Source organism: Rattus norvegicus, chromosome 3 (genome assembly GCF_036323735.1).
Source record: "Rattus norvegicus strain BN/NHsdMcwi chromosome 3, GRCr8, whole genome shotgun sequence".
NCBI classification, from domain to species: domain Eukaryota; kingdom Metazoa; phylum Chordata; class Mammalia; order Rodentia; family Muridae; genus Rattus; species Rattus norvegicus.
Genome location: NC_086021.1, coordinates 175,152,860 through 175,441,217, shown reverse-complemented (window position 1 = coordinate 175,441,217; position 288,358 = coordinate 175,152,860). Strand labels below are relative to the sequence as shown.

At 49.6% G+C, this 288,358-nt stretch overlaps 2 protein-coding genes and 6 long non-coding RNA genes across 18 annotated transcripts; 4 read left to right on the top strand and 4 right to left on the bottom strand.

Annotated features, from left to right (window-relative positions):
* Positions 1 to 21,294: 21,294 nt before the first annotated feature.
* Positions 21,295 to 31,989, bottom strand: LOC108350523 (uncharacterized). Of its 4 annotated transcripts, none has more exons than XR_010065460.1 (4): positions 31,872 to 31,989; positions 27,290 to 31,650; positions 25,695 to 26,030; positions 21,295 to 25,088 (listed from the first exon to the last, which is right to left on the bottom strand). It is a non-coding gene; the product is annotated as an uncharacterized LOC108350523 (long non-coding RNA). The 4 variants fall into 4 exon arrangements; XR_010065458.1 differs by having other exon boundaries at positions 21,295 to 26,030; positions 27,290 to 27,495; positions 30,776 to 31,650; XR_010065459.1 differs by having other exon boundaries at positions 21,295 to 26,030; positions 27,290 to 31,066; positions 31,512 to 31,650.
* LOC134486477 (uncharacterized) lies at positions 26,018 to 28,019 on the top strand. The gene is made up of 2 exons (XR_010065461.1): positions 26,018 to 26,274; positions 27,075 to 28,019. It is a non-coding gene; the product is annotated as an uncharacterized LOC134486477 (long non-coding RNA).
* A 34,766-nt stretch (positions 31,990 to 66,755) lies between the features above and the next one.
* Positions 66,756 to 72,223, top strand: LOC120101786 (uncharacterized). Its single transcript, XR_005502716.2, has 2 exons — positions 66,756 to 67,606; positions 69,206 to 72,223. It is a non-coding gene; the product is annotated as an uncharacterized LOC120101786 (long non-coding RNA).
* Positions 72,224 to 117,409: 45,186 nt separating this feature from the next.
* Sulf2 (sulfatase 2) lies at positions 117,410 to 199,896 on the top strand. Of its 5 annotated transcripts, none has more exons than XM_006235596.5 (21): positions 117,410 to 117,567; positions 140,053 to 140,319; positions 157,356 to 157,595; positions 179,831 to 179,982; positions 180,813 to 180,982; positions 185,251 to 185,401; positions 187,046 to 187,221; positions 188,379 to 188,507; positions 189,410 to 189,466; positions 189,867 to 189,996; positions 191,234 to 191,444; positions 192,247 to 192,475; positions 192,567 to 192,663; positions 193,050 to 193,144; positions 193,845 to 193,904; positions 194,303 to 194,472; positions 194,729 to 194,871; positions 195,988 to 196,111; positions 197,724 to 197,757; positions 198,004 to 198,057; positions 198,972 to 199,885. In XM_006235596.5, exons 2-21 carry the CDS (start codon positions 140,145 to 140,147, stop codon positions 199,000 to 199,002), a joined length of 2,628 nt encoding a protein of 875 aa, XP_006235658.1. In that variant the 5' UTR covers positions 117,410 to 117,567; positions 140,053 to 140,144; the 3' UTR covers positions 199,003 to 199,885. The 5 variants fall into 5 exon arrangements, with proteins under 5 accessions (XP_006235658.1, NP_001030099.1, XP_063139951.1 ...); NM_001034927.1 differs by having other exon boundaries at positions 117,567 to 118,124; positions 198,972 to 199,896; XM_063283881.1 differs by lacking the exon at positions 117,410 to 117,567 and adding an exon at positions 118,181 to 118,336.
* LOC134486206 (uncharacterized) lies at positions 121,225 to 128,387 on the bottom strand. Its single transcript, XR_010065048.1, has 2 exons — positions 128,035 to 128,387; positions 121,225 to 126,526 (listed from the first exon to the last, which is right to left on the bottom strand). It is a non-coding gene; the product is annotated as an uncharacterized LOC134486206 (long non-coding RNA).
* Positions 137,012 to 138,243, bottom strand: LOC120101930 (uncharacterized). The gene is made up of 3 exons (XR_005502984.2): positions 138,064 to 138,243; positions 137,510 to 137,590; positions 137,012 to 137,353 (listed from the first exon to the last, which is right to left on the bottom strand). It is a non-coding gene; the product is annotated as an uncharacterized LOC120101930 (long non-coding RNA).
* A 3,490-nt stretch (positions 199,897 to 203,386) lies between the features above and the next one.
* Ncoa3 (nuclear receptor coactivator 3) lies at positions 203,387 to 283,394 on the bottom strand. The gene is made up of 23 exons (NM_053454.1): positions 283,272 to 283,394; positions 241,121 to 241,200; positions 228,325 to 228,429; positions 227,971 to 228,143; positions 227,406 to 227,506; positions 225,623 to 225,797; positions 224,378 to 224,563; positions 224,166 to 224,264; positions 223,328 to 223,468; positions 222,936 to 223,083; positions 221,170 to 221,546; positions 220,182 to 221,050; positions 218,814 to 218,943; positions 216,980 to 217,174; positions 216,371 to 216,664; positions 216,028 to 216,154; positions 214,914 to 215,085; positions 207,961 to 208,254; positions 205,968 to 206,054; positions 205,278 to 205,497; positions 204,480 to 204,654; positions 203,880 to 204,021; positions 203,387 to 203,636 (listed from the first exon to the last, which is right to left on the bottom strand). Exons 3-23 carry the CDS (start codon positions 228,408 to 228,410, stop codon positions 203,625 to 203,627), a joined length of 4,203 nt encoding a protein of 1,400 aa, NP_445906.1. The 5' UTR covers positions 228,411 to 228,429; positions 241,121 to 241,200; positions 283,272 to 283,394; the 3' UTR covers positions 203,387 to 203,624.
* Positions 283,395 to 283,462: 68 nt separating this feature from the next.
* LOC100909912 (uncharacterized) lies at positions 283,463 to 287,403 on the top strand. Of its 4 annotated transcripts, none has more exons than XR_352829.5 (3): positions 283,463 to 283,690; positions 284,395 to 285,329; positions 286,910 to 287,403. It is a non-coding gene; the product is annotated as an uncharacterized LOC100909912 (long non-coding RNA). The 4 variants fall into 4 exon arrangements; XR_145907.6 differs by having other exon boundaries at positions 286,906 to 287,403; XR_591855.4 differs by having other exon boundaries at positions 283,464 to 283,690; positions 284,395 to 285,039.
* The last annotated feature ends 955 nt before the right edge of the window (positions 287,404 to 288,358 follow it).

The following is a 288,358-nucleotide window of genomic DNA, read 5'->3' as shown; positions in this document are numbered from 1 at the left end:
TGCTGGTCCAGACTGACCCAGCTGCCGGGACTTTTCTTTCCCTCTTGCCCCTGGCTTTGTGGGTCAGCTTTGGTCTCCCCCCAACTCCTGAGCCTAGCACACAGCTCTCAGCTGGCCGAGCAGCACTCGCGAGTTGCTCAGAATGATGGGGCCACCTCTGCTTGGTGCTTTTCCTCTGGGGCACAAACCGCAAACCCTGGCAGCCTGGGTTGCCTTTTGAGTGAGGCTTTTAAAAAATACCACCCCCCAACCCCTGTGTGAATTTGTCTGTATGTTTTTTTGCCTTTCTAACTCTCCCTGGCCATTCTTATTTGCCAGAAGCTACTCCATCAGATCACAATATACATGGGGCCCTGCTTAGGTTTCAATGAGGCAGTAACACTCGGAGATCTGGGGTTTGCAGATGGACCTCATCGCCAATATAGATGAGTGAAGAATTATTTCAGCTGTTGATTTCTCATGAGTCAAAAAAACAAAACAAAAACTACAAGACCAAGGTCTGGGGGTGTTGCTCAGTCAGGAGAGTGCCTGCCTAATACGGATAAGGTTCTGAGTTCAGTCCCCAGCATCACCTAGAACCTGGTCAGTTGGCACAGCACCAAGGAGGTGCATGCAGGAGGATCGGAAATCAAATCATCCTCTCCTACAAAGAAATGTTGAGGTAAGCCTGGGCTACATGAGAACTTGTCTCAAAAAAACGAATTACTTTTTTTTAATGCACAACTGTAGCCACGGACAGAGATTAGGAAAGCCTCTGTTTAGAGGGAAAGGGGGAAAGGAAAACTCTGGGGACTGAATAGAGCAGGAGGTTGACCCTGGTCTCCCCTGTGAGAAGGCTGGGCTGCTTGGGGCATGTGGGAAGTTGGGAGAGCATCAGCAAGGCAATTGCTTTGACAGCTTGTTTGATGTGAAAACACATATGGACAGATTCTTTTTAAATGCTGTGCCTTTAAGACGAGGTGGGTGCCAAGATTTACATCAGAGGCTCGGGAGTCCGGAGTCCAAATCCTGCCTTTATTCCCTTTTGGCAGGAGGCCATCTAGCACAACTCTGAGGTGGAAGTGATGGTGAACTCACCTGCCTACCTCACAGGAGATGTGGGAGACCTGACAGGTTTGTATATGTGAGACCCAGACTCTGCTGTCACCTGCCTAGAAAATCTGTTGTTAAAAGCAAACCAGCTCTCGAACCAGGGCCCTTCTTTAACCTGATTCAGCTCACAGCCACCATGTCTAAATGTCCATCTGGTCAACCTGCCTTATGCTACTTCACTCGAGGTGCAGAAGCAGGTAGGATCTGCTCAAACACACAGGCAGGCTGGTTGATGCAAAGTGGGTGGATCACTTGACTTCTCTTGTGTGCCCCATAGCCAGGCAGCTCCCCTCTGCTGCAGGCAGAAGACACAAGCTCCCTCCGACTACAGAGAACACTGTAGCTGGCTCCCGGCCCTGACTCCCTTGTGGTCATTAGCTGAACCCCTCGTGCTCTGACTGTGACAGGAGAGGGTGGCCCTGACACACCATCGATCATCCAAATGTTTAATAACTCCATCCTCCACTCGCCGGGTAACCAAATCCAAACCAGGGATCCTCAAAGCCACAGGCTAACGAGGCCATGAGAGGGAAGATGTTTCTGTAATGAAAATTTCATCAATGCAGATTTCACATTGAATATCAAGGTCTCAGCGTGAAGACAGCATCAGAGTGGACGCTGCTGTGACACTGCCCTTCATCCTCAGAGACAAGAGCAGACTTGGTAACTGCAGGAAGGAGGCTCTGGGGTGGGGGAGTCAGCAAGGCCCCACCCCATTCCTTCTGAGGGGGTCTCTGCTGGTTGGGTCTTGGCAGCTCTGCTTTCCTCAGTTGACCCTCGGTCCCATCCCTATCCAATCTCAGCCATCTCTGTCCCCTTATCCAGCTCTCTCCTTTTGCTGCTTAGCTGAGCACAGCCCGGCAGGCTACATTCTGAGTCTTCTTCTTTAAGCTACCTTCTCCAGAACCTGTGAGTCCCCAGATCTTGTGTCAATCCAGGACAAGGAGTACTATCCAAGAAGAGTCCCTGGGTGGTGATGTATTAAGAACAGCGGGTGCTGGCTCTACCTGTCCCAGTCCACCTGCATTTACCTACTCTCTCTCTCTCTCTCTCTCACACACACACACACACACACACACACACACACACACTCTCTCTCTCTCTCTCATACACACACACCACACCACACGCACACGCGCACACACACATGCACATGCACACACACAGATATACACACTCACACAGATACACATACTCACACATGCACACATACCACATATATACCACACATACAAATATACCACATATACCACACATACACTTATCACATACACACACCACACCGAACACACAGATATACACACAGACATACACACAGACACACACACAGACACACACACAGACACATACATACACTCACATACACACATGCACATGCACACACACACACCACACTACACATACACATGCACAGGTGTGCACACACACACTTACACTCATACCATACACATGCACACACATACCACATATACACAGCACACACACACACACAAATACCACACCACACACACAGATACACACATACACACACAGAGAGATACACAGAGACACACACACTCACACATACACCACACATACCACACCACACACACAGAGATACACATGTACAGACACACACCACACATATACACCACACTCATACCACACATACCACACCACACACACAGAGACACACACGTACAGATACACACCACACACTCTCACACATTCACCACACATACACCACATACTATACCACACACAGACACTCACATATACCACACCACACACCACACCACACACACAAACACACCACACATACACCACACATACAGAGACACACACATAATCACACACATATACCACACACACTACACACACAGAGATACACACATACTCACACTCTCACACACACACGCGCGCGCGCACGCACACACACACACACACACACACACACACACACACACGCACAGAGTTGGTGGGAGAATCACAGAGATGAATGTACACCATGCACTGAGACTAGCTTTTCCTACAGCATCTATATTATGCCTGTGAGAACTGTGGTTCCCCTGTAAGCCAAGTGTAGCCTTGGTGAATTTAGCATCTCATGTTAATAAAATGAGATCCTTTGATATGATTTAATCCTGCACCTGTGATTTAGGCTTCTAGAAAGCCTTGGTTGGAACCCAGGGCTTCCCTCCCCAACATTCTAACCCGTGGTGCCACAATGTGTTGGGATGTCTCTGGAGCAGAGGCTGTGCACACACCAAGGACAGATGCACCGGTAACTCCAGTTCACTTATTTACAGCCTGACAAGAAAGCGTATAGAAATTACTCTTCTCTTTCATACAGTGCCTTTGTGAGGCTTCCAACAGTGAAGGAAATAAAGACACAAGCAACTCTAGACTCTAAGTCACCTTTCCTTAAAGAACGCCAAGGGAATGCACAACGAGCCTTGCTTGCAGGTTCTGGATCTTTCCAAGGTCAAGACAGTTTTTAAAAAACTCTTCCAAGCATAGCTGTTGACCTTGACTGTATCAAGTGCTTACGGCTTTGTACTAGACAATGGGGGCCATGGGAATCAAAGCTAGTAGTTAAGAGGAAATTTAAAGGCTGGTTCAGGTAAAGCTTCTGAGTTTATGGTGAGAAAGAAAAGCTGTATGCAAGAAGAAAATCTACGGTGAACAGGGCTTCCCTGAGGTCTCCACAGCATGAAGTCAAGATGCTTTAAATTTTGATGCACCTTTTCCTATTGAATATGTGTTTGTACGTGTTTGCATGGTCATATGTGTTTGTACATATTTGTAGGTGCATACGTGTTTCTGTGCTTAAGAGCTCTAGAAAACAAATGTCTGTAACCTGTAAGTCCCACTTGCTCAGGGACAGGTAACTTCCTGGAATGCTGGGGGCTGTGGTTCACGCAAGAAAACAGGCCATGTGTTCTCAACAGGAGGTACGCAGACATCAGGCTGTACGCTTGCCTCTGATTGGACAGAGACAGGAAGTATGCAGCATTGTGAGTTTTGCCCTTATAAGCCCCTGACTAATGTAATCTGATGCCATATTCTGAGCACAGGTCCTGGGTATGATCCTGGACAGTCTCTAGTGAAGCTTGCATCAAATTTGGCTCAAAACTGGTGGTAGTGGTGTTTTCTCGCCCAGTGAGATTAACAATACCTGTTTGTGTTTGCGAATCTGGGCACATGCGTGTGGAGGCGAGAAGTTGGGTGTCTTCCTCTCTTCCTCTCTGCCTTGTTTGTTGAGACAGGGTCTCTCGTTGAATCTGAAACTTGCTTATTTGACTAAGCTGGCAGGCCAGCAAGACCCAGAGACCCGCTTGTGCCTGCCTTCCCAGTACTGAGGTTACAGGCAAACACCACCACACTTGGCTTTTTACATGGGCACCAGGGATCTGAACTCAGGTCCTCTAGCTCTTTGCTGAGTGAGGCATCTCCACAGACCCAGAGGCCTGTGAGGTTCAGCCCTGAGATGATGCAGTTTCCAAGTACCAGCCAGTGCACAGCACACAACAAGGGCAGCAGAAGGCAGGAAAGCAATATGATGAACAACCAGCCCAGCCTAGCCCAGGAGAATTGGACCTGGGTTTTTATCAGCGAGGGCGATCTCTGTGGGGTTTCATAGCCTCAAATATAGACTCTTTCAAATAGCCCAGGATGGCCTCTATCTCTCCAAGTATCTAACGATAGCTTCAGGTAGCCCAGGATGACCTTTATCTCAACATCTATTTAAGGATGGTTTCAGGTAGCCCAGGATAGCCACCCACGGTACCCATTCCTGCATGGAAATACTGTCTGTTCCAGCTCAAAATGTAATGGTATCAACCAAGAACCAGCTGGATCTGCTTCTTCTGACTAGGTCACAGATCAGACATGGCCACACAGCATCTACAGTTTCCACTAGGAAGACCCGAGAGCCCAGAAGTCAGGGCACCATAGGTTGGTTGGTTTACCTGGGAACTTTCTTCATGTGTATGAAGACTGCCTGAAAAGCTCAGAAGCCAACCCCTCTAAGACAGTGAGCAGAGATCTAAGAGACTCTTCCACCATTGTAGCTGGAGCTCCCGCCCAGCATGGCCACCTCAGGGTGGTCAGGCTCTTTCTGTAGCAGCTCAGGGTTCTAAGAACGAAAAGTCTAACAAGATGAAAACTGAAAGTCCTCTCCCGACTTGGTTTATGCTCTGGAAGCCCCAGAGTCATAACAGGGAGGGGACAGGGATTCCATCTCTAGGGTAGAGGCCTGTCGGATCTCAGTGACTCACACAGAGTCAGTGGCTCCAAGTGCATCCTGGGATTATCTCTGCTTCTTTGTTCTCCTAAGCCCAGTATAGCTCCCTCACCCATCTGACCACAGATCCTCAGTTCAGACTGTGCTTGGGGCAGACCCCAAGCCAAGACAACGCACAATTTCAACCTCCAGCACCCCAAGACTCACAAAGGAAACAGGTTCTACCCTGAGCCCACGTCAACCGAAACTCATGGTGGACTCTATAAGGGACAATCCCCCAGAGACATGTTCAGATGTCAGTACATGCTGCTCTCTTCCACAGAACTGCTGGGGTCTTCCAGGTCCCATTTATCTCCCCGGTCGCAGCTGCCTGCTTTTGCTTCTGCAGCACAGTCTTCCGAGAGCTTTGGAATGGGCTTTGCACTGCGGCTCGATGAAGGGAGAAGCAGGCGGTGGATACACAAGGGTTCACAGAGGTGGCAACCGCCCTCCTTTGACTGCGCTTCCCAGGCACCAAGACAACAGGCAGAATTTGGATGGATTCCCACTGCACCACTCCTAAGTGGCTCCATTTAAGTAAACACCCCCTGGGAGTTCATATCCGTGTTCTCTGCGGGTGATCCACTCTTCTCCTACCCACTTCGAACATATAAAATTGAGAATATGTCAGACCTCGAATGGTCTCTTTACAAAGTGTTCCCCATTAACCAGGGCCATTTCAGCCGTGTTCCTGCCCTCCTCTAAAGGCGGCCCGCGGCATTTCCATAATAAAGAGCCGTTTACAGGCTTGAAATCTTGACTGGTTGAAAAATGAATTCCAAAATCCCACTGGCTGATTTATTGCCCATATGCTTCTTTTGTTGCCGTGGTCGTCATCACTGGTTAAAGATAGAACATTAGCTGTCAGGGCTGGAGAGGTGGCTCAGCAGTTAAAAGGCTGCCTGCCCTTCCAGAGGACCCAGGTTCGATTCCCAGTACCCACAGGGCAACTCACCACCCTCTGTCATCCCATTTCCAGGGCATCTAATGCCCCCTCCAGCCACCAGACACCATGGGGCATGCGGACATACATGCAGGCAAACACTCACACACGTAATTGTTTTAAAAAGAGATAGTATTGTCCCATCAGGATTATACATACCGTGTGCATAATTATACTTAGTGCATAATACACTTAGTGTGCAGAATTATCATTTTAACCTTGCTGGTGGGTAATCTCTTAAAATCCTTGATTTGAGAATCCTAACTGGCCAAAATCGTGTGAACCCAGAGAGATGCTGCCAACCCAAGAGTGGAGGTCATATCATGGGTCAGGGTGTCTCTGAACGGTGAAGAAGTGGTTGCCATGGAGATCTCCATGGAAGTGCACTGTCTCAGCCTGGGGGGTTGAGGGGGGAATACATTGGGTGGGAAGGGGACCTGAGTCTGTTGACCCTTAAAGTTATCAAAGAAAGTACATGGTCCCCCTGCAGAGGACCTGAATTTGAATCCCGGTATCCACATTGATCAGTTCACAAACACCTTGTCACCCCCAGCTCCAGGGGTTCCGATACCCTCTTCTGGCCTCCACGGGCACCTGCCCATACCACCACGCAGACATAAGCATCATTTAAAACAATAAAAATAATTCGTTATTTAAACTGCAACCAGTGTCTGGAGGCTCAACCGTGAGCGGCTCTCCCCCTGTGGGAGTCAGAGCTTCAGGGCCGTCCTCACCTCCAGATACCTGCACAGATAACCTCCTCCCTCTGCTCTTCCCTGTGGGCTCAGTGGGTGACCAGCCTCATACCCACGAGGCGGACCGTGAGACCCCATATGGTCGTGCTTCTTTCCCGAGCAGACTAGCCAAGGTCACAGCCATCACAGGAGCCAGACCACTGTTCAGTGAGCAGCATCCAGGAGGGCAGAGAGGAGGCCGGCTCACGGGTTTGTCTCCATTTCCCTCCTTCTCCGAGAAGAACAAATAACTCCTTCGTCACTTCCATCCGTCATCTGAGGCAAAAAAAAGAAAAACCAGACGATAACGATGTGAATATATTAATCAGACTCTCCCTGCAGATGAGTCTGCTTTAGTTAGAGACGGTAATTTGGTGCTGTGATTTTCAAAGTCAGTGAAATGCTAAGTAGAAACATGTCAGCTGGTATCAGATAGAGCCCCGAAATAACATCCCTCAGAACAGATCCTTTGATAAAATATCCCCAAAGAATATCAAGATATACATAATGGATTTGGTTGGGCTTTTTTTTTTTTTTTATAACCGATTTGGCAGATTTCTCTCCCTTAGCTTCCAGCTCTCTAAGGATGATTTCCTTCCAAAACGCTCTGGAAGTTTGCAAAAATGCGCTTGCCACTCACCCCGCCCTCCCAGCCCCCACCATGCTGAATTGTCTTTTTTTTTTTTTTTTTTTTTTTGCATTTTGCCGTTCATTTTGAATGGAAAATTGATGGCTTCTTCAGTGCTGAGTCACTGGAACGGGAGTGGCCCGATTTCCAATTACACTTGAGTGAAGAGCAGTCTCCCGGAGGGTCTGCGAGCCATAACGAGGCTGAAAGAGGCCAAGTCCTTGGCCAGAGCTTGAGGACAGAGGCCAGCAGGGGGTTCGTCCCTTCGATGTTGGCTTTGGGTTGGTACCTCTCTTTGTTCCAGCTACTGTTCCTTGAGTCTGAGGACAAGACGGCCTAAGAAAACTTTTGCCTGGCAGCTCCATTGATGGCTCTAGGATTTGGAGGCCAGGAGGTGACAGATCTTGGTGTGAACTAAGATTTCGTCGAAAAAAGAGAAACATGCCAGGCATGGCAGCTCATGCGTGTGATCCCCGGCACAGCATGGGGAGAGCTGGGAGAAAGACCCTGTCTCCAAGAGCGCCTGATGGTCTTTCAGGGGACCCCGGCTCGGTTCCTAGAACCCGTGTCTGGGAGCTCACAACCACCCCTACCACTCTGTCTAACGGATGCAGCAGCCTCTCCTGGCCTTGGCAGGCCTCCTCGCGCACATGTACACACCCACACGCAACACACACAGATAATTAAAAGCAAAATAAATCTTTAAAAAAAAAAAACAACAGCAGCAGAAAGAAGGATGGAGATGTATCTTTATGGGGAGGGCGCTGGGCCACCATACACAAAGTCCCAGGCTTGGCTCCTCAGTACCGTGAAGAATGACCCTGTATGGACGAGTGCTGTAATCCCAGAGTACAGAGGGCGGATGCAGGAGGATCAGAAGTTCACGGTCATTCCCAGCTCCAGAGCAAATTCAAAGTAGTCTGGGATATGTGAGATTCTCCCAAAGAAAAAGAAAACCTTATTTTTAGTAATAAGATCGTGGTTTTAAGAAAACATTTATTTTTAATGAAAAGAAATAGATGTCATGGGAGAGGCTTCAGAACCCCGACTCTTGAGTACTCCTGACTGTGACTGTATTTGGACATAGAGTCACCTTAGTTATCAAAGTTCAGTACATTCTTAGAGCGGGCCCTGACCCTGTAAAGGCAGCATCTGTCTGAGAAAGTATTGGGGCACAGATGTAGACCAAGAAAGGCCATGTGAGGTGAAAGGGATGAGGGAACCCCACTCTCCCAAGGATTCTGGGGAATCCTTAGGACCTTTTAAATACAGGGTCAGACACAATTAATGTCACTAAGTGTTAGGGTTTAAATCTCGGACCGTGCCCGGACAGAACACACCAAGCCAGCATGTTTCCATGTGGAGAAGTTTATTGAGAGAAGAAGAGTAGAAGGGGGGAAAAGTAAAGGACACTGGACTGCTTCCTTCTCTGCTCTCACTCTCCAGGCTCGAGGGTTATGCTGAATTCCCCGTCTTCTGGGTCACCCACCACGTCATGGATAGAGTGGTCTCCCCAAGGAGCAGCCGTGTCACATCCTTCCCTTGCTTGCTGACACCTCAGTTTCTAAGAACATTTCCCGGGCCTTATAATCTGTGTTATCAACCACACACACACACACACACACATCACATACACACACATACCACACACACACACACACACACAACACACATACACACACACATACCACACACACACAACACACATACACACACACATACCACACACACACAACACACATACACACACATACATACACACACATACATACACACACACATACATACACACACACACCACAGACACATACACAAACATACACAGACACACACACATACACACACATACATACACACACACATACACACACACACCACAGACACATACACAAACATAGATAGGCACACACACACACATATACCACATACACAAACACAGATAGGCGCACACACACACATACACAAACATACACAGGCACACACACACACATTCACACACACACACACACACACATACACACTACCCCATGGCAAGACTCGGCAACTGTTAGAACTATTGGATCGTCGAATCTTCCCGGTGGGATCTGGAAACGCAGCGGCCCAGCTTCCTAGTCCCCCCACCCTAGCCCTTGATCAGGAATGCTTGACCAAGAGGCTGGCTCCGCCCAGCCTGTGTCCTCCTTTGCCTGCTTCCTTTGCACCAAACTGAAAGTAATTACCAAAGGCAACCGTAGAAAATGGCATAACGTGGTCGTGCCTGGGTGCCCAGCAAGCAGATTATAAGCAAAGCCCCGTGTCATCCCGACGCCTGTGAGGCTTGGAAGTGACTTAACCAGCCGAGGCCGTAGGGCCAGTGCTATGAGCTCAAGGCTTTCTCTCCTGGCAAGGCGCCAGCGGGGGCTGTGTTTTGCATCAGCCTGAGAAGACATGTCTCTCCCAGGTTGTCACTGGGCATTGGTGTATCTGGAAAGGATTGTTGCTCCTGAGAGGGAGAGGGAGTTGTCCTACCTTGGCAGATCTCCAAAGCTGCCCTGAATCCGTCCACTCAAAGCTGGCATGTGGGGCTTCTATCCCAGCTCTAGGGAGGGTAACGGGTCCCTTGAGGACCCCTGTGCCTGATAGGAGCTGACCTCCCTTCACAGCTGCTGAAAGCCAGGCCTGTAGGGGGTTTCTTCATACTCAGGGACAAGGGCTGGCCAGATGAGCACAAAGGCCACAGGTGTCACAGCTGTCCCGATGGGCATTATGTCCCCTGTGACTGGCCATCACCTGGGTCTCAGTGTACTGGGCTCGGGGCAGATCTTGAACCCTCTGACACTTACCTTGTACTCCTTCTGGGGTCATCTGGAGCCACTACCTTTTGCTGTCACTCACTGATGGGCCTCGGGGACCTGCAGTCAGGATGGTGAGGTCATGGAAGAGAATTATGACGGCCATGCCAAGCGTCAAACTCCCAGAGTCCAGTGTATATGAGGACTATGAGTGACATGGTGAGGGTGCTTTTGTCCCTCCTAAAAGTGTGGTTTTTGTCATCGAACAGTAGCACAGGAGCCGTTGCTCTTCTGCCCACTCTCCTTTAGGCCCTTATGTCTGTCTGTCTGTCTGTGTCATTCTAAGCAAGAGTCACCTAAAGGGAGGGAGACTATTAGGAAAATGGCTCCATAAGATCCGGTGTAGGGCATTTTCTTAGTGATTGCTAGGGCCTTCATTGCGGATAGTGCCACTCCTGGGTTGGTGGTTCTAGGCTCTTATTAGAAAGCAGGCTGAGAAAGCCACAAGGAGCAAACCAGTGAACAGCACCCCTCCGTGGCCTCGGCACCAGCTCCTGCCTCTAGGTTTGAGCCCTGCTTGAATTTCTGCCCTCATCCCTTTGATGATGGACTGAGGGTGAAACCAACCCTTTCCTCCGGAGGTTGCTGGGTCACGGTTCAGTCACAGCAATGGTAACCGGAGGGCACCTCTCTAGCTCCCACGTGCACAACAGCTTTCAGGGCCAGATCACCATTGCTAATGAGTGCCCTGGGGTGGAACAGGACCCTGCCTGGCTCAGGGACTTTCCTGCCTGGGAGCATTAGGGAAGAAGACCTGGGTTAGCCCAGCTACGTGCTGCTGGGTAACAGATCAAATGTGCTTCCCGCCAAGCACAGAACAAAGGGTTACAAAGTAAAAATGCTCAAAGGGGCTGGGAGCTCTGTGGTCAGGAAGTCAAATGGGCTGTAATGAGGTGGTTCATCAGCATGTCAATGGCTGGCACCTTTCAGACAGCATCTTTGTTCAATCTGCACAGGCAGGTAGCAGCCAGCTGAAACGTCAACTCGTGCTGTCACCTAGACTCCCATGTTCTTCCTATGGCCTAGGTGGGCTTCCTTACTCCATGAGGGCCTGGGGACTGGGGCCTCTGACATGCTAGCTCAGGCCCCCGGAGCCAGTCTCCAAGGATGATTCAATAACAACGCTGCCTTTTCTGATCTGGCCTCGGACAGCGCAGTGATGTCATTGTCACCTCTGTGAAGACAGACACTGACCTACTTTCCCAGCAGCGGGGGTGTTAAGGTCAGGAACCTGTGAGACAACTTGTTATTGGAGCCGTGGGCGATGGCTGTAACAGGGTGAAGAAATGACCTGGACTAGACCAGAGGTGAGTGCCACACACCTCTGTGTGTCTGCGAGAGAACTGTCGTGTGTGACGGTGACTAGGATAGTAAGAGCCACCCCGAGCACGGTGCAATGTCACCCAATGGTCTGGCAGCCCAGACAGAAGGAAGTTGGAAGAAGGTTGCACGTGTGTGCTCATACCCCCTTTTCTGCACACAGGTGTAGCTGCAGCCACTGTCTGCTGCTGTTGGGCTCTGGTTCTTTGGCCTCTGTGCTCGATTCACCAGCAAGTCTCCATGGGGCCTCCAGCCCTCACCACTGGCCTGCTACTATTACGGCATCCAGTGTTTCCAACTGAACTCTCCTAAAGGCTCACGGTCAGTTGTGGACTACCCTGCCCTGTTGTGTAAGCCAGTGCGATCAATTCTCCTTTATAATACATATTCAATTGATTCCGCTCCTCCAGAGGAGCCTAATACACCATCCTTGGGTGACAGACCGCTACAGCTGGTGCTTACAGAACAAGCCTCTCTCTTGATGAAGCCAGCTTAGGGGGGAAAGCAGAGGCTGAGGCGTGGAGAGACTTAACTACATCATGTGAATACCTAGACCCGCTCGTGCCTGAAGTCAGATACTTTGAGCTTTGTTCTTGCATGGGCCGATGACTTCCCTTTTAATCTCGAGAGCAGAACTTCCACTGTTTGCAATTCTGACTGGTAGAGAGGGGCAAAGAGGAAGCTCCTTGGAACAGGAAGGCTCAAGTGTGAATCTCCCCACCCCACCCCTTTTCAAGCTGGTTAGGCTTGGAAGTAAGTGTTCACTGACCTCTGCTGCTGGATTAGCAGAGGCTTCCAAACCGAACGCAGAGGGAGGCAGAGGCACCGTGCTTTTGGTGTGAGGAAAAGATGATGAAGAGTTTGAGCTCTGTTCATTCAAGGCACTATTACGAAAGTAGAAGAGATGGGAGCACAAGTCTCCAGTTGGGGGGAAGTCACTACTCAGCACAACCTGGGTGTTAGTTGCTTTCCTATCATGGTGATAAATCACATAACCAAGGCAACGTATAGAAGATTATTGTTGGGGCATACAATTCCTAGACAGAGAAAGTCTATGGTGGCGGCAAAGAAATGTTGGTAGGATCAGGAAGCTAGGAGCTCACATCCTGGACTATAAGCACAAATTATCAAGAACAAACTAGAAATGTCTCTAAGCCTACCTCAAGCGACACACTTCCGCCAAGAAGGCCATGCCACCTAAGCCTCCCCATACAGCAGCATCCGCTAAGGACCAAGCATTCAAACGCCTGAGACAGCAGGGGACAATTCATGCAAGTCTCGGTGGCCCTCTGCCAAATGTAGGACAAGTTTAGGTTGAAAGACCCCCAAAGCAGGGAGACCCTCACTCAAGTCTCGGGATGATGCGACCCCTTCAAGAACTCACGAGAGACCGTCCTTGCTGTAATCATACAAGGTTTATTGACAGGAACCAGCATGCAGGGGTAGAGGAGATCGACCTGGAGTAGCTGGGAGAAGGGGTATTTAAAGGAAGAAACCACAACCCAAGGAGGTAGGGAGGGCGTCATTGGAAAATGTCGAGAATACCAGTGAAAAATCACCAGGGGAAACTCCTTGTTTCTCAAGATTGTTCTCAAGATTTTAATCTAACTTTTATGGTCAGCCAGTTCCTGGAACAGAGTCACTGAACTGGCTAACCTACATTTTTGGCTCTTCTCTGATTGCTAGGGGGTCTGAATTTTTCCTGGTCTTTCAAGGTGAGGGCCCTGCCCTGGCATTCCTTGGAAGCCTTGGTTGGAACGCTTCCGAGTGATTCAGACTCACTCTGGGGTCTGGAGAGATGGCTCAGTGGTTAAGGGCACTCGTTGCTTCTGTAGAGGACTTAGATTTGGTTCCCAGCACCCACAGCAGGTGGCTTGCCACTGCTTATAGCTTCAGTTCCACGGGATCTAATGTCCTATTCTGGCTTCTACAGGAACCAACCTGCATGCACACTCAGGAATGCACATACACACAAAAATAAAAAATAAAGTAAGACCTGTTCTAGAGTCCAAAGAAAATATTCCCCTCTTTCCTTCCCTGCCACTCCATGGTGTGTATGTGGGGGGGCAGCTTTTAGGATAGAGAAAAAAAGATAGGGAACATTACATTTTACAGTGAGGTCCCTGGGTACCAATGGTCAGTTTGTCTCAAAAGTGTCCAGATCAACAAAAACCTACCAGAGCCTGTCCTCAAGGCATCGATCGTCCCCTGACATCTCCCTTTGAAGTTTCTTTGCTATTCAGAACCTGAGGGTAGTGTTCAGGAGTCGCTGTTACCCAAAACAGAACTTCCAAATGTGACCTTTGTCGTCGACATGAGCATGTCGTTCATGCGGTCCTGTTTTCAAGAGTTTCACTGTAAATCCACCGGTGAGGTGACTAGTGAGTGGTATTTTGCCAGTTCTCACACTCCTTGCCTGGAAAGGAGTCTGAGTGTATCCGTAGTCCAGCAGAAGAGGTGACCCCACTCACCCCACCCCTGCAAAATCTCCCATCTCGGTTCCAAACTTGGGTCTGTAAGTCCGAAAGGCTGAATCCTCCTTGGCACCCAGGGGACATCAGCAGTCACAGCTGCTGCTCTGGAAGCCCCTGAGAAGCAGGCGAGTGGGTCTACTTGCACTTAGAGGTCCTTACTTTGGACTCTTCCTTTGTCACTTCTTAACTGAGGACAGAACCCGTGTGCAAGCACAGCCAAGCTCTCCCACTTGGGTATGAACCATATACCCAAGCCCCTCTTAACTTTTCCTTTTGAGGCAGGGTCTAAGTTCCCCCAGGCTGACCTTGCACACACTCTGTGGTCCCGGCTGTCCTGGATTTGAATTCCACTGCCTCAGCCTCTGGGAAACATGGGGTTCAGGTCTATACCACCATGCACAGCTAACTTGGGGCTGCTTCCTAGAGTCCTGACCTTCTGGTCCCTCCTACTGTCTTTGCATCCTTAGGGACTTTCAAGGACATCTCAATACACCATGTCAGCCTGTGCTTCAGGAGGTCGCTTCAGATCCTCAGAGGATGTACTGGGGTGAAAGCTGAATGCTAACTTCCCTCCCCCATCCAGAGCTGTTTCCTGTCACAGTAGGTCACAGCCCTAGGGGACTACATTCGGAATGCCCAAGTGTCTTTCTCTGGTGTTCCTGAACTTTCCTTAGAGGCCGCTCTGTGTGAGAGCCAAAGGGGCCCTGTCAAATTCTCTGAGGGCTGTAGACAGTCTCCATCCTGTCCCCACAGGCTTGTAGTTAACAGATAGGACCATCAGTTGTGGGGAAACCTGCCATCCTTGCCAGACGTTGGCACCCGGCACTTTCCCCAGCGTGGCTCCATTTATCAGTGAGGCCTGTCTCTGGAGGGAGTCATATTCAAGTTGGCTCCTTGGCCCTGCCTCTTTGTTGTCTCTCCGAAGTTCATGCTGCCTCATCCAATCTCAGGGCCTCTGCCATGATCTGTAATGAACACACATTTCCATAGAGATTTTGTTAATTGGCCCCCACCTTCTGGGATTGCAGCGTCCACATTATACACACCCCAGGGTTCCAAACCGAGCCGGGAGTTTAAAAGCAGAGCTGAACCTCATTCTCTCTGATGCTTGAGAGAGACACTTCGCCCAGCCAGCAGCGCAGGGTACCAAGAAAGCTTTAATGTGCTTTCAGTGTGAGGAAAAGATGAGCAGTTCGAGGGTCAGGTTCTAGCCTCTCCTCCGTAAGGGCCGATAAAACATTAAGCCACTTGAAAAGTATTTATTTTTTTTTAACTTCTTTGTGTGAAGCCCTCTCAGATGTGATCAGCTGTGAGGAAGAGAGGGATTCAGTTCAAGCAAATGAAGCACCTCACCGTGAATCCCCACCCTTGCCAACCATTCTGCTGCAGTCTGAACGATGCCAGTGTGACACACGGCCCACCAACGCAGGTGTCAGTACGACATTTACGAACTCAGAACGCTAATAAGACTTCGGACTGAGGCTCCTAGGCAGACTACATGCCTAGGAGGCATGAAACGGCGGGTTCAACCCAAAGCACTCAGTAAACCAGACATGGCGGTCCATACCTGTAACCCCAGCACTCAGGAAGCAGGAGCAGCAGGAGCGGGAGTTCAAAGCCATCTTCAGTACACAGGAAGTCGAAGGCCTCAGTTTCCCACGCTGTGAGTATAACACTAATACCTGCTTCCTCACGTGTGTAAGGTGCAGCTGAGAGTGGTGCCCAGAGTAGGGGTGCCTGTTACTGCTGGGGATCCCATGAGAACCGCGTTGTGACCTACAGCTGTCAATCACATCTTGGTCTGTGAGGCCCTGCCGGCTCCAAGGGCCTAGCTTTACGTCCAGATATATGCAGAGGCTTCAAATGCGGGAGACGAACACAGTACAGAGCTGTCCCTACAGCGTGGGGGACACTCAGCAGAGAACAGGTTCACTGTGTCGTTGTCGACCTCCCCCTGGGTGGCTCCTATCAGTCCCGGGGAGGGGTGCATGCGTTGAGATGTCGCAATAGGTAGCCATAAAAAGCTAAATGTTAGAATGCAGGGAACTTACTATTGCAATGTCTTAGCGGCCGGGACTTGGCATAGTAGCCTTCAATGATGCACAATGGTTCTCTCCAGTTTGGGTTGTCACAGGGGATGGAATAGTCTTGGTACTTCCTGGATAGAGACGGGGGGAATGTAGGATCCTAGGATGGGCTAGACCATACAGGTGATACACATAGGTAGAGAGGGAACTGTTGGATCATCCAAAGCCAGATACAGAAGTCACGGGAGCTTGATGTATTGTGCTACTACTGATCGATGTCTTGCAGAGCCTTGTGGGAGTGGGGACCACAGTGTACAGGAAGATGGGGGGTAGAAGAGTGTCTGGCTTGGCTGGAGTGAGTGTGGTTACTCTTCCGACCCTTGTTTCTCTTCTGTAATAGAACTCAGGCTGTCACAGAGTGAGTCCTTCCAGTAAAACACTGAATCCCTCTCCTACAGCAGGTCTCTGATGGGTGGGTGTGTCTTGTCTCTGGTCTCTTGTTTCCCCCACACACACACACGCACAACCCTGCTATATGAGGTAAGCAGTTCACACCCCCCTCCTCTCCCTGTTCTGTTCCTGTTCCTCCCCCCCTAGGCAGGCACTGGACTGTACTCAGACCTGTGAGCCGCAATCAACCTTTCCTCCTTCAGCTTGTTCATGTCAGATGCTTGTCAACTGTGGTGGGGAGCTAACCCACATCCAATCAACATGACTGGTTACGGAGGAGGAGGAGGAGGAGGGGGAAGAGGAGGAGGAAGAGGAAGAGAAGGAGGAGGAGGAGGAGGGGGAGGAGGAGGAGGAGGTGTGAAGCCCAGTGCAGGGGTCGGGGTACACACCTTTAATCCCAGCACTCTGGAAGTGGAGGCAGCAAGTTGGAGGCCATCTTGGTCTACATAGCAAATTCCAGGCCAGACACAATGAAATAGCAAGATTCTGTCCATAAATGGCTCTCCCCTCTGCCTCTGAGCACTGTGACAACTGAAGCCTCAGCCCAGCTCTGCCTGTCCCCAAAACTCCACAGAGCATTGGGACCACCAGAGGAGGGCAGTTCCAACTGAGCCCCAAGGTTCCCATTCAGCAAGTCCACAGCCTAAGAATGACATTACCAATAGGCTAGGAGGAGCAGAGGAGGCTGGGCACTGAGAGGACAGGGACTCTCTACCATGTTCACCTGAAGATGACAATCACTTGACCTGGGTCTCCTAGTGGCTTACTCAGTGGTCTCGCTATGTGAGAGCCTGTGGCATGTGGCTTAGGGGTTCATTTTGTACACTCAACTCCCTTCCCCGTGCCTGGCTCACAGGTCTCCAGCCACACCTTCTTGCTGCTCCTCCTCCCCAAGGATTGCTGGGATCTCTCCTCTCCCAGGGCTTTTACACCAGGTTTGCCCTCTTCCCGCCCTGGTCTCTCTAGGGCTCTATAACCCTCTCAGACCGGCTACCCATGACCTTGACCTTGACCTCCATTATCCATTACATCACTCATCACATCCCAAAGACCCTGCAACTGTGTTTTTTGATGATAACAGCTTGCCCTTCAGTATAGAAAGTAACAGGCAGGGACATTATTTGGATCCCTCCTGTCTCAGCACCCAGAGCACAGCTTGGTGGGCCAGGGCTCCATGAACACCTGATGGTGATGTCACAGGAGCAGAGACTGTGACCCAGGCTCCAGATCTGCCTCCCCATGCACAGCGGGTGACATTTTGGTGCCTGCCTCTCCTGCTACTTCACTCTTGTCTGGGAGAGAGAGGGACTTTTGGGTCCTGGAGGGAGGGGGGCGGGGGAGGGACAGGGCCCAGCCTCCCGCGGCACCCTGCAGGGCTGCGCCTGTCTGCTCTTTTTCCTCCTCTCTGGCTCTCAGCAGGAGACAGTGCTCCGAAGCTTTCATTTCATCCATTATGACAGAAAAAAAAAATAAAAAGAAAAGAAATGCTCTCAGAACACCCGGAGGAGGTGGCGGCTGCCTGCAGTCAAGGGGGCTCCATTCAGGGTCTTCACGGTTATCAGTTATTGGCCGAGTCCTTATTGCACTCCTGGCGCCATCAAGGCAGAGAGGACACAGGGTCTGGGTCCTGGGCCCCCCCACAGAGGGCTCGGAATCCTCAGGGCTCAGCATGCCCTTGGGCCGACAGCTGCACCTCACCCTCAGACACCATGGCTTGCTCCTCTCTCTGGCCTTTCACTTTCAGTATTATTCCCTCTGGCTTCTGACTTGAAAAGCAATGGAGTTGAGAAAACATCTCTCGGAGATAAAGAAAAATAACCTCCGTCTCCAATATGTGTAATGCACGAATGAAAGTCTTCCCTGGTTATGAAAAGAAGTGGATGAGTGTTCTTCAGGGTGTGGGTCGACTTTTCCTCCACAGGGCATAGATGTATCCTTTATGGAGAAAGTAACCTTCAGAAAACAACCCCTGGCTCTAGAATTCTTTCTACCTCTGCTGCTGGATTCAGGGCCGTCTCCTTTCATTTTGCGTTCTTCTGTTGTTTTCTTTGCCTCCTTGGTTGTTATAAAGAGCCCTGTAGTGGGCATCCTCAGCCAGGAGTCTCCGCTGCCTCTGGCTGTCATCTTGACTCATGCTGGCTGGAGGATGGAGCTGACCTTACCTGTGAGGTCTGCAGGTTGGCAAGGTCTTATTGACCCCCACAAGCCACACTCAGATCCAAAACTGAGCCTGAGACTTCCCAGGATCATCACCTAACATTGCCTTTCTCAAGAGTGAACCAGGTACAGGGTCCAGCTGGATCTGACCGGTGCACACAGGAATTCCCTGAGCCACGTGGATGCTGAATAGTACAAACTGAGACTTAAGCAAGGTCCACCTCCTCCTCCTGTTCCTCCTGCTCCTCCTTCTCCTCCTCCTTTTCCTGCTCCTCCTCCTGCTCCTCCTCCTCTCCTTCTTCCTCCTCCTCTTCCTTTTCCTCCTCCTCTTCTTCTTCCTCCCCCTCCTTACCCTCCTCCCCCTCCTCCCCTTCCTCCTCCTTCTTCTCTTCCTCTTCCTCCTCCTCCTCCTCCTGCTCCTCTTCTCCCCATCCTCCTCCTGTGTTGTAGCTCAGTACAGGCAGTGTGTTCCGGGTCATGTCAGGAGCTCTACTTCTCTCTCACCCAAGAGGATGAGGGAACACAAGGCCTCTTCAGAGCCTCTAGGTGGAGAGTGTGTCCCAAGAGGGGACACTCCTGTCCCCTTCTCAAGCACCAGGCAGAAGTGATGATCACCAACACCTGCAGTTTTAGAGCTGAAGTGCCGTCCGTCTCTGTCCTAAAGAGTCATCCAGTAAATTCTTGGCTCATTTTTACAAGATCGCTTTGTGTGTGTGTGTGTGTGTGTGTGTGTGTGTGTGTGTGTGTGTGTGTGTGTGTGTGTGCCTGCATGAGTGTTTGTGCACCATGTATATGCAGACGCCTTCAGAGGCCAGAGTAGGTCAGATCCCTTGAATCTGGAGTTGCTGACAGTTGTGAGTTACCTGATGTGGATACTAGAACCAAACCTGGGTCCTCTACAAAGGCAGTCAGCGCTCTTAACTGCAGAGCCATTTCTCCAGCCTCTGGAGCTCAAACATGGTGACACTAAGTCGTCCCAATTCTCCACTCTTTCACAAGGATCGTTTTTAGTTGATTTTTTTGGTGGTGGTAGTGGGTTGTTTTGCTATTTTGTTTTTTGTTTGGTTTGTTGGTTGGTTGGTTGGTTTGTTGGTTTGGTTTTCTAAAGAAAAGATCTTACATAGCTCAGTCTAGCCTTGAACTTAGGATATAGCTAAGAAAGACTCCATCTCTTCATCCTCAGAAGTGAAACCTCCCAAGGGCTGGAATTATAGGCGTACAACATCACCACACCTCCCAACAAGAGTCTTTTTTATCTAATATATATCTATGTCTGTGTGTGTGTGTGTCTGTGTCTGTGTTTGTCTGTGTGTGTGTGTTTGTCTGTGTCTGCATCTGTGTCTGTGTCTATGTCTGTGTCTGCATCTGTCTGTGTCTATGTCTGTATCTCCATGTCCGAGTCCGCGTCCACGTGTGTGTGTGTGTGTGTGTGTGTGTGTGTGTGTGTGCCTCTGTCCATGTCCGTGTCCATGTGCATGTGTATGTGTGTGTGTCTGTCTGTCTGTGTCTATGTCTCTGTGTGTGTGTGTCTGTGTGTGTGTGTCTGCCTGTGTCCGTGTCCGTGTCCATATGCGTGTGTGTGTGTGTGTGTCTGTCTGTCTGTGCCTATGTCTCTGTGTGTCTGTGTGTCTGTGTGTGTGTCTGTCTGTGTCTGTGTGTGTGTCTGTGTCGATGTCTGTATTAGATCCTCTGTGGGAGACCCACAGAAGTGAGCAATTTCTATTCGCTCTGGTCTGTGCAAACCTATGTTAAAGGCTTGGTCTCCACCCATAGTGATGATGGGAGGCCAGGCCTTTAGTAGGGTGTAGCCCAGTTGGAAGCCCTCTGGTGATGGGGAGGCATGCTCTTGGGAAGGATACCTCCAGCCTCTTCCTTTTCTCTTTCATCCTGGACATCAGGAGGTAAACAGCTTCCTCCTCCTTGTGCTCCTACCATGACGGCTTCCTTGCCACAGGCCCCAAAGCAATAAGCCAGTTACCCACAGAAACCTCCAGAACTGAGAGCCAAACTAAGGTTTTCCTCTTTTGTAGTTGATTATCTTGAATGCATTACTGTATTCTGTCACCATGATGGATGCAAAGCTGACTGGGGCTCTCTCTTTTTGTTCCTGGTTCATGTACACCAAGCAAATCTTTGTCCGAATCCTTCCTATGCTAAAGAGGTACATGATGATGATGGTGGTGGTGGTGATGATGATAATGGTGATGATGGTGATGATGGTAATGATGGTGGTGATGGTTATGGTGTTTTCTAGTGACACAGCCCACAAATGGATGCCTTCCAGAGCAAATGCCAGAGCACATCATAAAAGCACCAGAGAATACTGAGTACACAGACCACCTATATGTTTTTATTCCCAGGAAAAGGCTGACTCTTGTTTGACAAACAGCTACTTCTTTATTAGGATGTAGGCTATATGAGCCAATGTGCTGATATCCTCGAGGGCTTTCTCCATAGCGGACAAAAATGGGCCTTGGTGGTCTGATGAGAGGAAGGCAAAGCAAACATACTTAGAAACACAGACCAGAGGAGCATGGACCGACCCCGTGGGAAGGCACACATGTGGAGCTATTGCCAAGACAAATGCATGAACTGCGGGGACAACATCTGGACACGCTCAGATGCAGCTCTCACAGGAGCGAGCTGGCAGATACTCCAGGGCCCTGGCTCACGGGCACAGGGGCCTTTGTATTTTGGCTGTATTTAGTCTGAAGTTGAAAGTCCTTCACTGCAGCCAAAGCTTTGGTCTCTCTGCCCATGTCCTCCAGGCAGACTCAGTAGGTCGGCTGAAGGTGGTGTCAATTGTGTCACGGACAAGGATAGGCCTAAGCCAGAGCCAAGGGCAGGTACAGCTGTGTAGGGAATAGCCACTTCCGTCCGCAGGACAAGGTCCTCATATGTTCTGGACTTTTGTTATGACCCAATCTCCATCAGTGGCCAGTCAGTTGTCCCTGGAGCATCTGCGTGCACTGTTTCCAGTTTCCAAAGCCACTGTGTCAGACATGGATGCTGAAGGAGGACTGGCAGCGTGCGCCCACGTGTCACAGACACCCATCACGATACCAACTCTGTGAGTCAAAGCTTATTTTTCCTTTGCTTTTCTGTGAGTCTATTAAGCGTGGGCAGGTGCAGTCCAGGACACCACGGGCTTTGCCATTCTCACCACCGGTGTGGAGCTGTGGAGGGGTGACCTAGAGGCCTGAGGCTGCTGCTGAATGAAGCTCTGGCTCTCACATGACCCAACCGTTGAGGGGCAGCTTCTAGGGAACAATTCCTGGACACTGAGATTGGTGGCTGAAGTTCTCTGTGTGACACAGAAGGGCACTGACATCGCGTGGTGCCACCTGCACAGGCCAGCCACCTTGACAGCAGTGGTCCCTACAGTGTCACTTTGGCATCCAGAGGACACTTGGCAATGCCTGGTTTTATTTTCATATTGGAGATGGGGTGCTCAGCTGGTGGGTAGAAGAGGTCACAGATTCATGCAGCCATGTTTCCTAAAGGGCACGTGATGGATCCCAAACAGGCTTGTCATTCCCTGAGAGGTCAGGAGAATTACATCAGTTGTTTTTGCATTGCTGACAGAGTCTGGCAGCATCATCTAAGGCAGGACAGATTTATACTGACTCAGTCTGAGAGAGCTGTTTGGCTCCGTGGGCTTGCGCTGAACCTTAGCAGGGGCGGCTGTGGCAGCCAGGCTGTGGAACAAGAAACTTCTTCACATTGTGGCGAACAGGAAGCAGGAAGCAGAGAACAAAAAGGTGGGGCCAAGAAAAAGATATATTCCATCAAAGTCAGGCTCCCAGACACCTACCCCCTCCCACTAGGCTCCGCCTCCTAAAACAGCGTCACCAGCGGGGGATCAAACATTCTGCACGAGAACCTACAAGGGATATTTCACATTTGAACCAAAACAGAAGCCAGAGAGAGACTCTGATTTTGAGCCTGGGTGCACATTCCCATCCATCACCAGGCCATCTCTGGGGTACACACAGTTACACACAGCTGGACATGACTACCCATCAGCCTCTGCTGGGTCCCTGTAGAACCAGGCCTGTGTGAAAATCCAAATAGCCCTCGCTCTCCCACTGCCTTCCTGCCTTTCTTCCTAACCATTTCTTCCCACTTTGATTTTTTTCTGTTACTGCAAAAATAGCGGAGGAATGCATGGTAGAGTTGTTTAAGATGTTCGTCCGTAAAACAGCAAATGGAAGTAATGGCGCGTGGTCCAAGACATGATCGGAATCAAAAAGCAGAGCGACAGAAACAAAGAGGAGTGCCCAGCTAGCTGGTGGCAAGACAGAGCAACGGAGACCAGGGAGCTGTGAGCCAACGCTGCAGTGAGGCAGGGCCAGCTTCCCAAGCTAAACTCAGTCGGTGCCCACAACCAGCATCTTATAAAATGAAGTACTAGGATTGGATGGAAAACATCTGTGGTGATTTGAATAGGAATGGCCGCCACAGATGCATGCGTTGGAATGCTTGGCCGTTAGGAGTGACACTAGTAGGAGGTGTGACCTTGTTGGAGGAAGTGTGTCACTGTGGAGGTGGGGCGGACTTTGATGTCTCCTATGCTCAAGCTACACCCAGCGTGGCACGCAGTCTCGGATAAGATGTGGAACTCTCAACTGCTCCTCTAGCACCTTGTCTGCCTGCATGCCGACGTGTTTGCCGCCATAACGGTAATGGACTAAATCTCTGTAACTGTAGTGGGCCCCAGTGAAAGGCTCTCTTTTGTAAGAGTCACTGTGGCCATGGTGTCTCTTCATAGTAACGGAAACCCTAAGACAATGTTCAAAGGCAGCATTCGAAGTGAAGGGGAGAGTTGTTTTATTACGTTTTATATCCGTGTGCATGGGGTGTGCTCGTGTTTGAATGCACATTTGCTGGGCTCCATTCTTGTAGACATATGTACATGCGTGTGCGCGTGTGTGTGCGTATGTGTATGTGTGTGCATGTGTATGTGTGTGTGTGCATGTCTGTGTATGTGTGTATGCGTGTGTGTGTGCACGTGTGTGTGTATGTGTGTATGCATGTGTGTGTGTTTTGTAGTGATTTGAATAAGAAATATCCCCACTGTCTTGGGCAGTTGAACCCTTGGTCCCCAAATGGTGGCATCGCTTGGGAGGTTCACATGGTACAAACAGCCTTGTATGTCTCTGGGTGCAGGCTTTGAGATTTAAATGCCTCCAGCATTTCCAGTTCGCCCTCTCTACTTCAGGTTCAAGATGTGAGTTCTTTGCTTCCTGTTCCTACTGCCTGGAGCTTGCTGCCATTACAAACCATTATGCACTCCACCATTATGAACTCCAACCCTCTGGAAATGTGAAATTCTTTACTCTATAAGTAGCTTAAGTCATGGTGTTTTATCACACTAAACATAAACGTGACGAAGACCAAATATCCCTTGGGGGTACCCAAGATGGGGAGCTAGGCTCTTTTGCCATGCAGCCCCCTCTAGAAAATGGATTTCTTCTACTGAGTCACAGTCAACACAGCTAGACAAGACGGCAGTTGACAAAACCATGAACGGGTTTGGGAAGAACTGTCAACAAGTTTGCGAGGGAACTATTACCTGGGATAGAGAAAAGCTACACGAGAAAAGTCTTAGCCCTAATGCTTGCCCAGCTCTGCAGAGAAAGACATGCTAGCTTGACGCATACACCATCCGGCTACCCGCGGGCAGGACTTCCTGTGTCAGAGAAGGTGACAGTGTCAGAGAGAAAGGGGTAGCCTCTGCCCTTCTGCACTGTTGGTATTGAGGCTCCCTGGGCAACATTATATATCAATGAATACAAGGGGCCTATTTTTTATTTTATTAGTAATTTAATAATATTTTAATAGTTACTTATGTAGTTTATGTAGGGAAAGAATCAAAGCTGTGATTTCAGCAAGGTAACACATAAGGTAGGGCCATCGTGAACAGAAGCTTTCGGTGACACAGGCTTGGGTTTAGCCGAGAACTCGTGAGAAAACGTCAGTGCAGGCTCCACCGGCCTCTGTATCTCTAGAGACGGTGCTTCAGGGCAAGAGCCAACAAGCCCTGTGTCCTTAGAGCTCCCCCAAGACCCCAGCTCCTTCCCTATCCACACCCATTACCTCGGGAACACCAGACCAGGTCTCAGGACAGCAAAGCTAACACAGCAGCAGGTAGGAGACACCAAACGTCTGTACAGAAAACACTCATGAATGACCAGCAGTGCAGAAATCATGGTGGTCTTCTCCTACAGAGTCCTCTTCCTAAAGTTCCCCTCCAGGCACAGGGAACCCAGCACAAGATGCTCACAGATGCCCTTGGCTGCCCAAGGAATGGGCTTTGCGCCCTCCATGGTTAATGTTCTTAGCATGTTGATACTTATTCCAAGGCCCTGTGCAAGGCTACAGTCTGACCTCCAAGGGTCAACCCCTGGATTTTCCTCACTGTTAACCCCTGACTTTTGCTTACTGTGACCTGTGTCACACAGAGACCCTGTAATTAAGCTCCCGAATCCCCACTTCTCCCCAGCTGCATTCACACACAACTTTTCATTGTTCCTCATAGGGGGGCAGGATTCTGACCTGCTCTGGCTTCTAGTTTCTGCCAAAGCCCACTGCCTTCCTGAGGTCAGGGGTCACTGTGAGCATCTATGACATCTGGAGTAGGTCATAGCTCGAAGCCCTGTGTATCCCTGGGATCCCAGCACATTCCCAAGAAGCCCAGTCTAGTGAACCAGGTGCAGGCCAGATGTTATCATCTTGACTCCAGCGTCCCCAACAATGGAAAAGGGAAATGACCTGTTTGTGACCCCTCTGCCGGATTGTAAGGAACTCAGTCTTCTCAGGCTGTCAGGCTTCCTGAGGATAGTCTGGAATGCATTGACTTGGAGCTTGGCTTGCCTGGCATCTGATGTTTTCACGTCAACCTAGAAATCTGTACAGGTCAGAGTCCGCCATCTCCTCCGTCACCCATGTGACCTCAGGCGTCTCCCAAGGTCATGCTTCTCGGCTGGAAAGCCAGAATGGTATCAACCTGGGTCTCATGTGCTCACCAGAGCCATAAGAGACACCCCGGGGAGGTTCAGCAAGGTCCTGGATGATGTCACTACAAGGAGATCACAGCTGCAGGGAGATCTGGGAAACATGAGGATGGAAAAAATGAACCAATGAGCAGACAGGCTCTCCAAAGCAAGAGTGGACGGTTATCACAACTCTGCAGAGACAGCCACCCATGCAGCCCCAGGCCCCACACTGCGCTCTCTCAGCCATTACAGATCACTCGGCTAGTGGCCAGGCGCTGAAGAGCTGAATCCCAGGATGGTAAGGCCACCTCAGGACACCAACATCACGATAGCCACCATACCATCTAGGACACCAAGTAAGTTTGCAAGAGCCTTGGGTCCGACTGGCTGCCAAAGCCAGCATGGAGCAAGCTTAAAGGAGACCCAGGCATGAGACCTGGAATGCAAGAGAGTGGCTGGGTTGGGCACAAGGCCAGAAAGCTGTCCAACCCATGGTTTCCCTCCTCCTCCTCTCTCCTCTGTTCTCCTCCTTCCTGGCTGTATCCCCAAGGCACTGCCCCTCCCAGTCTGTGTCCTGAGACACACACAGCGGGTGGAATATCAGAGCTCTTTGCCACAGCCACCACCCAGCTTCCTAGGTGTGAGCTCTGCCTCCAGGAAGAACCTCTCCCCCAAAGTCCACCTTGAAAAGTTGCAGGGGCTGTTTTTCCAAAAAGAAAAAAACGCCCTTCCCCCCAACTCCTCCACGGTAGGTCCCCAGGTACAAAGTGTTTTCTTTCTGTTGCAGAACCCTGAACACTTGTGAGGTTTTATTAAAAGATGAATTTCTGGGCCAGGCCAGATATCTCTGGGGGCAAAGGTGCTTCCTGATGGCCCTGCCAAACCTGCCAACCTGAGGTTGTATTCCTAGGACTCACATGGTGGAAGGAGAGAGCCAATACCTGCGAGCTGTCTTCTGACCTACATATGTGCATGTGAACAACACACACACACACACACACACACACACACACACACACACACACACCACCTTTTTTCCTTTTAAAACTGTGTCTTGCTTCCTGGGATTCTGGTTAATATCAATGGCAGGCCTCTAAACTGGTTTATAATGAAAGATCTAGAGGAGTTGGCCCTTCCAAATGCCTCTGTGTCTCAGAATCTAGGCACATAGCTGGACCCAGAAGCCTGGTGTCATCGTGTGGTGGCTCTGGTTCATGAGCTGGACAGAATCTCTCTGTGGGAGCCAGCTTTGCTGAGCCTCAGAGGACAAGAAGAAGAGCTGGTGCCAAGGAAAGAAAGCTAGGCTGGAGTCCTGGAACCGCACCCAGGCCTCTGTTTACTCCTTGAGTGACACCAGTCCTCAGGTGTTACCTGTGGGGCAGCAAGATGGCGTCCAGTCTGTGACCACTGGATGGAGTTCTAGAAGTCCATGCCTGGCTTCCAAAGCCAACCTCAGTGCTCAGCTTTCTCCATATCTGGGACTGGATTGGTTTCCATGGTTCCCTGGTGACAGTGGGGCCTCCAGGAAGCACAGAGCCCCAGAGTCACAGCATTCCTGTGATCCAGGGTCCAGAGACCTGCCCGTGACAGTGAAGCATTAAATCATCAGCCCTAGCAACATTAACAAGCTCCTGGCTGGACTGTGATGTTTGGTAAAGGGATCATTAGCTGCTGGCAAACACCATGTGCTAAGGAAGGGCCTCGGGCTCTGACAAATGATAAATGAGAAAATTAAAGGCTTGGAGAAAATGTAAATACCATCCTTTGTAAGTCTGAGAAGATGTTTCCTCAGAGCGCTGAGCCATTTCTTCTATTCTCTCCTCCAGCGGGAAGACACTGTGGCTGTCTTACATGTGTTTGAATATCTTGATTTGTCTCCTACCTCCCAGCAACGGTGGGATAACAGGCTTTCGTGTCTGTTCGTTTCTACTAATCCCTTGCTTCCCCGCCCTTGTTTCTGCATCACCCTGGAAGGAAGGCGTTCAGCATTTTCTTCTTCCTTGACCCTCGTGAAATTTTAAACTGCAGAGGTACTGTACAATCGTAGCACTCTGTAGTTATCCCTGCGTGTTTTCATAAAGCTAAATCTTGCTCTGCCGCATATCCCATCTCTACTCCTCCTGCCGAGAACACTTTGGCCTGTGATTTTCTCATTCATGCATACCACAGAACAGGGTCTGGGGACACGGCTGCATGAACAGCAGGACCTGAGTTTGGAATTCCAGCACCTCCATAAAAGTTGCATGTGCCATCAGGGAAGGCAGAGACAGGAGGGTCCCTGAGGCTCACTGGCAATCAGTCTAGCCAAATCAGGGTGCTCCAGTCCAGTGAGAGACCCTGTCTCAAAATCAAGCCATGGTGGGAGGCACTTGGTGTTGACCTCCAGCCTCCACATGCTGTGCCCGCACATGCATGTGCACATTCACACGTACAACACACAGAGAAGCAGCAATACTCATTTGGGACAAATTTCAGTCAATCATGTGAGGGGCACTGCTCGGGCATTCTGAGCCCTGTCGTTCTGGCACTGATGTAGGGTTTAAGGACAGTGACAGACCCACTCGTGGGTCCGTTGCAGATGAATGGATGCTGCTGTGGATGAAGATGCAGAACAGGAGGAGAGGAGCACTGGATGGATTCCCAAAGTAACCTTGCAGCCCAGATGGCTTTGCAGACAAAGTGGGAGAAGCTGGAAAGCAGTCTGGGTTGTGGGGTTGTGGGGGCAGAAGGTGGCAGGGCACCATTTTGAGAGGGATAGAGAGAGTTGAGCTTGAGACCTGCGTGGCTATGGTTCAGTGGTAGAGGATAGTGTGTGTGTGTGTGTGTGTGTGTGTGTGTGTGTGTGTGTTAGGGGGTGACCCCTGAGAGGTGACAGGTGATAGATCACAAGGATCAGACAACAAACACTCAGACCCAGGAGGACTTGGCTAATGGGAGCCTTGAGACTGTGAGCAGAGATAGAACATGGTCCGGTCACGTTAACGGGTCTAACTTTCTGAGAAGAGGTTGGGTATGCAGCGAAGGCTGGTGTGGAAGACCAGCAGTGAGACCGGAGGCCTGAGCTGGTGGTGGAAGAGAAGAGGGTCCTGGTGCTACCATCCCTGCAGGATTTGCTGAGCAGTAAAGGGAAGGGAGAAAGGCTTGGGGGACTGCCGCCTAGCTGCTGCCTGGATACAGTGGACCCGGGGGTGCACGGGCACAGGGAGATGGGCGGGATGGAACTAACAGTTCTGCCTCGCTGTGGAGGGGTGGACAGTGTGTTTGAGAGTTGACAGTTCCACGGGCCGCTGCAGCTGACTGGTTTTTGGATCTGTATAAATGAAAATGTGTGGGCCATATATCATAAAGCAGGACCAGAATGCCATCAAAGAGACTGTTCCGTCTGTCTTGACCTGGCATGCCTCTTGCTTGTCCTGGTCGGTGGGCGTGGCATTTGTTCACAGGCTATGCTCACACAACAGGACAGACCCTCACGGGCAGAGGACAGACCCTCACGGGCAGAAGAGCGAGTCTCCAAGCTTGAGCCTTCTTCTCAGCCATGGGTTCAAAGGCATGTGTTGGTGTGTTTGGTTAAAACCACAATGAAAGGTAGCCCGTTGGGTATAAGGGTGCTTGCTGCCTAGACTGAACTAAACTCAACCCGGGGACTCAGACGCTAGAAGGAGAAAATTGACTCCCACTAACTTCCTGTCACATCGTGCATGTGCACGTGTGTGTGTGCGCGCGTGTGTGTGTGCGCGTGTGTGAGTGCGCATGCACGGGTGCGATCACTAAGTTAATGAAAATACAGGTGAAAAGTATTCGGACTCTTTGTGGTGAAACTCTCACCTGCAACTGAGCTTCTGCAGACTCAGCATATGTCCTCATGACCCCTCCCCCTCCTCGAGCCTCGCTGCCCTGGGCCCCTACCCTGTCCTTCTTCCAGCTTGCCTTGCTTCTTCCTGCTTTTCTTCCTCTTCGAGCTGAGGGCGCCCAAATCAACCTGTCCCCTTCAGTCCCCAATGCCACTTCTACTGTACCCTCCAATGAAGTCTAGTCTCTGAAACAGAGCTTGTCCTCCTCATCCTGGCCTCACCCCTGCTCTGGCCACGCCCCCTCCCTCCCGGTGCTGTGTAAGGTAGAGAGGGGTCCGGTGGTTTTCCTGAGCAGATGCAGGCTCTGTGTAATATCGGTCTGTAGGTCCATCTGTAAGCCTGGTCTAAGGAGCTGTGAGGTGTGTTATCAGGCAATGTCCCTTCAATGGTTTGGGACCAGCACCTTCACTAACCCAGGTAAGGGAGGACAGACAAATCCTTTTTCCAGTCACAGTCACAGCCGCTCCTGACCCGCATCTGCTGTGGGTATTAAGTAAGGCACCTGACGCTTTATTTCGATCAAGGAGCGTAAAATCACAGTCCCTTTGCTGTGAAATCAATATTGTACAACCTGAACAGAGTCCACAGCCCTGCCTGTGGGAACTGCAAAGTCCGGAATGGGAGATCAATATGCACGCATGCGCGCCAGAGACCTGTGAGCGCAGAGCGAGGCCCCTGAGAGTCAGGCTGCCCGTGTGTGTGAGACACATTCAGATGCAATTTTAGACACATATAGGCTGTCCAAAAGCCTCTTGAGTCCAGCTACTGCTCTTGCCTGTGGGGTGTGCTCTGAACCCCAACACCTGTTGCTTCCCATATACACCCCCACACACACACTTCACACCATCCACAGCCATGTCTTGACCTGTTCTGGTTCAGACTTTGGCTCCCGCTGACCCTGCAGGAAACCAGTCCCACCCTGACGCCCTCCTCACACTATCTCTGCCGAAATCCCTGGTGGCCTCCCTGACTGGTCTCCTACCCCCAGATCCTCATCGCTTACCTTCCTTAGGGTCACCCCACAGATGCTCTGCTCCGGACACTGAGCCGGGAACCCAGTGGGAAGTTGTTGGACATTGGTTGAAGACATCAGTATTTACGTGTTTTGTCGGAGTGACTACTCAGATGGTGGAGAGCGCAGAAACAGCCTTGCGCAGGGCGCCCACCCAACCAGCAGAGACTTGACTCTGTGCTCCTGGTTCAAGTTTCATTACAGGGGGATATACACTTGTATAACAAAGACTAATTTCATGCAATAACTGTTTCACGATGAAGGGACAGCATTCTCCTTTCCCTTGATGGAAATAAAACAACTCTTAGTGAACTAAAATAGTCCCAGCAATAATCACACTGGCCCTCCACCCACCGTGCTCGGCTCCCAGATTGCTGAGCCTTCTGCCTCAGAACAACACAGCAAAACTGTGGGAAGAGTGTCACGATTCCTCCCATTTGGCAGAAGAGGACAGCTGTGTGACTTCCCTGCCTTGGGTACTAGTGGGAGGATGTTAGGCAACCTTTCACCTGGTCCTTCTCCGCCTCTCTACCCAGCAGCCCTTGGGGCTGACCCCGCCCCCAGCCCCAGGACTAGGCTGTGATTGGCCTGATCCAGTGAGACCACCCCATTTCCCACAGAGCGTGGTCCCCAGGGGTTCAAAAGTAAGGGGAAGGCGCTGCCTCTATGTGAGCCAGGTGGGCAGGCTGTAGCACTCAGTAGCTGTGGGAGTTAAATGAGGGCTGACCTGAAAGAGGAGGCAGAAAACGTGAGATCATCCTGCCTGATCCTGGAGGGCTGGAGCCTTTAAAAGGCTGTTTACAGAGTTCTCTGTCCTTGATGGCCATCAGCCACCTGCTTCTGGCTCGGGTATCACACAACGTGACCTGTAGATAACAGCCCAAGTCTCCCAGACTGTCTCTGGGGATCTGCACCTTCCCAAAGCCAACCTGGCCTTTATGTCTAAACACCACAATTAGACTAAAGACTTCCAAGGTCATTCTGAAGTCATGCTGTGTCCAGTCCCTAAGGTGACCCTTGGGACAGGGAGGCCCTAAAGAAATAAGAATCTCCATGGCAGGGAGGGGAGCAAGGCTGGGCATCCTACCACCAGCTGCCGATGTCCCGTGCTAATTAGAACACAGAAGATCTGCCGCGATGAGACATCCTGGGCTTCTCAGGGAAGAGCAGAGTTCAGTCCCTACCTGAAGTGAAGCCACCCCACAATGTTCCTACCCCACAATGTTCCCACCCCATAGTGACCCCACCCCATAGTGACCCCACCCCACAGTGACCCCCACCCCACAGTGCTCCCACCTCATAGTGCTCCCACCCTTCAATGTCCCCACCTCACAGTGAACTTCCACATGGGTAGATAAACCATCCTTTGAGAAACCCTCAGTTTTGGGTCACCTGGAGTTATAGCCTTTCTCTCCCAAAGTAGAGACTTTTTGGAAATTAATTCTATTTACTTGGCCCCACCCCTTCAAAGTGAGTTGTCACACACATGGATTGTGATAGGAGCAGGCAAGGAGCAGAGCTCACTAACATACCTCTGACCGCTGACCCTCCCTCTGGCTGTCCCATCCCCCAGAATCCTGTTCTCTCTCGTGGTTTCTCTCCCATCTCTAAGACAAGGAGATGCAGGCACTGACGTGCATCCTCCTGGCCCGGAAGACTGGCCATGTGAGGCGCATCCACGGTGGAATTTTGCAGTGCGTGAGTCTGTCCAAGGCTGAGCTGGCCTGGCTCAGGGTCCCCACACAGGGAACCAGCCCCGCTTCAGTGGCACTTGGTAGCCTCCCTTCCCAGGTAACAGCAAACACTGCGGGCCTGTGTTGCTCTCTGGCAAAGGTGATGCTGGAACCACGAAAATAGCTGCAGTCTGAGGCCGCTGTAAGTGCTTTCTGGTTTCTCCTGAGCTATTAGTGGTAAGAGCTCACGTGATGGATGCTTGGCATTGACCCTCCTTATAGAGCCAGGCATCAGTGACAGTATCTCACTTCAGCTCAATCGGGACAGGATAACACAAGGTCAGTGTTCATAGCTCAGGGTTCCTGAAGGGGAATAGATCTCATAATTAATTTTTCATGATTTTACAACCAAGATTAATTACTGAGACATGTTGAAATACACTTAAATTTTATTGGAAAAAATCATCCGGGCAGCTGAAGTCACCATGGTGTTAGGCTGGGGATTTTAGACATGAAGAGGTCTGTTAAAATCCTGGCTTCACCATGTGCCTGCCAGATGGCCCTGGAGTGGACTCTTACCCAAGGACATTTCATACCTGACAGTGTCAATTACTGAGGCGGTCACGGACTTGAGAGATCTCTCACCCAAGAGGCCATTTCCCTGGGGAAAATGTCACCCACCAGGGGCCACTTTCTCAGACTGCAGTGAGGATTTCAGGTGACCTCGTGAAGCCTCACCTCCAGCTAACTGCTCTCCCATCTCACTTGCTAAAAAGATGGTTTCAGGAACCGCTCAAGCCCTCCTGAGCAGAGTCTGGAATTTAGCACAGACCAGGAGGCACAGGAGGTGCCCTGGTGCGGAATCACCTCCATAAAGCACTAGGTACTGGCTCATGGTGCTTGGTGCTAGCAGGAGCTCTTGGAAGCTGCGGGGGTGGGGCACTACTCTCCCTCCCAGCAGCATTTGCTGCTGCTGTGAGGTTTCCCAGTGGTTCCTGCAGATTGCATGGGGTCATGTTGATGGGTTTGTAGTACTTCCTATTTGATGTGCCCTAGTGTTGTGCTATTGGGAAACAACACCTAGGGAGCTGCCTTCCACACAGACCTTTAGGAGAGGAGGAGGAAAAGAGAGAGAAAGAAGACAACAGAAAAGATGTACTTACCTGTTTGGAGGTACAGGATGTGTGTGCCTGCATTTATAGGAATGGGAATGCAGAGGCAGACATCCCAGAAACCAGAGTGATAGGGTGAGGTGTGAGCATAGCTCCGTGGCGCTCATCCCAGAAAGATTGTCACAAAAGGCTTCGCCTGCCGAGGACCCAAGAGCAGACAGACATAAGCTGAAATGGTTGAGCTCCTTGTGAGCAAAAGCAACCCAGCCCTCCCCAACTTCGTTAATGCCTGTCCTCTCCTGGCTCAGGCAGTGTCTTATACTGATAAATTAAGTGGAGGGTTTCATGAAGAGAGCTCTAGTAAGCTACACTCAGAGAAGACCTCCTCATCACAACAGCCTATCCAGAAAGCCAGAGTCAGTGCACCCAATTTTTGGGTCCCTCACCCTTCACTGCCGCTGGTCAGCCATGACAAGCCAACTCCTCCCCTAAATCTGGACGTGGAGCTAACCTCCACACAGGGAGGGCTGCTGCTGTGACCAAGTACTCAATAACAGAATCCCCCTGTCTGGGGCCACCGCCAGGATGGCCCAGAGAATGAAGCAAGTAACTGATTGGATGTGAGGGGCTCCTAGCCCTGCCTCTACCCCAGAGGTCACCATGAATTGGGTAGGGAGAGGCTAGTATGGAGCTAAAGGGAAGCCACTCTGTCCTTCCACCAGCATTTACTGACTGGCTGCTCCATGGGGTAGAACTCAGGAGGCTTTGTGTGGTAGAGGCAGGAGGGGAACTGTGTCTTTCTCTTAAGGGTCTACTTAAAGGTCCCGCCCTTGGTGAAAGGACCATGGACTGATCAGGCTGGAGGACTTCAACAGTCTGACTAGTCAGCTAGCACATATAATCATCCTTTCCCCTCTTGTCCACTGTTCATGGCTAGGACACTTCCTTCCCAGGTGCTTCCCACAAGGACCCCAAGGTGGCCTCCCTGGGTGAGTCAGGCTTCAGGGCAACATGCTAAGGCTTCTTTCTGTACCAATGAGGACCCCAGTCCAGATGTGGTTTTCTTCTATTAGAACTGTCTGAGAGTGAACATCCCACAATGCCAAGGCTCTTATTTCACCCAATAGCTAGTTCCCATCCTCTGGGGTCACTTGGAGCTCAGTGATATGCTTACATGGACCCATGAGACCAAGGGAAAGGTGGGAGTCAAGGAACCCCACTGCTTAAAAACTCTCCCTGAAGTCTATAAGACCTTACTTCTCTTTCTGTACATTGCACAGAGTAATGTAGCTGCACTGAGCTGCAAGGGAGGCTGTAGCTGCACTGAGCTGCAAGGGAAGCTGTAGCTACACTGAGCTGCAAGGGAGGCTGGGAAGAGCAGGATTTGCTCTGAATGTGGTGCTCTATGTGCATATAAAAACTTCAGGTCCTGGACTGGGGAGAGCTGAGCTGACAAAGTATTTGCCTCTCAAGCAGGAGGTCATGAATTCTGTCCCAGAATCCAGGGTGTCCTCTTGTGCTTGTGACCCTAGTCCTGAGAGGCAGAGACAGAATCCCCAAGGCCACTTTCACCTAATTGGTGAGCTTCAGACAAGCAAGAGAAAGGAGGGTGACTGGCTACATAGGTTGTCCTATGACCTCCACATATACACATCCACACATGCTTAAACAACCACAAAGAGACTCATACTCACACACAGCCAAATCTCAAGAAAAAAAGAGAAAGCCATACCCTGTCAGCTCAGAAAGGCAGGGAAGCAGTTGGAGATGAAGAAATGCAGTTGTTGACACTTTACAGCACTAGTTGGTTGAAGCGTTTGCTATTGAATGCCTGACTGCACCAGGGTCAAGGAGAAATTAAGCAAATACAGCCATGTAGAGGCAAATTTCCCCAGCACAAGCAGTCGAACCTCATTCCCACGAAGACTGTCCTAAAACAGGCTGTGCTGTGTTGCATACCCTCTGCTATTGCAAATCTGAAAGCCTTTCCTTCGAGAAGGAGTGGTTTGCAGAAAGTTAGCTTTGCTGCTGTGATAAAACACTGACTGAAAGTAACATGGGGAAAGAAAGGACTCACTGGGCTTACAGTCTGCCTTTGAGGAAATGCAGAGAGAGCTTAAATAGGACACTGAAACGGGAACTGAAACAGAGACCATGAGGTGATGCCGGGGTAGGTTACTGACTCACTCCCTGGCTCATGCTTACCTCGTTTTCTTATATAGACCAAAAGCACCTGCCTAGGGATGGAACCGCCTACAGTGGGCTGCATCCTTCTACATCAATTAGCAACCCAGAAATAATCCACAGGTGTGGCCAGGGGACAATCTGATGGAGACGATTTCTCAACCCGGGTTCCCTCTTACTGGGTGTGTCAGGTTGACACCCATGCTTAGACATCACAGTATCTTTACACAGATGTTCTGGTGTCTCACTGAGGTGGAGGTCTCCGGGATCAACTGTGGGAGGGGAACCCATGATCTCCTTGGGTAGAACCCAGGGCTGACTAAGCCAGGTCTCACACAAAGCAGGCTCCTTCCTCACCAGGCCTCCCATTCTTTGCTTACAGCATCCCAAAATAAGGCACAGGAAGTGTGGTGGCCATTGAGGATACTTGTGTAGGCAAGTGCCGGGGCCTCTTTCCCTGTGCAAGTGGAAAAACCAGTGACATTGAAGAGGCTGTCCTCCCTTTTGAGTCCTGCTGGCTCTGCCCACAGGAAGCTGGCAGTTTGCCTGAGCCTCTTGTTTTCCTCTATTTGATTTTTGTAGTTTCCAAATAAGATGTAAAGGCAAAAACATACACACAGTGCATAATTATAACACTTAGGGGTTTTTTTTGTTTGTTTTGTTTTGCTTTTTAACTACATCACTGAAGTTTCCAAAATGTTCTTGCAATTAAAGGGCACAAAGAACCTGCTCTCGGGAAAGGAGGCAATGAGTCCTTCCAGGATGGAGAAGGCATTTGTTGGTGTGTGTGCATGCATGTATGTGTGTGTGCCTGCATCTGTGTGTGCATGTGTGTGCATGTGTGTATACATGTGTGCATGCACATATGCATATGTGCATGCATGTATATGTGTGTGTTTTCTGTGTGTGTGTGTGTGCGTGTGTGTGTGTGTGTGTGTGTGTGTGTGTGTGTGTGTGTGCTGTCTGTGTGCATTTTAACCAGGTTTTTTAGGCTGTGTATTCCACTGTTTCAGCATGTGAGGTCCTTGCTGACAATCGAGACCTGCTTTTGCCAGGGTGGCCAACCTCCAGACTGCTTGCCTGCAGTGTCTCACTCACGACAAACCAGATCCAGCCCAGCACACATTCAGTACCTTCCTCGCTGGGCACTGGGTCACTGCACACCTGCCCTAAACGCCCCTGCAAAGGTCAGGTCCAGCTAGGGACAGCCCAGAGCTCTCTGAAACTTTCAATTAGCCAATCCTAAACTTGCTTGCCCTGCCTCACCCTGTCGTTCCTTCAAAGGCCACCCACCCTAAAGGCCTTTGTGCATACCTGTTCCCTGCACCTGCTCCAACCCTAGTACTTCTTGGTGGCCTTGTGCTGTGTACTGGTTCCTGCTCAAGGGACCGGCGAGCATAACTTTTCCCTTTTTGTGACAGTCTTTTATATATTATACCCTTTTATGTGTATCACACCCATGAAAAACAAGTCCCAGCACATGATGGAAACCATGTGCTTCCGCATCACATTCAACATGCCACACAGGACAACTGTGTGTCCCTTGGCCCCCAGTGTGTGTCTAGACAATATTTGACTTTGCATCACAAAGAGCGCCCTGTGATGTCAGAGGAGCCATGAATCACAGTGACAGCTCTCCCCGTATCCAAGAGACCTCCCCGGCTGCTAAGTCACCGTCCCCTGTCCCTCACGGCCCCCTGTGAGAACCAGTCATTGTATTGAGCATCAGCTGAAGCTCCCAGATTCCATGTGGAATGACCCACACTGTGTATGCTAAGGACCAGTCAGCCTCTGGCTAACTTCTTGCCTTTCTGTGTCCTGGGAACCAGTGCTGTTTACTCCTGTCTGGAGCCTCTGTGGCTGTGCTGAGCATAGGCTGCCCTGGACACTGTTTCTACTGCTGCCTCCAGGCTCCAGGCTCCAAGCTGCTGCAGACTATGAATGAGGCCATTCCTCTGCCCTCTGTGCTCCATGCCCTCTGCATGACTAAGCTTCCTGTCCTGCTCCTTCAGATGTGTTTGTTGATATTTATCTGTCTCTGATGGGTAGAGGGACACATGCTCACTGAGTACAAAGTGCCTGAGGCCCAGATCTGCTTCTCCTGCGCACTGCAGTAAAATGGCCCTATTCTCCTTGGAAGGGACAATTCCAGGAAAGTGCACAGGCTCAACCAGCCTATTTCTCAAAAAGGAGGGCAGGGTGGGAGCCAGGTGTGAGGGCACACATCTTTGATCCCGACAGGGTCATATAGATGGATCTCTCTAAGTTCCAGATCAGCCAGGACCACATAGTCAAATGTCTCAAAAACAAACAAACAAACAAGCAAAAACCAGCAGTGATAGAGGGGGGGGAATCCAAAAGCAGGAGTGCTTGCTTGATATGCTCCCACCCCCAACCCCCATCACACACATCATTTAAAGAAGTTGGCACAAATGAACAGTTCAAAGCTCTCAGCCCGTCAAAGCTGTTCACATGACCAGATCACTCTCTGGACACAGATATTGACACCCCCCTACCCAAAGCAACAACATAGGGTGCTGACATCTAAGACCCCTCATTAACGGACCTCTGGGGCAAACTCGGATTCTCCAGTCACCCCAGCAGGTTCTTCCATGAGGCTCCTGATCCTAAAGTCAAAGATTCCAGCTGTGTGTGTGTGTGTGTGTGTGTGTGTGTGTGTGTGTGTGTGTGTGTGTACAAGTGCACATGACTAATACAATCAGAGTCCCTGACCAGCCCAGAGATCCCAGAAGTGGGAGAGAAGCATAATTGGAGCCCGTGGTTAGGCGGCTGCTTCTAAGGTAAGGAGTTGGTGGGAGTTTCTATTGGGCTCAGAAGAACGATGGAAGCCAAGTGTGCTGGCACTTCCGGGAATCACGACTGAGGCCAGCGAAAACCACAGAGAGAGAGACTCCATCAGAGAGGAAAGCTTACAGGGAGGAGTTTACAGGAGCAAAGGAGAAGAGGAGGAGGAGCAGGGAAAAGAGGAAGAAGGGGAAGGAAGGAGATGAGGAAGAATAGAAAGAGGAAGAGGAAGATGAAAAGAAGGGTTCAGGAAGCAAGGAAGAGCAGAGGAGGAGGTGGAGGAACAGACAGAGGAGGAGGAGGGAGAAGAGGAGGGAAAGGAGGAGGGAGAGGAGGAGGAGGGAGAGGAGGAGGGAGAAGAGGAGGAGGGAGAGGAGGAGGAAGGAGAGGAGGAGGAGAAGGGAGAGGAGGAGGGAGAACGGAGGGGTGGGATATTCCCTAAGGTCATATGGCATGTGGCCACAGTTTAAGAGCTGGTTTCTGTCTAAACCACTGATTGTGCAACACCAGAAATGTGCAATATGTCCCTTAGTCATTTCTGTCCCTGGCAATGACAGACGGCACCATGCCAATAGCCACAAAGGCCTCCTCTTCAAGTCGTGAGGACATGGCTGGGTGCTGTGTCCCTCCTCCTTCTTGCTCATCACAATCGCCTTCATGATCAACATAGCTGTGTCCGAAAGAGTTTTTATGCTGTCAGAAGTTGACACAGTCTCTGCAGATGTGGAGTTCCCGTTCACGAAAGGGGATATAGGCGGACGCAGAACTGATCCCATGTCAGGACTAACCCTTCCCCCATCCCCTGTGTCTGTCACCAGTGTTCACAGAGCATCATCACCATACCTGGTTGCTATGGTCAGGGACACTTTCTTTGAGGTTGAGGTCAGAGAGGGGACATATTGGCTAAATAGTCACTCACACAAATGCAAAGAGGAAGTGAAGGCCAACAGGACCCTCTAAAGACAGCAAGACCACAATGGTTTCCCACTTCCAATCTGGCTCATTTTCTCTCCACACACAGTAAAATCCAGTGTCCCATAGACTTGGGGATGACTGACACTGGAGACCTCTCTGCTCTCCCAACATCACATCCTGACTCTAGCCCAGCCACGTACATCTTTCTTTTTATGGCATAGGCTGTTACCTGACACAATTCTTCATGACCTGACACTATTGTCCAACAGCTTGAGTCTCAAATGTCCCCACAGGCTCATGGGTTGAAAGACTGGTCCCCACTGGCGGTGCTGTTTTGGAAAGTTCCGGAAACTTTAGACAGTGAGACAAGCAGGACCCTATGCCTTTGAAGGTTATTCTCATATTCTTACCATCCCCCTCCCTCTCTCTGTGAGTGTGTGAGTGTGAGTGTGTGTGAGTTGTGAGTGTGAGTATATGTGAGTGTGAGTGTGTGTGAGTGCGAATGTGTGTGAGTGTGTGTATGAGTGTGTGAGTGTATGTATATGAGTGAGTGTGTGTGTGTTGTGAGTATGTGTGTGTATGAGTGTGTGTGTGTGTGTATGAGTGAGTGTGTGTGTGTGTATGTGTGTGTGTGTGTGTGTGTGTGTGCTCGAGTGCATGCACATCAGGCTTCTGTCTGCAATTCCGCCCCACCTCAGGAAGAGGCCCAGGATAAACAGAGTGAGGACTGTGTGTTGAAGCCTCTGACCCTGCCGAAGCTAGTCCTTCCTCTCTTGGGTTGTGTCTGTCAGGTGTTTGCTATGGCCGTGAAAATTCTAACTTGGAAGTAGCTATCTGTCTTGAGGGCAGCATTTAGCTACCAGGCTCCATGAATGAATTTGAAGTATGATATGGTCTGCCAACATCACCGATGCTAGTAGGGGACTGTCCACAGTGGGGGCACATAGAATGATGGCTATGGGAGTTTTGGGGGCGGTGTGGTGGAGACTGTATCCTCCCAAAGTGTGAAGGACTCCAGGCTTCCCTCCCCAGCACCCTTCAGACACTGAGGTTGCAAGAAGAGGGTCTGTGTAGCTAGTAGTTCTCAACCTGTGGAACTACAATAAATCCCTTGGGGGGTCAAATGACCCTTTCACAGAAGTCACCTGAGACCACTGAAAACACAGAGACTTACATTGCAATTCATAGCAGTAGCAAAATTACAAGTATGAATAGCAATGAAAATAATTTTATGGTTGGGGGTCACCACAACACGAGGAACTGCATTAGGAAGGTTGAAAACCACTGGGTTAGAGACTGAGGCTAGGGTTAAATGGGCCCCCAAATGTCCCCACATTGATAATCTGGGTTACACAGTCACCTTGCCAGACTCCAGCTTCTTCATCTTGGAAATAAAGCAATGGAACCCTGGAGCCCCTGGCTTACATGACCCCACCTAACCGCAGTTCTTAAAGACTTGCACGTTGGCCCCAGGCCAAACTGGGGGAGGAAGCAAACCTTGGACACAAACATCTCTGTGTCTGGAATTCTTGCTCAAGTTCATGGCTCCTTCAGCTACCCCAGGAAGGGAACCTCATCTTGTCAGAAATGAATAGGTGACAGGGACATGTCAACAACCAAGGTGCACTCTCCCACATTCCAAGTCCCTCAGTGCCCATCCCCTTTGCAGTCTGAAGGCCACAAATCTAGCAGGAGAACACACAGCTTGGGCTGGGGCTGGGGCTGGGGCTGGGGTTGGGGCTCAGTTGGCAGAGTGCTTGCCTGATATTTACATAGCCCTGGGTTCCATCCCCAGTGCCACAGAAACCAGGAGTGGTGGCACACACCTGTAATCCCATCAAGGAAGACAGGAAAATGAGACAGTCACCGGGTCTTCTTCAGCTACATGGCCAGCCTGGGCTACAAGATACTCTATCACAAAAGAGAAAAGAAAACGGACCAACACCTGAGAAAGAGACTTAGAAACTTGAAATTTGCTCCTGCCATGCGGGAGCAGCTGGGGCAGCCCTTGTGGCCTGGACAGTATGAGCATCTGGATGAGCATCTCACCATAACCCGAGCTCCTCCCACCTGAGGGTTTCCTTTGGCCTGGGTCAGCCTAGAAAACTGACATCCAAGACACAGCCCCCTGCCTGTGACAGTTGGGGACCACAGGACTGCAGACATCAAGTATTTGCCTCCTACCCAACAACTCTCGCAGAACATCCCAAAATCACCTCAGAGAACAGGCCCCTAACTCAGATCCTCTCTCTTGTGTATTTCTGGGGCCCCTCCCAGGCCTGTGACTGTCAAGTGTGATAGCAGAACAGAACAGGGGCCATGGAGGGGATGTTTTAGCATCTGATCAACATCCCAACCACTGCCTGAGTCCTTGAAGCAAGAAAGTAGTTAGACAGGACAAGAGAGCACACGGCAGCCATGTCTCGGTAAAGCTTTATTTATGAAACCAGGCGATGTAACCAATGGGACTGTGCTGGCAAGAGAGAAGATATTCTTAAAGGAAACATCTGTGCTATCAGAAGATGGGGACGTCGAACTCCACAAAATTAAACTCTCCATAAATCCCATGCTGGGGGAGGGGAAGGCTGAAACTGGCCTCTGGAGAGAGGTTCCACACATTCTGATAACTCATCAGACCGCTCTGCGGGGGCAGCCAGAGCCAGAACAGTGCGTCATGACGGACAAGGCCTCTCAGCCCCGAACCAGGCCTGCTGAGCTGCAAAGACCTCTCACCCCTGTCTTGAAAACCAAACCTCATATCAAGACCCCACAGAGATGTGGGAGTCGCTTCCTGGTGAGGCCACACGGAACACATTTTTGGTCTCTTTCATTGGTTAAGGGGTCAGGTAGCCAAACCTGGCTTGTTGGGCTTCCTGGGGGTCTGGTAGTTGATGGTATCAGGCCATTGCTCTTGGTTGCTTCCTTGTCAGCAGCGCAGAGGTTGACCAAGGGCTACCTCAGATAGTGATGAGGGAGGGCCTGACTGAGGACATTACATATTAAAGGAAGGGCCCACAAAGAAAGGTCCAGCACGGCCATGAACGGGATGGGGAGGGGGTAAAGAGAAGGGACAGGGAAGAGGGGAAGAGCAGAGAAGAACAAAGAGCAAGAGAGGAAGGAGGGGGCAAGCAGCCCCTTTATAGTCAAGCACAGCTGGCTGTTGCCAGGCAACTGTGGATCGGAGCATACCTGGCCAGCATACCTGGCCAGCATACCTGGACATCATACCTGGACAGCATACCTGGCCATTCCCAGGTAGCTGTGGAGGTGGAGCTTAGACAGAATACCAACAGGTGACATTGATCCAGCACTGATCCTGTCTGTGCCAGACCCCGCTTCTCAGAGGGTCACGGAACCAAACATCTCTAATTAGTCCTGTAGAGTAGGGGATGATTGCTACCATGGGACCAAGGAGGACACAAAAGCATACAGAAATTGTACCATTGGCTTGAAGTTGTGGGTTAGCTAGTGACTGAGTTAGGATACAAAGCCCGGTCAAGAGGCCCCAGGAACTCTGTGCAAACATTATGCACACATGCAAACACACATGCCTTTGTGGGTGAACACACCTTTGCTCCATGCATCTATCTCTCCCCTGGACCCTTCACCTTGGCACCCAAACATATTTTTGCGTGCATGCACGCAAACACACGTGCACACTCCTTCCTGTGGAGGAGCAGTGGCTTTAGCAGGTGTTACAGAGGCTAGCACAAGCCACATCTGCAAGGCTACCCTCCTGGGTTGCAAGTCACAGGTCTATGAGCTGACCCAAGAGCTGGAGCCCAGGAGCTGTAAGGTAGCACAAGGCCGTCTGCCCTGTTCTGCCAACACTGGGGTCCTTGGATTCAGAATGTGCCACCACGCCCAGGCTGTGACTGACGGCCCGCAGTTGCCTCTCTTAGCAAACCCTGAGGACCAGCAGCACACCCCCAACAACCTGGCCTTCCATTTCTTACCCATGGACAGTGTGAACCCCCTTCAGAGGCGCTGAGGACAGCGTGAGGTTACACCAGTAAAATCCCAGCGGCCATGACCTCACACAGTAAGTACTCAATAAATGCAGCTGTAACAAAAGTCCTGTGCACCCACGGTCCCCAGGCTCCCAGCACCAGGCAAACCCCGGCGCCTCCATAAGCAAGCCAGGGCTGTTCGTTCTTTCAAATTCTCATTGATCCAAGCACGCAAATGAAATGTCACTGTCAACCGCGGCCACAAAATCACCCGCTTTTATTTCCCTGTGCCAGCCAGACTGAACAGAGGTCACATAACTTTTTTCTTTGTCCCTCCTGTTCCTTCTCTGTGGGCGTTGACCTGAGATGGCAGACGCACCTGGACTTGTTTAAATCACTTCAGGAATGCACAGGAAATTGTACGGCCTGAGGACATGGCATCGCAGGGGTTCATAAGGCCAAGAGGAAGGCCAAAGAGTGGGAGAGAGACGCACCCCCCCGGTGGGATGGGATCATTTAAAAACAAAAAAAGCTTCCACAGCTTACTAAAGCTAAAAGCACTCCCAATTTTGTATGTTTCAAGGGAGAAAGGATGACCCCTCCCATCGTCCAGTGAAGATGAGGAAGTGGACCTGTTGTGTTCCCAGGTGTGATAAACCTGTTCCCACCAAGGCCTTCCTCTGGGCCACAGGCCTGGTCCTCCTCTTCTACCAGACTCTCTGTTCCCCACTGTGGAACAGCTGTCCCGGCCTTGCTGCTCCTGAAGAATAGCAGGGACTGTCCCTTTAGAGCCTGCCCTTACTGTTCCTGCCTCAATCTCAAGCCTCTGCAGTCCTAACTGGTCACAGTCCTAACTGGAGACAGAGAGTTCTCCCATGACTGTGGAACAGCTGTCCCGGCCTTGCTGCTCCTGAAGAATAGCAGGGACTGTCCCTTTAGAGCCTGCCCTTACTGTTCCTGCCTCAATCTCAAGCCTCTGCACGCAGGTCACAGTCCTAACTGGAGACAGAGAGTTCTCCCATGACTCTGAGTCTGAGGCCACATGCTGCTGTGCCCTCTCTGGGCCTGCTCTCTCCCACCTTCTCCCTCCCACACTCTCTGCTCTCTGCCCTTCATCACCCTGTTGTGCTTTCTTCTCTGTCTCCTTCTGAAAAGTCCTTAAGTAGCTATCAGCTCCCTGCACTGTGGGTGAATTTTCAGGAGAAGCTTACAGGAGAGAGTGCCATCTCCTCCATGCATCCTCCAGCCCCAAGCACCTAGGACGAATACATTCTCAGCAATGTATACATGCCTTGTACCTTGTTAGGTGAATGAATGAGTGGATGGATGGATGGGTGGATGGGTGGATGGATGGGTGGATGGGTGGATGGATGGATGGATGGGTGGGTGGGTGGATGGATGGATGGATGGGTGGGTGGATGGATGGATGGATGGATGGATGGATGGATGGATGGATGGACGGACGAGTGGGTGGGTGGGTGGATGATTGGATGGGTAGATGGTTGGTTGGATAGATGGATGGATAGATATATGGATGGAATGGATGGGTTGCCCTGTCCCTATAGAAAGAGGTTTTTTATTTCTCCTTACAGCACAAACCCTGTGCACATTCCCTGGCATTGTGTTAAGCGACCATCTTGTGCTGCCCTGCACTTTGATCGTGTCCTTTGCTCTTGCCCAGCCCTACCCATCTAATGCCAGCTTTCCCTGAAAGACCTAGAGCTCCTGGAGGTCAAGGGCTGGCTTCTTGAGACTGCTTCAGTAAAAGGCTTTTTGCTTAACCATCTCTCAGATACCCCAGGCTGGGCTGCTATGGCTGAACCAGGCTGGGATTATATTAGTGAGGAGGGGGAGTGACGGGAGTGGAGTGGAATGGGCCGGAGTCAGGTGGGTAGGGTAGAAGGATCGGATCGGTTGCAACGGATTGGGCTGTACAGTACTGGGTTGGGTTCATTGAGTTCCAATGAGCTGGCATGGAAAACTGAGTCACCAGCAAAGCTCACTCTCCAGCTCTCCCGGGCGGCATGAGGCTGACCCATCAGCAGTAGCCGGTCAGGCTCCTGCCTCTGAGTCCACTGCTACCTCAGTCCAGGGCACTTTCCCCCTCTGCTGCTTCCAGTGAGCTCCTATGTGTCCCTCTGTCTCTATCCCTGCTCTGTGTCCCGCCCCCTCACCACCTGGCCCCAGCTCAGTCCATTGCATTTTCCCCATTGTCCATTGCAGCGTCACACACCAGGTGCCTGGCCCGGGCTTTCTACCGCTAAGCCCCACACACATTCTGAAATTGAGCAAAGGATCAAAGTAATGACAAAGCCAGGTGGGAGGGTACCTAAAAGCCCATGAGACGCAAGCCAGGCATTGGATGTCCACTTCCCCCTTGGAGAAGGTCAGCTCCTAGAGGATCGTGAGCCCTGGCTTTGCCCTTGACCAACCCAACCCAACCCAACCCATCCCTCCTGAGAGAGAGGTTCAGAAAGCCCTCGTTGGACACTGCCTCAAGGCCATAATGGGAAGAGGAAGTGACTCAGCCCAGCCCAGGAGGCGGCCTCAGCTGGCAGATCCACATCCAGCCACGAGAATGACAGAGTGTCTCTATGCACTGCCGTCTGTGCCCTAAAGCCACAGCAGCCACTGTAGACTTGAGCAGAAGAAAGGCAAGCAAACCTGGAGAGAAAGGTGAAATGGGGTCACAGGCTCAAGATGAACATGAAAGTTCCCTTAGACAGGTGGCCGGAGAGGCCTCCCTGGGGAGAAGACATTACAGAGGGGTCCTGGGTGTATGGCAAAGAGGGAGAACACAGTTCTTGGCTTACAGAGGCGACACACAGAAGCCGCAGCCTAAGATGGCCACGACCTTGGCCTATGAGCAGGAGGAAAGTGGTGATCTATAGGGGTGATCTACAGTGGTGATCTATAGGGGTGATCCAAATGGGGTGATCTATAGTGATGGTCTATAGGGGCGATCTATTGGTGTGGTCTATGGGGGTGATCTATATGGGGTGATCTATATGGAGTGATCTATAGGGGTGACCTATGGGGTGACCTGTAGGGGTGGTCAGCCTAGAGGAGCAGACAAGAGGAGGTATAGCCAGAGGGGTTTTCTAGGACCCACAAAGTCCAGAGCACAACTCCACAGCTCATGGGGACTAATGCACACATTGCATTACATACATTGCATTACACACATTGCATTACACACATTGCATTACACACATTGCATTACATACATTGCATTACACACATTGCATTACACACATTGCATTACACACATTGCATTACACACACTGCATTACATACACTGCATTACACACACTGCATTACACACACTGCATTACATACATTGCATTACACACATTGCATTACATACACTGCATTACACACACTGCATTACACACACTGCATTACACACACTGCATTACATACACTGCATTACACACATTGCATTACATACACTGCATTACATACACTGCATTCTCCTGCATCCAAACTGAACTTTGGGATAGTTTTTTGGTGTTTAACATTTTTGAATATTTGATGAAAAATATTAATATTATTATATAGCATAAGCTTTTAAAAATAGTAAAGGGAAGAACTTTTAAAAAGTAGGAGATTCATCTCTGCCGTGTTTGGACCAATTTCTCAAAGATAAAGTCATAGCTATTTCACAAACATCAAGTAACCATGTATCAAAATTTCACTTAACTCAGTAGCTAATGAGAGATCCGGGAAGATTTTAGAGCCAATTCAAGTAGACCAAGCTGTCTGACTGTTGACCCCCAGGGATTCCCCCTGTCCCCACCTCCCCGGCCCTGAGATTCCAGGCCCACCCCACAGCACCAGCTTTTCTGCCGTGTTCTGGGAATCTGAACTCAGGTCCTCATACTTACTCCAACTGGACAGGCGCTTTCCCAGCGGGCCATCCCCTCAGCCCTCGGTGTCCTTTGATGTCTGTGGAGTGTACCATGCCCTGGTGCCCACCCCACGCCTGTCTGTGTCTCTTGGAAGCAGGTAGTTTCTGAGGTCTTGCTGCTTGTGAAGCCACAGGATTGTGCATCTCTCGGGAGCCTCACATCACAGTTTAGAAGCTGTTAAGACACTTTTTTTTGCATAGTAATACTGTAGAAATTTACTGTCCTTTTTCTGTTATAAACACTGTCCTATGAGTCAGTTCCTTTTATCTGTCCTTGAGTATCGTGTTAACAGTGCCTAGGCTGGTCATTCTGTTTCTACATTTCATTCCTCAATAAGAGATCATCCTGAGGTAAAATTCAGGAGTGGGGTGGCCGGGGAGCTATTACTGTGGGAGGGCAGACAGCCATGTTCCCATGGCCCATGTCTTCTGTGTTTTCCCCCACGATAACAACAGCCCGGTTCTTTTCAGGAAAACAAGACCTTCCCCCACACACTCAGGAAGGCCTGCCAATCAAGGTGACTGGCCCCTCACCCAGGCAATGTGTGCTTTCTTCCTGGAAGCCGCTCATTAAGTGGGGTGACCAAAACATCACAAGCAGTTGAAACTGGTTCCTCTGTGGCCAAACCTGTTTTTGTTGATCTCAGAGTGCCCTGACCCAAAACAAAAGAAAACAAACCATGAACAGAAATACCATTGAAAAGGCTGAAAAGACTGCTGCAGGCAGGGGTGCTCCACCAGCTGGGGTGGGGGGTGCAAAGGATCGCAGGTTCAATCCCCAGTAGAGGGGGGCAGAAAAGTCTACAAAGAACGTCAGTGAAGTGCACTGGAGGGGCTGAGGACCCGAGTTGAATTCCCAGCTCCCATGAAAAAAGCCAGTCACTGCTGTAAGTATGCCTCGAAGCCCAGGACTGTGGGCATGGGAGACAGGAGAACCTCAGGGTCTGTCTGTCTGTCAATCTCACTCCATAGAGTAAGGCGGCAGAAGACATCCTCCCCGAAACACATGCATGCACGCACACATGCACAGGGTTGGGGGAGGGAAATCCTATTAATTAGGGGCAAAAGAACAATTAATTCATCCTTGGACAATGACTGTCGTCGCCAAATTTTAGCCAGGTCCTCTAGGCTTCTTCTCAACTAGGCCTCAACTTTGACCCTGTCCTCACCAGACCTGCATAGCCACGTCCCAGCAGGAATCCCCACTTGACTCACACACGTTTGGCCTATCCCCAGCAAGGACCCTGTTGATGGACCAAGAATTGATCCATGAGACTGGAATCCTCGAAAACCTCCTCCCACGACCTTCGACCAGCCCCAGTAGTGAAACTCACCTGTTTCTGAGGTGGCTGGAGTGGAGCTGACCTCTCTTTCCTATTGTAACAAATGCTTGATGTGAAATGTCACCCACGATGTGTCACAGGTCTGTTACGTGATCGTTACATGATCTGTGTTCATGTAACAGAGCTGACGTGATGTAGTGACTGGCTCCTTTAAGAGGTGGAGCTTGTGGGGGGGTTGTTGCCGGCTCATTTCCTCTCTCTGGCTTCCTGTCTCTCCCTCTCTTATGTATCTCCCCCTCTACCCCCATGCCATGATGCCATCTGTCACTAAGCCACACTGCCCCGCAGCCCTCACCAGAGCCAGCTTCCGTCCTCCGAAGTGTGAATTAAGTAAGCATCTCTTGTCTTTGCAGCGATCCAGCCTTGGGTATTTCGTTACATTAATGGAAAACAGACAGATAAAATATTTGCTGCCGTAGGCCTAAGTAAAGCTTTACTAGTCCAACAAGAACCTGATTTTTTTTTTAATCACCTTATTCAAAACTATTTGGCAGACCCTGTGCCTGCAGTGGGGACAGAATGCAGACGGACTTAAGAGCAACTCCTGCCCCTGTGAGAGGCTTACACAGTTGGGACTGGGATGGGCACAGAACCCTGACAACCAGCAAGTTGAAGGTAACACAGACCCTAAAGCAGGAGAGGCACAGTTATGAGACGTGTCCAAACTGAACTTCTGTAAAACGAACCTCACTGGGAAGCATCCCCCAGCCCCAGGTCTCACCTGAAGCCTTATTTAAAACAATAATCATAACTCCCAGGGTGGGGGGTGTACTTGACATCACCAGAGAAGTTCTAGCTCTGAGCAGATGTTTGATAATGCCCAAAGAATTGCTGCCTCTAATCATTTTCAGACAAGATCTGATATCCTGTCTGTACTGTGAGAAGAAGCCCTTGCCGTTTAGAGACACGTACTAAAGTATTATAAAGTGATGCGAGGTCTAGGATTGACCTCAAGGTAAATCCAGTACAGAAGACACAAACGGAGTGAGGCGTAGGTTCCCTGTGATGTTGGAGCTGGAAATGGATAAGCCCCAGGGCTGCCTCTCACTAGCATTCTGCTTCGCACATGAACTGTGTAACATGCCAGGCAGTGGGAGCCTACACTTTTAATTCTCGCACTCGGGGAGACAGAGGCAGGTGGATCTCTGTGAGTTCAAGTTCAAGGCCAGCCTGGGCTACAGAGTGAGTTCTAGGATAGCCAAGTGTACACAGAGAAACATTGTCTCAAAAACAAAACAAAAGAGAAAGAGAGAGAGGGCCTGGAGAGGGAGAGTGGGAGAGAGAGAGAGAGAGAGAGAGAGAGAGAGAGAGAGAGAGAGAGGATGCATAATGTAGAGATAAGGTGGGAAACCCCTCCCTGGGAGCAACAAGTAGTAAGGGAATGGTTAATCTCATTCCATTGCTGTAACAAATCACCTGAGTAAGTCGAGTTACATAAAGAAAGGGTTATTGAGTCAGTAAGCACAGAACATCTTGGTGGCCGGAGCATGTGGCAGAGGGACAGACTACAGGGGCTAGGACCCTAGGACACTAGAAATGCCTTCAAAAGTCCATTATGATTGCCTTTCTTCCTCCAACCAGGCCACACTTCCTGCTCCCACCAAATCCCAGTGTCATCATCTTAATGATCCTTCAAGGTCAGAGCCCACCCCGACCCTCTAGGGCATCCAGCCTCCCCCATGCACTCAAGGCAAGAGCCTGGGCAGACAGCTTCATAAATGCGCTTGGCACTTTCAGGAGCAGGCAGTGCCAAGGAGACTGGGGTGTCTGCCACATGGTATGTATGAAGCTGTGATTCTGGGAGCCCCTAAAGGCAGAACTCGCTTTATTTTCCCAACCTACCTCAGTGGATAGATAGAGACGCATCTTACATATGGTGCGGTATAATTGTTTTTCTCCTTAGGTGACAGAAAGAATAGTCACGTGGGAGAGGACATTATCGTGTGCAATGGCCAATTTTCTCCTCTGTGTACATTGTGTGTGTGTGTATGTGTGTGTGTGTGTGTGTGTGTGCCCACATGTTTGCTTGTGTGCATATTCATGTAGGTGCATGTTTGTGTGTGTGCTCCTGCATACTTGTGCATATACATGTCTGTGTGCATTCATGTCGTGTGTCTGCACATATATGAGATTACATATGCAGAAACAAGAGGTCGGCATCAGATGTGTTTCATTGCTCTCACTTTGGTTTTTTTGTGGCGCCTTAAGAGAGACCCTTTGCGCTCTTGGGTTAGGATGAGGCCAGAAGAGGGCATCAAATCCCTTGGGATTGGAGCTACAGAAGGTTATGAACCACTATGTGGGTGCTGGGAACCAAACCTGGGTCCCTTGGAAGAGCAGTCGGTGCTTTTAACCACAAAGTTGCCTGTCCATTTCTAACATGACATTTCTTTGTGGTGGCTGGATACAAGTTCTTCCCTGGCGGGCTCACAGTGTATACATAGAAATGAGATGTAAAACAACATACCCCATCTCAGAGATTGTCACGGCCACCATCCACGCACGAGCTAGACCTTGCAGTCAGTAAGTTCTGAGGAGCTGCCTGTCTTGGTCCCCACCCACACCAGGTTTTTACACAGAGATCCGAACACAGGATCTCATGGCCCTGTGACTAGCACTTTACCAGCTGAGCTATTTCCAAAGCCCCATTTTCCCCTTCTAAAAGAGTAACAAACTCAGGATAAATGGACAGAATAGCTGACTTTAGAGGATATCTCCTCATCTTCAGAAAACAAGGTTTTTTAGTTAAAGTCAGTAGGTGGGGAGAAGTACTATGCATATGTGTGGCACATGAACATGAGTGAGTGTGCACCCGTGCACACACGTGTGAAGGCCAGAATAGGACTTCAGGCATATTCCTTTATCACCTCCCTCCAGTCTCTCGTTTGGTTTTGCCTTGGCCTCCCCTCCCCCTTCCCTTCTCTTCCCTCCTTTTTCTCCCTCTCTCTCCCCTCCTCTCCCCTCCCCTCCTCTTCCTCCCCTCCCTTCCCCTCCTTTCTCTCCCTTTCCCTTCCCTTCCCTCCTTTTCTTACCCTCCCCTCCCTTCCCCTCCTTTCTCTCCCTTTCCCTCCTCTTCCCTTCCCTTCCCTTCCCTCACCTCATCTTTCTAACCTTCCCTTCCCTATCCTCCTTTTTCTCCCTTTCCTTCCCCTCCTCTCCTCTTCCCTTCCTTCCCCTTTTCTCCTCTTCCCTCCCTCCATCCCGTCCCCTCCCCTCCTCTCCCCTCCCCTCCTCTTCCTCCCCTCCCTTCCCCTCCTTTTTCTCCCTTTCCCTCCTCTTCCCTTCCCTTCCCTCCCCTCATCTTTCTACCCTTCCCTTCCCTATCCTCCTTTTTCTCCCTTTCCTTCCCCTCCTCTCCTCTCCCCTTCCTTCCCCTTTTCTCCTCTTCCCTCCCTCCATCCCTTCCCCTCCCCTTCCCTTCCTTCCCTTTAAGGCAGGATCTTATTAAGCAGTGAGGTTGGTCTCCGCTCTCCATGCCCGTCTTCACCTAGTGAGCATTGAGCTCACAAGCACACACCTACACCCGATCCATTGTGATTTGTGATCTTCGTAACAGAACCGTCAGGATATACAGCTTATTTCCAATGAGCCTCAGAGAGTGCGAGCGGGTTCTATTTTAGTTCGCATTCCTCAACAAGAGCGTTCAGAGTTCAAACCCTGCTGAACAGGCTCCAGTCACTCACAGATACTGAGAAAACCTTCAAAGGAAGGATACTCCATTTGGCAGGGAGGTGGTTGTATAATGGGGATATTGAGAGCGTTCTGAAAAAGTGTTACTGGCCCGGTGAATCAATGCAACAGCCCAGACTGGGTTAGCCATACTCCTCTTTAGATATTGGAGCCACTGTGTCCTCCGCCTGTCCACTTAGCTACTGAGAAACTCAGCCCTGTTCTGTCCACCCAGCTAGACTCGTGTGAAGTAACAATTACATTTAGGTTTGGTCCTGGCAGTGACTATGTGGATGAGACAAGCAGGCAGGCAGGCAGACAGACAGACAGACAAGATTTCCTGTTTTCTTTACCAAGCATTCTCTGTCTCCTGTTGAGCTTCTCCAAACCAACTCTCTGGAGTCACATGGCAGACACCATGATCAATTATTTTGGATCTGAACCAGACACAGGGAGGGAGTCCCTACTGCTCCCAGGTAAACACTGTAAGCTTGTCCCAGTCTTCAACACAATTTGAACATTTCCACTGAATGTGATACAAACGGACGCTGAGGGTTCATTTGTTTGTTTGTTTGTTTGTTTTTGTTTCCCAGCTGGCATCAAGTTCACCACAAGCTTCCTGCCTTAGCTTTCTGAGTGTTTAGATGACACAGAGCCACCACACCCTACTTCCAGATAGATGTTTTAATGGGAAACATGACTCTGGTAGAAACTGTAGTCTCTGTTTCCCCCTCCCAGTGCACACAGCCCTGGATTCACAAGATGGGAATCAGAAGCCGAGATCCCTGCTCATACCTGTTCTTTGTGTAGGTCACTGGCAGCCTGTGAGTGGGCAGAACTTGGCAAACAGACCTCCTCCATCACAAACGCCTGCAACTTGAGCCCACTCCCTCCCACCCGGGTCTGTAAACTGCCCTCCTCACAACTCCACACTCCAGGCCTGCAGCAGCTCAGGGCCTGTAATTCTCATCTTGACAGTGATTTCCTTAACCTCAGCAACCCTCACCAGACTTTTTTTTTTTTCCAATCTTTTAAAAAATTAAAATGCTCTATTCCTCTAAAGCAAAACGTCCTTTAAGGCTCTCAGTTAGTCACTTTGTTGCCGGCTTGACTTCACACACCTCAGAGATTTCATTCTGCTTTTGGTTTGTGGTGACGCCTTTTCCAGCAGGGTTGCTTTTTCTTTTTTACATTGTTACTTATTTTGTGTTTGTGAGTGTACACAGGCTGGCAAGCCACAGTGTGTGTGTGGAGGTGAGAGGCTGAAACAGGCTTTCTCCTTGCACCACAAGGTGCCAGCAACCATGGCCAGCGTCACTGCCCACTGATTCATTTTTGATGGCTGCCGTGTCATTTAAAAAAACAAAACAAAAAAAAAAAAAAACAAAACAAAAAAGCCATCCACCGGATGTTCTACATCTGGGATTCCCTGCCTCCAGACACCCGTGGAGATGCCATTTCTCCTCTCCCTGTAGATCCTTAAGGGAGTTTCCTCCTTGGGTTCTACTCTGCTCTTCTGGAACGTGGTGGGGACATGGGCAGGGTTCTGAGGGTAGAAGAGGGGTGACTGAATCCATGGAGGTGACACAGAGTGGATGTCAGGATTCTGATGGCTGCATTTAACACCCCTCCCCCCAAAAGGGTTTGTTTGCTGGAGGAACTGAAGTGTTTCCATTCCTACGGTCTGCCAACTAGGACAGTCCTTTAATGACTCAGACAGTATCTACCAGGATGATACACAGTTGCCGAGGTGGGCAAGAATTACAAGTGTGTTTATGCTATAAAGTGTTATAAAGATGGGTGCTTTGGTTTTGTTATGGTGTTTTCTCTTTGTTTCTTAGTATTTTTAAAATTATGCTTTGACTCTCTTCACAGTAATTTTAGAATAAAATTGGTGCTTTTATTTTATGTATGTGAAATTCTCCAATTTTTTAATTAAAAAAAGTCAATAAAGTTGCAGGATACAAAGCCAATTTTTTAAATTCAAATAAAAGTGGCATGTCACTAAAAAAAAAAATTAGAAACAGCTCAAATTCTGACTCCTGGCAAACAATAGATGCAGTCTTTAAATTTTTGATGTTTTGGGTTTTATAGACTTGATTACACTGGTTTTGATTTTTAATCCACTGCATTAAAATAATATTTATGGGGCTGGGGATACAGCTCAGTTAGTAGAATGCTTGCCTGCATGCATGAAGGCCTGGATTCTACCTCAGCACTGCTTAAACCTGATAGCGGCAGCCACCATTAATCGTGACACTTGGGAGACAGAGTCAGGCAGATCTCTGTGAGTTCCAGGTCTATACAGTAATATCTATTTCAAGACAAAGAACAACAACAAAAACAAAAAATGGCGTTCCTCTCTCTACAGATCATCTGAGTCTTGAGCGTGAAGAAAAAACTTTGGCATGCAGGAACAGAGTTGCAGGCAGGGAGAAAACACTGCCTTGGAGGCTCCCATCATGAGGGTTCAAAGCTAATGGGGCCAGTTCCCTCCGTGACTGTAGTTGGGGAGGGAGTGTCTGCTTACAGTGAAATCAAGGCGGTGAAACCAGAGAAGCCAGGACTGGACTCTGGGTGGCCAAATACAGCCACCACCCATGAGGGGCAGGGAGAGCTGGCTCACACATTCAACATGAAGCACAGAGAAAGAAAAGGGTGTGTTTGTGGGCACAACCATGAGACTATGTTGCTTTTTAATTGCTCTCTGTTAGGTTAGACAAAAGAACCATAAACAACATAGAAACACCTCCCCAGAGTTCCGAGGAATGTGAGTGTGACACTGTATTGCTGGAAAGTGTAGCGGGCTCTCCTAACCAAAGGAATGAGGAATGACCCTCTTCACCACGCGAAGCTGTCTAAACACATTCTTCCCGAGTTCGTTTCCATGGAGAGATCACGATGTGTTTACCTGTATTTAAAGTTTTCCTGTGGCGCCTTAAGAGAGACCCTTTGCGCTCTTGGGTTAGGATGACCACCCAACTCAATTGATCACCTGATCAGCTAAGCAAATTTATAACCTCAGAGGCCTGGAGAAGGGAGGCCCACGTGCCGTGGAGGTGGGGTGGAGACTGAGTGTTCGGCCAGGGGTAGCACATCCTAGATGCTGAGACTTTAATCAGCACAGTGCCAATGCTGTTCCCTCCTCTTCCTGCCCGCTTTGACAGTGGCTAAAGTGTATCCAGACCGCGTCTCTCACCACATCCCTCTTCTAGCATCCCAACTTGTCCCCCAGTCCTCTGCCCTGTCCCTTCCTCTGAGCCTATAAATGTGCTATTCTTACACCTAGTTAAGCCCCTCAGGTCTCCCTTAAGGGGTCACCTCCTCAGAGAGACACCCCCTGTATCCCACAATGGGAGACAGTTGCCCTGCCCCAGGCTGCCCTCTCTCCCATCTGCTTCTGTTCCCACATCAACTTCCCCTGAAGCCGCCTGCTAATTTGTTTGCCTGGACCCTGTCATCCTCTGAGGCAGGGCCCTATTGTCAACAGATGGATCGTGTTCCCTGCCATGTCCAAGCAGCAAATGCAGCAGCTGGGGTGGCAGGGGAGGTGCCCGTCCGTATGTTAGGTAAAGGAACCAGTTCGTGCGTGGATGGTGGCCGTGACAATCTCTGAGATGGGGTATGTTGTTTTACATCTCATTTCTATGTATACACTGTGAGCCCGCCAGGGAAGAACTTGTATCCAGCCACCACAAAGAAATGTCATGTTAGAAATGGACAGGCAACTTTGTGGTTAAAAGCACCGACTGCTCTTCCAAAGGACCCAGGTTTGGTTCCCAGCACCCACATAGTGGTTCATAACCTTCTGTAGCTCCAATCCCAAGGGATTTGATGCCCTCTTCTGGCCTCTGAAGGCACCAGGCATACATGTGGCATAGACATACATGCTGGCAAAACACCCACACGCATAAAATAAAACTCACATTGCCTGACTGGGTGCTATCTTAATCTTCATTTCTATTGTCCTGTCATACATGTAAAAATTGCCCTCAAAAGATCAGCATAAGGAAGAAATGGTTTATTGGACTCAGAATTTTAGGTCACGAATTCCTTCTTTGTGAGGAAGTCACAGGCGACAGGAGCTATTGAGCTGTGTGACTTCCTGTAGCTGGTCACACTGCATCCAGTGTCAAGAGCAGAGAGCCACGAATAAATGCATGCGTACGTGCCAGTGATCCGCTGAAATCCAGGACTTCTTACCCAACAAATGGCACTGCCCACAACAGGTGAGCCTCCCTGCTAATCAAGAGAGTCCGCCCACCACCAGACACGCCCATCCACAGGCCACCGTGATCTAGACAGTCCCTCATTGAGACTCTTATCCCAGTGATTCTAGACTGTGTCAAGTTGACAGGTAAAATCAGCCACCACAGACAGGATTCTCTGACCGCCCGAGATCCCTCATCTTTACGGGTAAAACCCCAGCCTGTCATTTTACCAGGAGTTTTGATATGCACTCTTTGAGCAAATTGTTGGCGTCGACAGAGACCCTCAAAAATAAATGCCTGGGCCTGGCGCATTCTAGGCTGGCACCCCACAACCAATGCTTCGAGACACTCTTGAGCCAAGAAGGCCCTTGTGGCTGTGATAGATGGAGTCGGGGCTGGGTTGATGTCCTGTACTCAGCAGCCTTTGGAAATAGCATTTCCGGGTGTGGTGCTGGGTGAGGTGATACGGCAAGGGTCAAGCATGCCGGGAAACAGGAAGCATTTCCTCTGACTCCGGAAGGAAGAAGAGGTACAGAGCCCAGGAGAGGCTGCATATAGAGATCCTGACAGGGGAGCAAGGGCAGGGCCAGAGTGACTGTCCTAGCAGGAGGCAGGATATTCTAAAGAAAGACACTGTGTCCCTCCCTTTGGCTATCAGACCATTGAGACAATGTTCCCCAAGGAACTGATGCCCCCAGAACTTGATGCTGGAGGAAAGAAACCATCACCAAGGCCCCAGCCATACCACATTCCAGTGGAGTGACTTTGGAACGCCTTGCTCTAGTGTCCAGTTCCTCGTCTGTAGAGCAGGGACCACCATACCATGGCGCCCACACATCTCATGGAGCAGCTGGGAGGATGAGGAGAATGGAGATGCTTCACTCGGTGCCTGGCATACAGTATGTGTGGGCTGGGCTGCTGATGGGTGGGTGAGGACGGCAGAAGATGCAGAGAATCCCTAGCCATCCAGGCAGGATGTCCGCCCTGATGCACGAGGTGCAGTTGTCCTGCAGAATCAGTTCCCCCAGGGTCAGCCACACGCTGCCTGCCTGTGCCACTGACCCTCAAGGAATCGTGGAGGGACCTGCTGCATACATAACCGGGCCTGGTCCTCAAAGCAGCACATGCCACCTACTCCCAGGGCTTCTGGGTGGGATTTCTAGCCCCATGTACACAGAGGGTGCTGAGGACAGCCGGGGTTGCATTTACTACAGGGGACAGAAGGACGCAGAGGGTGGACCTCACATGCGTTGTGTGGCTCTCATATGTAGTTCCCCTTGTGACAAGCCATGTGTTCCCATCAGGAAGGGGACAGGGTCGGAACCTGCAGAGAGGAGCTGAGTGGGGCTGAGCTGGCCTTGGTGATCAAAATGAAGCAGCTTTAAAAGGGACTGAGATGTCCCCAGGGACTTCCGAGAAGCGATAAAAGACTCAGGTATGAGTTGGAGGCTACTGGAACAAGGACAAGAGAGTTGACCTCCTCAATCCTCCCAGCCCAATTCTCTCAGCTCAGGGCCAGTGCCCAGGGCAAGATAGATGCCTTGCAGAACTGGGCTGTCCCTGCCACACACGTGCTGCAAGCCAGAGCAAGGCCCACAGGGCACAGCAAGAGCTGGGACAGTGACTTGTTCCAGAGAGGTTGCAAAAGGGATTGATTGCCACTGTTTGTCTGGCAGACACTGAAGGGAGACAGAATGAGTGACAGACACTCGATCCTCAATGGCAGTTCCTCCCCCCAAGGTCCCAAGAAGCAAGAATTGGGATGGAGAAGTAGCCTTTATTGAAAGACCAGAGAGCCACAAATCAAGATTCATTCTTCTCTGCCGTGGTAGCCCCTGGGGTCCCAAGTACCAGCTCCCCTGTACAACCTAGACCCCCCCTTCAAAATTAAGGAGAGTGGACCCCCATCCTGATGACTTAGGGAACGTGGCTTGCCCCCTCCTGTGCTGCTGGACACCCGAGTTCCAGGGTGGCTGGGAAGAGAAAGCTAATGGCCCCTCCTGGTGCTAGCACATTCGATAAAATGGTAGAACAGGGCATATATGACATTAGCAGCCAGGGTCCCGAAAGAGCCCCCACCACACAGCGTCTGGTGGCTGAGAAGGGTCAGGCACTGTATCCATGGCTCTCGAGAAATCTCTCGCCCCATTGAGCAGCTGGCACGAGTGACTGCTTGGCCATTGCTCCCGACTCGGCTCTCCAGTTGGAAGCAGACCAGGGCAAGGCCCCTCCTCAGTATCAAAGTCTGCTCAGCTAGAAAGCACAGGCAGATTTCACGGGTACTTACTTAGGAAGCCGCCGGGGCCATTGCATAGCAAGTCCCCCTCCCGGCTAAAGGACAGCAGCCAATGGCTCTGTCATCGCTCACAAAGGAGGGTTGCTTCGGTCCCCGCAGAGCATCAAATGCTCAGCTCTGGTGCTTGCCACTTGGCATTCTTTGGAAGTGACCCCTAAAGGAGAGGCACCATTCTGAGGACACAGACCCACTGTGTCCCACAACCAGAGAACACAAAATGCAGAGCTTAGAGCCTGCCAGCAGGCCTGGGTTTCCACGGCCCTAGTCACCCCCAGTCACTAGAGAACATTGTGTGGGACACATTCAGACCCGTACGTACCCCCTTCTATGCTAAGGTGGGGTTGGTTGAGGGAGGGTCCATCAAGTTGCCGAGTGTATATTTTACCCCCTTCCTACCAGACACACCAGACTTTCACTGGGTCTTATATAACCTTGGGGGGTGGGGTGGGGTCAGCACTTCGATGCCACCAGCACTATAAGCCACAGCCTTTGGCTCTGTTCACAATATTTAACCCCCAACCTCACCCTAATTGTACCAAACTCACCCCCCAACACATACTACATATCAGGCGTCTGTCAATCATGAGTCCACTTTCTGAGATCCTAGGGCAGGATAAACAGCTGAGCAGACGGGTCTACATGAGTTAACATGAGAGACTGTGTCAGCCCCTGGCTTTTAACCTGACAAACAGGTGTCAGGCTGGTTGCCATGGAGAGGTGAGGGGGTCACCAGGGTCAACCGGGACTCCCTCCTATGATGGGCAGGTCCTAGGGGAGACCCAAGCATGCCTGGCATTTTAACTGTGCCTAGCTTTGTCTGACTGTTAGTGTGATGTGTTTATGTGTAAGCATATATGTCTGTGTATATGTACGTTATGCATGTGTGTGTGAATGAGTACATGAGTGTGCATGTATATGGAAAGTGTATGAATGGGAGCGTGTGCGTGTCTATGCGAGTGTGTGTGTGTGTGCGCATGCATGTGCATGCATGTGTGTGTGTGCATGTATGTGCTCACATGGGAAGTGTGTCAGACTGTGTATGCATGTCTGCATGGGTTGACAGACATATAAGAGTAGGCATGTGGGTAACGGGTGTGCCTACGACTGTGTGTATGAGTGTGTGAGTGTGTGAATACAAGTATATTCGTTGGAATTCTCTAGAGCAGTGGTTCTCAGCCTTCCTAGTGTTTCAACCCTTTAAAACAGTTCCTCGTGCTGTGGTGACCCCCAAACATTGAAATTGTTCTCATTGCTACTTCATAACTGCAACTTTGGTACCGTTATGAATCTGATATGCAGGATATCTGATATGCAACCCCTGCAAAAGGGTCATTCAACCCCTCCAGGGGTCACACCCCACAGGTTGAGAACCACTGCACTGGAGGAATAGAACCAACTAGAATGGAATTTATCGGGTTGGCTTACACACCATCTGCTGGGGGCTGAGTGCCTGCTCAGTCCGAGAAGCTAGACACCCCTGCAGTCTCAGCTCCATGTTGAAAGCCCGAAGGACTTCTGGGAACCTCTGGTGTTCAGTCCACATTGGAAACCCAAAGGCACTGGGTCATGAAGTCAGTGAAGGTGTGCGGCCATAGTGGTGGGAATGGCGGCTGCCACCAAACCAAAGCAGCTGAACTTGCCAGCAAGATGCGAAGTCAATGAAGCCACAAGCCAAGGTTCTCCCATGATCCCCCTTTATCAGGGCTGCTGTCGGAAGGTGCTGCCCATCCTTAGGGTGTGTCTTCCCCCTTCAGTTAATAAAAGCATGGGAAGCCCACCCCCACTCACATTCTCAAGAGCTGGCCTCAATCTAGACAGTCCCTCACGTGAGCACTCGGGTCTTAGTTGACTCCTGGTCTAGTCAGGTTGACAACCGACATGAATTATCAGGAATGTGAGTCAATGTGCGTGTGTATGAGCGTGATAGGGGCTTATGTATGAATGAGCAGGCATCTATGTTGGGGAAACTGAGGCCCAGGCAGGAGATGACCTGCTCACATCCCTGACTATCCTTAGTCATTGTGGCCAAATCTTGTCTCATTCTGACAGATGCTGGGGTGGTGCTCCCCTGAATCAAGGCAAGGACTGAGTGACGTGGGACACAGCAGAGTTCTCCAGTGATGTCTTTCTACCCCAGCACCAACCTGCACTCTGGCCAGGCTGGAACACCCCCATATTCCATCTCCACACACAGCCCATGCAGCTAATGCAGGACTCGGGCCTTGGGTTCCCCTGACCCACTTCCCTCCACTGAGCAACTGTCAGTAGAAACACACAACTTGCGGGGCTGATGGCCCTGGCTCCAGGCTCCTTGGTAAGCCAGTCAGGTGTCTGCCAAGAGACTGGTCTCTTTATCCTCACTTAATTAAAAACGGCACGCCATTGCCGAGCCCATCCACTCATGGCTCTCTCTTCCCTCAATAGCCAGCATTAACCTTTACGAAGATGTTTCATGAGCCATTTGCCTGCACCTCTTTCTGCGTGTCCAGGTGTAATGAGGTTCAGAAACGGCCAGGCCCGGGAGAGGACAGATGTGAGAGATACTCCAGATGACAGCAGGGTACAGCAGGTCCCGGGGCTGCCACACAGGCATAGCTGTGTATGTGACCATGCCAAAGCCCAGGTCTGAACCACAGACCCCTGGATTGGCCAAGGCCAGGTCTTCTCAAACAAGCAAACTCCCATGAGCCAAGCATAGCAGGGGCATATTGATTAGGTCCCACTGCTCTTCAGTCCACAGCCAGTCCATCCAGCTCTGCCTGTCACTCAGCCCGTGTGGGTCAGCCTCCTCCGGGCTCTGGATGCCATTCTCTACTTTATACTTCTCTGTCCACAGACACATTCATCAGGTTGAGCCTAGAGGGACAGAAGCAGCCACCAGAATGAATATTTCAGAGTAAACGATAATACCCTCAAAACAGAGAAAGAGAAGCAGAGGCAGTCCAATGGGGCTGGGCCTGAGGGACAAGCCAGAGACTCAGTCCCAGAGAGTAGGACTGCTCCCAATAGCCAGCAGCAGAATAAAGACACATCACCTGTCCCCTTTCCCCCTTGGGACACCTCGCAGCAGGGAAAGCACATGCACAAAAGGGCTGGAGCCACAGCAACAGTGTGGACACAGAGCAAAACCAGACACCTAGTGACTGCCGGCAGCAGGTGCCTCCTGGCAAGGACACATTACAGTGTGATTGCTTCACAGCCCGGTTCCAAAGCCACTACTGGTGCCAGGCAAGCATCAGGACCTGAGTCTGGATTCCCAGAATTCACATACAAGCCAAACCTGGGGCCAGAGGGATGGTCCAGCAGTTACAGGCACAGAGAGCTCTTGCAGAGGACCCGAGTCTGGTTCCCAGCATGTATATTGGTGGCTCTCAACTGCCCGAATAACTCAAGCTCCAGGGATCCCAACATTCTCTTTCTCCCAGCCTCTAATGGAACCCATACCTACATGCGCAAACCCACACACGGACACACATGCATACACCTAATTTTTTAAAAATATTTTTTTAATAAAATCAGGTCTTAAGGAACACTCCTGTATCCCTGACTCTTTAGGGAGGTGGCTGGGGACAGGAACATTGGGGCTTTCAGGCCAGCAGCTTAGCTCCAGGTTCAGTGAGAGTTGTCTTAAGGAAAAGAGGCAGAGAATAAGAGAACAGGACACCCAATGTCCTCTACACACACACACACACACACACACACACACACACACACACACACTCCAAAGATGAAGGTCTATGGGTTTCTTTTTCCCACTCTTTATCTTCCCCAACCCAGTTGAGGGAGAAGAGAGAGAGAGAGAGAGAGAGAGAGAGAGAGAGAGAGAGAGAGAGAGAGACTGTGAATCTAATTTCTTTCTTGTTACTTCTTTGAGCACAACTACTACCAAACTACAACCACCAACTACCACCCACACTGCCTAGCGAGGCTGTAGCATTTTTATGCCCTCTGGAAAGTTCCCAGAATTCCAAACATCACACAATCGCAGGAACTGTCTACAGCTGGCAAAACCACACCTTTGCTAGAGGACGAGGCAAATCACAGTCAACTTCCGCAGATAATCTGAAGCAGCCCCATATTCCACACCTGGGATTAAAACAAAAACCATATTCTTAAACTATTTCTCTGTTTTTTTTAAAGAGACCCAAATCCCAGAATTCTCACGACATGTTCCCTCTGAAGAGAGAGGGCCTTCAAGAACAACAGAGGACATATTTCTTCAGATTCAGTTTTTTTAAACCAGATGGAGGTCCCACGCATCCACAGCTCAACATTCTTTGTATGCTACTCATGCCGAGTGAAGGCTGGTCAAGAAGGAAATATTAATTTTGTCCAAGGGAACCTGGATAGGTCTCCATCTGGATGAGCTGGGCCACTGTGTGGCTCTCCAGTGATATCTGGCATCACCTTCAGGCTGTAAGCAGGGCTCAACAGCCAAGGATCATGGGAAATTATCGTACTCTAACCTTATACAGAGTTACAAGGAGCTGAGAGGAAAGTTCAGCGCCCTCTCTTCCTCAAGCTCAGTTCTCAGGTTAATCTCTACCACCCGCGGCTTTAGGAGCTGTCCAGAGTGTTATATCCATGTCCTTTCATCTTGATATCTACCCAAAGAGGTAGCCATGTTCACAGATGCACACATAAATACATCTGATAGCTGTGGTTGGGTTCCAGTACTGCTAACGTCACTGTCTTATTTTTAAGCCTTACCATTCCTAGGGATATTGGTCTGGTTCTTTCTGCTTTACGAGTAAACTCCAAAGGTTTTACTTTGAATCTGGTTTTGTTTTTAATGGGGTTGGGGCACACAGGCCATGATAGAAGTGTGGAGGTCACAGGTCAACTCAGGGAGCCCATTTTCTCCTTCTACCTTTATGTGTGCTCTAGGTGTTAACTGACGTGACTAGGCTTGTGTGGGAAGCACCTTAGCCACTGAGCCATCTTGCCAGCTCCTAGAGTAATTAAGAGCATCGTCATGAGCAGTCTTCATCTTGCTGGGGGGGCACAGGCAGAGCTGAGGTCTCAAGTGTCGTCGGCATGATTCCCTTCAACCCACACTTACCACCCCAACTTTGACTCCTCCGTGTTAACCTTGTTTTTAGTGAAACCCAAGCCACGAGCTGGAAAGATATCAGAGGCAGCTCTGACCCTACAATCTCTCCGCCCGCGTCTTCCTCCAAACCCTCAGAAGTCTCTCTCATTGACTTCAGTCACATGCCCATGACTGGACCAATCACAGTGGCCAGGAGATGATAAGGAGCTATTTGGTTGAAGCACAGAGGCAGGGATGCTCCCGGGATGCCACTTTCAAGGAAGGAAGGAAGAAACAACTAAGCTCTGAACTAGGAAACAGAAAAAGAATGCACACACACACATATTCAGACAGCAAAGTGTTGACACTCTACACCCATGTGAATGGGTAGTTCTGTGTGTCAACATGCCTGGACCACAGTGCTGACATACGGTTAAACATTGTTTTTGATGGCTCGGGACATTGGGTGAGATCAACATCACATCGCTGGGCTTTAAAGGAAGCAGATTGCCTTCCATACTGTGTCAGGGGTAGTGGGTAGGGGGGGCTGGGAGGTGGCCCATCCAATTAGCTGCAGGCCTGATTGGAAGAACATACTGAGCCTCCCTCCCTCAGGATTTGACTTTGGATTTGAACTTCTGCGTTGGCTTGTCTCAGGCTTTCCAGTCTGCCAGCCCACCCACAGATTTTGGACATGATCCTTCCATAACCGCAGGAGCCAATTTTCTAAAAGATCTCTCTCTCTCTCTCTCTCTCTCTCTCTCTCTCTCTCTCTCTCTCTCTCTCTCAGGTTTTTGGGCCCATGGTGACTTCAAACTTGTTATGTAGTCAAGAATGACCTTGAACTCCTATTTCCCCCTGCCTCTACCTCACAAGTGCTAGAATACTAAGTTTGTAGGGTACCAGGGATCAAACTCAGGGCTTCATGCATCTAGGCAAGCACTACACCACTGAGGTACATCTCTAGCTATAAACATGCACACACATGCACACCACACACACACACACACACACACACACACATTCACACACATTCACACACATTCACACACATCAGGTCAGTCCTCTGGAGAGCCCTATTTAGTACACTTGTGTCCTGGGTTCATCACTCACCAGAGTGTCTTCAATGTGGCATTATCTGGGCAACAGTTGCTCTAAAGCCCCTCACCTCTGGCTGTACCCAGTTCTGTGGCAGACTTGATCCATTCCCATCTGCTGGCATTTCCTGCAGGGAAAAGGCCATTTGACAGATTGACGCTTCCACCCCACCCCCATCCAACTTACTTTGTTTCTCTAAGGTTGGTTCCTGCTCATTATGGAAGGCAGGATGGGAAGACGAAATTCAAGGCCAAGATGAGGACAAGCGAAAAACGGTAAGCTTGTTTGTGTTTTAGGGTGTGTGCATAAGTGTGCGCGCACATGCATGTGTGTGAGAGTGTGTGTAGGTGTGTGTGAGCGAGTGTGTGCATATGTGTATGGTGAGTGTGTGTAGGATGTGCATGGTGAGTGTGTGTAGGTGTGTGTGAGGGAGTGTGTGCATATGTGTATGGTGAGTGTGTGTAGGATGTGCATGGTGAATGTGTGTAGGTGTGTGTGAGAGAGTGTGTGTATATGTGTATGGTGAATGTGTGTAGGTGTGTGTGAGAGAGTGTGTGCATATGTGTATGGTGAGTGTGTGTGTGTGCATGTGACTGTATGTGTGCTTGTGAGTGTGAGTGTGTGTAAGTGTGTGTATGAGTATGTGTGTATATGTGTGAGTGTGTGTATGCTTGAATGTATGTGTCTGTATATATGTGCAATGAGTGTGTATGTGAATGTATATGAGTAGGTGTGTACATGTATGTGTTTGCACGAGTGTGTATGTATTGTGCACATATGTGGGCATGTGTGCACAGCACGATAATCAATACTATCTTCTGAAGAAAGGGAGGGAGGTTGGTTTCTGACAGAGTTGTGAGGAGGATGGAGAGGAAAAGACCCCAGAGCAGACCCTGACGTGGCCCTGCCTACTGAGAGGGTAACCCTTCCTTTTGCTCTGATTCTGCATTCACTTGACCTGCTGAGGAGCCGGGCAAGCTCTCTTGATCATACCTGCTATGCTGGGCTGGCCCTTGCACCAGCAAGGAGGCCCAGGATGCTCCAGGACTTCTGCTCCTACCTCTGCATACTCCCCCTCTTTCTGCCTTGGGACTGGAGTCCGTCACCTGCCAGCTGGGAACCTGATCAGTGACCCCACAACCATGACCTGGGGGCAGGGCACAAGCCCAGTGTTCTAGGAGTGTTCTACTGGAACATTGTGAGACAACTAAGGAGCTCTGGGAAGCCCCAAAAAGACTTCGGGACCTCTGAAGCACTGAGAATAAGAAGAGCCCTCCAAGACGGGTCATGGAGACCTGTGGGGATGTGGAGCAGACTGAGGCAGTGCTCAGGCCCTGGCATTGTGACTTGGGTTCTTGGCTGAGATTCCACCTCCCAACATCTCCTGCCAACTGTCAGGTCACCAACTGCCCCTCTTTTGTCCCGAGCCTCCTGCCCACTGTGACCTTGAGGGCTCTCGGGCTCTGCCCTCCTGCAGCCGCAGCCGGGAGTGTTGGCAGTTGGGTCAATTTGCATATCCACCTGCAAGGCCTCTGGTGCTGACAAATGGATTACAGAGAGCATCCCTCCCTGCCTGGGTCACACACACACACACACACACACACACACACACTCACACACACAGAGACACTCACACACGCACTCACACAGACACACACACACACACTCACACACACTCACACACAGACACAGAAAGACACATACACTCACACACACTCATACACACACAAACACATAAACACACACACACACACACACACACACACACACATACACATACACATCTGTCCCTAGCAAAAGTCATCTCAGAAGAGATTAGATTCCCACATCTGCAGGGTGATGTCACGCATCAGCTCCCTGAAATGAGACTGGGAGACTCAGGCCCCAGCCCTGCTGAGCAGCCACTTGGATTCCACTGTTGCCGGAGTGGGATGAAGGGGTTGTGATCAAAACGGTAAATTGCAGCAGGTCCAGGGCCCAGCCTGATGCCTGGATTAAACCGATTAAAACAGAAATGGGAACAGCTCTAATCGGCCTCCTGAGAGCCATGAAATAGGTTTGGGACATTTGGGACAACCATGGGGTAGGGGCTGCAGAACCAGGGATGAGATGGAAACAAAGGGGGGCCACAGACACAGTGCTGTTGACATGCCTGGGCCCGCAGCACTTGGGAGGCTGCCAGGGTGAGTCTGGGATACCCGGAAGCCACATGCTAGCCTCCTGCCACCTCAGACTCCATCCCAGAATTGCCAAGAGCCAAAGACCAACTTCTGAGTCCCAAGCAGGGCCATGCTTGAGTTTGTCACAGAGCAGCTGCGGCCACTGAGTCTGGAACACACCGACTGTCTTTTATTCTCTGTACTTTGATGGCTTCAAGACAAGTTCCCATCTGTTCCCTAGAGAGTGAAAGCAAGGGGCCACTTCCTGCAACGGCATCTCTGGAACCGAGCTACAAAATTTATCAGATCAAACTAGCAAAGCCATCGGACTGTGAGACACTTCGAGCCCTCGGGATGGTGAGACCTGGCTCTGGAAGCAGCGTGGTGGGCTCCTCATCAAGAGTCTGGAAGGTTCTTACTCCTGACTCACCTGGTGGCCCTGGCTGTTATAAGATTCCCATTCAGGTAAGGTCTCAAGGGCTAAGGTGGTTCACACTTCAGCAGTTGGTGAGTAGAGACAGGAAAACTGTAGGTAGGAGGGCAGCCTGGGCTGTGTAAGACCCTGTGTCAGGATAGAGAGAGAGAGAGAGAGAGAGAGAGAGAGAGAGAGAGAGAGGAAAAGGAGATGAAGGAGGGGAGTGGAGGCGCCTTGTTCAGTGAGGTGCTTGCTCCACAAGCATGAGGACCTGAGTTCTCTCCCCAGCACCACGGAAAGGCTGAGCGTGGCAGCACACACCCATAATCCTAGTGTTGGGGAGGCTGAGACAGGAGGATGTCTGCAGATCCCTGGGCAGCTAGTGTAGACTAATTGGCAAGCTCCAGATCCCAGAGGGAGACATAGAAAACCAAAGGTAGAGGAGAGCTTCTGAAAAACGATAACCAAGGTTGACTTCTAGCTTCTACATGCACACAAGTGTCTATGAAAACACATGCATGTGTGTGTGCACAGAGAAAGAGAGAGAGAGAAAGAGAGAAACTCACTCTAGCCTCCACATGCACACATGTGTCTATGAAAACACACGCATGTGTACACACACACACACACAGAAACCCACACACACAAACATAAACATGCATGTATATGAAAACACATGCATGTGTGTGCACACACACACAGAGAAACTCACTCTAGGCTCTACATGCACACATGTGTCTATGAAAACACATGCATGTGTGTGCACACACACACAGAGAAACTCACTCTAGCCTCCACATGCACACACATGTCTATGAAAACACATGTGCACGTGTGTGCATACACAGAAAAAGAGAGAAACTCACTCTAGCCTCCACAAGCACATGCGTGTCTATGGAAACACATGCGTGTGTGTGTGCACACACACACACACACAGAGAGAAACTCACTCTAGCCTCCACATGCACATGCGTGTCTATGGAAACACATGTGTGTGTGTCCACACAGAGATAGGAAGTCACTCGGCCCTGAGGCTGTACAGATGTCCATCACAGTGTTGTTTGTAAAGCACAACTAGTAACATTACAACTATGGAAGCCACGGGAGCAAAGAAAGAGATCGTGGATCAGAGGACACTGGGGACTTGTTGGTCTCTTTAAAAAATTATGATCTGGGGCTAGAGAGATGGCTCAGTGATTAAGAGCACTGACTGTTCTTCCAGAGGTCCTGAGTTCAATTCCCAGCAACTACGTGGTGGCTCACAATCATCTGTAATGGGATCCGATGCCCTCTTCTGGTGCGTCTGAACACAGCAATGGTGTACTCATATACATAAAATAAATAAATCTTTAAAAAAGAACAAACACTATGATATCATTCTAGAATAACTCAGAAAATGGTCATTCTGGGCTACAGTTGAAAATAAAAGTGTTAGATCTGTTACTGTACCCATCATGGCCGCCCCTCTGCCTCCTGCACACACCCCTATGTGGGGGGAGGCGGACAAAAATACTACGAGGAAGTGTCATCACCTGCGGGGGTAGAACTAGTTACACCCGGTCTTAATTTTCTCAGGACCACTTCTACAAATTTCCTAAAACCAGGCTACTCTTTTACCGCCACAAATATAAACGTTTTCCACACCACAGCGGCAGCTGCTCAGGACCCAGATATAGCAGCTTTACTCACCTCTGTGCCTAAAAGAAAAAAGGAAAAAAAGAAAAAAAATGGCAGAAGTAACGGAGGAAGGAAGGAAGGGTTTGACTGTGGCTCACCATCGAGAAGGCACAGCCCATCATGTGACAGGACGTCGTGGTGGAGCTCACGGTGGCCGAGCCTGTAGCTGGGACTCCTCAGACCTCACTAGACCAGGAAACCAAGAGCCAAACCTGAAGCAGGTAATGTCTGTGATTCCCCGCAGCCCAGGGACGCACCTCCTCCCACTAAACATTTCCCATCCAAACCTCATCGGGCCCGGGTGCTAGTATGCAAAATTTAGGGCTGATCACTGAAGCACACAGTTATTGATACTCGATTTCTGTCAGGCTTAGGCGGTTTTCAAAGATAGAGTCTCATGTAGCCCAGGCTAGATTCAGACTCACTATGTAGCTGAGGATGACCTCGAACTCCTGATCCTCCTGCCTCCACCTTCCAAGTCCCACACACAGGGTGAATGGTCGTTTTCAGTTGCCATGGAAATGATGACATCATGACAGATCATTGGTGGTGGGGGGGGACCACTCATCCGGCTTCTCATGAAGTACAGTAGTCAAGCACCTAGGAGAAGGATCTCACACGTGGTTGTCTCTCAGATTGAGGTCTCCTCTCTGCTCATGTGAGTCAAGAGCCTTTTCTGTTCTCTGTCAGCCTTGCAGTCAGCCTGCTGGAGAACGCCAGCAGGAATGACCTTTAAAAACTTAATTATGAGTTTCCTTTTCCGTGATCTTATCACGGGGCTACACATGAATATTCAAACTAACTTCTGCTTTAGGCTTCGGAAGAGGCGTGTGATCCCCTCCTAGCTGGCCTGGGTGTCCTCTTGGCTGTCACATACCGTCCTGACTGGTTTTGGCCAGCCCAGGCCTGATTCTTGCCGTGCCCTCTGCCTTTCCTGAGCCTCCTGTCCTTTGGTGAGCAGCTCTTCTCTCTTCAATAGATGCAGGCTGCTCACCGTCTTACACACACCCCTGGGTAATCTGGCTTTCCTTGGCTAATTATGATAGATTCTGACTCTCGAAGCACTCTGAGGCAGCTCACACCTGTTATCGCTTGGACTTAGCCCTGGCTACGTCATCATATTCTAATCCTGTTGCCCGATGCCTGGGAGTTATCTTACTCTATGCTCGGTTCCTCAGAACAGCCGTGCACGCACCCACAAATCATTGAGCAATTTCTACTTATTTGCCCATTAGCTTTCCTCCCTGTAAAGTGTGAACCCCTGAAAGACAAGCCAGGCTCCCAGCACTCGGGAGGCAGGTGATGTTGAATTCAGGACCACGCTGCTGAGTTACAGGCTGAATTGAGGCCATGTCACTATGTAAAAAAGTGAAAAGCAGACTGGGATGTAGCTGCGTGTGTGTGTGTGTGTGTGTGTGTGTGTGTGTGTGTGTGTGTGTGTGTGTGTGAAGTAGTGTCCTAGCATAGATGCCTTAGTCAGGGATTCTACTGCTGAGATACAACACCAAGACCAAAGTGAAGGGGTCTATTTAGCTTACACATCCAGCACTGTTCATCAGTGAAGGAAGTCAGGACAGGAACCTGGAGGCAGGACCTGATGCAGAGGCCATGAAGAGATGCTGCTTACTGGCTTGCTCGCCATGGCTTGCTCAGCCTGCTTTCTTACAGAACCAGTACCTCCAATTCAGGAATGACCCCACACACCATGGACTGGGCCCTCCCCAAAAGAGTGCCCTACAGCATCTCTTATGGAAGCATTTTCAAAACTGAGGTTCTCTCCTTCCTGATAACTCTAGCTTATGGCAAATTGACATAAAACTAGAGTCCTGTCTGTTAGCACAGGATGGCCACAGCTGATGTCTACTAGGAAGGGAGGTACCACTAATCCACACAGTCAGGCTTTCTTGGAACTCCTCACGTCACTGGGACTTCCAGGTAAAGCCAGATCTGCTTTGTGGGTGAATACAAGAAGAGACTCCCAGAGGAGAGAACGGCAGGATCCGAACCTGATTGACCCTTTGCAGAAAATATAGATTTCACTGAGGTCTCCAGGAAGTGGGTCTTGGTCAGCATCTTTGAGGGACACTGGAGACACTCTGATGGCTTCTTGGTGTCTCAGAACACCATCTGTTTGCTTGTTCCCCACTGCCAACCCTGCACCATCTGCTCCAGGCAGCAAACCAGAGCTGGCCTACGCCCAGGGCCTTCTGCACCTGCCCAGTGCTGGTGGGTCCAGAATACCCTTCCTGCTTTCTAGAAAAGCGTACTGGGAGTAGAGTGGGGGTATTAGAACTTTTTCAGACAGCGGTTTCGAGGCCAAAGTAGAAGGGTTGCTGCGAAAGTCGAATATTCTCAGGGGTTCGAGCAGAACACTAGAGGAAGCACACTAGGCAATGTTTCCAATTTGAAGGGTCAGAGAGGCTGAGGTATTTGACTGGTCACAGAGCTCCTGAGGAGCAGGAGGAAGACCTGAGACGCTCACTCAGCCGCCAAAGGAGAAAGCAAAGGTGCCCACCTCGCCCGGGGTGGGGCGGAATGGAATTGTTCAGAACAATGCAGTTCTGTGATGGTCCAGATCCAAGTGTGTAGAAAGATTGTCAAAATATAGGGTGGTAGAGCCCTGGGGACCTGGGGACCTTGGGACCTGGGGATCTTGGGACCAGGAACAGTAGAGGACATTTTTGTGTCGAGAGCACACAGGAGGAAGAGCTCTGAAGAGAGCATTGAAAATCCCTAGGCTTCAGCACTGAACTGTGTGGAAGATGTGGAGGTCAACCTTGTGAAGGGAAACGTGGAATGCAGGCTGAGCCACCTCAGGCTCCTGCACCCATCACACCTGCTCCTGAGTAACCTCATCAGGTGGGGCTCTCATTGGGTCACAGTGATGGTGTGGTGAGATATGATTGGCCCAGGGTTTGGGGGCTTGGGATTGGCTCAAACACTGTGTCTAAGCTCACATGCTGCTCAATAAACTCAGTTCTGCACCCCGACGCTGGTCTCCAGAGTCTGATTCCTGGGATTCCTAACGTGAATTCATCATCCCCGTCCTCGGTCCTGTTCCCACAGAGCTACAGGCCGAGAGTCCCAGACAGAGCAGAGTCCCAGACAGGCAGGCCATTGTCCTCTGAGTACATCTCTTTCTAGGTCTGATGCTCTGGGTAAGTATATCTGACCTACACCTGGAAGTCCAGCAACACCAAGAGGGCGTCTCCATCTTTGCCTCCTAGCCGCTCAACCTTCAAAAGCAACACTGCGGGGATGGGGGCTCCTGACACCCAGCCCTCCAGCCCAGAGCAATGTAGCAACAAACAGCAGGGACCAGATGGGAGACTTACCACAGAGCCAGCCTCAGACTTGTTACAGGTGATAAAAAGCCTGATTCTAGCTGGTCCATGGAAGGACGTCCACAGGTGTCACAGGAATTGCACCATGGGCTTCTGTGATGAGGGCAAGCCAGTTGTCACCTCCCCTTCCACTTCCTCGACCTCAGTCTCAAGACCTATTGTCTTCAAACGGAAGGATTAATCAGAGACATGTGGGGCCGGTTTTTCAGTCGGTTATGGAGACACATTTGAACCTCACACTGCACAGGAGAACCTACAAGTCTGCCCAGCAAGTAGCCAGTGAACTCCCGCAACCGTGTGCTAGTTCCCAGTTAGCCTCTAGCCTAGGCGGCACACGGTCAGGAGGAGCAAAGGGCTCAGTGGCCCTGGGAATATGTAAAGGTAGAGAGGCTGTAAAGCAGGGCCATGGAGGGGGCCACAGGAAAGGCCACCAGCACTGTGAGTCTCAGAGACAAGGCTAACCTCTGACCACAAGGTCAAGGCAGAGTTCTCGAAGGATTGCTTGCATCGGTTCCCGCTTCTTACATGACTGGAGAGATGTGAGGCAGACCGTAGTGTCCCTCCTCTGTCGTCTCAGATCACAGGCTCTGCACAGAGAGTCATCCTGGTCACACACTCTACAATTGTCAAAGAAAGGAGTGTGGGGTATCCAGGAGCATCCTCACTGGCCAACGGATAGGCTGAGGCACAGACATCAGGCCACCCATGCTGGCTCTCCTAGCATCCCCTGTCTCTGAAGCTCTCTCTGGACAGAGCTTGAAGTCTCCCTTCCTCTTGAGATTCAAGCCTGGTCCCTCCCCACCCCTATCCTCACCTCTAGACCCAGACCCAAGACAACCTTGAATTACAACATTTTTCTAGTGCCTGTGACTCCTGGCGTGAAGGCTAAGTCACATGGTGTGGGACTTGATCCTCAAATAAATAAATAAACAAACAAACAATAGCAAATGAGCTACTCCTTTTGCTTCTCTGAGCTGACAGCAGGGCCCCACCATGCCATCTGTGTTGATGTCTCTCCTAATGAGGCTTCTTTCCAGACTGGAAGGCTCACTCTTCCTCTCCATGACTGTCCGTGGCCACGATACCCTAAACTCTCCTAATGAAGCCCTTCTGGGGGCGACTTGTACCTGCTTCCTTTCTGCTGAATCATTTTGCATTTAGTTATCTCTTATTATCCGAACAGCAGCTGTATTATTCATGACACTTTGAAAATAAAGCTCAGTTTAGAGATTCAATCCAGGTCTCTGCTCGATGGCGTTGGTGGTGACAGCCAACGTGGGCTGCCATAGCCCAGCTACAAAACTCCAGACGGCCTGTGCAAAGGGCCTTGGGTTCACTCTGCTCCACTGAGCTCAGGATCCCTGACCCCCAAGTGGATGACAGTTGGGGTGAGGGTGAGGGTACTTGAGATGTTTGCGTGCAGAGAGAGAGAGAGAGAGAGAGAGAGAGAGAGAGAGAGAGAGAGAGAGATGCCCTTCACTTAAAACCAAAAGAGATGGAGGACTGGGTCACACTCAACCTCATGCCAAGTGAAAAAGACTAGCACATGGTCACGTGCTTCTGTCTATGGGAATAGACAATAGCCATGTCTATGGGAATGGGAAGTAAATCAGTGATCCCATAGGACACCTGGGTGTGGGTGAGCAGTCCCAGTGGGCACAGGGTGACATATCTTCCGCGATTAGAAAAGCTATGTTGAACTTAAACCTCGCAAATGCTAATGACCACTCAGTGTCTGAGCTGGTGCCTGCCTTTAATCCCAGCATTCAAGAGGCAGGTAGATCTCTGTGAGTTAGAAGCTAGCCTGGTCTACATAGTGAGGGCCAGGACAGCCAGGGTTACACAGTGAGAATCTGTCTTTTTAAAAAGTAAATAACTTCAATTGTATTATTTTACAGAGTGAATTTTATATTAATTTATCTCAAATTTAAGTGAAGCAAAATAGTAGTTTGGGTTTTTTAAATGCTTTCTATTTCTTTACTTTCTACGTGTATTGATATTTTGCCTGCGTGTGTGAGTGTGTGTGAGTGTGTGTATGTGTGTGAGTGTGTGTATGTGTGTGAGTGTTGTGTGTGAGTGTGTGAGTGTGTGTGTGAGTGTGTGTGCACCGCATACATGTGTGCTGCAGGAGGTCAGGAGAGGGAGTCAATCCCCTAGAACTGGAGTTACAGACAGTTGTGAGTCCTTGTGTGGGTATTTGGGAGTCGAACCCAGGTCCTCTGGAAGGGCAGCAAGTGCTCTTAACCACTGAGCCATCTCTCCAGTTCCTACGTCATGATTTTAAAAGCAGGACTAAGAAAATTAAAGACTTAGTGTGGTCCGAAAAAGCTAGTTCATGGGCCCCTTTCATCTGCACCCTGCCCTCCCTCGGTAGTGTGGAGATCCATGGCTCACCCATTCTAGGCTCGCACTGCACACTCAGCCACAACTGGCTTTGTGTACCCACTTTCTGTAAGGAGAAGGAGCCTGGGGCCCACAGTCATCCTGTTCACACACCCTACAACTGTCCAGAAAAGGAGTGTAGGGTGTCCAGGAACATTCTCGCAGATGGGCTGATGTACAGCCAATGTCCTCAGCCCCCGGGACAGTGTGTGAGATCAGGCTCTTCACAGGGTGGGGAGACCAGGTTGGAAAAACAGAAGCTATGGTGGCCAGGGCACAGCATCTCCACCCTAAGCTGGGATCCTGGGGCACATCCCCAGGAGGAGTCCACCCTCTGTCCTCCCTCCTTTTCTTCATTCACCCAAAACCTCAGGGTACCAGGGAAGAGCATGTACTAGACCAGTGTCCCTGCCTCAGGAAGCCAGGGGGTCAGTGGAGATGGACTACGCCCCTGGAGACCACTCCTGCAACTCCTCCACTTGAAGGGAGAAACGCGAAGAAATCGTCAGCTTCATAGAGAAGCGGATGGGGGGTATAGCTCAGTGGTAGAGCATTTGACTGCATAGAGAAGGGGATGGTGGCAGACAGGTCCCATCTCCGCCCCACGGTGAGCTCTGAATGCTCAGTTAATTGCCTCTAGAGTGGAAAGGCACGACACAGCTGGGTCTTTGTACAGAAAAGGCAGGTCCCTCGGGCCATCTCTAAGGCTCTAAATTCTAACTGAAAGGTCACAAGATAGTGCTTTGGGGGCTGGATCTTTCATGATAAAATCTTTTTACTAGAAAATTGAAAATTTGCAGGTTCTGAAGTAACTAACTAGAGATATGTTTGCAAGGTACACAATAAATGCGACCGTCTTCAAATCACCTTTGGCCCTCACTGTGCCTCCGGCATGGGGTTCCATGCTCAGGACAGCGGGTCCCATGGAAACAGCTGCTCCATGTGCCCAGCAGGGCTCTCATTCCACTGATGTCACCCTGACACTGTTGGCAAGGAAGAAGGAATCAGTCCCAGACCACTGGCAGCCTGTGTGGCACCAGGGAGGGGTTGGGTATGAAGAGGAAGGAGCAGAAGTCCTGGAGCATCCTAGGCCTCCTCGATGGGGCAAGGGCCAGCCCAGGGTAGCGGGTGTGATCAAGAGAGCTTGTCCAGGCTCCTCAGCAGGTCAGGTGAATGCAGAGTCAGAGCAAAGGGACAGTAGCAGGAGGCAGGGCCACGTCAGGGTCTGCTCCAGGGTTTGCTCCTCTCCATCCTCCTCACAACTCTGTCAGAAACCAACCTCCCTCCCTCTCTTCAGAAGATAGTATTAATTAGCATGTTACACACACACACACACACACACACACACACACACACACACACACGCTCATCTTACTGCCAGCCTTGCTGGTGCTGATGAGATTTCTGGTCTCTGCTGGGTCCTCTCCCTTGCAGGCCTGTAGGGCCCTGGGTTGGGAAGGGCTTTCTCAGGGTTACTTACACCCTTCCTTGATCTGCACTGCCCAGCAAGCATTGTGCTACCCACTGCCCAGCCGCCCCAGCAGCAAGCCCATAGTGGTCATGAGGAGGGGCTCTGGAGGACATGCTGTGGCCTTTACCAACCAGAGAACCACTCTTGGGTTCCAGAAGGGTAGATGGGAGTGGGGAGGGCTTGGTTCCAGGAGGTACCATTGTCTCTGTTTCACCTGAAGAAACTTTCCAGGTAGCCATTCATGCTTTGGGACTTTGTGTGTCTCAAGGTACCCTATGCTACAGACCTCAACCTCGGGGTCCTGCCCAGAGCCTATCAAAGCAGACAGGGAGGACTATGAGGCCGTTTAGGGTAGGACGGCCTGTCAGTTCTCAGCTATTCCACTTGACTTTCGTGGTTGCTGGTCAAAAGATCCTGCATGTCACATCTGGGACAAAATGCCTGGACAGTGACTCACTGTTTCCTGTTCTAGACAGAGAGAAAACATGTAGACAGTAACATTGTGAGTGTGAGGTTCCCGGGACCTGCCAAAGGGGCCAGATGTCACAACCAGGAGGCCAGGGGAAATGACTCTGGAAAGTGACCATGCCGGTAAGGGACAGGAGGCAAGAAAAGCCAGTGGCCATTCTCACATGTCCCCAGGGGGGAATCTCAGATGCACCAGGACCCAGGTTCTCCTACTGGGACATGACCCTGTGCAGTGCCACCAGGATTGTGTGTTTAACATTGGGGCACAGAGCAGGGGTCAGACCCATGCTCAAAGCAGGTGTAGGTCACAGAAAGGAGACAAACCATGTGCACCACTGACTTGATGCTCATTGAGGGCAGAGTGGATTGTGTGGGGCAGAACCTGGAGGCTCTGCCTGGATGACTTTCATCTGCTGATAGAAGTCTCTGACCCAAAGTCCCAGGAGTCTCTGACCCTTGCCCAGCTCTTGGTCAACACTGATCCCGAGGGTCCCTGGGCAGCGCTCTGGTAACACAGAATCCTCTGCTGGAGAGGAGGGACCAGACCACACCATCTCCATGTTCCCCCTCGGTGGTGCTGATCTGACTACATGGGCTCTGTCATATCACCCCCACAAAGAATCCACAAAAGCTAAGGCAAGGTCAAAGGCAGGAGGAGGGACAGGTCCTGATTGCTTGACACTCTTAAGTGGCTTCTTATTCACAGGGACACAGATCAGGACCTGGCACATGCAGACAGGTTCGTACATCACCCGCTCCTTCTCAGGCAGCGCCAAGCTCCGATTTTCCTGATGCAGGAGGGAGAGGATGTCTGTGAATCTGAAATTGTGCTGTTGACCTGCCAGGGACCTGGAACTTGAGAGTGTCCTTCCTCAGCGTGGGGCAGGTGGCCAGCAAGGCAGGAATGCTGTCAAGTCGCACACATGGGCATCAAGAGAGCGAGCTGGGGAAGGGAAGGGGGCCATGCCAAACTGAGAGGCCCTTCAGGGCTTCAGAGACACCTAGAGAAAAAGCATCAACAGTACGGCTCCAGAAGTAGCAGAAAGAAAGGGCCACATTGGGGACAGAGGTCATTAGCAGGGGCAACAGGCAAGCTCTAGACGCTGCAGGAGGGAAGCTCGTCCTGTCAGGGAACAGTGTCTTTTATTCTTTCTCAGGAGCCATAATTTTCAGATGATGCCCCAGGATGGATCCTTCGAGGACGATGGATGGCCTGAGGAGGCTTGGGTGACAGTTCCTCCTTGGGTGGAGAGGGAAGGTGATAAAAATCCAGCTCTTCAGAGCAGAAAAGCATTGTTCAGAGGCAACATCACTGCATTGGTAAGAATGAAAGCTGAGAATACAGACATAAACTTTAATTAAGGGAATCGTCAGCAGGTCTTGCCATGTAGCCCAGTGGAGGGGACAGGCTGAAGAATGAGCCTCCTTGAAATTAGGCCACCACTTGTCACCCCTAATTAGCCACAGTATCCCTGTTGCTGTTTCACTTGCACTTTGTAATTCTCCTACTCCTCCCCCACCCCTCATCCGCCCTATGCAGAGTTTGGACCCGGGGAGTTATTGGTGTTACATAATTAACTCTCCTAGATATACAGTTGTAGCCAGAAGGACTGTTTCTCTCCCCTCCCCCAACAACTCTAACATTCTCAGCATCATGCAGGGACATAGCAGTGGCCAGGAAGTCATTTGCAGAGACAAGCTAAGTATCTCTGTGTCCCTGGCAGAAACAGACAGCTAGAAATCCCTAGTCCACACCTCCCTCTCACCCCCAGAGAGGGTGCCTCAGCAGCCCCTGCGTCCGCACACATCCTAATGCTCTACATCCGAGCCCCTAGAGCAGGACCTATCTCCTAGCACACACCATCCCAGCACTTCTGGCCTCTTCCTTCCTTGGACAGAGCAGGCTCTGCAGCACCTCAGGACCTTTGCACATGCCGTCCCCTCCCTGGAATGTTGGTTCCCTGTCAGGTCTCAGATGAGTTTTGTTTTCCCAGCGATCCATCCCTGTCTTCCATTACTCTTCCAACTCTAGGCCCTGGGTTGGGGCCAGTTCACCCCACGCTCCTCTTATAAACAAGGTGCCTTTCCATTCCAGCAAAGACCCCTTCATGGAAGGAGCAGCAAAGACAACTCGGGGTTAATATAATGAAATCAGGTGCAGGGGTCCCCAACGAAATCTTCCAACTTTGGGAATAGCAGAACCTTAATGCTGAACCTCCTCTGTAGCCCCAAGCTTTTGTTTTTTGTTGCTGTTGTTGTTGTTTCGTTTTGTTTTGTTTTGTTTTCATTTTTTTTCCTTTTCTCTATGTTTGGTTAAGGTTTGGAGATTGTTTGCCAGTCACAGCGCAGTTTCAAAAGATTCTCTAGTGCAGACACCTCACCCTCTTGCAGACACACACACCCCTCCATGCAGACACATTCCCTATTCCCCCATCCCCACCCCTACCCTGGTCAATCTTTATTGTCTGCTGATTGGGAGCGAGTTTAATTCAGGATCAGCTAAGTGGCCTTTGCAGATGACACCACCATCGCGAGGCCACAGTCTGTGCTTGTAGATGAATCTGGGCCTTGTGGTAAAACTGAGGACCTAAGGGGCGGGAGTTGTAGAGACAAAACCAAGAACAAAGTTGCTACATAGAGACAAAAACCACCTCTCTGCTCCCACAGGAGGCAGACCACACCCACTTTGGTTGCTGTTGGAAACAAAATGTTTCTCTGAGTAGAACAGAGCAGAGTCCGATTCAAAGGTTCAAGGGCCAAAGGCAGCAGTGATGGCATAAAGGCAGAGGTGCCTGGGCTGTTTATCCCCTTTAGGTTGCCCATCAGCTCTTACAGCTCTGGCGCTTTAAGCAATAGCAACCTTCGGGTGTCTGCAAGGTAACCAGGCAAGCATTATGAACCTCACCTCAGAGGCACCATCTGCATGGCAGCTGTCCTGCTGCTCTGTGTGACCTCTGAGATGGGGGAGGCTTACCTTAGCTAAGCAGGGGCAAAGTGAGGGCTTCTTCAGATCTGTGCTCAGTAGCAATCCTGCAAGTCTTGCTGATCGTGTGCACAGCATATAGAAATTTAGCAGTCGCGAGTGCCCTAGTTGGACAAGACTCGTAAGCATTTTGCCCTATGAGGCTCTCTTTCTTTTGGTTTTCTTTGTTTGTCTCTTTGGTTGGTTGGTCGGTTGGTTTTGTTTCGACAAAGCTATTGAAAGCATGCTTTTAGCAGGTAACACATGAAGGCCCTGGAATGTATTATCTGTTGTCCCTGCCTGTCTCAGTGTGAGGAACAAAGTGTCGAAGACTTGCCCTTGCCACAATATCTGTTCCCTGAGTCATCTGATTCTGTTTCCCCCAGCTTCCGTTGCATGAGAGAAAGACAGAGAGAGAGACAGAGAGGAAGGGAGGGAGAGAGAGACAGGGAGAGATTGCTAACCAATTTGACAATATAACACAAACAATATGATTCACCCTGTCACGTGACAGGAACAAGGTCTCAGGGTCATGTCATTAATTGATTTTCATCTGCGCGCCAATACCACACACGTGCACCTCACAGATGCAGCCACACAGGCAAAGGCCCTTTAGCAGTGAGCCTGATGGACAGCACCCGTGCCAAGGTTCCAACTGGCACCCAGAGACAGCATAAATGGCTTCCCAGCCTCCATCTGCAGCTACCCTGACAACAGTTCCAGGCCTGGATCTAATCGGGGATACTGTGGCTGTCCTGTAAGCCACGGGGCTTGCCTTCCTGTTTATCCTACCTGGGCAGCAAGGGAACCCTTGCCTTCAGGAGTGGGGAGAGCGCTCAGGAGCCCCAGTCCTCAGAGTCTTAGTCATTCCAGTAGCCTCTCCATCAGAGGAAGGAGCAAAGATCTGTCCATTTCCTTCTTCTGATCCAACCAGAAGGACCAGATTTGGAGACACCTGACACTAGGGTTGTGCTCCGGGCAATTTCTGGGCTCTTCCAACCCTTCGTTGTATGGCTGCTGTAATAGAACCTATTATAGTCACAGCTACCAACAGGACTACTGGTCACAACGACATCCGAGAGTGTCCTTTTAGAAGCCTCAGCAAACAGAAAACAAAACAGGAGACGTTATCAGCAGGCCGAGCCGGCCATAGACATGTGCCTGCCCGTCTGGTGGGCTTTTCACGTTTATAGGATCACGGAACTGCAGGAATTCAAAGACACATGAATGCACACCAGTGTGCTTGTTTGTTTGTTAATGTTAGTTATGCTTGGAGGTGGGGAGAGAGAGAGAAAGAGGAGAGAGAGAGAGAGAGGAGAGAGGGAGAGAGAGAGAGAGAGGAGGGAGGAGAGAGAGAGGAGAGATAGAGAGAGGAGAGAGAGAGAGAGAGAAAGAGAGAGAGAGAGGAGAGAGAGACAGGCAGACAGACAGACAGACAGACAGACAGACAGACCCAGAATGTATCTTTAGAGTAAACAACTTCCATATGACTCCATGTGTTCAAATACACAGCCATGTCTGGGCCAGAAGAGGCTCAGGCTGAGATGCCCTGGCCTCCAGTATCAGGGAAGTTAGACCCTGACATCATCAGAGACTGGACAGGAAGAAAACCAGGAATGACAGGGGTCTCTGAGCCAGTCTCAGAGGGTAACAGACAAAGATGGTGGCAATACAGGACAGAAAGAATTCCTGGTGCAGGACAGCAGCTGAGCGCCAGAAGCACAGGTGACGGTCCACCCTAGGATACCGAGAGCCAGAGTGACAGGCTGCCCTCTACAAAGGACCCTGAGATTTCTCCCCCTTACTCGGAGGTGGGACTTGTGTCTCGAGTAGGATCTAAATCCTGTTGATCACGTGACAGGGCAAAGGTAAAGGGATTTTGGGGGGATGTAATTAAGGTTCTTCAAACAGTTGGCCCTGAGTTAATTAATAGGGAGATTATGCTGTATGTACCAAGCCTAAACAGTAAATGCTTAAAGAGAGAATTTAAAACTTCCTTGAAGGGAGATTCTTAAAGTCAGAGATGCCTCCCCACATCCACTCCTACACAGCCCCTTCCCCAGCCCACACCTCTATCCATCCCCCAAACACACACACACACACACACACACACACACACACACACACACATTCTAGTGCACATGTGCCCATGCACACACAGGCATGTATGCACATGTATGTACTTGCACACACATACACACACACATGCAAACACATGCATGCACACATACACACTCGCACACACAAAAACACTGTGGCTGCTCAGAGGTCAGCAGTCACGGGTGATGAATTCTTCAACAGTTCTGGAAATGTGGAATAGCGCCACGCCACATATTACCTGCAATCTTTGTGTGTGAATATACAGTTTGTGTGTGTGTGTGCACATGCAAGCAGATGTGTTCACCCACTCATGTACACATGGAAGCCAAAGGTCTGGGTGTCTTTCTTTGTCATTGTCCACATTGACAAGGCTTCTTCACTGTACCTGAAACTCGCTGTTTTGGCTCCGTGGTCCCGCCAGCGAGGCTCTGCAATCTGCCTGTCTCTGCCTCTCCAGTGCCAGGGCTACAAACTCAGGCCCACATGCTTACACAGCAAACGCTTTACCCACTGAGCCCTCCCCCCACCCTCTGATTGAAGCCTTCGAGATTCTGACTTGGGGGCCTGGCTAAATCAGACCTTCTGTCCTGATCCACAGACACCACACATCCCAAGTTCAGGGTAATTTAGTGTGCAGCCAAGGAAAACTGAAGCAGCCTGCCGGGTGACAGAACCCCTGAGGGCTCTGGGGAAGCCACATTGGGCAGTCTGGACCTGCTTGCCTCTAACCTGCTGGGGCCTCTGGTCAGTCAGAGGCAGGGGACAAATACACACAAGAAATTCACTCAGCCGCCAAGCTACTTTTAGAAAAAGGCCCATCTGAGGGGGCACTTTTAAACCGAGACACCACCAATCTCAAGGGTAAGGAGGTATTGATTATCTTAGATATGAAGGAAAGGCAATCCCAGCTCAGGGAGCAGCATGTGCTAAGTCTGGGAGACATGACGCATTCATTGGTGTTTGCCTGGGCCACAGATGAAATCATGTCTTACCAAACACAGTTCCTGGCTGTCTGATGCCATAGGCTGGCATGGTCATGGAGTAATACCACAGCTTCCCCACACCAAACTGATGCTACGTTATGTCCACTCAAAATACCTTCCTCCTTACGGTCCCCAGCGCGGCTCGGGTGGTCTACTGTGTGGTGGGGAAGGCTCTGCAGATGTGACCCCCAGCTGGAGTCTTGGAGCTCACAAACACAGACTGGGACACGGGCACGCACAACAGCTGGGCTGTCTGTTTTCCTTTCTGACCCTTTAAAAATATATGTATTTGTTTTTACAGTTGCCTGCTATTTTGGCAGTGAGTGGTGATTTGCCATTAGTGTTAGTGACATAAAGCTACTTTTAAAAATAAGCTTTATGGGAATTTAATTGCAGACAGTGGAAGTCAGCGGCTTTAAGTGAGCGTTTTGATGAGTTTTGACAAGTGTAGGAAACCTCATAACCACCGTGACAGTCACCATCTAAAAGATGCCATCACCAGAGAAAACACAATCCCCTCCTGCCCATCTTCCCGGCCCCTGCAAACCACTATCCGTCAACGTCATTTTAATTTTGAATGTTCCAGAATCACCATGCAAGTGAAGTGGTGCATTGTGTCAGACTTCTTCGCTTAGCATAATACTCTTTGAGATCCGTGCACAATGGTTTCGTCAGCAACCTTATCTCTTCCTTGCAGTGAGCAGCCTTGTCCTCTGTTTCTATCCACTCTCCATGTTGATGGGCATTGTGGTGACTCAAGTTGAACCTATTCTGAATGAAGCTGTTCTACTCTTCTGGAGGTGCGCAGGTCATAGTGAAGTTCAGTCAGCTTTCTCCTACCCAAGTTCTAGCCAGGCTGACCCTGCTTAGCTTCTGAGGTCAGGATATGGCTATAGAGTAAGGGCTTAGCCTCCAAAGACACTGAAACTATTGGCTCATGGTGGCGGTGCCTCTTGGAGAACCACCATGATGCAAGGTGTCTTAGGGTGCTCTGCAAACCTCTGATGTTTGTCTCTGTGATTTTTTTCTTGAAGGTAGTCTGTCACAAGGTGATTTTGCCTGAGCCTCTGTGCCTGTGCTCAGTGGTCACACATGTCTCTGAAATTTCTGCTCAATATTTTCACCCTTTACCAGTTGGGTTATCTCCTCACCATTGGATGGTTTCCTTGAAGCTCTGCTACCTAATGTGTCTCCCACAGTCACATTAGTTAACATGGGACAAGGGACTTCATAGATACAACGAGAATGGCAACCGGCTAGCCTCACCATTTCAGTCAGTCCCACTATCCCACAAGCCCTCACAAGCTGACAGAGGAATGCACTTGAGGTGTGAGGGGAACCCACACACATGGGACAGTAGAAGATGGAGAACACACGGGTGCACAGAGCGATAGTTTCCATCATCAACCAGAGACATTGAAAGATGAGTGGAGTGAGACCAGCCTGGGCTGCGTCCACCTCTGTGTCAAAACGAAACAGTAAGGACATTTTTAAAAATACCAATCAATAAGGCATACACGACAAGTTCAGTCAAAAGCTAGAGAGAGGGCTCAGCAATTAAGAGCACTCCCTGCTCTATCAGGAGACCAGAGTCCAGATTTCCAGGGCCCACATTAAGGGCTTACCAAAGCCTGTCACTCCAGCTTCAAGGGATCTATCTGATACTCACCTTTGGCCTCTGTGAGTGGACACACATATACATGTGCATACATGACCATGCACACGTGCACACACACATTCACACTTGCACACACATATACGCATACATGCACACACAAACACATGCATGTTTTCACACACAAACACATGCACATGTCCACACACATACACACACACACACACTGAATTACATAGTTCTGTCAAGAGTTCCATAGAGCTTGGGAGATAACTCAGCATTGGAAAGTGCAGCCTTTGGCATGCAAGCATGAAGACCAGACTCTTGATCCCCAGAAACCAATAGAAATGAGAACAGTGGACTTCCTAAAACCGCAGCCTCTGAAGGCAGACAGGGATGTCCAGAGCAAGCTGAATGGCAAGAACTTGCCATGCCAGTGAGTTCTAGGTTCGACAAGAGACTCTGCCTCAATGGCCAAAGCGGAAGATCCATCAAGGTGATAGATTCCCAACCTCAGGCCTCCAGGTACATACACGTTTGTACACACACATGTGCACACTCATGCACACACACATACACATGCACATGTGAAAACTGGGAAAAGAAAACGCCAAGTTCCTTCAGTTCCAAGAACAGTTGTAAAAGGGCCAACTCCTCAGAGTGACTAAGTATTTTTTTTTTCTGAGCTTAACTAAGCAGATAAAATGCACTTACAGGGAGAAACAGTGTATCCTGTTTCACTCCCGTGGGCCTCCTACCTGAACCCATGGCAACTGAACTGGTGGTTCTAGCTTCCAAAAATTCTGGGACTCCCCGAGCTCTCCTCCAGGTCTCCTGCAGTGAGAGCAGGAGTCCCTGGCCTCCATCCTCTGGACTTCCCCATTTCTCCAGTGACGCCATCCCAGTGTGGCCAAGTTTCTATTTGGAGGTATTTTCTTCCTTCCTTTGTGCTTTCTTTTTAGTTTCCTTAGAACCAGGAACCAATCCAAGCAATGTTTGCTTCCCACCATGTTAGCCCCAAGTCGCCCCTTTCTGAGGAGAGACTGCACGCGCTGCCTTAATTGCACGGTTGCTATTGAAACACAGAGTGAGAGACAAAGCCCTTCATTTGGGAGGAAAATTAATTGTACACAAACAAGAACACATTTCATCGGGAATTAGATTCTTCCACAGTCCCCTGGCGGAGAACTTTACGGCTGCTTCCTTTCTGTCTGGCGTTCAGCTTTCCCCCCTTCTTGTCTGGGAGACTTTCTTGGCAAACCAGGAGTGGAGCTCCCCCAAGGTCCCTTTACAGTCCCTTCCCTTACACCGAGGCTGCCATTGCTCCAGCCCAGCTCCAGCTGCGACCCTGTCAGCAGACAGTCCCCTCTCCTCAGCCTCCAAGGAGTGACCAGCCCCTCAGTCCCCGGGGCCCCTGCTCCTCCCCAGCCCCCAGATTCAAAGGTAAAGGAAAGATTAAGCGTGATGAATCACAGGACAGGAGGTAACCTGGGGAAAGAGCTCGCCTGTACTGCAGCTGCGAGATTTATTGCTGAGAGCCGCAAGTAATGAAACCATCCATCTCCCACTGCCTGGGAAAGGAACCCAGCGCAAGTCTGAAAAGGGCAGAGCGAAAATCAGCCTTGTTGGAGCAGTTGGTGGCCAGGATACTCTGTGATCTCCTTGCCTGGTGGATGTGCTGTGAACAGACTAGCCCCATTGTAACTGTTCTGACAGGAGAGAGGCACTGTGTCCCTCTCTCTGCATATCAGACTATTGAGGCAATGGAACCCCAAGAAGTTAAATTTCCCCAGGAATCCCATGCACAGTGAAGAAGGAATTCCCCAGCCAGAGGAATCTGCCTTTCAGACAGAGATTCCACGCACTATTAGCAGGTCTCAGAACAATCCTGGGGGCCTGAAGCTGAGACAGTGATGGGCAGAATCATGCTTTAACCAGGACTGCGGAGCTGTTTAAACCTTGCCCTCTGTTTAACCTAAACCTCACGTCAGGAACCCTAAGTTAGAAAACTCTCTTCTCTGCTTTTCACTGAGCCCTGCCCCCTTCGATCGGAATATGGGGACGGACGGCTCAGCATAGTCTGGCAGGGCTGCCAGAGACCTAACAGTTTTGGTCACATCCTAATGTTTGCTCTGAGGGAAGAGGGGGCACCACCAGCACCCTGGCCTGCCAGCTGAGGTGCCATCCTCAGCCCAAAACTCACTGAGAGCTCAGGTGTTCGTAAAATGTACTCATTTCCAGGGCCATCGCAAGAGCCCTGCCCTTGGCCCTGAGCCCTGGACACATTTCAAAGTTCCCAAGTTCTCAAGATATGCCCTGCCCCCACCCCGGAGTTCTCAACCTTAGCAGACACATCAACCTTATCCCAGCCTTCTGGAAGCAGGGTACCGTCCAACTGGATCAACTGAGGGTCACTTTATAAAGAAAGAGCTGAAGGAGGTGTGCCAGCGAGGGAACATAAAACAGAACGGGAGTGTCGCTGAGCCTTGGTCTGCAAGTCCGCCCTGACAGGACAGAGAGGGCCTCCACACTCAGCAAAACTGTCCTGCCTGGCCCAGGAACACAGGTGACTCCTTAGAGAATCTCTGAGGCCCGGCTGTGGACTGGGCAAAGCTGAGTCAGAGGGCAAAGGGCCCAGACAGCGGCACTTAGGGGCCAGCTCCATGGGCGTGGGGCAAAGTACAGACGGTATCCGTGTTGGATTTCTGCAGCTGCTATGCTACCGTATTCGACGGCGTGCCCTTATATCTCAGAACCTGATGTTTAGAATTGATTTATGGGCTGTGTTCCTCCTGGGGCTCCCTAGGAGAGTCTGTCTCCTGACCTCCTGTAACCTCTGGGGGTCACGCCTATATAGCACGGCTCCTGGCCTTATCCCCAAAGCCATGCAATGCCCCCATCCTCCGCCAATATGTGTCTCTGTCTGTCTCTGTCTCTGTCTCTGTCTGTCTCTGTCTCTCTCTCTCTCTCCCTCTCTCTCTCTCTCTCTCTCTCTCTCTCTCTCTCTCTCTCTCTCTCTGTGTGTCTCTCTCCCTCTCTCCCTGGTCTTAGTTTCTTTCCTGTTGCTATGATTAAAATATCCAGACAAAAGTAGCTTAAGAGAGAAGGGTTTTTTCGGCTCAAGTCCATCACCACAGAGAAAGCATGGCAGCCGGCATTTGGACTGGAGCAGCCGGTCAGGAACAAGAGAGCAATGGCTGCAGTGCTCAGCTCCCTCCTTTCCATCCAATCCAGAGCCCAGCCTATGAAATGCTGCTGCCCCCCTACAGGGCAGGCCTTCCTGCCACCGCCAATGTTAGCTCAGTTAAGAAAAGAATCACACGATGAGGAATAATCTCCAGATCCACAGTTAACTCCGTGAACTAAGCACACAAAGGTATACGTTCACGACATTCAGGAACTCCTCCGCTGTGAACATCCTGAGGACTGTCTCTCAGCCATAGACAGGAGCTGGGGGCGGGGAGGCTGAGGAAGGAACCGCTGACAGGAACTGTCACGCTCGAGCTTACTGCACCTGTTTAGAGACATACTTGCCACCACACAGGAGTCTCTGGGCGCAGGTCCAGCCGTGCTGCAGGACTCTGCGCATGCCCGGTAGAGTTATTTACTGCTTCTGGACCTCTGTGTGACTGTCCTACTTGGTGGGCAGACTTCTGTAGCCTCAGCCAGCTCCGGGGATATCCTTTCTTCTGACTCCCACTTCTTTGTCTAAGCTTCTGCCCACCCTCTAGCTGGTAGGCCCCGCCTACCCATTGCCCCGCCTACCCAGTGTCCCTCCTACCTGTCCTCTAAGCCTGAGTGCGTTTAAAGGCAAAACAAGCTTGGAGCACACCCAGACAGGACCAGTTCTCCACCCCAGGGATAGCTACTGTGCTAGTACTACTCTCCCCCTCTACTCTCCAGCCTCTTGGAAAATCTCAAACCTCACAGTGGCCACCAAGTTCTCCCCTCAACCCCATCTCCTCTCTGCTCTTCCCTGAAGTCTAGCTCCCCCATCCCTCTTCACCACCTCAGTCACTCTGGGACCAGGGCAGTTCTCGAAGGGGCAGGCTGTAAACTCACCTTGTTGCCGAGGTCCCCCAAGGGTCTATTTTTCATCTTCTGATTAACCCTTAAATTTTGTAAGAAGGTCTTCTTCCACCATAGCTCCTGCCCTGGACCCCCAGAGCCAGCCATGCACCACCCTCACCCCCTTATGTGTGCATATGTATGTATGCATATATGGATGAATGGGTGGGTGGGTCGATGGATGGGTGGGAGGGTGGACGGATGGATGGATGGAAAGAAGGATGGATGGATGGATGGATGGATGGATGGATGGATATCTCTACTGCTCACTCGCTCTCTCCCTCCCGCCCCCTCTCAAAAGTACAGGGACATAGTCTAGAGGTAGAGCGATCACCCAGCATACACAAAGCCCTGGCTCCCATCCCTTGTATTACACAAGAGTTTCTCTTTGTTGTCTCCTATGTCTAGAATGTGGTTGTGACCCAGTGGCTGCTCAGCCAAATATTCACTGAGGGAGCCAAGAGCATCACAGTGCCTAACTGCAATTCCAGCACTGGAGAGGCAGAGCTGGGGAGATACAGACTTGCCACTCATGTCTCCACCTCACTTCCTGAAGGCCACATCCCACAAGGCAGGCACAGGCCTCCTGTTAAACCTTCCAGTGCCCTATGGTCCTGACTCCTTGACTGGACCATATTGCATCTCACTGCTCACTCTGCCCAGACCTGCTGCTGTCTTGCGAAACTCCTACGTACGAGGCAGGCACTCAGTGTAGTCAGGGACGCTGTCCCCTTGATATCCCTACAGCTCACTCAGCCACGACCTTGCAGAGAGGCCTTTGCTGTTATTACTGTGAGCGCCATATGGCAGTGTTCACAAGATTTAGCTATTTCAAGGAGAGTGGTTTGTCCTATAATGCACCGAGCTTAGTAACCTGGTGAGACAAGTGTCAATTCTTTTGTTCTGGTCTTAATTACTAATATTAGCTCTCACATCACATAGCACAAGGCACAGAGGAGGTATATCTGTATCTATACTACATATCTTTACAGAGAGAATACAGGTTGAAGAGGCTGTAGTAGAATTCAGAATGCTTTAGAAGTGGCCCGAGAGTCTGTGTTCATAAGATAACATGGAATAAAGACGTGGTTTGCTGGTTAAGAGCACTGGCTGCACTCACAGAGGTCCTGGGTTCAATTCCCAGCAACCACATGGTGGCTCACAACCATCTGTAATGGGATCTGATGCCCTCTTCTGTTATGCAGGTGAATATATAAATAGGGAACTATTGATAGATAGATAGATAGATAGATAGATAGATAGATAGATAGATAGATAGATAGATAGATAGGCAGGCAGGCAGACAGACAGACAGACGGAGAGAGAGAGGGGTGTAGTGAGAATTTTTTGTTTCTTTAGAAACAGAAATATGAATATGTTTTTGTTTTAATTCTAGGTATCAGATAATTAGATAATGGGGCTGCTTCAGACTGTCCACAGCAGCTCACTGTGATGTGTCTTATGCTCTGGCAAGGGTGTGATTCTGCCAGCTGAAGATAGTTTACATTTGGAATTCTGGGGACTCTTAGGAGGGTATAAAAATGCCAGAGCCCCAAGAGATAGTGGTGGCTGCTTCTGCTGCTGCTGCTGCTGCTGCTGTTGTTGCTGCTGTTGCTGCTGCTGCTATTGTTGTTGGTGTTGCTGCTGTTGTTGTTGTTGCTGCTGCTGTTGTTACTGTTGCTGTTTTTGCTGCTGCTGTTGTTGCTGTTGCTGTTGTTGCTGCTGTTGTTGCTGCTGTTGTTGTTGTTACTGTTGTTGTTGCTGTTGCTATTGTTGTTGCTGCTGCTGTTGCTGCTGCTGTTGTTGCTGCTGCTGTTGTTGCTGTTGCTGTTGTTGCTGTTGCTGCTGCTGCTGCTGTTGTTTCTGCTGTTGTTGTTGTTGTCGCTGTTGCTGCTGTTGTTGCCACTGTTGCTTCTGGTGTTGTTATTGTTGTTGTTGTTGTTGTAGCTGCTATTACTGTTGTTGCTGCCACTGTTGCTGCAGTTGTTGCTGGATTTTGGTTGCCGTTTAGTGTTTGCTGGCTGGATGCTGCTGGTTGCTGTTTGTTAAGCAGTAGAAATTAGACTTGTCCCAGGGAACTCGATACCCCTAATCAGCAGAAAGTCGTCTAGCGATATTGACCACTATTTTCCCCTCTGACATTTTTTCTCTCCTACCTACCATTGGGGATTTGGAAAGGCAAAATAGGGATGGAGAAGGGTGGTAGAAAAAAAGAGCACAACAAGAGAGTGAAAAGTCCAGCTACAGATAGAAAGATAGTGTGATGGTTTGTATATGCTCAGCCCAGGGAGTGGCACTATTAGAAGGTGTGGCCCTGTTGGAGTGGGTGTGGCCTTGTTGGAGTGGTTGTACCATGGGTGTGAGCTTTAAGACCCTCATCTTAGCTGCCTGGAAGCCAGTATTCTCCTAGCAACCTTCAGATGAAGATGTAGAACTCTCAGCTCCTCCTGCACCATGCCTGCCTGGATGCTGCTATGCTCCTACCTTGATGATACTGGACTGAACCTCTGAACCTGTAAGCCAGCCCCAATTAAATATTGTCCTTATAAGAGTTGCCTTAGTCATGGTGTCTGTTTACAGCTGTAAAATCCTAACTAAGACTGACAGAAGATAGAAAGATAGATAGATAGATAGATAGATAGATAGATAGATAGATAGATAGACAGACAGACAGACAGACAGACAGACAGACAGGATTCCATACCTCACCAATGCTAGAAGGGGCCACCACTGCTGAAGTCAGGGTTTGGGGTGAAGCTGTCCAGCTCTGAAGTAAAAGAACAAACCTAGGTCCAGAGAATGAAATGGCAAGCTCGTGTCCAGGTGGGTGACAGATGGACAAGCAGGCAGTCGAGTAAGCTGCATCAGGATCAGGGGACTGAGCTGAGCTGAATGGAGCTCCAGGACAGTCAGGCTGCTCTCTGCTTTTGGTCCTTGAGGAACGCACAGGTATGTATGAGAGGCTGATGTGGAGCCATGCCATTGAGCTGTCAGGTGAGAAGGAGTCATGGTTTCCTCTGTCTGGTATACCCAGGCTTCCTGATCTGATCCCAATGCGCCCTACGCTCATGTGCCCCCTACGGTCTCAGTTCACCCTAACAAACTTGTAAGGTGGCTCCCTTTCATTTCCTGGGATAAGTCACTTACCAGTCTGGTCTGGGTGGGTGGTACCTGGCAAATGATGCCATTTCGGGGTCCACCCAGGGCCTGCAGTCATCCACCCCCACATCAAGATGGAGTCCAAAGCTCTTCGTAAGATGGAGTCTCGTAGGGCAAGGCCCACCCTGAAAACCCACTGTGTCGTACAATACGTGGTAACTTAGCAAAGGCCCAGCCTCACTCAGCAGCTGCCCTTTTGTCCTGCAAGGTGAGCTCTGGAGACTTCCTTTCCCTACTGGCCAAGGACCTCGGAAGGATGGCGAGGCCACAGGATAGGTGCAGCCATGCTCCCCATTGTCAGCAGCTGCTGTCAGGTCCCCTTCTCTACTGAAGTTCAGCCAGGTCCCCATATGCTGCTCCTGGCCTCTCCAAGCCTCCCTGCTGGGGTAGCAACGCCACCCTGTTTGGCTGCAAACAGAGCCTCTCAGGTCATTTAACCGTCTCTTCGCTTCCTGCTTCAATGCATCATGTTAATGAGGCTTTGTCTCCTACCCTGAAGAGAAGAAAATTAAAAACAGCAAACGCATGTCACATGGTACCAACCCAGGCTTGCAGGGACATTCAAGGTGGGGAAACATACCTCTCAGAACCATCTCTTCATTTTCCCAGTCCTTCCGGGTGTCTTCCTCAGAAATGCAGTCTGTCTCCTTTGAGACTTCTTCGGCCTGGAGCTCACCAGTTAGCCAAAACTATCTCCACATCCCCAGCACTGGGGTTACACATGCATGCCGCCACACCCAGCCTTTTTATGTGGGTTCTGGAACTGAATTTCTCAAGCTTAACTACCTCCTCAGCCCCTCTAAGTTCCGTTTTAATAAAAGAAAGGTATCCAGTTGGTGGCAGCTGGCCTATCTGGGACCCCCATGCCTTGGACTCCATGTCCCTTCCCACACAATGCAAATTCCATGTGCAGGGTTGGGGAGGCTTGTTTGGTGAGGAAGGGAATGTGGGACCGGTAGTGAGCAAGCTCAGAGTCTGACCTGCCCTGGCACTTTTAAGAACACCCACGAGGCCTGCATGGACTTGAAGCCCTGGAGCCATTCAGCAAGCACCCGGAAGTCCAACCCTGAGAAACTGGAGGTTTCAAAGGCTTGTGAAAGCCACCAACATTTGAAGGATGGGGGGGACTTTGTTACACAGCTGAAGCTGACTGATACAGAGCCCACACCGCCTGAACACTCCTCTGTGTCTTTATACATCCCAGGCACAGTCCACAGTCCCACTCCCCATTACCTTCCTGGAGCATCCCCACCCTGAGACATGGCCTCGATGAACCTTCAGAACAGTCCCCATCATCCAGCCTGAGCACCGACCCAGGAGAAGGGGGTTCCTAACCTTATAACCCAAACTTCCGTGAGCTCTGCCTGCCTCAGCTCATTTTCCTGCAGACTTAGATATGCTGGGGTCATGAACTCAGGAGGTCATATGTCCACGAAGCACTCGGCCACAGTCTGAGATCCACCCTCCAGAGTTTTTTTTTTTTTTAATGGAGATTATTTTTTTCAATGTCAGACCAGCTTCTGACTTCATTTAAGTCTTCCCGACTGCTAAAGGATGTGAAATCTTTCCTCTGCCCACTTCCTCATCCAGGTCCATATCGAGAAGTGAAAGGACTCTTTGGGACTCTTTCTCGCGTGTTCCTTTGACAAGTGTTTGTGCGCCCTTTATTCAGACTAAAGGTACAGGAATATTTGCCTCTCCCTGCAACCATCGCATTCTATCCCAGCAGAGAGAAACTGAAGTCGGGGACAGGAGGAACCCAGCTCCATGTCATCTGAAAACTCCAAACGGTCACACTGCCCGTAGGAACAGAGACAGTGAGAATGGAGTAAGCCCAGAAGGCATCAGAAAGGGGTGAAGAAGAAGGCTTCTCTGTCTAGTGTGTGGGTCGGGCCGGTGAGGGAGGAGTCTAGAGCATGGCTCAACAGAATGGAAACTGGAAACCTGCCAAGGAAACTATGGCAGAGAGAGGCAGAAGGCACCCAGACGTTTGTTCAGGACTGGAAGGAGGGAGGCGTCATTAAGCTGACTTGCCTGGGCTTCCAAGAGACAATGGGATTCATTTAATGAGAGAGGCCTCGACATGGCAAAAAAAAATCTAAATTAATTCTCTGCTCTGCAGTTCACAGGGGAGGATGAGGAAGAATTTGTCTTCAGAAATCACAACATTTCTCCCCCCACCAAGGTAAAAATCAGAAGGGAAAGAGAAAAGGAATAAAGAGAAAAGAGAGGAGATGGTGAAGAAACAGAGACACAGAGATGGGAAACGGTGTTTTTGTTCCTGATGTGGAAGGGAGCACTTCTCAGGCACAAACAAACTGGCCCAGCCCTGTGCTGCCAGCCAGGGCTGGCTGCTCCCCCAGGACTTGTCCAGAGTTCTCTGGGGAAAGCTGTTTCTGGGACCCATGAGACTTTGCTCCCTCACGGCTGGCCTCATCCCTCAAACTCTCAGTTCAGCTGGCCAACTCCCCGGCTGGGTTTTCCTCTGGTGATTAAAAACACACACGCCAATCTTTCCCAGATGCCCGTGGCCGCTTTCCTGTGCCTTGGGGGTTCTGTTACCAGGCAGAGGAGACTCGAGATGAAATTGAAACCTGCCAGCACGGGCAGGTCCCCTTTCAAAGACTCCAGCTCATAAAAAGCCGGGTGTGTGGAATACTCAAGACAGCTGGGATGAGCAAATGGCATCTAGACCTGGGCTCCTATGTGCTGGAAAGGAAGCCCCGTGCCCGTCCTGCAGGGCTTCTTAAGGTCTCTGTTTGCTGTGATGTGACTTCTCCCGGGGCAGGTTGGGGTGTCCACACCCGTCCTATAAGCTGCGTTCTTTTGTTATATTCCTCATACACAATACTTGCGACACACGGTGCTATTTTGACTGAAGACAGGAAAGTAGTTTTTCAAAAATGAGCCACCAGCCCCTAAGGGTATCAACTCCGATCCCGAATGCTTGCTCCTGATTTCCGGCCTCCACTGAGTCTATCCAGGGCCGCCAAAGACGGTCTAAGCCAATCCCCTCCCCCAGGTTGTTGCTCTGGGCAACGTCTTCTCAGGCAGGCCTGCCTCTCCTGACCTCTGCACTCTGCATCCCCGTCAGCTGGCCTCCAAGGGAACCAAGAGCTCAGATTTCTTCTGTTACAATAGGACTTGAGGCATAAATCCACTCTTCTGAAATTTCATTTTGGCTCTGCAGAACCCAGAGGGAAGGAAGCAGCGACACAGGGCCACTAGGAACTGTGTGTGTAGCTCGGCTGGTAGAGCGCTTGCCTGACATTTGCAAAATCTCCTCCAGCACACACCTGTCACCCGGCACTGGAGAGGTACAGGCATCGGGATCAAGAGTTCAAGATTATCCTCTGCGTAGCAAGTTTAAGGGGGCCAGCCTTTAGCGACCTGAGATCCTGTATGGAGAGAGAGAGAGGGAGAGAGAGAGAGAGAGAGAGAGAGAGAGAGAGAGAGAGAGAGAGGGAGGGAGGGAGGGAGGGAGGGAGAGAGAGAGAGAGAGAGAGAGAGAGAGAGAGAGAGAGAGTTAGTTCAGAGAGGGAGGGCAAGGAGGGCAAGAGTGGGGGACGGGAGAAAGGGAAGGAGGGAGGGAGGGAGGGGGAAGGGGAGAACCTTACCATTCTGGAAGGGCAGATACTAACTCATCTGGAAGAGTCCACTGCCTGCTGCCTCAGGCAAGTGATCCAGAGGGTCCATGGTCACTCCTAGAAGCTTCCGGAGCCCCCTCAATCCTGCTGGACCTCTGTCTGACTCCCCTGTTTCCATGCCTTCCAGCTCCAGAAACAGAAATCCTCTGTTTGGGAGAGAGATGCAAACCCCTACCATGTACCTGGGTGTGGCTCTTAGCTTTATGGATTGTCCCTCTCTTGTCTCCTGATCATCTCTCCTGGGTGGGAGGGGAAGGGAGGCTAAGACCCTTTGCCACAGTCTCTTCAACCTCTGGAGTCCTTTGAAACCCTAAGTGCACTTCTGAGTTTGCTGCAGCTTGATGACAGTCTCTGGGTTTCCCAGTCAACTCTTCCCCTGTCTGCGGCTTCCTAGATGTCCCTGTTTTAACTGTGACTTCTAAGAGTGACCATGGACCCTCTGGATGACCCAGCCCTCCGATCAAAAATATTAGTAAGAAAACTGCTTCTGGCCAGGGGTGGTGACATGTGCCTGAAACTCCGGAACTTGGCAAAGCCAAGGCAGCCTCTTGGCTGGTGAGTTTGAAACCAGGCTGAAGCTGGGCGTGGTAGCTATTACCTGTCATGTAGTATGAGGGAGCTGAGGCAGAAGAATTGCCTTGAGTTCAAAGTTACCCTGGGCTACAGAGTGAGAAAGACCTTATCCTAAAAGAGAGAAAAAGGATTCCTTTAAAAGCAGGCATGGGAACGGGACTCAGTAGACAGTTGCCGAGCACACACAGGGCCCTGGTTTCGATTCCCAGCGCTGCAGAGGCCTGGGTGCTGTGGATACTCTTATAAATCCCGCTGAATGCAGCTCAAGGCCACTGACATCTTGGACTGCACAGCAAGTCTGAGGCTAGGCTGAGCTACAGGAGACCCAGCTTTCAAAAGACACAAACAATAACAAAAACAAACCCGGGAAAAGAGAGAGAAAAACCTTATCTCAGAAGAGTGATACCTCTGTACTGAACGAATGGAGGCTTTTTGTCTTTTTTTTTTTTCCCTCTAACCAGCACCACATGACAGTTACCACATGGCCTTTATGATGGATCAACAGGGGAGCACAGCACCCATTTGTACATCCAACTTGAGCACTGGATCTACAAACCCATCCCCCACACACACCAACTCAATGCCTGGGACCCCTCCCAAAACAGGGGGCCGGTTCAGCGAGGTTTTACAAACGTGTGTCCACCTGGATAACCAGCCACCCCTTCTGAGACAGAGCCCTTTCCATGTGGCTACTTTTTAATACCCCATTTTAGGTTAGGTGATATTGATCAGCTCACAGACTGTGCAAACAGTTTGAAATTTCATGAAGATTTCTTTTGAACTAAAAAAAAAAAAAAGAATATCCCCCCTAAAATAACTGTGTTTGGGTGTTTCGTTTTGTTGGTTTTTTGTTTTGTTTTGTTTTTGTTTTGTTGTTGTTTTGCTTTGTTTTGTTTTTAATTAGGAAGGGGTTGGATCAGTTAGATGGCTCAGCGGGTGAAGGTGCTTACAACCCTCTCAATCCTTGTAAACTAAGTTCACTCTCCGGGACCTACATGGTAGGGAGAGAAAACCAACTCCCAAAAGTTATCCTCTGGCTTCAACATGTGTGCCATGCTGTATGTGCACATGTTAAATAAATCCATGTAGTTTTGAAGGCGTGCTGGGGAGATGGCTCAGCATGAGTCTGGATCCCATGCGCCTACATGAAGAAGTCAGGCATGGTCATCATATCCCCGTAATCCCAGCACTGAAGAGGCAGAGGAGAGAGGATCCCTGGGGCCTGGTGGCTAGAGTAAGTGCCAGATGACATCTCAAAAAGCAAGGTGGAGAACAAGAGGAAGACACCTCGTGTTAAACTCTGACCTCCACATAAGCGTGTGCCTAAACACACATGTGCACACAGATACACCGAACTGGTTTTCTACAACCCACCATTGACCACACCTTCATTTCTGCCATGTTGTGGGGCATGTTTGTGCCTATCCCCACTCTCCTGCCTCCAATACATAAGTCCCTCTGTGGCAAGCAGGGCCCTATCCTCCTGCTCTCAGCACCCCTGAGTGGACAGTCCTCTGTGTGGCAGCATCGCCCTTTCCTGATTCCAGATGAATGGACTCATCCTCCTTGGGCCCTGGGAGCCTTCAGAGATGGATATGTGATTTAAGAAGCTTTGACCTCAGGCTCCTCTCTGCAGTGGTGCAAAGAAAGATGTCTGGATTGCTGTTCAAGGGCCCCCAACACCCCAACACATTGGCCTTTCTGTTGTGAGCTTGAAATATGCTAATTGCCAGCAACGGGAAGGAGCTGAGAGACAGGAAGTCGATGGGGTCAGTCAGGCCAGCAGACATGGACGTAGTGAGATCTCAGGGCAGGACGTCGGTGTGCTCCTCAGGCTGACAAGGGCTCTGAAATCCAATCCAGAGCACCTCCCAGGAGACAATAGCTACGGCCACTGTCCAAACTGTGTCTTTGTCACAGGGCTAGCCAGCGGACCCTGCTGAGGGATGGACAGGTAGGTTTAACACGCCGATATCCTGGGTCTCCTTTTATCCCATAAGTTTAGCCATGGAGGACTGCACCGTGCACCTGCTAAGGAAGGAAGGCCAGATGCCACGTTGCCAGACAAGTGAGAATGCTGTCCCGCCTAGCTGGAGGTGAATGGGGGCCCCTCTCTGACAGCCTCCACCACCCTCCCTCACAGGACACTGGCTTCTCTATGTTTGTGTGGGCCAGGCAGTCCTTGCCCTCTCTCCTCCCTGTGTGCCCCTACCCCATTCCCATCCCCAGCCTTGCTCCAGGCGCCTCAAATAACAAACTTGAGAGGACCCGATAGAGATAACCCTGCTCTATTCCGCTTTTCTGCCTCAGTTTGATACTTAAGTACCCTTAACATTGTCAAGCCAAGCATACCACCCTCTTAAGAAAGGAAAGAGGGGCTTTCTGCAAGTGCTGCTCCTCTGTTCAGGCCAACTGTCTTCATTTCTATGGTTACCTCAGAGTTGTGGGCCCTGGCTTCCTATTTACCCTGGTGATGCAGTTTCCTTTCAATGGAACTGGCTTGGCGACAACCAAAACAAACATAAGAAAAAAATATCCAACAAACCATCATCCAAGGGATGAGTGGACATGGGGAAAGAAGAGAGGAGACCAGAGGACATTTTCATTTGGCGAACAGTGAGCCGTGGTTGGAAGTGTGGACCCCAGATGCAACCCAGAGACTATAGGCCCCACCCCGACACTCCCACACCCAAACACCCTACCAAGTAACTGAGACCCAGCCTTCTTGACTAGGAAGTGGGAGCTGCTCTCATGGGCTCCCAGGCCGACTGATAAGGTGGTGGAATTACCGGTCAGTCAGGAAGCATCCACAGGAGGACCACCACAGAGCAAGTAGGAAGAACACCCTACAACTAGGATGTAGACTGCTTGGGGGGGCAGAACTGCTTGCCGTCTGGGGAGATGATCCCACAAAGCCACTGGGCTTGGAACATATGGCCCAAGGTTGAAATAAGCCTGGGAAGCCATGGGTGCTTAGAGAGCTGGAAGGAGGAGGTGAGGTCTAGAGAGGGAGGGAAGAAAAGATGGGGTTGCTAAGCAACACATCCTAAAACTGGAGTTGGCAGACCGGGTCTGGGGACCAGGACTTCTGTAAAGTCAAACCCCGTGTGTTGCTCCAGTGTCACCAGTAAGCACCTGCTCTGGGACCCTGGAACTTGGAATTTGGGAAAGTTCAAAACAAGTGAAGGGAGCTGCCTGGGAGGGATCTCGCCAAGGAAAGTAGCGAGCAGAAGTTCCAAACGGCCTTCTTGTAGATAGCACCTCACTCAGTCTTGTACACGGGCGAGGCTTAAAATGTAGCCACTTGAGTGGCTTACACACAAATTGTAATTCTACCTCTGCCTTAGACCGCTGGTGTTGAATTTTCTCCATCTTAGCACGGGAAAGAATCCCAGCTTCTAGAAAGCATTTCCAGAGAGCACTTGGGCATAACTACTCTCCTGTTTATAGGTAGGGAAAATGGGGCCCCAACTCCAGCTATTTTATCCTCCGAGTTTTGATACAGTTGCCATTTTTCTCCCAGATTGGGGGAGGGAGGAACGTTGGTTCCCAGCCAATGAAAACAGAAAAAGAGACAATACTTGTACTCAAGTGGCTACATTTTAATGGCTGGGAGATATAGTCTTTGATACAGTAGAGGCCACTGGTACCCCCCACCACCACACACTGACACACACATGGAGGAGGGACACTGAGGACACCCAGAAGAACTGAGAAGCTCAGCCACCAGTGGGAAAGATGGCCTTACGTCCCACACCAGTGTGCCAGGGCCTGTTTACCACACTAGCCAGGCTGGCTGGGTAAGAGAGTCTGGCTCTGGTGGGATCAAAGGTTCTACAGATAGGAAGGGGATAGGGCCACAAGCAGCCATGGGGTCGACATCTACAAACAGACAGACTTCTAGCTGGGCACCTGAGGCAGTGCTGACCTGAGGAGACATTGGGCAGTGGTTCAGAGTATGACTGGAGGCTCCAGCCACGGCAGGAAGTGCTGATCTGGGCTCTGGTGCTGTGCCGTCTACTGCCTGCTAAAAATACACCTCTCCTCCATCCACAGGTGCAGCCATCAGGAGGCCGGGCTGTTTTTAGCACTGGGCAAGCAGGAGACAACTGACTTCTAGATTCACAACCTGTCTGGCTGCGTGGGAATTTATTTCCAGGAGGGCCACTCATGAACAGCAAGCCAATCAGAGGAGACACCATAGCCTATAGCTGAAAGAAGCCCTTGTCAGATGGCCCAAGATGCCCAGAGGAAGAAAGACTGGTCACTCAGGCAGGAGGAGCTATGACAGCAGCCCTGGGGAGGGTGTGAGACAGAGCCACCCAAGAGGGGATAGGGAACAGATAAGAGGAGATGGAAGGTTCTGGAAGGTGCTGTGGGGAGGCACTCACGGGCTCCATGGTATGGTTAAGAGGAAGGTTTCTACTGTGGATGCGTAAGCAGGAAAATATCCAGAGTCATCTGGAAGAGTTCAGACCAGAGAGAAAAGGAAGCCGAGGGAACATGGCCAGGATTATCTGCAAGATGGAGGGAGGGCAGCGGGGGTTGGGGTGCTAGAGAGAGAGAGAGAGAGAGAGAGAGAGAGAGAGAGAGAGAGAGAGAACAAACATAGTAGGGGGCTAGAAAGGGGGAACAGGATAGCAGAAGAAGGGGGAGAAGCTTTGCCTTGCCTCTGAAAAGAAAACAAGTGTCAGGGAGGAGGGAAGCCTAAGAGGCAAGGTGGACTTACAAGTAGCTGTGGGACTGAGTGAGCTCAGAGGAGGCAGCATGGGCTTTGATGGGCAACCACAGGTGTCAGGGGCCACCTTCTGCCAGAGACCAGAGGCGAGGGAAATGACTCACTGGCAGAGGGGAGTGCCCGGGCACTCCCGGGATGGGAGCTGGTTTCTGTCTGACGACCAGAAATCCTTCTGTAGCCCAGTTTGAGCCCGTTTCTAGACACACTCGTGTGCGTGCACGTGCACAAACACACACACCTACCTTAAGCCTACCTCACAGGGTCGTTTGTGTCACGACGGCTTTGCTGTAAGTTTGAGAGCAGAGAGGCCCGGGGCCTTTGGCTTTTGTCTTAAGCTCAACTTTGGAGGTTGCATGAGATTCTCTATAAAGTTTAGGATGGATTTCGTTTTTCTGTTTCTGCAAAGCACATCGGGGATTTTGGCAGGGCACGTTCTGAATCTGTACCCTAAGTCAGGGAGTGTGAGCTTTCTCATGCTGTGTCCTCCTACGCATGAGCAAACGCAGGACATCTGGGTGTTCGAAGTGTCGTCTTTAGCCTCTCAGTACAATTTTTGGTTTTAGTGCAAACCGTCCCTCCTTAGAAATATTCCATCAGTGTGTGTGTGTGTGTGTGAGCACGTGTGCGTGCATGTATGCGTGTGCATGCGCATGTTGATTCTCTATTCCACAGTTTTGCTGAATTTGTTTCTTAGCTGTAATAGATTTATTTGCTTTAATAAGTGGAACGAAGGCTTTCTGCGTATAGAATCACATCATCAAAGAGCAGACACTTACACCTTTTCCTTCCCATTCTGCACGTGAGTGATTCCGTTTTCTTGCCTAATTGCTTAGGCTAGGAGGTCCAGGATTGTATTAAATAAAAGGAGGTTCTCACTAGTCCCCTCCCCCACACACGCCCCTTGGTAGATTCCTTGCCTTCACTCAAATCTCAAATAAAACATTGTCTCTTTGCAGAGGGCCATCTTCCAAACCTGAGTTCCTCCCCTTCGCCAGTTCATCACTTCACTTCACATTTCAAGTGAACGAGGGTCACTCATTTAACTGTTCACTTCCTGTCTCTACCTAAACGGGGACTCACACAGGCCACCTCTGTTGTTCCTGCACACTCTGTGCACAGAGTCTCTCTGATACGTGTTGATTGGATAAACTGACCAACAGTGAGACCGGGACCCTGGCATATGGAGGCTCCCAGGCCCCTGGCAAAGCTTCCTGCTTTCTAGATTTGCTTTTTATCTGCCCACAAAAGGTCTCGTCCAACCCAGCTGATCCCTCGCCGTGTTCTGCAATAGTCCGGCAAGACTATTAGACTGTGTTACTGTGGCAGGGATACAGACTGGGAGGCGTCCAGAAGAGTGTCCCTGTCCCATCTGCCACCTGCCCCCAGGAATGAAATAGCCATTACCCACAAGGAGGAAGAGAAGCAGCCAGAAAGGGAGAGAGAGGGGAAGGAGGGAGCTCATAGGAATGAGGACAACAGAGCAAGGAATGATGCTTCTTCTGGGCCTGGCGATCAAAGAGCACACAGAGGAGAAACTCCACAACCATGGCAGTCTGTGGCCGAGATAAACTGTCCACAGCAGTTAGGAAGCTGTGTACATCAAAGCAACCGGTTGCAAGTCAGCAGGTCTGGCCTGGGGTTTGAACCTGGCGGCTTTTGTCCCAGTCTGGACACCTTGGCCGTGGTGTCATACAGACAAGTCACAGCGGAAGCAAGGGCCACCTCCCTTCCTCATACTGCTCTCTACTCCCTTTAGGGATAATTGACAGTTTGACGGCTTGTCTCTTGAGATCGATTAGAAGCAAAGCTACAGAGCACAAAGCCACATCTCCGGGGCCTGCAAAATCTCTCTTCCTTAGCCTCAAGGATGATTGCACAACCGCCTGTAGGCTGGCGGACACAATCCATCCGGGCCCCCGTGTGCTGACACTGGAGCTCTGAGGCTCCAGGTACCCAGACTCTCTTAGCCCTCCCTAAGTGTGGATAGATGGCCTTCTGGGAACTTCAGCTCCTGGGTGAGCTGGATTGGACTGAGGAGGACCAGTTCACTAGAGCAACAACTGCAGATGAAATAGCTGAGCTGGTGTCCCGGGTGCAAGCCAGTCCTGACCACTAGTGCTAGATCACTGCTCACTGACTGGGCTCTGTCTCTTGGTGGTTGGAAGAGGAACACAGAAGCATCCCAGACAACAAGACAGGATACCTCTGTCCCCCAAAAAGCACTGCTCCCTTCAGCCAACGGACACAGGGACATTGAACCAGACTAGTCCAGGGAGCTTGGGACTTCACCTAGGGCACCAACCACAGCGGGCTGGTCCTCGGGCTGCTTTTCCAGAGGACCCAGAATCCATCAGATGTCATGTGCCTCTGGCCGATTTTGTTCCCGGTGCTCGTGGTGGAACCAGGGTCTAGCACATGCTAGGCAAACGCTCTAACACCACACCGTGCTCTGGTCCACATGCCCGGCATTGAGACCTCAGAAACTGCCATTTGGAAAAACAACGCCAAACTCAATTCAAAAGTTCTACAGCGGCTGAACCACGCCCCCCCACACCCCTTTTTGATCATTTCACGAGAATTAAACAAATCGGAAAGTCAGCCTCCACCCAGTAGCTGCATTTGATGCACGTCATTGCCTGTGTCCTGTGGTGACAGCATCAGGCTGCGTTGTTCCAGATGTTTCTGTTCTGTCAAATCTTTCTCAACAACGTGGCTTGTCACAAGCAGAGCCTCTCCTCTGTCATCAGGCTGTAGTCACCCCGGGGCTCGCTCCTTTGTGAGGTGTTTGCCATTCTGAGCATGACTGGAACAGACAGGTTTGGCAGAAAACTGACTCAAGGAGCCAGCCACGCCCTGCTGAGCTCAGAGGCAAGCCTGCTACAAGTCCTGGCTCTTGGTGGCTGTGTGCCCAGGGTGGCGAGTCTTATGCTCAGGGCCCGTGCGCAGTGGAGCAGGCTTTCCTGGACACTGTGTTCCAAAGCTCTCAGGGCAGAGAGTGGTAGGCATAGATCCTCTCAGTGCCAACTGCTTGCCTAAGGATACCTCACAGGCCTCCCCAAGAGACTGCCTTCTGTTACACCCCTATGCACCTTCTGGCACAACAGACACCTAACCAGGCTCTCCCACATCCTGCACAGCCCCATGGTGGCTTAGAGGACACCATCAAGGTTCCTAGCCCCAAGCTGGGCTATGACGTGTCACTATGCCAGTGACATCTAGCAATCCCCTGACTCTTGTGAGTGGTCTAGGCGTGAATCCATGCCAAAGAGGCTAACTGCCCTAAAGAGAAAACTCTATGGCTTCCATTGCTGCTGGCATTCATGTGACTGAGAGGGAAAGTGACTTCAGAAGCTACAGTACCTGACAGATGGCAGACACGGGATCCATCCCAGAAGCCCTCTCTAACACATACCCTGTGCCCCCAGTGTTAATATCTGCGTGTGCATCCCAACAGTGACAGAGTCTTATCCAACCCTCTCCTGCTTGTTAAATGTGACCAAGAGGAAGCTGGGGGAGCTGTGGGTGGAGGGGTCAGGGGAGATGGCTCAGCAGTGGGCCTGTTGCAGGAGTCAGGACCTGCCTTCTTCACTAGTTGCACGGGGATCCTGAAGTTGCAGGTCCAGGGGCCAAATTGAGAAATGGGAGTCACCCACCTTGAGCTAGCCTTGGACCACCTGAACAAGTTCAAGTTTCTCCCAACAAGAGGGAAAGGGAAAAGCCGGTGCGGGTTTCTGTCGCCAGCTCTCAGCATCGTGTTACCTACTAGACTTAGGGCCTGAGAATGAGCCCTTTCTGGCTCCGGCATCTGAAGCTTTTCGTGGAACTCTGTACTCACTTAGAAGAGATCTGGCAAATGAATAAATGTCTCATCAAAGTCGTCCACAGCTGCTGCCTGCCCTGGCCGCCCGATCAAAGCTCCTCCCTAAAGTTCCACAGGCAGGCAGCCTCTGGGCACTAGACGGCCCCTCCCCTCCTGACTTCCTGCTCTGAAGTGACACTGTGGGATCAGCGCAGTCTGTGGGTCACCCAAGAACAATGCTTGCTTAGAGGTCTTTGCTGCTGTCTCCACGCAGGCTGGCTGAGGCGGACAGCCTGTGGCCACTGATCTTCACAGTGTCCGCTAATGGCTCTCCACGGGTGGCTCTGTTGAAGGCCGGAGAAGGCTCTCAATTCACTAACAGCCTAAAGAGTTGGCTCCAACTGGGAAGGCCAGAGCCGGCTTCTGCGGCCTTAGAAACCTGCAGGGATGCGGCTGCTAGCAAATCACGAATTCTATCTTCCATTGCCACAGAGGACCTTTAGAAAGTTACTGACACGGAATCCGATGGATGAAGGGGAAGCCGCCCCCGCCAGCATGGCTGGCCCTTCTGTGGTATGTCACAGGCCTACTTGATCCGCTGGACAATTCCAGAGGTAACGATGGAAGAGGAGACTTCAGTAGCCATTTTACAGATGGAGAAATGAGGAACCAAGGTCACACAGCTGAAAGACCGATCCCCGGGGTGGGTCTTCCAACTATGGATGCACACATGGGCAATAGGGCTTCCTGCTTTGGTGAGAAGTTTCAGGGTGGGACTTTGATCTCGTAGACACCAAATCTGCAGCTTCCTTGCATGGGCTATGACAACACCATGCCGCCATGTCCACTAGGAGGTTGGACCTGGATGTTAGGGACTCACTCCGCTGCCTCAGCCACATGTCGTCATTTTAATTGAAATCCAGCCCATCATTAGGGCCTCCATGAGGCAGAGGCTTGGGGGAAGTTTGTGCCGTTTTCTGTGGTGAGGACCTTGCCCTAATGAATAAAGATTTCAGGGGACCAATCACTGGGTGAGGAGTAAGCAGGACTTACAGGTGGGGCGGGGAGGAGAAAGAGAGTGAGGAGAGGAGGAGAGAGGAAGATGGAGGAAGAGAAGGACAACCTAGCTCCATGTGGCTTTAAACAGTCACAGGTAGCCATGAATATCTCATAAGGGCTGGATAATTATAGTACAATCTGTCTTATCTAGTGGGCCGTTTATATCAACATCGATTGGCTCTGAGTGTGTTGTGTGGACATTTTTGTGGGGGTGAGAATTTACTGATACAAATCTGATTGATAAATTACAAGCCTCAAGAGTTTTGATTTTTACCCGGTTACAGGATTTGTGACAGGAAACCGCGAGATGCGCTGTTGCTGCTGGGGCTAGCCATGGAGGCGGTGAGACCGCTGGGGCCCGGAAATTAGCTGGCCCTAGCGTGGGATGGTGCCGACATATTTTATATTTCCTGGTACAATTGTCTATGTCCTGCTGCCTTTGGAAGACTGAAGTATATTCTAGAACCTCCAGCAAGTCACTTACCCTTCCTGCTCCATGGTTCCCTAACACGAACAGGCCTAGGGATGGGGGACGCGGCAAGCGCTCTGCCCAGGTCTTTTGCAGTGGTGGGGTGTTTGAAAGCAGCTGGGTTTTCTTCTCTCATGGCCACCCAATACCCTCACGGCACATTGCTCTTGTCTTCAGGACGGTCCCCACCTTCCCAGGCCAAAACTGGAGATTACCAGACTGGTGGATTCCAGAGTTAACAAAGAAGGATCTGCCCCAGGATCCGCCTTACAGCTGTGTGACCTTGGCTCTTCCGTTCCTCCAGCTATAAAAAATGGCTACCAAGGTCGCCTTTTTGGCTTTACCAGGCGGATTCCCAGACTCCTCTGTGGCTGGCTGTGGTCACCTGCTCTGGGTCCTTCCATAAAAGATGGGATGTGGAGCCTTGAGACGTGATGGCTATGCCTGAAGGAGGCCTTGGGTTCCTCCAGGGTAGCAGACTGGCACGGTGGCCTTGGTATACATGTCATGGGGCCAACACAATATATCTGCTTTAGGTCTACATGGCTAAGCCAGACCCTGATGGCTGAGCCATAGGTAGGAACTGCTTGGCGACATCTCTGAACAAAGCCTTATCCTGCTTTAGCCAGCTACAGCCAGCTTACTGTTTGCAGCTACATCCTCGACCACAACGGGATCCTCCTCATCCCCTTGCTGTCTCCAAGATGATGAGGACCGAGTGGGCTGAGTCTGGCTTGTCCCAGGAGCCTCCGATGCTGTCTTGGTTGACTGCCTGACCCTTGTGGGCTCCAGCGCCAGACAAAGCCATTGCCACGCAAAAGGGAGCGCAGATGATGAAGTCACCACCGGTGTCACAGGGCAGGGTGGGCCTGAATGTGAGGTACCCTCAGAGGCCAGACCCAAGGGGTAAGACAAGGTCCTGTTCCAAGGAGGACACAGAGAGAAGTGGGGGGTCCTGTCAGGTCAGCCCTAGGTGCTGAGTAGATCTCGGGAGCTGTAGTCTCCACCCACAGAATCCAGAGTTTAGGGGTTTCTCAGGGCCAAAAGAGCCAGTCATTGGGTTCTGATCAGCCTTGCTGGACATCCCCAGCTTGAGTTCTGCTCTAGCAAGGGAACCCCTGTGTGTTGGTTCTGGACACACATAAGCTTCACGCTGAGGCTCCTCAACGCCCTCTGATGCCCCAACACCAACCACAGTCACCCTCCGGGGCAGAAAGGCTACATGTACCGGGAGTGCTCCCTCAAGTCCCTGCAGAGGAAGGCATGAGTCATGTCTCATGCCTCCCCTCACCCCACTCCCTTCCACTCATCTACAGCCAGATGGGCCTGTTCAGGAGCAGAGAAGCCTGGCAGTGGAAGGGGTTCTTGTCACCTCCCACACCATTTACCAGAGGGGAGGAGATAGGCCCCGGTGGGCCTGTCTACTTCTTGGATGGAAGAGGTGTAGCCCCACTGTGAGCTTGTCTCTTTCCTAGGATTCCAGTCATGAAAACTGCACGCAGCTGGCCTGGCTCCCTCGCGTTTCTATGGAGAGGTTTTAGTCAGCAGCAGCTCCGTCTGAGGCTTCAGGAAGGAGCCCCTTCCGATTCCTGAGGTCTACAGGAGTCCTGGGCTCCTTGGCTTGTGGCTGCATGACTTTGCCATCCGTCTTCAGCTTCACAGGGCTTTGGCCTGGGTCTCTCTAGGTCCCCACTTCTTCCTGCACTGGCAACAGAATCGGGTCCCACGATTAAGCTGATTTTACCTTAATTATTTACATCAGAGATGATTTCCAGGTTCTGGGCCGGCATAAACTTGGAGTCATGCAGTTCTGCCAGCACCGTGGGATGAGGGATGGAGCTGAGCCCATCTTACCTCACCATGCTCTGTCAGGTCCTAGGAGAGATACCATCTCCCTCCTAGTGCCACTATGAGGGACCAAGGACTCCACAGGTGTGCGGGGAAGGGGAGCCCCCCCACCCATCCATTACCGACATCATCCACCTGCAGTCGTTCTGGATGGATCCAGAGATTTGGAGAAACGCAGAGGCCCAGCCCTACGATCTAACCCAACAGACCCAAGAGACTGTCTCGCCCAGCTGAGAGTTTGCAAGGTGGGAAAGAGACGGCCATTACAGACCATGCCAAGAATAATTGGAAGCCCTGTCTCTGCCCTAACACGGCCACAGCCTTGCATCTCAGTTCATTTGACCTCATAATCGCCTCAAGGGCTGGGTTCTCTCAGAATCCTCTCTCCACATAGGGATTATACCTGAAGTCCTTGCTCTGGGTCTCAGATGATGAGGGCCGGAGGGAGGTTCAAGCCCAAGAATTTGGCTCCAGTCTGTGTTCCAAGACAGAGTGAGCCAGCCACCTGCAGCCCACAGGCCGGATCTAACTCCTCGGCTTCCTGCAGCCCACAGACTAAGAATGGCTCTGCCATTTTTAAACGGGCGTCGGACGGAAAAAGAATACGCACAAAGAAAGGCCAGCTGCGGCTTTTAACACGTAACTATTTACCACTTTAGGCCTTTGTGGAAAATGTGTGTCGACCCCCCTCCAATAACCATGCTCTCACGCCCTGAAGGGCCCTGCAAGAGGTGTCAGGAAGAGTCCAGGGGCTGTAGACAGACTGTGCATCCTTCGAGCTGCCGCGTAGGACATCTGACGTGTGAGTCACACCACACACACGCACACACACACACAGCTCACAGCTCAGTGCTGGGAGCAGAGGGGATCCTGGACTCAGAAAGATCAGGTGTACGGACTAGGTCCATCCATGGGATACGGTCCTGGATATCTGCCAAGAATCAAGGCTTAAAAGGGGTCTGTGGGTAAAAGCACTCGGGCGCACACCTGACAGCCTGAGTTCGAATCCAAGATCACAAGGTGGAAGAAGAGAACACGTACAAACTGTCCTCTGACCGCCACACGCCGAGCACCCTATGTCCACACACAAACACAGTAATAGTAAGATCATTAGTACATGAGGTTTTTGTTTTAAAGGAGTTTAAAAGAGGAGGAGGAGCACCTTATAGGCCGACATGACCTAAAGTCCATGTGCGACAAGGTGGCTTCAGGCACAGCATGACCTAGGTGCTTGAACCTCCCTTTACTTCCTAGCATTGCATAAGTCACCACACACAGTATAGAGAATTGTATAAGTGGCCACATACAGTATAGAACACTGTATAAGTCACCACACACGGTATAAAACAATGCTGTTTATTTCCCCCACAGTTCCCAAGGGTCAGGAGTGTGGCTAAGGGCTTCCTCCCCCTCTGCTCAATGTCACGGTGGGTCGAGATTGAGGCCTGGGCTGAAAGCAGGCAGACTTGTGGCCATGGCTCCCCTAGAACTCAGTTCCTTGAGGTGGTGGGGCTAAGATTTCAAGAGGGGCTTTCGTTTTTGAGAGAGACTCAGCCCAGGTTGGCTTCAAACAATCTTGAACTTCTTGTTCTGCCTCACCTTCCTAATGCCAGAATTACAGCTGTGACCGCCACCCCTGGTCTTAAATTGTGCTGGGATTGAACAAGGCTTCATGAACGCTAGGCAAGCACTCTACCAATCGAAGTTCACCCTAGTCCAAGATTCTGAATTTTTGTCAGTCAGGACAATCGGCACCATGTGGCCTCCAGAAGATTCATTCTCTCTCTCTCTCTCTTTCTCTCTCTCTCTCTCTCTCTCTCTCTCTCTCTCTCACACACACACACACACACACACACACACACACACACACACACACACACCCTTTACTGACAGCTAGAGGATATAATTCTAGAAAGAACCCAACCCCTTGAGGCTTGTGCTGTTCGACTGGGCCTAAGCAAGACAATCTCCCTTCCAGTAAATTCAATTAACTGACTTGGGAGCTTAATCCCATCTGCAAAATCCCTTGGCCGCAGCCTCGTCCTAGGGTGAAACCATTGTGCCCATAGTCCTGCACATGCCCAAAGGGACAGTGGGATTAGGAATCTTGGCATTTGGAATGCTACCTCCCCGTCCCAAGTTGCCTGCTTCATTCCCTGCCTACTGTGGCCTCCACAGCTCCCGGTCACCCAGGAGAAGAAGTTGCCCTTATTCAAGAGCTCAAAAGAAAGTCCTTGGCCTGGTCCCATTGGTCCACCGAAGTATCATGGGCTCACGTCTGACCAATCCCTGGTCAGGACACAGAATGTATAGATTAGCCAACTCTGAGTCACATACCAGAGCATGGGGTCCTAAGTGGCCTTTCTTCGAGTGACAAGATACCAGAGAGGGCAACTGTAGGGAGGTGGGCTTATTTTGGCTCATGACTGAACCCATTGTCAAACAAGGTCTGTTTATATCACAGCAGACAGTGGAGAAGGGGGAAGACAGGGGAGAGGAAGAGAGAGAATATGCCTGTGGCTCTAGGCTCCACTCCCCTTTTAAGGGACAAAGAGTTCACTTCAGTCCAGAGAGGGACAAAGTGTCTCCTTTCCCCTTTTGCTCCAGGTCGGCAGTCTGTGGGATCGAGACACAGTGGTCTGAGTGCCCCCTCCTCCTTAGCTGCTCATCTCCAGAAAGGTCCTCAGGGCGCACCTGAGGTGCCTTACTAACCCCAACTCCACTGGGAGCCAAAAGAAACCATCACAGCCCACAGCCATCCCAGAGACACCAGGGTTGGAAATCAGGGAGAGAACATTTTCCCAGAGAAACAACTGGATAAGCAGGTACTGGGGAGACTTCCAGCACCTCCACCCCCACACACAGTACCTCACATATGCTCTCTCCTGACTATTTTCAGATATGAACTTCCAACACTGTCCTTACCTTTACTAATTCATTTCCCTCTTCCTCTCTCCCGTGTGTGTGTGTGTGTGTGTGTGTGTGTTATGTGCAGGTTTATATGTGCCATGTGTGTGAGTATGTGCTGGTATGCACACCCAGGCCAGAAGAGAATGTCAGGCATCCCGAACCATTACTCTGCTTTATCCCCTTGAGAAAGGGTCTGTGGCTGGAGCCAGAAGTAGGCGAGCAGCCAGCAAGCCCAGCAATCCTTCTGTCTCCGTCCTCCCAGCCCTGGGGTTACCGGCACACACGCAGCCACACCCAGATTCTCGCACGGGTGCCGAGATCTCTGTGCATGCACAGCTAGGGTTCTTGCCCACAGAGCCACTTCCCCAACCCTGCCCCCAACTTATGCTGAAACTTAAGTTCATGACAACTTAAGCTGAAAGCCCTCTGTGTTCCTGCTCATGAGAAGCCAGAGCTGAAGCAAAATTCACACCAGAGCTTCGGACAGCAAAAAGTCCAGCTGCTGGGTTCTCCTCATCCCACTGGGAGAGAGAGCTCTGTCCCGCTCAACCCCGCACTGACTTAAAACCGCAAGGCTCTGGCCCATCCCATCAGATGACAACTGTCTAGGCAAAGCCTTGTCTGGGCCGAAGGTGGAGCTGGCTCGTCAGTCACATGGCAGCATGTGGCCCGCAGTGTGGCAGCATCCATTCCGCAACGAAGTTTTCCCAGGAGGGTACTGAGGGGACACAGTTCAGTGTAAGCCAGTGAGCAAGGCAGGCAACAGGACTTCAAATCGGGGGGGGGGGGGGGGGCGGTCTGACTAACTCATCTCATGTTCGTTAAAAGGGCTCGGCCAGTTACGTGGTTTCCCCAGGCCAAGGCACTTGCTGCCAAGCCTGACAACCCAAGTTTGAACCCTGGGACCTATGTGCTAGAAGGAGAAAATGGACTTGCAAAAGTTGACCTCTAATCTCCACATATATGTCATGGTATGTGTATTCATACGTGTGCATGCGCACACACACACACATAAAGAAACAAACAACAAACAAATAAGCATTTTAAGTTCGAGGTAGGCCTTCGTAAGCCAGACACCATTTCGTGCATGACCGTAAGTGCTGGAGACGGACTCCATGCCCATTAGAAAGCAAGATCCATGGTGATCCAGAGCTGGTGAGGGCAGCTTGTAGTTTTAGAACTTTGGGTACACTCCCAAAATACTGGAGTTCAGATCATTTTTTACCACCTCTTCTGTTTGGAACTGTCGCCCACAGAATATTTATTCTTCCGCCAAGTATGCATGAATGGATTGGTAGATGACATTCTGGACAGTAAACTATCATGGTGACAGACACGGCCTCTGCCTTCCACAGCTGATGTCAGATGGAGCACAGGGTGGGGAACGCAAGCGGTGGCCATAAATAAAAACCACAGTGGCCACAAAATAAAAAACGGAATCTTAGCCAGGTGTGGTGGCATGCATGAGCTATTATTCTTGGCATTCGTGAAGCAGAGGCAGGTGGATTTCTGTGAGTTCAAGGCCAGCCTCTTCTTTGTAAAGAGTTTTACACCAACCAGAAGGGTGGATGTGTCAGACGTTGGCCTATTATGGCCAGGAAGTGTCTATCGATAAAATATACCCGGGAGAGACTTAAGGAGGTGACATTTGAGCTGAATCCTGGGGTGACAGAGAGTGGAACTTCTAGAGAGGCTGGGGAGCAAGTGCAACCCCCCTGGACCAGGAAAGGGCTTGAGAAACAAAGAAAGAGAAACGACCTACTTCTGCGGCTCTGTTAATGGGAGCAAGCTGGGAGCGATTACAGAATCGCCGTTAAATTGTCTTAGATGCCATTTTGATGGGTTGGCCTTCTGAGAAAGCAGCACAATCGTCAGGAATGCCCGCTCCAGTCCTGAGGGGTGAGGGTGGTGGCACCATGTCTGCAGCCTCCTGCTGAGGCACCCGGCAACAGATGCAAGCCCACGTGATAAACCCAATCAGCTGTGGCCCCAGGGGAAGGGGTCAATGACGTCCACTATGTGGTCCTTCCAGTGTCGCTATATGATAACCTCATTGTGAAAAAGAGAATCTTGGGGGAGACAGGTCGGCTGGTAATGTACGCGTCATGCAACATCGTACCTGAGTTCAGATCACTGGCTAAGCTTGCAAAACCAGTGAGTGCCGGGTTCAGGGAAAGATGCTGTCTCACAGAATAAAGTGGCCATTGCCTACCATTTACTAGAGAAGACAGAAGTCAGAGATCAATGTCAGTCGAACCTCTTGATCACTATGTCCACCCACTCCCAGTCCTGGAGTTATAGGCATGCAGCCATCCCTGACTTCATACATAAATTCTCGGGGTTGAACTCAGGTCCCCCATGCTTACAAGGAAAGCACTCTCCCAACCAAGCCAACTCCCTAACCCAGCTTCATTCTTAAATGGGAAAGCTGAGTTGGGGCGGGGGAGGGGAGGCAGAGTCAGCAAAGGGACCACCTGCTTGCTAGCCAGTGGCTGAGCTGAGCTCGGGTTGCTAGACACTCTCAACCCTACAGCAGCATCGAGCCGTTGCCCGTCATCTGTTAATCGCAGTCTCTGAACTATAATCAAAGCTCAGAAGTGATTTTTCTGGAAGTCAATCACAAAACTAGTTATACTGTCCCAGAGAAAGCCCTACATTGAATAGCACTTACAGACAAATGGATTCTACGTTTCCCTTCAAGAAAACCAAGATGGGGGTTGGGGATTTGGCTCAGTGGTAGAGCGCTTGCCTAGCAAGCGCAAGGCCCTGGGTTCGGTCCCCAGCTCCGAAAAATGCTGGGGCTGTAAGGCTGCTCAGAGGTTAAGCACACACAGCACACACTGCTTTCCAAAGGACGGAAGCTGGGTTCCCAGCACCCATGGCAGGTCGCCTATAAATGCTTGTAACTCCAGCTCCAGGAGACCCGATGCCATGTTCAGGAGGATCTGATGCCCCCTTCTGGCTGCTGTGGGCATTACACACATGTGCACATACCCATACACAGACACACAGGAATATGTGTAGATCATTTTTAAAAGCCTTGAAAAGAAAAGTCCCTTTGTTCTGCCTTATCCACAGAGAGACCTCTGCTCTGCCCAGGGCCGTGTGGCTATTTTAATTGTCAACCCCATCTGTCCTCACATGTCAATATACCCTCATATATCAGGGCCACACAGTCAATGTAGAGTCACTTAAACTTTCTGGCCCATTTCTCCAAGAAAGACCAATGCTATCACATCAAACAGCAAGTCTGACTGTCACCGTGACCTGCGGTCTTTGAAGAGTGTCTCCACTGGAGACTGTCCCACTCTTTCCCTGGTAAGAAGAATTCACAGTAAACACTATGACTCTGAGATCTCTCTTGGCAATTACAGAGGTTTATAATTCTCCTCCCTCTCAAACTAGACCTTGATTCCTAAATGTGCACTTTTAGGCGTCAGGCGTTAGAATAAATTAGACTATACAATTACATGTAATTAAAGGGGGGAAACGGCTGTGGTGATGCAAAGATAGCTGTGTTTTGCTGAAGTAAAGCCGGTCTGTGACCGTGTGCTGGCCCAGAGAGGCCACATGAAGTACAATTAGTGCTCTGTTTTAATGGGGGCTTATGGAACGGCTCTCATTATCACAATATCTGAAGATATATAAACAGCTAATACCAGGTTATTTCTCCTGACAAGACAGCTTGGGTTCTGTCTAACTAAGACTTCAGCAGAATTAAACCACAAATTCATACTGTTGTGCATGATGCTGGAATTCGTGTTTTAAAAGCCCTGAAAAAGCCCGTCTCCACAAAGGAGCTGGGAAGTTTGATCTCTACCCTGGAGAAGTGAGTTGCAGCCAAGCTCGTGTGCCTTATTAAAGCCACCTGTGCCCCAGAACGTGGGGCCTCAGCCAGAGACCCCAGCCTGCAGCCATGTCCCTAGGTTAGTGTTTCTCCTTTACACGCCAATTTGTTTGAGACATGTTAAAAGGTTGTCTTTTATAACCCTCATAAAATACCATCGACTTCGCCCAGATGCGGCCACAAAAGCTTAAGACAATCTGACGCGTTTCAACCTGCGGGCCAAGATGCAGAAAGGCTCAAAGAGAGGCCTTGGGTTCCCGCCATTGCCAGAGAGTCAAGGAAATAACAATAGACAAGGCCCTGTGGGGTAGGTAGGACCCAGGCTGTCCTGCATCCCAAGCCACCAAGGCTCTGCCACAGATGAAAAGCAAGGCATGGGGCTGTCAGGACAAAGGTTCTTAAGGTTAAACCAACAATGGGGAGTTAGCCTGGGAACCTGGAGTTCTGATGGCTCCACGGCTGTCCAGCTGGGGCAGAGATGGATATTATTAGGGGCACAGGGGACACAGAAGAAAGGTTGACCTGGAACACGTGTCTAGAAGGCAGGGGTTGGAGACTCGGGTCACAGTGACTCTCTCTGTGCAGCCCACTCAGGCCAGAGTTGAACTGTGGAAGAGACCGTGACTCCCCAGGCAGGGGGACATCTGACCTTGAAGCCCCTCACATCTTTAGATAGACATAGCTTTTGAGTGGGGCCAGCCATTGTCATCTGCCTGGAAGGAGCCCAGGCAACAGGCTGAGGCCCAGACCAGCATCGTTAGGTGTGGACTAGGTATTAGGAGAGTCCAGTTGTCTTAACTGATGAATGATTCCCCGAATCACACACAGGCTCTGGCGCGCACACAAGTGTGTGTGTGCACACTCATACACTCACAGGCATGAGCAGAAGCACACACGTCCGTCCCTAAGCTCTGACCCCTCCTCAGTCAAGCACTGGAAGGGGTCAGGTGCTGGCGTTTCCACTTCCCCTGCAACAGAGAAAGAAACAGAAGAGAAATCACATGATGCCGTCTTCCTCCAGCACTCAGTCAACTGGGAGACTGCGAACTGCCCTCTTTCCTGGAATTTCTGGTGGGCACACCCACTGCGGAGAGCCTGTCTGAAGGGCAGGGGTGTGGTCATACTGTTTTCTGATGTAAATCCCCAACTCCTAGAGCATTCTCCAGAACCTCAAAGCAAACCAGGCACAGGTTCCATTCCATAGCCTCCCTTCCTCTCCTGCTCCAGACCCCCGTGGGACACTGGGGACCTGCTAGAAAATTGTTGCTGATATAAGGTATCTGTTTCGAAGCTAGGTGCAGCCTCACTGAGGTCGGGGATGGAAGCCACCTGCCCACTGCTGTGGGCTGTGGACAAGACCCTGACATCTAGAAGCATCCATGTTTTCCAGCGATTATACTTCATGGGATGACCAGAACTTCATTTGGCCACAGAACGTGCAGGAGCAGTGCTTGTTGGGAGAACTCCAAGCCAGGATGAGTAAAACATGTAAAATTAACATGTTGCAGAAAAAGAAAAGGATACAAAAAGATCACATGTATTCTTCCTTGTTGCTTTGTGTGCCTCTGAGACAGTATCACAATATACCAAGTTTGACTTCGGGTGATTCTCCTGCCTCAGCCTTCCCAGTGCTGGGACCACCATAATACTGTCTGAGTTGACTATAGCAAGATAAATAGTCAAACAAATGTTTGGGATGTCAACACTGATTACGCCTGCTTTTCTACCTGGTTTATTCGTTTATTTTCTAAGGTTTTTTTCCTTTTGTTTGTTTGTTTGTTTAAATAGGGTCTCCTGGACCTCCAGCTGGTCTTAGATTTCCTGTGTAGATAAGGGTGGCCTTGTTATTTTGACTTTCTTGCCTTTGCCTCCCAAGAGCAGGGATTGCAGGGGTGCACCACCACACTACATTTGTTTGTTTGTTTGTTTGTTTGTTTATACTTTCTAATGCAACTCTCGAAATCTCAATTATGGAAGCCACTTAACCCATGATCCATTGAGCAATGCAGCAGGCAGCTCGGACCCTTCTCTTGCAGTGATAAGACTGAAGAAAGGGGGAATGCCTTTGGGGGAGGGGGGCGTGAAAGTGAACACTTCAGGCTACAACTGCACACAGGCCAGAGGCAGGGCTTGCCCCTGGCTTAGAAAAGCAAGTTCAGGATTAGTACAAAGACAGTATGGGCGGAGTCTAGAGCCCCCAACCCAGTCAAGACAATCCGTTTGAATTTTAGATAAACAGCAAAGACGCGATTTTAGTACATCTCCATGGGTGTCCTGTTATTCTTACTTAGAGAATTTGACAACGCTTATCCATCAGGAAACTAGAAAAATCCCACCAGGGAAAGGAGGGTCTTGAAAACAAGCACAGCCTACGGGGTTCAGATAACCCCCGGAGCTCAGCTTCTCGGGTGCAGATCCTGACTCCACTGTCTGACCTTGGGCCAATAACTTAACCGATCTGTCTTGATTTCAATATCTATAAATGGAGAAACACCATGGAGGACTTTCAGGGTTACGTTCTCATCCGCGGCCAGCGCTGTTCCACCTCAGGGTCCCAGCACATCATCTGTACTTTCTGAAGCTACTGGTGGGCTCTGTGGAGGCTCTTCACCCACCCCTGACAACCAGGGCCCCCTCAAGCCTCTGGTGGCTTCGGGGACGGCAGAAACCGCGCAGACAGCACCACCTGGAGTCGAGTTCTCCCTTTACCAAGGGAACCGGCCTCCCCTTTCTTTCCCATTCCCGGCCCACGTCTGGGCAACGCTTCTGCTTTCGCTTGAGCTCAAGTTAATTTCTCAGAGAGCTTCGGAGGCGCGTGGGAAGGTCCCGGGCGCGTGGGCAGTTCCTCCCGCGATCTAGCTTGGGGATCGGCCCGAGCCGGCGTCTCCAATGGCAAGTGTGTGCGTGTGTGTTTAGAGGCGAGCGCGGGGCTTTCAGCAAAGGCTGCCGGGTGTTTGCAAACCAGGGCGAGCCCCTGTGAAAGCGGATAAAAGAAAACATTTATTAACGTGTCATTACGAGGGGCAGCGCCGGGCCGGGGCTGTCGCACGCCTCAGGGAACACTTGGCTCCTCGCTGCTGGGAGGGAGGAGGACCAAAAAGCGGAAAGAGGCTGGATTCTCTGCGCGCCAGCCCGGGGGACCTGATCCATGGCCCTCGCGACTTCGCGCCGGTGTTTGGTGGACTAAGAGATGCGCCCCCGGTCCGAGTGGCACACACGCGCGCACACACGCACGCGCGGTCCCGGCTCGCCGGCAGCTCCCTGCTCAGCGCACATCAGCCACAACTCCGCGCCCAGGGCGAGCGGGAGCGGGTGCGGGTGAGTGCGCCCCAGGCCCGCGAGGGTGCGCGCTCGGCGGCGGGAGCGCGGCCGGCCACCGGCTCGGCAGGCAGCAGGCCGGGAGCCGCCGGGACTTCGGGCCGGGGCGCCGGGCGGCTGCGAAGGCAGAGGTGAGGAGCGATGGCTGAATCGCCGGGTCCCCGGCGGGGCGGGAGGCAGCCAGATCCTAGGTCCTGGCGCGCGCGGAGGCCGGGGCGGGCGAGGCGGAGTAGAAGCCGGGATGCCGCGGCGGCGGCTGGAGCAGCGGCAAGGCAGAGTCCCCTACGCCCCACGGCCCGGCCCGGCTGCGGCAGAGGCGCGGTGAGGCCGCGGGGGCTGCGCGGTGAGCGGGGCGCGGGGCCGGGCCGGGATCAGGGATTCCAGGGCGAGCACGGCTCAGGTGAGCCCAACCGGTCCCCGCTGCCCGGCTCCGGGAAGGTAGTACCCGGAGGCTTCGGCACCGGCCGGCCTCAGAGGGGCTGACCGATTTGACCCCGTCTGCAAGGCTGGGCGGCTAGGGGAGGACTTCCGGCGCCCCGGTAATTCCCGGGGAAGGGCGCCTGGACCCGCGGGCTGCAGGAGCATGGCCCGGTTGACCCCTTGGGGTTTAGACCCAGAGAGCCAGCTAGAAGCCAGACCACGTGTGGCTTGTCCGGGCAGGACCCGAGCAAGCAGGGACTAGGAACTCGCAGAACAGAGGACAAATGAAATCGGAAAACTTCTCCCGCGCCAGGTCAGAACCCGTCGCCCTGCAGACCTGCGTCCGCCGCGGGCTTCAGAAGCCCGGAGGGGACGCTGCAGCGGGGACTGTGACTTCGTTTAGAGTAGTAGCTCATTCATTCATTCCACAAGCATTTGTGGCGCTCTGCGCGTGCCAGGCACGGATTGTCACCCAGGGAAGGGTGGACGGCCGTGTTAGTCTCTGCGAGGGCGGCTGGTGGCGAGAGGAGGCTCAAACTGGGTAGATGGAGGGAGCCTCCCACGGGCCAAGGGTCTGCTTAGTGGCCTCTGCCTGGAGGGGACCCTGAGAGCCTTGTCTCCCTACACTGTAGGATGCTCGACACAGAGCGTGGCTGTGGTGACCCCCGCCCCCTCCCCACTTCCTGAAAGTTCTGAGTGGCCCCACCCCTTCAGGACTGGCTCTCCTGAAGCTTGTTTTAATCACTTTTTGAGTTAAAAGTCAATATTTAATTAACCAAGTAATTACATTCAGCTTACGTTTGAATCTGGATATTTGCTGTGTCTATGGGGACGCCCGCCCTCTCTCCCTTCTCCATCTGTCCCCGCTTCTTTCCCACGGTGCACCCCCAGGCTACTCTGGAGGTGACAGAGAGCGGGTGACATTGGATTTCCCCGGGGACACCCTGGATTCTGTTCACCTCGCAGTTAGTGGTGACCCGCTCCGGCTCCTTACCCAAAGGGGATCAACTAAGATACAACCAGTGATTGAAAGGAGCGGGAGCTCCCTGAAGACCCCTCCCCCAAGATTCTCCACCCAGCCTGGCTGGTCCCCAGGGAAATCAAAACAACCTGTTTCTCTGTGGTTTAGTGTTGAAATCAGCAGTTTACTGAGGATGGTGTTAGCTTGGCCAATGGAATGTTGGACTTGCCGTCCCTGCCCTGGCAGAGGGTAGTGTGTGGCTTTGGACTTTGTGTAACCCTCTTGAGGGTTTATTATTATTATTATTATTTTATTATTTTATTTGAAGTTATGGCATTTTCTGAAACCTTAATAACATGTTAGCTTTTCAGACTTAAGGTTGGAAGGATGGTTTGTTGAGTCAAGGCTGGCCTCGAGGGACGATCTACGGGCACCCTTGCCTAGCCTGTGTGCCTGTGTGTGTCCCTCTGGCCCACACGAGCCTCATTCAAGGACCCCATCCCATATTCAATTTCGCACTCGATGTTCCAAATGCCTTTTCACTTGTGAGCTGATTGCCTCTCTGTCGTCTGAGTTTGGTGGCTTCTGGCCCCTAGGTATGTGGCCCTGGGGGGGGGGGGATTATCACGAAGCCATTATCTTTTCTTAGACTCTGCCCTCTCTGAAGACCAGAGGCCCTTCCTGCCTTTCTGACCAGTTCAAAGACGTTTCCCCCTTCACCTCAAAGATAAGAGGCAGGAAGTGTTTGAGCCAGGCCTTTAGACCTAGTAAGTCACGTGTCCACACAAAATCCGTGGCACATTCCTCACGCTCCAGGTCCACTCTGAACCACTAGGTTGCTCTTCCTCCCAGAGTTTGTTTTCTTAGTGCGAGGGACAAGAAAACCTGACTAGTGCAATAGTAAAGCTGGTTATTTAGAAGCCTCTCTGAGTCCTTTTCTTTCCCCAAGAACCTCTGCTACTGGCTTGGGCAAGGAGTGGGGAGGTGCTCTGGTTCGTACTGTGTTGTTGATGTTGTTGTTTTCTCTGGTTGTTTGGGTTTTTTTGTTTTTAGGGGTGGTGTATTTTGTTTTGTTTTTGCTTTTAGGTTGTTTTTGTTTTGGCTGGGGTTTTTTTTCCCCCTCTTTTTTTTCCCTCCCTTCTCTTCTTCCCGGGGATTCCATCTCCTCCCCTAGTCTAGATGCAAAGGTTCTCTCAAATGTGATCGATGAAGACCACGCAGAGATGAGGCTTTTGGCTCTTCAAAAGCAGACATAGGACACGGTAGGAGTGAGACCCTCTTGTGGCTGCTGGTGGACTGGCCTCAGAAGGTATCCCAGGCTGGGCGGTGTGTCGGAGGACAGGAAGGCGAGCCTCTCCACAGTGACCTGCAGGCTAGGACAGTCTGGTTGCAGGGGGGCTGGCCTGGTGGGGACCCCGGCAGATGCCCATGATCCAGCCGGCTTCCAGGCGCTATCTAATTGGGAGATCATGAAGACCATTATAATTAATTGGCATCCTGATAAATGGCGTGATTGCCTAATTGGGGTGGTTGCTAGGGAACTAGACCTCACTTGGAGCCTAGAGGGGAAGAGGCAGTGGCTGGCTGCAGTTGGGCGATGGGGTTACAGACCCTGCAGCTCATGGGCGGGAAGCCAGGACCGTATTACCCACATCTGCTGGCAGCTGCCGAGTGCAGTTGCAGATGGAATGTGGGGTAGGGTTGTTTTCTTAGACGGGCTGCAATCAGGCCCCTTTCTCTTGCAAGCCATTGAAAGAGAGGCTCTGAAATCACTGGGAGGCCAAGGAAAAAATGCCCGACGCCTCTCGCAGGGCCCCAAATCCTGAGACAGCCCTGGCATCGTACACCACGGGATCAGGGGCTCAGCACTTGCCACAGACGCCATTCTTCCGTCTCCGCTCTGCTTCTCTACTTCACTCTGTGTCTTCCTCAGAACTAAAGCTGCCGTCTCTGGCAGCCCCAGCCTGGGTGTTTAAGACAGCCGGTCTGTCTGGCCACCTGCCCAGCAATGACATGGGGGCATGTGACTCAACCGTTCTGTGCCTCTGTGTTCTCATCCAACAAGTGCCGGGGGTAGGTCCTCACTCCCTTCCCTGAGTCCCTGGACCACAGTGAGATTATTAGCATCTGTCCCAGGCAAACCTGGATCATTGTCATTACGGAGATGCCCAGGCGGGACCACAGTGTGGCTGCCCTCTCACCCCTGTGGCCACAGCCCAAAAAGCAGAAGCAAGCCTCTTTGCAGTAACAGTCCCTAAGCCCCCAGACGCCCTCCCATGAGACCACTGACCCGTGCACGGACTGAGGTAGTAAGTTACACTTACGATCTGAGTGAGGAGAGAGGACTGCTTGGTCCCCACAGATAGGAGGTCCCCTGGAACAGGTAAGCCTGGCCATTTGGGAAGCAAGGAGCCACCTGCATGGGCAGCCATGGTCAGAAGGTCCTGTCAGCATCCTGGCTGAGGTGAGAATCACCCTCCCCTTTCTGCAGGGTGCTTGGGAAGCAGAGCCTATCTTAGCTGCTTCAGGGGATAAAGCTGCAGCTTGGCTTTGATCCACGGCTTTCCAAGGGCTGAGTTTACCTGGCCCTCCACTGCAAAAATCATCCTGAAGTGTTTGTCTAAGTCCCATGGAGAGAGCAGGCACCCCGCACACGTTCAAGTCAGCAAAAGGCTTGGGAAGAGAGCCTTGTCTGCTTCTGGTAATGGCAGCAGAAGACGGTATGTAGATGAGCCGAAAGCTCCCTTGCCTCTTACAGGCCAGCCTTCTTGGTATTGTGAAGGTCCTGTTACCACATGATCCCACGTAGGGCCAATACCACAAGGGCTCACGTTCTGCATGGTTCCCAGTACAGCATGGGTCCAAGTACAGCACAGATCAGATGACCTCTTGTCACTAGTGAGCACTTGACAAGAGCCAGGTGCTGCCTGAGGGCCTAGCCCAGCAAGAGAGAAACTGGTCCTCCAAAGGGGCAAGGCCCCAAGAGCAGGCAGTGACCAGGGACACAGCCAAGGCTGTTCATAACAGGCTTAGGGAAAAAAAAAAAAGTAATGAAATAAAAGACACCTTCCCCAGTGCAGAGCGCCTTGAGGCACCTTCAGGGAGGTGGTCCAGAGAGGCCTCCCTGAAGAAGAGATCTCTGAGCCATGGCCTGAAGTGTAAGAAAGAGGCCGGCCTTGGGAAGAGCCAAGGAAAGAACGTTTGAGGTGGTGAGAACAGCTTGTGCAAAGGCCCTGGGGTATAGAGGACAGCGTGTCCAGGACACAGAAGCCTAGTGGGAGTAGGGAGCCACACGTGCGTTGTGGAAATGGAGACCGAAGTGTGGCTGACATTCAGACTTTATATTTTAAATGACATGGAAAAACCACGGGAAGCTGTCAGACAGGAAGGAGCCCATCTGTGTTCCGAAAAGCCCAGGAAGTGGGGAGACGATACCCAGGACCATCAGGGCCACAGGAGTAACAGAGAGTAGCCAGGGGGCCGAATCATGGTGATGGGTTGGTGCCGTGGAGAGAAATTTGGGGTGTGGAGCCAGCAGGACTCGAGTGGGCCCAGGGTTCAGAGTAGGAAAGAGTCATTGATTCTCAAACAAGGGTGCTCTTGCCGGCTAGGGGACACGCAGTATTGGTGAAGACAGTTTTGAGTGTCACAAACATGGCACCCTGGGTGGAGACCATCGGGACTTTATCCTGCTCAGGAGAGCCCTGCCCAAAGAGTGACCAGAGTGACAGTGACCAGAGTGCCAAGTGCCATGCCCCGAGGGCCTGGGATGGGTGGTTCCCAAGCAGTGTGGGGAGCGAGCAGGAAGGAAGGTTAGGGAGGACTGAGCCCGCTGGTTCTCTAGACCCCTGGACACCTCTCGTGTCTTGGATGTGTGTGTCTGTCATCTGCTGAAGGCCTGAACTTGAGAGCTGTTGCACTTCCCAGTTATTTTAACTTAACCGTGAGGCTGGGCTTGCTCACAAGGGAGAACTCATATTGTATTCGCTTGTATGGTCTCCCGCCCCCAGGGCTGTCACACACCTATTGGGTGAATAGTTTTGGACACCCCACTCACTCCCCTCTACGTTCCCAAGAGCACTAGAAGGCGCTGACTGAGCTTCCCGTGATGCCTCGCTCCTGGGTGATTGGCGGACGGAAGTCACCGCTACAGCAGGGTGGGGGTTGGGGGTACCTATACCCTGGCAGGTGGCACAAGGCTTCCCGAGTAGATCAACCTTCCAAGCCACCTCTGCAGCTGAGCCCAGCACTTTGCTAGATTCTCACAAACCAGTGTTTTACATTTCCAGTCTCGGTAGGATTGCAAAACACACATGGGCCCAGTGGCAGGGGCACCAGACTCATAACTGCCTGTTGTGAAAGACGTGGCCCCCTGCTTTACACACTGGGCCCCACTGGAGACAGCCCTCCATTCCAGCCCAGACTTGAATCCTTAAGCTAAGCACGCCTGTGGGGCCTCGGGGTAGGGGAGGCTGAGGCCATAGACTGAGGGACCTCGAGCAGGGACATAAGATGTGTTTGGCCAGGTGGATGCCAGATGTGTCTGGGAAGTAAGCTGCTGAAAGCTTTTCTTGTGGGCCCACGGCTGGAACCCAGCAGGAGTCTGACCCACCTTGGTAGCCAGAGAGGTGGAGATCCGTGCTTGGTGAGCCCTACCTGTCTTCAAGCTCTGGAGACCCATGCCATGCGCAGACTTCTAAGGTCAGCTGCAAGGGGGTGGGGGGTGGGGGTGTTCGGAGAACAGGGAAGCTGGCCAAGGTCGTCGAGATAGCTCAGCGTCTAGTCGTCTTGCTTTCTTATAGTAAAATGGAATCCCTGGCTTAGCGATCTGGGCAATTGAAGTTTCTCTTCCCCACACAACGAAACATTCGAAGTAGTGGAGAGGCCGAGTCTTGTCTTTTGAAAACATCTTGTGACGATGTTGTCAGTTTTCTGCTGTCTAACTCTCCCTCTGTCCTTCATGTCTTTGACCTTCTTGTCTCTTGGCCACAGCTCCAATCATCAAATCTCCCTTCAAAGTAGGGATATAGGACAGAACTTTTATTCTATCTCTTATTTTCCAAAGAACAAAATCCTTCTGAAGCTCACCCTGCCGCAGGCTTTGTGGTGTCTCACTGGCCCCTGGCTGGGTGTTGTACTGGATTCTAAACCAAACTCGGGGAAGGAAGGAAGGATAAACGGGGTTCTGCTGATAGTCTTAGCCTCAAAGCTTTCCAAACCAACAGATCAAACACCTTCTGGTTTTAGCGAGTGCTTTGAGGGGAGGTTTACCTGGAAGGGACTCGCAGATAACTTATCTGCACAGTCATCAATGAAATACCCTGATTAGGAATGAAAGGGAAAACAAAGGCAGAGTGGCTTATAATTAAACACACTGAACACACTGCAGCCCAGCACCTGGGCGGGACACCTGAGCAGGGAAAGTGCCCACATTGTGCAGAGGGGCACCTCGAAGCAGGATGCTTGGCCAACATGACTATAAACATTTTCTAGCAGCTGAGGAGACTTTACTGGGTGGATAACCCTCATGCCAAGAAGCCACAAGGACCTGCACTGGGATTCCTTAGCATCTGTGTAAAGACCCAAAGTGTGGCGGCAGCACCCATAATCCCAGCACAATGGGGGCAGAATCAGGCGGACCCCCAAAGCTGGTTGGCCTGAATTATTGAGCTCCAGGTTCATTGAGAGGCCCTGTCTCTAAAAGAAAAGAAAAGAAAAGAGAAGAGAAGAGAAGAGAAGAGAAGAAAAGAAAAGAAAAGAAAGGAAAGGAAAAATGAATTTTGCCCTCCCTTTAGTTTATCTGGAGGTAAAAACCACTCAACAGTGGTCTTGTTTGTGGGCGACAGCCCTTTTCTAGGCTCTGGGAGCTGCTAGCAGCTTTCTCCTCTGCAGCAGTGTCTGGCAGAAGTGAGGAAATTGTACTGGAACCCCTCCGGCCTCCTGGTGCGCACTTGTGATCCCGCCCCCCCCCCCAGAGGCTGAGGCAGGCAATCGCTCGTACATCGGGAGTTTGAGGCCAGAATCTACATGAGATTCTGTTCCCCAAAACCAAAACCAGCCTCCATACTTGAGTTAGTCCTGTGGTGCCTCAGATGTTCTCACATAGCCCCGGGGTACCCTCTTGGGCCAGGAGAGGCTCCCTGTGAATGACAGTTTAAATGCAGATTTGGAGACTGGAGACATACACCCTAAAGATGCCTGTCGCTCCTGTCCCTCCCCGGCCCTGCTGTGACACTGGGTGCAGCCTTTGTCACAAGAAGGGCCAAGTGTGTCTGGGTGACCTTGGGATCACTGTCATCTCACCAGGATTACATGGAACAGAGGTAAAAGAGACATCCCAGAGGCCATGGTGTCGCAATCAAAGATGGCGGCTCCAATCAGACTGCCTTGCTCTGCTTGGCCTTTCAAGAGCTGTGTGCAGGTGGGCCAGCCCCTCTGCCCCTCTGAGGGGCTGTTGCCTCCGGTGGAAACCTGAACAGCCATAGCAGTCTGTTCCCCCAAGTCTCTGTGGGGACCCAGGTCAATACCTGGGCGCAAGGTCCTGGCTACAGAAAACCTGGCTTCCAGTGGTCACCGTTGTAGCTATTTCCTGCTTATATCTGAGAATTCTTTCTTAGCTTATAGGGCAGGGTTGGCTGTATTTGCCCATTTACCTCTCAGACTCTTGAAGCTTGTTGCCTGCCCTCCCCCACTCCCCACACACTGGCCTCTTCTCTCTTCTCGGATGCGGTAAAGCGGTCTCCAACCCCAAGACTAGGCACTTGTTCTTGGCACTGTCTAATGCCACATCTGGCTCCTGGGGTCTCATCTCTAATGTCATTGTTTCCTCTGGAATTCTCTTATTTGTTCTCTGTCTCCTCTCCCCTCACTTAAAAAGTGAGCCCAGTGTGGTGGGACCTTGGTCTTATTAGAGCTCGGCCCAGCCCTGCAGTTGCCCAGGAAAGAAGCCTGCAGATTGACCTCGAAAGGAACAGAGTCTGCCCTTGCTGGAAGGTGACTGTTCCTCAGGGCCTAGAAGCCCAAACCTGTTGTGGCTGGCAGAGAACAAGCTTGAAGCAGAGCTGGTTAGATTCACGCTTTCCCACGGTAGCTGGCGGAGGGGGTCATCCTCCTGATGCCCCAGGGGCACGGGGCTGGTCAGTCTTGAGCCACCTAGGAAGTAAAAGTTCACCTTTGAGACAGGCGATGTACAGGTCTGGGTTGAGTTTCTCTCATCAACTCCCACCCCCACCCTTTTCCCCAACCCTGATCTCCTAGCATTTGAGCCCATCCCAGGATGAGCTCTGAGCACTTCCTGGACCCCAGATGATTTAGGGCTGGAGCAGTATCCTGGAGGCCCGAGAGTTCAGGGCCCTGTCTAAAAGAGGAAGAGGAAAATACAAGAGCTCCAGGCTGCCTACCCAGGGCCTGTGTTTGACTCTTATGTTCTTCACCAGTGTGTTACTTTGAAACTTTCGGAGAAAAAAAAACAGTTACTAGAATGGTGGGGGATGGGGCATGACAGGGTCTCGCAGTATAGCCCAGGCTGACCTGGAGCACTCTTCAATCCTCCTGCCTCCATCACTTTCCCAAGTGCTAGAATTACATGCATATTTTAAAAGCAGAGTTTTCTGCTTTTTCTGAAACTTGAGGCCTGGGAGTCAATGTGTGCCCTGGTAGGCCACCTGAGTGCCTCCCGGCCCTAGCCAAAGGCTGTCATGACTGAGTCCAGCTGCCTGTGTTCTTGCCCTGCCTGGTTGGTTTTCCCACAGTGGAGCAGGCTTCTGCAGGAAGCGAAGCCAGAGGGGGAGCAGGGGAGCAGTGACCCTGTAACAGGCCCATTCCTCCGAGGCCCACACAGATGTCAGCACCTGCTATGACAGGCTTTCAGGGACAACATGTTACACGTATGTCTGTAGCGATACTAAAACTTTACACCTGGCAGGTAGCGCACACCTGTAATCCCAGCACTCTGGGTGTGGAGGCAGTGGGATCATGGGTTCAAGGCCATCCTTGGCTACATATGATGCTTGAGGCTTAGCCTGGGCTACATGATATCCTATTTTAATACTACTACTGCTACTACTACTACTACTAGTACTACTACTACTACTAATACTAATAATAATAATAATAATAATAATAATAATAATAATAATAAATTCGCCCTGTACTTGTTACTTGATGCTTAGTCATCCCCCAAATCTTTAAAAGCAGGAAGTTGATTATGTATATCTGTAAGGGGGAAACTGAGGCACTATATGAAAAGCTTCCGTGGGCTTCACTGAGCTCCGTCATCTTCCCACCTCCATTGCTGGGCTCTGAGGTGTTTGGTGTAGATGGCAGCACCTCTCTTGTGTTCTGAGGATGCGTGGGCTGACAGTGACCCCAGCTGGGAAGTCCAAACTGACTATCCCCTCGCTGCCCACACCTAGTGCTGGTGACAGACATGCTTTCCTCGGCCACGCCGAATCCCACGTCTCTGTATGGCCTGAACAGCAGTAGGGTAGCCCCAGAAGGTGCAGAGATGAGAAACGCTGGGTCTTAAGCCTTACACTAGTCTTCCGTCACACTGGCCTGTTTCTCTAGGCAGAGGAGGGTGAAGGACTGCACCATTTCCTGAGGTGGAGGCTGCGCCAGGGTGGGGCTGCCGGGCAGAGCCTGAGGATGTAACAACTGACCTGCGCCCCATGCTTGCCTCAGGAACTGGATTCATCTGGAGGGCACTGAGGGCTGGGCTTAGAACAGCACAGGACACAGTCTGGAAGTCTCTGGGGGTCTCTGAGCAGGAGTTGCTGGCCACCTTTTGGAATGTAGAATGAGGCCGCAGAGAGACCATTCGCCCTTGCTGGGGCCCTATCCGGGAGCACTAGCTGGGAGACCTGAGCTCAGGAAGAATCTCATTGGCTAGCCTTGGTCACATGATCACCCTTGGTAGGAGCGAATATCCTCTATGAAGTAAATTGGGGTACTGTTTTCCGAAGAAGGAGGGGAAGGTGGGTGCTTCTCGGGCAGGGGAAATGAGAAGTCTGTGTGGCCCTTTCCAAGGTGGAGCAGCTGTCATCTCAAAGAATGGAGTTTTTTAAAGGCAGACGGTGACAGCTTTTCCTGCTCCCAGACCCTGTAGTGAGGTACTGCTGGGGTCTGGAAGCCCCTGCCTATAGGACAGTCAACTCCCCTCATCCAGCTTCCTCGGTGTTCTTGTCTGGAAAATGACGGTGACCTGTGTAGGCCCACCCAGCACCCTGGGGGCCGGACACACCCTGGTCCCAGCCTTGTCTGGACCTGGGTTGCTCCCTTTCCTTTCTTGCATTCCCAGGATGCACCTACTTAATGGCGCTCAGGTTGATGCCTGGCAGTCTGTAAGCCACTGCCCCAGCTCACAGGACCCACAACCTCTGCTCTGCTATTCACTAGCCCAAGAGGCACACCGGGCAGGAAGTGGGGTCCACACGTTCTCTATCCATCCCATACATAGGTGGTTATTTGGTCAAAGGGATGTCAGGCGTCTGTCCCACCTGTGTCCCAGTGTCTGGAATGACCAGAGCACTGGGTTGTTTATATTGGCTCAGGATGGAGGTGTGGCATGCTCAGCCAGGCGTCAGGCAGAAGGAGACATGACGGGGCTGTTAATCCCAGCAGTCCAAATGCCCTAGTATTCCCGGATGGACTTCCCGAAGAACACAACATCCACAGGCAGAAACCCCCGAGCTGCGTGTAGGGCACCCACGGGGCACGGGAAGCGTGGGGCTGAGCGATGGGGTGAGAGAGGCGGGGACGGTCAGTCCCCGCTGAACACCAGCCGGCAATTAGGCGTGAATAACGACTCTGTTCAAGTTGGGCTTTATTGCTTTTGGCTCCAGGCCTTTTACAGAAATAACTGTAACTTCTGCCAAGGAAGCTTTTGTCCTCAGCTGAGAGGAAAGAACAAAGAACAGAGGTGGGAATGTCTGCATCTGATTCTGGTTCCCCGAAACACCCAGGAAGGACAGCAGGCGTGGCTGCCCACAGGCAGGGGCAAGGGTACAGCTGTGTCCTCTCTCAGCTGTGCCAGCCGAGCGCTCTCCTGCGTGCTTCCGCCATCCGAGTTCTTTGTGCTCCCTTACTCCCGTCGTGGGGACTTTATTAGTATTCCCGGGTGGCGTGGGCGGGGGAATGGGTGCCCCAGCGTGCGTGCAGAAGTCAGATGACAACTTCGTGGATTTGGTTCAGAGTCCAGGTTGATGGGCTTTGGTAGTGCGTGCCTTTGCCGCTGAGACATCCTGCCGGCCCTTTCAAGCCTTAGTAGGCATTACCAAGGCCCAAGGGCTAGTCCCCAGCAATAGTGAAAGTAGGGAGGGAGGGAGAGTCAGCGTTTAGGCTGTAACCAGCTTCTCACTGACCTTTGAGTCACCTCCTCCTGGAGGCCTCCTCTGATTGACTCTCCGTCTGATTGACGCCCCACCCCCCTACACACACACACACACACACACACACACACACACACACACACACACACACACATTCTTTCAGAGCTCTCAGAAGAGTCTGAAATTCTTCATTAGTTCATTCTCCACTGATCCGGAGCCAGCCCTGCCTCATATTTCCTGCATGCAGCACCCACGCACAGTGGCTAGCACGCGCACACAGTAGGTACTCAGATCCTACACTTGGTGGCTAGCAAGTGGATACACACATACATAGTAGGTGCTCAAGAAAGATCTGGTGGCCTGGAAGAGGCCCTCACAGCTCTCTAACCAAGTCACAGAGGGGCCTCAGTGTCTGTGGGTTTAGAACGGACAGGCTTTTCCCTGTGTCCCGTCTCCCAAATCTAGGTCCTTCCTCCCACTTTTTTTTTCTTAAAGTTTTATTTATTTATTTTTTTATGTGCATTGATGTTTTGCCTGCATGTCTGGGTGAGGCTGCCATGTGGTTGCTGGGAGTTGAACCCAGGTCCCCTGGAAGAACAGCCAGTGCTCCTAACCACTGAGCCATCTTGCCAACCCCTTCCTCCTCTTTGAACATTTAATTTTTTAGTTACTCGTATGGGTGTGGGGCTTGTGTGTGTGAAGGCAGTGCCTACACAGGCATAAGGCATAGGATCCCTCGTGAGCGGCCCAGTGTAGGTGCTGGGAACCGAACTCACGCCTTCTGGAAGAGTATCATGTGCTCTGAACCACTGAGCCATCTCCAGCCCCAGGTCCTTCATCTGCGCCCATGTCCCCAACCGTAGGCAAAGGACACCGCAAACAGGAGTGTCTTTTCCCTAAAACAACCAGATAACACTGAAGCCTCTTGCAAGGCAAGCCTTCCTAGGGCTGCCTCTCCAGGTCACATCCCACGCTGTGTGAGGTTTGCTGAGCACCTTGACTCTTACAAACAAGGCGGGGGTGTTGGAAACAAAAGCAATGGAGAGAAATTAATGTTTTCCCGAACTTCAGATACAAAAGCTATTTCTGTCTTTCCCAGACCTGACTGGGGAGGTTCACTGTCAGGAAAGATTGGCAAGACAGCCTGGTACCCTACCCCAGCGTGCCTACGGCAGAGGCAGGCAGGTCACCGCTGGGTGGACGCAGGAAATTCCAGACCAGACAGTACCAGACAGCAAGATCCTTCTCCATCTGAAAACCAGAAACAACGTCTAGCCTGGTTGGCCCTGCCCGGCATGTATAGAGCCCAGCACTGCATAAACACCGAGTGGTGGTGCCTGCCTGCAATCCTATTGCTCAGGCAATGGGAACAGGAAGTTCAAGGTTACCCTTGGTGAGTTCAAGGCCAGCCTGGGCTATGTGAGACTTTACCCTTAACTCGCACCTGCCAACCCTTCTCGGCCTCCAGATCCTGGTATCATGGCTTTCGCCCTACTGAATCATACAAGAATTTAGAGATAACTGGGGACCTTCAGGTTACCCAGAGTTCCTTGGGCTCTGAGGAACCTCTGGAATGGGCATAAGACAAGCTTATGTTCCAACAGACAGGCAGCTCTCACTGCCCAGCAGGGCAGGGACACTGAGGTGATGGCCTGTGGGCCACCACACTATGTGTGTTTGAGGAGGGCCAAGGAGCCTGGTGTGTTCATCCATAGTGTGACCTTTAGTCACTCCATGGAGAGGCGAGGCTCGTGTCCTATGCCCTCAGACCAACCCGGCTACATCACACACATCAAGGGGATGAAGGGCAAGAATTCGAAGCCACTGAAGGGAACAAGCAGCTCCCTCAGTCACTGGACACCCAGCTTTGGAGCCCTCTCTTGGCCCCGCCCCGAGTCCGCCAGAAGCAGGACACATGCAGGCTCAGCAGCCAGCCTTGCTGGCCATGCCTACAAACAGAGCAGAGAACAGCCATTCTTCCTGAGTCTGACAAAAACAAGGGAGTTTGACTCATGTCCCAGAAGGGTCGGTGGGGAAACTGACCTTGATTAAAAGAGAGCAGAATGTGGGTGGCAGAGAGATAGCTCAGCGGTTAAGAGCACTGACTGCTTTTCCAGAGGTCCTGAGTTCAAATCCCAGCAACCACATAGTGGCTCACCATTGTCTGGTGTATCTGAAGACAGATACAGTGTGTGTGTACGAGATCGCACGTGCGCATGTGTGTGTGTGGCGGGGAGGGCAGAGAAACTCACAGCTGAAGGAGGAAATGGAATCTATTGAGCCTAAATGAGGGAACCAAGAAGCCAGCCTTCTTCCTCCAAGCTTAGCTAGAACAAGCCTCCTAATGTCACTGGCTTGTGCCACTTCTCAGAACTGGCCTCTTCCTGTGTTGGCTTCCTTTTCCACTCCACAGGTGGCAAGATAGTGACAGGACTCTGTTTTTGTAGAATGTGTTCCTCTTCCTGACCAGTCAGGCCAATGCACCTACACTCTGATTAGTGAGTCACTGAGGCAGGGGGATTGAACAACCCTGCTTGGTTCAGGTCTTGATCTCATGGTCTAACCTTAGACCTCTGTAGCTGCACCTAAACAAACATTCTGGACCAAAGGCAGGGAAAATGGATGCTCAAACGAAACCTAGGTGCTGTTGCTGGGTAGCCCAGAGCCAGCAGATGAGACTTGACAACGTTGACTGGGCCTTTGTTGCATACAAATCTACTTCTAAGGGTCCTTAGCCATTTCACCCTCTCAGCTCTATGCAGTGGATGCTGTCACTTCTCCCACTTTATAGATGGAGAGATACCAAGACCCTAAGAAATGACACGTCACCGATATCCAGTGGGCAGCAGAGCTGGTTCAAACCTGGGCAGTCAGTTCCAGATCACAGGGTACCCCACTCCTCTCAGGGTGCTCCCTGCTGCCTCGCCCCACCCACCCACCATTGTGGACTGCCCTGCTCACCCACCCTCCAGCCCCCCACCTGCTCTGTGGGAGCAGGGATTTGGGTGCAGCTTTCTCTGGGCACGCAGCCGATGTGCCGGTGTGTGACTGCTGGGGTCCCACAGTCTGTCCACCACCACTTCTTTGGCACACTGACGGTCTGGACACTCCACTTCCCAAGACTTTGCACGTGATGTCTCTAGCCTCTCTCTGAGCTCAAGCTGGGATCGAGGGTCTTGGTGCCATCTCCCATCCTGTCTGCTGCCCCCTCCTGGAGATTCCACTGGCTTCTAGTGTGTCAGCTTGTTAGAATGTCAGTACCACAAGGGCAGGGACTTTGCTTCACAGTACTGAGAACTGCGCCTGGCATACAGGCCTTCCAGAACGTTCTGGAGCCTCAATGTTTTTGCAGCTGGCTGTCATTCCTGCTGGAGCTTTGGGTCCACTTCTCCTTGTTTACTTCTTGCCCGAGTTACCTGCCCAGATGCTGAGCTCTGTGTTGAGATCAGGCCTCCACCCCCAAGCCCCTCAGAAGGGTTCTTTTGTCCCTGGCCTGTTTCAAGGCTGCCTTGGTTCTCCTGTTTCTAGCTAGAATCCCAGAAAAAGGCACCAGGGTGCCGAGGTCCTGAACCTAAGAAGAGGACAGGGGAAACTGACCCACAGGCCCCACACGCTCCCTCAGAGGCCAAAGAGCACTGGAGGGAACCTGTACCTAGGAAGCAGGAGATGCCAGCATGGCGCACCTGACACGTCCCCCAGCTAAACATCTACCTGGCCACATGTCCCCCTCCCACCCTGCATTCTTCCCCTCAGCCTAAGGTCACACCCTCTACCATTTCTCCAAGCGCTCCCTGAGCTCTCCAGGGCTCCTCTGGCCTTTGTACCTATGGAGGGTCTCAAACTCAAACTTGGTACTTCCCACCCTCCTCCAGGCAGCCTTCCCTGACTACCCCCGCCAGCAGTTTCTCCGTATTCTTCCTATTCACTAAACCTCAGTCCTGCCTATTGTGCTTGGCTTCTGCTGTTTTTTTTTTTTGTTGTTGTTGTTTTTGTTTTGTTTTGTTTTGTTTTGTTTTTCCGGGAGCTGGGGACCGAACCCAGGGCCTTGCGCTTGCTAGGCAAGCGCTCTACCACTGAGCTAAATCCCCAACCCTTGTGCTTGGCTTCTGAATGGGGTTTGCAAGAGAAGGACCTGGGGTCAGGATGTCTGGGTGCACCCTCACTTGCCTCTCAGGAGCAGAAGGCACCTATGGGCAGAGCTGTGCTCTCAACAGAGCCATGGGCTTACTTCCCAGAGACCTGCCTCCAGGGGCCTCCAGAGCACCCTCCCTTCTCTCCCTCCTCGCCCCCTTCCTTGACAAGCTCACCCAGAGGCAGACAGCACTGACCCTCTGATGTGACCTGGTCTTAGGAACCCCTTGGGGGACAGGAAGTGGATATGGTTGCAGGCCTTGTTCTTCGCGGCAGATCTTGAACCCCTCGTGCCTCAGCTTCCTTGTCTGTGCCTCTGAGTGCTGTAGTATGTGTGGCTGAGTTACCATGGGATGGGTGTCTAGGATTGTGCAGAGCTCTGGCAAGCACCGGGAGACTTTAGTTTCCCCTCAACATTCTTTCAGAGGGTCATTGTGTTGGGGGTAAGCTCCCTTCTGAAGGACAGCCCTGACTAGTCTTTGATTACTATACCTTAGTCACCCCCATTGTTACCAAAATCCTCTCTGGGCTCCATTCAATCCATGTGTAACACACGCACACACACATGCACACACACATGCACACACACACAAACACACAGACACGAACGCACATACAAACACACACTACACACACACGCACACATGCACACACACATGCACACACACACAAACACACACACATGCACACACACATGCACACACACACAAACACACACACATGCACACACACACATACACAAACACACACACATGTGCACACACACACGCACACATGCACACACATACACATACACAAACACACACACATGCACACACACACACATGCACACACATACACAAACACACACACACACACAGCACCCAGAGCAGGGCTTCTTCTGCAGGCTTCCAGGCTCCCACTCTCTCATTGGTCAGATCTGTGTCACATGCCCACCTCTGGGCCAGTCACTGGAACCAAAGACAGGAGACGTTCATTGGCTCTACCTATGTCAGTGGACCTTGCTGCAGCACCCACAGTGGCCTCTGGGCACAGTAGAGGGCTGTTACCAGGAGACAGGTGGGAGAATATTCTACGCTAAACCAGGAACAAGCCTGAGCACCCACTGGTGTTAGGGACACAGAGAGGGATGAAACTCACTGAGAGAGATCTGTGCCTTCAGCAGGTGACATTCTGGCAGGGAGATTGGCTGGTAGAGTGACTGAAGTGGCAGTGCTTCAAACCCATGGTGCAAAGTTGGGATGTGAGCAAAGACTGGGAGGAAGGGACTGGGAAGATATCCAAATGAGTGGCCGGTGCAAAGGTCCTGGGGTGGAGACACGCCAGGCATATACAGAGGTTGTGTGGCTGGAGTTAATGTAGGAGGGAGAGAGGATGCAAGGAAGGGCCAAGTCTAAGGTCGAATTGTGAAGGGTCTTGTCCTTGTGCCTTTTGGGGACTTTGGGGTTTTACCCTGGGTGGGACAGAACCTTGGAGGCTTTTCAGTAAGAATAGGCCCTGGTTTTTCTTTAGTGGAATTCCGGCTGCTTGGTGAGAAGAGCAGAACCCGCTAGCGGTTGTGTCACCCGTCCTTGGGGGACTGTCCTGCCACCAAACAGCTTACTTCATATCTAGGAGCACCCAATGTGTGGCAGGGTTTTGCTCCCATTTCATGGGTATCTCTGCATACCCCAAACTAGTCCCTCCTCCGCTCCGACCCTGTCAACTGCATGGTTCTTCCTGTACTCTCTACCCTTCTTGTGGGATGTGGAGACCCCCCCAGAGGAAAATGACCATTCTAGGTATCCTGAGTGAGACCTCGGGGATCCCCCATAGCTGTGCTCTGTGGGCCAGGGATCTCCAAACACACCAAGACCCGCTCCCACCTAGAATAGCAGGCACGTAGATCTGGAAGTGTAGCGGTGCCTTCCCACTCTCTTGGGACCTTTTGGTGTCTCCAAAGATCTTCTGCAAGGCGGGGGGGTGGGGGAAGCTTTGCCAAGTCCAGTGAGAAGAGAAAGGGCCAGACGGACAGGCTTTGAAATGAGCTGATGGAAGAGGCAGTGCGCACGGTGGTGGACAGGATGCTCTGAGACAGAGCACGGACCAGAGGCATCCTGTGCAACGATTTTGAATCTTCTTACCAAGACGGGGAAAGTCTCCTGTCATTGTTAATTGGTTTCTTCTGTGTCCAGAAAGAAGCTGGCACAGGGCCAGAAGTCAGGGGGGCGGGGGAGGGGGACTCATCAAAAATCGACCCACGGATAGCTCGGGCTGACAGATAATTAGCCCCTCTCATGCCACAGCTCTGCCTTGCGGAACTCAGCCTCTATCCGGAGCAGGAAGGGCTCCTTGAGACCAGCATGCAGAATCAGAGCTGGGATTGGAGCCCAGCAGATGACATCTGCCTCGGGCTCCCCCACCCCCCACCACTCTGGTCCCTAAAGAAGCTCTGAGAGGGTACCTGCCCACCTACTGCCTTTTGGGGCAGAGAAGACTGAGGCTGGAACGGAAGCCTCTTAAGAACCAGCTTACAGACCTCCTTTTGGGGTTCCATCATGCCAGCCAAATCCAGCCTGAGTTTAAACCTTGCCTGCCCAGAACCTACAGTCCTGGGCAAGTGATTTTAGTATTCCGCGTCTTCCTCTCCTCACCCGTAGAGTGGGTATGACATCACTGGGCAGTTGTGTGCTTTAGATGGACTGGCAGCTGTGAAGTGCTCAGAGTGAGGGCCACCCGGGCATTTCAGGAGTGTTTGCTCCCATGAGTCCTGGCTGGAAAACTACCACTGGATGCCCTGTGGGGCAAACCTGTGGGAATTCCCCCAGGACTGTCTCACTTCCTGTAGCAGCACAGAGGACTTCTGGGACCTTCCGTGCACCTACACTGGTGAGCACCAACCTCCTGATAAGTGCCCTTTTGGAGGATGGCCCTGACTTGGAGTAGTCCTGGGGCCAGCACTGTGGTGAGGGATCTCTCTGTTCCTGTGAGCCTCCTTCCTGTTCCCTCCAGACTGGGTGGCAATGTGCGCTGGCTCCTTCTGGCACCAGCTGGTACCCTCCCTGGGGAGAACAGAGCGTTTGAAAAGGCCCTCCTGCAGTGCACAGGGAGACCATCGGCTTCCTTTAGCTCCATGGGAGCCACTCTCCAGGGAAGGGATGGCTCTGTCCCACTCACACTTGGGAGAAAGAGGTTCCCATTTCAGGATGTATATTTGTTTATTCATTCACTGTGGTGGTAGATCCTGTGACTCAGACAGGCCTCGAGCTTGTGATCCCCCTGCCTCAGCTTCCTGAGTGCTGTGATGAAAATGCCACCTCATTGACTTTTAAAATGAGGCTGAAGAGGCCATGGATCAGGGCGCAGCCCCGTTTCGAGCTTGTCTAGCATGTGCACACCCCGGGTTTGATCCCCGGGCATAGCATAAGCCATGGTGATGCACCCCTGTAATCCTAGCACCCGGAAGTGGAGTCAGGAGCTTCAGGAGTTGAGGTTCTTCCTGGCTGTGTGGCAAGTTCGAGGCCGCACTGAGAGCTCGTCCCTGAAACAACAGAAGAGTGGAGTAAGGAAGGAAGGGTTAGTTGGAGGGTATCGGGGTTGGGGAACTGTGGTAGAGTTGGGGACTGCGGCAGGGATGGGGACTGTGGCGGGGATGGAAGAAATTGGAGGGACAGAGTTTTGGGGCGAGGAGAGTCACCAGGCAGTCAGGAGGCAAGGTTCAGATGCTCTCTGCTGTCCTCTCTGGGTGCCTGTGGGGACGGTGAGTCTGTCTTCTTGGCTGTCATGAGAAGAGGAGCAGAACCCGTGGAGGGAAAGAGGGACGACCTGTTTGATCTCCCATGCCCAGTTGTCTGGTGGGGGGAAACTGAGGCATGGCAGTTTTAAGTGACTCGACAAGGCATCCAAAACTCTGTGCTTTTAACTGCCGTGCAGGGTGAATCAGAGAGACCATTGCGTTGGCTCTCTGTGGAGGTAGATGAGGGCTTTAGCATAGCAGGGAACCAAGGCAGCCAGAGTCTACCCTCTTGGATGCCACCCTCAGTGAGCAGGTTTCCCTTCTTACTGTGTCCTCAGTGGCCTGGTGCCATGACTGTCTCCCCTGCTCTTTTTGAAGGCACTGGGGCAGGCACTGGGAGTCACTCACAGTCTTCACCCCGCAATACAACCCCTCCTTGGGGGTGGGGTGGGGTCAAATGCTTAAGGAAACTCTGTCTAGCCATAGCAGCACGTGGGTTGGAACTGGGTACTCACAGCACAGTGGGAGAGGTGACCACAGGCACAGAGGTCAGGAGGGCTCACCAGCAACAAGGACAGACGCAGACTCTGGGGCTCTCAGCAGCCGGGGCCCATAGCTACCCTGGAGCAAGAGACAAGAGGAGGAACTACCCCATGTGGCCCCAGCAGAACTGTGGCTACAGATGGGGAGCTACTGTGCAGGTGGGGGCAGGGAGGAGGAGGAAAAATAGGCAGGCCCTCGGACGGTTTCCAGAGGTGGAAACAGGCTCTGCTCCGTGTGCAGAGATCAAGAGGGTGAACGACACCCACCCAGACTGTCCCTGGGCCTCTGTAATGGTAGCACCATCCAGAGAACCGGCATGGCTGGCTCCTCCTTGGGGGCCCTCGTAAGTGTCTGGAGAAGCGTATGGGGTCCCTAGGTCTCTGAGTTGGGTCAATCCCAGTTGTGGCATGGCCCTCTAGAAGCTAGCATTCCTCCCTCTGCAGAATTTAGAGTTCCAGCTCCATCCCTCTAGTTACACAGGAGCAGGGGACCAAGCTGTGATCAACCAACACAAGCCCCAGCCCTGCCCCTCATGCAGTTGCCCCTCCTGTGTGTAGGGTCTTGGTCAGGGGTGTGTGTGGATGGGCGGGGTACATAAGATCGTTCCAAGGTAGGGTAGCAATTGAGGAGATCAAACAAGTGCTAAAATACGGGGAGCCAGGGTGCGCCTGCCTGAGGAGGTGACCTAGTACCTAGACTTGGTGGAGCAGAACCAGCAAAACTTACCGAGATGACAAAAAGCAAGTGTCAAAGAGTCTCAGGGTAGAAATGACCCCATCTTGTCCAGAAAGAAGCCAATGGGGACGGAGAGCATTTGGGGGAAAAGGAGAAGAGGTAAATGGAGAAGGTTAGAGCGAATGAACACAAAGGCCCGGGGCCTTGAGCTGAGACCAGCCAGGGCTTTGAGCCAGCACGACCAGCAGGTGCCTCTTCCCCTACTTTGGACACAATGATCTGAGTTTCTGTCACCACGGTCAGGGCCCTGCTGAGTCAGGGGATCTGCTTGTTGTTGTAGGAAGTTCCCTCCCTCGCCCTGAGGAAGGGAACATCCCTGGGCATTTTACAGCCGCAAGGCAAGTGACATGGTAATATCAGTAGGCCGCACAACCCCTCTGGGGACACTGCTGGAGGCCCTGGGTAGGCCCTGAGGTGGTGGCTGGCTTCCCCTTCCCATACCTTCATAGTCAACAGGGTGGACAGACTCCTTCGAGGTCACAGTCGTGGTGATGTGTCCTGACTCCATTGCACATGGTCCTCCCTTCTCTGCACCCCAGCAAAAGAAGCTGAGTCCCCCCTTTGGGACCACCTCCCTCACCCACCTTTGCTGGAGATACAATCCCCTGGGGCTAATGTGGAATGCTTTCTCTGCAGTCATGTTCACTCCGCCAGGTCAATCTGATAGGAACCCTTCCGCCCTGCTGCGGGATCAGGGGATGAGGGCCTTGCATACTTGGCCCTGTGAAGTTGAGTAATTAGCTTGGCCATGGGGAAACTGGGGTTCTTCTGTCTGTTTGTGAGGACAACAACCCCCAACGGGCGGGTCTGGTCCAAGAACCTATGACCATACAACCCAAAGCATCCCAGTAACCCGAGCCATCTGTTGCTGGAGCTGGAAGGCAAGAAGCAGGCAGAGGTGCTGGTGACTTGTCCCCTTCTGTGTCTGGGTAGGTGGCTACTCAGAACTCTTGTCTTAGAGGGGTCTGTTCTATGCTTCAGGGCAGTCTCTCCTCCAAGGGAGCCCCTGTGGATAGTTCTACTGCCAATCTGCCGCTACGACTGCCCCTACGGTAACTGTAAACATTTCTCGAGCTTAGCCTGCACTGCGTTCATGACATTCTAGACAGTGTGGGAAAGTCCGTCCTTGCCCACAATGTGCCTTCCTTGTATGAGGCAGCATGCGAGCCCAGCGGGGGCAGCTGTGATGTCAGTACTAACTCTCATCTCTCCCTCTCACCCTTCAGATTCTGAGGGAAGAGGGGAAGGAATCCCATCCTCAAGAAGCCACCTCAGCCTCTGCATCCAGGAAGAAGCAACAGACGGGCAAGCCACGCCAATGGCACCCCCTGGCCTGCCACTGTGGCTGCTGTCCACCGCTCTCTTCTCCCTTCTGGCTGGCAGCTCAGCCTTCCTCTCCTATCCCCGCCTGAAGGGTCGCTTCCAGAGGGACCGCAGGAATATCCGGCCCAACATCATCTTGGTGCTCACGGATGACCAGGACGTGGAGCTGGGTAAGTGCCTGAACTAGCCAGGGACACCTGGGGCTCTTGAGAGGAGCCATGGTCCCCACATGGTTCCCATAGAAACCCCAGGTGCCAAGCAGTCGTGTAGACTTTGCGCCTGAGCAAGTCAAGCCAGCTCACAACTGGGGGGGCCTTGAGAATGTGGGTTCATAGTGACCCTCAAGGGTAGGGATCCCCAACTTCTCCATACAGAATGATTCCCCAATGTCTACAACATAAGGAGAAGAGGAACAGTTTCAACCATTTTCTCTCCCAAGCTACTGGGCCATGGCCTTGGCTGACAGCTAAGCCGTCTCCTGTCCCTTCTCATCTGAGCAGTGTCACAGCTTTTGCTCTTTCTGCTACAAAAAGCACCTGTAGGAGACACCAAAACTGAGGCCACCAGAAGGGGCTTCAAGAGTCAATCTAGATGTGTTCTCGATCACCTGTGGGGCTTCTCCCAGTGACATCTCTCCCTCCCTATGTCTTCTCACCTTGAGGTCAATGTGTGCGTTCCGCCCCAGCTGAGCCCTGTGTCCATGCTGTCCCATAGGAACACTGGGCCCTCTGTATCCTCAGTTCTCCATCTGCAGATTCGACCAAACACACATCAAAAACATCGGGAAATGTGCGGGCATTCTCCCTAGTCATTAGTCCCTGAGCAGTACAGTAAGACCGCCTGCAGGGTCACGGTCATCTAGGATGAATAAAGGGAATGTAGGTTATTGGCAAAGAGCACAGCAGTTAATATGGGGGTCTGGACGCGATCAGAGCCCGGTCCCCAGCACTGAGGGACAACCGTGTAATCTGAGCCACAAATGCGAGTGGCTGGGAATGTGGCTCCGTTGATAGAGCATTTGCCTGGCTTGTGCAAGCTATTGGCTCTGGTATCAGGGCACCCGAGGCATCCCACATGGCCACGTGGTCAGGTAGCACCGGTTTAATGAGAACAGTAGGTGTTTGTTCTGCCAGGTGTTGGGAGCCGCTGGTGGGATAGGGGTGGGGCTACCATGCTGGCAAAAGGATACAACATTGACGTAAACCAAGGTGGAGCCACTGCGACCAGGCCCATGAACCATGTGACCCCAGTGAGGGAACAGAGGGACATTGGGTTGGGATTTTTGTTGTTATTGTTGTCGTCTTTGGTTTTGTTTTGAGACGAGGTCTTGCTATGGAGCCCAGTTTGACCTTAACTCAAGATCCTCCTGCCTCAGCCACTTGAATGTTAGGATGACGGCATGAGCCATCACACACATCTTGAGTGTCATTCTTAGTGAAATGGGTCAGGAGGGTGCTTGTGGCATGGCCTCACTTGAGCTCCCACGGGACCCCACTGCTATGCTGATGACATCAGGGACAAGAGCAGGAGCAGAGGAACAAGAGGGGCAAGGATGAAGGTTCAGAGTGGGGAGGGAGGAGGCCAAGCTGTGCATTCTTGGGTGCATGGGTGCTGGACCTGACCCAGCAGTGACTAGATGGTGACTTTCAGGGCAATACCCTTGCTAAGCCAGAATCGCATCACAACCTTGAATCTGGCTCTTAGCAAAGCAGTATAAGCAAGCAAGTCAAGAGTCCATGGATGTGAACTGAGAACAGGACCCCCGTTGAAGGAATCAGAGAAAGAACTGGAAGAGCTTGAAGGGGCTCGAGACCCCATATGAACAACAATGCCAAGCAACCAGAGCTTCCAGGGACTAAGCCACTACCCAGACTATACATGGACTGACCCTGGACTCTGACCTCATAGGTAGCAATGAATAGCCTAGTAAGAGCACCAGTGGAAGGGGAAGCCCTGGGTCCTGCTAAGACTGAACCCCCAGTGAACTAGATTGTTGGGGGGAGGGCGGCAATGGGGGGAGGATGGGGAGGGGAACACCCATAAGGAAGGGGAGGGGGAGGAGTTAGGGGGATGTTGGCCCATAAACCGGGAAAGGGAATAACACTCGAAATGTAAATAAGAAACACTCAAGTTAATAAAAATAAATAAATAAATAAATAAATAAATAAATAAACAAACAAAAAATAAAACTACAACGAGCTGTTAGCACACACATCAGAATAGCTCAAACAAAACAGACTGTGATGCCCAAAGCTGTTGAGAATGTGGGGAAATTATTAAAAAAAAAAAGTTACTGTTACAATAAATAGTTAATAACATGAAAAAAAAAAAAGAGTCCATGGATGACATAAACTGGGGAGACAGAATAAACCATGGCTGACTGTAAGAAGCACAGCCATTCCCCCTACCCCCCTCCATCTTCTGAATGGAGAGAGTGAGGCACAGAGATGTTGCACCGCATATCTGGTTGCACAGCCGAAATGGGTTGAAACGGGATCTGAACCTAGAACCATGCATGACCTTCACCACTGCTGTGCCCAGTCCATTTCCGGGATGGGCGATGGGCTGTCAAAGAGGGTCCATGTGGATGCTTAACTGTCGCAAGTACTGTCACTGGCCCAATCTGCAGATGTGTTTCTTTGCTCACAAGAGTGTTCTGAAATGTAAATTTCAGGGAGCCAGTCAGTCCGGACAGGGACTCACACATCCTGTGCTATGACAGCTCCCGCACACAGCCCTGGGTGACAGAGATTGGTCCCCACCAACCGTTACCTCCTTAAGTGTCTTGTCCTAAGCAAACAAAACTGAGCCTCTGTGAGGAGGGTGGGCGGGGCGTAGGTAGTTGGGGTGCTGACGGGCTTTTTATAAACCAGACAGACCCAGATCAATAATGCATGCTCCCAAAAAGCTTGGCCCATTATCTCACAGTTGGCCACCACTGGCAAGCAGAGGGTGGTCCTGAAAAATTCATCGGCTGCTATTTTCTGCTTGTCTGTGAGGGCCTCTGGCTGGAGGCCTCTCAACAGAGCTAATCTTAGGCTTCTTTCCAGTCCCAGGTGGGGACAGCTGTCCATTCTCATCAGGACCCAGTGAGAAGAAGGGCTCGTTCTATCTCGTGGTCACCTCGCCTTCCTGGCGCTCTCAGCCCTCTAGTTGTCCTTTGAGTGTTGGGTCCCCCGAGCATTAGTGAGTGAGCACCTAGGTTGTCCACTTGCAGAGAGTGAGGAAGTCTTTGAAGATACACAGGAGCACCAGCAAAACAATGGGATGGACTTATATGTGACACGGCAGTCCTGTCCCACACTGGGCTGCGCACAGGGAGGCCAAGGAAATGCTGGGTTCTGCTGATGCTGGCCAAGTTAATTGGATGCAGGCCAACTTCAGGATGTCTCCAGGGCTGAGCTGGCCTCTGAGAGAGCCTGGGGAGAGTCACACATACCCTGAAGCAGAGCTGTCAGATAGGACAGTCCCATCATAAGTGTCAAAGGTCAGCTATGTGGGACTGTCAGATGGGCCATTAAGGAGCTGTGGGGACAGGTGTCTCATCAGATACGACAGCTCATAAATGAAGCCACGCATGGTTGTATATGCCTGTCACTCCAGCACTCAGGAGGTAGGGGCAGGAGGATCCCAAGTTCCAGGCCAACCTAGGCTACATAATGAGACTGTCTCAAAAAGAAAACAAAATCAGACAGGCACAACCCCAGCCCATCAATGCCGCCTTCCGAGTCAAAAGTGACTTCCTATAACTCAGCCCAAGCAGTGTTGGATGAAGTGGAACCAGCAACTTCCTGGGGATGGAAATATGAAGTTCAAGCACACTTGGGGTTTTATGTGCATTTAGATCCAAGAGTGCCTTCTCCAGATGCCACCAGTCTCTGTGTGACCTCATCCCCACCTCCCTCCAAGCTGGCTCTGCCTTTAGACCAGCTCACTCAGCATTTCCGTAGGATGGCCAGTGCAACCAACAGGGCTATTAGACAGCCTGGAAACCCCGGGACTGGGATTGAGGGGAGCCGGGCAGGTTTCCTTCAAGGGAAACTAGACAATGGCTCTGGAGGACTCCAGCAAGAGGGCACTCAGGCTCCCCCCACATGTCTGCTGCAGGATGAGCCACGTGCACCACACCTGCTCCCTCACCCTCAGTCACTGATCACCTGGAATTAAAGACCGCTAACTAGCAACAAAGTAACCAAGTAGACAGAATCTTGACTGACGAGCAAAGAGCAACAAAGTAACAGAAGCTTGACCAATGCAGAGCCGCTGCATCTAGCACAGCCGTGTGTCAATAACTGAGACAAAACACACAACATAAAACCCAGGGCAGTGGTGGTACACTCCTGTAACCCCAGCACTTGTGAGACAAGGACAGGAAGACCTCTGAGTTCCAGGACAGCCTGGTCTACAAAGTGACTTCCAGGACAGCCTGGGTGGGCTACATAGAGAAACCCTGCTTCAAAAAACCAAAACCAAACTAAAACAACAATAAGAAGAAAACACACACACACACACACACACACACACACACACACACACACACACACCACACTGCATATGACAGGGGACAGTGGTGAGAAAGGAGCAGAAGTCAAGCAGAGGGAAGGGGGGAACCTGAAATTTTATCTATAAAGATCTCATTGATAGAGGGGACACAGGATCAAGAAAGGCGAAGGAACTTACCAATGGGAATTGTAGGAAGAGCATTCAAGCAGCAGTAACAGTTGGCACAAAGGCCCTGAGGCAGAGGTGTGCAGGCTGACAGGGTGGCAGAATGTGTGACCCAGGGCACAGAAAGTGGCAAGCCTGAGGGGTGCTGATGGTGATGTCCATCATGCAAGGGTGTGAGACTGAACCAGGGAAAGGACTGGGGCTTTCTGGGTAGGGTGGTGTCTGACGGATCAGAGTCTGATTTCCATTTCACTATGTGGAGAAAAGGCTGGCTGTCCAGTGAGGCGGGTGAGGGGTCTACTGCTATCCAGGCACAAGAGGAGTCCAGCGAGGGCTGTACTGCAGTGGCCCAGGCTTAAAGGCAAAGCTGGAAAGATGCGCTATTGGGTCATAAGTGAGACCTGTGGAGAACATCTCCAGGAACTGCATAGCTGTAGGGATAAATTGGTGGGGTCGCTCGGTGCCCATGCCAAGCACCAAGCGAGGAGCCACTCCACAGACAGCCACAGTGGAGTCTGAAACTGAAGGCCAGCCTTGATTTCTGAGGTTCGGGTGTGTAGTGGGGATACAGCTTCTAGGCTTCTTTGCACCTTACTGAGTGAGACACTGAGGACTTCAGGTCCCCCGCTCTGATGTCCACATCCTGTGCCAAGCAGACCTGCGGAAGAAGAACCTAGCAGCCCCATTTTCCACATCCCACCCAGGAGATGAGGGAACTACACTGTGTGCTGCAGACCCATAACCAAGAGATGGATCGGAAACTCTCAGCTCTCACGGGGGCCAGATGGCAGGCAGCCCAGGACGGCGCGCCCAGATTCCAGGCAGCGGTTCAGGGCAACTTCATCCACCTCCAACGTCCATTCTGAACATTCTAGCTGCCACTCACCAGCAAAAGGAAGGCGTGTGGATGCAGGTTATCTCAGGAATGGCCCATTCTGGGTTCAAACTGCCAAGTGCATTCCTGTGAAGTTTTTCTAGTTTTATTCACCAACTCGGGTGTTGAGGGGTGGATTCCCTTGAATTCTAAAAAGTGTATCAGAATTCGGTTTAGCTGCTTGGGAAAGAAAAATGAAACCTAGCATGACTTTTGCATCACATAAATGTCTAGTGGTCCAGAACTGGTGGGGTAGCGTCAAGAACGGACCATACGTCTCTAGCTTCCTACTCTATCATCCCTTCTGTGTAACATCTGTCCTCAAGGCCACCTTGTGCTTCAGAACAGCTGCTGGGTCCCCAGCTGTTACAGCCACGTGCTTGGCAACGGGAATCGAAGGACGAAGGGCAAAAGAGGCTAAAACAGTAAATTAAGACCAGCCTTTGAGGACCACGCCCCAGCAGTCACATGGGATGTGGACATTCTTACATAGTCACGTGATCTCCAGTTTGGGCCAAGTCCCAGAGGGCTTAGCGTCTTTGTGAGGGTGTGAACAGGCGTGAAGAAAGCTCCAGGGAGGACATTGTGCCCTCAGGTTAGTTACTGGAACCCGGATACAGAGCCACCCAACAGTGTCATACCCTCTGCCCACACACAGAGAAGAAGGAGGGGGAAATCAGATCCAAGCCTCGATTTCCTTCTCTGATCTCCTGCCAGGACCTCCTGTGAGCCAAAACCAGTGGGTGCAGGAGTTTGTTGGTGCTGGCCATTCTCTGAGGACAAGGGTGCTGAGGTCAGATGTGATTGTTGGCGACAAACTAGTCACAAGAGAGTCAGTCGTGGGCTAGGTGCACTGTGAGACAGAAGCTGGACCCACTGAGAAGGAAGAAAGGGAAAGTGTGGGTGGGGCAGCTGGGGTCTGAGCCACAACAGGACAAAGACAAGGGTCCCGGAGGGGACAGCAGCTGTAGCACTGAGAGGTGTGGTGAGATCTGTACACTGGGGAGCGGCTGCCCACGTGGATGGCTCCAGAAAGAACACTGGGGGCAGGGTGGCAGGTGCAGAGGCACCACAGTCTCACCAGGATCTTGGTGAGCGCTGCCCAGGCTGGGGAAGAAGGGGACATGACAGAGAGATGTAGGGACCCAGGTGAGCCATGCATGAAGGTCAGGATCTTGGTATGAGGCTGACGGAAGACCGTGGACATGCCCTGAGCAGGCAGGCGTCCTGTTGCAAAGGTCCTAACTGTGGGTAGGGAGGGGTTGGTTGGAGGATGAGAGTGTGAAGAAGGGAGACCGGCTTGGGGGTGGGGAGGGGCTGGTCAGATGGGGTGCTGGTGCTGCCGAGCAGCCAGCTGAGGGAGAGCAGCAGTGGATCCCCGTTCTGCTTTTGGGTAGGAAGTGCATTGTGCCAGGCAGGGGCTACAGAGCCAATCACGGTGCCTTATGCAGAGACAGAGCTAGAGGAGGAACAGCGGCATCTTAGTTAGGCTTTCTGTCGCTGTGCCAATAAAGCACGATGACCAAAATCAACTTTGAGAGGGAAAAGTTTATTTCATCTTAACAGCTTTAGTCCGTCATCACTGGAAGCTGGGGTGGGAACTGGAGCAGAGGTCATGGAGGAACTGTGCTTACCGGCTTGTTCCCATGGCTTGCTCAGCCTGTAGCCCTATAGGAATCAGGACCACCACCTAGGGATGGTACCGCCCACAGTGGGCTGGGCCCTCTCTCCCACCTTAACCACCAGCCAATAAAATGCACCACAGGCTTGCCTCCAGGCCAATCTGGTGAGGTCATTTTCTCAATTGCTGTACCATCTTCCGGAATGACTCCCGCCTGTGTCGGTTGACATAAAACTAGCCAGCCACAGCTAGGTTGCAGGCTTCGCTTCTCAGGTGTCACTTTTAGTGACTTGGTAACTGGGTCTGTGATATCCCCGCCCCCCCAAAACCTGGGGCAGCACTCGCAAGCACTGTGTCCTTAAATACTTATCTGGTATAGCGAGATTGCTGTACATGAATGTGCCTGTAGGGACGAGTCGTTCAGAGTTCCCACATTTACACCCTGCCACTGAGGGACATGGTTGGGGTTCTCCCCCAGAAGCCTCCACAGCAGAGCCAGCAGATGACAAAGGAGAGACTGACAGCTTAACTGTGAAGTTTCATTCCAGCATTGAGCAGCTGAGTTCAGCGTGGCCTCCTGGGCATCTGCCTGGTTGATTTGGGGTTTTGTAGCACCAGCTTGATTTTGGAGTTCCCCAGAATCAGAAGGGTCCCCCCCTTGACACCATCAGCCGGGAAACCGTATCTGAGATGCTGGTTGTGGGATCCTGCGCTATTCGTCTGCCTGAAGAGCCTGGAGCTGACAGTGTCTACTGCGCCATGAACCTCAGCTCCTGCCTCTGCCCAGATGTTGCTTCTGGCTGCTGCTGGCTGCCTCCCTCTCACCCCCGTCCCTGGACAGAACTATTCTGGGACATCTCATCTCCCAAAGTTGTCAAACAGGTGTCTCTGGAGGAAGGTGACCTATAGGAAGATCCCTTTCCCATGTAGACATTCCAGGGACACTCAAAGCTAGGTGAGGGCTACCACATGACCATGGCAAGCAATGTCATGACCTCGGGATGGAGCAGGACACAGATGCTTCTTACCCTCGGCCTGAGCTCAGGACCTATTGTCCCATCTGCACTCTGGGGTCTTTGACTGCTACAGAATGGTCCCTTCTGTCTCTGCTTCTGGGTACCTTTGGGCAGAAGTAGAACCAGCCAGGCGGTAGGTGCACCCTCTGTCTTTCTATCCACAGCCAGCCCCGTTCCAGGCCATTGCTGCACAGGAAATGTGGGTGGGTGGGTATCCTGGGGGGGGGTGCATCAGGACCCATGGGCCATCCAGAAGGTTAGCCATCCATTCGATTTTCTCAGCACTCCAGCAGTGTCTCCTGGGTCAGCAGGCGCCGGGGTTTGAACATGCTGGGCACAGTGCTCCACCAAGGCACCACATCCCCAGCTCTGCTTTGATTGGTTGGTTTGGTTTCTGCAACTGGGTCTCTTCAACTTGCCGTGCAACTAAGGATGGCTGAACTCCTCCTGATCTTCCTACCTCCACCCCCATCACTTCCTGCTGACAACACCCTACCACCACCCTCACATTCGGGAGTACACACACAGAGAGACACACACAGACATACACACAGACACACACAGAGAGACATACACACAGAGAGACACACACAGACATACACACAGACACACACAGAGAGACATACACACAGAGAGACACACACAGACATACACACAGACACACACAGAGAGACATACACACAGACATACACACACAGACACACAGGCATACACACACAGACATACAGACACACACACAGACATACACACAGACACACACACAGACGTACACACACAGACATACACACAGACACACACAGACATACACATAGACACACACAGAGAGACATACACAAAGACATACACAGAGAGACATACACACAAAGACACACAGGCATACACACACAGACATACAGACACACACAGACATACACATAGACACACACAGAGAGACATACACAAGACATACACAGAGAGACATACACACAAAGACACACAGGCATACACACACAGACATACAGACACACACAGACATACACATAGACACACACACAGACATACACACAGACATACACACAGACACACACACAGACACACACACAGAGACATACACACAGGCATACACACAGAGACATACACACAGGCATACACACACAGACATACAGACACACACAGACACATAGACATATACACACAGACACACAGACACACAGACACACACAGATATACACAGACACACACACAGACATACACACAGAGAGACACACACAGACATACACACAGACACACACAGAGAGACATACACACAGACACACACAGAGACATACACACAGACACACACACAGAGGCATACACACAGAGAGACACACACAGACATACACATAGACACACACAGACATACACATAGACACACACAGACATACACATAGACACACACAGGCATACACACAGACACATACACACAGGCATACACACACAGACATACAGACACACACACAGGCACACAGACATACACACAGACACACAGACACACACAGATATACACAGACACACACAGATATACACAGACATACACACACAGAGACATACACACACAGAGACAGACATACACAGAGACACAGAGACACACACACACACACACACACACACAATTGCTGAGATTACAGGCACATATCACCACCTGTTGCTTTTTTATGTGGTCCTGGGAATGAAGCTCAGATCCTCATGCTGGCGTGACTGGCACTTTACCCAATGAACCACCATGGCAGCCCCTGGAACCGTGACTCACTTACCGAAGTCTTCCTCACGATCAGAAGGAAGCATTTCAATTAAGGGCGTTAATGTATTCGCCTTCATTCCAACATGGCCGCCCAGCCACAGTGCTTAGTATTTGTTACAGAGGCAAGAGTCCACCGTGTCCAAAGGTCAAGTGCTCTAGAAGCCTCTATGACATTCCAGAAAAATGTCCTGGTTTTCAAAATACCAGTCACTTCAGACACTGAGAAGACGTGACTAAGTGCTCCGGCAGTCTGACTGTGGCCTTCAACTGTGACTGCCCCTGTGTTATTCACAGGTACCTCGGGCTCCACAGAGAGGCGGGGTCTTTGCCCAAAGGCTCTCACTGGAACATTCTGTGCTGGGTTATCTGTGGCTAAGATAAAAACCGAAAGAGAAGGCCAGGGGCATTCCCATGAGGCCAGAGGCACACCCACTGACAGCCGTGTGCTCAGTCCCTTGAAACGGCTCTTGGAAACTTTGAAATAACTCAGAGCAAAGATAACCCTTCCTCCCTAGTCAGTGGAGACAAGCGGAGGACACGGCGACTTTAAGGCCACCCAGCAAGAACCTCGGAGGAGATAGTATGCGTTTGTATTTGAAGAAACCGGAATGTAGGGGTTGGGGATTTAGCTCAGTGGTAGAGTGCTTGCCTAGCAAGCTCAAGGTACGGGGTTCGGTCCTCAGCTCCGGAAAAACAAAACAAAACAAAAACAAACAAACAAACAAACAAACAAAGAAACCAGAATGTAATGAGGGTTGGAGCTGCGGCAGCTGGCAGCTGGTGCACGGGTCTGAGACAGGGGTGTGCTTGGGGTGTTCCCACTGTGGCTAGAAGGGTAAAGTAGCCAGAAGGGAAAGGCGGGGCTATCAGGACAATGACTTTCCAGGTCCCTTGGGTTCTATTCTATCGGCCTTAGTTCTATTGCTGCAACAAAACCACACCGAGACCAAAAAGCAAGCTGGAGAGGAAAGGGTTTATTCAACTTACACTTCCACATTGCTGTTCATCACCAGAGGAAGTCAGGGCAGGAACCTGGTGACAGAAGCTGATGCAGAGGCCATGGAGGGTGCTGCTTACTGGGTTGCCCCTCGTGGTTTGCTCAGCTTGCTTTCTTACAGAACCCAGGACCAGCAGCCTAGGGATGGCACCGCCCAGTGTGGGTGGGCGGGGCCCTTCCCCCCTTGATCACTAATAGAGGAAATGCCTGACAACTGGATCTCATGGAGGTGTTTCCTCAAGGGAGCCTCCTTCCTCTCTGACTCTGGCTTGTGCCAAGTTGATACAAAACCAGCTGGTAGAGTGGACTTTGCCTTTTGCTCAGGGTGAGGCACGAGTTCAGGGAGAGTGTCGGGAGAGCCATGACGACATTGCTTAATTTGTTAGAAATTGCTCTCTGTGGAGGGAAGGACAGCACAGAAGCACCTCCTGCAGTAGTCCAGGCAAGAGCTGGGGTACTCACATGCAGATTAGCGTCAAGACTCTGAGGTTAGTAAGTCTGGTTGTGTTTGTCCCCCATAACAATCTACCTCCCACCAGTTTCCCAAGGAGGCCCCGCCCTCAAAGACTCTGTTTCCCCATGATGTAAAACAAGCAAGCATAGGTCAGCATCATCTTAGATAGCTGTCCAAAGAGCCTTAGGAGTTTATTGCGTGGGGGTGGTATACACCCCACCCCCAACCCTGGGTAGCAAGTCTCTGGGGAAGAATCAGACAAGAGCTGCCTCAGCACCAGGGACGGCAAAAGTTGCCTCATGTTTTCAATCCCGAGAGTCCCTGGGCTGGAAAGATGGCTCAGTTGTTAAAAGTGCTTGCAGCACAAGCATGAAGACCTGAGTTCCATCCTCGGTGCCCACATAAAAGCCAGGAAGTGAGAATCCTTGAGGTTCACTGTCCAGCTAGTCTCCTCACATGGGCAAGTGGCAGGTTCCATGAGAGACCCAATCTCAAAAGATGTTAGAAAGCAGATGAAAAGGACACCCAAATGTTAACCGACGGCTTCCATATACAGTTGGTCTGCCTAGACACGTGTCCACATGCAGATGAAGGGGAGGAAAGTCAGTCTTTGGTACCTGCTAAGTCCCCGTAGATGGCTGGTGCTCTGACTCAGGGCTTGACAGGAGCAAATGAAGCTGGGGCTTGGTGGGGATTTCTTGTCTAGAATCTTCGAAGGCCTGGGTTCTATCATCAACACTATAAAAATAAACACAAGCCAATTCAGCGTGGCGGTGCCAGAGACAGATAATCTCACCTGCTCGATCAACAAACACCGACTTTTAGTGTGTGTGTGGTGTCTGTGTGTATATGGTGTCTGTGTGTGTGGTGTCTGTGTGTATGGTGTGTGTGGTATGTCTGTGTGTATGTTGTGTGTGTGTGTGTTGTGTGTGTATGGTATGTGTCTATGTGTGTGGCGTGGTGTGTGTGTATATGGTGTGTGTGTTGTGTGTGTGTATGGTATGTGTCTGTGTATGTGGTGTGTGTGTATGGTGTGTGTGTGGTGTGTGTGTGTATGGTGTGTGTGTTGTGTGTGTGTGTGTATGGTGTGTGTCTGTGTATGTGGTGTGTGTGTATGGTGTGTGTCTGTGTATGTGGTGTGTGTGTATGGTGTGTGTGTTGTGTGTGTGTATGGTGTGTGTCTGTGTATGTGGTGTGTCTGTGTATGTGGTGTGTGTGTATGGTGTGTGTGTTGTGTGTGTGTATGGTGTGTGTCTGTGTATGTGGTGTGTGTGTATGGTGTGTGTGTTGTGTGTGTGTATGGTGTGTGTCTGTGTATGTGGTGTGTGTGTATGGTGTGTGTGTTGTGTGTGTGTATGGTGTGTGTCTGTGTATGTGGTGTGTGTGTATGGTGTGTGTGTGGTGTGTGTGTGGTGTGTGTGTGGGTGTGGGTGTGTGTGTGTGTCGAGCGTGTTCCAACTTGCTTCATAGCTGAGGGTGGTATTTCATCCTCCTGCCTCCACCTCTCAATACTGAGATTACAGGCCAATGCACAGAGGTCGAACAGGGCTTTTCAAATGCTAAGGACTGTACCAATTGATCTCCAGCCCAGCCCAGTAAACCTTTGGCTCTACTGCCTGCAATGCATTGTACAATGCATCCAAAAAATAGGTAGGGAGGGAGTTGCATCAGATAAAGACACACACACACACACACACACACACACAGAGAGACAGACAGACAGATAGACAGACAAGGAGATAGCTCAGTTGGTCAAGTGCCTACCACACAACATGAGGATGTGACCCTCCGGTCCCCAGCACCCGTGTGAAGAATGAAGGTGTGGCACACACTTAGGCCTACCTGTAACCCTGGTTCAGGAGAAGGGAACGGGGGAGGGGAGCAGAGACAGCAGACTCTCCATTGTTCTGTGGTCAACGGTGTTGGCCAGTCAGTGAGCCTGAGTTCCGTGAGAGGCCCTATCTAAAAAGGTACTTCATTTCAGGCTTCCACATGCCGAAGTGCCCACACGTGCATGTGTACATGCGCGCGCACACACACACACACACACACACACACACACACACACCACAAGTAGTACGCTAAGTGCCCCTATTCACAAGAAGACAGTCATGGGTTATGGGATGTTTGGCAGTCAGGGGTTTGGGGTCCTGAAGTTTAACTCCCACCATGAAGGAGGGAAGGCTGCCCATCAGAAGCACACCAAGAGATGTCAGGCTAACCTCACCCTGGCCCTGGGTTGTGGCAAGGTTTTTGGTCAAGGAAGAAACCAAGCCTGCTTTGTGTTGGACAGCCTAAGTTTGGGTTGGCTGGCTGCTTCACATGAAACAGGAAAGCTGGCCCCTTTCCCTGTGTGTGGCTATGTCTTTCTGGCCTAGAGCCATTAGTCCTGTGAGCCATTAGGTCATGTGTTTCCACATTGCAGAAGTGGGTTTTATAGCCCGACGCTGGGGCCCTTTCAATAAAGCAGGTCACTGTCTGCAAAGGAGGCACAATGTGCTGTGCTTTCCCATGCACACACAGAGCTGTCATCCCGGCCCTGAGAACTCCTGTCACTCCTGCCCCACTCTTCCCCAATAGGAGCTGCCAGGTAGGGAGAGGGCATGGCAGGCCCCGTGGAGGGTCTGTTCCACCCATAGCACAGGGATCTGTGTAAGAAAGACAGCGGAGGAGGGAGCTACTGTGAGGTGGGCCTGGAGCAGTGGGAACTACAGACGGGATGCAGGAAGGGTGGATGGAGGAAGGAAGGTCGGGAGGCAGCAGCGTGGGGCTACAAGCCTAAAACAAGGGAGAGGCATGGAACAGTGAGCCAGGGAGGAAAACACATAGCCAGGATGGTACTGCTGGGAACCTTTGGAAGAGCTGGTGCGTTCATGCATGTGTACGTGCATGCGTGCGTGCATGCGTGCGTGTGTGTGTGTGTGTGTGTGTGTGTGTGTGTGTGTAGCATACAAAAGCATGGGTGCTAGGAACCATATTCATAGAAGGAAAGGCAGGACTGAGGCTCTTAGGGAGTTTGAGGACAAAGTGGAAGTCCTGTGGCTGCGTAATGGTAAGAGGGGGGATTAAAGTGCTGGTCACACCCCTGGGCATGTCACCCAAGTGGGAGATAGTAGATCTAGTCCTGGGGAGAAGAGCTATTGCCTACCCAAAAGGAGCTGGCAAAGTCTGATGGTCTGTGTATGCAGAAAGCAGTGGGCTGCCTCACTGAATGGTACAGCACTTGAAATGCTGGCCCCAGGAACAGCCAGATGTTGTCTGAGTAGCTGAAGTGAAGGGAAGGGCTTCCAGAGCTTGACTCTGGATGTGGCCCACCAGGTATCAGTAGACAGGTACGGGCATCCAGGGTGGAAGAGGCTGGCTTGCATCCTGGTGTCTGCCAGACTCTAGATTTCTGTCCCCTTCCCAGTTCTCATCACGACTCCTCCCCTAATGCCACCAAGAAGAACCATGCTATAGTGAACCGACTCTTGCTGACACTTGCTTCAAGCAGAGGAAGCCAGTTAAGATCACCTGCCCCTCACCACTCCATGAACTGTCCCTGTGTGTGAACAGGCATGGACATCACATTCCCCTGGAGCCACCCAAAGGGGCACATCTGGGGATTGGAGAGAAGCCCTGTGGCACCCCATCGATGTCATGATAAGAGAACACTTCTCTTCCCAAGGGGCGTACGAGTCGTGACTCACAGCTTCCCCAGGACACCATCAGCAGGCCTTGGTGAAAGTGACATTCACCACTCTGCCACTGCCTAGGTCTGAGCTCTCATCTGCCACCTTCCCCACTGTGTGGCCCCACTAGTTACCAAGTGCCCCAGCTGCGCTCCTGCTCAGAAAAGGACACTTTGAAAAATAACCTTGCATGTTGTGTATGCAGAGCAGTTGACCCATGTGTTAGTAATTAGAACAATTGTGAGCGCTGCTCTCCACCCCGAGGACAGCCGCTCTCCACCCCGGGGACGGCCCGTGGTCCCAAAGCTCAGACCAATTAGTAGGCCGTAATGCAGAGACTCCCAGGGCTTGTTGGATGCGTGTGATCTAGGAGGTGAAGCCAACATCCACTGCACACTGTGCTATGATACGGAGCGCAGCAGACCCCAGAGCACCCAATGTGTTCAAGCTAAAAGTCAGAGCTTAAAACCCCACTGTGCACCGGGCCATGGCGGTGGCGGCGGCGATCGTGGTGCACACCTTTCCTCCCAACACTCCAGAGGCAGGGCAGGTGGATCTCTGAGTTTGAGGCCCGTCTGGTCCACAGAGTGAGTTCCAGGATAGACTGTGCTACCCAGGTAGAAGATGCAGCTCAGATGGCAATGTTTGCCCAGCGTGACCATGACACAGTATAAATTAGGCATAGTGACACAGGCCAATCTTCCCAGTGCTCAGTGCTCAGGATACAGAGGCAAGAGGATCAAAGTCATCCTTGGTTATAGCAGGAGCCAGCATGGGCTTGGTAGGTCTGGGCCATCCTGGGCTACATAGTGAAATCCTACACAAAAGAATTGCAAGGGGAAACTGAGGCTGGCCATAGAAGGGAGGAAAGGCAAGCATGGAGTGTTCCAGTAGATCTCACTGTTGAGCCTCCGCCCTCAGTGTGCAGTGTGACATCTGTTCTCCACACGGACATTTCACACTTACTGTGTGCTACTAGCGAGGTCCCAGCCCACACACACTAGGCCTCCACACATACTCATCTCCTTGTCTCCTGCTGTCTCCTTCACTAGCAACAAGGTCAGTCAGGGACGAACCCTCGATGCTTGGTGTGACTAAAGGGCCTATCACACTATTATAGGGGGATCAGAGGCCCAGGAGATGGGGGGCCCAGGACATTGAGGGTCCAGTTTATGTAGGGTCCGGGAAATGAATCACCCAGGCTATATAGGGTCCAGGAGCTGGGGGTGCCATGAGCTGGAGGTACCTAGGAACTGGAAGGCTCAGGAGCTGAGGGGTCCAGGACCAGGAGGCCCAGCATATAGAGGATCCAAGAACTGAAGGACCCTAGGAGTTAGAAGCCCAGGAACTGGAGGTGCCTAGGAGCTGGAGGTCCAGCATATGGCCGTCCTGGAGCTGTTTGTGTACAACTCTGTTTGTTACGTCCAGGACAGTTACGTCCAGGAGCTCCATTTATGTACAAAGCACGGTTTGAATCTGGACTCAAGGTACTTAAAAGTAGGTTTGTACCCAGTACAACTATCTAGGGGGACTGAGATCAGGGCCTTCCTGGTTGTGTTGGTGGGGGAGCAGGGTCTGGCCCATGCCAGCCCATGGACTTTTTTTTCCTAAGGAGCTATAGAAGGATCCAGGAGCTGGAGGCCCAGGAGCTGGAGGCCCAGATAGCTTAGCTTTGAAGGTAGCAGGGTATAGACTCCAAACGCATACAGGAGGCTCCAAGATGAGGCTGCAAGTGTCAGAGAGACTGGCTGGGCCTTGGCTAGACTAGACTTCAGTTCAGTGGATAATTCTTGGGAAACTTCCAAACAAAACAGAGCCTAATCCTATCTGCATTTGTGACTGCTGAAAAAAAAAAAAAGACAAAGGAAGAAAAAGTGATCTGTGTGTATTAGCACTCTGCAGAAAAGACACTATTTATGTACAAAATAGCATTTGAATCAAACTCAAGGTACTTAAAAGCAGGTTTGTACCCAATGCCACTGTCTAGTGGCACTGCGACCAGGGCCTTTCTGGTTGGGTTGGGGGCGAGGGGTCTGGCCCGTGCAAACCCATGGATTTCCTAAGCTTGCCTGCGGCTCCAGGCTCAGGGTTGGAAGCCCCCCCACCCCCGCAGTCCACGTGACTCACAAGTATCCTCTGCTTGCAGGCTCCATGCAGGTGATGAACAAGACACGACGTATCATGGAGCAGGGCGGGGCACACTTCATCAACGCCTTCGTGACTACACCTATGTGCTGTCCCTCTCGCTCCTCCATCCTCACCGGCAAGTACGTCCACAATCACAACACCTACACCAACAACGAGAACTGTTCCTCGCCCTCCTGGCAGGCACAGCATGAGAGCCGAACCTTCGCCGTGTACCTCAACAGCACTGGCTACCGGACAGGTGAGGGCCAGGGTGGGGAGACACTGTCGGGGCCTGCTCAAGGGACAGTTGGCCTCTTGTGCCTTCGATGAGCTTCCCTGGGTGTGACATTCACACTGCAATGGTCCCCAAGATAAGTCTGGGTCACACACAGAAGAGGTTTCACTTCCCATTGACGTGTCCAGCTTCTTTCTGTGCGCGCATGGTATATGTGTCTGGAGTAGGTTCAGAAAACAGCCGTTTCAAAGAAACTAGGGTTTTGAAAACTGGAGAGTCCAGGGAGATTGTGAAATCTCTGCAGGGAGGTCACAAGATATCCCTGCATGCGTTTGGGGTTTCTGTTTTTAAAACTCTTTTATTGACTGAGACCATCTGCGTGAGAGAAGGTCCCAGAATATTGAGGTTGGAGTTAGAGAGGAACGAGAGAAGGTCCCAGAATATTGAGGTTGGAGTTAGAGAGGAACGAACAGACATGGTGGACTCACCAGTCCACTGTGGGAGTAACCAAGATGACAAAGAGGTTGCCACAGGGAGAGAGATTTTGACTGCACTGTTTCGAGTGTCAGGATGTCTTTGTTGCGGACTTGACGGAAGCACTGTGGCGAGTTCAAAAGGCTGCTCGCTAGGCTGACACCTGAGGTCAAGCTGTCATCCCAGCCCAGCCACTTCGCCCTGGCCAAATCCTTCAGACTCAACTCATTGAACTTGCTTGAGTTTAAAAAAAAAAACAATCCCCACGCTGGCAAGCGGCCAGGGCAGTTGGGAAACCAGATGATATGGCTCAGATGTTGCAAACCCCGGGACTTGCCCTTCTTTAGTGAAGCGCTACATTGTGTCGAGTGGGAGTGAGGAAGGGCCAGGCACCTCCTGTAGCTGACCTAAAGCCATCCATCAAGGTTTTGAGATGCCCAGGGGGAGTGGGTGGAGCTGTTTACTCCCCACATGCTCCTCCCACCACCAGAATCATCCCGAGAGCAGGTTCAGCTGTAAAAACCAGCTCCAGCGGCTTGGGGTCCCCGCAGAAAGCACACATTAGAGGTCTCTGGGGGGCCAGTGCTTTAGATGGTTGGGAGGACTGGACATTGCTGGGATGGGGATAGGCACTGACATAGCAGGGCAGTGGCTCCTATTGGAGGGTGCAGCTGCCATTCAGGGCTAGAAATGATACCCACGTCAGCTCAAAGTCAAATATCTCTACGTTTGAACTTTTAAAAGCAAAGTCTCTCAATTTTGAGAAATTTCATCTTTAAAAAACAAATGCTGTGGGCCCAAGAAGATGTTTCTGTGGACAGGAATGGCTCAAGTGCTCTGAACAGCTCTAGCTGGATTGTATATATGGAAACAGATGAAGGGTAAGGCCCCCAAAAGTGTTCATCTGGCCAGTCACCTCGAAGGCAGAAAGACCACACCTCCCACAAAGACTTCTGGGAGGAACATGAAATGAGAAGCTTGTGTAGCATAATCAAAACAGAAACCGGGGCCATGGGAACTCAGAGATATGGGGGACAGCCCATCAAACAGAAGGCGAAATTACTAATCCCACAACACTATGGGGTTTATGATGGGGTGAAAGTCCATATGATAGTCACACAGGAAACAAAAAGGAATGACCATCAAAGTAGACAGTCACCAAACCAGGTGCATCATCCAGCTGCTGGGGAGGCCGATGCAGGTGTGCCCTCCAGCTGCTGGGGAGGCTGATGCAGGTGTGCTGTCCAGCTGCTGGGGAGGCCGATGCAGGTGTGCCCTCCAGCTGCTGGGGAGGCTGATGTAAGAAGAGGATCACAAGTTCAAGGTTGCTGGGGCTAAGCAGTGACAGTGCACCTCAAAAGGAAACATACAATATGGGCTGGGGATGTAGCTCAGTGGTAATACTTGTATGGCATATTTTTTATATTACACGCGTATGGCCCCAAGGACAAAGTCAATAGTCCTGGCCTGGTTGTCAGTCAAACCCTATATCCATTTGGGCGTCAAGGGAAGCTAACTGAGTTGGGTTTAAGTCTGGCTGAGGGAGTGAGGGTATCTGCTGCATATGACTCTCATCTAAATCCGTTGCTGCCTGGGTGACCTTGATCCAAGAGCTGGCCCACAGATCAGGTTCTTGTTTCTCCTTACTTCCCATTGCTGAGAAACAAGATCTGTGAGCACTGAGTACTTGTGGCTACAAAGGAGCCTGGGATGTGTAGTCTTGGCTCTGGGTATGTCTTTGTGCCACTGAAAACATATCCTGACTGGGGATATGTGTCTGGGTATGTCCCAGACACAGTTATTAACTATTTGTGTTAGTGATGTCCTTGAATCCAGAAGGTCAGCTGAGCTTAGGAAGACATGCCAAAGTTCACAGTGCAGAGGGCTGTTAACGGAGCTAGCTTAAAAAAAAAAAAAAAATGAAGCTACAAGGATGGAGAGACGGCTCAGTGGTTAAGAGCACTGACTGCTCTTCCAGAGGTCCTGAGTTCAAATCCCAGAACCGCATAGTGGCTCACAAGCATCTGTAATAGGATCTCTTCTGGTGTGTCTGAAGACAGCGACAGTGTACTCATATATAATAAATAAATCTTTAAAAAATAAAAAAGACAACAAGAATTTAAAAAAAAAAAGGAAGCTAGAGCTGGACTTAGTAGTACAAAGCCTGTAATCCCAATTGCCAGGATGGAGGCCAGAGGATCAGGAGTTCAAGATCAACCTCTGCTGCGTGTTGAGGATAGCCAGGAAGAGAGGAGGAAAGGGAGAGGGGTAGGAAAGAAAAGAAAAGAAAGCTAGCTAGCCTGATACTGTATATCTGTACTCTCCCAACACTAAGGGGTTCAAAACAAAACTGGGGGCTGACGAGATTGCACAGCAGGTAAGAGCCCTGGCTGCTCTTCTAGGGCCTGAGGTTTGTTTCCCAGCACCCACATGGCGGCTCACATCCATTCGTAACTCCAGTTCCAGGGCATCCAATGCCTTCTTCTAACCTCCACGAGCACCACACTGATGGTACACATTCACGCAGGCAAGCAGGACCCTCATATATATGTAATATGATTAATTAATATTAATGTAAAAAGAAAACGCAAAACACGTTTCGAAAATAACTTAAAATTTTGAGTCAGAGCCTATGTGGCCTCCCCCAGATCGTTGAGTTTCTAGGACTGGTCTAGAACTTTCGATCTGTCTGCCTCCACCTCCCAAATACTGAGGTGATAGGGGTGAGTCCCTATGCCTGGTTTATCTGGTGCTGGATGTGGAACCCAGGGCCAGCCACAAGGCCAGCCCCAGCCCCGGCTCTGGCTGTGTAACAAAGCTTTGGCTCTAACTGCAATGGGTCAATGTCCGAAGCACATAAACTGTGCAGTCCCTGTTGGGAAGAGTGTGATTTGTGCCTCAAACATCAGATGGAGTGACGTGATGTCCCTCCTGTTGTCGACCTCCCTTTACAGAGATCTGAGGACGAGGGGATCATTCCGAGGACCCCTCTGTCCCCTATTGACAGTTGAGTCTCCCCTGCCCTGGGTGTGTTACCTCGTGGTCCTGCCTGACAGACATGATTCACTGAGCACAGACACCGGCTTATTGTCTGTCCCACTGGCGTCTTCTGGCACCACTTCAGTTAACTCCGCATCCTGCCTCTCTTAAAAGATCAGCAGGCGCACTGTTCAGTCTTCTTACACCGCGTCTGCACTGCCGGTGTCTGCAAGGAACACACAAGAGTAGAAGCCAGGGGGTTTCAGTAGTGGAAGTTTCTGGTCTGGGCTCCTGTCGTGTCAGAGACTTGCGTGTCTCAGAGACTGGGGTGTCCTCTGAGCACCCACAGCCTAGTCATTGTTTTTACATGTACCTGTCCCGCTCGACTCAGGTGAGCCACCAGCAGCCATAATGAATGCATGCATGTTCCCAGTCCCTGATTCCCAAGACCCAGTGAGCTGTGGTGGAGACCGGAGCGCCAGTCTCAGGTTTCCAAACCTCCCTCTGCTGATTGTCCACCAGCCACTCTGTTCCCACCCCTAATCCCTGAAGTCTGCTCTTCCTCATCCCCCACACAGCAAACAGTACGGACCTATCAGAACCCCTGCTGCTCCTCCGCACAGGCCCCACCCACTAGGGATGGAGACCCGCCCCCAAAGCGGCCACAGGGTTCCCAGGAGCTGCCCCACTTGTCCAGGTTCTCTTGGGCTCCTCCACCCCTGTTAGCTGCTCCACCCACAGGGATTCTGTCTCGTTGTCCCGGAACAGCCAGTCGACCTTTCACTCACCTCAGGGCCTCAGCTCTACCCTTCCTCTAAAGTATCGGTTCTCAACTTGCGGATCCTGACCCTCTGGGAGGAGTCGCCTAAGACCATCGTAAAACACGGATATTTACATTATGATTCATAGCAGCAGTAAAATTACAGTTATGAGGTTGTAGTGAAAATAGTGTTATGGTTGGGGGTCACCACAGCGTGAGGAGCTGTATTAAAGGTCACAGCATTAGGAACATTGAGAATGCGCGCTCTGCAGAATCTTCAAAACTCACGCATGGCTTGCATGTATTTTCTCACGTCTGTGTTCCTGTATCCTCTCCTCAGGGGACCCTCCGTGAAAACCCCAGTACCCCATCTCCTTAGTCATTTTCTTTTCCCTAAAAGTCTGACGCCGCCCAGCAGGGATCTGTCTGCTGATCTGTGGTCCCTTGTGTTGTTCCCTCCCTGTCTGTGTTCCCTGCCCTGATTCTTGCTTCCTCTGACCCTTGTTCTGGCCCTTTCTCCCACATGGCTTGTTTGTTGACTGACTTCTAAACTGCCAAGTTCCTCCCACATCTCCCGGGCCCAAGACAGCCTGGCCCACAGTAGATGCTTGGATGGGTTCACACAGCAGCCCACCCCCTCACTTCCTCTCCCCGCCTGGGCTGCTTCTCCTTCATCTCTCTGTTTACACAGGGGAGACTTCAGCTGTCCTGGATGCTTCTCTGGACCCTGGCGCAGCTGTCCCCACCTTCACAATGGCAGCCTTCTCTGCCCTTGGCCTTCCTCCTGCAAGTCTGCTGCTGGCTTCCTTTCTCCTGAGTGCACACAGGGACACACTTGGGTGCACACACACAGGGACACACTGACTGTGTGTGCACACACACAGCGCCCTCCTTCCCCATTCCAGCTGCACCTCGCCTGCCTACCTGCACATGACCTGTGTGGCCTGTCACTGCAGAGTCCCCAGCTGCCCCCTGGAGTCTGGGCTCCTCCCACAGTAGGAAAGACTTACCTCTCAGCACGGGAGTCTGTCTGGGCCTTGCCTGGGTTGTGCAGCCCACTGAAAGTCTTGCTTCTCCTGCTACTCTGTCTCTCAGATCCAGCTCAACGTCCTTTATCTGAGCCAAGCATTATGAAACATTATGACACATACCCATGATCTCAGCCCATAAAAGGTGGCGGGAGGATCAGGTGTCCAAGATTATCCTCATCTACGTGGAAAGTCTGAAACTAGCCTGGGCTACATGAGACCATCTAACACTGTGGTTCTCAACCTTCCAAACACTGTGACATTTTGATACAGTTCCTCATGCCGGGATGATCCCCCCAACCATAAAATTATTTTGTTGCTATTTCCTAACTGTACTTTTGCTACTGTTAGGGACCGTCGCGTAAATAGTTTTGGACACAAGAGGTTTGGCAAAGGGGGGCTCAATCCACAGGCTGAGAACCTCTGATCTGAAACGAAATGGCTTGGTGGTTAAGAACAATTAAGACTCTTGCAGAAAACCTGGATTTAGTTCCCAGCACTCACCCGGTGGCTCATCATCCCCTGTGAATCCAGCTCCAGAGAATCCAGTGCCCAATCTGGCCTCCACGTGTACGGAGCAGGCATCTACACAGTGCACGTGGTACACGTATAGATCACCTGTACACACAAAATCAATCTTTTCTAAATCCCCAAATTCCCCTAAACCCCAAGTCTCTAACCCTTTCTTCAACACCTTTAAGATTTACATAAGTGAGCTCCCCCTGCCCGCAGGCCCTAGCTCTAGCATTACTGGTGCCTGTGAGCTGGGACACTTCCCCTGAGACTCAGTTTCCCCTTCCTCACATATTATGACGTGGGTAAGTTGTCCAGTGCCTATAATATGCATTACCCCAAGATGGTGTGACCAGGCCCCACAAATTCAGGAGGAGAAAGTCGCCGGGAGGGGGAGGGAGCATGGGGGCTGGGAGACTGTTCTGTCAGTAAAGCACTCATCTCAATGAACAAGGAGGTTCTTCCCTGGGACCCATATAAAAAGGCAGCTCGTGCCTCTCACTGGCTCTGGGAAGACAGAGACAAGAGGATCCTTGGGGATAACTAGCCTGACAGCCTAGTCAATTGGGGAGCTTCAGGTTTAGTGAGAGCCATCTTCAATACTAAGGTAGAGGCAAGCAAGACGGCTCAGCAGGTGATGTTTGCCACCAAGCCTGATACAATGACCTGAGTTAGGGCCCCAGAACCCACATAGTAGAAAGCACCGACTACTGCAAGTTGGGGCACACACGCACCCCCACAAATACACACATACACAAATGAATAAATGTAAAAAAAAGTTGCCAACTGTTGGAGGGGGGAAAGGATGGATGATTGAGGAAGATACCAGATCTTCCTCCACACTCACATATACAACTATACTTACATACATGCACACACATGAATCCGTATACAGGCATGCACAGACCACACACAAATAGGGGAAGAGTGGAGTAAGCACAGGTCTGTTCTCAGTCCCCAGAGTCTGAGGTGTACGGGTGAGGTGGGGGCAGAGGTCCAGGTGTCCATCTGAGCCCTGACTGTCCCTCAGCCCCTCTCCACCACTCACAGGTTCACTAGCGCTGTAGAGACCCAGGACCACAACCCAGGATCTTAAAGCAAGAGATGTTTCTCCTCTGACACCCCAAATCAGCTGTCCCCAAGGGACTACTGTTCCAGCCTCCTCAGCTCTCCATACCCCAGGTTCCCCCATTGTCTGCTTCTGTCTCCTCATGGCTCTCAGATCCTGGCTTCTGTGTCTAGATTGACAGCACGGGCCTGCAGTTCGCCGCTAACCCTCTGTAAGCTTCTCTTAACTTGGTCACAGAAGCCAGGGTTCAGATAAGGTCACTGGGCAGGGATCAGGGATCAGAGTATCTGAAGAGTCACAATATGGCTCACGTGTTCACCCCCCACTGGTCATTGTCCTCCCTTCCAGAGCCACCCCCAGGCCTGACTTCAGTAGACATGGGACAGAAGAAAGGCTTCAGTGCCCAAAGCCCACTACTACCGCTACGTTTTGTTTGATGTTTGAAACAAGGTCTTCTCACAGAACCAGGCTGCCCTTGAACTTGCAATGTGCCTACTAGTACCTCCCCAGGGCTGGGACCATAGCTGTGTACCCCCCATGTCTGCCCACTGGGTTTTAACTCTGCAGACAGGAGGCTAACTCACACCAAGCACACGGGAGGGAGGGGATGTTAGGCTCCAGACCACCTAAGTGCAAGATTCTTCCTCAAGGAAGCACAGCGCCCCCTATGGGTGATACGGGATGCAGCCTAAAGCAGTTGGTGGATCTCTGCAAATGGCTTCTCCATTTCCCACCAAGTCATTCGCCTGTGTGGATTACTTTATGATTATAGTTCCGAGTATTGACTCTGAGTCTATTTTCTATATAAATAAGGAAGGGTTTTGTGTGTGTGTGTGTGTGTGTGTGTGTGTGTGTGTGTGTGTGTGTGTGTGTGTGTGAGGAGTTTTTTTTTTTTTTTTGGTCGTCGTTGGTGGTTGGTTGTTTTGGGGTTATTGGCAGAGTTACAATATGCCCAAAGTTTCCCAGCGTTAAATCTGACAGGAATGATGTTATAATCGAATGCAAAGCTTTTCCAAGAGATCCCTTATTTCTGAAAATCCTCTCCCTGATGGCAGTGGCAACCAGTATTTGAATTGCAAATGCCACGCACCCACCAGCCTGCGCTCCCAGGGAATCTGTCTCCTCGCTGGCACCTGACTGCCACCCCATGTCTCCTTGACGGATGTGCTGGAGACGTTTCCGGTTGAAGCCTCCCTTTGTTATAAATCTCCCCCATTTTTATTTTTCTTGAAGATTGCTGTCCTAATGTTCTTTCAACTTTGGGGGTGACTGGCATAAGAAATTTTTTTCAGCCGGGAATTCCTTTTGGGAGGAAATACAGGAAGCTTACAAACTGGTCATTATAGGAAGGGGCTGTCGGTGAGATGCCTCTGAGAGCAGCTCTGAGGGGTCTAATGTGTCACAGTCCCTGCGGTGGTGGGAATTGCCTATGTTGATGGGTCCTCCAGTCTTGCTGTAAAGGCTCCTGTGGCTTTTCTGCCCCTCCTGTACCCCACCCTTCTGCACAGGTCTGCAGTTAAGAGAGGGCAGAGAGCTGGGAAGACGGCATAGTGGGGAAAGCAAACAAGGACCAGGCCAGATCCCCAGCGCCCTGGAAAAAGGCAGGGTACGTGAGCCCAGCTGTAACCCAGTCTCCAAAGATGAACTCCTTGGAGCAAGCTGGTAGAACTGGTGACGTCTGAGCTCATGGAGAGACCCTACCTCAGTATATGAGTGGAGAGTAACCCAGGAAGACGCCTGACATCAACCTGCGCTGGCACACATACACCAAAGGAATGAGTGCACACACGCATATACCACACACACACATATACCACACACCACACACACACACACACACACACACACACACTGTACCACACCACACACACACATACCACATATACCATAACACACACACACACTACATCACACATCACACACACATACCATAACACACACACATACCATAACACACACACACCATAACACACACCACACACCACACACCACACACACACACACACACAGTGTACCACACACCACACACACATACCACATATACCATAACACACACACACACACACACACACTATACCACACATCACACAGGAATGCCTGCATGTGCATGTGCACACGTGTGCGTGCACACACACACACACACACAAAACATCACACACACACACATACACACACACTACACCACACACACACACTACACCACACCACACAGGAATGCATATACACCGACACACCTCACCTCACACACACATACCATACCATGCACACACAACATACTCATCACACACACATTCCACACCGCACAGGAATGCACACACATATACATATACCCCATACCACACACACATACCACACACACATACCACACACACACACCATTCCACACACACACACACACACACACACACCAGAAGCATACATACACACCTTAAAAGGAAAGGGTCAACAATTAGTTCAGTTGGGGGAGCATTCGCCTAGGACGCAGGAAGCCCTGGATTCAAGCCCCATTGCCGTTTAAAGGCGTGGGACACACACCTATAATCCAAACACTCAGAAAGCTGAGGCAGGTTTGAGAGTTTGAGGCCAGTTTACCCTGACAGTGATTCAGCAGGCCATAGTGCCTTTCTCCCTGATACCCATCTCCCTCCCAGCTAACGAGGGTTTTGGAAAATGAATGGACTCTGTCATTTGCTACAGCTGCCTGGGTCTGGCAGGGGAGGCTGAAGCCTGCATTCAGTTAGAAACTCAAGCAACCCCCTCCAGGTCCCTGCACCCACTGCCCAGCCTTGGCCTGATGCCCTGGGGTCACTCGCAACCCAAGCTCTCTCCATAGCAACAGTACCAGTAGGAACAAGCAGGTAGGAAAAAGGAGCCTGGAAAGGGATGGGCTCAGTCCTCAGCCCTTCTTTCCCCTGGTGATTAGCCAACCACCTCTCTTCCCCAAAGGGGGCAACAGGGTTTGCCTTGAAATGCCGCACTGTGCTTGAACCCCTACCCTGGCTGTTCTGAATTCCTCAGAGAAGCCCACAGCTCCTTCCCTGGTGGGCTCGCCTGTTCCCATCTCCTGCCTCTCACTCTTCCATTCTGCTTATGCTCGGGCCACCCGGCCCTCTCTGTGGTACCGTCATTCCTGCCCTGGGACCTTATTGCTTCTGAATAAAACACACTTCACCCACTCCCCTGATGTAGAGAACTTTCCAGATCCATCCCACTCTTCCCTGGGAGTCAGTTAACACTCCCCACCCGGCCCCAGTTACACAAAGATGAGTATTTGAATGCATGCCAGGCAGAGAAAGAGAACACACCCACCACAGAAATCTAGCGGTGGGGGCGCTGAGGATGTGGCTCACTTGGGAGCTGTGCAGAGGGCTCTGGATTTAGCCCTCAGCACCTCATAAACCAGTCATGCTGGCACATGCTGCCATCCCAGGATTCAGAAGTGAGGATCAGGAGTTCAAGGTTATAGTGACACAGCTATTTCCAGACCAGACTGGGCTACAAGGGGCCCTGCCTCACAAAAGGGAGGGAAAGAAAGAAGGAAGGAAGGAAGGAAGGAAGGAAGGAAGGAAGGAAGGAAGGAAGGAAGGAAGGCAAGCAGACAGCAGACTCTCTTAACCTGGAAGGCAACTTTTCCGTGACCTCTGACCCTCTGCTCCTTGGAACATCACCCACCATCTTCCTCTGCCTCCATTCACCTCTCAGGTCAGAACACTCCTGTGTCAGCATGCAGAATGTAACTGAGTTGATTTAAGTTGATTTCTCCTGCACCCTCGCAGTTCACCATTCAAACCCAAAGGGAGCCCCCATGGTTTCCGGTTACCGGTAACCGTGACAGCAGCAGCCACAAGTGAGACAGAGCTGGCTGCAATTCTCAAAAGAGCTTGGCCTAGCCTGAGACCAGGACTCGGGTTTATTTAACACACTTCCACCCCTGCCTCCTCAGCCCAGACGGTTTGTCTGCCAAAAGGCTTCAAGCCTGTGGCCTCTCATGTGCAAGGGCTATAGCAGCCTGGGCTTTGTCAAAGGCACCTTCTCTTGTGGCTCTGTTCCCCAAGCTTAGTGGGGTGTCTCTGCCACTCAGACCAGGAACCCCACCCGCAGCCCCCAAACCCTGTGACAGCAGGTCAAAGTTGCCCAGTTCCGAATGCTTCAAGAAGGACAGGTGCAGGGATGGATAGGGTCTGAGCTCCTGGGCCTACTCACCCTCCGGTTGGTATTTGTCAACATGGATGAAGCCATTGTCCTGTAGCTCCTACAGGAAGCAGATGAATGGTGGAAGAAGATGCCCAGAGTCGCAGAGGAAGACAGTTACATCCCAGTGTCTTATAGACTGCCATTCGTGCCTCTTTCCACATTTGTGGTAGTGGTGGGGTTTGTTTTCTTTTGTTGGTTTTGTTTTTTGTTTTGTTTTGGTTCTTTTTTTCGGAGCTGGGGACCGAACCCAGGGCCTTGGGCTTCCTAGGCAAGCGCTCTACCACTGAGCTAAATCCCCAGCCCCTCTCTTTCCACATTTGTGTCCAGGCTCCATCACTGATGATGGGCAGGTCTGGAACCAGGAGTAAGTGATATTTCAAATGTTTGTAGCGACTGTCCTGGGGTAGGTAGATAGATGTTCCTGATTTCACTGGTGCCTTAGCCAGCTTCTGTCATTGGAGTGTGTAGCCTTCCCTCAGGATAATAAGGAATGCTAGTTAGAGGTTAAGGAAAATAAACAACATGAACTCTCCCACCCCAGTTCACAGACTGCTGGATTCCGGCTCCAAAAGCAGATTAGGAAACCCTTCCTAGAGTTGGAGAGATGACTCAGTGTGGGTAAAGGGACGAGAGGGAGTTCAGTTCCCAGAACCCAAGTCAGGCCTGGAAGTCAGCTGCAGAGGATCTGACCTCCACCACAACACTACATGCATGTACACATGCATGCATACACACATATGTATACACATACATACACATATCTGTATGCACAAATGCATATAACATACACATGCATGCTTACACACATACATACACATACACATCATATATATACACAGAGACACACAGACACATAAACATACACAAATACATATACATAAATACATACATACACATATAGACATACAGATATCCAAATACACAAATATATATAGATACACAATATATACATAAGCATACAGACACACACATATATACATGAATATATACATATATAAATACATACATGCATGTGTATACACTTACATACACATATATACATAAAAATATCCATATATACAAATACATATACACACACATGAAACATACATACTTATATACAAACACACATACATATATACATATATAAATACATACACACACATACAAATAAAATAATCTTTTCTTTTAATCTTGAAAAAAAGAAGCCCCTCCCTTGTTTGCAGTGGCACACATGAATAATCACTTGGGAGGTTAAGAGAGGAGTATTTTAATATGGGGTTAGCCTGGGCTACATAGTAAGTTTTGTCTCACAGAAAAGAACTCTCCCTAGAATATATTAAACTCCATAGCCATCTCGTGCCTCTAGAATGGCACACATGAATAATCATTGGGAGGTTGATAGAGGAGTATTTTAATATGGGGTTAGCCTGGGCTACATAGTAAGTTTTGTCTCACAGAAAAGAACTCTCCCTAGAATATATTAAACCCCATAGCTATCTCGTGCTTCTAGAATGCCCAATAGCTAGACTCCTCCCTCCACCCTTTCCTTCCCCTTGAGTCCTGTCCCTCTGTCTTGCTCACCTCAGGTTCACCTCAGTGAACAACCAGTACCTCAGCACTGCCATGCCTGCTCTCCTTACTCCTGATCCGGCCTGCTCCGGCCTGCTTCTGCCTCAGTGTCCCTGTAGATTCAGCAACCACACATCACGTGATCAAGGCAAAAGACAGGCTCAAAGCACCTGCAGGCTTCTTGTTAGGCAAGTGCGCACAGGCTCCACGGCCTCGTGTCCGTGGGGTCTCTCACCCCTCTGCTGCCCATAAACACCCCACAGGTTTGAGGGCTTGCTCACGGGGCTGTCGTCCAGACACAGGGTGCAGAAGACATGGAACGCAGGAGCCTTTTCCTGCCTCTTGAGATGATATTCAAGTTCAGTCACAGAGGTAAAAACAGAAACAAAAGCTGTAAACTGCTGACAATAAGCATGAGGAAACTGTCAGGAAGGAGAAGCCACTCGGGGGGTGACCCAACAAACTTCTGCCAAAGTGGAAGAATTGTCCCAAAAAGCATCTGCAGCAGAGAAGGTCTTCCCAGGAGAAACACCAGAGCAAAGGACCTGGCGCGGGACAGGGCGCTGCCAGGCTAAGGGAAGAGCTGGGTAGGAGACTGCTACACAGGGAGGGGTCTGCAGGCTGACAGGGACTCTGGGTTTTGTACAAGGGTGACATGGAGCTGAACATGGGGTTTGCAAGGTGTGGTGGAACTAGTCTGGTGACTTAAGAGAATGTCTCTGGCCGCCGTGGAGAAGGGGCCAGAAGTTGGAGGTCGGAGGTCGGAGGCAGCAGGGCTCAGGAAAGGACTCCAGCCTCAGAAGCTGAGGATCCTAGCCTGGACCCGTGCTGTAGACAGGGCTGCCAGGCTGTGGAGACAGTTTGAGGCCTGCCAAAGAACTTCAAGGTGTGGTCCTTCTGACCACAGCGCTGGATGAGGAGCAGACTGGGGACAGATGGGAGGCCATACTGAAACACCTGCTTAGCATCCAATGGGTCAGTTTGCAGGGAAATGAGTGCATGAGACCAGAGAGTCCGTAAAACCAGCAAAACCTGTGCGGAAGCAGCGACAGCTGTAGGGAGAAGCTGCCGTGTGGGGTGACGGCCCCTTCTGTTCCCCGGAGTCCTCGCGTGTGAACCCAAGCAGTCTGGTTTTGGCAAGGCTGGACTTTTTGTTCCACCTCACTTGTCGCTGACCTTCCCGGTTCCCCGGGGAATGATGCTTATTGTCATTGGCTGGGCCCTCCATCACCAGTCTCTGCTAATAGATAGACGTGCGTCTCTCTGGGCAGGAAGCCTGACAGTCCTTCCCTTGTCCTGGGAGTCTCTGGACCAAGACCAGTTACATCTGGTTTCAGACAAACGTTTTTCAGTTCATCAAGGACAAGTGTTCACACACACACACACACACACACACACACACACACACACACACACACACACACTAGAAGAGTCAGGACCCTCATTTCTCCTTGGTGTTCTTCCCATGAGCTGACTGCGGCCACGCTGGTGACTGTCCCGATGGCTAGGTGCAGTCACCAAGGCAGCGTGGAGAGCTCCTGCCTGAGTAGCTGGCCTGCATGCTTTGAGTGGAAACCAGGCCCTTCAGACTCTCAGGCCACACCAGTCTTGGCTGTAGGCCAGCGTGAATCCTGGGAGATGTGTTTATAGTCCCCCTCACAGCTACCTAACAGTGCCAGGAACGTATGCCCACAGTGTGACAGGAAACTTCATCAGTGTCCCCAGGGAGGTAGAGCCACTCCCGCTGGCCCCACTGAAGTTCATAGCTGTCTGTGCACAGACTGCACTCGGCTGACAGCCCCCCACCCCTGCACCCCATTCCTGTCACAAGGCTCTCTTACACATATTAAAATAGAAAAAAGCCTTTGGAATTTTAGTTTGGGTTGGTTTTGGGTTTTATTTTAGTTACACTGTGTATGTGCATGTCACAGCTTGAAGGCAGAGTACAAGGGACGCCTCGCAAATGTCAATCCACTCCCTCCACCACGTGGGTCCTGGAGATTGAACTCAGGTCCTCGGGGTTGGCAGCAGATGTCTTTGCCCACTGAGCCATCCTTCCAGCCCATAGAAAACCTTGGGAATAAAGTGCTTGCCCAGCGCGTGTGCAGCATGGCCTCTGGAGCCTGAACCCTTCAGTCAGATCGATCCTGTCAGCTGCTGGCTCATCACCTACCCAGTCTTGGCAGGAGCAGGGCTGGGGCCACAGTGTACAGACAGGCCCTCTGGACCTGCGTCCTGGGCAGAGGGGAGAGACATATGGGAAAGCAGGTACCTCAATGGGGTGGTCTCAGAGACACTGTGGGAAGAAGTGACCCCTGGGTGCAGAGGCAAAGAGGGAGACAGGGGCATCTTTCGTCAGATGCCACACTAAGGGCTGGTCTGTGAGAGGACAGAGGAGGTGTGAGTGTCTGAGGCAGAGGGAGCAGTATCTAGAAATGTCTTGGGGCATTTAAGATGCTAGGGGTCTGAACCCCATGAGCCAAGCACACGTCACAGTAGTGGGGTGGTCTCGAATTCAGAGGATCCTTCTTGCTATTTATGGAGGTTTGAGCAGTGTTCTCTCTCTCTCTCTCTCTCTCTCTCTCTCTCTCCCCCTCCCTCTCTCTCTCTCTCTCTCTATCTCTCTCTATCTCCCCCCCCTCTCTGTCTCTGCCTGTCTCTCATGTGTGTGTGCGTGTGTGTGTGTGTGTGTGTGTGTGTGTGTGTGTGTCCCTCCCTTCACCCTCTCCCTTTTTCCTTCTAAAGGTCTTGTATGCATTTGAGACAATCATTCTACCAATGAGTTAAACCTCCAGTCCCTAAACTTCTCCCTCTTTTTGGATTTTCTTGCCCAGTGGGCTGACATGGACTCAGGAGAGCCACCACAGGGCTCTGAGGACTTGGGGACAACTCCTGGACAATGGTTTCCTGGTCGCTTCTTAGGACAGAATGCCCTTTTCTGCTTTTAAGGTCTCTGGACTCAAAGTGTGAACCACGGGTAGAGTGTGACTTCAGCAGGACACGATGGCTGACAATAGGGACCTGGAGGACTGAGGCATCAGAGTTGGTGCCAGGCTCTTTCAGGGTTACAAGAGAGGAGGCAAAGACAGAGGAAACCGTGTGGATGTGGGAAGGAGTTGGGTCCACGGTATAGAAGGGGCCTGCCCACAGAAATAAGTATTTAATGAAATGTCAGCCGCACGCAGCGGGATTCAGCAGGTCCGCTCCGGAACACTTCTTCTCCTTAGTGGTTAATTCATCAGCTTTGTTGGGCGTTCGATGTGGGTGGAGGTGGTGCAGGGTGAGCCTGTGCCAAAATTCCTGTTGTCCCTGAGACAGCCCTGTTGACAGCTCTACCCAGATGGCCAGGGACCAGGGAGGGAAGAACAGTCTGTACCCTGCAGGCTGAGCAAGTTCTCCAGGCAGGCCTGCAGGCTGAGCTAACCCTCCAGGAGGGCCTGCAGGCTGAGATAGCCCTCCAGCCAGCCCTGCAGCAGACCCCAGGATGTATCTGTCACCATCTCACCTCCTGTGGGTAGCTGGCCTATTGCACAGTGGAAAGCCCTAGTGTTCAGCCATCACCGCCAAAGGAAACAGAGGGATGATGCCGCCCTCTGCATGGTGTTCTGCAAGGAGTTGTCAGGTCCAACGTATAGATGTGGTCACTCTGCAGGCTTGCCTTTATCCATTCTGTTGCATGCCTCCTGCACCACAGGGTAAAAGGGGAGCGCGTGCACATACACACACACACACACACACACACACACACACACACACACAGCCCAGTTGTCCTGAGATTCCCATTTGTACCCTCCATTGCCCTCATGCCCACAGCAACGCCTCCCAGGCTCCCAGCCAACTCATCTTTAGCCCTGATCGCTGCAAGACGCAGCTTTTTTTCCGACCACAAATACATTGTTATGAGGCAATTTGAGTTTTGTTTCAGAGCTAGGAGAGATAACAGAAGGGCCTGGGCCTCCTGTCAGGCAGCGAATGGCTCCCCAGCACCCCTTAACACAGACAAGTGGAGCGAGACAGCCAGGAGGGGAGGCGCTTGCCAGGCAAGCTGCCCGCTCTGCATGTTAAGCGGTGGACAGGGCCGAGGGAAGGGCGTGGGGGCTGATCCCTCAGGGAAGGTGAGCACACAGGTGGTGTCGCACGTCTGGCATCAGTCAAAGCAGGCGCTAACAGGTAAGAAGCTGACAGGCTGAGGAGCAAATGTGTGTTGGGATGGCATTTGTAACTCTGGGAACTCGTGTCGTGGTTTTAAGCAACATACGTGAACAGTCAGTCAGCCTCTGCATCTAGACTCGTTTTCTTATCATGATATTCCAGACTAGAGAGCCAACTCTCCACATAGCATGATGTCAAACTAAATGGTGTAAGGAACCTGGGACGGGCTCAACTACTGTGGATTCTGTGTCTGGAAAAGCCGTGTCTCGTGGTGATCAGGGATTGGAGTGGGTTTCTGATATCCACAAGGCCCTGGAGTCACACGCTTGAGGAGCCCAGGTTAACAGCTCTGGTTAACAGGCGCCCAGAGAGGGACATGATTGTCTCCACCACAGCTCAACAGACCTAAAGAGCCAGACACAGCATCTCAGACCTGTAATCCCAGCACTCAGGAGGCTGAGGCAGGAGGATCAAGTGTTCTAAGTCAACCTGTGCTTCATAGCAAGACTCTATTTCAGGAAGTAAAGGGAGGAATAAAAGATTTGCCAAAGGCACTCGGCTTTCACTGCTGCGGGATCTCTGCATGAGTTCCTTTAATGTGAGGATTTGGGAGGTGATGGATCTGAAGTTATGTGGGGTTTTTTTTTAACATTATGTTTTGTGTGTGCACACTTGTGTGTAGAGGTCAGATGACAGCTTTCAGGAGTCTCTTCTCTCCCACCACATGAATCCCAGAGACTGAACTCAGTTGTCAGACTTAGTGACAAGTGCTTTTACCCACTTCGATTTTTTTTTAAGATTTATTTATTTATTTATTATAAGCTATAAGTACACTGTAGCTGGCTTCAGACACACCAGAAGAGGGCATCAGATCCCATTACAGATGGTTGTGAGCCACCACGTGGTTGCTGGGATTTGAACTCAGGACCTCTGGAAGAGCAGTCAATGCTCTTAACCGCTGAGCCATGTCTCCAGCCCCTTCTGAGATATCTTGCCTGTCCTGTTTGGAGTTCTTAGAGTTTTACCAGGCAATGCCACTTCCTTTGGGAAGAGGTCTACAGTTTGCACAACACCTCCACAGACCCTATAATCTGTAAGCTGTCACTGGGTTCCCTATGTCATTATTTTTTTGTCCCGCCCACTTTTCTTCACTGGCGTCATGTAGGAATGCCTTCAGCTAAGGTCCCCCAGCTACCAAATGACATCTCAGGAACACTGACACCCCTGAACATGTCATATGTCTCCTGCGTCTCCCTAGAGCACTTTCTCTGTCCCCGAGCTCTCTCTAGTGACTATCTGCTTCATAAAACACGTCACTGCTCTGTCACCGCGTGCCTGAGGTGGTGACACTACCCACCCTGCCATCCACTCGGGAACCGAATGGCTTGTGTAGCAATGTGTCAACGGCAGACCGTGCAAGAAGGGACACCCTTGACCCTTGATCCTGATGTCCCGTCCACACAGATTGCCCATTACACAATCAGTTTATGCCTTGTGGTGACAGGTGACAGGCCTTTGTAAATAAACCGTGGTAGTTGCTGTTTATGCACTTTCTCCAGAGCCAGGAATTGTAGGCTACAGTCAGGGCAGGGTGTGCACATCTCTTCCCCCACGTAAGTGTAGGGCCTGGACCCGGCTCACGGGACCAGCTTGCTGCATACACTTTCAGGGGATATCGGGCCAGCCCTGCTTTCTGGGCACAGGTATCAGCTTGCACGTTGTCTCTGGCCTTTCCTGACCTGCCATTGTCTTGATCTGCTACCACCTGTTCTCCCCAGCACCAGCCCCCAGACCCCTCCATCAGGGACCATCTCAGAGACTACAAGTTTTCCAGATCCACTACGGTCCGGGCTGAGCTTCTCCTCTTGGCTCTGGCTCCAGCTTGCTCTCTCTCTCTCTCTCTCTTGGCTACAACTCCCAGCCCCCGGCCCACGCTAATCTGTTTCTCCCGCCTCTACTGGTGCCGGAATAACCATTTTAAAAACTGCCCTCGGGAAATCTAATCAAATGAGAGCAAAATCTAATTTGGCACTAAAAGCCTCTGACTGAGGCCCCGATTTCTGGAGCTTTGTGGAGCCTGGGTGATGTCTTTCTGGGTTTCATAGGGGTCCTGAACTGGGTGCAAGAGCAGGTGAGAGAACTCTGATATCCCCTGTACAGAGAATGAATGAGCAGGGAAGAGCACCGCTCCCTCCATTTAGGGCATGGCCTATCCCCAGCAGTCCACTTGGCTAGCCAGGCTGTGTGTTCCCGTGGTTACACAACCTTCTAAAACAACGCCACCTGCTGGGGGGCTCAAGTTCAAACATCTGAGCCTGTGGGACACATTTTAGACTCAAATCCTAACACCACCTCTGGGAGCTCAGTGTGTAGGTGACCAGCCATCACTGCGAGTGTATGACAAAGGCTGTTGGGTGGAGTGGAATCCATAAATGCTCTGGGGCTGTTACCACACATCAGCAATTCCATATGCTGTCACTGTGGTTTTTATTGACAACTGGCTCTGTTTTCTTATTCGTGCTTCAGTGGCTTCAAAGGGAAACTTTTCCATCCATGTACATATATACTTTTTACATTTTACTTTTATTTTTAATTGTAATGTATTTTTTAATTTTATTTACATATATATGTAAGTCTGAGGATATGCTGTGTGTAATTGCCCACCGTGGCCATAAGAGGGCGCCAGATCTCCTGGAGCGGTAGTTACATGCAATTGTGAGCCACCCAGCTTGAGTGCTGGGGACCAAACACCTTGGGTGTTGGTCCATCTAGCATCTGTCCACACCCCCTCTAGTATTCCAGGGGTAGGGGTGGTGGTGTCCTATTTACTTACTTCCTTGTTGAAGTTCTGGGCCAGAACAGAATGATAAGGGCCCAGCACTGTCCTCTGGATCCACAGGAGCCCAGCTCCCTCCTCTCTTCCCCCTGTAAGCAATTCCTTCTCTATCTCCCTTATCTTGAGTGTTGTACCAGCGCCCACTGGTTACTCCACAGTCACAGGGCACAGATAGCTCCGATCAGTGTGCTCTCGAGTTCTCTCACCACACACGGTCAAGGTCCTGTGCCGGCCTTGATTGTGGTGGAGTGACTTGGGACCTCTGTGTCCCTGTCTGGAAATAGAGGACTGGGGTCTGACCTCTGAGCAGAATATTCTGTCTCTTCGTCCCCCAGGGAGGAGCTCTGGGTCTCCCCTCCTGATAAAGCGTGAATTGCTGTGGTTTTGTTAACGCTGACATCGTTCTTGACCAACACAGACACAGAAATCCGCTGTGGCAGAGACGGCCGCGCCACCAAGGCAGGAGCTCAATGTTTCTGCAAGCATCACTGTGGTGCCGAGAGCTCCCAGGCCCCTCCAACCGCATCCCCTCCCTGCACCCACACCCACCAGCCCTGGAGGTTTCTTCTGCCCAGCTTTTGAATTTCTTTAAGTTAGACCATCTGAAAATATCACTGGGATGGACATCTTGGGATTTATTTAGAGTTTAAGGACCATTGCCCAGAGTTGACGGTAGGAACCAAACTTGGATTCTCTGTAAGAGCAGTGTGTGTGCTCTAACCTCTGAGCCGTCTCCAGCTCTGTAAAGCCTTACAGAGCGTATCTCTATCTGGTCTGCCTCATTCTGCTAGCATGCACCCACGCTCTTCACTGTAGCGCAAGCCCATGTCAGTTTTTTTATTATGTAAATATATCCCGTTTCATCCACACCTCTTCCCACTAAGAAACTTGTTTCTATTGGCTTTCTGAGCGTACCACTGTCAGTTCGCCGTGTGCAACTTAAGCTGAGGACCGAACCCAGGGCCTTGTGCTTGCTAGGCAAGTGCTCTACACTGAGCTAAATCCCCAACCCCTCTGTGCGACTTTTGATGAACCACTGCATGCTCTTCTTTGGAGCAAACACTCACGTTTCAAACCGCTGAATCAGAGCCCATGTTCAAGTTTGACCGAGAACACCCAAGAGATCCCCAAGTGTTGGGCCAGCTGACACACCCCAGCTATTTTCAAGAACCTCAGTTGCTCCCCATCCACCAACTTTGGGAGTGCTGGCAATTCATCTGGGACTGGGGAGTACAAACACCCACAAGCCTGGACAAGGGGTCTCTTAGTCACTGTGCTATTGCTGTGAATGGACACCACGACCAAGGTAACTCTTATAAAAGAAAGCATCTAACTGGGGCTGGCTTACAGTTTCAGAGGTTCAGTCCATGGTCATCATGGCGGGGAGCATGGCAGCAGGCGGGGAGACATGGTGCAGCAGGAGGAGTTGAGAGTCCTACATCTTGATCCTTGAGCAGCAGGCATAGGGGATGAAACTGGGCCTGGCTTGGGCTTTTGAAACCTCAAAGCCCAATTCCAGCAGCATGCCTCCTCTGTCTGACCAGGGAACACGCTCTAATCTTTCCAAACAGTTTACCAACTGGAGACTAAACATGCAAATATAGTAGCTCATGGTGGCTGTTCTCGTTCAAACAGCCGCTTTAAAAAGCCAACAGCTCTCTTCTCACTGACCTACAGCAGCAGACACAGCCTACCAGCTTCCACCATGCTTGTGGGCCACAAACCAGAATCCGTGGCGTTAGCATCCATAGAAATCACTGACTTGTTTGTTGGTGTCTTAGTTAGGGTTTGACTGCTCTGAACAGGCACCATGACCAAGGCAAGTCTTATAAAGGACAGCATTTAATTGGGGCTGGCTCACAGGTTCAGAAGTTCAGTCCATTATCATCAAGGCAGGAACATGGCAGCATCCAGGCAGGCATGGTGCAGGAGGAGCTGAGAGTTCTACATCTTCATCTGAAGGCAGCTAGGAGAATCCTGGCTTCCAGGAAGCTAGAGTGAGGGTCTTAAAGCCCACACCCACAGTGACACACCTACTCCAACAAGGACATACCTCTAAATAGTGCCACTCCCTTGACCAAGCATATGCAAACCATGATAGTTTGCTTGTTTTAAGATATAGGCTATAGCCCTGGCTGTTTTTCCAGATAGCCTGGCTATCCTCGAACTAGCTCTGTAGACCAAGCTGGCCTTGGACTCAGACATTCACCTGCCTCTGCTTCCCAACTGCTGGGATTAGGGGCTTGCGTCACCACCACCCAGCTTGATATCTTAATTTTTTATTTATATGAGTACACTGTAACCGTCTCCTGACACGCAAGAAGAGGGAGGGCATCAGATCCCATTACAGATAGTTGTGTGGTTGCTGGGATTTGAACTCAGGACCTCTGGAAGAGCAGTCAGTGCTCTTAACCACGGAGCCATTTCTCCAGCCTTATATCTTAATTTTTAAAGGACATACTATCCACTGTAAATTATTTCAGTATTTCTATAGCCATATTTCAAATCCCTTGTTTCTTCCCTGTAATCCTACTATAGATTTTTTTAACTCGTGCGCACAAACATCTGTGAGGAGGGGCCCTGGGCTCCCTGAAGTGTGTTGGTCTTTGGCTGTGAACACTCAAGTTAGTCAGCATCATGGAGTGATGCCAAGGCCAAGCCTGGCTGCTCCCTCGCTCACCTTTGACCTCTGATTCCTTCCAGCTTTCTTCGGAAAATACCTCAATGAATACAACGGCTCATATGTGCCGCCTGGCTGGAAGGAGTGGGTTGGACTCCTTAAGAACTCGCGTTTTTATAACTACACACTCTGCCGGAATGGGATGAAGGAGAAGCATGGCTCTGACTACTCCACGGTAAGCTGTGTACCCCATCCCACACCCACCGCTGCCCAAGCGGGGGGACCCTGCTCTTAGCTCACCCCTGGCCTCGCAGAGGACGCTCACATCCTCCAGTGCTGTGTCTCAGGTTTTCCACCTAGAATTAACTCAGACGCCACCTCCCAAAAGAGGCCCCCTCACTGTTCCAGCTGCATGATGTCCCCAAGCCCAGTTTCTGGGGACTCCAATATTCAACAGTAACACAGAACAACTGAATTTCTCTGTGCCTTCATTTCTAAGGGGGGATTGTTACCATGGCCATTCTCAGAGGACCATAAGCCCTCAATTATGTTACCATTATTCCTTTCTGTCTGGTATGAAATGGGGGCTGATGGCAGCCCCTCCTGTCAAGCTCCTGACTCTCCTGGTCTCTTTTCCTCCACCAAACCTCGAGTCTTGTTTCTTTTCTGTTGCTGTGATACCCTGACAAAAGCAATGACCGCAAGCTGCTGCTGTTCGGTTCCTCTCTGTTCAGGCCAGGATGCCAGCCAAGAGAATGGTGCCACCCACAGTGGGCAAGTTTTCCCACCTCATTTAAATGAGGATAATCCCCTCCACAGAGGTGGCCAAGTCTGTCTCCCAGGTGATTCCTGGATCTTGTTAAGGTGACAATGAACACTGACAGTCATGGCAGCCGTGAGCTGTGCTTGCTTCTCTGCTGTCTATCCTGCCATCGCCTCCTTAAGGGCAGTGACCAAACCATGGCCACACCTCTGTACCTCATGCCTAGCATAGTGTGTGGCACCTAGAGAGCACTCAGTGTAAATCTCCTGGTCCTCACCACCCTCCCTTCTCTCCCACCCCAGGATTACCTCACAGATCTCATCACCAATGACAGTGTGAGCTTCTTCCGAACATCCAAGAAGATGTACCCACACAGACCTGTGCTCATGGTCATCAGCCACGCAGCTCCCCACGGCCCTGAGGACTCAGCACCCCAGTACTCACGCCTCTTCCCCAATGCATCCCAGCACATGTAAGCCTCAGCCTCAAGGTGGCAGAGCCACCTTAGGGACAACAGGACATTAGTAATGTAGTTGAGCCTCCCCTGTAACCCTCCTGGTTAAAGGACCCAAAAGCTACCATGCCAGCCCTTGATAGGTCAGCACAGGAAGGTCAAGAGTAGTGCAAGGCCAGCCTCAGCTACATAGACAATTGAGGCTAGCCTGGGCTACATGAGACCCTGTCTCAAAAACCAAATAGACATCAAGGGCAGGGCAAGGGGAAGCTACCTGGAGAGATGGCTTAGTCGGTAAGGCGCACAAAGATTCTAGGAATCGGCTGTTTATCAGTTGTGGGTCTGAGACACAGATCAGCCAGCCTGGCCCTAGCCCATAGCAGGTGCCTCCTGCTTGGGATCCGTGTCCTCACACTCAGAGGTTCTGCATGTCTGCTGTGAGCCTGTGTTATTCTATCTGAGTACACTGTCGCTGTCTTCAGACACACCAGAAGAGGGCATCAGATCCCACTACAGATGGTTGTTGGGATTTGAACTCAGGACTTCTGGAAGAGCAGCCAGTGCTCTTAACCACTGAGCCATCTCTGCAGCCTGTGTTTATATCATGTGTTTAAACCTGTTTGGTTGAAGCCTGAACTCTTCTGGTTGCTGTGACAAAATGTCTGAGGAAGAGGAACTTAGGAAAGATTGACTTTTGTTCCCAGTTTGAGGGTCCAATCCATGATGGCTGGGAGGGTGGGGTGACCAGAGCAGGAGGCAGCTGATCACATTGCATCTACAGTCAGGACACAGAGAGGAATGCTGGCATTTGTGTCAGTCCAGGCCCCTGGTCTATGGGATGGTATTTCCCACATTCAGGCGGGTTCCTACCTCCTCAATTAAATCTCTCTGGAAACACCTCACAGTTCCTAGGTGACTAAGTCCAGTCTAAGTGCCATCAAACATCACAGGGTCCACAGCTCCGCCAGCTTCTGGCCGCAACAAGTCTCAGATCTTCATGGTGACCCTGGTGTAACGATTCCCTGTTGTCACATAGCAAATGACTCCTAAGTTTAGCACCATTGAACAGCAAGCATGCATCAGCCTCATAACCCTGTGCTAGGAGCTTGGGGGTGCGTGCGGGGGTGAGCTGAGGTCCTGACACAGATCTTAGCACTTGCTGTGTGGGCCTCTCCAGGCTGCACTGCAGAAAGGGAAGGAGGCAAAAATGGAAGCCACCATCCCTTCTCCCTCCACAGGGCACACACCTCACTGTGCCATCAGAGAAGCCCTCATAGGAGTGTGAAGACCAAGCAGCGGGCCATTAGGGCCACTGTTGATGCTGTCTCAGTGTCCCCATCTTACAGATGAGGAAACACAGAGGTCACCCAGCTTCGGCGACACCACAGGACCTGGATCCAAATCCAGCCACCACTAGGCTTCCCACCTCACTGCCCAGCCCCCAAGTCCCGCACCCAATCAGCTAGTGCATCTTTCTGAAAAGCGTTCTGGCTTTTCTCGGCCTCAGACTCCCTCAGGCTCAGCAGTGACACTCAGCAGCCCTCGCCGCTGCAACATTGTAGGGCAGCAAGGACAGGGTAATTTGGACTCCGCCTTAACATCCAGGGTGTTTAATTTTCATTACGGTCAGAATGCGCCACCCTCCCCCACCAGCTCAGTCCTAATTATTTTCTGACAGTGTGCCGCACTCAGAGGGATTATGGGTATGTTAGCCTTCTGATCCCTGGACTTCAGGGAGGGGCTGACAGGAGACGATGAACCGCATTTGGGGGGGCAGCAGGCTACCCTCACCTTGAGTGCCCCATACAGCCTCTGTACCAATGGTGCCTGTCTGCCCAGCTCCCCTCACTCGCTGGCCTCTCTACCCTCTTTCCAAGAGAGGGGGGCCAGCAGTACTCCATCCTGGGCCAAGTTCCTACCAGAGGGGTGTGATCTTGGACACTGCCTGCTCCCGCACTGTCCCTTTGAAGTGGCATTACAGACTGACAATGAATAGCAAGAGACTTCCTAACCCAGAGACTCCTCAGGCCTGGGGGGGGGGGGGCTCTGGGAGGCTCTTGCCCTGGAAGACAGCAGCTCCTAACAGTTCTGCAGGAGGGCAACTATGACAAGGCGAGGTGAAGAGGAGGCAGAGTTCTGCATGGATGGTGTCATGCAGGGCCTTCAGCTGGGATCCCCCACTCTCACCGCGCCTGCCTTATCCCTGCTCCTGGAGCAGACTTTTCGTGCTATGACAAGCATTACTGAGCGAGCTACCACCAGCACTGTTCACCTCCCTTGGTCCTCTCAGGGCTCTCCTCCCCCACTATACCACACACATGCAAGCATGCATTCAAGACGCTGAAATATAGACACGTAGAAACATGGGGCACACAGCACATGCACACAGGCACACAAACATACATGTTCACACATGTACATGGGCGTTTACAGATACATGTACACAGCACATATGTAGACACACTGTACACATGCAGACACAGACAACAGGCACAAAAGAACTCACACAGAGACAAACACAGGTAAACACAGACACGCACCACCAAAACAGCCACATGCAAACGTTCAAATACGCTCAAGCACAAAGATACAGAGACGCACATGACTAGGTGAACATACAGGTACCAAAGCTCACAGATCCGCACAGACATGTACACACACACCTGCCAGCCCTCAGCACATCTTCCAGCATGTGACATCTGGGAGCAAGCCCTCCCAAGATCTGTGACGTCACAGCCTGCTGCTCTGAGACGCATGGTATAAAGGGTTTCACTGGCCGATATGAAGGAGGTCGCCTCTGGGCATCACCTCCAGTAAGGAAAGGGGGTGGCCAACTGAAGGCTCTTTAGGGACACACAAACCTTCTTCAGGTGTTTGAGGAGCCCAGCCTGGGCCAGGTGACTAGCTGGCTGGCCCAGGCCCTGAGTTAGGACCCAGCTCTCTAACTTCTAGTTCCATAGTCTGTCTCCCAGAGTAAAAGACTGATGGAAGTCACTCGTTGGCTCCCATGGCCACCTGAGCCACCCTCCACGCAGGAGGCTCCCAGATAGACTTCCTAGTGAAGTCAGGGACAGCCATTGTATCCTGGAGTCTAAACTGGGTCCCAGGGAGTGACTTCCTCATAGTCCTGCTGACTGTGTGGCTCTGTCACCACCCACGCCGCCCCAGCAGCCCCTTCTAGCTCCCTGAGACAAGGAGGCTTGTTTCCAAGAATGCTCTACAAGCAGGTCATGCCCTGGGCCAGCCGCATAGGACACGGGCATTTCTCATAATCAAAGAACATGTGGGCTGGGAAGGATTTAGCAGCAGGGGGCTGCCAGGAGCTGGGTGAGCCATGAGGCCCTGGCTTCCTCAGAAGCACACAGTAGCAGTTTCCTATCTGTGGGACTACTGCGAGATGACATGGTACCATCTCTGTACAAGACCTTTTGACATGTGACCGAGTGCTGGGGTCCCTAGGCAGGGCCAGTGCCGGAGTCAGTGCAGGGGAGAGCACTGGCTGTTCTGACAAGAAAACCCGCCCTCCTCTGCCTCATTACAGCCTCCCATCCCCCTCCAGACTCCACTCTGATTAGCCTGTCTGTCTCAAGCAAGAAACAACCCTTGGCTGTAATTTCAGCTTAATCTGAGGGAACGGGTGCTCATGTTTTGAGACCCAGTGGATGGTGGAGCGATGCCCTCTTCTGGTGGGTTGTATTTACAGTTTCTGGGGGGTTTTTTGGTTTGGTTTTGGCTTTCTTTTTTGCCCAGGGAAGCTCTCGCGGTGTCCAAGTAAGCCCTGAACTCCTCCTGATCTTACCATCTTAGTTCAAAGAACGATCAAATCGCAACTGGAAGAATAATTGTGACAAGGAACCAAAAGCATGTCTTGTGTCCCAAAGGTGGACATTCTCAGAGTGTGTGGGCCCTGTGTGCGCGGCTGTGACATACTGAATTTTACATCCGTCCCTTGCTTTCTCAAACCAAGGCTTAGTGCAAAGAGCTCACCTACCTGTGATCCTCCTTTCACCAGAGTGACAGCCATGGGTGTGCCCCAGGGCTGGGAAATAAATAAGGTGCAGTTCAGGGATGGGGACTTGGCATCAAGTTCTGGGCCTGAGAAGGCTCTCAACTAGAGAGGGTTGATGAGTAAACTCCAGAACGTTCTCAAAGAAAGACCCATGCCAAGCTGCTGGCTTTCTGCCCTTGGGGACCCCCCTCCCATTAACACCTCAGGCCAGTTCACTTGCCCCCAACTGGAGCCAGCTGCCCATGACATTTTCTTGACTGCTTATGTTTGCCACCAGCACACCGAGTTACAACTATGCACCCAACCCAGACAAGCACTGGATCATGCGCTACACGGGACCCATGAAGCCCATTCACATGGAATTCACCAACATGCTACAGCGCAAACGCCTGCAGACCCTCATGTCTGTGGACGACTCCATGGAGACGGTAGGCCCCGCCCCTCGCCCCCCCCCCCCAGCAGGCCTCTGTCCTAATCTGAAAACCTAAGTCAAAGAGTCAAGCACTCTGTCCACCTGGGAAAGGGGCTTGGATAAATCCAGAGGGAAGGCCTCTGACTCCTGAACTTTCCCCATGAGCCTATGCTGCTTGGTAAAAGCCACGGCAACCTGCTGCTTTTCTTTCTTTAAAAAAAAAAAAATAGAGTCTTGTTCTTTATAACCTGGGGAGGCATAGATCTCACTAAATAGCTAAACTAGCCTCTGACCCATGGGGAGTCTCTTGTCTCAGCCTCCTGAGTTCTGGAATTACATATAAAAACCACTATTTGCTTGGCTGCTTTTGTTTCTTAAAAAAAAAAAAAAAAGCAAATCAAACAAACAACGACAATAACAAAAACCCACTTAAAATTACAGTAGCTTTACTGAGCTGTGACTCATGCCCTCAGATAAAGTATAGGACGCAATGGGTGTTCGTTTTGTTTTTAAGACAGAGTCTCCTGTAGCCCACATTGGTCTAGCACTCACCATGTCACTGAGGATGACCTGGAATTCCTGATCCTCCTGCCTCCACTTCCCACATTCTAAGATGACAGGGAGTGCCACGTGGTTTATGCGCTGCTGAGGATTGAACTCAGGGCCTCGTCCACACTGGGCAAGCGCTCTAACCAGCTAAGTAAGCCACGTGCACAGCACTCGCTGACATCAGCTAAACCTCGTGCACAGCGCTCACTGACATCAGCTTGGCCACGTGCACGGCGCCATGTGCATTCACATGGAGTTGTACAACCATTACTCCTGTCAGGTTTGAACATCTTCATCACCCCCTTCCCCCCGCGGGAAAATCACCTTCCCTTAACCGTCACCCCAGTCTCTGCAGGTACTAAGCCCTTCCTGATAATCTGGGCATTCCGTTACACATGGATCATAAAAATATGGCCTTTGGGGACTGGCTTTTTCCATCAGAACACAGTTTTCAAGGCTCACCCATAGTGAAGCCTGTGCCGGAATCCCCAGGACCCACGGGCGCGGGAAATCTGACTCCCAAAAGTTGTCCTTGACTTTCACACACATGACAGAATGTACTCATACACACACCTCAGATATTAAGGAATTATATTCCACTGTGTGGGCTAACAGCTTACTCAAAAGGGATCCATAGCTATCTAAATTTAGATCAAAATGATATAAAATTCAAAGTCCATTCCTTGGCCACGCTAGACACAGTTCGTGTGCTCCATAGCCACGCCGGCCAGTTGCAGACCCTCATGCAGGACTCTATTTCAGGGTATAAATGCCTACCCTGGCCACATCCAGCTTCCCTCCTTCATTCATTCATGCATTCATTCATTCATCCAAGGTTATTTATTAAGGGTCAGCGCAAGTGGGACATAGCTACCAGCTGCCAGAGAGAAAACTACCAAGACCCTCACCCCGTGGGAACTTTCCACAACTTAACGAGTGTAAGGAACAGTTGAGGGCAGTGGCCTTATAACCTGTCCAGTCCCAGGGGCCTTGCACAGAAGTGGATTTGCCCCAGGACATGGATGAAATGGGAAATATGCTGAGACCAGAGGTCTCTAGTTCCTTGCCCCTCGCACTAGGCTAGCCACGTCACCTCTGGCCTCTGTTGCAGATCTATGACATGCTAGTGGAGACGGGCGAGCTGGACAATACCTACATCGTGTACACCGCCGACCACGGCTACCACATTGGCCAGTTTGGCCTGGTGAAGGGCAAGTCCATGCCCTATGAGTTTGACATCAGGGTCCCGTTCTATGTGCGGGGCCCCAGCGTGGAAGCTGGCTCTCTGTAAGTTTGTCTCCGGTATCCGTGCCCCAGGTCCCAGGCTCACAGGGAGACCTTGGATTCTGCTTGGTCTGAAGCTCAGCACAGGTCCAAGCCACGCCCTTCAGGGGCACAATTCTAGAACAGTTGAACCAGCCATTGTGTAGCCCAGGGTGGGTTCCAAGGAGTTGTATACCCTTCTTTCTGAGGCAGAAGCCAGGAGCTATGAACTCCCATGAAAACCAGCGAGGTGGGGCTCTGGGCCAGGAAATGCCAGAGCATGGGTGTTACCAGTGCGTAGGAAGATGCTTTGATTTCCACCCGTCTGGGCAGTCGCTGGTCTGGTGGCTGTTGAGGAGGAAATCTCAGAGAGCCATTGTCAGCTGAGCCTGCTCCGGTGGCACCACGGAGCAAGCTTTCTGCCCTCTGCTCTTTCCTCAATGGGCCGAGGCCCTCAGCCATTCTCCTTGGCCTAACCTCTGAGATGGCAACCTGAGGCAGAAGTGCTTGTAGGCGGCAGAGATGAAAGAAAAGCTACCAATCATGGCCGCCATGTCAGGTCCAGTCAGGTATGCACCGAGGGAGGACTGGGGCTTGCACAGAAGCCTTACAGCCCATCTTCAAAGCCAACAAGGGAGAGAGACAGAACGATTCTAGTGAGACAGCTAGCTGAACATCTGTCCACAAAGTGGCTGGAGTGACAACCCATTCCCCATCCACCCTGCTAGTTAGCCAGGTCTTTTCTGGGCCACTCTCACTCACACGAATAGCTACTGAGTGGATCACCCTGATGTGGTCCCAGGAGTGGGGTCCCTAACCATATGGGGCTTGTCACGAGACTCATTGTTAAGAGCTAAAGGCGTCACACAGCTGCCTAGAGGAAGATCATTCTGGGTAGAGTTTAACAGGGTCTTAGAGGCCAGACTGTGCATGCCCAGCCAGCAAGAATCAACAAGAGGGCGGGCATGTACCCTAGAGGCGAAGGAGGTTAGCACTGGCGCAGGTAACTTTGACAGTGTAGCACCGGACGGTACGGCTGGAACTGGGCTCCGTAAGGGTCAGAGGGTCAGGATGGAAGCTTCCTCACTTGCAGATGTCCCTCCCCCTTCACCTCCAGATGCCTCTGTCCCAAGCTAAGCTACCACCCAGGTGGCCAAGTTTCCACTCCCCCTGTCTCCCAGGAACCCCCACATCGTCCTCAACATTGACCTGGCCCCCACCATACTGGATATCGCTGGACTGGACATCCCTGCAGACATGGACGGGAAGTCCATCCTCAAACTACTGGACTCAGAGCGGCCAGTGAACCGGTGAGAAGGGAGCAGGACAGACCCAGGGGAGGAGGCTCTCTAGCCAGGGTGAACTCAACCATGGGTAACTGGGAGGACCACTAGTCTGAGGATCTAGGTGCCCTGCACTAACCCGTGCTTGAACGAAGGGCCAGCCCTCTCTGGGATTCTGTCCTCCCATTTGGAGCTAAGGGCCTTCCAAAGCTAAAATGATGAAAGTCCCAACGTTAACAGTAGCACTGCTGTGTACCAGGGCACTCCAGCAGGTTGGCCCGCAGCGTAACCCAGTAATAGTAACCCAGTAAAAGGAGGGTTGTGTTATTTCAATCCTAGAGAGATAAAATGATAACCAAGAATTCAGACTCTTCGTCCCAATGGTTATGGCTTTTATGGCCCTAGTGATGGGTGGTGTGACTTACCGGGACATGTTCCAGGTGTCCTGGGTGACTGAAGAAGCATCAATGGACAAAAAACAGATAGGAAGGAAGGTGGCTAGAGACGAGGAACCAGAAAGGCAGGAGCGACCTCTTGTGGTCAACCATGAAACTGCCCCTGGATAGCATCTTTCTGTGAGCCTTTCCTCACTTTTCCTCCCAGAGGGCCCAGTTCTGAGACCTACAGGTGGCTGCCCCTGTAAGACAATACATCCTCCAACAAAGGGGGCTGGAAGGACACATGTGCAGAGTGTAGGGGCACTGGACACGTGAGAATCGGGGTACAGACAAATGCCCGTGTAACTAGGTAACGTCAACTACAGAGAGGTATTCAGACCACATCTTGGAGAAGCAGCCCTGCCCCTGGGACATGGAGAACTTTCCAGTGTCACTCAATGACTTCCACCTGCCCCAGGTGGAAGGACCTGTGGACAGGGCTGGGGACACGGGGACCCTGCAGACAGGAAGCTGGACCTGCTTGTTTTCTAGGTTCCACCTGAAAAAGAAGCTGAGGGTCTGGCGAGACTCCTTCCTGGTGGAAAGAGGGTGAGTTGCTGGGCAGGGAGACCCCTGTGAGGAGCGGCCACAGACTCTAGGAGGCGAAATAGTTCTGTGCTGGTGACTGGGTGACTCGGAGGCTTATGCCCAAATCCCCTGTCACGATTGGGTGACTGATGCAGAATTCGAATCTGGAGGCCACATGTCCCCTTTCAACATACTTGGCAGAACCTGTACAATGTCATCACTGTTCATTTAATCCTAACTCAGGCCATCTGGGGCAAACTGGCTCCTGTAGACTTCCCGTTAAAACCCAGGTACTCCTAAGCAGCCAGACGCCCTGTCCTCCACAGTAGGTCTCCACAGAGCTATGTAGGGGCTGCAGCCTAGGCAAAGACAAGTTGCCTCAGCACCCCACCCAGTCCAACCAGCCCCGCATCTCCCTCAGCAAACTGCTCCACAAGAGGGAGGGTGACAAAGTGAACGCCCAGGAGGAGAACTTCCTGCCCAAGTATCAGCGTGTGAAGGACCTGTGTCAAAGGGCTGAGTACCAGACAGCATGCGAGCAGCTAGGGCAGGTGAGGAGATGACTGAATCCTCCGGCCCTCTGGGGTGTGGTTCCCAGGGTTCCATGGGAGGCTCTGGTCCCTGTCTGGGTAGCAGTGTCCTCTGGGTGTGTGACCTTGCACCAGGAGGCAATGGGCGTCACCCTCCTGCTGACTTGTGTGGTATACTCTTGTATTTAAGAGTTTATGGGGCTGGGGATTTAGCTCAGTGGTAGAGCGCTTACCTAGGAAGCGCAAGGCCCTGGGTTCGGTCCCCAGCTCCGAGAAAAAGAACCAAAAAAAAAAAGTTTATATTTATGTTTATATTTAAGCTTTTCATCTATAGGGGAATTAGGAAATAGCTTTCAAGATTTTTTTTTTATTTTAAAGAACATTGATTACAAGAGAGACGCTAAGTAAACGTCTAATCCAGGTAGTATCCAGAGAGAGGAAGGGCTGGCCTCCGGAGGAGGCCTTTCCAAGGTGGGTTGTAGAGAATGGGGAAGGAGAGTTAGCCGGGCATGAGCCTCAGAAGGTAGGGAGAAAGGGAGGGAGGAGATGAGAGGCCGGTGGACACGTGGAACAAGCAGGAGTGGGCCCCCACTCCCCCACACCCAGGGCTGTGAGGACAGCAAGGAGCTGTGACATAGTAGACTCCGGGCACCCGGTGAGTGGATTGGTGGGGAAGAGGGGGGTTGAACAAGACCTTGAAGAGCAGTCAAGGACACTGGGCTATTACCACAGCTCCAGCACACCAGGTCCCCCAGCCGTTTCTGGGACAAGGCTCTTTCCTGTCAGCAGGGATCCTCTCCAAGTGGGGATCATGACATTCCTGCCGAGATTTTCAGCTTCACTGAAAACAGCACCCACGAGTACCGGAAGAGATTCCGGGGGAGGGGGGCTGAGGAGAGCAGGAGGGGCAGGTGGGGAGATCGGGACTAGGTATTAGCAGCTCGGATCCTGAAGCTCAGGCCTTAGAAGGTTTTAAGTGGGACTAACATGGCCCTGTGGGGAGGCTGATCGACCACTATGAGGGACATGGCTTTAGGCAGACAGGAACAACTACACCAGAGGCTGCACCGGTGAACGCGGTGGTAGGTCCAGCTAAGTGTGGACGGGAGCGAGAAGCAGGCATTTGGAGTTGGCAAGGGTATGGACGGCATTTGCCAAGCCGAGCGTGGGCAGGGAGAGGAGAGGTGGGTGTGGCCAACGGGACGGGGGTGGGGCGGGGTGGGGGTCGTGACCCCTGAAGCCCTGTTGTGTCCCACAGAAGTGGCAGTGTGTAGAGGACGCTTCTGGGGCGCTGAAGCTGCACAAGTGTAAAGGCCCGGTGCGGTTCGGGGGCGGTGGTGACAGAGCCCTCTCCAACCTGGTGCCCAAGTACGACGGCCAAAGCAGCGAGGCCTGCAGCTGTGACGGCGGCGGCGGCGGAGGGGACTACAAACTGGGCCTGGCTGGACGCCGGAAGCTCTTTAAGAAAAGTATGTGTCATGGGCCTGCCCAAACCAGGCAGGAGGAGCAGCCAGGGCTCCGGCCATGTGAACTTTCAAGCAATTCCACAGATGCTCATCTCCAGGCCTGGGGGGGGAGAGGGGTGTCCTTGGAGCGAGGGTCACAAGCCCTCACAAGCTACCATTCGAGAGGGCAGCAGTGCTAGGACAGGCCACTAGGTGGCAGTGTGGAAGGGACCAAGGCCAAGCTCATAGGGCCAACTGGGCACTGTAGGCTTGGTGCCTCCCTCCAGGTAAGGCTCTCTGGTCTAGAGAGGGTAGCGGTGTTCTCAAACCTCCCTCTAATGGTGAGAGAAGCAGGCCGACAGACAGACAGACAGGGCCTGACAAGAAGGCAGGTGGCGTGGACGGGCCTTAGTGCCAAAGGAGGATTAGGTCACCAGAACATACTAACAGTGTGCTTTCACACTCCCCTGCTCCCAAAAATCCATCTGTGGCCCACACGTGTGGAGGTTGGGCTATCTTGCAGGAGTCAGCTCTCTCCCTCTACCACACGGGCCACAGGGACCAAACTCAGGTGTGGAAGCATCTTTACATGCAAAGCCCCAGCTCTCCTGAAATTCAAGTCACCTCTTGCTTAGCCTACCCAATGTAATGACCACCACCCCCCCGTGACCCCTTCCCAAGGGTAGATCTCCCAAGCCCGTACATCAAGCAACACTGAGACTCGTGATGGGATTCATCTCTGTCCCCATTGAAGATCCATGGCCAGGGATGCCTGGCCAGCCTGCCCCAGCCCCACTGACTTTATCATCCCCTCTGCCGTCCACAGAGTACAAGACCAGCTATGCCCGGAACCGCTCCATCCGCTCTGTGGCCATCGAGGTGGATGGCGAGGTATACCACGTAGGCTTGGATAACATGCCGCTGCCCCGCAACCTCACCAAGCGTCACTGGCCAGGGGCCCCTGAAGACCAGGATGACAAGGATGGTGGAAGTTTCAGTGGTACTGGTGGCCTTCCAGATTATTCTGCCCCCAATCCCATTAAAGTGACCCATCGGTGAGAGTCTGGCTGGAGGTCAGGGGTAAAAGGGCAGGCTGGGCCTCACTTCACCCCTCAGGGTCGCTCACAACCCTTTTCTCTTGAGCAGGTGCTACATCCTTGAGAATGACACAGTCCAGTGTGACTTGGACCTGTACAAGTCCCTGCAGGCTTGGAAAGACCACAAATTGCACATCGACCATGAGGTGTGGCCACTGAGGCAGCCTAAGCTAGTGACAAGCATCCACAGGAAGGGCAGGGGGACCTGGCAGGGGGGAAAAGCAAGATCGGAACCCCAGAACCCACAATCCCAGAATAGGAATCTGAGTCATGGGATCTAGCAGCCGGCCAAAGGTCCAACCCTGGCTGTCTGAGGACAGTGCAGCATGCTTTATTTAGACCTGCAAGATGGCCCCCCGATAGAGCTACAAACCTTCCTATAATCTCCATGAGCTCCAATGGCAGGAGGAGCAGTCTGGTCCTTCAGGGAGGTCCCCCTTCCACGGGCAGAGCCACGAATGTAGATGTGGCTGTACCCTTCCCACCCGAAGTTGCCCCGTGGTTCCTAGGCTCCTCCTGTTCCCTCCCTCAGATTGAAACCCTGCAGAACAAAATTAAGAACCTTCGAGAAGTCAGGGGTCACCTGAAGAAGAAGCGGCCAGAAGAATGTGACTGTCACAAAGTCAGGTGAGGGAGCAGCGCAGGGCCCACTCGAGCCCTGAACACCAGTGCACCCAGGGGACACACATGCACCTTTCCCAACTGCGCCCCATCCCCTTTGGTTGCTTTTCCGTTAGGAGGGACCGCCCTTCGGGTGACGCTCTAACAGGTCGCAGGGCCTTGTCTTGCACAGCTGGTTCAGTCAGGAACAGGCTTCTGCTCACTGCCTTTGGGAACTGCTGGGTCTGCCTGCCTGAGAGAACGCCTCACGCGAAAAGAAATGGAGTCTCTCTGCAGTCACTGCCCAGTGTGGTAGTCACCTAGCTAACACATGCGACTAGGGAACCTGGTACAAGAATCTTCCTTGATTTAAACTGAAGGAGCCACGCAGTTCTGAACACCTTTGCTGACTCGGGCCTTGTAGGATGCCGGTCCCAAAAGCCTCTTCTACGCATGACACGAATTAGCCTTCAGAAGCCAGGGCTGACACCAACTGAAGCCAGGCCCAGCCTCCAGTCCGGGTTAAATTATTTCCCACCCTGATCTTGTAAAGTCTGACTTGGGACATCTAAGCTAAACACAGAGCTGGCAACCAGGGGGTTATAGAACCCTCCATGCCACCCAGGAGAGGGTACAGGGGGCAAGAGCAGTGAACCCCACTGCACGCCTGCCAGGGTACCCTGCAAGGTTCTGACGCTGGGGCTTGGGGCTGTGGGGTCTGTTGCAGTTACCACAGCCAACACAAAGGCCGCCTCAAGCACAAGGGCTCCAGCCTGCACCCTTTCAGGTAAGGACAGGGGTAAGCCAAAGAGGTAAGGTGTCATGGCTACCTGCCTAGAGCTAAAACACACAAGGAAACTTAAGGCTGGACTGGCTTTCCCCTGGAAGGTGAGGTCTGTGCTGTCCCTGGGGAAGCTGTCCCCAGGTCCATACCAAGACCGTGACTAGATAGGGTGCTGTAGCCACACTAAGCAGTGGGTACCCATTTCTATGCTGCTGGAAGGTGGGGCTGAAGGAGGAGGCTACAGGAGGAGAAAGGCCCTGGGGTCTGGCCCTCGCTGCAGCCTGGACAACAGAGGGACCTGGAGCCCTTGATGACTCTGCCCAGCCACTAGGGTGAACCACGAGGCTGAGGTCATTGACTCCTAAGAGGTCCTAAGCGTATGTGGGCCTCTGTGCTCCCAGGAAGGGTCTGCAGGAGAAAGACAAGGTGTGGCTGTTGCGGGAGCAGAAACGCAAGAAGAAACTGCGCAAGCTGCTGAAGCGACTGCAGAACAATGACACGTGCAGCATGCCGGGCCTCACGTGCTTTACTCACGACAACCACCACTGGCAGACCGCGCCGCTCTGGACGTGTGAGCAGACGGGCAGGCAGAGGATGGGGGATCTGCGCATGGGCAGACAGGGCCAGGCAGGGGATGGGAGCCTGTGTATAAACAGGCAGAGGATGAGAGTTCTTCGCACGGCCAGGCTTCAGAGGGCCGTAACTGCTGGAGGTGTCTTAGGAAGCTGTGCCTGTTACTTGGCCTTTAAGAGCCCATCTCAGGGAGGCTGTCTGACAGACTCACGTTTCCAGGGGCACACTCAGAACCTGCTTTCTTCCCTCCGCAGTGGGACCCTTCTGCGCCTGCACCAGCGCCAACAATAACACGTACTGGTGCCTGCGGACCATCAACGAGACCCACAACTTCCTCTTCTGTGAATTCGCAACTGGCTTCATAGAATACTTTGACCTCAGTACGGACCCCTACCAGGTACCGGCTCTGTTAGAGAGAGAGGGAAACGGGCATGTGAGGAGACAGGCAGATGCCTGCAGAAGAACAGAGGAGTCTCACAAGGTCCCTAAGCCATGAAGGCTGAGTTCCGAGGCCACCCGGAGTCTGGGACTCTGTGCGGTTGACATGCGTCTCCCTCCATTGCCCTGTGTCTGATCTACAGTACGGCTCTCCCCTCTCCCTCAGGCACAGAGTGACTACAGGGCTCAGCAGGTACTTGTGTGGACGCTGGCCACCTTCCGGGCACTCTAGACTGCCATGGAGACAAGCAATCCTAACATTCACCCAGCATAGCCCAAGGCAAGCTCTGTGCAGTGTCTCCCTATCGTAAACCACCTCAGTACAGATGTGGTTGAAGTGCCTCAGACCCACACAGGCAGGAAAGGTGCCTAGAAACCAGAACTCTTGGCCCCTTAACCATTCTGGAAGGTGACCTCTGTAATGTCCAACCATTCGACCTCACTCAAGAAGCCCGACACAGGGCTGGGGATTTAGCTCAGTGGTAGAGCGCTTACCTAGGAAGCACAAGGCCCTGGGTTCGGTCCCCAGCTCCGGAAAAAAAAAGAAGCCCGACGCCGCTCCATGCGGTGCGACTTCAGAATGTCAGCACTCATGGTACAAGTACCACAGACCGCCAGTTACCACAGACTGCCAGTCTTCCCGCTCTGACACTTTAGCCCATACTTTACGCCAGTTAGTGACCATCAGTAGTGCCAGACTAGGCAAAGCCCCAAGACCCCTGACCCACCTCCATACCAAGTCCCTCCATCAAGAGGAAAAGGGGGTACTGTCAAACCCAAGACTTAGACCTGTCAAACCGGGCTATGCAAGATCCCTAACGCCTAGCTGCGGAAGTTCAAGGTTAAGCACCCACGCGTGGTTTGTGTCTTCTCCTGAATTCCCATTTCCACTGAGCAGACCCGGCAGAGACTCAGCCATCATTTAACTCCCCAGCACTGTGGCTCTTGCAGAAATCAAGGTTGGGTGTTAATACTGCCCCCGTAGCACCTCCACTCCCCGCCCACCTGAGTTAAGTGCCCTAGTGTGAAGAGATTCCCAGGACATGCCCCATTGACCCCTACCCTTTCCCATCAGCTGATGAACGCGGTCAACACACTGGACAGGGACGTTCTCAACCAGCTGCACGTCCAGCTCATGGAGCTAAGGAGCTGCAAAGGCTACAAGCAGTGTAACCCCCGGACCCGCAATATGGACCTGGGTGAGTTGTGTCATGTGGAGCCTACAGAGAAGAGCTTATGTCACGTCTGCCCCATAGATGAACCCAGAATCGCAGGGAAGCCGTGCCTCTGGGAGCAGAGAACCCATACACTCTACACAGGACACAGACTCCTCTTTTCCGTTTTCCTCCCTCTTGTTCACTCATCCTTCACGAAGAACTTAGCCTCCCGAGTTCCAGGGCAGCAAATGTATGAGCAAGGGGGTGGAGCTGCTCAGGGCAAGGACCCACACTAGGAGGCGTCTGGCTTGAACGGAGTGAGACAGGAACACGCAGTATGCTGTGTTCATCGGAGCTCTTCGATAGATCAGGGGTGACCATCGTAGAGGAAGCAACTGTCAGCCGCTGAGGAAACCTGGAGCGCTGGGAAGTGGGAGGAGCATAAAGTCGCCCCGTGTGGCTGGAACTGTAGTATGGGCCACAAAAGAAAGTTGAGGCTTGATTGCTTTGGGGAGGGTTGACGGAAGGGTTTACATTTGGGCAGTGAAAGTCAACATTTTAAAACGGCAGTGATTACTAAACAGAGGATGACGCTGGATCCAGTGGCACACAACATGGTTATCCAGGGAGACTATGCCCAGGGCTCGGTAGGAGAGATGATGACAGACTTGAGGTTCAGTAGGAAGGCCCACACATGGTGATGCAAGGTGAATAGCAGAAAAGGACATGGCACAGGCTACCCCTGAGTTCAGGATGAGTGGGGTAAAACCAGCACTTCTATGTCCTGTAACTCACTCTGTAGACCAGGCTGGCCTCGAACTCATATTCACCTGCCTCTGCCTCTCAAGTGCTGGGATTAAAGGTGTGCGCCACCACACCTGGCCAGCTAGATGTCATGTGTTTATTAGCGTCAGCCAAGTGTAAAGGGAACTACAAAAGCTGTGGACATGGAAGGCCTAGGGAGCGTCTATCTGTGTTACGATGCCTCCAGTTCCTATCAGGAAAGTGGGAAGTTGAGGAGACAGACCCAGGTGTACCAGACTGCCTTGCAGTAGGGGGTGGGGGAAGTGGGGAGTGGGTGTTTCGAACAAAGGGGCCAGAGTGTCTGCAGAGGAGAAAAGAAACCACTGGACTCTTGAGTGCTACTTTGTGACAGTTGTGCAATCTCGTGTAAGTACTGTGCCAAGCACAATGCCAAATGGTCGTGTGTGGGAGTTGTCACAACAGCTCTGAGGTGACCCTACCCCAGCTTAACAGTGAGTAAAGTGAACCCACTGAATGACTCTATACCCATGTGCTTGGTCATACCACCATATCCTCAGGGATTCACGGGGTCCCCCACCCACCCACCCACGATGAGCCTTGTGCAACACCAGTACCCACGCCTGTGCCTGCTTCCCCTTCTCCATCAGTAAGGCAATTGTGAAGGAAGGCTCAATGTATACAGACTGACTAACCGGGCTCAGCAGGGCGGATCTACAAGTCCACCTAGCATCATTCACCCTGAGCAAGGAACCCTAGCAACATTCTGGCACCGGCATTTGGCAAATTGAAGGCGGTTCTTAGCTGTGTCTTCCTTGGCGATCACAGGGCTTGCAGACGTTTGTACCATCTCACCCTTAACAGTTCTTAACTCTGTTTATCTCTCACTTAGGGCTTAGAGACGGAGGAAGCTATGAGCAATACAGGTATTTGCTTTTGTTCCTAAAGTTTGGGCTGAGTTCCCTCACCTTGATCTGTCCTGGTTAATGGTTGTACCTATTGAGAAACTGTCTATCTGGGGCATAATGACCGTAAGAGATAGATGTCATCTCTAGTCATCATCTTTGCATAGCCCTTTGGCGGGGGGGGGGGGGGGGGGGGGGGACACGGACAGACATGATTTCCTTGATCGTGTTTAACATGAATTTTCCTTTTGGCATCTGAATATTTAGGCAGTTTCAGCGTCGAAAATGGCCAGAAATGAAGAGACCCTCTTCCAAATCACTGTGAGTTGAAAAACTAGTTTGCAGACACGCAGAGCTGGTTCTGACTTGCTCGTTTGTGTTGCTGCTCTTGTCTGGCTTCTTCTTGTTGTTGTTATTGTTGTTGTTTTTGCTACTGGCCTTGAAGCCAGGAATCACTCATGCTAGGTAAGAGCTCTACCACCAAACTCCACCCAGCCTTAGAGTTTCCTCTCCGGAGCTGGGTCCTCCCGCATGTTCTATCTTTACCATCCTCTGCTCCCCTGCTAAGACAAAGCCATAGCCGCTTCTCCGGTAAGATAATGTGACTACGTTTCACACTTAATGCCTGATCCTTAGATCGCTGTTCTCTCTGTAACAGTCTGTAATCTTAGAGCCGAGATGTGCTTAGGTCCTACAGCTGACAGACACCTTGAAGGATGTGGCTGCAGAAACGCTGACAGTGTGTGCCTTTTTCAGTATGATGGCTGTCACGGGCCATGTGCAGACTGCAGCAACCTGCAGTTGGCCTCATGTCTAAATTGGAGACCCAGATCGTTCCCCAAAGGGTCCAGCTACAGCTTTGCCAGATTCTCTCAGAAATGCCAATGAGAATTCGCTTTAATATTGGTGTTAATACTGGTAGCTCCCCTTTGCTGCAGTGACCCACCTGGTCTCCCCGAATCCCTCTTCACCATTTGAACCTCTGTGACTTTACGAGGACAGTAAAAATGTGCCAGCTTCCAGGATATGCACCTCAAACCCTTAGTCACAGTTCTACCCCAATCCTTAAAAAGCAGTCACTGTGTGGCTGAGTGAGGCAAGTGGGTGGAACGACGCCTTTCCTCATGGCCTAAGTCCTCCTTTACGTCAGCCACATCCTTAGGGCAACACCTGCAGTGTGGGGCTGACTTCAACAGCATGGTCACCAAAGGCTGAGAGTGTACTTTGTTCTGCAGGGGACAGCTATGGGAAGGTTGGGAAGGCTAATCGGCCATGGAGAGGAACCTCCAAAACCAGAGGCCTCCTGTGGCTGCCCAGGCGTGCAAAAATCACCCAATTCCGAGGAGATCGATGCTGGAACTGGGAGACTTGACAGGAGGCAGGGTCTGCACTTGGGACAGGAAATCCCGAGGAGAACGCCAAGACTTCCAGAGGCTCATTGTTTTGCCCCGCTTTGCTTCGGATTGAACCTCACCGGCCGCACAAGGATGCGTCCTGACACCTGGAGTCTCCGCTCACCCTTTCAGAGGCTCACCAAGACAAAGGAACTAATTCCCATGGACTTTCCTCCAGAGATGGAAATTGCTGGGATTTACCCATCCCCTCCCCTGTACCCCCTTCCCCACTAGGGAAACAAGCTTGTTTTAACCTTCTTATTCTTTGGAGAAAGCACGGATGTCCCAGGTGCTGTCAACAGCGCAGTCTTGACAATGGTCTATAGCACAAAACAGTACCATTCACCTGGCTGGATGAGCCGGCTGCCCCAGAAGCTGCCTTCACTGTACATATGTGACTGCTCACATGTAACCAACACAGGGACTTGTAGGGGGAATCTCACTAATACGAAATCCCATTTTCAAGAGTCGCGGTGTCAATAAACACTCTGTGGCTGGTGTCAAGGGTAATCCCTTGAGCTTTCAGACATTTCTGTTCCTGCCCAGGATTCGTTCCTTTGTTATCCATATCCATCCCAGAACTGATGTTTTCTAAGGTACTGAAACCCCAAGTTGATGTGTGTCCTGTGTTTTAATGACATTGTATTTGTAAAGCAATTTTGTAGTATAAAAGTACCATCTTCCAGTGTTCACATCCCCCCCAGCCAATGACTAGCTCTTGGTATGAAAAAAAAAATCTTTGAATTTTTGTAAAAGGCTATCTTGGAACTTTTTTGCTGTACTATCATTTTATTATTTTACTCTTTTCTTGAAGCACTCAAGATGTTGTCCAACTTCAGCCAAGAGGGTTTGGAGAAGCAGAGGGTTATACATTAACATTAAACCTATCCGTGCGGCAAGGGATCTCACAGGTAAGTCTCACCGGCTCTGGGGCGGCTCTCTGTAAAGTGCTTCTCAACAGCGAAGCATTCAACTCCGTCAGCCCTTTGTTCTACTGAGTAGGGAGACTGGTCCTTGCGGCTGCCAGAGCAAAAGGCAGGTGGAGGTGGAAACCCAATGGGTCTCATCAGAGGGCCCTCACTCGCATTTCTCTCAACCAGCGGTTTTCAACCTGGGGCACCAACAACCCTCTTACGGGGGTCGCCTGAGGCCGTCAGAAAAGCACAGACATTTATATTACAACAGTAGCAAAGTTACGGTTAAGAAGTAGCAACAAAAATAGCTTTGCGGTTGGGGATCACTGCAGTATGAGGAACGTAATTAATGGGTGGCAGGCAGGAAGGCTGAGAATCACTGATCTAAATGGTCCCACAGTTTTCAAATGCCTTGAACAGGTCCAGGCTCCTAGGAAAAAGAACCGTTCCTCGGACCTCACAGACACTGAGCGCTCTTAGTCCTTATCCCGCCTTCACCTCTGACCTGGGTGTGGAGAGGAGAGGAAAAGCACGCTTAGGCTGAGGTTTAAATAGAAACCTTTATTTACAAGATAGTCGGCAAGGCGTCCAAAGCTCTATCCAACTGAGTCACCGACTTCGACGTGGTTTTGACTCCTTGCAGTGTAAAGGATGACATCGTCTGAAGTGACACTTAATATAACCGTGATTAACCCCCAATGTGTTCTCAGTGGTGTCGGTCAGTTCCTGAGAATTTACTGCTCTTGGAGTGACATTTCCCGTCTTCTTCAAAACTCCGCATTTTCAAAGGAAGAGGAAAAGGGAGGAGGCAAAGAAAAACAAAACTCAGCCCCGTTTTTAATCGCCTGCGCTGGAGGTAAAAACCCCTGTGCTTCAAGGCAGGGCCAGATTTCAGCCAGCCTAGAGGTTTGCTCCTGGTTAAGCTAGGCTTGGGGACAGAACCCTCGACCGCCATAGACAGAAAGGGACTGAATGGGCAAGTTGTTAAGTGGCAACCCTCTGTGTGGCCCCCGAGTCACCTCAGCGTCTCCTCCTGATGAGCCGATGGGGGCAGTCTGGAGAGGAAGTGCTCTAATACCAACAGAAACAGTACAGCCTCGTTTATTTTTGAAGAAACGTGTATCCTTAATATCATTTTGATCTTCATAAAATAATACATTTTTTTATTTATATATCTTTGGATTCAGCAAAAAAGTAGGTACTGAAAATGTCCCCACATCGTAAAAGCAGATGAAAAGAATACTTTTATACTGTTTGCCCCAAAGACACCTAGGTTTAACGAGGGGCTGGGGAGGAGGGGAGGCGAGGTAGGCAAGAAAAGTACAAAGAGAATGACCCAAAAAGATTAAAGGGCAATTCAGGTAACAACAAATCATCCCAAAGGCTAGTAAAAGGAAATCAGAATTTTGAACTGGCACCGATAAAAATCAGGAAGTAGAAAATATAAAAACATAATAAACTTCATTTTTCTCCCCATACAAAAAGGAGGTGCCAACCAGTTAGCTTGGAGCCGGGGTGCTGGAAGAACCAGAGTTGGGTTTTAAATGTCTTTCCAAGGGGAGGAGCACCACCCTGGCCTACACACCTAAGCGAGGAAGGCTCAGCCCTGCCCGGCCAGCTCTGAAGGTGTCATCTGCAAAGAACAGCACACAATGAAATAGGGCAGAGGGACAGTGGGTCAATCACAGGGGGTGTCCATTATGACCTAATCTACCCTGGGGGGGGGGGGTGTTCTGGAAACTCAAGCTTTACTCACTGAGAGCTCTGAGAATGAAGTGGTACTCCCTTCCGGGAGATGGAGAGCTGGTTAGACGTCTGACTTTGAAACACTAACTGGCTCTCAGAAAATGACACCAGAGACTTGAAAGCTACAGATGTTTTAATAACCTAATGTCATCTAACTGTTTGAACCTAAGAAACCCAAAAAATGGGTGTTACATACGCTTGGTTTCCCTACTCCAAACTGACTAGGACAGGTGCCAACAGGAGGCAGAGAGGTGGCGGGAGGGGCTGGCACAGGCTGAGGTGTCACTCTAACTCAGCACCCTGATGCCATGGAGAGGTAGGAAGAGACCCCATGAGCTGAGCAACAGGAGAGCTGGGCAGACACCAGACCACACACAGCAAGGGCCCAGGGCCTTTGACCTAAATGTGGGGCTCAGTCCTAAGTAACAGGAATCACCCGGGCTACATACTCAAGTTTTCCAAAATTATTATCGTTTAATTTACGGACTGCTTTAAAAAAAAAAAAAAAAAAAAAAAAAACCACAAGATTCTTTTTTAAATCAATTTGCTTCGGTTTTGTCTTTAAACTTGGTGCTTTTTGTTTGTTTTTTGTTTTGTTTTTGTTTTAAAGCTCATTTCCCCATATCTATTCTTTCCCCCCAAAATTAACAAAGTGCGTAGTTCTCTGGTAAAGAAATTTTTTAAAAAATTTAAATGCCTACATCTAAACAAATGATCGCTTTAAAAAGCCTTTAGATTAAGAGATCAAGGAGTGAGGCCTGTGAGGCGAGGGAGCGGCAGGCTGCCCTGCCCGCAGGCTGGGCACTGCTGATGTCTCTCTCCTCTGCTTGTAGCCTCACTGCATGGAGTTTACAGAAATCGACAATGTTAAATATTTAGTTTCACAAACTCTGTAAAAATGAGCTGCTGTGGCCTACAAAAAAAGGTATGTACATATTTTTACATAATACAATATCTTAAAAGATCATATTTACAAAAAGAAGTGTATTCACAGAAGCACTGCTAGCTTCTGATTCAGAGTGCAGTACCTGGCCGTGGGTTTCACAAGTTTATTTCAAAGCATTATTGCTCTACCATATAGGCAAAGGGTGACGCCAGTACTTGAAAGAAACAACAAACAAACAAAAAACAATCATGTTCTTGTCCTAACAGATTAGTGCAGACAAAAACCAGGAATGTGGTTCACCATTCCTCATGCCCTCAAGAACATTGCATTTCTCTGTGACTTCCTCAGTAAAGTGCACTTGGCTGCACATTGGGGCGGGAAAATTCAATATTGCCACCTCATTTTCCCTTCTGCAAAGCCATTAAACATCAATGACAAATCCTTGAGAATTACGGGGTATGGGGACCTCCTCAGGAGGAGATCCAGGACAACAGACTCTGGGGACTACCCCTGTAAAGGACACGAGCGTAGAAACACTGATTGCACTGACAGGAGAGGACACAGGGCCACTTGCTGCCTCAAGGCAGTCTGTGCTCCCCTTCCAGTGCTGCAGGACAGAAACCCTAGCCATCTAGATTTATGTGAAGACTTTGGCTGGTGGGGCAGAAGGAAGTGACGTAAGAGAGTGGTGATCATGAACATCCCATCTCCAGATCACATCCTCATGAGGCAGAACACCATGCCACACAGAGGCAGGGCATCAGGTAGACAGTGCGCTTCAGCTTGAGACCCAGTTCTGCTCAGATGACAGCACTTGGGAACACCCGGTGGTGGTCACGCTGGCCTTGCTTCCAAGCTGGATGCCTAGACAATGACTCCTTATGTCCCAATGGTCCTGTGCAGTGTCATCTGTACAGTGATTTCCTTCTCGGTCCCACCAGGGACATGTCAGCAGTATTTCTGTAACAGAGGAACACAGGGTCAGCACAGCAGATAACCACCCACTGTCCGTACGCTGCCATGCACCGCTCTTAGAATCCACTTCAACACAAATATCTAACAGCACAGGGCCTTCAAACCAAATGCTTTCAAAACACTGTAGTAGTTTGTGTAAGTTCTATATCCAGACCGCTGTTTAAATCCCCAGAACACTGTTAGGGTTCTGGGTCTAAACAAAGAAGGCTTCCTGGGAGACGCTCGTACCTGATCAGGACCCATCGGCATGCCAGACATGGGCATGGGAGTCATGGTCATCTGTCCCAAGTGACTACCACTGCTGTTCATGTGCACCATGTTGTATGCTGCAGGGTTCGCCTGGGGAGCAAACTGCTGTTGGGGAAAAGAGCTGTGAAGAGAGGGTAATGTTACTTCCAAATCAATTCAGACCACAGGACAGACTGTCACAGTCCATCTATCGAATGTTCCTCTAGACAGAAAACACCAGAGAAATCTGTTGTTGTTGCTTGAGACAGTGCCTCTCTATGGCTGCTCTGGAGCTCCCTATATAAACCAGGCTGGCCTTGAACTCACAGAGATCCTCCTGCCTTTGTCACCCAAGTGCTGGAATTAAAGGCATGCGCTACCTCGCCCAGCCTGAGAAAAACTTGACAGCCTGACGGCCTCCTATTTTCACTTTCACAACCGCCAGGACTCAGCATGCTCAGACACTGCATAGTACAAAGCAACCTCACCGCCCGTGCCTCACTTTCTAAGAGCCAAGCATGTCAGCTCTCCATCCAGCAAGTGTGACTGGGAAACGGGGCCCAGCCCCAGCATAGGATGTAAAGTAAGTCACACACTTACCCATTCCTGGCCAAGTTCCCTGATGGCCACCCTTTCATCTCTGAGGACTGATACATGGGTGCAGTCTGGGGATGCTGCACCATGGCATTCTGGGAAGGCCCCATTCTTGATGACATCATTGCACTGGGAGGACTAGAGCCCCTACCAAAGGCTGGCTCTGGCGGTTGTCCCATTCCTTGAAGAAATGAACAGAAATCAGTGCTCAATGCTGCATCCTTAGGCTCTCGGCATGCTAGAATCAACAAAGATGGGGAGGGAAGGACGGAAAAGTCTACACATAGCTGCTCTGTTGCTCTGCTTCTCACCAAGATGACAAGGTCATTGGTTTAGAAGGAAAGATGCTGCCTAGAGCACCAGGGTGGGCAGGGCCGCACTCTCTTATAGCATCTATCTATCCTAGTCTATCCCAGAATCTCCCCAAAGGCAGGCCTGATTAGAGTAACCATGGTAAGTGCCCAAGTTATTGAGCAAAAAAGGGATCCTGTATCTGGGATCTGTCCCTCAGGCTCAAGTGTCCAGAGAAGCATCTTTCAATGCTGGGGCATGAAGAACAGGCAAGAGGAGGGTTATGTGATCCTCCTCAAATAAGGGGGAGAGGTTGCTAGGGCTAAAAAAGATGGCTAACTGAGAGAACACACACTCTCCCTGCAGCTCCCTGCAGCTCCACCAGACAGTTCTCCTGACAAACAAGATGGAGTGAGCAGCATTTTGTGTCACACACACACAGCAGACCTGGTGAAGCTTGTGACTTTAATAGCAGTACTATTATATGGGAAGGGCATCACGTGCCAGGCTCACCATAATTTGTCGCATACGGAAACTGTTGTGGAGGGGCTTGTGGCATTGCTGAGCCTGCCAAGACCCCGTCCATGCTGGGGGAAGCGGTGACGTTGGGAGGTGGGCTGAAGGCCTGAGGCTGTGGCTGTGACATCATCATCGCCATCCTCTGCTGCTGCAGGTGATGGTTCATCAGCTCTCGTTTCTGCTGGGCTGCCATTTGGGCATTAAAGAAAGCCTGCTGGGAGCCAAGAGAGACCAATTAACTTCAGTTCATAGAGGGCCCCGCAATACACAAGCTATCAACCAGACAGAACACTCACAAGTGTCTTCTCAGTAACTAAAGGGAAGTATACAAAAATCGTTCCCATGGCTTCCAAATGCTGCCCAGCGAGCATGTGCCCTCCCTGCCCAGGGTCAGAAGCATTTCCACGTTCCCAAATGCTCAGCGGCTCTCTTACAATACAGTAGTTCACCACAAAGGAAACCGATCTGGGTGAGCTGACTGATGGTTTTAATGAAGCAGCCACTTCTCTCCAGCCCCTCATCACTACCAAGCCAGAGTGCGGTTGAAAGAGAAAGTATAGGGGCTGTGTGACAGCCAATTCTTACAAAAACTTCAGAATTATTTTAACAAGCATGGGCTAAGGACCAGCCGGGCAGGAGCCCAGCCTGGACTGGACCCTCCTCTGCTAGGAAAAAAAAAAATACCTGGGACTGCAGCATGGGCCTCATCACAGCAGCACCAGTGGGGCTTTCCATCTTCATCTCCAGTGCCTGCCGGCTCTGATTTAAAAACTGACCAGAGTTAAGGTTAGTCAGGTCAAGTGGAGAGGTCAGTGAGCCCCATGGGCTTTACAAACCTTACCACCACCCAGCAAGATCCCCCAAACCCGCTGAGCTGGGAAGCCACATTTAAACTGGGTTGGTTGTTTCCATTCTGCAGAAGGAAGATGGCTCTCAGAATTAAACTGCGAGGACCAGGCTCCTTTCCCGGCACCTACATGGTGGCTCACAGTCACCACTACCTCCACTTCTAGTGGACCCCACACCTCTGGCCTCTGCAGGCACATGTATGTGTACAGGCAATGGACTGCACAAACACATTAAAAATACAGTGAGCCTTAAAAAAAGAAAAGAAATTCCAAGCCAGCCAGGGCTACAGGGAGAAACCGTGTCCTGAAAGAAAAGAAGGAAGGGTGACAATTCCTTGTAAAGCTTTGTTTGTCACAAAGGACAAGCTTAACAACTTAAGCAACACAGGAGCTCAATGGCCTCACAGTGTCGCGTTTCTCCAGGGACTGTTCAGACAATCAAATTAACAACTTTGTCTTGATCAGACAGCAGTGAGCATTTCATAGAAAGGAATAAGAAGATATAAAATAGGGCTGGAGAGATGGCTCAGTGGTTAAGAGCACTGACTGCTCTTCCAGAGGTCCTGAGTTCAAATCCCAGCAACCACATGGTGGCTCACAGCCATCTGTAATGGGATCTGATGCCCTCTTTGGTGCGTCTGAAGACAGCAACAGTGTACTTACATACATGGAATAAATAAAATAAATCTTTAAAAAAAAAAGAAGAAGAAGAAGAAGAAGAAGAAGAAGAAGAAGAAGAAGAAGAAGAAGAAGAAGAAGAAGAAGAAGAAGAAGAAGAAGAAGAAGAAGATATAAAATAGGACCACACACAGGCACACAACTTCCCTAGTTCTGAACCCACTTCTGAAGCAGTCAGAGCCTGACTCCAGCTTACAGGGCTCTAAGCTCAACCACTCTGCTACTCAAGTGATTTACTGCCACCGTGTGTCACACTTACCAGCACTCACAGTCTGTGTAGCCATACAAACAATTACGATTTAAAGCAGCTTCGGATTAAGGAAACAATGGGAAGAAATAAAATCCTATCTAAAACATTCTTTTAAAATATTTATTCTTATTTTGAATGTGTCTGCATGTGGGTGAAATTTCTCAGGTCAGAAAGAAGAGGTGTTGATCCACCGGAACAAAGTTAGGCTGTGAGTTGCCCAGCGTAGGTGCCAGGAGCTAAGCTTAGGCCCCTCGCAAAGGCAACACATAGTCTTACCGCTGAGCATGCCTCCAGCCCCAGAGAACTGAAAGCTTTAAAAACACCAAGAAGTGGTTTCCATTAAATACTGAGCCAATAGGGGTGCTAGCACATGCCTGCAATCCCTGTGTGAGAGGTTGAAGCAGGAGAATTACAAGTTCGCCTGGGCAATTAAAGATCTTGTCTTTAGAACAAAATGCAGGGGACATGCCTTCCAAGGGCTGTCAGGACATCTGTTCCTCCAGCTGTTCTGTTCTGTGAGACAGCCCACTGTGCAGTCCTAAGCCACTCTGTAGACCAGGCTGGCCCATGGGACTCGCAGAGACCTGTGTTTCTGCCTCCCAAGGGCTAGGATTAAAGCCATGCAGTAAGCAAGGCTCTCAGAACTAAACTGGCTGCCTTGGAAAGCACACACCCACTGAGCCATTTTGCCATTGCTAATGTTATACCAACGAATAGACACACAGAAAGATACCAAGTTTAATACATACTCCTTAGCAAGGAACTGTCTGACAAACAAAATCTTACAGAGAAGTGAAAGCAAAAGGAATCCCAATTCCTTTAGTTAGCAAGAGTGGAGGGCCAGCGGCAAGGGCCATGGAGAACTCAGCATGAAAGTCAGCCTGGAAAACACAGGGCCTACCTGCTGGCCCTGCAGCCGCTGCTGAAGCTGCATTCTCAGCTGCTTCGGGGTGTTTGTCCTTGGTCTCACCATGCTGGCTCTAGGATGCAGGCCTTGGAGAGGAAAACTGCCTTGCTGGCTAATCTGACTCATCATAGAGTTCAGAGACGGGGACTGCCCCTGAAGGTGAAAGCCTCCTTGCAGTGGAGGACCCTGAGCTGGGTATGTTTGTCCATACAGTGCAGCCTTCTGATCCATCATTACTGCTGCTTCTTGGCCTTGGAAAACATCCTGTTTGGACTCCAAAGCTTGTCCCTTAAACATCAAACACAAATGAATGGTTAGCTGCATCTGAGAAAGCAACCAAAAGCAAATGTTGCAAACGAAGGGAAAAATGTCAGTCAGTCAGTCCATGTGAATGGACAGTGTGGCTCAGAACCCAGAAGCAAATCAGGGTCACTGCCTAAAGCTGCACAGGACCAAGACACACGGCAGACTCACACACTCACACACACACTCGGCCTTTAGCTACAATGCATTTAATACCTGCAGAAATACTATTGGCTCAAAACCAGAGCTCTACACAGTAAGAACCACACACCTCTCAAACCACCAGAGATAAATGAAAATTGCAGTGAGCAACAAATGCATTCTCAGGTCAGTGGAATTGGGGGCTTTGGAGTCTTCAAAGACTACAACGTTGTGTGTGTGTGTGTGTGTGTGTGTGTGTGTGTGTGTGTGTGTGTGTGTGTGCGTGCGTGCGTGCGTGCGTGCGCGCGCGCGCGCTTGCTTGCTTGCTTGCTTGCTTGCTTGCTTGCTTGGCGTTGTTGGGTTGTTTCGTTGTTTTGTTTGGAGATGGTGTCTTTCTGTGTAGCCTCTCTGTTATGGAATTAACTCATTTTGTAGACCAGGCTGGCCTCAAACTCTAAGATCCACCGGCCTCTGCCTCCCAAAAGTTGGTATTAAAGGCGTGCACTGCCATGCCCAGCCTAGAACTACACAATTTTTTCTGGGCTACTTTGGAACACGTTTTTGAGGCAAAGAACCTTTCACAACTACACGGCAGGCAACCTTGACCCTTTTCCCTAAAATCTTTTCAGTTGTCCTCAACTCCAACCCCCCCACCCTCCCCCCCCCCACACACACACAAGAGGAGTAGGTTCACACCCAGAAACATGGATACAGGACCTTCACACCTTTACTCTTATTCCTAGGACCATGCTTCCTTCCCACTACAAGGAGGTGACTCCTCGTAGTATGAAGACGGTCAGCTGAGAGAGAACGGGAGACAGGCTGAAGGGCGGCCTAAGCAGTGGGCAGTACACCAGAGTGGCCACAGAGGATCAGAGAGGAGCTCGTCTGCGACCAGGAACTGCATGGTCACAGATGGAGCCTCGGGAGAATGCTACAGTGGGGATAATTTGACCAAGAGTCCACTCCGCTGTAGTCTTACACAGTTCCTTCTCACTGGCAATGTAGGTGGCTGTGAGAGCTGAGTAAACGAGTGCTCTCTATGCTAGGACAAACTACAACAAGAATTCTGTGACGTCCTTTTCGTCTTGCCTTTTGGGGGCAAAGAAAAGGAGGGTTAGGGAACTCCTTCCTACCTTCTCAACACTCATTTATGTGGAATAAGTATAGCATGAGTATTTATAAATGACTTTTGTGTATTCCTGCTCTTCTTGGACTCAAAGAAGCGGCTGTAAGTCTTGTGTACTCCTGTGTGGGTTCAGAATTCAAGTCTGTATACTGGGACGACCAAGACTCAAAAGGAAGGGGGAAGCGGAGGCTGACCTGGTTGAAATGTAATAATGAATGGAGGTAATCAAACTCTGGCTTTCAAACATTATCAATAAAGAAAACTGGTGTATTGTTTTAACTTTTAGAAGTAAATAACTCTGTACAGTGGAACTGACTGATAAATTATAGGTTGTCCAGGTGGCTCAACAAGTACAGGTACCTGCTGCCCCACCTGACGACCTGAGTTCAAGCCCCGGCTTGAACAGTGGAATAACAGATTCCTGAAAGTCCTGAAGGAATAGGAAGGGCACATGTACGCACGTGCACGCATGCACGCGCGCGCACACACAGACACAGACACAGACACACACACACACACACACAATGTTTTTAAACATTTTAGGGCTGATGAAATGACTTAGTGGTAAAGGCCTCTGCCACAAATTCTGACAACCTGAGTTTGATTCCCAGAATTCACATGATGGAAGGATAGCGCTGACCCCTATCGGCTGTCCTCTGAGCTCCATGTGTGCAATGTGGGATGCAATAAGCATGGATAGACACACACAAAATAAACTGTAATAAAACTTTACAAATCTGATGTTCTCCCATAATTTGTGAACAGGAAAAGATGGTTTATGTAACAATAGGTCAGCCAGGAGAAGCACCTCTCCAGATCTCCAATCTCTGAGTGCACTCCCCAGTTACATGCTAAGGGTGGTCACCCACCACTGTCCCTCAAGGTCTGTGTTAGGTGTCAGGCATCAGCTTGACCTGCACTGGATGGCATGTTCTGCAGGAGGAGCTTAGAGCGTCAGGGGCATTGTGTACCTCTGCCTTCTCCTGGGCCCCAGACCAGGAGCACAGTGAGCAGCCCTGTCCTGTATCCTGCTATCTACCCCACAGCCACCCAGGCTCCACTCTAGCCTTCCCTTGCTTGGATAAGGGTCGAGTGTCCATGAGGCTCACTCTCAGGCTTTCCTCTTCTCTCACGATACTTCCTGCCTGGATATTCTCAGGCACAAAGGACAACTAGCTATCAAACTATGCTTTCTACCCCAAAGGAGACTTCTGAACTCAGGTGGCTTATGCAAATGAATCTGGGTGTCCCCGAACCTTAAACTTACACTTTCACAATTCCCCCACCTCCCCAAGGAAAGAAAAGCTGCTGCTTTCCTCAAATCTCCCCTACATCACAGGCCCTGGCTCCCCAGGACCCCATCCTCCTGTCTTCTCAGGGTGCCGCACTGCTGTTCCCCTCCTTCTGTTCTATGCACTCCACTCCCAGGACCCTTCCAGAGACTCCCCAGGGCCCTCGCAATAACCAGCATTTGTGCTCCTACATCTTGTCTTTCCAACCCTGCTCACTCCAAACACAGACATCTTTATTAAGGCGTGGTATGCTACATTCTCTTGCACATTCTACTAAAGTGAATGTAAAGAATTTAGGAGGTTCTGAGAGCCAACCGAACCCATTGGTAAATATAGTACAAGCAGATAGCCAAGACTTTTTCCTGCAGTCTCTGTTGGCCACTCCATTAAGGGCCACCTCATACCTCAGACCTCTCTGTTCCTGGGGGTTATTTATCCAGCATTTTCTACATTTCCTGTTTGGATTACAGGCACCATACTGTACATACCTATCATAATAACACTTTCATTTTACTTTTATTATCGCTGTGTGTGAGAGATGTGTGTGTGTGCACACCACAGTGCACACGTGGAGGTCAGAGGACAGCTTTACAGTTGCTCCTCTCCTCTCTTCATGTGGACCTTTACGTGAGCTCCAGAGACCGAATTCACAGTGCCAGTTTGGGCCAGCCCAAGAGGACAGTGTCTGTAGACTAACTGATCACCGTGTCACTTGTCATCTATGGCTATTTTTATAGATGTCTTAGATAGCATTTAAATGCTCCCCAGGTAACAACTTCGCTTCTGGGATTTCCCCAGCATTTCACTGTTATAAATTACTGTGCACATTAGACACAATTTTGAAAATTTTGATGGTTTCTTTTAGGTTTGTTTGTTTGGGGGGGGGGGGTGTTTTGTTTTGTTTTTCAAGACAGGGTTTCTCTACATAGCCCTGGATGTCCTAGAACTTTGTAGACCAGGAAGGCCTGGGACTCACAACATAAGCCTCCTCATTGCTGAAATTAAAGTTGTGCCCAGCAACATTCTTAAATTGAAAATAAAGCTAAAGAAAAGGAGGGTATGACAAACCGCTCACAGTGTACACCGCCCAGCATTTGTGAGTGTCACACTGCATATGGCCGGCCGGGGAACATAAATACTGAAAGGACTAGGCGTGAGCTCTACTCATCCTGGAAACCAAATTCTCAGCCCAAAACCCCATTGGAAAACTGTAAAACACAGGTGGATGGCCGGCAAACATGACGAGATAATCACGCTTGTGAAGAGGTGCGGTGAGAGCCAGTCACCTCGCTGCTTATCATGTTAGTAAACAGGTTTTTAAAATAATCACACTCTGTTGTTTGTGTGGTTATCCGTCTAAACCACACAATGGTGCTGACAGAGGAAAACCTGAACTACTCATCCAGAAAGAGCCAGTGCCGTTTCCTTCCCAAGACAGGGTCCTGACGTGACAGCCCTGACACAGGGTCCTGACGTGACAGGCCAAGCTATTGCCTTACAAGGTCAAAATAAGTTCATTCCTGTTTTCTGTAAACCTTGGGTTTAACTAAGTCTTGACCCGTTTTCTGGAATCTGACAAGTCCCACACCCTATACCCTAACCTTTGCCCTAGTAAGATGCTCTGCCAAAGAACTTTGAATGTTCTGCCAAGTTCCTACAGAACAAAAAACCCCTGAAATCCCCCTAGACTTGAAGTTTTGAGGCTCACATAAACCCCACCTTCTTCTATGTCCAATTCTATTTTCTCAAACCTGCTTTAGGGAAATAGCCCTGTCTGGAAGGAAATAAAGCCTACTTAATTTGACTAGAGAGTTTGAGTAATGGTCCTTACTCTCATTTGGTGGAATTAACACATGCTGCCCTAGAATCCTAGAATCATGTGACTTTCCTGACTTAGCTTCCAAAGCAAGTGGGTGGGACACCGGACACATTGGTCTTTCACACCTTTTCTTTTTTTTTTTTTTTTTTTTTTTTCCCCCGGAGCTGGGGACCGAACCCAGGGCCTTGCGCTTCCTAGGTAAGCGCTCTACCACTGAGCTAAATCCCCAGCCCCAGTTTCACACCTTTTCTTAAGGCAGAAAGAGACATGTGTGATCAGCTGCACGATAGACAGCATCCACATAAGATGAGATTACAGCCACAGACCCCACAAAGGCTGAAGGGCGGCATGATTCATAGAGCGAAGCCAGCAGAATGAGACCTTGATGGCTGACAATGATAGTGACTATCACTGTCACCCTTGTGAGCATGCACACGTACTCACAGGCTTACATGCACTGCTTTAAATCTAGAGGTGTATACACCCCAGCTACTAACAACACCCCAGTTACTAACAACACCCCCTCTGCTGCTCAGAGAGGGTTTTAAGGCTGATGCTACATATTCTTTCCATTTGTCAGAAGCTGTTTTTGTTGTTGTTTGGGTTTTTGAGATAGGGTCTTACGATATAGCTTTAGATGGCTTGGAACTTGCTATAAACACCAGGCTTGCCTTGAACTTAAGATCCACCAGCTTCTGGTTCCCAGAGTGCTGATACTGAAAGCCGCCACCACCACACTTGGTGCACTCACTCATCAGAATTGTAGATGAAGGCCTAGACCCAGCAAGTAGGAAGAATGTCAGACCAAACGCAGCATGGTCGTCAGCACCAGGGTCAGGTGTCACTCAGACTCGAGCGCGCGCACACCAGATTCAGCTGTTCTCCAGTGTCAGGTTAGGTGTGATTGGCATCTCTGAAGTGGGACATCAGAACTGGCATTGTTTCCCCTGCCCCTTTGAGAACTCTAAGGCGAGGGCCGGAGAGATAGCCCCACATTTAGGAGTACTGGCTGTTCTTCCAGAGGGTCAAAGTTCAGTTCCCAGCACCAACATCAGGTAGCTGATAACTGCCTCTAACTTCACGTTTAGGAGATCAAAGCCCTCTTTGGCTTCCACAGCACACATGTGGCAGCACATAAACAAGCATTCCCATGCAATTCCTTGTGCATGTCTGTCTGTCTGTCTGTTTCCGACCAGCAACTGAGGCCTACCCTTGGTTTACGGCTGGACAGAGATCTGAACATTGCCCAGTACAACGTAAACAGAAATAACCATCTATGATATTTCAAAAGTTCTTGGGATGCTGAGCATGGCGGCACATCCTTTTAATCCCAGCACTGGAGGGGCAGAGGCAAATGAACCTGAGTTCAAGGCTAGCCTGGTCTACAGAGTTCCAAGATGGCCAGAAGGCTACACAGAGAAATTCTGTCTTTCTTGAAAAACAAAAATAAAATTGTGAAAGTATATTTTCATGAGATGAATATACAAAGAGGCGAGAGACGACAATGCTCTGATTTGGCTATAAGCCTTGTTTACACACGGCCTGCCTTCCCTGGCATATCCTGCACACCCAACACGGCTGAAGAAAATGCTATAAAAGTAAGTAGCACTCAGTGGGGCTAAGAGAGGGCTCTTGACAAGGACCCAGGTTCAGTTCCCAGAACCCACATTTGAGCTCTTTAAATCCAGCCCCAAGTGAACAAATACCCTCTTCTAACATCTGCAGGTACCAAGCACACACATGCTATAATGTGTGTGTGTGTGTGTGTGTGTGTGTGTGTGTGTGTGTGTGTGTGTGTACATACACACAAGCAAAACACACAATATAGTCAAATTAATAAATCTAAAATTTTTTAAAATTTGGTAATTATCCTAAAGGGCTGGAAAAATGGATGCTCTTCTAGGACTAGGGTCTGTTCCTAGAATCCATATGGTGGCTCTCAGCTGTCTGTACCTTCAGTCCCAAAGAATCCAACATGCTCCTCTGACCTCTGTGGGCACCAGGACACACACAGTGCACAGAGGCATACAGGCAAATACCCATAAACATTAAATAATATTCTTAAAAGAAAGTTAAACTAAAAAATCTAAGTAAGCAGCACTCTGAAAACTGTAGTGGTTCCGTTAGATGTTTTCTTTGGCTGTAGAAAGGGACAAATACACTCTCCCACAAGTGACACAGAGGTGCACGCAGTCTTACTTTAAGCCATGTTTGTCCACATGAATGTGCAGACACTGCTGTTCCCACACTGACTGCCACTCACCTGACTCACAAGCTCGGGAATTCCCAGGGCCCTGTCGATCTCCTCCAGGCCTGTGGCGTCCGTGTTGCTCAGGAGCGTGTGCAGCTGGTCCAGCAGAGCTCTCTCATCACTCTGGCCTTCTGGGTTAGAAGGCGGCCCGAGCAGCTCATCCAGGGAATTTCTAAGAAGAGGCCTAGAGAGACACCTGAGTCAGCTCCAATGCTGCTGGGCTGGAGGTGATGAGGACCCATGTTCCCCAGCCAGGACCACAGAAAAGCAAACCAGCGCTCTTGGGCTGGTGCTGGTTTTGTTTGGGTTTTTAAGTTTTCCGAGAGTCTCGCTATATAACTAAGTCTAGCCTCAAACTCACAGCCAGCAGTCTCTCCTGTTCAGCGCTAAGTGCTCAGAGTTATAAAATGCCCACCCTGACGCTCAGGTAAAGTCTGTGTTTCCGCTGACCTCTGGCCTCTGCATCTTTTTAAAAAGGACGGGGTAGGGACGTTGCTCAGTGGTAGTTGATTGAACAAATTAAAGGTGCAGAACGAACCCCAGCCTTTTCTGTTGTTACAAAAGGAAAAGATAGTGTAACAGGTCACTCCCACCCAGACGACTGAAATATTTAGATGATTTTAGAAAATAATGATCCATTATTCAAAAGGTTAATCATTAGGGGATAGAGAAATGGCTAAGCAGTTATGGGTTCAGTTCTCAGCACCTACATGAAGGCTCAACATGTAACTCCAGTCACGGGGACCTGACACCCTCTTCTGGGCTCCGTGGACACTGCATACGTAGGCAGCCATGAAGGCAAACATTCATATGCATTTTTTAATTTTTTAATATTTTTCTAGAAAAACTGAGGCACAGTATCTGAATACCACTTATAAACCTAAGAGAGCTTGTCTTTTCCAACTGCAGCTGACCACTCTATGGGAGATCACCGCTAAGAGACCTTTTGGAAGTCCTGAAGGCTGAACTGTAGCTCTGCCTCCTCTCCCCTTCCAGATGCCCTGCCTCAGCACCAGCAGATGGCAAGGTCAACAATAACAAGGTCTCCCATACACTCCCAGAGTTGCCTCTGCTCAGACTCTTAAATCCAACGTAAGCATTCCCACATCACAAAATAAAACCCTACCTATTTTGAGCCCCATGAGGACCTTGTTCCATCGAGAGCATGCCCTCTGGCCACGATCCGGGTTGGTTAGATGGCACTGCTGGGCTATAGGGACTGACGCCCATTCCCATGGGAACCTCACCAGCTCCTGGGGGAGCAAAACAGTATGTTCATCCAGGTGGTAGCACACCCCTTTAACCCAACACTCACAAGGTAGAGGCAGGGGATCTCTGAGTTCTCAGCCTGGTCTACAGACTGAGCTCCAGGTCAATCAAGACTACGAAGAGAAACCCTGTACTCAACCCTACCCCACCCCCATGCTCAAAAGAACAATTTTCATTTTTTATTGAAAGGGACAGCCTACTCATTTGAAGCATCTGCTGCTGCTGCTGTTGCTGCTGTTGCTGCTGCTGTTGCTGCTGCGGCTGCGGCTGAGGCTGCAACGTTGGTCTTGCGCCTGGCAGTCTATTAGAACGAAGTGGCAAGGTAGGCCCGGAGCTCCCCAAGGCGGGTCTTGGTAAAGCTGCGCTGTAGTCTCCTCCAGCTCTTCCCAGGGGACTTGAAGCCAGAGGCTCCATTCTGCTGGCCCTTGAGTTCGCTAAACCCCAGTCTCCTGAGGAGGACGTCGGATTCACAGGAACGTTTCTGTTTGGTCCACCTAAAATGGATAGAGCTCACTCAAGTCTTACCCAACACATAACACAAAAGCCCCTCTTGCGCTGGGAGAAGCATTAAAAACTACTGTAGCTGGGACTGTCACCCTGAGAGTGGGGGTGGCCAGCGACAAAGACAGTAGCTAGAAGCCTCCACTCCCACACATTTGTTACAGGTTAGACGGGTGGCCTGAACCAATGGGCTATTTAAGATACAGCATGAAAGGAATAACATATTAAAAGTATATTAGTAAAAAATTAAAATATAAAGTTGTTACTTGGTTTGAATGTTTAAATGATTACTCATAGACATAACCTACCCATATTGGCACCGTAATTCTCCTGACTATCCATCATTCTTGGATTCCCAGCCAGTATGGGCTGTTTTGGTAACACAGGGAAAGCACTGACATTCTTCACTGGCGGAACTGAGCCAACAGACACGGGGCTGTCTAGAGACAGCGCTCGGTTATATGGAGGGCGCACAGACTGCACAGGCTGTGGACTTCGCAAACCTGTTGGAAACACAGAAGTTTACCACATTAGTATCCCTTGCTAATTCAATATTTTAAGTAAGAAACAAATACTACTAAGTCCCACACAAAGTCTTCCTCATAAAAACAAACACAGCCATTTTCTTTAACAAAATAAGTATGTCAAAAAGAGAAAAAAATCCCTAATTCCAAATCAAGTACAAACGATACTCTGTGTGTTGGCCCAAGTGCCAGCACTCGGCTGTAGGCCAGTGAGCTCATGTGCGATGTGTGCCTTGGCTCTGCAGACCATGTTTAACAAGCACAAGGTTCGGTACAGATCCCCAGCACCACACAGGACGGGGGAGGATGGAGAGGTAAATGGAGCAATGTTTTTAATTCCTACAGGTTCTTCCTGTACTCATGAAGTATATTCCCTACTTACAACCTTACGATAAAAAATAAAATGTTAAGCTGCCTTCCAATCAAACAGGAAATAAACCCAACCTTTGACTAATCTGAAGAGTCAGTTTGGGAAACAGTGCAACTAAAAGTAATGAGACCCTGTTGCCAAAAAAAAGGAAAGAGGGCAACAGTAATTTCTAGGTGTGCTGGCCATGTCTTAGTCCCAGCGCTCAGAGGGCAGAGGCGGATGAATCTCTGTAGTTTCAAGGCCAGGGTTATCCTTTCTCAAAGGGAGAACGGGAAGGAGGAGGGTCCGATGTAAAGAAGAAACAAAGGAGGGGGAGAGAGAACGGAGAACAGAAGTAAGCAGCATGAGACGACTGTAAATTATTCTTTTTTTACTTAATACAACAACATGCCCTTGATAGAACACTGAGCTCGCATCCTTTAACAGGGAAGGAAGGGTTCGAGTAAAAACCAAACAGAAAGAGGTACCTCTCAGGGTTAAATGACACGTGTTTAATTCAACTGTCCATGATGGAAAACGTCTACCCCCAAGGCTCAGGTATGGATTCTCTAAGTCTCACAGTTACTGGTACATTAATTAGAAGGGAACCTAAGAGGGGACCAGTCAGCTAGCAGCCAAGACACCTGCTGCCAACCTGACAGACTAAGTCCCACCCACTCCAGGACCCACATGGGAGGGGAGAGCCACTTCAGGTTGTCCTTTGACTGTCCCATGCTGTAGCACATGCATGCATGCATGCACACACATACACACACAAAAATAAATTAAATGTAATTTTTAAAAAGGAAAAGTCAGGTCTGGAGAGATGGCTCAGCGGTTAAGAGCACTGACTGCTCTTCCAGAGGTTCTGAGTTCAAATACCAGCAACTACATGGTGGCTCACAACCATCTGTAATGGGATCCCATGCCCTCTGCTGGTGTGTCTGAAGATAGCGACAGTGTACTTATATACAATAAATAAATCTTGAAAATTTTAAAAGAAGAAAAGCTTTAAGAAGGAGGAGGAAAATAACTAACACAAACAACGTCAGTGGGTGCAGGGAACCAGAAGGGAGAGTGCGTCTGAAGTTGCAGGCTCTGCTGCATCCAGGTCTTGGTGTAAGCAGACATGCACCTGTGCTGAGAGAGCTGTGACGCAAGTCTGCATCCGACATGGAGCTCATTGGCTAAGTCTCCTCACAGAGACCATGTCTCAAGCTCCCACCCAACCTCACCCCTCAAAAGAGAAAAGCTCTGGTCCTTCCTTACCCAGAGAACTTGGTCCTGCAAACATCTGCTGTTTGGCCCCTGGGTGACTGCCATTTGTAGGACTGTTGTAGAAGTCAGAACTAGTCAAATCTCCAAGAATAGCATCTAGGTTATCCAGGTCTCCCGATACCTGAAAGTGAACCTTTTCAAATTATTCTACATGTAACACCAGATGCAACTATCACGCCATCAGCAAAAGAAGCCCTAAACAGGCACCAGTAAAACACAGCAGTGGTGTAGGGTGTGGTGGTGTGCACTCTGAGTCCCAGGACAGCTAGAAACAGACAGACAGTAAGACTCTCTCTCCCCCTCTCCAAAGAAACGTATCAACAACAAAGCAGACAAACACAGAACCCCAGCAGTAAACCCGAAGCCATGACCTGAGATAACAATGCCCCGGCAAAGGCTGCTGTCCTGTGACCTCCCCCCATCTCCACCTCAGCTGTCGGTTTAGCCGCTATGATAAGTCTCGGACTCTGCTGGCCCGAGCAGCACCCTTTGCTCTGCCACTATCTCCCACGACAGGTGGCTAGGATTCATCCTTAGCGGCAGGAACCTCCGTCTGTGTGTAACTTTTCTGGTAAGTGGTGTTTACCAAGGCACCCACAGGCGCACAGAGACGGACCCTGCCAACAGACATGGTGAAGGGAGGCCTGTGGCCTATGAAACACTCGTCTGTCTTTCTCATTCTCCCTAGAACAGTGCTTACTCGGGGTTAGCAAGATGCTTTTGCAGACCGTGTTCGTATGCACGAACTTCCGCACTTTAGTGGGGAAATGATGCTGCTAAATTCAAACTTTTCTTCCTTTTCTTTTTTGCTCCCCCACCCACCCCTCAAACTTTTCTTAATAACCATCTACCATGTCATTAACAACCTAATCTGATCATTCCAACATAACCACTCCCGTGAAAATACTTCAGACTGACCGCTAAAAACTTATATAGGGTCAGTAAGATGCTTGCTGAGCAAACCTGATACCGCCAGTTCAACCTCCAGCCCACAATGGAAGGCATGCATGCACCACCCCCTCACACACATGAACACGTTTTAACATACACCCCCCCTCTCTTTCTCTCTCTCTCTTTCACACACACACACACACACACACACATTCTCTCCTCCCTCCCCTCACACACACACAACTAAACTCTCAAACACACACTCTCTCACATATGCACAGCAACCATAGTGAATGAAACCTCAAGGTTATCCTTCAATTTAAGACCACCAGTCTATAATGTCGTTATAGCCAACTGTAATTGTTATAAACAACTGCACTGTTTAACAATTGATAATGTTGTTACACACTGCAAGTGTAGGGTTTGTGACACTAAACTGCACAAACAAATGAACAGAGAGTGCCTCACCTCCTCACTTGCCTCTGTCTTAATTTTCGGGTCTTTCTCTTGGCCGGAGCTGGGATTGGTGGAGCAGCTGCACTGACTCAGTTTACTGTCCCCTCCGTCCGCTTGGGGCTGCAGCTCTTTGGCAAGCACATCACTGGGGTCGTCCCTGTCCAGCAGGTATCTAAGAAGGGCATTATTCTCCTTCTTCTTAGGACTCAGCTGCTCCTGCCTGACACTCCCTTCTCCACCGGAAGCAGTACTGCTAGTGTCTTTCCCAGTGGCTTCTGCAGTGATCTTGGCAACCTCCGCTGGTGAGTTGCCATTTTGCAGCAACTTGTGCAAAATCCGGTGTTTCTCTTGCAACAGAGACCCATGCATATTGGAGGTGGAAGACACTGCTCCTGATGTCGAGGACGACACTCCAGAGGGGCTGGTGACACTAATGGAAGAGTCTTTGCAATTTGAATCCAGGGGAGAGTTGGTCAAGGAGGAATGGCCTCGGTCATCCGAGGAGCATGTGAGTAACTGCAGCAGTTTCTTGTGGCCTTTGCTTTCCAGGGGTCCCCTGGGAGTCTCTGACGCCTCCCCACTGTTCTCCTTGTTTTCTTTGTCACTGGGGTGATCCCTGCTGTTTGATGGACACACCGAACTCTCCACTGGGTTCTGTTCACAGTATAAGCCTAGAGGGCTCTTAGAATCCTGACTGCTCGCTTTACTTGGCTGGTTTATATTCATATTGGGAGAGTTATCCAATTTGGGGCCTGGTGAAGACAGAGTAGATAAAAGAGAGGTTCCCACACCTTCGCTGATGGCTTGCAAGGCACTGAGGGAGCTGCTAGAAAAGCTGTGGCTCCCTGTGTTGCCAGAAGAGCCCATGGGCGAGTGCACGCCTGCACATGAACAGAGACCAGGAGAGACTGTCAGACACGCTAAGACAACACAACCTCTGAGCTCTGACTACATACAACGAACGGACAGGGGTGCGGAAACAAAACGGAACTGTGGATACCTGCAGCAGGAGAGAACTGGTGTGAGGCCATCTTTGGGCTCCCACGATTACGAGGAGAAATCATGATGTTCTGCTGGTTGGGGCCAAGACCAGGACTGCCGTGTGGGGGACTGCTCATGTTGAGCCCATAGCTGTTGCTCTGGTAGGAAGATGGCGACTGCAGGCTTTGTCCTGGGGTCAGCGAGGCTACACTACTAGAAGCCCCATACCTAGCTCCAGCCATCTGCCCTGTGTTGCTGGGGTCGGCCACGCCGTAGGTCCGGCTGCCCAGCATCTGCACACTCTGACTTGGAGACAGGCTCATGCCACACCCTGCTGCAGGAGGTCGGATGCCTTGTCCTACAGGATTCGGGTTTGGTCTACATCCATTCTGTTCTCTGCAAGCAAACACACACACGTTCTACTTTAAAACTGCAGCACTACATAAAGGGAGGTGTAGGGGAAGGAAGAGAGGAGAGAGCTGCCTAGGAGCACACACTAGGCGTCACTCCAACACCAGGTGGAGAACCCCATGTAGGTGCTAATCACCAAGTCAACCCAGCAATACTTTGACTTCTTTTTAATTTATAGATTTAATTTAATTGGTATTTTATCTATCTGTCTGTCTGTTCACCATATGCATGCCTACTGTCTGCGGCAGAGCTCCCCTGGAACTAGAGTTGAGGATGGCGGGGGAGTCGCCTTATGGGTGCTAGGAATCAGACCCTCTGCAAGAACAGCTGTTCTTAGTAACGGAGCCATTTCTCTGGCCCCTACTTTTCCTGTTTTTATATAGTACTGGGATTCAGAGTCTCCCACGTGCTAAGCCAGCTCTCTAATATTGAGCTGTATTCCAAAGCCCATTGGTAATTTTGAAACAAGGTCTCATCTCACAAAATTACTGGGGCTGGCCTTGAATTCGTGAACTCAGTTGGGCCCAGGACTTGAGATCCTGCTGCCTCAGCCTCCCGTGTAGCTAGAATAACAGGTCACACCACCAGATCTAAATTATGGGATTTGTTTGTTTTGGTTTGTTTGTGATTTTTTTGTTTGGCTTTTGTTTGTTTGTTGTTTGCTTGTTTTGAGATGGGTCTCATGTAGCCTATGGTAGCTTTGAAGTCACTATGAAGCCAAAGATTTTCCTGCCTCTATACAGGAGTCCACTACTGTCCCCAGTTTATCCTGTGCTAGGAACTGAACCTGAGGCATCATGCAAGGAAGGCTGCCTTTTACCAGCTGAGCTGCATCCCCAACAGCTTTAAATGAGCCAGAAGATCTAAATGAGTGACATCAGTGCTGAGCGGCTCTGACAGCCATGTGATCTGGAGCCTCCAAGGTCTCATTACAATAGCTGACCTACCCGGGACTTAAGCCTGGAAGCATAGGCCAACTCCAACGATCATGAATGAACCTCTCCCTATGCAGTTTGCTTACCACTGATAACATCGGCAGTAACACCTTTTAGTACCTAGTACTTACATTTACATTTTACTTTTTATTCGAAACCCAGTCCCTAGAAGCAATGTAAATATAACACTAGAAATGGAAGGTAACAAGGTACCCACTACCCTCCCAACACACCACCAACCTCACCTTCATCCCCCACACACACACCCAGGCCTTACCCAGGAAGCAGTTATTTACTGGAAAAGTAGAAATAAAACATTAAAGAAAACATACTCTTAAGAACTTAAATTTACTTCATGGAATCCAACAGCTTCCCTCCCTTCTCTCCCTGCCCATCAACAGCAAAGCATCCTGGGACAAGGGTGCTTTAGCGTCATCACCTCTGAAGGAAGTGGGTCGAGACGAAGCCATGACGATCATTCGTTACAGGATTGCGGAAGAGTTTGCTCTTTGTCTGAGCACTCACAATAGTTCCATCAGCCAATGAGAAACGATACACTGGGGTCTCTGCATGGCCATGAATGTAAGCTATTGGGGAGAAGCACACCGTTACTAGTATCTGAGACGAGACGGATGCATACAGAAACAGACCACACTTCAAGTACAAAAGCGTGTTAATCAGTGACACACACAAAGTATACAACAGCTCTGCTCAGACCATTCCCTCTCCCATAACCCCAAACAGCAGAACAAGGGCTGACCACACAGTGCGTGCCCTACAGTACCGTCAACATCAGCACCAAAGCCAACTCCAAATGCCTGCCTTCCTCACCTTCCTGATAGTGACGCTTCTGGGACCATGACTGTCCGTCATTCAGACTGAAGAACCTCTGGATACACCTTCGGATTGTGTCTTCGAAGCCAGGCCTCATGGAAGATCTAAGTGAGTTTGTATCTATATTGACAACCTTCCCTATTAAAGATAAAAACAGAAGATTCTAGCCCTGCCCGGAGAGCCTGCTGCTGCTTAGCTGACCAGCACTGACATGGAGTGGACAGTCTCAGCTCTGCCTTCTGTCCTAACACAGCTGGAGGCTGCTCTAAGTCTGCATGTCCTGCTGTGGGACAAAAAAAAGTGCACTGTCTCCAACTAGTCGTAAGCAGAGCTGCTCGTAGGAAGCCTGCCACTGCATGGGATGTGTCTTTTATAAGGCCAGGTGCCTAAAGGAAGTTTATTTAGCTACACTTAATGTTACTTAGAGGAAAAATTAAGACTGCTAAATCAGAGACACAGAAAGTGAGAGCAAGCCTCAAGAAGAGGCTGCTTCTGACAGATCAAATAACAATAATGTATATGTCACGGGGCTGTGGAGAGCCAAGTTCATTCTGAGCACACAGGAGGAAAACTAGGGAAAGTGGCATAAACTTGTAATCTCAGAGCTGACAGGGCAGAGAAAGAGGACCCTGGGCTGGGCTGAAAAACAGGTATCAGCACGTAAAGGTGCTTGGTGCTGACCTCTGTTCCTTGCTTGGAGCCACAGGTAGAAGAAGAGTGACCTGTGACAAGTGCACACACATGAACTCACAGAAACATCAGTGCACACTCATGCACACAAAGAACCAGAGGAATAGGAACAGTTTCCAAGTGGAGGCACACTGGCTGGTCTTACCTGAAAGGTCGTGCCTGGTTATAAAGCTCTCAGGACTGGATGGGAACGGCCGGTCTGTAGTCACACGGCGAGCCACACAGATCATACAGCACTGCAAGTCTACAAGTGAAGGTCACCAAGTCAGATTACAAAGACTTAGCTGTGACTAACATCACCAGGCACACAGCATCAGTAAAAGGGGTTAGGACAGGCACAGTGGACCTGACTCTCACCTTCCCCTTCTTCCAGCATAGCGCGAGGCTGAGACAGGGCGAAGCACTGCATTGTTTCATATCTCTGGCGAGTTTCAGGACTGGCATTCGTGTCTTCCAAGATATCGTGTGTTTTCATCAGCATACGACAATTAAATGTATGGCTTTTTTGTCTCTGGTTCTCATTCGTCCAAGAAACTCCATTAACTTTGGGAAACAAGTTGAAATTATTCTTTATAAGCCAGGTAAAACTCAGCAAAACTATTAAAGAATTCAAGCTGGGGCTGGCTCTTGCTCTTGCAGAGGACCTGGCTTCAGTTACCAGGACCCACATGGTGGCACAGTCACCTATAACTCCAGTTCCAAGGAATCTAAGGCACTCTGCTGGCCTTGGGCACACAAGTGATGCACATGCATACATTTGAGCAAAACATTCATCATATACACGAAATCTTTAAAAATTCAAGCTAGAATTTTGGAATGGCTGGAAGGGTGGCTCACTGGTTAAGGGCACTTAGCTGCTCTTCCCGAGGCCAGAGTTTGGTTCTGAACACCCATATTAGGCAGCTCATAAGCACCTTCAACTCCAGCTCCAGATAATCTACTGTCCCTTTCCGGTCCCCATGACCCTGGAGTAACACATTCACATGGACACATACATACAATCTTGAAGAACCCACGCTATACTGCAGGGCAATGTGCTGGCCCAGCCACTAAAAGGGCCAAAAATGAGGGCTGGAGAGCATCCTGGGCAATACATGAGACCTTACATAGAAACAGAAGAACAGTGGCCAGTATCTTTTCTTACCACACAACTCCCATGCGGTGACACCTACATAGAACATTGATATGGCAACACCAAGGCATCTGAGTGAGCTCAGCCTCACCACGAGTCCCACTGAACATTTGGGCCCCATGGAAAACGTTTGAGTCCACTGAGGTCAAACTGAAAATGTTCCTGGCAATCACTTAGTAAGTCTCATTTTCTGGTGTCCTAAAAAGCACATTCAATCTCTTAAGAAATAACTAGGAAAAAAATTAAATGTATTTAGAAAACATTTCTATGCATCCCTGTAGCCTGGTATGGCAGCACACATCTGTAATCCCAGCACACGAGACAAGACAAAAAAGGAGAATCATTGAATCATAGATTCAAAGCTAGCCTGGAGCACACGGTAGGGCCATAGATTCAAAGCTAGCCTGGAGCACACAGTAGGACCCTGCCTTCCTCTCAAACAAAATACAAAGAAAAAAAAAAGAGCGCACCTGTGGATTTTGGTACGTGTTTAAGAAAGTCCTTCCGGTCCTGCTCATGTAAGATGCTGTAGACACTTGTGTTAACCAGGTCCTCCTGCTTGTACTGCAGATACTGTGTGACATTTTCTGACACAAATACAATGTTTCCATCTCGGTTCACCACAAACAGAAAGCCATCCAGTGCCTGCAGTGGGATGTATTAATACTATTATGAAAACCATATCCATCCCCAAAAACATTAAACCCTTTCCCCCGTTTTTGCCAGGGTTTGAGTTAGGGTTCAGGTTAGGGTCATACTTGCAAATAGAGCATTTAAAGGGTCAATAGTATTAAGAGGACCCAATCCAATATAACTGGTGTCCTTATAAGGACAGATTAAAAATACACCAGGGAGGCATGCTCAGGGAAAAGGCCATATTAAGACACAGTAGCAAGAAAGAGCTACTCAGGAGAAACAAGCCTGCCAACAGCCTGATCTTGGACTCCAATCTTCAAAACTGAAGAAAGAGGTTTCAGTTGTCTGAGTCACCTACTCTGTGACATTCCGTCACTGCAGCCTTAGCAGAGGAAGACTACTGCCTTGTTTATAAGGAAAATTTGAGGAGGGGTGGAGGGGTGGGGACACTAGCCCAACAATTAAAGTTAACTTAGCCAACCATCGGTTCTATTAACATTAACATGATCATTTCAGGGCATGAAAAGAAAAAGAAAAAGGGCAAGTAGGGAATGACATATCATACAGCTTTAACCCCAACATTTAGGAAGTAGAAGCAGGAATTGAGGTCACCCTAAGCTATACTGCAAGTTCAAAGACAGCCTGGGCTAACACTACAATGTCTCCGAGGGGAATTGGCAGGGGGAAGCCTGTATGTTTTGTGACCTTGTCTCAAAAGACAACAAAGAAAAGAAAAAAATTAAAAATCATTCTTAGTGCTCCCCCAATTTTCCACCTGATCTCAAGTTACGCTATAGGAATTACCATCTGTTCCTGAACAAGAGCTTTAAAATGAATGAACACAAAGTAGTTGAAATGACTCACTGAAAGAAAGACCAGTTGTCAAGTAAACTTGCTGAAGCGCTCACCGGCCTGAAGTAGACACTGCGCCATGGTTAATCAGCTCTTTTCAAGGCAATTACTTTGAAAACATGCACATGTTTAATGTTTGAAATTGCCTCACAAGCTGGGGTGCAGCTCTGTCACAGAGCACATGCCTAGCATGCATGAGGCCCTGGCCTTCCCTCCCCAGCACCATGAATAAATTCTCCAAGAATACAGAGCTGAGGGTAGAGAATGTCGCTCTGTGGTAGCATGCTTGCCTGCTACAGTCACCTAGCCTGTGTGAGGCCCTGCGTTAACCCTGAAGTACGACAAAGGAAACACAAACTGGTGTGTGGTGCATGTGCAAGCCATCATGGGAAAATTCCTAGAAGGATCTGAACTGAATACACTAAGTAGCGCCTCTGGCTGTCACTGACCCATGAGGTTATGAGCTGCTCTATTCCAAAGACCTTCTTTGCTTCTGTGCACATGTGTTGAATTTTCATATTGTACACAGTGCATGTACAGTATTATATATAGTGTCAGGTGGGTGTTTTATGATTGCTATAATACTGAGCTCTGCTCCATGAGGGTAAAAACCATTTCTTCATTTCTAATCCCCACCATGTACGTACACACACACACACACACACACACACACACACACACACGCACGCACGCGCCCCATATATAAACCACATGGTAAAACAGCCAAAGCACAAGAAGCTTTGGACATACAGCCCTCACCCCTACCTGTAGTAAAAGCGGTCCTAAAGAGTCTTTATCAATGACTCCCTGCCCTGTAGAAGACACATCAGCTTTCTGAACATCATCGTCACTGGAAATAGTTTTCCCTGAAGAGACAAAAGGAAGGCATCACGTTGAGCAGCACTACCTCAGCCCTTACACAAACACACACACACACACACACACACACACACACACACACACACACAGAGTGGGGGGGGGTAGTATGCACATAACCACATAACCATGCAGAACACTCACTGGCTGGTAAGAGAATGCCACCACAACTGAGAAATATTAAACCTCATGGTTCCCAGGAAAGCAGAAGACACCCGGCTCCCTTTGTGCTCACGTGCTAATCCTTAGGCCCCAGCTTCCCTCCCACCCGCACGCTGCCAGATGAGGAACACCAGTCTTCTGCCCATCCTGTTGTTTCTTAAAACCAAAGCTAGTCAACTCATGGGATCTTACCCAGCATGAGTGAAGCCCCACTCAATCTCCTTGATCCAAAATGGGAAGGAGGGTATTTCGTACATATCAGAAGTCCAACACTTGGGTGTTTTTGTCTTACCTTGTTCTTTTATTTGGCGTATCTGTCTCACTGTCTCCTTTAAAATGGCACATTTGTCTGGTTTGACGTTGAAGTTGTCAATGTCACTAAGATTTGCAGATATCAGCTCGGCCAGTTCCTCTATGTACTTGCTCTCCTGCTCCCGTCTCCACTTTTCACCACTGTAGACAAGACTGGAAGATGGAGAAAAGAAAGCCACCACTCACACCTCTCAAGAAAGCTCTGAGCAGATCTGCCCCTATTACACGTCAGTTTCATGTGGAAATAAACTAAACCGGAACCATCTTCCAGTAGTCACTGGCCCTGAGAAACGTCAGCCCCCTCTTGCATCTGGAAATGGAGACAGCCACCTACCCTTGTCCTGGAGCGTCACAGGGCAATTTGCGTTTCCGAGACTCAGTGGCCAGTGGATCCAAGGAACTTTCACCCAGTCCACTCATCCTGACCACAGCTCAGCAGCTACGAGAGAAGAGGTGGCGAGATTGAAGCACTAAACCATGCATTTTCGATGAAGATGTCACATGGTAGAACGGCTGTATCCTGTGGTCCTGTGGTGTTTCTGTTAGGAATGAGTGTGTTTGCACAAGCTCAGAGCTCAGGTGAGGGCGTGGTGGTGCAAGCCTCTAACCCCCCAGAAGGCTGTCAGGAACAGTAAGTATCCTGGGTAAGCCTGGGCCTGTGTGCACATCACAGACTATCAGGACTTCAATCTCAAAACAATTCTGAATTTTATTCATATCCAAGTAGAACACAGATAAAAGTTGCCCACTGACTTGGTAAGAACTCTTCAAGTAGTGAGCCCAGGCTAAGTTACAAGATTTATTTTTACTTTCTGTGTATGAGCTTTGCCTACATGTATATACAACTGTATACACATATGTACCATGTATACGTGGTGCTCCCAAAAGCCACAAAAGGCTGTCAATCCCGTGGAGCCAGAGCTAAGATGCAGTTAGGACCCACGGCGCAGGCATGCTGGGGACAGAGCTCGTCCTCCAGCCCCAAACTCTTTCTCTAGGTAGCACTTCTGTCCACTGGATCATTCCTCTTCCACTGTTAAGTCCAAATTAGCCTAGACTATCTAAACTACCTAAAAACTACCCTGTGCTCTACTTAAAGCACAGCTGCAAAACCAGATACACTCTACACGACGGGGGTGCCCTAAGCCACACCTCGGCCATTACTTACATACTGACTTTCGGAAAAATTACAGATCTTGGTAAGTTTCAAACACTAAGACGATAAGTACAAGGTCTTTTTGAGCTTATAATGTAAGGGCTCTATTGAGCCTCTTTTACTAAGGCTTTCGTGTACGGTAAACTCTTGCTTGAAAATGACAATCACTGTCTAAAGAATCCCAAATCTCCAATGGGGCATCTAGTCAGTCAGCCAGCCAGTCTGCAGGCATGCCACTAGGTGGCATAATACCACAAAGGCCAGTTTAGAAAGAAACCCACACGATCAAACTTGAACTCTATGCGTCATGTTTGTTTTGAGACAGGGCCTCACTGCCCAGACTGGCCCGGAACCCATAGTTGTGGCTGGCCCTGAGCTCCAATCCTCCTGCCTCTGCTTCATACTGAGACAAGCACTCTGTCATATCTGTGGTCACACACACCTTTGAACCCTCTAGAGTGTCAGACTATAGCATCATGTAGACGGACACAGTGATGAACAGTCAAGGGTGGTTCTCTCAAAGACAGAACTACAGCCATGATTATTTTTAAGCTGAGCAACGCTGAGCACTTCCACACCTATTGACTTAACTCATTCCAAAACTCTACACAGTATCTTCTTGCCCTTGGGTTACTGAGCTCAAGCTGCACACCCACGTGCAGAACGGGGATGAAGAGCAGTTCTTGGTTTGATCTACACTCTCCAAAACAGGTCTGACTGTGCTGTGAAATACAGACCAGTGCACCGCACACAGGGAGTTCATAAATGCCACCACCAACAGCACAGAACGGCAGTCAGAACACCATTGCGTGCTATCAAATCTAATCTGTTTCTGTGTCACTCAGAAGGACCATCTATGACAACGTTCAAAATGAACAAGAAGCTGAAAGACTATGTGGACAGACACAAACACTCCCTGCCTTTGTGTAGGTCACAGCCAAGCTCGCCAAGCATACAGCAGGAAATGAGCATGAGTGGAGTGGTGCCAACTTAATGTAGATGAATACCACAAAGACTGACAGTGGCTCCCTCAAAAAACATTAAGATGTCAGCATACGGCTTAACATAAACCAACTTCCTTTTTTTGTTGTTTTTTTTTTTTTTTTGAAGCCTGAAGCACAAGGACACACTTGACCAAAAGGAAGAAACAGTGAGAGGGCTCAGAGGGCAGGCAGAGGAGCCTGCCTCTGTTCTTGGCCACCAGAGATCTATCCTGGGACCCAGGAGCTGGAAGGAAAGAACACATGTTTTCTGTACTCCATTTGTAGACTGAGGCACTTGTGCACACACAGGCACACAAACGTTTAAAAAAGATTAAATGAAAAATCTCATTGTTAGTGTTCTGTTTGAGCAAGTTATTTTAAGGTCTGAGAAAAACCTTATCGTACCAAAATGAGAGTAGGGGGATTACCCAATGATAAGGCAGCAGAGACTGGTTAAGTCTTTCCCTTTCCCAGGTTAGTTAGGCAGGGAGAGGAGTGGATGACAGAGCAGCATCGCATTGAACTTCTCACAGCACCGGGTGATGATCCATGATGACCCCCACCACACACACACACATGTGATTAGTTCTGTTTACAGATAGGGAAGTGGTTAAATAGCTTGCCACTTGTATCCTAACTAGATCTAGAATGGAAGAAACTATAACATACTCTATAACCAACCAAACCATCACCAAAACAAAGTTCATGCCGTAATCACACAACCTCCAACCAGGTAACAAAGCTTCTCGGCTTCTCAGTAAAAACATAAATAGTTGTGCCACCTGCTGGCCAGGGGTGTGAGGTAAGAGTGTGGGAGTTAGGGGTTACCTCCGCAGGCATTGTGCCTCCCCTTACCCAGTACTCCCCACGACACTGCCTGAACCGTGCTCTGCCAGGTCTAACACCACCCTGACTTCTACATGACTGTTTCTCTGAATAATCTCCGTCTCAAAGAGGTGCATTTTCAAACGGCATGCTCTGATTTCCTGCAGTTACAGTCAGACCTGAACCCCATCAAGGAACGCCCATGCTGCGCCCTGAAAAGCATGACCCGACTTCACTGTGCTTCAGAGCTTCGCATGTGTGACTTTTCAGTGAGTGCCAAGCACTGGGTAAAGCTGACCTTTCAAATTAGATATATTTACTGTCAAATAGATAATATTCCGTTATACAGTCTTTTTGTTTGTTGGTTTGTTTTTCCCCGAAACAAGGTTTCTCTGTATAGCCCTGTAGACTAGGGTAGTCTTGAACTCACAGAAATCTGCCTGCCACCACAGCCTGGTTCAGATTTTAAAATCTACACTCATTCATAGCATCAATCATTCATCAGAGAAGACATCAGTAATGAAAGGGTACTTGTGGTACCAGGATCAGATTCACCAACATTATGTTTAAAGGTAAAAGCCCAAATTTTATCATTGACCATCAGTGGTAGTTTAGCTAGCTCACTAACTATTTTAGGGGCTGGAAACCTGAGTTCAATCACCAAAACCTACAGTGCAGCTCACAACTCCAATCCCGGGGATCTGACACCCCCTTCTGACCTCCACAAGCACAAGGCACGAACATATGCACAGACATAATGTGTAGGCAGAACACCCATAGAGCAAAAATGAATACATCCTAGTTAAAGGTATTTCAGGGCTGAGCAGATAGCTTGCCTGAACTCAATACTTCAATCCACATAAAAGCCAGGGGCAGTGATGAACACTTATAATCCACATAACCCCCCATGCTGGGGGAGAGGCAGTCACGCGCGCGCGCACACACACACACACACACACACACACACACACACACACACACAGATGGGGAAGACACCTGGGGCTCACTAGCCAGACAGCCTCGCCTAATTAGCTAGCCTCGGGCCTATGTAAGGTCAACCTCAAAATTAAAAGTGGGGAAAGGGGCAGGTACTGCAGTGAGATGACAAAGTACCTGGCCACCAAGTCTGATGATTTGAGCTCAACCTCCAGAAATCACAGGGTAGAAGTAGAGGCTGGACTCACAGCCTCCCAGAAATAAGGACAGAAAGTTGTCCTGTGACCCCCTTACAAATGCCATGGCACCAGCAAGCCAACACATTAAATAAAACACTCCTTCAATCTCAGTACTCAGAAGGCAAAGGCGGGCTCATCTATTGTTAGTTCAAGGCCAGCTTGGTCACTATTTCAAGTTCCAGTCCAGGAACAGCTACACAGAAAAACCCTGTCTCAAAAACAATAAAATAAGTAAATGAACAAGTTGTTCCCCACAATGAAGATTGTAGGCTACAATTTAAAACAGTTATTTAAACTGAATTAAGAAGGCCAAGAAATTCAAGAAAATAAGATATATAATAAAATCTTCTAATCAAAGTAGAAATAAATGCCCTGGATTAATAATAATTGATGCTCAAGGAGGGGTACACTTGAACATGAGCACACACATAGAAATAGTAAATGTGAATAAAATTATCAATTTTCATAAATCTCAAAGAGTAAGAAGACAGTCACATCACTCAGTGTCTGAGTACCCTCAGTTAAATGTATCTGGTCAGCGCCATAGAAAAGGCCGGTCCCTCACTCAGCAGGCACATGCACACACTGACTCACACTACTTATCAGACAAACCAAATAAGGAAGGGAAGAGGAGAACAGCAGACCCATCTCAGAGTTGACTGCAATACTAGCAGGACCCTCCCACATTTACATCTCTGAATTTCAACTCCATTTCCTAAAAATAGAAATCTAGCATTTTTACAATGTAAAAGTGATTAAAAACCCTGTTTCCAACAGCAAAACTTGGCTCAATGTTTAGCAGACGTGGGCTTTTGCTCCAACAATACTGCCACCTATTAATGTTTTTAAAAAGAGATCTTTGAAAGCAGAATTCTGGTGTATGATTTAACCCTAGCACCCAGGGGATAGAGGCAGGCAGATCTCTGTGAGTTGTAGGCCAGCCTGATCTACAGCGTGAGCTTGAGTCCAGCAAGGACCACAAAATAAAATCCTCTCAAGGGGCTGGGGATTTAGCTCAGTGGTAGAGCGCTTACCTAGGAAGCGCAAGGCCCTGGGTTCGGTCCCCAGCTCCGAAAAAAAGAACCAAAAAAAATAAATAAATAAATAAATAAAAATAAAATAAAATAAAATCCTCTCAAAACACAAAATAAAACAACAAAAAATCATGTTAATGCTCATAATTGATTTTTTTAAAAAACATGTATGAGTCTCTGGTGTGCATGTATGTCTGTGTACTATATGCATGCAGAATCCAAGGAAGGACGTTAGTTACAAATGGTTTGTATGTATACTGGGAATTTAACCCAGGTCCTTGAGAGGAGTCAGTGCTACTGAGCCATCTTCCCAGACTTTCATAGTTAATTCTTTCAAAAAAATAAAAGCAAGTTGGGCACTTGGAAAGCAAAGGCAGGAGATCTCCGAATTGAGGCTAGCCTGGTTGAGAGAGAGACAGAGACAGAGACAGAGACAGAGACAGAGAGACAGAGACAGAGAGACAGAGACAGAGACAGACAGACGGACAGAGACAGAGAGGCAGAGAGACAGACAGAGACAGACAGACAGAGAACTTGCAACTTGCAGCTCCCTCCTGTAAGAAGAGGACACTAGCCAATAGCCTTATTTAACTGAGAGTATCTTTCACTATACAGCATTCTTCGTAAAACAGTTTCCTTATGAGATGGTTTTCAATAGGCTCAGGATTTTTACATTTCTTTCTTCATAAACAACTTATCAAAAACCCAGATAAAAACACATGCACACAACTAATTAATTTTAACTTCTGGGGACCTAAGAAGCAAAGCCTGCAGAGTCCTGACAACAATTGCACATCAGTTGTACACGTACATGAACAACTCGGCAGTCAGAGCATGCCCCTGCTCCCGCACAAGTCAGTGTGATCTGCACACCGATGGTCCTAGGAGTCCATGGGTTCTGACATGCAGAGCCTATGCCAACCAGAGAGAGCATTCCTTTCTTTGACAAGCCTGCAACACGTTTTATTCTAAACCCCTTTTAATTATCATCACAATCAAATGTTTAAAAGCTAAGAACAAAGTTAAAAATCATTCCAATTCTATACTCTTGCTATCCTTCAGATCCTTTCCACAGCTGACCTACAGGGCTCTGGTCCCTAATCCCCCTTCTACATTGTGGCACACTTCAGGATATGGAAACTAAAGACAGGCTGGGCTCTCAAAGGACATTGCCAGACCACTGTGTGCAGATGTTATGTTTTTACCCCAATGGTCTTAAAACTGACCAAACAAAATTACACAGAAACAAATCAAACATCCCACATCGTTCACCTTCAGATGCTGTGTACTTGCAATGTGTTTAATATACAAGCCCATTAAGGATTTGGTTTCTCACTATTAATGGCAAAGTTAAAGCTTGGGAACATATGTTGAACATGTGTGTACATGAAAAGCTTTAAAAGTTGTTTGAAATGTGAAAATGAGTAAGGTTCCCGTTGCCCTTGATCGCTGTCAGCTGCCATGTGTCCGCCTGATACATAGTAACCCACAAAGCAGAGCCTAAAAAGGGGGATTCCGAATCCACCAGCCGCCTGCACTGATCACACACAGCTACCCAGGTCAGACGTGTAGTTTGCAATGTTAACTTCCAAATAGCACTGTACCTTAGTTTTTCCCTTTGGGACAGGGTCTGTAGCACGGACTGGCCTGGAGCTGGCTGCGTAGAGCAGCTAACCTCACACAGATGTGTTTGCCTTCACTCCTCAGTGCTGGAATGAATGAACAGACTTTACAGCCTCACCCAGCCTAACATTCTTTTGGAAATGGATTTAGAAGCAAAGAATTGTAAGAAAGTAATTAAAAGTTTGGCCCCTAAAGGGCACAGCCATTTATGACAGCTGTACGTTATTCATTCTTTAAACTGCTAGCCTGACATTTAGGCCGATCACAGTTAATCTCAAAACTCGGCGCTATCGAGGTATATTCTCACTGACTCGAAGGCTGGTTTCTATGTTTACTCATTTGGGATATGGAGTGGGTATGTGGGGGTATGAGCACAAGTAACAATGGTGACTGTAGTAAACAAAGATGAACTCCAGGCCAGAGAGATGCACAGGGGCTGAAAGCACCAACTGTCCTTGACAAGGACCTGTGTCTATTTTCCAGCACCCACATGGTGACTCATCGCTATCTGTAATTCCTTCCAGGGGACCCAACAGACACATAAGGTACATGATACACACATGCAAGCAAAACATTAATAACCATAAAACAGACTTTAAAAAGATGAATTTTACATTCCAGGAGTAATGTCACAGTTGAATAAAAAGTTAAAAATATGTTGAGTCTGAGAACAATCTGGACTATTATAGAAACACTAAATAAAAAGATTAAAAAAATGTTTTTAAAAAAAAAAAAGGGCTGGAGAGATGGCTCAGCGGGTAAGGGCACTGACTGCTCTTCCAGAGGTCCTGAGTTCGATTCCCAGCAACCACATGGTGGCTCACAACCATCTGAAATGGGATCCGATGCCCTCTTCTGATGTGTCTGAAAACAGCTACAGTGTATACATAAACATAAAATAAATAAAAAGATTAAAAAAAAGTTAAAAAAAAAAACACACACACACATGAATCCTGAAGTATTATTACCTATTCCAAAAGTGGAGTGGCATACTTAAAGGACACTAACTACCCTAAGCACTGGTCTGACTTGAGGAGTGAACCTGATTCTCCATACCAAGTGTCTTCTGAAAGCCTTCTGTACAGCATGGGACCTATGCTCTGTCTGCCAGGGAAGGGCACCCTTGTAAACTCAGCACTTGGGAAGCTCAGGCAGGTCTGACCCCAAGTTCGAGAGTTCACCATGAGCTACAGAGCAAGTGCCAGACTAGGCAGGGTGCCACAGTCAAACACCTGTAAGGTGGTTTGATCAAGTAAGCTGTGGTGATTTGGTTTATTTGGGAATAAGGGGCTGGTGCACATGCCAACAGTACCCGCCACAGTACAACGTTCTACACATTGCTAAGCCAGTGTCTGCTGTTTCTGCTCCCACATCTGCCTGCCCCTGGACTCCAGGAAGATTCTCCTGTCTCCGCCCCCATGTATGGCATCTTATGAGTGCTGGAATTACGGCGTATGCCATTGTGCCTGGCTCTTCATGAGTGTACGGCAATGGAACTCAGGTGGTGAGGCCTTTACCCACTGAGCAATCCTTCTGGGCCCAAAAGCTACTTATATTGTAAATATTATACTAAAATACTGAAACAAAATAATAAATGTATTGATACTCTTGCTTTCCTAAGTTCACTCTATATTCCAAATCTATACATCACTATCGGCAGCCTGCTTCCCGTGAACGATGACCTCCTAGAACTGAAGGTGCTGGGGGTGACGGTTCAGACCTGCAATCCTAACACACAGGAACTCATGCAGAATCGCCAAGACCTCTATGTCAACCTGAGCCATACAGTGACTTATAGGTTATCCTGTACTACAATGTGAAACCCTGACTCAAAATATTGATAATAGCAAAATAAATAAATTAAAAAGATAAGGAGTTGGAAGGGGCATATTGGGAGTTCTAAGGGGGTTAGAGCTGTTGAGAATGTATGTGATCAAAAACCACTGTTTACATGGATGACACTCTAAAAGAATAAATTTAAAATATTCTTTTTAAAAATCAGCCATATCATTCCAGGTAAAAATAGCCATATCAAGTTGGAGAGATGGCTCAGCGGTTAAGAGCACCGACTGCTCTTCCAGGTCCTGAGTTCAATTCCCAGCAACCACATGGTGGCTCACAGCCATCTGTAATGGGATCCGATGCCCTCTTCTGGTGTGTCTGAAGACAGCTACAGTGTACTCATATAAATAAATCTTTTAAAATAAAATAGCTGTGTCTTTTCCATTTGTAACAAAACCACTTAACTGGCCCTAAATAGAAGAGTCATCAAAATCACAGTGCAAGTTTGGAACAAGCCTGACTGCAACAATGTTTAAAGGTTTTGAAAAACTAGAGTGAGCTAAGTGGATGGCACATGCCTGCAATCCCTCACACCAGGCAGGGAGAGCAGAAGTTCAAGGTCAGCCCAGCTATATAATTAAGCTGAGGGTCAATATGAACTAGGAGACCTTGTGTCAGGAGTGGCAGTAGGAACCTGAGGTAAAGGCTGAGTGGTACAGCTCCGTAGTAGAGTGCTTGCCCAGTAAAGCCTTGATCCTCAGAACTGGAGGGTTGAACACAAAATATGCTGCAATATCACGGCGATAGAACTTTATGCCAAACCCAGATCTGCATAGAAGTCCTCATGAAGCCATATCAAAAATAAATAAATAAATAAATAAATAAATAAATAAACAAACAGACAAACAAGTTGAGAAAAATTAATCATGCAGAATATAGTTCAATCTTATAAACCATAATAAAATGTAAAAGGCAAATATGTCGGACCCATCACCATCACCATCACCACCATCATCACTGTTATTTTAAAGCTAACCAAAGGGCTGGAGAGACTGCTCACCAGTTAAAAGCACAGATGCTCTAGCAGAAGACTTCAGTGTTCAAAGTCCCCGGAGGCACCCATATCACAGCTCCTAACTGTAGGCAACTCTAATTCTAGGAGCTCCTCTAAAGGCAGTGCCTGGCCATGGTGCACAGACATGCACACATAACACCTAGAACATGTTAATTAAATGTCTAAAGATAAACACATATCCAAGAATACATACAATAATATACAGTAATTTGAAATTTTTAACAGGGAAGTGGAAAAACAGCTGTGTCGCATTCAGGGACAGACACAGGGAACAAATAAAGATCTAAAAGTTCAAGTACTAGGTTCAAAAGAATACCTCAAACATACATCAGAGCACACAGCATACAAAACATTGCTTAATTTAGTGCTTTAAATTTTAGAGCAAGTGGTGTGAACAGTTCATGGCATCTGAGTGACGGTGCAGATACATACCCTCATGCATACATACCATCCATTACTCCCATTTAATCCGCACAGACAGTGGGCTAGAAGGAAGAGCTCGACTGTAACAGAGCGAAAGCACAATTCACTCCAACCCATCAAAATAACAGAGAAAATAAGGACTGGACCAGATGCCTAAGCTGTGATATCAAGTCCTTGACTCTTCCTCACAGACTTGTCCTCCACATCAACAAGCCATCTAATGCTGTTCAAGAACTGCCATTAGAACCAGCAGGATTTATCTGTCCTGGCTTTCTTTATGGAAGAAAGAATACCAGAGGGATGGGGGGACCACAAATATGACCAAACTACATTGCATTAAATTTTGTTTGTTTTGTTAACTTGGAGAGGCCCACATCCACAGAAAGAACCCTAAGCACAGCTACTGAGACTCCATCCCACCCTTCCATGCAGTGCTGGCCCATGCATTTGAACTCAGGGGAGGCAGGCCAGTCTGGTCTACAAGTGTGAGTTCCAGGACAGCTAGGACTACACTGAAAAACCCAATTCATTCATTCATTCATTCATTCATTCATTCATTCTCTCTCTCTCTCTCTCTCTCTCTCTCTCTCTCTCTCTCTCTCACACACACACACACACACACTTTATCCTATGAAAATAGGAAGTATGGGGGCTGGGGATTTAGCTCAGTGGTAGAGCGCTTACCTAGGAAGCACAAGGCCCTGGGTTCGGTCCCCAGCTCCGAAAAAAAGAACCCAAAAAAAAAAAAAAAAGAAAGAAAATAGGAAGTATGGACTTAGCAGGTCATCAATGGCGAACCAGGACTGCACTAGTTTGAGCTTGGGGTGATGAGTGTATTGGTTTGGCTTTTGCATATGGCGTCTGTGACCCTGGCTATCCTGGAGATCATCAGGGAGACCTGGCTGGCCTTGAATCCACCTCTCAAATGCTGGGGCCAAAACTTCGGCTAAATCACAAAAGAAGGATTATGTATGTATCCTTCCTTATCCCCACAAACATCTTTAAAAAGTTATATTAGCATTCAGCACTGTGATGTGCACGTGCAATAATAACAGTGCTCAAAGGGCGGGGGGCGGGGGGGACAGTGGGCTCGGGGCCTATTATCTTCTCCAGCCTGGGCAACATAGTCAGACTCCATTATCTGGTAATCTCAGAGCAGTGGTGTCTTCTTATGAGTGGGGAGAAGCAATTAGAAGGAAATACCTACATGAAGAACCAGATAGACCGACCACAACAACGCTCAGCTGGAAAGGACCTGAGATCTGTAAAGTATGCAAACTGATGGTTATGAAAACTTACAGAAAGACCATAGCCTTGCCCTATTCGCTTCTATACTACAAAACTGGCTGTCTGTGCTTTCTAGCTTTCTGCTGAGAGTTATTTTACCTAAGCAAGCAACTGGCAAGATTAAACATCCATACACCCCAAACAAAAAAAGCTCGAAAACAGTCGTAAAAACAGTCCAATAGTTTGGCTGTTAGGCAGCATCCTTTACAAGTTTCCCACCAGTGGGCTTGTATTTTAGTAAGGTAGCATGTGATCAAAGCAGAGGGACAAGGATAAATGCAGTCTTTACAACCTAGTAGTCAGTAGCCAGTGATAGCTTTTGGTCGCACTGATTCCCTATAGCCAGAACTTCTGACAATATGTACACTTGCATGGAGAAAGAGAACATGATGTACTTAGGTGTCAAAGAACAACTCGGGACATCTCTCATCATGTGGGTCTCAGAAATCAAACTGAGGCAGCAGGTGTCATGACTAGTTGAACTATCTCACAAACCCATCAGGAGAAGTTTTAGGACTAGAATTTTAAGTTCTATGTTATATTTAAAAAGTAACTCACCTACCCACACCGTATTTCTGTAGCCACTATATTGTGAGGGTTCATCTTGACTGACAGCTTGGGTGGACAGAGCCACCAGTGCCTAGGGTGGCATAGCCCACTTCTGGGTACATCTGTGAACTCTTCCAGAGCTGGCAAGTGGGCAGCAAATGACAAGGTAAAGACCTATCCTGACTGTAGGTGGCGCCATCCAAAAGGCCAGAGGACCAGGCCAACTGGGAGTAAGGAGTGAGCCTGCACTCAGAGGACAAGCTCTGAATCTGCTCGTTAGTAGAAACATACAGAAAGAAACCAGAAGAGATAGGTTCCTCACTGATTTCAGTGCCGAGGCTTTTGGTTAAGCGCGTGAAGCATTCCCAGCAGGTGGCGGGAACACTGAGCAGTACCCCAGCTACTGTGCCTTGTGTTTGCTTGGGGTTTTTTGTTTTTAGTTTTGTTATTTTTATTTATTTTTTTTTTTTGGCAAACAGAAAAATGAATGCAACAAAATCGTGTAGCAAAATTACAAATGGGTAACATTTGCAGATACTAGAAGCAGCAAGAGGACATGAGTAAATGCAGTGTGAAATCGCCATGCTGTTGACCTATAGAAGGCTAAAATTAGAAACAGAAAGTGGAACAAAAGTAAAAGACAGAAAACTAGCAAGATAGTAAATGTAACCAAGGAGGGTGGGATTCAAAGACCCGGATGTCGGAGTTGAGCAAGAACCTGCAGGAGAGTAAGTACAAACTGAACTAACTGGGTAAAGACAACTGCTTTCTGGGCAGCCAGACGGGCTTTCTGTTCTCATTTACTATGCTGATGTACTATTAAAGGTTAGGACAGGGGTGGGAAATGTCATTTGTCTGCACGAGCAATCAGAAAAATAGCAAACATGGGCTGGAGCTGACTCCAGTTTGCTTGTTAGACAGGGCTCACCTTGTAGCCCTGGCTGGCCTGCCTCTTTGGGGACTAAAGCATGCACCACCATGCCAGGCAGATTCCAATTTTAACCAAAACCTTTAAAATATTCGCAGTGGTAGGCAGGGCTGCTTCCCCTCCTGCCCACTTTGAATGTGTTTGTCTGTGCGCTGTAGGCATGTGTTTGCTCGGCCTAGGCCCGCTTGTTCAACCACCTTAAGACACACACTAGCAGAGAGAGCAGAGCCTCCAGGCAGGTCAAGTGGAAAGGAAAATTACAGCGATCGTGAAGGAAGCGCAAGAATTACCTGTCGGCCTGGTCAGTGAGGTCAGGTAAGAGCTTAGTTTCACCGATCTCGGGGTCCACTGTTCAGCGAGTCTTTTGATCCTGAGGAAAAGAAGGGGGCAGTTATTGTCTCTTCTTTAAATTAAGCTTTTGTATCAATCCTGCCTAAATTATCCCATCTCTCCCTCGGTGTGAGAAGGCCACCACACACACAGCCTCCTCTGGAGATCAGACTAGATGCCTTTTTTGCCGTATCAATACTTGTGATTTTTCTTAAAAGTTAAACACAGCATTCACAATGTGATCTTCACAGAAAACCGTGGGGTTTATACTGTGCACTACCACTCACTCTGATGCACACTGGAAAGATCAACCCGACCTCACATTTACTACAGTCATTTAATTCCTTACAAATGTAAGTTTAGTTCTAGACAAAGCCAATCTGAAAGACATATGAAAGCAACAGCCTTGGCTTGCTTCCCAAAACAACCTTTGAGAAGCCAGTTTTCTGAAGTGACCTTGTGCAAGAAAATTTCAATTAGATGCTTGCTGCATGTCTGCTGCATGCCAGAACTGTGTTGGCACAAGACAATATAAAGAATTCATGGGGCTGGAGAGGTGGCTCAGTGCTTTTCCAGAGGTCCTGAGTTTAATTCCCAACAACCACATGGTGGCTCACAACCATCTGTAATGAGATCTGATGCCCTCTACTGAAGACAGCTACAGTGTGCTTATACATAAATAAATAAATCTTTAAAAAAAAAAAAGAATTCATGGACCAGGCACAGTGACCGACACCTTTATTCCTAACACTTGGGAGGCTGAGGAAGGTGGATCTCTTTCAGTTAGAGGCCAGCCTAGTCTACAGGGTAAATTGGGGTGCTGGGGGTGGGGGGCGCACGGGAAAGGGAAAGGAAAGGGAGGAGGGGAGAAGAAGGAAAGGAGAAAAATTACAGGAGGTTGAGGCTGAGACAGATGGCTCAGTAGCTAAGAGCGTATAATAAAGCATATATCAAGTACCTAATATTCATATATTATATCCGCATATTAAGAAACCTGAGTTTGTCCTAATACCCACATCAGGCCACTCTCAGCCATCTGTGATTCCTGTCTTACATCTATGGCCTTGCGTAGCACTGGGCTCACATTCAGATATACATACACATAATTCAAAATAATAAAAACAAATATATAAAAATAAAGTCATAGTGCCACTATTAACTGTGGGTAAGCAGAAGCAGGTACAAGCAGGCAATACAATTTCTAAAACAAGGATGCCGTCGAAGTGAGCACCTGGTGAGCACCGTGACTTGAACAGGGTGGATGAACAGGGTGAGAGGTATCAGCACCACGAGATGGGCAGGCAACCCTGAAGACCACTAAGGTGGGGAATTAAGAGCTCTTGAGGCTCCCAGAGACTGAGCCACCAACCAGGGAGCATGAATGGGCTGGACCTAGGACCCCAGCACATGTGTGGCACATGAGTAGCTTAGTCTTCAGCGGGTCCCCCAACAACAGTGGGCTGTCCCTGACTGTGTTGTCTGCCTGTGGATCCTGTTTCTCTAACTGGGCTGCCTTGTCTGGCATCAGTGGGAAAGCATGTGCCTAGCCCTACAGTGAGTTGTGCCAAGGTGGGTTGATAGGGTTGGGGGGCTCCCCCTTATCAGGAGAAGGGAAAAGTGGGTAGGAGGACTATGTGAGGGAGGACTGAGAGGAGAAAGGGGATGCAATTTGAGATATAAAGTGAATAAATAAAAAATTAATTAATTAATTGGGGGGAAGATGTAAAATTAAGACAAATTCAAAACTGTTTATCTCTGCCAAAAATAACTAATGAAATCAGGCAGTTTCTGCAAATATTGCCTAGATTTACAATCAGAATGCCTGTTAGTCCTTCACACTGAAAAGCAGAGGAGACTAGCACAGTCACATGCATCTGCAATCCAAAAACTGGAAAGGCCAAGGCAGAAGACAGTTAGTCCAACACCAGCCTGGGCTATGTAGACAAATCCTCTCTCGAAAATAAATTATGAGTTGGAGACACAGATCACTGTGAGGGCTTGCCAACATGTACAAAAACCTAGGTTCAATCTTGGACCCCCTACCCCCAAAAAAAGGCAGACAAGATTAACACAGTTTAAAGGAAGTTTTTATTTATTCGTATGTATGTGTGCACGAGTGCGTGCCTGTGCGTGTGCCCGTGCACACCATGACAGAAATGCTGAGGTCAGAGAAGAACTTCCAGATATTTGCTCTCTCCTCTACCGCGGGGCCTCAGCCGGGCAGCTCATCAGGCTTGGCAGTAAGTTTCTTTACCCACTAAGCCAACTCCAATAATACTTACATCATGCTGGGCATCTAAAAGACAGGATGCGTAAAGGAGACACATGAAATGTTACTAAAAGTAAAAGTTCTTAGCTCAGCACATCCAGGAAAGGATGCCAGGCATTTTGTTCAAAAACAGACTAAATGTAGCTTCAAAGGGGGACAAGAAAAAAAAATTTTTTTAAATGCTGGGTGTGGTGGCATAAGCCTTTAATTCCATCATCAGGCCAACCAGCTACAGGGTGGGACGCTACCTCAAAAGAGTACTGAGTTGCAGAGGCACACTAGTCTGCATCTGAGCAACCAAGGAAAAAGCAAGCACAGAATCCTGGTGGCCCTGTGGTCTATGAACTGGCCTCACCTCTTTGGCTCAGCTTAAGTTAGTGAGGACCTAGTTACAGAAAAGCAGCGGGCTTGTCAGCAAGCTACTTGCAGCTGCCTGCTCTACAGCTCCTCCCTCTCCCTCCTTCTCCCCTCTCCCCGTCTGCCTCACCCACTCTCTCCCTCTCTGAAAAGCAGGGTAGAGCCCTGCAGGATCACAGAAAATAAATACAGGCAAAGGGGGTGGGAATGGGGGTGGGAGGTAAGCAGGCTCCACCCGCAGAAGGCTTTCCACAGGAACTGCTACAGGGTCAAAAGTTTACAGTGGTTTCAATTTCACCTTTTAGCAGCCAATCAGCAAACAGAGACTGCGCTGACCCTCGGGCTGCGGGAGCGTTAACTCCCTGGCTACCAGGACTGCTGCTGCAGTTCTTCCCGGGCTTCTCTTAAGAAGGAAAGGTTAAAAAAGGCAGCGGACACCCTAAGTTCAGGTGACTAATTCACTTTAAACTGCTGTTTGAGCAGAAAAATGATTTGATAAGTATCCATTTTCTCCTTCAAGTCAGGGTCTCTTTATCTTAGAGCATCGACCAAACCAACCGATAGACATAAAGACAAAGAGCAAACAAGGGCAGGTTAAGAAAAGATTTTCCTCCACGAGGCTTCAAATCTCCCAACTACCCACAAATGATATGACATGATGCCCGTTTAGCTCCCTGTAAATGCTTTAAGAAGAAATGAAGCCCGTCAATTACAGTATTTAGGCTCTGGCTCCCTCGGGTCACTGATACAACTGCAGTACGCCATCCTCACAAGAGGAGTCTACAGAAACACAGCGAGAGCATCTAAGGGGCCATTTGTTTCCCTGTGTTCTCTCTAACCCTCCAGGACCCAGCACAGCCCTCCGTGCATGCGTGGAACAAACTCAAAAGCAAAGTCTTTCTTCTGCAGAGCTGTCCTCCTGATCACTTTTTATATAAACTTCCTACAGATGCAAAAGAAAAAAATCGATACACTAATCCATTCACTACTCCACTCAGCAGTCTGTACTAACAGTGAGCAGGACTGAAGAGGGCAGGGCAGGAGAAACCACACTGCCTCCCTTCCCCGCCCCACACTTCCCTCCTCCCTCTTCCTCCCCAGGGCAATAAGGAAGCAGGACACCGAAGCCCAAGAGCTTGAAGCCAGCATGGTGATTTGGGGTCGTTTCAGTTTTGGTTTTTATCTGTTTTTTTTGCATAGTTTTTTTTTAAGGGGTGGTCATGGGAGGGAGTTTAAGACAACCTCTCTCTATAGCCCCAAATGGCAGAAAAACAGCAGCAATCCACCTAACCCAACCTCAAAGTCCTGGAATTACAGGTGTGAGCCGCCATTCCTTGAAGCACACCAAGACAAAGAGGAGACAGCTGTACAAACTCTCCTATCCGATGATTTACTAAATCCTAATGTATAGATAAGCCAACTTACATACCAACTGGTTGAATTTTAGCAGTTTTACAAGTTTAGATTGGAGATCTATATGGGTACCACCACCAGCTACTAAAACGATCGCATATAGGATAGTGGGCTCTATCCAGATTATCAAACACCAGATATTTCTGAAATGCAATCTGAAACCAAAACATAATGCCTCACTTGCTACACAGTGACCAGAGGCCCAGAGAACAGTATTCTGTCTTCATTACACAGAATCTCTACAGTGCAACTTGATATACATGTTCCAGACCAGGAAATAAAGTCAATGATATTCTAATTTCAAGTTGAAAGAAATGATACAAATAATTGTCTACTAATAACTTCCGAACCCACACGATATAAACTTATGATTGTAAGTCTAATTTTAAAATACAACTAGTTTGTTCTTTTTAACATGGCTTACAGAAGCCGGTGCGCCCGTTAGTGCATGTTTAATTTGAAGAATCTTCTCTTTTTACAGGATGGCCTCATTTCACAGGAAAATGGATGCGACAAAATTTTATATCAAGTCAGCATGTTAGCAAGAATCTTTTTTGTGTGTGCTGAATTTGATTAATCCAAGCCAAGGTCACTTCCTGAACAATGCCTACCACTGCCGCTGTAGCACAGACTGGCGTGCAGCTGGGAGAGGAGAGGGGAGGGCATTATTTACTAATAAGTAAGTGGACTCTATTTCCACAGTTATCTTGGCAAGAAGGGATTGGCAAGACCCTGGGATCCTGGTACATAAAGATGAAAATATTTCTATTTTTTACACAGAAATGTAATTCAGTATGCATAATGTTCATGTCAACGTTATATCTAAAAGGTCCTTCCTGATAATGTGCAAAAGTCATTTAACCACTTAAAATGATACAAATAATGCCAGACAGCAAAGTAAACTGAACTAGCAGTACACGATGACCTAAGCCTGGTACAAAGACCTAAAGGAAGACATAAGCTCTTTCAGAACAGACTCACAGTTCCCTAGCCTGAAACTAGGAAAGACCTAACTCACTAAAAATCCAAAACTTTTATTTAGAAAATAATTCATAAAAATCTATCCTGACATGTGATTGAATTTTTACATCTCAGCATTATGCAAATGTTATTATGTCTTTTAAAAAACAACTCACAGTATGCTGTCAGTCAGTGTCACACACAGCCAGAAAACCTAAAACATGCCACATACCCATCCGTACCACGCTGCCGTGAGCTCGGTGACACAGCAGAGTCAGGAAACCTGTGTCTCGTTTATTTTTCAAATAACAATCAAACTATGGTGTCCCAAATCAGCAGAGCACCTATGTGGCTTTCTTGGTTACTTGTTGAATATAGTTTTCAGTTTAAACATTTTTATACAATATATTTTGATCTTATTTCCCCTTCCCTAACTCTACCTATAGATTCTACCCATAGATTTGAGATTTCATCTCATGTGTTACATCTAACCTCAATACGGAAATCCCCCTGCCTCAGGTTCCTAGGTTCTAGAATCTGGTATGCACCACTAGGCCCAGCTTTTGTTTTTCACGCTAGGGGTGGAGCCTGGGCCTTGACCACTGCTCTACCTCTGACTTGCACTCTCTGTCCACCAGTGTCTCTGTTGTCTTGTGTCTCTTGTTTTCTGTAGGACAAGCTCTCACTATGAAACCCAGGTTGTCCTGATCTCACCACTTAGCCATGACTGGTCTGAACCTCATGATATTCCTGCCTTGACCTCCTAAGTGACTACCACGCCCAAGCTGTATTTACAATGGTTATGTAACACCCCACTCACTGTTAAAAAAGCTAAGGGAGGGAGCCTGGGAAGATAGCGCAATAGTCAATAGTCTTTCAGAGGGCCTGGGTTCCGGAGCACCAGGAAATCTGACACCCTCTTCTGACCTCTGAAGGTACCAAACACACACATAGCAAAAAGACATACATGCAGGTAGAATACCCGAACACAAATTTAAAATGTAATAATTTATAAAAATTAAAATTAAAATACTGGCTAAAGCAGAAGTTCATACTGTCTTCAAGTACAGGCAGGGAATTCAGCAAGTTCAAAGCCAGCATGGCTGCCTAGCAAGAGCCATCTAAGACAAAACGAAACATCTGGTCAATGTACAGAAGGGTATTATTTCCATTCTCTACACAGACCGAGAATACAACTCTATCTTTCTGGCAGCCCTCATGCTTTTTCTGACAACTTAGATTCATAATCAACAAAAGGACTTTCTATGTCACGTTAGGAAATGGAAGTCAACTGTGTCCACACAGGGATGAGGCCCTAGACTCAGAGGCTTTTCATGGCTGTGGTTAGTAGCGGCTTGCAAGAACTGAACACACAGCATGGGGGGTTGTGGCTGTTCCTTTTTCCATGACACTGGAGGCTAAGTGACAAAAGGCCTAGCCCTGCAGTTATCTACCAGTCTGTATGACAGAGCTTAGTCAGTACCCAGTGTCCCAGTATAAGGGGGTCTCGGGGACACTGACCGTGGAGCTGTGGGCTGTGGGCTGTGGGCTTGGCCTCTTTCCCTGTTTTCACTGCTCGATAGCCAAGTGAAGGTTTGCCCATCAGGTGCCACTAACAGGATGTGCTGCCCAGCCGTTCAAGGGACAGGGGTACCTGGGAAGTGTGCTGTCTTCTCAAATACACTGACTGGACAAACATTCCCCTTGGTTATAATCACAAGAACACCCCCTGACTTCTTGTTTGCTGCTTGCTTTGGGCTTGGTTGTATGTTTGTTGTTTTGAGATAAGATCTGGTTATGGGGGGTTGGGGATTTAGCTCAGTGGTAGAGCACTTGCCTAGCATGCGCAAGGCCCTGAGTTCGGTCCCCAGCTCCGAAAAAAAGAAAAAAAAAAAAAAAGATCTGGTTATGGCACGTTTTTCTAAGTTTCTGACAAGAAGGAATTATATTTTTGCTTGTTTGGATGTCTTTAACATGTGTAAGTGGTTTGCCTGCATGTGTCCTATATGCACTCTGCATTCACAGAAGCCAGAAGAGGGCACTGGACCTACCCCCCTTCAGGTCTATATATTGTTATTTTATATTTTGTGTGGGGGTGGGTGTTTTACCTTCACGTATGTCTGTGCACATGTGTACAGTGTCCTCGGATCTTCTGAGACTGGAATAACAGACTTTGTGAGTGGACATGTGGGTACTGGGATTGAACCCAGGTCCTCTGGAGAACAGCCAGTGCTCCTAACCACTGAGCCAATGTTCCAGTGCTACAGCACATGCTCTTAATTACTTTTTCTTTTAAGACGTCTTACTCCCTCACTATGTAGACCAGGCTGACCTGGAACTCACAGAGATCTGCCTCCCTGGTGGTAGGATTAGAGGTATTCGCCAGCACACTTGGCATCATGTATTAGGTTTTTTCTTTTTTTCGGAGCTGGGGACCGAACCCAAGGCCTTGCGCTTGCTAGGCAAGCGCTCTACCACTGAGCTAAATCCCCAACCCCCATGTATTAGTTTTAAGTGTGGGACTTTTATTGTCTTTATTCTGCCTCGGATGAAACTGAAACACATTACTTTGGGGGCAGATTTACCAAGAAGACTGGTAATCTCTAGCCCTTCCTAGTTGAGATAGCAGTTAGGAAGGGTGCCTTTAGGTCCAGGACACTCTGTTTCTGAGTATATGTGAGGGGGAAAATGCAGTCCATGAATTCAGAAATACAAATGCAGTAAGGGGCTGGGGGAGATGGAGTTCAAAGCCCCAGCACCCATGGAAAAAGCCAAGCACAAGCCTGTAATCCCACAGCACTGGAAGACAGAGAAAGTTCCTGGGTTGGCTACATAGCTAGTGACTTTAGTTCAATGAGAGTGCCTGTCACAGAAATAAAAAGCAATTTTTATTAAAGGCACACAATGTCAACCTCTAGCATGTATGCCCGCAAGCATATATAACAGACACACAGACACACAGATTGAGGTTTAATCCAGCACAAATGGAGCTAAAGCAGGAAAATTACCGTTGGTTCCAGGCAAATGGTGGCACTCAAGAGTTCCAGGCCAGCCGACTGCGGTGGTAAGATGCCTTCAAAACACGAAAAAATGAGCCAGGCACTCAGGCAGCAAAGGCAGACAGCTCTCTTGAGTCACAGGACAAACTAGTCTACATACAGAGCTCCAGGACAGTCAGAACTACACAGAAAGACAGTCTCCAAAAGAAAAGAAACAAACTGGCTGGGATTTGTCTTACTGCTTCTCCAACTACTGTGATAAACATCTGACAAGATCAACTTAAGGAAGGGTGGGTCATTCCAACTTCCAGCTGAAATGAAGTACAGAGTGATGGGTGTTTGCCCTCAGATCTTCTTTCTCTATAGTCTAGGGTCCTGAGTGCTGCATGGTGACTGTGGGTGGATCCTTCCTCCAACCTACTCAAGGTAACTCCCACAGGCAAGCCCAGATTCCCAGTCTCCTGAATGGGTTAAACTGACCTGACTAGATAGCAAACTGACAACTCTAAGTCACCATCACAGGGCTTCAGCTCATGTATTCAAGCACAAGTCTAGCACAGCAGGACCTGGCTCAATCCTTAGCATCATAACAACAACATTAATAAAGACTAAAATGAAGTCGGGGCTGAAAAAGATGGCTCAGTAATTAGAGCACTTGCTGCTCTTCCACAGGACCCAAGTTCAGTTCCAAGAGAAAGAGCTCACAGCCACCTAGAACTCCAGCTCCAGGGGATCTGACATCTGCTGCACACCATGGCACGCTCTCAAGGCACATACATATGTCTTGCTAAAGTTACCCTTAAGGGATGGGAGATGGCTCAGTGCCCCAGAGCACTAGCTGCTTCTCCAGAGAACTGGCACCCATACAGTAGGTCACAGTCACCTGTCTCCAGCTCCAGGGCACCCAACACCTTCTAACCTCCCTAGACACCAGGCACATACTTAGCACACAGATATACATACAGACAAAACACCAATACATGGAAAATAAAATAGAAGTGAGTCTTAGCTGAGGGGCAGCGGTACATGTGCGCCTTTACTCCCAGCACTTGGGAAGCAGAGGCAGGGGGATCTCTACTGAGTTTCAAGCCAGCCTGGTCCAGAGAGTGAGTTTTAGGTCAGCCAAGGAAACTCAGAGAAATCCTATCACAAAAAAAGCAAAACAAAACAAGCAAACAAAACACTAGTGAGTAGTGGCACAGACCTTTAATTCCAGTAGTCATGAGGCAGAGACTGGTAGATCTCCATGAGTTTGAAGCATCTACCCGGCAAGTTGCAGGACAGCCAAAGCTACAGAGAGAAACCCACTCATGAAAAATCAAAAATAATTAATTGATTAAAATATTTTTTAAAAATAGTATGATGGAAGCTGGAGTAAACTCTGGCTGCCCTTCCAGAGGACCGAGTTCAATTCCCAGCACCCACATGAGGGCATATATTTTGCTAATATCCACAGATGGTTGACAATCTGTAATGGGATCCGATGCCCTCTGCTGGTGTTTTAGAAAACAGTGTACTCATATGCATAGAAAATAAAAAATAAAAAAATAAATACTCTAAGCTAAGCTTCATATGGCCATAGGATAAAGTAAAACACAGGAAGCCACAGTAAGATTACAACAAGCAGAGCTTACACAGAAGCTCTGCCTTCTGCAGCTCTGCCTGCAGGAGCTAAAATATATCAGCATTCTGAAAAGTCAAAATTACTACCTAAGGAAGTGAGACCCCGAGGAAGCGCGAGACCAGGTGAAAGGTTAGGGGGCTGGGCTACCTCCACAATCACGCAGTCAACAACCAGCCCACCCACGGTACAGACAGCATCTCCTCTTAAGTAACCACACAACAATGGAACATGCAGCAAGTGCCCAACAACCAAAATGACAATGTGAAGGGTGGTGGCACTCGCCTGTACTTCAGCAATGGGGGAAGACAGAGGCTGTGTCCCAGGTTAGAGTCCAATCTGAGAGAAACCATGTCTTACAGCATGGTCTTTATGTAGCTGTCCTGTCCATACACCAGCCCACATTCTGGGGACCACGCCTGTCACTGGTGTCACTGGGTTTATCAAATGGACCGATAGGCAGTCCTCATACAGGCTGTGGGCACTAGGGCATCTCTCAGTTGTGCTATGAACTTAAAACTAATCTGAAAACTTAGCATTTTAAAGGGTCAAGCTCAGAGATGCTTTCTTATCACACTCAAGGCCTTGAGTTCAATCACCAAAAAGCAGATTATTAAACAGAGAAAGTGTTTACCAAAAACACCCATCAGGGACTGGGGACACAATAAGTGACAGAGGCCCAGCATGGCACACTTGATAATCACAGCACTGGGGAGGCTAAGGCATGGGAGCCCTAGGAAATGCTGGCCAGCTAATCTAGCTGAATGAGTAACCCAGTCTCAAAAAGTAAGGTAAAAGGCTGGAGAGATGGCTCAGTGGTTGAGAGCACTGACTGCTCTTCCAGAGGTCCTGAGTTCAATTCCCAGCAACCACATGGTGGCTCACAACCATCTGTAAAGAGATCCGATGCCCTCTTCTGGTGTATCTGAAGACAGCTACAGTGTGTGTGTGTGTGTGTGTGTGTGTGTGTGTGTGTGTGTATTGAATAAATCTAAAAAAAAAAAAAAGTAAGGTAAAGAGGCATTCTAGAAGACATACAAGCCTTCATGTACATATACATCCACCCAACATGTGTATGTGCCAAACACACAAGTACACACACACACATACACACACACACCCCTAAAAAGCAAATGAAAAATGACTGCAAGAAAAAAAATCAACAAAAAGAAAATGAAAACCTAAAATTTCAAATACACAAAAGGTGAGGCTGGGAGGCTGGCTTGGTCAATAAAGTGCTTGCCTTGCAAGTACAAGGATCTGTTTTGATACCAGGTACCCAGGTTATATAACCAACAACAAAACTACCAAAACAGCACCTTGCGCTTAGCTGCACTCCTGCTATCCCAGCACTAGAAGGCAGAGACAGGATGGTCTCTGAAGGCTCGGGTCAGCCAATCTAGCATGACTGTTAAGTCCAGGCCAACAAGAGGCCTCATGTCAAAGGAATCAAACAGAATTTCTATACATGACACCCAAATCATTTTCCCGTGTGTGCACTCGAGCATACATAGACACAATAGTCAAGGGCAGGCAGCATGGATCAAGGGTCAAGGCTGATTCCCTAGAGCCCACAGAGTAGGACCTAAGTTGTCTTTAGACTGCCATACACGTAAAAAAGACACTAAATGCAAATGTGTAGTAACTGCAAATTCCCATGATGAAATATTAATATACACTGAATAGACCAGCTGAACATGCAAAACAATGCCAAATACTGAAAAAATGCAAACCAGTGGGGCTTTGGTGTACCGATAAGGACATAGACTGGGAAGAAAAAGAAAGTGTATTTAAAACTTAACTTTCCATCATATGGCAATAACACAATGTTTACCAAACTATAAAATTACAGTAGTAACACATTAACTTATTAGGAAAGAATCTCATGTCAGCTCTAGTAGCTGATGAAGCAGTCTGACGAAGCCATTCTCAGATATGCTAAAATCCCATCTGTCTTCCGCCGCATAGCTCAACAAGGGTGTTCTAAGCAGATTTGAACCGGTCTGGCTACGCAGCTAATTAGAGCCAATATCTACTCATATTTTTAAAAAGTCAATTCTCTAAGTCCTGTCAGCATTTTAAACAAAAACAGTCGATGAAATTTACTAAGTGGGGGCCAGAGATGGGGCTCAGCACCCACATGGCAGCTCACAACTGTCTGTGACTCCAGTTCCAGAGGATCTTGTGCCCTCTCCTGATCTCAGTGGGGCCTACCACACATGCTGCACAGACATACATGAGGGCAAAATATCTATCCACATAAAACAAAATGCAAAGAAAGGAAGCTATCCAGTGATAGAGTGCTTGCCTAGGAAGCACAAGGCCCTGGGTTCAGTCCCCAGCTCCGAAAAAGAACCAAAAAAAAAAAAAAAAAAAAAGAAGAAAGGAAGCTATCTACTGTACGTAACTCTGATCACCATCTGCTATCCTCACAGGTAACCTTGTCCAGGAACTCAAGATGTAGGAGCTGGCCTTACATTCTCCTGCCTCAGCTTCTGGACTGCTTTGACTAAAGCAAGTATCAGGCTTCCCTGAACCTCTGTACAGTTCCCTTGTACATCTCAACTGCTCTCTGACACCTTCCTTCCTGATGGTGGTCTCTGAACGCTTTCCATTGGCGTACACTGCACTGTGTTAGCTGAATGGTGAGAGTCCAGAGCTGTAAGTTCTCTTCCCAACACTGCCACCACCAACAAAAATTAGAAAATGAGTTACGGGTATATGGGATGGCTCAGTGAGTAAAGGTACCTGCCACCAAGCCTGGTGACTAAGTTAAATCTGGGTCCCACCATTATGGAAACAGATCAACTCCAAAAGTTGTCCTCTGACTGCAACATATACCCTATGGATGAATAAAAAAATGTGTACTTTTTTCTTAGGAAGGAAGGAAGGAAGGAAGGAAGGAAGGAAGGAAGGAAGGAAGGAAATAAGGGCTGGAGAGGTGGTTCAGCAGTTTAGAGGACAATCTTTGGAGGACTCAAATTCCTAGCAGCACAGGTGCCTCAAACCACCTGTAACTCCAGTGCCTTCTGGATTCTGAGGGCACTGAATGCACATGGTACACATGTGCACACACAAAACACAAACAGAAACCTTTTGGAAAGATGTTTAGAATAAGCACACAATGATCCAAAGCAGTTTTAAAAAATGCAATGTACAGATATAGGTAAGGCAGGCAGGCGTGGGTACATGGCAGTAATAACTTTTCTCTGTGGAGTTAAGGCATGACTGTCCAGAGTTTGGGGCTGGCCTGGGCTACATAATGAGTTCAAAGCCACCCCAGAAGATATACACACACAGAACCACCCACACCACACACAGAACCACCCACACCACACACACATACCACACACTACATACATACCACACACATCACAGACACACAGACACACAGACACACACACACACACACACACACACACACACACACACATACACACCACATACACACTGTGGAAGGTATACTTGTATTTTTTATCCTCTTATTGTTTTATGATAGGGTCTCATCTATACTGGACTTGCCTCAAAGTAAGCTTATCACTAGACAAGGATTTCTTGCCTCCCCTTTCTGAGTGGTTAGATTAAAGGCGTGGCCCACTATGATTGGCTTTAGCCAGACTTCAGTTTCTTATCCAACAGCTTCTGGGTTCTTGACTTCTTGCTCAATCCAAAGAGAAAGACATTTTATTACTCCTGTGTCACGGCCCCAAACATACAGTCATACACACATGTACATGCATACATATACACATAGGCTAAATATTAGACATGCAGATTCTTTTTTTAAAGGATTTATAATGTATATGAATGCACTGTAGCTGTCTTCAGACACACCAGAAGAGGGCACTGGATCCCATTACAGATGGTTGTGAGCCACCATGTGGTTGCTGGGAATTGAACTCAGGACCTCTGGAAGAGCAGTCAGTGCTCTTAACCGCTGAGCCCTCTCTCCAGCCCAACATGCAGATTTATTTCTACCAGTTAATTCTCAGTTTCAGGCGACATGGTCCATACCTATTAATCCCAACACTGACTGCCTCTTTTTTTTTTTTTCTTTTTTCTTTACTGACTGCCTCTTAACTCAAGGCCAGCCTGACTACACAGTAAGTCTCAAAAGCCCAAAGGAAAAGGCCCTGCTAACTATTTGCTACATGGCCAGCCACACTCAGACTTTACCTGCTCTCCCTAAACATACCTAGAGAACAAAATCACAGTTAAGACAAAATGAGACTATCAGTTTGGAAGATTTAGCACTCTGCACTATCTGTATAGCAGTTCTCCACTACTGAAGATAATCCAATTTCATCATACAAACCAATGACTCTTCAAGGTCACAATGGGCATGGGGGCCAGCATGCTCCATAGGGAAATGAAATGCAGTTACTTGAGCAGGTTCCCAAACCAAGGGACAGAAGGAGGATCAGTGTCTAATATTTTTTCTTCTAGACCATACTACACCATACCACAGTTTACTTCATCTGTTTTGGTTTGTTTTCATTTCAATTCACTCATTCATTCACTCATGTATTTGGAAGGCTCACATATGGTGGCCAGGACAATCCCATGAGAGTCAGTCCTCTCCTTCTATCATGTGGGTCACGGGGATAAAAGTCAGGTAGTCATGCTTGGCAGCAAATGCCTTGACCCACTTAGCCCTCTCACAGCTTGCACAGATTTAAATCAACTCCACTTTTCCATTTTTGCAAAATAATCATGTAAGAGCACACTGCTTCATAAGAAGACGCTCATTAGCAGGTAGGTGGTACATGGACTATTTACAGATCTCCTCACAGACAGCTCAGTGTAAAATATCCTGACTAGATACTATACGGGAGTCAGCCCTTCCAACAGAGATCACAATCCCTGAGAACGGATCTGTCGGATTCTGAAAGCACAGCTACCAGTTAGAGTGTAATTAGCAAAAACAACAGAGTCGGTCGGGCGTGTGAATGGCGGTTACTATTTGTTCCCTTCGTACAGGGACATTCTCAGCTCTCATCTCAAAGTCACCTTCAAGCACTAATGGAAGCACACAGCTCAGATTCCTTCTTGCCCAGAACAAAACCCACAGGAAAGACTAATGTAAGGGGACATTTCTCCTCACGTTTTCCTTCACCAAGCAACAGCTTTATAAACCATATGACATTCATAACATTTAGGACGAGGACAAGAAAAATTAACAGGAGCATGAGACAAAGACTACATGACATGATCCAGACGCCAAGTAGAAATACCTCTCTGAAGCTGAGTTTGGAAAACATGGGCAATTATCTAATCACCAGATGAACCAAACTACAACTTAGAGCTCAGTTTACCAGAGGAAAAAAATACTAAGGCATCTCCACATCACACTTGTGAATGGACAGAGACCAGAGGAGGGATATCAGATGTTCTAATGCAATCAAGTTGTATTTTTAAAAACAAGGTAGCATAATCCGTGGCTTTACAGGATTTGCCACTAACCCCCTAATCTGGCAGGTTAAAATTCAACATTCAAAGTACTGGTTAGGTTTTCTAGAAATGTCCCAGCAAGCCAACATAATAATTAACGCTATTTGATCTACAAAATCTGAGTACTCAGTGCTAAGAGTGATGAGTGACCTTGAGGCAGCACTTGGAAGGCAGTCGCCATGGCAACACTTCCACAAAAGTGCCTCATCCTCAGCAAAAGGACCAACCCAGAGCACAAGGATTTTTAAAACAGAAAAGCTCAACCCTCACCCACAGCGTGGCAAGGGGACACAGTTTCTTTTAAGAAGTCTCTACATTAACCTTCGTGATTATTCTTCAGAGAAAACACAAATTAGCTCTGCAGTCATACATCAGGTCTGGTCGAAAAAAAATTATCTTTATTTGCTAAATGGGAAAAATTAAGTATCTAATCATTTCGTTTTGTAAAATAAAGTTTAAAATTTTCAATACAATCAGTGCGGTTTCACTGTCCTTTAAATCTTCTGGGAATGGTGGCACAGTGGTAATCGCAGCACTGAAGTCTGAGGTGGGAAGACAGGGAGGGATGCTAGCCCTGAGATATGTGCTGCCTCAACGGAGAGAAAGAAGAGCCACCAACACTGGAGTGGGGAAGACACAGGCTTCCAGCATGCACGTAAGGAAGAAAACACAAAGGAGGCTGATTTCAACCCCAAACATAAAAGTGCTCTCATGACTGTTTACACACACCAAGGCCTGCTACACTTAATGTCCTGGTGACAACGCTTGTCCCCAGTTCCCTCCAGCAGTGCTTCCTGAAAGCCGGGAGGAGTCATTTTATTATCACAACAGTCAGCAGAAGCTCAGCACCAGATACTGAACAATTTCACAAGGTTTTCACAAGCTACCAAAATATTCCTGAAAAGCTGTGTGTCCAGAACAGTTAATGTTCTTCGTCAGCCCAAATACAGAGAAGGTAACTGAGATCTTATCGTTTGTCTCCACTCTGACTGAATATGAGTCTGTCTTTTTTTCTCCCCTCCCCCACCCCACCTCTTCATCATTAAGTTTGCAAACCAAAAGGGCTGATGAGATGACTCCATGGGTAAGGGGATTCCCCCCCAACCCCGAAACTGCTAGGACAGACAGGGAAGAATGCATGCAGGGTTTTGTTGTCGGTTTTTTAATACAGGCCCTTTCTATGTAACCCTGGCTGCCTGGAACTGACTGTGTAGACCATGCTGGCCTCAAGCTTTCACAGGTCTGCATAGCCTCTGCCTCAAAGTGTGGCAGACTAAAAGCATGTACCACCACACCTAAAAATAATTTTTTTACACTTAGAAAAAAGGATAGCATTGCTATTTACAAAATAAGTTACAGAGTTCTACCCAATACCATGATATACTATATAGTTTCAAAAAGGTTCACAACATAACAATATAATTCTCAATCCTCTCTATAGGTTCCATATATACATGACACATGGACGTAAACTGTCTGAAGCCAAGCACTGAGGCTGCGGTCCCACTCTGGAAGGTTCGGTTGAGAGAACTAAGACTCCAAGACCAGCCTAGGCTATACAATGAGAACCTGCACATAAAAGGCCAAAAAGGATACACTAAACTCAGTCATCTTCTCCTTCACACCTTCCCTTTTTGTGCATGTCGTGCAATTCCAGAAAATTAACTATTTAGTAAGCATTCTCAAATATAACTTAATAATAACTTTTTTTGAGACAGGCTCTTACTATGAGCCCTGGCCGTCCTGGAACTAGCTATGAAGACCTGAAACTCAAAGAGAGCTGCCCATGTCTGCCTCATGAGTACTGGGATATGCACTCCACCATACCAGGTTAGAGGTTTTTGGTTTGTTTTTAAGTTCAATTCCCAGCAGGGGCAATGATCTCACACACCTTTAATCCCAGCACTTGGGAGGCAAAGATAGACAAATCTCTGAATTGGAGGCCAGCCTGGTCTACAGAGCAAGATCTAGAACAGCCTGTCTACTCTGTCTCCCCACCCCCCAAAAAAATAAACTCATTAATTAATATAAAAACAATTTTTGTGGGGCTAGAAGGATGACTTGGAGCAGCAATTCTCAACCTGTGAGCCTTGACCCCTTTGGAGTCACATATCAGATATCCTGCATCTCAGATCTTTATATTACGATCACGACAGTAGTAAAATTACAGTTATGATGTAGCAATGAAATAATTAGATGGTTGGGGGTCATCACAACCTGAGGAACTGGACTAGGGCCGCAGCGTTAGGAGGGTTGAGAACCACTGGCTTACAGGGTGAAAGAGCTGGCTGCTGCTGTCCCCAAGGACCCAGGTGTACACCCCAGCAACCATCTATTTGGCTTACAACAAACACTTCCTCTGGCCTCCCTGGGTAGCAGGCACATGTGCGGTGCAGACAAGCATAAAGGCAAAACATACAAACATATAAAATAAATTTTCAAAAAATAAAAACTTCCACCCCTTACTGAGACTCCACTCTGAATCATTTAACAGTACTGAGTTCAAGCTTAAATCACACAGACTCACTGGCAGCCTCTCCCTTAGTCATGACTTTGTACAATAATGCCTTCTTTCTTGCCAAGCCTCTGTTCCTCCTCTCCAAGAAGAGCACACATGACACTCCAATCTCCAACAACACGAAACCGCGGGGGATAACACAGGCATCTCAATCTCCTCAATAAGCCATCCTTTGACAAATACTTCACGCAACAAGTCAAATAAGCTCTTGGCTTTTTTTTAAGGGAGGGTTTCACTGTAGCTCTGGCTCCCCTGAACTCAGATCCACCAGCCTCTGCCTCCCAAGCACTGAGGTTAGAGCTGTGGCCACCATACTCATCTGTAAAACCCTCTGAATCATTCATTGCAATTGAATGCCTAGCATCCACATGTCCCCGAGGATCTGACTTCTTCTGACCTTCTTGGGCAGCAGCCACACATATGCTACACTGGCATACATGTAGGCAAAACACTCATACTTAAAAATAATGTTTTTTGAAGGAAGGGTTTCTTGGACCACTATAGATGCCAGCCAGGAAAGGCAAGACTAGGTCTCGCAACAAGAACAAGCTCCCACAGTCCCAGCAGTGGGCGAGAGAGAGAGAGAGAGAGAGAGAGAGAGAGAGAGAGAGAGAGAGAGAGAGAGAGAGAGAGAGATTTATATATAATTTTATATATATAATTAATTAATTTAGAGAAGAAAAGCAATAGAAATATGTTGTCTATAGATGGATAGATGGAGGCACAGTAACAGACAGAGAAGCAGTAGGACAGGAAGGTAATCTTTAACAACTATTGCACCAGCAGCTGCTGAGAGCATGAATGGCTTTTATATAAAAAGGGGCCCTGTGGTAGTATTCAAATCAAAGTTCCAGACCACAGCTATTATCTCATTAGGTTCCCTTATCTTGCCCTCTCACACTCTGGCCCTTTCTGTAATTAAATGCCTGGTGCCCTCAGAGGTCAGGGCATCTGAGAGACTTTTCTCTTCTGGAGATACACTATCAGGTAATACAGACTGGCCTGGAGACCACTATGGAGGAGGAGGACCCTAAGCTCCTGACCCTCCCTCCTCTAGCTCCTGGTGCTAGTATCATAGGCATGCTTGGTGACCCAGCTTATCACTGTATTTCTAGAAACAGTTCCAGCCCTAAGAAATCATGATTAAAATTAAAGGAGAGGCTTCCTTAACATACCCCACAGAGTTTAACAATAAAAGATGTGATTCAGGGGCTGGAGAGATGGTTCAGTGGTTATTGTAGAGGATCCAGGTTCGATTCCCAGCACATGATGGCTTATGACCAGCTTTTTCAGGGGATATGACGCCTTCTTCTAACCGTTAAGAGTGCCAGGCACACACCTGGTACACATACGTATAAGCAGTAAAACCACTCCTGAGTGTTTTTGAGGAATGCTTTATTCATGTGTTGGATTAAAATCCTTTTCACTTTTAAATAGTTATTTATGTACATGTGCCTATGGGAGTGTGTAATTCGTTCATATGCATATGTTGGTTCAGGGGCCACAACTGAAGGGGTGGCTCAGATAAAGGAAACAGACTAAAGGTGGCTCAGAGGGTAGACACTTGCTACGAAGCCTGACCTGAGTTCCCATCTCTGAAAGGCACACATTAAGAGAACGCATTCTTGCAGGTTGTTGTATGCACGCACACATGCAAAACCATCAGCTGAAAAAATATTACAAAAATATATTTAAATCCTAACCTAGGCAAACCAACCTCAGCCTCTTTCCTCATCCAGAAGCAATTACTTGTATAATTTATTTGAAAATCAATCTTGCATTTGCCTTGTTAAATTTATCTCATTACTCCTTGAAACAATTCTTTTCTAGTTATCCAGCTTTCCTGTTTATCTCTAATGTCCCCAAACAGACCCTAACCTCTCAAGGAAGGGTTATGGTCATATACTGTTTTATACAAAGATGCAAAGTGGGACTAGATCATAACAAGTATATTGACCTCTTTTTTAAAAGATTCATGCAAACATGTGCTGTGCACCTGACTGGGTATATGTATATACACCACATGTATTTAGGACCCCATAAAGGTCAGAAGAGGCCTCAAGTTCCCCAGGACTGGAGCAACAGATAGTTGTAAAGCACCATGAGGGTGCTGGGAACAGAGACTGCAAGAGCACATGTGTTTTTAACTGCCCTATATAAGCCTTCCTTTTTTTTTTTTTTTTCTTTCTTTCTTTTTTTCGGAGCTGGGGACCGAACCCAGGGCCTTGCGCTTGCTAGGCAAGCACTCTACCACTGAGCTAAATCCCCAACCCTTATATAAGCCTTCTTAATTTTGATTGATTGATTTGATTGAGTGAGTGAGTGAGGGGGCTGGGGATTTAGCTCAGTGGTAGAGCGCTTACCTAGGAAGCACAAGGCCCTGGGTTCGGTCCCCATGGTGCTTTACAACTATCTGTTGCTCCAGTCCTGGGGAACTTGAGGCCTCTTCTGACCTTTATGGGGTCCTAAATACATGTGGTGTATATACATATACCCAGTCAGGTGCACAGCACATGTTTGCATGAATCTTTTAAAAAAGAGGTCAATATACTTGTTATGATCTAGTCCCACTTTGCAGCTCCGAAAAAAAGAACCAAAAAAAAAAAAAAAAAAAAAAAGAGTGAGTGAGTGAGGATTGATTGACTGACTGACTGACTGACTGACAGACTGATGAGTGAGTGAGTGTCTGGTGTACACTCCTGACCCTATGCTGCCTCCAGAGTGCTAGAATTACAGGTATTTGAACCACTGTGCCAACACTCTGTTATTTCTTTCTTAGAAAGGAGACTTTAATTATATTAGAAAATGCAGTAAAAAGTAATGAAAACAATAACAAAGGTTTTAAAATACACACATAATCAGATGCTAGGCTAGGGATATGGCTCAGAACAGAATTCTTGCCTAGAATGCACAAAGCTCTGGGTTTAATTCCTAATGAAAAAGCAGGCACAGAGAGAAAGAGAAGGGAGCCCAGCACGCACGTCTGAGCTCAGTACTTGGGAAACAGGCCAGCCTAGTCTACAGAGTGAGTTCCAGGACAGCCAAGGCTGTTCTGTTACACAGAGAAACCCTTTCCCAAAAAATGAAAAGAAAAAAAGGAGGGCGGGGGGAATCCTTAGGGCTATGCAAGGTCAAGCAAGAGGCCTATGTACCATTTTGTTTCTCTAGCACAAAAGGTCGTGGCCTCCCCCATACAGATCTTCTACTCACAAACTGCCCAATTTGCCCCTGTACACATAAAATGAGATTTTATATTAAGTTCCTGGATATTTTCCTATTTTGAGGTCATAATTCTAATTGTCTAGTTATTTTCATTTGCTTTTCTAAGTAGAACAGAGCCCTTCAGGTTCAGGGAGAGTCAACAAGGAATGTCAGGGAATAAGGAACAATACAGGAGGACAACTTGCTCTGGTTTCCTCATGGCCATGAGTGCACACACTTGTACCCCCCAACACACACTAAGATTACTACTACTACAATAATTTAAAAAAAAAATAAGAGGGGAATAGAGGGACGGTCCAAAGGTTAGAAGCACAGGCTGCACTTGTGGAGGACGCAGGTTTGATTCCCAGCACTCACCTAGCAACAGACAACCACCTATAAATTCCAGTCCCCGGGGAATCTAAGTCCCTCTGACATGAAGACAAGGCATGCACACTGTACATTAAATACAGTCAGGCAAAAGACTCATACCCAAAAATAAATAAGTCTTAAAATATATGTTTTAAACTCGCAATTGAATCAATGCACAGTCTCAAAGGTTGAAAGGAGCTTTGATAAATCAAACTAAACCGGAGCTGAGGACATAATCAATGGCAAACCGCTTTCCTACTGATGAAGTCCTCACTTGCATGACCCAGCATGGTGGCACCACCTGCAATCCCATCTCTCGGCAAATTGGAGGCAAATGAATGAGAAGTTTAAGGTTGGGCCAGCAAGACAGTTCATCAGGTAAAAAGTCACTTGTCCCAAGTTCAATCCCCAGGGCCCACGTGGTGGAGAACCAACTCCACAACTATTCTCTGACTCCCTCACAGAATGGCATTCATGCACACACATGAAATAAGAAACCTTAAAAAAAAAATTGAAGAAAACCCTCAGTTACACAGAAAGGTCACAAAAGACCTTGTAACAAAAAAGTTCCCCCCACCAAACAGTATACAGTAAGAAATCTAAAACTCCAGTTAAAAACACAGCAACTGGGGCTGGGGATTTAGCTCAGTGGTAGAGCGCTTACCTAGGAAGCGCAAGGCCCTGGGTTCGGTCCCCAGCTCCGAAAAAAAAAAGAATCAAAAAAAAAAAAAAAAAAAAACACAGCAACTGAGACCAACCATGAGAGAGAGAACTCTTGCCGACAGAAAGGGTTAGAAAAGGTGAGACAGCCAGAGCAGATGCTCAGAGCGCACTGTCGGCTCCAGGCTCACAAACCAACCTCAGGAGACACTGTAAAGAGAAAAACAATGTTCTTATTTATGGAATAAAAACCTCTAGGAGACAAAGGAAATTATGTACCTTAAAGTTATCTCGAGGTGTAGGTAGTCATCATTCCTCCAAAAGCCTTCCAACTGTGGTTAGAAGGAGATGGAGGCAGGAAGGCCAGCCTTACTCAACCCACTGACATCATGTAATAGACACAGAATTCTTTCAATCTCCATAATACCAAATACCTAAGCATAATTTGTTTTCGTTAAGCCATACTGCCATTACATATTCATGAAAGACAGACATTTGAATATGTGCTGCACTGTCTGTAATGAATAACAAGTCCTTCTCAGGACACAAACTCAATCAAACTCAATCAAATCAAATGGAAAGATGCTTTACATTACCAGATTAAAAGAAAATCAACATCCACTATTTAAAAACCAGCCTCCGTGCTACCACAGACTTCAAGGAACTCATAAGTTTTGCTTGAAATAAAAAGCAGTTGGCCCAGAAAGATGGCCAGTGAGCAAAGTGCTTGTCAACAAGCCTGGCTCTCGAGTTAAATAAAACCCCTAGATTTTTACACAAAACAGATTACCACAGGTTATCTTCTAACCTACTCACACACACTAGCACACACTCACACACACTGACACATGCACGCCACACTCACACTATGACAGGCAAACACACATACAAAATTAAAAGCTTTGTTCTGTGTTTTTATTTTTATGTGTGTGAGAGTGCCTGCATGAGTTTCTTACGCACTATGTATATGCAGTGCCCACAGAGGACGGAAGAGGGTGACCGATCCCTTAGACCTGAGTTACAGGCAGCTGTGAACCACCTGATGTGGGTGATGGAAACCAAACCTGGGTCCTCTGGCAAAAACCACAGCCTGCATGCTAGGGTTAATGGTGTACGCCACTTTACCACTTTTTTATAGTGAGTGCCCAGAGCCAACAATGAACAACCTCTCTCCAGTCCCCGGAAAAACATTAATTGTACAGGAAGTTGTCAGTAATCCTTATTCTCTTCCTTTGGTTTCCTGTTTCCCACAGGAACAAGAAGGAATCGATTTGTAATTTTAAAAAAGATGCTGTTAAGGGGGAAATAAAAAAATCAAAGGTCTTTTTATAAAATAACCAAACACATGATTTTAAATCTGCACAGTTCCCCATTTTGTTCAAAAATGAAAGCAGAAGTCTTGCTAGGTGTGGTGGAGCTGGCCAGAGAGCAGATCGTGGGAGGCAGAGGGTAATAGGTTTGAGGCCAGCATGAACTATATAACAGAAAGTGTTGAAAATGCAGATGTTGAAGACCTAACTCGGGGCTGACATGCTTGTCCAGCTGGGCAAGGCCTGTGGCTCAAACCCTAGCACTCACCTGGGCACCAAAAATGCTCCCCTTCTCAATCCTTCCTCTTAGGCTTCCGTTCTTAACTCTTTGTTCATGTATTACTTTCTCAGTGAAACTTAACATAACTGAGCTAAAATATAAACACCAGTGTTAGGGATAAAGCCTAGTAATACCAGAACACTTACCTAGTATGCACGAAGCCCTGGAATTGATCACAAAGACAAAGACAAACCGACCGACCGACTGACCGACCGACCGACCGACAGAGCATGCTTGAGTGGAAGGGATTGTGGAGGTGGCGAGGACCAGTTTGAAGGCAGGCTATTTCAGCAAAGGTAAAGGCACAGTTGGCAGTGAGCAGCCAAGGCTGGGGAGGCTGACTGACAGGGGAGGGGAGGCTGCAGGCCAGGAGGGAATTAGGCTGAGAAGAAAGGGATAAATGGTTGAAAATGTAGAGAGGGCTGGAAAGGGAAGTCATGGAGAGGTCAGAAGACACACAGAAGCCGAGAAAAGGATGAGACTGAACAGGGAGAACCCAATGGCAGGAGGGTAGAGGTCCCTGTTCCAGCAGTTATTCCGGGCCTGAAAAAGTTACTTGCACATTAAAATGGCTTTATTTCTAAACTGGAAGCAGCTCGAGAGTGGGAAGCACATCTGTCATCACTCAAACCCTCAACTCTTCACTGGAGAATGCAAGTTTAGTTTGCAGGGTGAGAGTTGGTTTTCTTAATTGTTGTTTTGGGGTATTCTGTTTGTTTGTTTTTCTCTTTGTATTCTGTGTTCTCAAGACTAGGTCTTTACTATGTAACCCTAGCTGTCCTGGAACGTACTGTATAAACAAGGCTGGCCTCAAAACAATGTTACTCCTCCTGCCTCAGCTTCCCTTGCTTTTAATCCCAGCACTTGGGAGGCAGAGGCAGGTAGATCTCTGAGTTTGAGGCCAGCCTGGTCTATAGAGTGAATTCCAGGAGTCAAGATTCTATAAATTTACCAAAGTGGGGTAGCTGAATCCCCTGAGCCTTGGGCTTCAGGCCAAGATAGCAGTAGAGTAACACCATCTCTCAAAAATAAATAATTAAGTTGAATTCATAAAGCCTGACTAGCCATTCCTCAATGCCACTCTACCTTCTAAGAGATGAAGCAGGACAGGCTTAGGTTACAGTGTATCTTATGATCTGCTCTTCCACACCTACCTCAGCCAACTTGCAGAACCAAACAGCCTGGGCAATCGGGATGATCTGCTTACCTCTGAGTCTAAAGAATGGTTAATTTCAGTAGGAAGCCTGCTGATCTTCTATGGCACTAACAGAGACCTGAATAAGTTAATACCTTGAATAGTTCCTCATAAAATCTGGATCTATCTAAATCTTTTATACTTCTCGAAGCATTTTATCCAAAATAGGAGTCTATAAATTTACACAAAACTATAAAAAATGTTGTATCATATGCATTATAAATCCACTATAATCAAAATCATTTAGAATCATGAGATGTATAAATAATTTCCAAGCTCAGCATTTACAACAGTGTCTCCCCAGGCAACCCTAGAGCACAACACAGTTTCTAGGATGTGCGGCTTATGCGCTGCTCATACAACTGGCAGAGGCCATTTCGCACTGACAGGAGGAGCTTCAAATTCCAGTCAGGCAACTGCAGTCACAGTCGCACTGAATCAGGAATATAAGCGTGCCTGCATGTTATTATGGGAAATAGTGGAAAATTTCACAGGCTGACATCCAGAATGTCTGCGGTTCCTTTTCATATTTCTTCCTGCAAAGCAGTTATTAGAGCAGTCGAATTTTTTTAAAACTGGAAATTTCCACTGTTTTTTTTTTAAAGTATCCTTCTTAGATGCAAACTGAAAAAAATGTTCCAAAATTCCAGTATGTCAAGATAATTCAGATAAATAACTGTTTTTTAAATGAAGGGAATAGTAAATAACCTGGGGTCCCCATCACCTCTGAGAGAAGAGAGACATCCAGTGAGGCAGGCAGACGCTTAAGGGTACAATAACTTAATAGAATACTACAACGCTACAGACATGCTTTCTCATTAGCATATGCTTCAAGCACTCAAAAGCTGACCTAAGCAGTAGACAGTAAAGTAGAAACCATAAGACAAGACCAGCATGGTGGTGCCCTTAACCAGAGATGCTCTAGAGGCCCACGTAGGTGACAATACCAAGACCAGCATGGACAGCAAGATCTCATCAGAGAAGGGTGTGAAGGGTGCATAAGAGTACACATCTCTTTGTAGAAATACATTCTACACATCTGTACAGCCCATATTTTTAGGGCTAGCATACACCTCGGTGGTAGAGCAACTGCCTGGTGTGTGCGTGGTTACTAGAACTGAATGTTTCCAGCATGAGGAGGAAAGCATGGCGGCCGGGAAGCACAGCTTACTTGGCAGAGTGCAAAGCAGGCATGATGCCTTGGGTTTGAGCCCTAGCAAAGCCAGGCGTGGTGGTTATGCCAGAACTTGGGAGGAGGAAGTAGTCTCCAAATTTAAGGCCAGCCTACAGGACATGCGACTCTCTCCCAAAAAATAAATTGGTAGTGGTTCTGTTTTATTTGTTTGTTTTCTTGATTTTAAGGGAATGTAAAAATTCTCAAGCAAAACATGGTGCTTCCACTCTGCAGTGGTAGAGGCGGCCCAGAGCCTCACTCCTGGGCGGGATACTAAGAGCCAGTGTGTTAGACCAGCTCACACCAGAACGTGTGTGATGCTCTGCAATTTAATTCATATTAAGTGAGAAAACAGACAAGATTATTTTCGCCCTTTTCATACAATGTAGCCCAGGCTGGTCTCAAATACTCTAAGTACTGAGGATGACTTTGAACTTCTTCTGACCCTCCTGATTCCTCCCTCTCAGAATGCTGGAATTAAATCGTGTAGCACCAAGCCCTGTTTATACAGTGCTGAGAATCAATCCCAGGGCTTCCCCCTACTTACGCACGCACTGTAACTGGGCTACATCCTGAGCCAGACAAAGACTTATTGATTCATTTATTAAAGGGATAAAAAGATTAAGTGCCAGACCAAAACTGACTTTTAACAGTCAAATGCAATAAGAAATAACTTCTGGGGGTTGGGGATTTAGCTCAGCGGTAGGGCACTTGGCTAGCAAGCGCAAGGCCCTGGGTTCGGTCCCCAGCTCTGAAAAAAAAAAAAAAAAAAAGAAAAGAAGAAATAACTTCTGCTTAAGATCGCCATGGGCTGGGAGATGGTTAAGTAGGCAAAGGCATCTGCAATGAGGTATGAGGACAGAGAGCGTAAATCCTCAGAGGCTACTGAGAAGCCAAGTGCACAGCTGAGTGTAACCCTGCACTCCTGCGGGAAGATGGGAGACAAAGACAAGACCGTCCCGGAAGCTACAAACAGCTAGTCAGGACTGTACAGTGGGAAAGAACAAAGAACCTTGCTTGAAGCAAGGTGGCCTTTGACCTCCACATGCATGTATACATGCACACACGTACAGATAAACCTTGAACATTGTTATCTAAGACAGGGCATGATGGTGCACATCTTTAATCCCAGTACTCGGGAGGCAGAGTTATGTGGATCTCTTTGAGGCCAGCTTGGTCTACAGAGCATGACAAACACAGCTGCAAATGAGACCCTGTCTCAAAAAAAACAAGCAAACAACCTTTGGCTATGTGGTATGCTTATAATCATAGCACTCAGAATGCTGAGGCAAGGGGTTGGGGATTTAGCTCAGTGGTAGAGCGCTTGCCTAGGAAGCGCAAGGCCCTGGGTTCGGTCCCCAGCTCCGAAAAAAAGAAGAAAAAAAAAAAAAAAAAAGAGGGGCTGGGGATTTAGCTCAGTGGTAGAGCGCTTACCTAGGAAGCGCAAGGCCCTGGGTTCGGTCCCCAGCTCCGAAAAAAAGAACCAAAAAAAAAAAAAAAAAAAAAGAATGCTGAGGCAGATGGATCATGGCAAGTTCAAGGCTAGCCTAACTACATAAGAAGATGTACACGACCCCCACAAAAGGGCAATCTATTATGCTTATATAGCTTTATATCTTATATTTTTAATGACTTATTTTTAATGAAAACTGGTACTTTTGCCTGCATGCGTGTCTGTGTGGGGATGTCAGATCCCCTAGAACTAGAGTTACGGACAGTTGGGAGCTGCCATGTGGGTGGTGAGCATTGAACCTAGGTCCTCTGGAAAAACAACCAGTGCTCCCAATCACTGAGCCAGCCCTGCTTGTTTAACTTTCCAACCATCCACACATAGCCCAGAACTTGAACGTATCATACATACCCCTGACTATCAGTTAAAAGGTACCCCACCACTGACTCAAAAGCTACATCAAAACACCCAGCTACTCACTTGTGAAACTTTGGAAGAGTGGGAACAGTTTTCTAAGTACAGCTCTAGGTCAACTGTCAAGTGCCCTTATAGCATACATCTTCACATGGGAATGGTGCAGGTACCATGAATCTTGGGTAAGGTCCTCAAGTTTTGCAAAACATTTTTTTCCTGAAACAGAGTTTGTGTAGCCCTGGCTGTCCTGGAATTCCCTCTGTAGATCAGGCTAGCCTCTGTCTCCTGAGTGCTGGGATTAAGGGGATATACCACCACTACCCAGCTGAGAACATTCTTTTTTTAATGTTTTTGTTTTTTTCTTTTAAATATCTGTCCTGTATGTATGTTCTACTTGCATGTATGACTGTGTACTATGTGCATGTGTTTCACTCACATGTATGACTATGTACTATGTGCATGCCTGATACCTGCAGACATTAGAGGACAATGGATCTCTTAAAACTGGAGTTATGGATGTGGGTACTGGAAATGGGAATCAGGCTCTCTACAAGAATAAGAGCCAGGCATGGTGCTGCACTTGGGAGGCAGAGGCAGGCACATCTGAGTTTGAGGCCAGCCTGGTCCACAGAGGGAGTTCAAGACAGCCAGGCTACACAGGGCACACCCTGTCTCAAATAAATAAATAAATAAATAAATAAATAAATAAATAAATAAATAAAACCAGGTATTTTTAACTGCTGAGCCATCCCTCAACCCATAAGTTTATTATTTATCTGTGTATCTGTGTTAAGTATGAACAGTCATGTGATTATCTGAAGAGGCCAAAAGAGGATGTTAGATTCCCAGAGCTGGATGGAGTCAAAGGCAACATGGACACCAGGAGCCAAACTCATCCCCACAAGAGAAGCAAGTATTCTTAACCTTTGAGCCATCTCTGCAGCACTTCACAAAGCACTTCTAAACCCCAATGTCTGGACAGTTAATTTTTTATTGCCATGTAACCTTTAGCCAGCCCCAGAGTCTGTCTAATTGGTCTAAGCCCTTTGGGTCAGGCCCTGGACTGCTCTCTGCTCAATTCTGATCTATCACCAGGGTGGGATGGGAAGACACAGGACACTTCAAGCTGTGAACTGAAGCACTGACTCTGATTTCTCAGATCTTCTGCTGTTAATTTTGTGGATCCTGGAAGATGATCAGGAAGCCTGAAACTGCAGGTTCTGTTTACCTGAGAACGAATCAACAGGATTGAAAGCTACTTGGCAATAATACGGCACAGAGGGACTCGAGGGGGGCTCTGGGGTTGAGACCACTGTTGCTCTTGCAGACAATCTGGGTCTGTTTCCCAGCACCCGCAGTAGCTCACAACCATCTGAAACTCCAATTCCAGGGAACGTGCCCTGGCCTTTTCTAGCTTCTGCCAATACTGCATGCACTCATACATATCGAAGTTGATTCAATAAATAAACTACATGGACGACTCCCAAGAAAAAATACCCAAAGTTAAACTCGGCCTCCACACATATGCACAAACATACAAACATTCACACATGCTCTGTGTGTGTGTGTGTGTGTGTGTGTGTGTGTGTGTGTGTGTGTGTGTGCGCGCACGCGCGCGCGCGCTCATGAAGGAAGAAAACAAAGAGAATTCACTGAAGGTAAAAGGAATTTTAAATTAAAACAGAATGAGATTTCCACTACACATCCACCAGAATGGCTACAGCTTAACAAGTGTTAATATCAGGTACTGGTGAGGATGTAAGAGTGGAACAGTCTCATGGTTTCTTAATAGCTGACCATACATTTGCCATAAGATCAACAATTCTACCTTCCAAAACTCATCCTCAAATGTCTACGGTAGCATTATACGTAACAGCCAACAGGTGGGTCCAATACACTGGCGTCTGAATGGTGACTGGGTAAGGCTATATACATGCAGTACTTGGCAATCGACAGAACTGGTCTGTGGAAAGGTACGGCTCTCTCACTCACGGTGCCAGTCTAAACCAGGTAGGCTGGCACAACCTGGGCTGAGGGTGCCGCTTGGAGGCACGGCTCTTGCCTGTTGGCATCCTGTGTTCGACCACCAGCAGCAATCCCAGTACAAAGGTATTATGAAGGGGCATGGCTGGACTGAGACAGCAAATCCACCCAGGTAGCACACCCGTAATCCAAGCGCTGAGAGCGAAGCAGGAGGATCTGGAACTCCAAAGCAGTCAGTCTAGTCACACAGCAAAGTTCTAGCCCAGTTTAAGATGCACAGTAACAGCCAGGCATGGTGGCACACGCCTTTAATCCCAGCAGAGGCAGGTGGATCTCTGTGAGTTTGAGGCCAGCCTGGTCTACAGAGTGAGGCCAGGAAGCCAGGGCTGTTACGCAGAAAAAAAAAAAAATCCTGTGTAACTTTAATTTAAAAAAAAAAAAAGAAAGAAAATCAATTTTAATGATGGTATAACCTCTCCTTTAGCCTATCACCCACCAGAGGTAGTGGAAAAGAAAGATACCGGAAGCGGACTTGTTTGGAAAGGTTCTTTGGAGTAACTCCTGTCTGTGTTGTCTGGAAATTGGCAGTTCAGTTCACATGTTAGCAGCAGCAGCTCCATCCACTTCATGGACACAGCAGCAGTCCAGTTCGGTAGAGTCGGGATAGCAAACACAAATCAGCAGTGATGGCACTACCCTAGCAGAGACAGTGAGGGCTTAGCCTCGGCTGAAGTCAGCAGAACGGACCAGGAGGAACGCCAGAAGTTCTCTCCTTCAGAAGCAAAAAAAGAGATTAGCAAAGATGCGAGACCTACAGCATTGCATAGCTAGCTCTACCAGCTCAGCCAGTGTCCTTGTCCCTGAGTCTTATTTAGAGCCTCTAAACATCATGTGCCCTCCACCTGCATCCGCCTCAGCTGACATCACTCTGCCAATCAGCCTGAGTCCGAGGAAGCAGCGAGAAACCGCAGCACACCACCAGATTTTTGGTTTCTCTCTATGGAGTCTCGACAAATGCACCTCAACTGCGCACAGTGTAAGGTGGACCGATATATGTGCGTTGTTAGCAAAGAATCCTTCATCACGTGTCCTTTCGTGTGCCTGCTTTAGCAGAACATCTTTTTTCCTGTGTCTGTTTTAGCTAAACAGTCCTTCAAGAGTCTGCCTTAGTTTTTTTTTTCACCTGTGTCCACTTCAGGAAAACACCCCTTTATGCGTTTTGCCCCATAACTGAATTCATAAAGAACCCTTACGTTTTTACTTCAACCCCATCTCAAAAAAAAAAAAAAAAAAAAAAAAACCAGCAAGGTCCAATCTCACTGTTGCTCAGATTGGTGGAGTTGAAAAGAAATGACAATACAGTATTCAATCCTACAAACTACATAAAAGCAAATAAGAAAAGTGAGCCTAATGGGATGATCATAAAGTGTTGGGTAAGTACAGACTTACAGACAGACAGACAGACAGACACACACACACACACACACACACACACACATAAGCAAAACTGGAGTTTTATTAAATAAGCCAGGTATGGTGGCTCATGCCTGTAATACAGCAGTCAAGAGGTTAAGACAGGAGCACACCACTTCCAGGCAGGCCAGCCTAGGCGATACAGAGCTCTGGGGTTCTTTTATATTAGCATTGATAAATAGACGTAAGATAGATATAGATAGATAGATAGATAGATAGATAGATAGATAGATAGATAGATAGACAGACAGACAGACAGACAGAACGAACAAACTATTTCAATCACTTTTTTATTGTCTGTTTTAGTTTTTTTTGGCAGGGAGGGTGTTGTTTTGAGACAGAAGGTATCACATAGCCTGGGTTAGCCTCAAACTTGCTATACAGGATAACCTTGAACTCCTGATCCTCCACCTAGGAGCTCAGATTACAACTTTTCATCACCACCTAACAGGTGCTTATAATCACATTTTTAAAAATAAAGAACACAGGGGCTGGAGAGATGGCTCAGCGGTTAAGAGCACTGAGTGCTCTTCCAGAGGTCCTGAGTTCAATTCCCAGCAACCACATGGTGCCTCACAATCATCTGTAATGGGATCTGATGCCCTCTTCTGGTGCGTCTGAAGACAGTGACAGTACAGTGTACTCACATAAATAAATCTTTAGAAAGTGAAAGAGAGAGAAGCTGCCTGTAGTGACCCACTCCTGTCAAGACTTCACCTCCCAAATGTAAAAATAAAGAACTCAACAAGTAATGACAGAAGTCTTTAATTCCAGCACTCAGGAGACAGTGGAAGGCAGCTCACTACGAATTGAACACCAAAAAGGGAGAGGGAGAGAGGCAGAGGGGAGAAGAACTTGCTGGGTATGGTAGAGCTGGTTTGTGGGAAGAGAATCCCCAAAAGTTCAAGACCAGTTGGGCATGGTAGTGCATGGTGGTGCATGGTGGTACAGCTGATTATAATCATGTTTTTAAAAGTAAATAGGCAATGGCAATAGAAGTCTTTAATTCCAGCACTCAGGAGGCAGAGGCAGGGGGGGTCTGAGTACAAGTTCAAGGCCAGCCTGGTCTGTATAGCAAGGGCTACATAGAGAAAACCTGTCTCAAGCCCCACCCCCCTCACCCCAGGAAAAAAAAGAAAAAAAAAAAAAAAGGTTCAAGACGAGCCTGGCCTACACAAATGAATTCCTAGCCAACCAACCAGGACACACACACGCACACAAAGTTCATGGGAGGGAAGGTATAATATCTCACATACCATTGCCTATTAAATAGGGGATCAAGTAACCCAGACTACCCTAAAAGTCACTATGTAGCCAAGGAAGACCTGGAATTTCTGATCTTCTTGCCTCTACCTCCCAAACACTGGGATTAAAGTGCCACTATAATCTGTTTAGTTCTGGGAACTGAACTCTGTGCCTTGGGAATGCTGGGCGCTTTATAACTACATCCCCAACTCCATTTTAAAAATTATATGAAATGCAAAAGAACCTTTTAAAAAAAGACACTTTGAAAGAATAAATGTGGAAGATTTAGCCTTTCTAATTTCAAGACACTAACTAGACTGAGAGTTTGGCATGGTAATACACCAGCTCTCAGGAGCCTGAGGCACGAGGATTTTGAGTTCAAGGCCAGTTTGATCTACATGACAATTTCCACTGCAGGCATGTGGAAGCTTGTGTGTGCGCGCCTGCCTGTGTCTGTCTGTCTGTCTGTCTGTCTGTCTGTCTCTCTCTCTCTGTGTGTGTGTGTGCGTGTGTGTGCGTACGTGTGTGTTCATGTATATGAACTCATAAAGAGGAACAGAAGAGTACAAGGACCCAGCAAAGATGCCCTGGAGCTGGACTTGCAGGAGCTGTCAGTCACAGGAGTCAAAGCTGAAATCAAGCACAGGCACTGTAGAGAGCAGCGCCGTCTCTCCGCTCTCCGCCCTCGGCTTCGGAGGTCAGGGGCCCTCAGCTCAGCTTTCCTTCCTACTTGTTAGGATTGGGTTTGTTTTGTTTGTCAAAGCAGGATTTTAATCCACAACCTACACGTTTCATATTTTGATGATCCTCCTGCCTGAGCCCGTCAAATGCAGGGCTTACAGGCATGAACCTCCATAGCAGACCTGGGAAACTACTTTCCACCTTTACACGGCCTCATCTACTATGGCAAAGTCCCTAAGGCCAGACCAGACCCTGAGCTCCATCTTAGTAATTCCTAATGTGATGAATTTGTAAAATGTGGTAATACTGTGTCTGTCTGTCTGTCCTGGGAAAGAACACCACTGACCCTCCAAGGTAGGCAAGATGTGGGGAGTTGTCCTCTGGTGGAATTTGACTTTCCCAGTTGCTGTCAAACAGGTTCCAACAGCAGGGGAGATGTGGGCTGGGAAGAGAGAGGGCTGTGTCACTGAAACACAACTACCAGCAGGATGTATTGGTCAGGCAAGCAGATCAAGGCCAGCCTGGTCTGGAGTTCCAGGGCTACAAAGACCCTGTCAGAAAAACAAAAACAAAAACAAAGCCCTACAACTAGTCAAATAAAAGAGGAAAAAAAGCAGTAGCTCATAAACCCAGCGCTGGGGTTCTCTGCTACACAGCAATAAACTCCAGCTCTAGGTACAAAAGATCCTCCCACATCCCTGTCTCCCACACTGGACAGTGCACACCTCGGACGTCCACAGGTTCCAGGGGACATCTTCAGAGTGAGTCAGCACTGAGTACTGTGGCTACATTTACATCATCCCATCTGACAGAAGAGCTGAAGTGAGGAGTTGGTGTGCACATGTAATCCCCGAATTTGAGAGGCAGAGGCAGGAGGATCACAAGATGGAAATCCACCTACTCTACATAGCAAGTACCAGACCTTACAAGACCCTGTCCGAAATATAAAAAATAAAAACAGGAAGCTTGGCAGGGTGTCCCTATGCAGTGTCATGGGGACGGCTCAGGTACACAGTAGTCTTGAAAGCAACAACTGCCCCGGAGAGAAACAGCCAGAAGCATACAAAGTACTGAACTCCTCACCGCTAGATGCCTCAAAGGATACTGCTCAGACCGCAGAAGGGGGAAAAACACTTGGGGCTTTCTTACATGTATCTTTTTCAGTTGTTTTGAAACTGAGGAAGGGATCCTGCTGCTCTTCCAATAGCAGTTAACTTCCATTATAAAAATGTCAGTTTGGAACAGATTATGAGAAACAATTGTTCTTAAGTGAAATAATTTAGTCTTGGGTTTCAGTTAAACAGTGCTCACCCTGAAAGCTCCCCTTTCCCACCGATGCCTTTCTCTCCCTCTCCAGGCTTTCTCCTCGATTGTATTGAAGCTCTCAGATGCCAGAGAGGAGGAACAATACCACAACACAGCTGCAGGCTTCCTGCCTGCCCGCCAGTCATTATTCTCAAAACCAGAGGACTTTCAAACGCTGCCTGGGTTGCTTTGAAATTCCCCCTTTCAGATTTCCCTTCTTCATGGACCATCTCCTGAAAAGAATGGCCTCAAAAATGTCTTGGTGCACCAACGAAAATTCTAAGCAAATGGAAAGTCGCCGGCCTTGGGTATGATGGGCTAGCTACAAACGGCTTGGTAAAAAGCCAGTCAAATGTACATAACAGGAGAAAAAGCATACTCCTGACTAAGCACAGGACAGGCTTTTTCTCATGGACATATCAAACCAGTTCTGGGGAGAAAACAAACTTACATCAAAATTGCAACATTAAACACTGAAATATCACCATCAAGTTTAAAAAGGGGAAACTACCCCGTGTGTCTCAAACTATGAAAAGGCCAAGACGCCCCTTCTTTAGACATTTTACACCAGAATGAAAGACAGCATCTTAAGTTTCCGAGAACAGACCAGATTACCAGCAATCGCCTGACAACCTGGACTCTCATTTCCTCTGATCACATTTTGAATGCAGAACACTCAGTAAATTCTTACCAGATTGCTGAGCTATCCCAATGAAGAGACTCGAACAGAGGTGGTTAATTATCTCCCCAGCAGACCATAGGGGTTTTGTTGTTGTTTTGTTTTGTTTTGTTTGCCCTTTATCCAAAAGCATTAAAAATGGAAGACCCGTAAGTGACAACTTGTCAAACTGGTAAAATAAACACAACTTCCCAAGGTACCTTATACTGACAGAAAACAAAGGGACCAACACCATCTAGTGATTCCTTACTCTAATACAAGATAAAGTAACTCGTCCCCTGAAGTGTAGTGCAGTGGGATTCAACCTACACAATTAACACTCAACCCAGCATCAGGTCCGCCCACCTGAGGCCAAGGAAGACGCTGGAGCCCTTGCCGTCATCATCCATACACGCACTCAGACTCACCTGTTCAGCCTGGGCCAGGATTCCCTTCCCACCATTCTATGGGTAACCGAGAATTCAGTATTAGAGTTAACGATTTATCCCTCACTAACTAAGGAAATCAGACCTCTCAACAGAACAGCAGTATAGAATCATCAACCAAAAAGTCATACCTCTTCTTGAATCCATCAACACAAATATTAGCAGAGAAGAAAAGCAGAACACAGATAACAAATTGGGTCAGGTCAGATACCCGTTCATTTGCTGTGAGAACATTTTTTTTCAAGATACATTTTGTCAGTCAGGTGAGAGTCCTGCCTGTAGCCCACATGACTACGGTCTGGTTAGTGAACTACGCCTTTATTACTGCCCATGGTAAACTGACCTAGACAGCAATTCCTACCAAGCTAAATGAACGCTGACCAATGGCAACTCCATTTGCAGACTAAGAAGATTATCTAGTGTGCCGTGAGCTAGCCTCACTCACTACTGCCGAGCATCTTCTGGCCACTTTCCTGTCCCTTAACTTCCCAACAGAGATAGGCAAGGAAAGGTGATTAAAACAAGTCAATTCCACCATTTGTTGGGGGATTGAAACAGGTTAGAATCCCCAGAGACCCCGTCAGGACAATGGGTACATATTTACCTAGCATTACCTAAGAATCCCCCAGGTCCACAGAGGCCCTCCTCCACACTGCCCATTTCCCCTCCTAGAATGCACTCAACATGAGAGTCACAGTCTTTTTGCTGCAGCACCCCACCTCACAACTCCCTGCAACCAAAACAGTCACATCCTTTCAGTTACCATGAGAGAAAGCGAACATGGGCTCCAGTGCTAATGTGTGGCTCCCAGAGCTCTAGCCGGTCAGTACAGCAAAGAGGCTACACCATGCTACTGTGTATATATCGTGGCTCAGACCCAGCTGGTACAGAGATCCCTTGCTCAATGGACGACAGGCAACAAGAACAACTCTTGTTTTTCCAATCCCAGGAAGCTTCAGCTGAGTAAGGAAGGTATTAAATGTGGCCAATTTGCTATGTAGACAAACTGCCACTGGAGGCAATAGTCATTCTAAACTTGAAACAAATTAAAAGTTTCAAAAGTATATCCTCTGGCAGACAATTAAAATTATAGAGTTTTAAAATGCAAGGAGAAACCCTAAAGCCATTTACATCAACAACCAATTAGAGACAGGACAGCGGCATTTGGGTTTCCTTGCTTCATACCCTATTACCCAAACTCAAAGACACTGAAATTGTTCTCCAACAGTAGTCTCAACTTAAGAGAACTACTGTACAATCATACCACTGTGGCACAAAAGACCAGACAGTGATATGCTGGATGTGTGTGCAGGTGCAGACTTTCAAGGGTGTACTCCATTAATGACATGCAGGGACCTAACTCGGGTTGGTAGGTTGTCCAAACATCTTTAGCCACTGAGCCAGGACTCTAGGGCAAGACTGGATTCTGTAAATTAGAAAGAATATCCCTGACATGCTGACATGGTAAGAAACTACTATTTCAATGAGTCAAAATGGGCTTCCTGGCACATGACCCCGCAGGCAGGCAGGCAGGCAGGCAGGCAGGCAGGCAGGCAGGCAGGCAGGCAGGCAGGCGCGCGCACACGTACACGTACACACACACACACACACACACACACACACACACATTCTCTCTCTCTCCTCCCTCCCTCTCTCTCTCTCTCTCTCTCTCTCTCTCTCTCTCTCTCTCTCTCTCTCCCCACCCCACCCCATCCCACACCACACACATTAAAAAAAAAGTTGTTGGGACTGGAGAGTTGGCTCAGTGGTTAGAAGAGCATTTGTTGCTCTCTCTTGCAAAATTCCTAAGTTCATTTCCCAGCTCCCACTTTGTAGTTCACAATCATCTGTAACTCCAGTTCCATGGGATCAAGCACCTTCTTCTGACCTCAACAGACACTATGGTACATATACACACATAGAAACAAAAAGATCCATACACATAAAGTAATAAAGTAATTCAAAAATAATTAAGTTGTCATTTCACTCCATTTCGTGGGAGGCAGATACAAGAGAGGCACTTTCGGTTCATGCCAGCCTGGTCTACAGTGAGTTACAGGACAGCCAGGACTATAAGGTAAGAGCCAATCTCAGAAAAAAAAAAAAATGAAAATAAAAAACATGAGTCAAGAATGCATTAGTAGGGCTGGAGATGGCTCAGCAGTTAAGAGCACTAGCTGCTCTTCCAGGAGTCCTGAGTTCAGTCCCAGCACCCACATGTGGTTGTTCAAGACCATCTATAAAGGGAGCTGACGCCCTCTTCTGACATGCAAATATACATGAAGCAGAGCACTCAGACATAAAGTGAATAAAATAAACAAAAAATGAAAACAAGTCATTTTAAAAAAAGGCATTAGTGCTAGGCCACAAACATAAAATAATGAAAAGGCCAACTGCAGGACTGAGTTGGGAGCTACTCTGGTCTACATTACAAAGGGGGAAAAGACAAAGAAGGTCTTGATGGCCTGGAGACACACTTCAGTCGCAGAACACTTGCATGTGTGAGGCCTGGCCAGTGTGTTCCATCCCTGCACCCAAGGAGAAAACAAGATGTAAGCATTTTCTTCACACATCTCCCAGAAAGAGGATCCCGGGCCTCACAGTGCACTCCCTCCTTAATAAATGAGTTCATATTTACTAAGAGGGTGGAGGTGCCCTACAGAAATTTTTATACCAGGGGAAAATACAACCTAAAATCACTTTTGAAGCATAATAATAAATTTAACTAGGGGTGTGAATCAGTAGTACGGCTCTCAAAAACAAAATGTAGACATGGGGCTGGGGAAATAGCTCAGAGGTTAAGAGCACCGGCTGCTCTCGCAGAGGATTCAGGAATCTAAGCAACCACATGGCAGCTCACAACTGTCTATAACTCCAGTCCCAGGGGTCTAGAAGCCTCCTCAGGCACCAAGCACACATACGGTGCACGGACGTATATGCAGGCAAACACCTATACACATAAAATTACAGAAAAGGAACATGTTTTGTTAAAGTCAGAGATAATTTACTATGATCCCTGATAGCCTAGCTGTCCTATCAGGCTAGTGTTCTCTTCTAAGATCATTCCCTAATGTACAAGCATGGACGAGACTGTGGAGGCCAGAAGACAGCATGATCCCCAGAACTGAAGTTACAGGCGGTGAGCTGCCTTGTGGGTGCTGGAAAGAGAACAAAACTCCTCCTGAGAACCAGTAAGTTCTCCTAACCACTAAGTCGCCTCTCCTGCTCCTGCTCAATCATTGGAATGAACTGTTAAGTATTTTTAGATATTATTTATTTTATTTTACGTATATGACTGTTCTCTCTTTGTATGTATGTGCAGCATGTGTAGGAGCCTAGGAAAGACAGATAAGGGCACTGGATGCCACAGGGCTCACGTTTTAATAGGTTGTGACCCGCCATGAGGGTACTGAGAACCAAACCTGGGTCCTCTCTCTGAAAAAGCTGCAAGGGCTCAACCTCTGAGCCATCCCAACTCCCCTGTAGTAATTTTTAAAACCAGTCTAGCAAAACAAAGTGGAACAGGCCTACATTCTCTCTCACGTGAGAAACTGAAGCAGGAGGCTGCGCTCAATCAAGGCCAACCTAGATGCTAAGCTAATTAACTTAATGATTCAGAGACTGACAAAAAGTAATAAATTATCCTGAGGTGTCATACACCTCTAATCCCAGCACCTCAAGGGTGAGGCAGCCAGATCATGAGTTCAAGACCGACCAGAGAAATATAAGCTCCGGATTCTACAACAGCCTGAGCAATGAGACCATTTCAAAACACCTAAGACAGGAGCTGGAGAGATGGCTTGGTGGAGAGAGAACTTGCTACATGTTCAGGGGGTCAGGATTCAGATCTCACCATATACATGGCAGCTCACTGCTTGTAACTCAGTTCCAAGGAGTAACTCAGTTCCAAGGAATCTCTTTTGGCCTCCACAGACAGCAGGCAGGGGCACGGATGTGGTGCACCAACCAACGAACATTCAAACACCCATCCGTGCAGATTTGGGGGACTGGATATATAGTTCAGTGGTTAAGAGCACTGGCTGGTTGTGCAGAGCACCTCCGTTTGATTCCCAACACCCTCGAGGTGGCTCACAAACACGTTTTGTTTGCTTTATTTTCATTTTTTGAAACGGGTTTTCTGTTTTTCACTGGCTATCCTGGAATTCATTCTGTAGACCAGGCTGGCTTCAAAGCTGCTTCTGCCTCCAGAATCCTGAGATTAAAGGCATACTACACTATGCCCTACTCACAAAGCATCCTTCACTCCAGTTCCAGGGATGTGACACTGTTCCTCATCTGACCTTTTAAGCAGTAAGTGTGCACATGACGCACATACATATAGGCAAAATGCTCACATATTTAAAAAATAATCTTAAAAGAAAAAAAGACAATCTTGACTATATGCTGAAGTTTGTGTTTTGAAGACCTCTTTAAAGGATGTTTCCTGATAGAAACATCCTCCATAACTGCTTACAATTAGAGCCTCCCGTTTTGCCTAGAGTCCCCCAACTCTAAAATGTACTTCTTTCTAAATGCCGAAAGCTGTCATTCCCCGTTTTGTTTTTTTTTTATGCTGATTGGACAATTAAGTCTTTCTATCAACATATAAAATACCCCATAATTTGGGATCACAGGCAGTTTAGATTACTGCTCATTTAAATTCAGAACCGGAAGCTACCTCCGGCGACACCGGAGCTACAGTGGTTGGTATCACTTTACCTGTTACAAACAGAGGCTTCCTCTTACAAGGAAGCCTCAGGGTTCTACATCCCACAGACTATTATTTCTTTAAGGGTTTTAACACAGCAAACAGCAGAAGCACTAAATTCAAGGGCCTAACAACTATCAAGCTTAAATCAGTGCCAGATGGGTGCCTGATGTCCACAGAGGCCAGAAGGGGGCGACCGATTCCCTGGAACTGGCACTAAAGATGGTTGCAGGAAGCTGGGAGTCAATTCCAGGTCCTCTGGTAGAGCAGCAATCAGTGCTCTTAAGCACTGAGCCACCTCTCCCGCTCCTACAAGTTTTAAATAACAAAAAGAAGAAAACACTACCCCCCCTCCTTGTTCCTGCTCTCAGTATACAGCAGCTGGGGTTTGTTTCTAATGAAAATACTCAAGTCTTAAGTCCCAAAGCCAAACTTACTCCAAGAAATGCTAACCGTCGTTACCTCAGAGAGGGTTCCGAGTGGAAGAGATTCCTTTTTCTGTGTTTTCATACCTTTTCAGTTGAGTGGAAAAACCCATCCTGAATAACTGATTGTCATTTAACTTTTTAGAAGAACAAACCTCTCACAAACTCAGAGGTTTACACTGCCATGTTAGTCCACAGCAGTATTTGCTGAAGATACACCCTTGGCTCCAGCACCAACCTGCAGAAACAAATGTTAAGGCTTTGGCATTGCAGAGATCAGCAGGCGTTTAAATCTCAGGCCACAGAAACCCTGATACGGGACCTCTCATCTTATTCGGTCCACCTTGCCCTGCAGCAGATAGGGGAATGGCTCTCCTTCCTGGTCTTTTTTTTTTTTTTTTTTTTTTAACCTCACAAGCTTAATTACAAAAACAAGTTGGCTTTGAAGCGCTACTTAGAAACTGCAAAAAAGGGAAGTCTTCGCATTTGGGAGGGGAAAAAAGTTTCTCGACTTCAAGACACTCTCCAATCTTCCGGGTCATACAGTGTGGAGTCCTGGGCTCCTGTTCCGTGGGCCTAAGATGCTCTGGCCTCTCCAGGCTGCTCTTCTGGTTAACTTTTCCACCCTAGACACCCTCAAGCTGCCTAGGAAGTAGCACTGCCTCCCACTTCTCTTGCAGGCTGTGCGGCTCGGGTTCATTTAAACTATTGCAAACAGAATCAATGAACGAACCTAGACTGGGAATTTCGTAAGATGAAAGCGACCACGATGATAGCGGATACCAGACCGCAGAGCACGTATCCACGCCGCACAGAGGGGAGACCCCACACTCATCCCATACAGACAGCAGAGCCTGCATCCACGCTACACACCTCAAACTCCTCATCCGCAAAGCACCCACCCTAGACACAACGAGGACCCCGCATCCACACGGGTCCTCGCCCCACACAGACCGCAGACCTCGCACTCATACCTCACATCTCCGCTCACCCGGCGCACACTAGCACACACCTCTCGCACACCGCACTCATCTTACCCGCCCTGCATCCACCCTGCAGACCCCGCACTCACCCTGCATCCACCACACACACCTGGCAGACTCAGGAGCCACGCCACATACCTGGCACATCCCAGACTCCACATCCATTCCACACACCCCGCACACACCACAGACCCCGCTCTCACCACGCACACACCCCGCGCTCACCCTGCGCGCAGAGCAGACTCCGTGTCCGCCGCGCCCGCTCACAGCGGAGCCGCAGCTCCTGCCCGAGGAGCCGCCCGCGTCCGCCCCGCCGGGCGGCGCCGGCGGGAAGAGGAGGCTACGCTGAGCTTCTCCGACCCGAGATTCGCCGGGGGGAGCTCCAGCAGCAGAGGCCGCGGCCGCGAACTCCTCGCGACCCTGCACGGGCCCCGGAGCCCAGCGCCGCCCGCCCGATCCCGGTCGTCTGCGCCGCGCGTTGCTGGCGACCCCAAGACCCCCGCCTCAGGCCATGCCTCCGGCCTCGCCTGCTGCTCGCCGCTGCCTTTCTCTCCACTCACCGCTCGCCGCCATCTTCCCCAACGCTGTTCTCGATCGGAAACTCACAGCTCAGCCCCGGCCGCCGACACCGACTCCGCCGAGGCCGCCGCCGGCGCTCTGAGGAGCTGAGGCAGCCGCCGCTGAAGCCGCGGCGCGGGGGCCGCCGGGATTTGTAGTCCCGCGGCCACGCCCAGCACTACGGGTCCCAGGGGGCCCTGCGCGAGGCAAGAGGCGTGGTCGCAAGGCCTGGGTTGCCACCAGCTTACCCATCCCCTGGAGCTAAAGGGGGCGTCCAGCGTTCGATTTCCCGTGTGCCTGTCTCCATCCTGGAATTCCTGACCTCTATGGAGTGTTCATTGTGCGCCAAGCACCGTTCCTCAAGACGAGTAGCTGAGGGGGCGTCATCCTTACTTTTCAGACGAGCAAACTGAGGCCCGAGGTAGGATCCCTGCTAAGTCACTGACTTGAAAGGGTTTTGGGTCACAAGATGTTCAGTCCTCAATGTGGTCTCTGAGTGTCGGGATTGAAACCAGAGAACAGCTTGCGTTACAGTGGGGAGAATTGAGAGACACCACCTTAACCAAGTGCGTCTTAAACTTGGTGCCAAAAGAAGTGGCTCAAACTGTCACCCCATGCCTCCTGAAAGGATGCGGTGCATAGAGCAGAAAGCTACCAAGGTAATGTACTTGCTAAAGCAAACCAAAATAAGTGACCTGAATCTAACGGAATAGGAAGATACAAAAACAAACGCAGAACGTGCAGCATTCTACAGAACCAGCCTCTACCAATGAAGCCAATCCCAGTGACCCCATGCCTCCGAGGGTAGAAACAGAAGAAACAAAACTTTAAAGCCAACCCGGGGTGGGGGCAGGTTTGACCAAAATAAATAAGGTCAAAGTCAAAGGCAATAAACGTAGACCAGGCTACCCTCCAACTCAAAAACCCAGCTGCCTCTTCCTCCCTCGTGCTAGATTAGAGGCATGCAGTAGCATCCCGGGCTTTTGGATAATTCTTATATAAAAAGAACTTGGAAAGGAATCTGGAGATAGTGGGATAAAATAGATGTCTTGGGGCACAACTGTATAAAATGTGTTCGGTGTGAATAAGATTAACTCTATCCTAACTCTCTGCTGTTACCTCCAGGATTTCCCACCTGCACGATGGCAGTTCCTGCTTCACTGTTCTGCAAGTGTCCACTCTTCACCCATGGAGTTAGTCACACAGCAGCCAAGTCCCAAGCCGGGTCTGGTGATGCACACCCTACGCACAGGAAGCAGAGGCAGGCAGATCTCAGTTCCAGGCCATCCAGGGGTACATAGGGAAATCCTATCTTAAAATTCATAATAGAGGGGCTGGAGAGATGGCTCACTGGTTAAGAGCACTGACTGCTCTTCCAGAGGTCCTGAGTTCAAATCCCAGCAACCACATGGTGGCTCACAATCTGTAATGAGATCTGATGCCCTCTTCTTGTGTGTCTGAAGACAGCTACAGTGTACTCATATACAATAAATAAATAAAATCTTTAAAAAAATTCATAATAGTAATAATAATTCTAAGTGTAACAAAAGTACATTAAAATAATTATTGATTCAAGTGCAATGTTATACTGAAATGTATTCAGACATATGCATAATATTTATATATGTATATGCTCAGAGTAGAACAGATAGGAACAGTAAAAACAAATTGAATTATGTCAGAAAAAGATCCAAAAAGAAGCCAGTCGTGCTGCTGAGTAACATCTGGCAGGCCCTAGAGTCAGAATCGAAAGCAGCTGGGTGACATCAGGTAAATGATCAGTGAAGACGCCACTTTTATCCTTCCCTGTTTGCCCAGTCCCCAGGAAGGGATTGACTTGTGTCCCTTCTTCGAAGTAGGGTTGGTTCTAAGACTGTTGCCCAAAAGACACACAAGTCCTAGGGTGAAGCCCTCAAGCCTAGGGCTTAAGAATGCTGACAGCTCCTACTTTCTCCTTCCTGGCCCCAACTCTCCCTCTCTGAGAAGCCAGAGGGAATGGGAGCACACCAGTTCACAGAGGCTGAGATCCCAGGCAAGACCCAACAGCATCTGCCTGCCTTGTAAGTCCCTGTCCTTTGAGGCCCATGATGCTTACATCACCAACAAGATTAGCACCAGAGAAGGGTTGGAGGTTTAGCTCAGTGGTAGAGCGCTTGCCTAGCAACCGCAAGGCACTGGGTTCGGTCCCCAGCTCCAAAAAAAAAATAAAAAAATAAAAAAGGGGCTGGGGATTTAGCTCAATCGTAGAGCGCTTACCTAGGAAGCGCAAGGCCCTGGGTTCGGTCCCCAGCTCCGAAAAAAAGAAAAAAAAAAAAAAAAAAAGATTAGCACCAGAGGTAGGCCTGGTAGGGCACACCTATAATCGTTGCGTTTAGAAGGGAAAAGGACAAAGCCTATCCTCCACTACATCTGAAATTCCAGGCTGCCTACACATGGTAATTCCAGGACTCAAGAGGCTGAGGCAGCAGAACTGTCAGGAGCACTGGGCCAGACATGCTAGGGCTACCCAATAAGGGTCTATTGAAAGGAAGAAAGATGGAGGGAGAGAGAAAACTTAGTTCAAATTCCAAAAAGGAATGTATTCTACTGGTCACACTTCATGTCATGTATGTAAAGGACAGAACCACCAGAGTGGTTCCAAAAACCTAAGGAGTACAACTTGTCGATCACTTGACCTAGATGAAGGAGAAAACCCTAAGGGAAGGCCAGCAAATGGTCCATCAGGGAAAGGCCCTTGCCATCAAGCCTGAAGAGTGAGGTCCCAGGACGGAAGGAGGGGACCAGCCCCCGAGAGCTGTCCTCCAACACACGTACCATGACAGGCTCCACCCTCCTCCATAAAATAAAGGGAATCATCATTCTATAAACCCTATATGTCCCTTCCTCCAATTTACCCTCAAATGTCTCAAAGATGAAAATACGGGATGGTGGGTGGCAAGGGTGCATGTGAGCAAATGTGGCATTGCCAGTAGATTTCCTTTCAGAACACCATGCAGGCTAGCTGGTTTCAGTTTTTGTTGTTTGGTTTTTTTGGCAACTTGACACAAACTAGAACCATCTGGGAAGAGGGCATCTCAAGTGAGAAAAGGCTTCCATCGCATTGATCTGTAGACAGATCTGTGGTTCATTTTCTTGAGTAAAGATTGGTGTGGCAGGTCTAAGTCCTATAAGGGCAGTGCCACCCCAAACAAGTGGTTCTGGGGTGTATACGAAAGCAGGCTGAGCAATCCAGAAGGTAGCATTTCTCCATGGCATGGGTTCCTCGGTGATGAACTTTTAAGTGGAAATCAACCCTTTTGATCACGGTGTTGATCACAGAAACTGAAAGCCAACTGCAGACAGGTACACAGGTGTTTGCCACTTTGGCTGCTGGGATTGAACCCAGAACCTTATGCAAGCTAAGTACTCACTCGAGAGCATTGAGCTGTGCCCTCAGCCTGCCTTTCTCATAGGCTCAAATTTTCTGCAGACTCAAGCATTTCCAAAGTAGGAAAGTTGGGTGTTTTGGGACTCGTGTCAGACAAGGAGGCCAGTACCAGCCAGAATTCAGAGCACGTATATCTTTCAAGTACTCTGGGGTTTTATTTTGCTTTCTAACATGGGTTTGTTTTGTCTTGTCTTGTCTTTTGTTTTGAGGCAGGATCTTAAAGCTGCAGCCCAAGTTAGTTTCGAACTCACGGCGGTCCTGGCATCTGAAGGGCAGCAGCACACCCAACTTTTCTTCTTGTACTTCTTCTCCCCCATTCATGTAATCTTTGCTCGGATGCCGATGACCCCCATTTCAGAGATGCGGGAAAGGAGGCTTTGAACAAATCAGTCACTCAACCAAGGATGTACACCTGGCCAAGCCTCGGGCTCTTCCTCATTGCACCTCTTCACCTATGTGCAAGCAACAGATCTTTCCAACAGTCTTCTGGACATTCCTAGAGGTAGCTCAGCCCTTGACCTTTTGGCTACAATCAAGAGTAGCAACAGAACTGAAGTTGATGGCACACAGGGGAGACGGAGGCAGGTAGATCTGATTTTGAGACCAGCCTGGCCTACAGAGAGAATTCCGGGACATCCAAGGCAACAAAGAGAGACCCTGTCTCAAAAGTAAAATAAAATAAAATAAAATGCTGAGTACAATCACCACAGAGCCTGCTCATCAAGCATGAGGCTCATGCGGTTGTGGTCTCTCATCACATCACAGAGAGCAGCAGAGCCCTGTTGCTCTGACCTTAGCCTCATGCTCACCTGGTGGCTGTCACGGCTGCGGCATCACACCAAGTTGCAAGGAAGCCCCTAAATGCAGTCAGCACTGGAACCAGCGTCAGGAGGAATACTATGCCCACACTCTTTTTTTTTTTTTTTTTTTCCTTTTTTCGGAGCTGGGGACTGAACCCAGGGCCTTGTGCTTGCTAGGCAAGCACTCTACCACTGAGCTAAATCCCCAACCCCCACACTCTTTTTTTTTTTTTCCTCTCAATACCTCGCATTCCCTAGCTCAGTCAAATGCCCCTTGATAGCTCCCGGTAAGTAGGGATCTGGGTCAGAAGGTCATCTCTAGATGTGACGAATACAGAAGTCCAAGTGAGTATCTCTCCCTTAGGCTTTAAAGTGAACAGGTGAGCAAATGCCTCCCGGTTGAGAAATCTAGCCCAGGGGCTTCCTTTCTTTGACTGTTACATGGTCTCACTTTTTAGCACAAGCTGTCCAGGAATCCACTATGCCCTCCAGGCTGGCCTGAACCCCACAGTGCTCCTCCAGGTTCTGCCTCCCTATAGCTAGGCTTACAGGTGAGAGCCTCTATGCCTGGCTCCCAGAGACTCTGCTTCTGTCTCATTGCTGTCCCTGGCCCCTGAATTCATCTTTTATTGTGTTGCTAGGGGCTGAGGGTATGGGCTGTAGGGCTGGAAGTATAGCTCAGTGGTAGCCTAGCATGCACAGAGTCATGGATTTAATCACCAGCATAGAACAAAAGAGATTTAAAAAAAAAAAAAAGTAGTGCTACATAATTCCTGGCATTAGGAGGCTGAGACAGGAAGATCACAAATTCAAGACCAACCCAGGCAACTTAGCAAAATCCTTCCTCAACTTTAAAAGAAAA

What these genes read in the sequence shown, in the direction of transcription:
- Ncoa3 (NM_053454.1), bottom strand. Translation starts at nt 228,410, where the DNA reads ATGAGTGGACTGGGTGAAAGTTCCTTGGATCCACTGGCCACTGAGTCT. An exon ending in GAAGCGTCACTATCAGGAAG is followed by an intron (nt 223,084 to 223,327) that starts GTGAGGAAGGCA and finishes TCTCCCCAATAG; the next exon opens with CTTACATTCATGGCCATGCA. An exon ending in GCAGCAGATGCTTCAAATGA is followed by an intron (nt 216,155 to 216,370) that starts GTAGGCTGTCCC and finishes TTGCTCCCCCAG; the next exon opens with GAGCTGGTGAGGTTCCCATG.
- Sulf2 (XM_063283882.1), top strand. Translation starts at nt 136,605, where the DNA reads ATGCCCTGTGGGGCAAACCTGTGGGAATTCCCCCAGGACTGTCTCACT. An exon ending in CCCAATGCATCCCAGCACAT is followed by an intron (nt 180,983 to 185,250) that starts GTAAGCCTCAGC and finishes GTTTGCCACCAG; the next exon opens with CACACCGAGTTACAACTATG. An exon ending in TCAGTACGGACCCCTACCAG is followed by an intron (nt 194,872 to 195,987) that starts GTACCGGCTCTG and finishes CTTTCCCATCAG; the next exon opens with CTGATGAACGCGGTCAACAC.